Source organism: Phyllostomus discolor, chromosome 13, assembly GCF_004126475.2.
Source record: "Phyllostomus discolor isolate MPI-MPIP mPhyDis1 chromosome 13, mPhyDis1.pri.v3, whole genome shotgun sequence".
Classification (NCBI taxonomy): domain Eukaryota; kingdom Metazoa; phylum Chordata; class Mammalia; order Chiroptera; family Phyllostomidae; genus Phyllostomus; species Phyllostomus discolor.
In genome coordinates, this window is record NC_040915.2 from 11396765 (window position 1) to 11681834 (window position 285070).

The window sequence follows — 285070 nt, forward strand, 5'->3', positions numbered from 1 at the left end:
ATGAAATCCCCCTTTCCTCCTTCCCCCCTGCTCTGCCCTGCAAACTGAGGCTGGTCCCAATCTGATCCAAGTTCAGTAAACATATCTCCATGTTAGTGACCTCATGCTGAGGTGGCATGTGGCTCAGTCCAGGCTCCTTCTGCCAGGGGACACACAAAGATATGCACCGCACCCACCAGCCGCACTCCCAACCCTCAAGCCCTGAGCAAGAAAAAGTGCATTTTCTCTCCTGCTTCTCTAACTGGGGAGTCTGACAAGAAGGCTGAACCAAATCCCCATCCATACTGACCTAAGATGAAGAAAACTCATGAGTTCCCATGTATTGAGCCATCCTGGGGTTGGGCGTGAGGGTATGCAATGAGTTAAGTACTAACTGCTTTACCTAGTTTTCCCAACAACCCTGGGAGAGCAGTGTCATTTCTGCCTTTTCACATGTGAGGAGACTGAGGCTCTGAGAAGTTAACAGCCATGGCACAAAGCCAGTGCACAGCCACGGCAGGATCCAAACCCAGGTTCATACCTAAAAACCTTGTTTTAACTAGTACCTTTCCATTGAAATTAACCTTTACCTCAGAGACAAAGAAACCAAGACTCAGAGAAATTCAGCAATCTACTTGCGACCACACAATTATTCCTTTGCTTCATTAAGTCTGCTAATCTCCCACATCCCTGTGGACTGCCCTCATGGAGCCTGTCATGTGGTGCCTCAGATTGGAGCTGGTTGGGTAAGTGTCCCACCTCCCTGTTTGCTCCTTCCCATAGTGCCTAGTATGTGCCTGGCCATTGGCTTCCATGCATAGTCAGTACTTACTAATTGAAACTAGTGATTCCAAATGGCTGCCAGAGCCTCTTCTCAGCCCCTGCCTCTGAGGGTCCCTTGGGCCCAAAGAAGTGTGATGACCTCAGATTGGGCCAAAGGCAATACTTGAAAGCTGCAGGCATCCAGCCTCAGGGTAGCAGCCAGAAGGCCCCAAAGCAAGTCTGATTTAATCCCATAATGGAAGGTGACTCAGATAAGGCTTTTATCAATCCTTCCTCAGCTGTGAAAGCAAAGACCTTCCCAGCGTCTAGAGCGGTGGTCCCCAACCTTTCTGAAACCAGGGACAGGTTTTTCCATGAATGGTGGGGGAAGGGATGGAGAGAACAGCAGACAGAGCTCAGGAGAGCTTCCCTCACAGCCTGGTTCCTAACAGGCCATGGACTGGTACTGGCCTGTGGCCCGGCGGGTTGGGGACCCCTGTCATAGAGGGATGCTTTGCATTGTCCTGGAGCTGCCGGAGGGTCTCCAAAGGAAGACCTGCCCCCCCCCCCCCCCAGGAGGCCTAGGGGAAAGCAGAGGTATCAAGGGACACTCAGGGGTATTTGACACCAGTTTTCATGACCAAGGGAACAGGAACAGAGGACATAAAATTCTTAATTATACTTAACAGTATAACAATAAAAATAATAACAACTATTATTCATTGGGCACTGTGCTACACTTTTTAATGCATTAAGCCCTCACAAAATGCCTGTACAGTCAGTACCATTGTCATCCTTATTACAGAAGTGAACCTCAGACTCAGGCAGGTAAGTTGCCTGCCCAAGGTCTCACAGTCCATGAAAAGGAAGAGCTGGGATCTGCATCTAAATTGTCCTGACTCCAGTGTCCTGACTCCTCTTCAGCCTGCTGGTTGCCCATATTGCTCATACTCAATCATTCTTCCTCACACACTCCTTCACACACACACCCCCATCTTTGTTTGCCAGCACCTCATTTGCTTCCCCTCTCCCTGGAAGATTTCCAGGAAGCTTTATGTAACCACAAGCTGCCGCCTCCCCATCACCCCAAAAGGGAAGAAATAAAGGATACAACAAGGTGAGCTGACCAATCAGGAGCAGAAGGGCTATACACCACCCTCCCAAACCCTAGGGGCTGCCACGCCAAAGGCAAAGTGAAGTCTGGCCTTCAGCCAACTGCTCTCTCTGTCCCTCCCCCACTCCTCAGCCCCAGCCTTCCCACCCTCACTTTTCATTTTTTCTAGATCAACTTTCCTTTCCAGCCCCTACCCCACTGGTCTTGTCATCCAAGAACACTTCTAAGTACCCACTGTTAGCAATAGACTAGGGATTTACCTCCCTTGCCAGAGAGGAACATGTACAATGCAATATTAATAGTCAGACCAGACAACACTGAGCACTTACTATGTGCCAGACACTTTTTCATTTTGAGCTTGAAAATGCAAGCAGAACACATAGTAACTTTTATGTTAATTACAATGAGACTAACTCAAACAAGGGGAGGGATTCTGAGCACAGCCCCCCCAAGATGTACATATGTGATGTGCAGATTATTTTGAGCTAAAGACAACCAAAACCTGCAGGCTCAAGAGAAACTTTTCCTCCTCGCTTAACTATCCAGAAGAATTTAAATTAGAATATAAGAGTTAAAACCAGAAATGACTTTTTATCTTACCTAGGTGGCAGGGCAAACTACTAATTACTGAACATGTGCTCTCCCTGCAATTACCTTGGGAAGCCCCTCATCCCTGCCTCAGACAGCCTTCTTTTATTTTATTTTTAAAATATTTTATTTATTTATATATTTTCCAAAAGATTTATTTATTTATTTTCAGATAGAGGGGAGGGGAAGGAGAAAGAGAGGAAGAGAAAAATCAATGTGTGAGGCATGCTCCTCAATTGGGGATCTAACCCTCAACCCAGGCATGTGCCTTGACAGGGAATCGAACCAGCAACCTTTCAGTTCATAGGCACTCAATCCAGTGAGCCACACCTGCCAGGACTTATTTATTTATTTTTACAGAGAGGGTAAGGGAGTAAGGAAGAGAGGGATATAAACATCAGTGTGTGGTTGCCTCTCACAGGCTCCCAACTGGGGACCAGGCCCACAAGCCAGAGCACATGCCCTGACTGGGAATCGAACTGGTGACCTTTAAGTTCACAGGCTGGCACTCAATCCAGTGAGCCACACCTGCCAGGGCTCAGAAGGTTTTATATATCCATTTTCCCTGTCTCTGAACTTCTTACGAATGTGGGGTCTCTGACTCTCTCTTATATATGAGGCTCCCATACATGCGTATGTATTAAATTTGGTTATTTTCTCTTATTAATCTGTCTCATGTGTATTTGACTATTAAACCAGCAGGAAGAACCTTGAAGGTGGGGGAAATTTTCTTCCCCCACATAATATTCTACAAGCTTCTGTATGTACTAGGCCCAGTACTCTCTCAGGAGACAGAGGAGTATGGGACCAAAGAATGTGGACTCTGGACTCAGGCCAACTCACATCTGAGGTCAGCTCCATTACTGACTAGCTGTGCATTTATAGAGAATCTAATTCTGAGTCTTAGGTTGTTCATTGTTGGGAACTGCCCTGCCTGGTTTCAGAAGCTGTAATCCCCTGTGGCTAAAGCTGAGTAAAGGACCTTGTGACCATAAGCCACTTAGGAGACAAAGTTTAAATTCCTTATAGGGGCACCACCTCTGCCCCCTTTCTCTTCACCCTGCTTGGCTCTGGGTGGATGACTGGTTAGCCAATGACGGGTAAGATTCCTCAAAAGAGGAATGACCTAAGACAGGCATGGTCATGAAGGGGCCCTCAAGGAAGGACTTGGGGGCTATAGAAAAAGGGGGTGAGGACCCTCGCCCCTTGGCTTTGACATAGCCTGGGTCCTCATTCTGTCTGCAAGAAGTCTCCTAATCTCTTGGCTGCCTTACTTCCCTTACCTGACTTAAGCCTGAAACAATCCCTTAAACCTGAAACAATGCTGGAGGTGGGTTCGGCCCTGTTCTGGAAAGGGCAGGTTCCCTAGGGCAATCAGGCCTAAGAAAGAATGAATAAAATCCTATAAAACCTACTTTGCTAATACCCTCAATTTAAATGATAAGGGTCCAAGCAGGAAATGAGTTTGTTCCTCAAAGTTTTGTGGCCCTTTAACTATCTGACTCTGACTCAGAATAAGCCCTCAGAAGTTCTTTGAAGTTATCTCTTGTTTAATCATTTTTGACTGACGACGATTGATGAGCTTTACATATACACCCTGTATTCCTGTGCAAATTGAACCCAATAAAAGCTTGTCAAGGTAAGGGTCTAGGCACTCTTCTCTTGAGAGAGTCGCTGAGGTGGTCCAAGGTGCTGTCCCCCTGAGAGAGAAGCTGCACTGTCCCTTTTCCTCCACAGGACTCAGTAGTCTGTGTAAATTTGTCTCATCTCATCCATAATGCTGTGGACCCCAGGAGCCGGGATCCGAGTCAGTTCATCTATAAAAAGTACATAATGACAGTTCTTATCTATGAAGGTTGTTGAGAGGAGTAAAGAAATGATGTACATAAAGTGCTTAGCAAACTCCCTCACCCCTAATGATCAATCAAAGTATAGCAATTATGATTACTTATTACTATAATGCTAAGGTGAAATAGCTAAATAATTCCAAACATTTTTTTAAGCTCTTCAGACCTAAGCAAGATTTTTTTTTAAATTACATGGTTGTAGCTGATTAGACTTAAAACTACTGTGCTCCTTGGGATTAATAGGTCAAGGGCATTCCACATCATTCTTCCTGCTGCTTGGAAGGGACCTTGTTTGGAGCTGTTATAACAGAAATGGTTGATGGCGAGCACATATAGATTTCAGTACCTGAGTCTGGGCATCAATTAACACAGGGAGAGCCAGAGGGGCAGCCTTTCTGGATTTGTTTGGCTCATATACTAGTTTGCTAGGGTTGCTGAAACAGTATCACCGTGGCATCAACAACAGAAATGTATAGTCTCCAGTTCTGGATGCTGGATATTCAAAATCAAGGTGTCAGTAGGGTTGTTTCTTTCAGAGGACTGTGAGGGAGAATCTGCTCCAGGCCTCTCCACTGGCTGGTGGTTTACTGGCAATCTTTGGCCTTCCTTGGCTTGTAGAAGCACTATCTTGATCGCTGCCTTCATCCTTACATGACATTCTCCCTGTGTGCTCCTCTATATCCAATTATCCCCTTTTTATAAGGATACCTGATGTATTGGATTAGAGACCCACCCTACCCCTGTATGAACTCACCTCAACTAACTGTATCTGAACTGACCCTATTTCAAAATACAATCACATTCTCAGGAAATGGGTGTTAGGACATCAACATATGAATTTGGGGGGGACACAATTCATGTTAGCACTTCTTGACTAAACTCATGTTTGTATATTTAAAAATTTGTCCCTTTATTCCTGTGGCCATGCTGAGAGTTTCTAAGTCCATGGACCCTTACTCTCCATTCTTCTCATCTACCTGCTTTTCAGTATTTCTACACCATTATCATCCTCTTAAAAATTACCATTTTACTTTCCATAGCTTTCAAACTGCTTTTCAACCCTGGGATAACCATACTGAAGGCTCGATGTTTATTCAAAAACTTGACTAGGCACTAGGCTCTGAGAAAACCACAACAACCAAGACCCAGTCCCTACCAGGTCAAAGTGGATACTAGAGCATTTACTTTAATTTTAATTTAATTTTAGAGCATTTCCCTTTAATATCTGGCTCCAGCAGCAAGCCTTGTCATATCTTTATGATCATAGCCACCAATAAAACACTTATGGATTTTAATCTGCATACATGCCAGGCACCGGATAAAGAATTTTGTATGCACTATTTCATTTAATATTCAGACTGATGATATGAAGTGGGTACATTGTTATATCCATTTTACTGATGGGAGTAATAGACATTTAGAAATATATACTCTCAGATGGCCTTGCGCCCTTTGTCCTGCTTCTTTATCTCAGTGTAAGTACTCTAACACCGCCTATCCTAAGGTCCTCAACATCCTTTTAAAAATTGTGTGATCATGTAGTGCAATTTTTGAGAACCTCCAGGTGCTGTCACTATAATGACAATATATCCAAGGTACATGGGTAAAAAATGTTTCTCACCTTGGCTGGTGTGGCTCAGTGGATTAAGCACTGGCCTGTGAACTGAAAGGTTGCTGGTTCAACTCTGGTCAGGGCACATGCCTGGGTTGTGGGCCAGGTCCCCAGTTAAGGGTGTGGGAGAGGCAACCTGTTGATGTATCACATCGATGTTTCCCTCCCTCTCTTTCTCCTTCCCTTCCCCTGTCTCTAAAAATAAATAAATAAAATCTTTTAAAAAATGTTTCTCAACTAGTTGTGGTTAAGACTGCTTTAATAACTGCCGGCTTATGTTGAATGTTCACCCCTGGTCCCCATGTGGCCAAGGGGACAGAATCACATGATACATACTTGGCCATCCATGTCTAGCTTTTTGGCAAGACTATGAGTAGGAACAATTCCTGGGATGACAAAACAAAGCATGTATACTCAACAATTCTGGAGACAATAATGACCTAGTTGACCAGATTCCTTACATTGTTCCAAAACATTAGCTGGCAGATAAATTTGTGAACAGCTTTAATAATGGCTACCATTTCTTAAGTTCTCATTCTAGTATCTAATTTAATCTTCACAACAACTCTTCCTGATAGGCATTATCATTCCTGTATTACAGATGAAGAACCTGGGGATCAGAAAGGTTAAGTGAGAGGTAGGCAAGTCACAATGAGCTAGGATTGAAATCTGTGTCTATTTGACTCCAAGCCTTGTGCTCCTAATGTCCAGTGGGAGGAGGTTTATACTGTCACAGTGAAAAGCAGGTTCCAGCTGCTGCTCTCTAGCAGCAATCTCAAATACAAGGTCTGGCACAAATAACACCCCTTTTTAATTACACAATCTTTCATTACAAAATCATAAACATGTAATTCAGTAACATAACAATATCACACTCAAGCACACCATATGACATTTTAGGTGAAATGTTCAAATTAAAACTATAAGTTATTACACCCATGTTATTACCCTACCAACCACACTCAAGCAGGCCTTACTTATGCTGTACCCTGTATATTTGTAAGGTCTACAAACCTTCTTCAAATTTCATTTACATCAATGGCTCATATGAGCCTCCAGCCACCTCTGCAGTAGTCAAGGCAGATTCAAATGAAGTGCATTGTCCACAGGTGGGACTCCCAGCCCCAGGCTCCAGGTTGTGGTGGTTGAAAACCTGATCTGTGATCTGCAACAGTTCAGTCATCAGGGGCAGTGTCTGTCTGGGTCTCCTGGTTCTCCAGAATTATAGGAGATTGTGTAAATTAAGCAGCTCCTCTCTCCAACTTCCACCCCCACTGTAAAACACCCACCCCCAGTAAATTTTGGCCTCTGTAGCCCCTTTGCAAGTAATAGAAGATGGTACCCACCCTCCACACCCACCTCTCTTCCACCAAGTTCAGAAAGGAAAGTACAACAAGGATTTCTGGTTCAGGGAGAAAACTACTTCTTTTATACTTGGCTTCTTTTCCATTAAGATTGAAAGTTGCAAATCAATCAGGAGAAAATTGCCCTCGGGACTGTTGAGCAGACATCTTCGCTCAAATCAGACCCTGCATGCATGTGTCAAAAGCACCTCACACTCTTCATTCATTGCCAGCCAAGTCTCTGGGGCAGTGCAATTGATTTAGGAGCATTCACTCAGATCTAACATTCACTGCACACATCTTCTGTGTATTGTAGCTGCCAAACAAGCCATCTGATTACTACTTCTCACTCACTTACTGGTCCGATGGACAAGGTGAATCTATATTGTGATAAGGAGAATACTAGAGAATGAAGGACAAAGCTGATGTTCCCCACATTTCAGGATTACCAAGCTGAGAAAGCAGAGTTAATAAAAATTCTCCAGATTTGAAAAGAGTGAGGGAAGAAGCTATCACTGAATTTCTACCACATGCCAGGTATTCGGCATACATTAGTGCATTTAATCTTCACAAGTCTAGTAGGTTGATGCTATTAATACATTTACAGGTATAAACAATATTTTAACTATCGAAAGTAGAATTTCTTAAACATAATAATAAATTATGAATAGGTTTTATGAGTGGAACATAATCTTTAAAACTAATTTCTCTCACAGAAGAAGGGACCTGGGAAGAGCTCCCTAAGCAGAGTGGTTAAATGGTCATCACTCTCTTACTGCTTTGCCTCACTGTCATCTTCTATAAGAAACTTAAAGTGCACTTCTGTGGTCAGGGGAAAATCTGGATTTCAATCATGGCTCTTCTGGTAATCAGGAAAATGAATTCCCTGTAAGTATTCCAACAGAAGGAATTCAACACAGGGTATGTAACACTGTGGCCAGTCAGGTGATGGAAGAACTGAGAAGCCAAACAGAGGAAAGTGAGGTAACCCAGCGATTAGCAAGAGCAGGAAACCACCACCATTCCTGGTCTGCAGGCCAAAGGAAGGAGCTGCTGCAGGGGTTCAGAACAAGGCACCTCCAGACGTGCCTCTGTGGTATGCAGACTGTTTTGAGCTAAAGGCAACCAAGACTCTGTAGGCTCAAGAGAAACTCACCCACCCTTTAACTACTTAGAAGAATTTAAATTAGAAGCCTGGCTAATGATAAGAGCTATCACTAGAAATAACTTTTTATGACTTCTCTATATGGCAGGGAAAACTACTAATTACTGAACATGTGCTCTCCCTGGAATTACCTTCTAAAGCCCCAAGGTACCTTACCTCATACACCTCTTGTGTATGTGGGGTCTCTGATTCTCTCATGTATGTGGGATGCCCATACATACAGTTTAGTTATGCAAACTCAGCCAAAACCCAGGAGACAAGGAAGCTTGGGAAATGCAGCCTGCTGGGAGGTGGGATGGGGTAGAGGAGTGGGGGTGGCCCACCTGTGACACAGTATCAGAAGGGGAGCAATGGATCTGAGGCCAAACAGGCAAATGATGGGCCCAGGTCTTTCTAACTGCAAATTTCTTCATTATAAAATAGTTCTATTTCAGGAGCAAATCTGAATAAATATTAGCACAGTCCCTGGCAGGTACTACGGAGGCAGCTAAAAGTAATTTTTCTCTAGATGGGAAAACCAAGATTCAGAGAGATTAGGAGATTTTGCTCATCCTGGGCAGGCCACTTCATTTCTCTGAGCCTCAGTTTCCTCACTCTACCAACTCACTGGGCCGCTGAGGGGCTTCATTCTTCCTGTAAATATTTACTGAGCCCCTTCATGTTTGGGGCTCTGTGGGTAAAAGGCAGGCCTACCCAGTCCTTGCTCTCCTGGAGTTTACAGCCTGCTGGGGAGAAAGACATTGACCAGAAAGCTGTACAGATGACCCTGTGATTAAGTTCATGAAGAAGAAGTAAGTACTGGGAGGGTGGGTTACACTGTGGCCTGGCCTCATCTGGGGAAGTCAGGAAGGCTTTCCTGTGCCAAAGTCACTGGACTCAGGATGAGTGGGAAGGGGCTTCCTGAGGAGGCGGGTCAGAGTGTGCTAGGGAACAGCACAAGGAGCAGTTTGGAACGTTTCACATCGCCCCCAGCCTTTCCGGGTCGGGCTGCAATGCTGACTCAGGAGGACCTCCTGCACCCCACCTGGCATCCCGCCCCTCACAGGGGCCCGGGGTGGCTCAGGCAGGATTGCCTTAGCCAGCACCTGCCCTGCCTGGCTGTGCACAGTGTCCCTCTGGAGCCGCAAGACCCAGGCTCAGCTCCCGCGCTTCGCAGCCTCGCAGCCCCTCACCCAGGACTGCCGTTGATAGTCGCTAATGCGTATCGAATTTTTGTTGAATTCGGCTCAAGGCTCGTGCAGAAAGCGCTGCGGCGGCACTGCCAGATCCTTTTAATTCCCTTTGCATCGATCCCGCCGTTAATGACATAACCTTCTACCTTAATTAACGGACAACCGCATTAGGCGGCACACCTCCTCCGCACGCGCCCCGCAGCTTCCCCACGACGCGTGCCAGGTGTGGAACGCTGCCGTCACTGCCCCAGCTACACCCAGGGTGCTGCTCCGGGGCAGGAGAGGGGGACAGTGTTTCAGGGTTTGGGTGCCCCTGCCATCCGTCTCAGTCAAAAACCATTTACCGTCTTGTTGTTGCTATGTACCAACACTGGGCAAAGCACTTAATACACTTTAGCCCACAGATTCATTACCAAGACTCAAGGGGCAGAGAGGAAACTGGGGCTCACAGGTGGAGAAACACACCATAGTCAAGGATATGCAGCAAGCTACTGAGGGAGGCGGGGCTCCCACCTGTCCTACCCTAGATGGTGCTCTTAACTCCTAGGCTACCTATCCTCCAACATACAATTGAGACTATACTACATAGGAAATATATTCTGAGTGTGAAGTGCTTAGCGGACTACCTGGCACATAAACACACTCTATAAATTTTTGCGTGGCAGGATAACTTATTGAAATATTCATGCAGGTTTACTCTTCTTTGGCTCTCCTCTCTTGCTGCCTGTGACTTCTTGCCAAACATGAACACAGGCGTCCTAAAGTTTGTATAATTTACAAAGTTCTCCTTCTCCTTCACACACACACACACACACACACACACACATTGCATACTGGATTCAGGGCAGGACTTATCCCCGGTTTCATTTATAAAATAGAAATATTACCTTTAGTTCTGTTTAAGATATACCTTCTAACCCCTACTCCCCACAAGCATGATATACTAGGGATTTTGTGGTAATGGTACTAGTTTGGGCAGGACCTTTCCACATGCATTACAGATTACTGAAATAATTTGGCTGTTCACTCTGATTCTCCTCATCCTGGTTTGTATGCCTTTATTTTCATTTTGTTGTATTGTGTATGTTTTATAAGACACTTAAAATCTCTCCTGGGATAAGGCAAATATGAAAAAATATATTTAAAAGTAAAACAGATGAGCCCTGCCTGGTGTGGCTCAGTGGATTGAGTGCCAGCCTGAGAACCAAAAGGTGGCCAGTTTGATTCCCAGTCAGAGCACCTGCTTGGGTTGTGGGCCAGGTCCCCACTATGGGGGTGTGTAAGTGTCAACCACACACTAATGTTTCCCCCACTTTCTTTCTCCCTCCCTTCCCCTCTCTGAATATAAGTAAATAAAATATTTTAAAAAATAAAAGTAAAACAGATGAAATAGCAAGTCAAGTGTCTGGTCAATATATATGAAATTGAAATGGCATTTGGTGGTGAGGAAATTGAGGCTGGGAGAGGTCCATGGACTTGTTCCAGAATGGCAACAAGACTTCAGGACTGGACATGCTCTGTCCATGCTTTGTCCACCACCTCCTCTCTTCCCTTCTGCTTGCTGGGAGTCATCTTCCCACCCAAGTCCTAAGACCTTTTACTGCGCACTTCCTGCAGGAGAAACCCAGATTTGACAAGTTGCTAACGCCCAACACTGAAGTAGATATTAGGTCAACAAATCTCCAGCCAACCATTTCCTCTTCTTCTGACAAACCTATTAGATGACATTTTTTAACAATAGGGCCCATCATTTTCAAGATCAAGAGACTGAAGCCTGGCAAGATTAAGCAATTAGCTTTAATTCACCCAGCTGATGAGGTACAGTTTACCCTTGAATAACACAGGTTTGAACTGCATGGGTCCACTTATGTATGTTTTCTTTTTTCAACAAATACCCATTGGAGCTGCAGATGTTAAGCAGAAGCAGTATGCATTGATCTACACCATTTATATAGGGGACTTGAGCAGCTGCTGATTTGGGTATGGGGAGGGGTCTTAGAACCAATTCTCCTGTGGATACAGACAACTTAAGTTTATGGGAAATCAAAAGTCATATCTGAATTTTCCGCTGCGTGGGGATGGGGAGGGGGTGTCAGCTTCCCTTACCCCCACATCATTCAAGGGTCAATTGTGGTTTTGCTAAGATTCATACCCAGCTCAAGTTGGATTCACTTTCCATAGTTGTCTTCTCACTACAATATGCTTTCACTGAACCAGAGAGCTGCATTCCCTAAGACCTGCCATGTAATTCCTGAGGAATTAAGAGTATTTGATTTGGCAGAGGAAGGGGTTTATTTCTGGGCTCCTTCACCACAGAGTCCCCCATAGGGAAGGGGGAGCCAGTCTGAATCAGATTGTCTCTTTCAGAAGACACAAGGAGGCATTGTGGTAGAGGCTGTTTAAAGGGCAGGCAGAATCTCCCTGGGGCAATTGGGAAATGAGGCAGACCTCCTAAATGCCACTGAGAGGGAGGAAAGACATGGCCTCCCTCTGACATCCCACTATAGGATACGATCATCTCTCAGGTTTCCTTCCCTTCCTAAGAAACACTTCTATGCTGATCTCCATCAGTTGAGCTTCTGTGTCCTTTCAGATCTTACTCACAAATTGCCTCCTTCTGAAGCCTCCACCCTGGATTAACTGCCCCTCCCCCAGGGTCTCATAGGCCTTGGGTCACAGGCACTTCACAGCTTGCACAGAGCCTGCTTCAAATCCACTTGCCAGCGATTAGCTCTGTGAATTTAGGCCAGTTTACCTTCTAGAAAGCTGTTTCTTTGTCTGTAAAATGGGAATAGTATCTTCCCCTAGAGGGCCATGAAGAAGTTTAAACTGAAATGTGCATGCAGGATGAAAAAATTCATGGCCTAACTCTCTCCTCTGAGGAGCATGGAGAGGGCAAGGAGTCTGGCCAGGTGGCTGCTTGTGTATACGATAAAGACAGACAGATGGGGAAAGAGAATTTTAAGTCTTGCTATGTTGAGCAAAAAGGAAAAAAGACTCATGGACATGGACAACAATGTGGTGATTGTGGAGGAGGGGGGGTGGGTATAAAAGGACTAAATAGTAAGGGGAAAAAATACAACCAAAACAATTTTTTTTAAAAAGGACTCAGTCAGTGCCTCCTAAAGACCCTTCACCTTCACCTCCACTGTATTAGCCCAGAAATCTGAGAATAAGTCCTCCGAACTCCAACCCCTACCCTCACCAATTTAGAAGTGAGCTTACGTCAACATGCACAATAGAACAAAAATATTAAGATTATGGGCTCTGAAGTGATATAAAACGAAGTTCAGATCCAAGGTGGATGACCTTGGATGAGTGATTTAAATTCTCCAAAATGCAGTTACATCATGAAGTGGACACCATAGTACACTCTGGAGATCCCGCTTCAAGGACAGCTTTTGTGCCCCAGACTTTGGGAGTGGTATTGGCAGCAAGCCTTCCTCTCTCCACCCCTTCCTGTGGGCCTTGCAGCAGAGGATCACCTGGTCTAAGACACTCCCCTTCCCGTGACAGCCCTTATCAACAATTAATTGGTGCAGGAATACAAAAGCTTGGCTATATTGACCCAGGTTGGAATAACTCTGAAGGGTTCCTCTCCAGGCAGAGTCCCTGTGGGGGGATAGTCCTTAGATCTGCATTACAGCTCAAACTCCACCTCTGCTCATTCCTGTTCCTATCATCTTCCTTCCACATGTGTTGATCCTAAAGGCAGGCACTCCTTAATAAACACTGAGCACATTAAAAAAAGTTTTGTCCCTGGCTTGTGTGGGTCAGTGGGTTGAACACATGCCTGCGAACCAAAGTGTTCTCAGTGTTGACTGAGTGATTCTCAGTCAGGGCACATGCCTGGGTTGTGAGCCAGGTTCACAGTTGAGGGTGTGTGAGAGGCAACCACACATTGATGTTTCTCTCCCTCTCTTTCTCCTTCCCTTTCCCTCTAAAAATAAATAAATTCTTTAAAAAAAGTTTTTCTGTGTATTTTTTAAAAGACTATGCAAAAATTATTTAAAGTTTTTACAAACATTGTGGATATAAGATTGATACCATGTGGAGATGAGACCATGAGGCAGCTCAGCTTTTAAAAGGGTACACAAGTAAAGCTCTTAGTGCATGTTTGACACATACCGAATACTCCAATAATGATGTCTCTCACTATTATTTGTCTGTCTCCACCACGAAACTTCTCATCTCTGTGCCAACCTACTTTCTGCCCTACCCAGCCCACGGTGAATACTTAGCAGGAAGAAGCGTCCATGGGAAACTGAAAGCCAACCAAAGTCTAGGAAGATCAGACTCTTGGAACAAATGTCCTGACACTTTGGCTGACCACAGCAACTGGGACAGGGGTCAGCACCCGGAAGGGGCAATTTGCTGCTATTCCTCTGTGGAGGATGGGTCTGCCCTTTCTTCTTGTCACTGTTTCCAGGCCAGACACAGGCTTGCTTTATCTTCTCACCCACACACACTGACCTCTGTGCCCTGGGATGTCATCGAGAGGGCGAGGGGTCATGTCGCTCCCCATGGTTAGAGATATCAAATGCAAGGCCATATTTCTGCATATCAGTTCCCCAAGATTTCACTGCAGCAGCTCTGCAATTCAGTGTGCTCAGAGGAGAACCCCTGCCCCCAAACTGTGGAGAGATGAGTGAAAGGAAGACCTGGGAGCACCTTCTATCATAGAACTTCAGTCAGAGAAGACTGCTCATTATCCCCCTGTCTGCTTTTTTCAGTCTTTGCACATGCTCACACTGATCTCTAGGGTGCCCTTTCCCCATGTCTGCATAATAAACCCTATTCATTCTTCCAGGCCTAACCCCAAGAGCTTCTCTGCCAGGAAACCATCTCTGCAGCCTGAAAGAGCTCCCTCTGACCCCTCATCATGGCCTCTGTTGTAATGTAGGAAGTGGGGTTCTCACCCCAACACTGGAGAAATATTGTGTGGATCAAAGATGGTGGCTGAGAGTCAGGAAGGCTGCAGTTCGATTTCTGGATCAGCTACTTGTTAGTCCTATAACCTTGGACAAGTAGTCTGCCTCCCTAAGACCCCTTGTGAAACAAGGAAAATAAAATAGGGTAGTTCTGTAAAGTAAATGAAATAATGTTCATTAAGTCATTAGCATGGATGGTGCTTTGCACACATTAAACTCTTAATAAGTGTTAGCTATTATAATTGTCTGTCTCTCTTCCACCCTCACACCCACCCATGGTATATCAGATGAGGCTGTGACCAGCTCAATATCTGAAGTGGAATTTTATTGTAAGGAGTCTCCCAGGTTCCAGATGTGAATAGAATTCCTCCTGAGAGAAGCAGAGATGTTGAAAAGAGATTGGAATTTCCAAGGATTCCAAGAGATTGAGGGAGATCAAAGATTCCAAGAGAGGAATGAGGGTGAGAGCCTATGACTTTAGGTCAGAGGGATTATAGAGGCAAAGACGGAGGGTTATCACACAAGGATATTGTCAACTTTTTGTCGGGGAAGAAAAACCTTTTCCTCTACCCTGTTAGAACTGGAGGCCTGTGAATGAAGCTAATAAAAGACAGATTAATGTGGGGAAAGGCAAAATTTTTATTAATATTTACCTGCAGAAAAGAAGTAAAACTCAAGTCTTGGGGTTAGACTCAGGGCTTTATAGATTCCCCCCTTTTTTAAATTTAATTTTTAGAAAGAGAGAGAAACATTGATTTGTTCTCCCACTTATTTATGCATTGATTGGTTGATTCTTGTATGTGACCTGACTGGGGATCAAATCCACAACCCTGGTGTATGATGATGCTCTATCCAACCTAGCTACCTGGCCAGGGCCTTACATACCCTTTTAACAAAGGAAAGAGGCTTTGGGCTCAAAGGGACAATAAATTGTGGGGAAGTGACTAGGAAATATATGGGGGAAACTAATGGAAGGTAAGGGCTATTTGAGTAATGTCCATTTATGCCAATTCATCTTGGTGTTGACTCCCTGTCTTTAGTTATGCCCTGCTTTCAGGGAGATAAGAGGCATGCAGAGAGCTCTTCCTGCCTGTTGATTCTTTTTTGTTGTTGTTGTTGTTATTATTATAGATTTAATTCATTTATTTTTAGAGAGAGGGGAAGGGAAGGAGAAAGAGAGGGAGGGAAACATCAATGTGTGGTTGCTTCTCAAGTGCCCCTTACTGGGGACCTGGCTCATAGCTCAGGCATGTGCCCAGAGTGGGAATCAAACTGGCGACCCCTTTGTTTGTAGTCCAGCACTCAATTCACTGAGCCACACCAGCCAAGGCTGCCTCTGTTGATTCTTAATTGCCTTCAAGTAATAATAATCCTCATGCCAAAATGGCATATTTTGGGGTGGCATATTCTGATCCTCTTCATTTTGCCTTCCTTTTCAACTGCAAGGACCAGAGTCTAGCAAGCCCCATAGTAGCAAAGCCTCCTTCTGCAGCTATAATGAACATCTCAGATCTAGCTCCCAGAGCAGTTCTCAGATGCAAAGAAGCTACAGTACCTGACCTGTGTTCCTATGTTCCCATCCCTTCAGGGCATCTAAGAAGGAATCTCAGAGAAGACACTCCTAGGCCAGGGAGGAAGCCATAAAAGAAGCATATCTGGACCTCAGGTGATTAAGATTTACCCCAATTTTCTGACAAGAGTCTCTGCCTTTGGGAGTTCTGGTGAGCCACACTGACTTCTCTGAGTACTGCCCTCCACTAATAGGCTTGGGATCCTGTTATTCTTTTAGTTGAATATGTATATGCTTTCTTTACCCAGCTGACAGGCCTAGGATAGATCCTCAATCCAGAAAAGCCAATTTAGAACCTGTGCACAAACAATCAGATTTTCCATCAATTTGGAATTGGGATTGGAGATCATTTAGCTGAAGTCACAGGACCTAGAAAGTCATGCAGAGGACACAGGCCTGCAAAGAGAATGAAGTGGATGGTCTGTGATGTCTAGGTCTTCAAGAGATAGGGCTCAAACCCTGGCTAGTGTGGCTCCGTGGATTAAGTGCCAGCCTGAGAGCCAAATGGTCACCAGTTGGAAGTCAGGGCACATGACTGGGTTGCCAATCAGGTCCCCAGTGGTGGGGCACACAAGAGGCCACTACACATTTATGTTTCTCTCCCTCTCTTCCTCCTTTCCCCTCTCTCTAAAAATAAAATTTAAAAATCTCTTTAAAAAGTGATAGGGCTCAAAACTGGTTCCTGACTGGCCAGTTCCAGCTCTCCTATGGCCTGGCTGAACTTCCTGGGATTGAGCTGCATGACACTCTCTTTTTTACTAAGTAACTCCAATGTTTCTGTTACTTGCAGCTTAGAGACCCTTGGCTAAGGCACTTTCTTTGGCCCCATGGCTTGTACAAGGTCCCTCAGGGCCTGAGCTTTGGACCCAGAGCTCTGGCTTCCATCCTGGAGTTCAGACCTTGAATAGTGAGTCTCCCAGGGGCAACATGCCCAGATAGAATTCAGCCCACATTTGGAGGGAGAGCCAGCACCATCACCCACCACTGTTCCAGGGCAGGGAGTGGAATACATGGTACCCACAGGTCCTCTCCCAGAAATAACAATAGTAATAGCTGACACCGATGGCACCATGCTGTTATAATTATCTCCAGTCCTCAAAACAACCCTGACTGGTTTTAAATGTTTTTACTATTATCTAACTTAAAATATATACAGAGATCAAAACAAACATAAATTCCTCATGCTTATAAGCTTTTATGAAAATAGGAAGCCAAAAGATTGCCAACCAAAACCACTAAAACTGATATAAACATTAGTTGATATTGTCAATTACTTTTTAACTGCAATTAAATTGCTGATGTTCTATGTATTAAAAATAAAGCAAACAAAAATTGTAACTCTTTAAGTTAGGTATTCCTATGGGCATCTGCGCTGTAGATGAGGAAATGGTGGCTCAGAGGGGTAAAGAATATCTCCCAAGGTCAAACAGCTGGGCATTATAATCAACCAAGATAACTATAGAGTCCTAACTGCCCAAACTTGAGGCCCAGCTGCCAGTGTCCTGGGCTGCCCCTTCATTGAAATGGAGCTCATGAATGGGTAGGGATAGATCTTGAAAAATACAGCCTGGAACAGAGCAAGTGCTTGTTAAAGGTTTGTTGACTGACTGAAAGATTGAATGAGTGAATTTGAAGATATGCAGTTGTTTAAAAGACAGTCTGCTTCACCCTGACCATGCAGAGGCTTACAATTCAGTACTGTTTACTTATCACTGTTGCCAGCAGCCCTTCCCACCTCATTACCCAGAAGCTAGTCTAATGGCATTAACCATCCTGGCCAGCCAGGATACCATTAAGAATTTCAGTCTAGCCCCTGTGCCCCCACCCTTGATCTTGGCTCTGGGCCCTGGGCTGGGAGAGTGGTCTGGTTGTTTACCAGGAATTTGGACCTTCTTCAGAGAAAAGCACAGATGACCTATTAGTCTAATTCAAGCACTTAGCAAGGAATGACTGTACCATTCACACCCCAGCCCTAGACTAATGGAGCCAAAGAGCCAAAGCAAATGGAGAGGTCTTGACAGCTCAGAGATCTTCCTGAGAGGGGAAGAATGGGAAGTTCCAGCCAGTGCCCCACTGGACTTTGCAGGGAGGCAGGTTTTTTGGGCATTTCCTGGGGCAGGGTGGGCTATGGGGATACAAAAATGTGTAGGGAGAGGCTTCCCTATTTCACCCATCACTCTGGCAGCTACTCTTCACATCCTACCACTAGTCACCTCCTCATTGCCTTAAAACTTAGCTGGAGAAAAATAGAAAAACAAGCAAATATCCATCAGTGCAGAACGGGTTAAATAAAATGTGTATGTAGAAATATGCATTCATACAAGTCCATGTTATACAGGTGATTAAAAGGATGATGTAGCCCAAGCTCTATTCATGATGCTGAAAGATGTTAAGACTTAGAGTTTGATGTGTAGTATCTGCCTCCGCTTATGTAAAAATTATACATACCCATACATTCTCGTGTGCACAGATGCACAGGGAGCAGGTTCGGAAGTTTGAGAGTGAGATTTTAAAGATTTTTTAATTTCTTCTTGAAAATTACCTATATCATCCAAATTCTCTACAAAAACCTTATACTATAATTGTTAACTTATTTGAGTTCTTACTACCTATCAGTCACAGTGCTTTTACATGGATTATCTTATTTCTTATAAGGTAGGTTCTAGGCTCCTTCTGTGTTACAGATATGGATAGTAAGGCCCAAAGGGGTTAAGCCCAAGGTCACATAGCTAATGACTGACAAAGTCAAGTGTTGTTGGAGGATTAAAAGAATTAATCCTCATGTACTTGCACACAGTAGGGGCTCAATAACTGAGGGTTATCATTATGATAATTGCATAGCACTTATCACTCTGTATTTTAAATTTTACTGTCTTGTCTCTTCCTCTGCCCTGGTGTGTGAAAGCCTTTAAAACTGGATTCGAGTATTATTACCTTGGAGTCTCCTGCACTTAGCACAGCGCCTTGTAGCCAGCACTCATCAGGTGCTTATGGAAAGAGTGAGTGAATGAGTTATCAGACAAATGTCCACAGCTTTGTAAATATATTCTTCTGACTACGTTGCATAGGTGGCTGTTTCCTTATCCCGATATGATTTCCAATTAGATCAAGAACCAGTCTCCCCTTTCCTCTGGCCCCCATCATAGTGTGGAACAAACCAATGACATAAGCTGGTACTCAATAAATGTTATGGCTGACTAAGGACCACCCCCCTTCTAAGCCACTGTGGCAGATCCCAGGCACTATCCCAGAAATGGTTGGAGCTTGGACAGATACAGGTCCACAGCCTCACATAAACTATTTTTTTCCTTCCAACTCCATGTCGGAAGCCACACAGAGAGGCTGAGAGACTTGCCTGAGGTCACATAGCACTTGGTGGCAGAGTTGATGTGTCTCCTGATCACCTGGTCTGTGCTCATCTATCTGTAAAATCTCTAGTTCTGTATAAATTCACAATCTGAGAAAGTGGAAAGAGAGGAAGATTTTACGTCAAAATGTTTAATTATGATCCAAGAGATAGGGAGAACTTTGGGACAATAGCAGGAAGAAAGCCAAGTTTAAATGTTCCAGCTTCTGAGCTCAGATGTTCTGTAGAATCCCAGAGCAGGACATGCAGCAGGTTCCCACCCTCCATTTAGAGAAGGAGACAAGGGGAGAGGAGTCTAGGCTGCCTCAGAACACTCAGCCCTGACTACCTGTTGAATGCAATAGAGAATGACTGATTTGTCAGAACCTGGTGATGCTGATGGGAAGGGACCAGGAAAGAGTTTAGTAGAACTGGTCACCACCAGAAGATATGGCTAAACCATGGGGTCCAATTCCTAAGAAGTGGAGGGAATGAGAACTGAGCCAGTCAGCTTCCATTGTGTGAATGTGGGGTGGGAGGTAGGGGCGGGTCAGGGCTGTCATGTTGTCATGCACCTCCTTCTTGATGCCATTCTTTCCTCACTTCTTGTAGGTGGCAGGTCAGGCTGGGTGTAGTAGAGGGGAAGAGGGCCCCAGGGAAGTCCAGTTACCAGGAACTTGGGAGCAGAATCAAGGTAAGAGTGCAGGAGAAAAGAGAGAGCATCCATGGCTGTGGCCTCAGAGCAAGGATTTTGTTCTGTGGAAGAAATGCAATGGAGTCAGCTCCACCCCCTTCATCACCTCAGCCTCAGTCATGTCCCCTTCCCCTATAGTGCCCATAAGAGGCCAAAAGTATTCATGACAACAACGAGGTCACCCCCTCCATCCTCTTGTCTGCTTTACCTGGGTTTTCCCCAGATGGTTTGGTAAAGGTATGAGGAGTGTAATAATGAGGCCCTACCTGGAGTTCCTTCCCAGGTGAGGTAGAGCCCTGGGAGAAGAGTTTGCTGTGCGAACGCATCTGATCTGCAATGGCCGTCGCTGAAAAGAAAAGAGAAGGGAGGTTGGAAGCGGACAGATGATGGAGATTTCTCAGGCTCCCAAGGCAGAATAAGGAATGTCTCAGGAACCCTGGGATGCACGAGGGTAGATAGGTGGCAGGTGGGAATGGGATATTGTCTTGTTCTGCTTGGTTATTCCTTAAGCTGAATAGTGCTGAGTGTCCCTGGGCCCAGATAGGTTTAACAGGCAGCTTGGGGGTCATTTAGGGAGCAGGAGAAGGAAGAAAGGCCCAGGCTAAGGGATGTAAACCTATTCTGAGGAGGGGGCTGATCTGGCAGCAAGAGATGGATGGAGCTGATCCTTTTCCTTCTCCCTGGGTCCAGCTGACCTGACCACCATGGGGGGAGCAGATGGACTACACTCACTGAGACAGTGGTTCTGGGAAAAAAACTGTTCCAGCCGCTCACACTCCTCCTGCAGGTTGCCACTGCCTCGGCAGGTACAGCTTAAAGCAACACTGGCATTGACATTGCTGATAAAGTTGGGAGTCATGGCAGTCCCTGTGGGGTGAAAAAGGAACTGTCAGAACCTAGGCCAATGCCAGCTTCAGCTCCCACCCTCCTTCACCCTTCCCAGGAACACTCCACCTGGGTTCAGTAGCCACAGCATTCTTACCCCAAGGCCAACCTGTGGGCTCCCTACACACATCCTCTAGCCTCACCAATCAGCCCCATGTATGCTTGCAGACATCTGGACTGCTCTGTAGCACAGGTCCCTAGGATGTCCCTGGGATGGCAATGGGTCTGAAAATCAGCCAGGCGTGATCTGAAAGAAAAAATTCAAGAGCTTTCTTTAAGGGTCTGGCCTGCAGCCTTCACCTTTGCTGGCCCTGTAGTTGACAGGCCCATCTTCATGCCAAATCCTCCTCTACTTTCAGAGCTAGGCCCAGTGAGGTCTGCTGTGGTCACAATGAAATGCACAATCATCCCAGTCCCCACAGCATAGCACTGTGAATTTGGGCTCCACAATCCTGAGTTAGGAGATCTCAGACAGCTTCTTTAACCTCAGTTTCTTCAACTGTAAATAAAGATTGTGGGTGTTTGTGAGAATGAAATATGAGAATGTATATATAGCACTTAGCATGGTGTCTGGTACTTTTGAAGTGTTTAATGAACATTAGATATTGTTATTATTAACATTCATCCTACAATAGGTAAAGTCAGTTATTTTTGGATAAGAGAATTCTGAGTATGTTTCTCTGTATAAATTCCTGTAGTTTTCCTTATATTTTGCTTTGTGTTAGATTGGTGGTTTACTTCTCTGCCACCCCCACTCAAATGCAAACTGCTTGAAGGAAGGAACAACACCTTTACATCTAGTCCAGCACTTGTTATGTTATAGTACTAGCTAGCAGCACAATAATAGGTAGTGTAGCAGAGAGGTTAGCAGCACTGACTCTAGGCCAGACTTCATTCCAAACCTTATTCACAAATTTGACTTACTACTTGGATTTTTAACCTTTCTCTTCTGTGGCTTCTTCATTTGTAAACTGAGGATGACAAAAAAATTAAATAAAAATAGCATCTCCTACAGGGTTCTTGTGAGGTTTAGATGAGTTAATTAATACACGGTAAGTATTAAAACAGTACCTAGACCATAGTAAGTACTTAGTAAGTATTAGTGTTGTGATTATTGAGAGCTCTAACTATGTAATATTTTGCAGAAGAGGAAAGTGGGACTCAGAGGTTAAATAACTTGCCCAAGGTACAGAGAAGTAAGTGGTAAAACCAGATTGCAAAACAAGGTTGGTATGACTCCATTGCCAACAATGTCACTTGAATGGATGACAACTTCAATTTGGTGAGTGTTTTGTCCTGAGAAGGCAGAGGAAAGCCAGGTCAGAATTTGGCTGGAGAATATGCAGCAAACACCTTGCAAATCTTCATGCCCTTTGATTCGGTATTGGTACTTAAAGCAACACATCCTAATCAATAATTATATTTGTGCACAAAGATTAACAAACAAGAGTGATATCTATGCAGCATTATTTAGAAAACAACCTAAATATCCAACAATAGAGAATGATTAAATAAAGTATGGGACATCCATAAAATGAAGTACAATGTAGGCTCTTAAAAATCAAGTTGTTGACCTGGCTGGGTGGCTCAGTGGATTGAGCACTGGCCTGCAAACCAAAGGGTCGCCAATTCAATTCCCAGTCAGGGCACATGCCTGGGTTGTGGGCCAGGTCCCTATAAGGGGGCATGCAAGAGGCAACCACAAAAAAAAAAAAAATCAAACTTCTGGCCAAGTTGGAGGTGTGGGTAGACACACTGTGCCTCCTCACACAACCAAAATAAGGACAACAACAATTTATAAACAAAATAACAATCAGAACTGACAGAAAATTGAACTGTATGGAAGTCCGACAACAAAGGAGTTAAAATAGACACATTCATTCAGACCAGTAGGAGGGGTGGAGTCGGGCCTCAGGTAAGAGAGGGGTCATGGCAAAAAAAGCAGTGGTACCAGGCACACAGGCAGCAGTTGACAAACCCCGGGCATGCAAGATGGCAGTGGGTGGGCCCTGGGCGCACAGGCGGTGGCTGGCAGACCCCGAGCACAGGGTGACAATGGGAAGACTCAGCAAGGCGGCGATTGTGAAGCAGGGCACAGTGCCCAAGGTGGCTGGCTGACCAGTCAGTCCCACATTCTCATGCAGATAAACCAGGCGAAACTGGGGAGAGAGACAGACTGCACAACCCAGGGCCCCAGTATGGTAAAATAAAGCCTCAAAACAACAATTGCAAACACCTGTGGGGGTTGAGGTGCCTGGAGAGACTCCCACCTTCACAGGAGAGTTTGTTGGGGAGACGCACAGGGTCCTAAGACATACACAAGCCACCACCCAGGAATCATCACCAGAAAGGCCCAGTTTGCTTGGGGAAACCGTGGAAGGGACTGAAATACAACGGAGAGAGGAGCAAGTGCCATTGTTCCCCCTCAGACCTGATCCCCACATATAGCATCACAATCCAGTAACTGGGTTGCCCAGCCCTAGTGAACATCTAAGGCTCTGCCCCTCATACCTTACAGGCATAACAAAACCAAAAAAAAATGGCGCAAATGGAAGAACAGCTCAAAAGCTCCACAGCAAATACAACTAAGTGACTAAGAGATAGCCAACCTATCAGATGCACAGTTCAAAGCACTGGTGATCAGGATGCTCACAGAATTGGTTGAATTTGGTCGTAAATTAGATGAAAAAATGAAGGCTACGCTAAGTGAAATGAAGGAAAATGCACAGGAAACCAATAGTGATAGGAAGAAAACTGTGACTCAAATCAATGGAGTGGACTAGAAGGAAGAAAGAAACAACCAAACAGAAAAGAATGAAGAAACATGAATTCAAAAAAATGAGGAGAGACTTAGGAACTTCCAAGACATCTTGAAACATTCCAACATTCAAATTATAGGGGTACCAGAAGAGGAAGAGGAAGAGCAACAAGTGGAAAAGTTATTTCAACAAATAATAGAGAACTTCCCCAATCTGGCAACAGAAATAGGCTTCCAGGAAGTCCAGGAAGCTCAGAGAGTCCCAAAGAAGTTGGACCCAAGAAGGAACACACCAAGGCACATCATAATTACATTAGCCAAGGTAAAAAAGAAGGAGAGAATCCTAGAAGCAGCAAGAGATAAGGAGACAGTGACCTACAAAGGAGTTCCCATCAGACTGTCAGCTGATTTCTCAAAAGAGACCTTACAGGCAAGAAGGGGCTGGAAAGAAGTATTCCAATTTATGAAATGCAAGGATCTACATCCCAGATTGCTCTATCCAGCAAAGCTTTCATTTAGAATGGAAGGGCAGATAAAGTGCTTCTCAGATAAGGTCAAGTTAAAGGAGTTCATCATCACTAAGCCCTTATTATATGAAATGTTAAAGGGACTTACCTAAGAAAAAGAAGATAAAAAAACATGTATAGTTAAATGACAGCAAATTCACAATCATTAACAACCACATCTAAAACAAAAACAAAAAGCAAACTAAGCAAACAACTAGAACAGGAACAGAACCACTGAAATGGAGATCACATGGAGGGTTATCAACAAGGGGAGTGGGAGGAGGAGAGAGGGGGAAAAGGTACAGAAAATAAGTAGCATAGATGGTAGGTAGAAAATAGACAGTGGGAAGGTAAGAATAGTATGGGAAATGTAGAAGCTAAAGAAATTATGACACATGGATATGAACTAAAGGGGGGGAATGTGGGTGGGAAAGGGTGTGCAGGGTGGAGGGGAATGAAGGGAAGAAAATGGGACAAATGTAATAGCATAATCGATAAAATGTATTTTTAAAAAATCATTAAAAAATCATGTTGTCAAAGGATAGTAAATGACAAAATAAGCAACACCATTTACTGAGCACTTACTTTGTACCAGCAGATTAAGCACTGTCCATAAGTTATGTACTTCAACTCTCACCAAAATCCTATGAAGTCCATATTATTATCTCAGTTTGTACAGAGGACTAAGTGGAAAGCTGGGTGAAGTGATGGAATTTTAGGTTAAGTGATGGGCCCAAGGTCACACAGACCCAGGACAAATTCAGATCAGTCTGACTTCAGAGCCTGTCTTCACCACTGTTCCATACTGCCTCCACCAGAAAGTGCTCATGAGATACGCACCGTAAATGAAAAAAAAAAAAAAAAGATACAATATAAGATGCAAATATATTCCTTGAATATCAAATTTTGTTTCTCTATATACAAAAAGGACTAAAAGGATTTGCTCCCCCAAAGTATGGCAGATTATCTTTAGGTGATGGATTTTTAAAGATTTTATTTATTTATTTATTTATTTATTTATTTATTTATTTATTTATTTATTTTTAAAGAAAGGGGAGGGGAGGGAGAAAGAGAAGGAGAGAAACATCTATCAGTTGCCTTTAGCTTGCCTCCAGCCAGGGACCTGGCCTGCAGCCCAGACATATGCCCTAACCAGGAATCCAACTGGCGACATTTTGGGTCACAGGCAGCGCTCAATCCACTGAACTGATTTTGTGTGATATTTTTATATTTTCTGAAGTTTTTACACAAAGAAAATACTATATGTTCTTTTTGAGAAATGAGTTTCATAAAATATCAGAAGATAGATACATCGTTAAGTCAGTCCACGAACCCTGGGGAGTCGGACCCTGCCTCCCACTGAGGGCGCCTGGAGGGAGTGGTGTGCACCATGCCCTGCCCTTGCCTACCTGGCCCACCCTCACCCACCTCCCCAACCCCATACCTGCACAGTGGGTCTGAGAGACAGAGGCGCCGCAGCTCCAGGCAGTTGGGGGTCCCAGATGGCAGCGCGCAGCTGGGGGCAATGGTGTTGCGCCGTCGCTGCCCACAGCTCAGGTCAGAAGGTGCACACGGGCACAACAGCAGACCCTGTGCGTGGGATGCCCCAGCATTGTCAAAGAAGGCACGCAGCTGCCGGAGGCAGGTGTGACGCTGGCAGTGGGGCCTCGAACATGCCTCCCCATAGGCTTTGCGCAGGCGGTCACACTTGTCATTGAGAGTGCACAGCATGGCGAACTTGAGGCAAAGGTCCGAGTCTGTGTAAGAAGTGACACCAAGTCACCAATCCTCTGCAAAACCAGTTTCCCCTGGGAACCAAACACCCTCCACACCTCTCCTCAACCCTCTGATTTAACAGGCATTGGTAGTGAGGGTAGGAAGAAAAGGGAGGACTGCCCTGAGTAAGCCACTCCTCTACACACAAACTACGTCTGGTATTCGTGAGCTTCCCTCATGCTACTCCTCAGCCTGACTAAGTTTAAAAAAAAAAAAAAAAGAAAAGCCACATACATCTAAGGCTCATTTATCTAGAATTCAAGCAGCCAGAGGCTCAGCCAAAACCCTTTCCTCAGTCCTATGCATTGAATGAGATCTCATGGTGGAAATAAGCTAGAGGCCCTATAACAATCTAAAACTTTCTGAACTGTGCAACAAATGCAACAAAATTCTACTTAGGATTTTTGTTTTGTTTTACGTCTGTCTATTCTGCTCAGTATTAATATCACCTGCCTGTCTTTCATTGATTCATATATGCATAAAAGTCTCTCATAGTCTTGAATCTCGGGAAATTATGGTGATATTTCTATTAAGAGAATATTCCAACAGTCAGAACAATGGAGTAACTGAAACAGGCAAATTCCTGGATTCCTTGTAGTAACTGAGAGTTTGTGTATAAATCTCTACGTTTTTCTCTCAAAATTCTAATGTAACAGACTATATAACAACACTTACATCTTTCTCACAGACAGTAGTGCATGTGCACATGTGTTCCCTTCCAATTAACGCAAGAGCTCCACTTTCCTGAAAAACATGCATTGTAGTCCTTGCCAGACAGATGGCTCCCCACCCTGAGACATCCCTGAAGCGTCACACTCTCTCTAACCATTTTCCCTGCCCAGCACCTCGCCCATCCCATTAAAATGGTTGAAAACAATCATTTCTTAGTCTTCAGGGACAAAAAGAAAAAAATAAAACAAAACAAAAAACTACTTTTGTGGCTGCCTTGAATGAGGGTAAATACTCCATTTCAGCACATTTTCCTGCGACTGCTGCCACTCCCACCAAACCTTTGTAGAGAGACCCACCTTCTGGAACTAGGGAGCCCTAATGGGCTCTCTTTGAACGCTTCCCTAATGACCATCACTCCTGAATGACTCTTATGAGACCAGACCATGCCCCACAACTCAGACTCCCACCCTATGCAATCCTGCTTTAGTTACCTGGCAGGTGCACGCTCTTCCCCCACAGGCCCTCCAGTCTGTGTTCCCCAAGTGGGGCTCATGCCCAGCCCCCACACCACAGTTTCCACTTGCCCTCCACACCTGGTTTGAGCATGCTCAGTTCTCTGAGATTCATTTCCAAGGGTTTTCTGGTCACTGTGTCTTCATAGGGGGAGACATCCAGCTCATAGTCACCTAGAGAGGAGGTGGAGAGCACCAGAGTCCTGAGGAAGGTTCTGGGGGCAGGTGCAGGAGGGCCTAAGGCTGCTGAGTCAGACCTCAAAGCCCATTAAGAGAAAAGGAAAATACAGTCTCTTGCTAACTAGCTGCAAGCTCTGCAGAAGTGAGAAAAAAATCACGGCCATCAAGTATAGGCTGGGTGCAATGAATAACCTAGGTTTAATGATGAGAATAGTAAAGGCGCCATGCTGAGCACACTGTGTGATGGACACAATGGTGTAAGTGAAAAAATGTATATATGTGTGTATAAAATGATCTCATTAAATATATATTCAATCTCATTTAATCCTCCTGAGAAGGCTTTGGGTAGGTCAGAAGAAACAGGATGAGAGAAGTTAAGCTACTCACTTAGGCTCACATAAGCTAAGAAGTGGAGCTGGGATTTGAAATCTCGACTATCTGATTGCAGAATCTTGGCTCCTAACTACTAGACATATTGCCTATGGGTCCATGAGCAGGCAAAGGGACTCTGTCTTGTTTTCTCTTCCTACTGGAGAGGGGGCAGTGATAGAGTCTGTTCCAGGCCTGACCATTTGGCTATGGCGAAGCATTACATGCTGTGGAGGTGGAAGTGAGACCAGGTTCCAAACTGAACCTGAGGGAGAAGAGCAAAGAAGGGAGAAATAATGATCTTGAAGGAAACACATTTTATCAGTCACCTCCAAGAGGCTGTGGACTCCTAAGGGGCTTACTGGGTCTTATATAATCATTGCATAGTTCATATATTGTACATGGTAGGTATTCAATAAATGTTGGTTAATCTTGTTGGAAGAGAGAGGTGAGAGAGGTGAGCTTGCAGGGTTTTCACACAATAAGACTCTGAACACATCTCTTGGAGGAAAGGAATATGGATGATGTTAGACAAGCAGGAGAGGATAGTTTGGGTAGTTGGGAAGACCTGATGCTCCCAAGGGAAAAGGTGGTGGGAGGAGAAGATTCAAGGAAAAGTCTCAGGGGAAGTCCTGAAACAGAAGGGATTAAGATGAGGAGTGGAAAGCAGGAAACAAGGAGTGTGGTAAATTGTATTGCTGTTTCCAATTATTTCCTATCCATCCTGTGGGAAAATGACACATTCCTACCTCTTGCAATGTGATTTTCAGGCCCCCGCCCACTGTCAGGCTCAGCCATTTGATTTGCTTTGGCCTGTGCATTGTGAGTGAAGTTGTGTAAATCACACCTGAGAAGAACTACCACCTGGTTCTGCTATCGATCTCCCTCTACCAGCCTGGATCCCTGAAAGAAAAAGCCAGGTAGAGCAAAGACAAAGTCAGCTCATAGAAGCCTGGAGCAGATGTATAACATGAGCAAGAAATAAATTTTTGTTGTTGAAAGACAGAAATTGTGGGCTTGGTTGGTTGTTAGTTCAGCATGACCTAGCACATTCTTACTAAAAATGTGGAGTGCTGCAAGAACAAAAAAATAGTCAAAAATATATGGTATTTGGGACTGAGCAGTGGGTCGTGAACTTGGAAGAAGGTAATGTACTGAATGAGCTTGTGCTTAAACATGAGAAGCTGAGAAGCAGAAGTTTACTAGTATGTCTTAACTGCTATTAGTTGCATTTGGCAAGGTACTCCAAGGAAGACAAAAGTTTAGAGAAGAACTGGCCAGTCTACAAAAAGAGAAGAAATGGAAAAGGGAGAATCCAGAAATTTTGGGAAGTACAGGATTAAGAAAAGTTGCAATTGCTTCTCATATTCAAATGGTAAAAGATAAAATTAAAAAATGCTTTGAGTAATAAGGTCTATTACAACTCAGCCTTGGAGCAAGACCAAATCAAGTTTGTAGTTATTATTCCCTTCATGGGGATCTCTCATTGACTAAAGCAGTATCCAGTAAATCCTGCCAGTTGGACAAATGAGGTCAGGGGGAAAAGACTAAGGTAATGGCCCTCCCACAGAAGTCCGATAAGGGTACTTCTAATTCAGTCTAGAAAGAGACACATGCCTTGAAAAGAACGATACAAAAGGCCATCACTGGCACAGGAGGTGATGAAAACCAAAGTATAAAAAGAAATTATGTTTTGAGACAGTGAACTGCTAAGAGCCACCAGTTTGGATTAAAAGATACTGTGACTATTTGAGACTTAAAATGCCCTAATAGTCTTCAGATAGAAAACAAGCTGAAAATAATGCTCAGTTCCCAAGGAGGTCAGAGTCTCCACGCCCTGTTCAGACGTAACCAAAGAAAACACAGCCAGTCTGAATTATGTCTTCTATGTTGTTTTGTTATAACATTGATGAGGGAAAAAAAAATTCATTCCCAGCAAAGAAACTGTCTGTATGGAGTTGGAGGTCTCTCCATGTCTGCAGGAATTTTCTCTGGGTACTCTGGCTTCCTCCTCCATCCTAAATATATGCACGTTAGGTGAACTGGCGTGTGTACACTGTCCCAATCTGAGGGAGTGTGGCTGGGGGTGTGAGTGGCCCTGCTATGGAAGGGCATCCTGTCCAGGGTGGATTCCTGCCTTGCACCCTGAGCTGCCAGTATAGGCTGGGGTCACTCCCAACCCTGATCTAGAATAAATGGGTTGGAAAATAACTGTCTTACTTGTTTTTACTAATATTTTTTAAATGTATGTATAGCTCATATTTATTCCAATGTTTAATATCATAAGTGTTTTTGGGTCTTTATTTAGAAATCTGGTGATGTTTTGAGGCCCGATATGTGCTGTAAGAACTTATTATATCAATTAGTCTATGGGAAAATGGGTTTCATTATATGTTGTTTGGCTTAAAGTCCCAGCTTCCAAGAATCTTGATGACATTGAGTGAGGATTTATTGTAACAGAAAAAGAAGGACCTCCCAGGGAGCTGGGCCAAGAGCTCTAGAGAACAATGAGTAGAGCAACTCTCCCATGCAGTAAAAACAGGGCCTTATTAAAGAACCACTGCTTCCAAGGAAGACGGATATTGTGACATTTGTCCAGTGAGCCTTCAGAGTTGCTATGAATCAATGTCTGCCGCGTGCCTCCCATCCCTCCCCTTTCTTACTGAAATTATCTGTTATGGTTTTTCCTGTCCCTGTTCCATTAAAATATATTGAGTATGTAATGGGAGGCAGATGACTTGTCTTCTTAGTCCATAAGTTTCTGTTTCCTTTTCTTTTCTTTCTTTTCTTTCTTTTCTTTCTTTCTTTCTTTCTTTCTCTTTCTTTCTTTCTTTCTTTCTTTCTTTTCTTTCTTTTCTTTCTTTTCTGTACTTGTTTTTTTTTTAGGTTTTTCCTTTCTTTTTTTTTTAAGTATACTTTATTGATTATATTATCACAGTTGTCCCAATTTTTCCCCCATTGTCCCCCTCCTCTTGGTAAGCCCCTTCCTTCCAGCAAGCCCCCCTTAGTTAATGTCCATGAGTGTTGCATGTAAGTTCCTTGGCTTCTCCATTTCCTTGCTAAAAATCCCCGTCTATTTTGTTCCTACCAATGAAGCTTCTTAATCACCACACCATTTCCCCCATTTTCCACCTTCCCACACACAGCTGATAACTCTCCAAATGATTTCCATACTTATTATTCTGTTCCTGTTCTGGTTGTTTGCATAGTTGTTTTTTGTTGTTGTTGTTGTTTTAGATTCAGTTGTTGACAGTTGTAAATTTGTTACCTTTTAATGTTCACAGTTTGGATCTTCTTTTTCTGAAATAAGTCCCTTTAACATTTCATGGAATAATGGCTTGATAGTGATTAACTCCTTTAGCTTTACCTTGTCTGGGAAGTTCTTTATCTGCCCTTCCATTCTAAATGATAGCTTTGCTGGATAGAGTAATCTTGGTTGTAGGTCCTTGCTTTTCATCACTTTGAATACTTCTTGTCAGTCCCTTCTAGCCTTCCAAGTTTCTTTTGAGAAATCAACTGATAGTCTTATGAGTACTCCTTTGTAGGTAACTCTCTGCTTTTTTTTCTAGCTGCCTTTAAGATTCTCTCTTTATATTTTTAACCTTTTGCATTTTGATTATGATGTGTTTTGCTGTGGTTCTCTTTAGGTCCAACTTGTTTGGAATTCTCTGTGCTTCCTGGACTTGTATGTCTATTTCCTTTGCCAAAATAACAACTCTTTCTTTCATTATTTTATCAAATAAGTTTTCAATTCCTTGCTCTTCCTCTTCTCCTTCCCTATAATTCAGATGTTGGCACATTTAGAGATGTTGTAGATTCTTCTTATTCTCTCCTCATTTTTTGCATTCTTGTTTCTTCATTCTATACTAGTTGACTGTTTATTTCTTCCTTATGTTCCAAATCATTGATTTGAACCCTGGCCTCCTTCTCTTCACTGCTGGTTCCCTGTGAATGTTTCTGTATTTCACTTGTTGTAGCCTTCATTTCTTCCCTTATGTGTTTGCCATACTCACTGAGTTCTCTGAGCATTCTGATGACCAGTGTTTTGAACTGTGCATCTGATAGTTTGACTCTTTCCATTTCACTTTGTTCTTTTTCTGGAGTTTTGATGTGTTCTTTCATTTGGGTCATATTTCTTTGTGTCCTCAATTTGGCAGCCTCCCTGTGTTTGTTTCTGTGTATTAGGTAGAGCTGCTTTTTATTCTCTGTCTTAGTAGCATGGTCTATGTAGAAAAGGCTGTAAATTGTGTGGGGCAGAGCCTTAGGTAATTGCTAGGGTGGGACAGCCCACTTCACCACTTTGTGGCTCTGTGTGGGGAGGGCTCAGGGAGGGGACAATGCCACTGCATGGTTTCTGGAGGTTTGCCTGGCACTCATCCTATTTCCAGTCACTTCATCTGTTTCCTGTATGCTACTGGTGTTCCTTTAACTGCTGAAACTGAGAGTGGGTGGGTTTATGTATGTCCTAATTCTATGTGGGCTCTTTAAGCAGCAAAAATCCAACAGTTTCTTCTACCACCCAATCTCCACTGATCTTTACAGCCAGTCATAATGAGGGTTTATCTTCCTGGTGCTGGAACCCTGGGCTGTGTGGTCTGGCCTGGGGCTGGGATCGCTCACTACCAAGGTGCCCCTCCTAATTTTTATCCATAGTACATGAATGTGGGACCCACTATTCTGCCACCACCACTGCTGCTGCCTCTCTGCCCATCTCCATGACTCTCATCCTCTTAGCTGTCTGGATGGATATAGCTTCTTTAAATCCTTGGTTGTCAGACTTCCATAAAGCTTGACTTTATGACAGTTCTGGGTGTCAATTTGTTTTGGGTTCTGGTTGGGTTTCTATGGTTGCCTGAGGAGTCATAGTGTGTCTACCTATGCCTCCATCTTGACCAGCAGTCTTTTAGTTCATAAGTTTCTAGAACAAGAGTGTAGTAGACCATCCTGTGTGGCATGGGCCCAGTCCCCAGTGGCAGATATTTACTGCAAAGTAACTTCCTAAAAACCATGCTAAACCTTCCAAGGATGAGTGTAACCGGTTCAACTACTTTTGCCTTTTCATTTGCAAATATCCCTCTTCTGTGATGTGATTAGCAGCATTGGCTCCTTTGTCTTCTGTAAAAGGTACCCACCTAAAGTGAACCTGTGCATAGTAAATGAGGACCATCATGTAATGGGGGGAGAAACTCAATAAAGGCCTGTCATGGCAGAGGCCACAGCTCTTGCTCCCCTTGAAAGACAAGCCATATTGTCCCTTTTCCTCCACCAGACTTGGTAGTCCATGTGAATGTCTCATTTCATCCATAATGACACGAACACCGTGGGCCGGTGTCTGCATCAAAGAGGAGCCATATCCACACCTGATATAGAAATAATCACAGAATCCTAGACTTGGAACCTGATGTCATGTTTGGGTAGAACTCTTAGGGCATGTTTCTTGGAAAGTGTGTTGGTATATGTTGCTTGTGGAAGGGAGGAAAATGAATATTTTGACTAAATGGTGGGATGTGAAGGTTGTATTATTGTTTTATTATTTTTGCCCTCACAGTAAGATTATATATCCTCACTTATTGCCATTTGATCTTCAATGTCTCCCTGTGGAAGGAGTACACTTCCCCTCCAGTGATGTCAGGTTTGCCCTCCATGTGTTTTGTTTTATCAATGGAATGTGAGCTGAAGTATTTTATGTAAAATCTGAGCAGGAGCTTTTATGTCCATAGCATGGTTCTGCCATTGTTCATTTCCCTCTGCTGTGAGAAGGGAACATCCCAGATAGAGGCTGTCCTTCCAGCTAGGATCTGAGAACAAAGGGGACACATGAAACAGCCAACATGGAACATAAGCAAGAATTAACCTTTGTTTTGCAAGTTATTTGTTCTACAAGTTACTACAGCATAGTCCAATAAAAGCTGACTAATACACAGAGGGGTCTGTGGAGTCCAAGGAAGTTCTTCTCTTCGTCTCTTCCAGTGCCCTCTCTTTTTATCATTTCCTAGCTAATGAGTACCTTTTCTGTAAAAGGCTGGACCAGGATGCTGCCTCCCAGTCTCTAAATTTATGGATTACATTGTATTTGGAGCCTGTTTATGGGTTAAGACCATTTTCCTCCATCTCTTCTCCATACCCTTCTGTTCCAAGAGCTCCTCAGCTTGGGCCTCAGCCTGGTTCATATCTCTGCCAAGAGGCAGCTACATGTCATCAGATAAGAAAGGGGAAAATAGGGAGATGGGAAGGCAATGGTGGGGAACACAAAAGGATACTGGCAATACCTCCCTCCATTTCTTACTGATGTCACATACAAAGCTTCATTTATCATCACTCTCAAAATCTACCATGGGTTCATATATAAAGGATTAGAAGACAACCCTAAGAGCCATCTTCCCTAGTTTAGTCCACTCTGGGATGGGGACCTCACCAAGGCTGCGGGCAGGGTGTACAGTCCAGTAGATGTCCAGGCAGGTAGTTTGGTTCTTCATGCGCCGGTGGCATGTGCAGGTCATCAGAGAGCTATTCCTGAGGTGCTGTGCTGCCTCCAAGCAGTCTGCAGAAACTGCAGGTTCCTCTGCAGGTGATGGGATGCAGGAATTCAGGTGGTGGAAAGCAGCATTACAAGTGGGATCTGCCTGGCATTTCTTCCTGGCCTGGATACAGCTGTTCATGAGCCGACCCCCTGTGGGGCGGATGTTCCCTGTGAAGGCAGAGAGACCAAATAAGGCTCACATAAGGTCATAGTAGCCACCTGGGAGTACAAAGCCCTCAAGAAAGGTGAAGAGTGGGGAGGAGCTGAGGTGAAGCTTTGGGCAGAAAAGTCTTGCGGTGGTACAAAAGGCCTTCAGGAATAAGTGTGGGGAGAAGGAAGCCTAACAGGAGTGGATAACAGATCCAGCCCAAGAGGAAGGAAGTGGGAGTCTAAAGAAAGGCTGCTTAGCCTCCTGTGAGGGGAAGGGGGACAATTGTTTAAAGATGACCTGATGACCCTGTCAGATGTAGGGAGGAGGGCTTTTGGCAGAGCTATGCCATGGGCGGAGCTAGCATCATAATCAGAGAGTTGAGAATGTGTGTGGGCATGCTTAATGAGAGCTAGCAATAATTCTGACATCACTTAAAATACCTTACAGTGGGAACGGGTTGGGGCTAGGGTGGGGGATTTTGCTGATTCTGTCACTCACTCAGGAATACCAAAGTTGGCTATTGCTCAGCTATGGAGGAAGGCCCTGCATCCTAAGGCTCAGGTTCCCTATCAAGGGGTAACAGAACACCATCATACCCCCAGTTTTTCAAGGCAAAACATCTAGGAGTCATTCTTAATTCTTCTCTTTCCTTCACATCCTACATTCAATCCAACAAGTCCTGTCAGCTCCAAAACATATCTGGAATCTGTCCACCTCTCCACATCAATTACTACCTCTTTTGCTCTACTCACCATTAACTCTTGTCTGAACTGCTGCCAAGACTCATTCATTGGTCTCTCTGATTCCATCTTCCAAATTCATTCTAAACCACTCACCCCACCTTTTCTGCTTTCCACCTTTATTGAGATATAATTGACATATAACATTGTGTGGTTTAGGTGTACAGAGTGATGATATGATACACATGTATAGTGAAATGATTATCACAGTAAGATTAGCTAACATATCCTTCACTTCACACAATTACTACTTTGTTGTTGTTGCAGCCAACTTTTTTAATGAAAATATTTGCTTGGGAAATATTTTTATAAAAATAAAATTCATGCACCCTGGCTGGTGTGGCTCAGTGGATTGAGCATGGGCCTGTGAACCAAGGGGTCACTGGTTCGATTCCCTGTCAGGGCACATGCCTGGGTTTAGGGAGGGCCAGGTCCCCAGTGTGGGTTATGCGGGAGGCAACCATACATTGATGTTTCTTTCCCTCTCTTTCTTCTTCCCTTTTCCATTCTCTAAAAATAAATAAATAAAATCTTTAAAAAGTTTATGCAACCTAAAATTAATCATCTTAAAGGGTACCATTAAGTGGCATTTAGTACATTCGTGATTGTTGTAAACCATCACCTCCATCTAATTTCAATACATTTTTTTCACATCAAAAGGAAACCCATGCCCACTAAACACACTGTTCTACCTTCCTCCTAGTTGCTGGCAACTACTAAACTGATTTCTGTCTCTATCTGTTTTCCTAGATATTTTATGTAAATGGAATAATAAAATGTTAAATCTTTTATATCTGGCTTCTTTCACCTAACACTGTTTTTAAGGTTAATCCACATTGTAACATGTATCAGTACTTCATTCCTTTTTATAGAAGAACAATATTTCATTGAGTGGATATACATTTTGTTTATCCATATATCAATTGATGGACATTTGGGTTGTTTCCTTTTGGTTACTGTGAGTAGTGCTGCTGTAAACATTCATGTACAAGTATTTGCTTGAATATTTGTATTTAGTTCTTTTGGGTATACACCTAGGAGTGGATTGCTGGGTCATATGATAATTCTATATTTAACTTTTTGAGAAACTGCTGAATTATTTTCCATAGTGGCTGTACCTTTTCACATTCCCACTAGAAATACAGAAGGGTTTCAATTTCTCCATATACTTGCCAACTCTTGTTATTTTTTTTAAATAGCTATCTTAATGGGTGTGAAGTGGTATCTCATTATGGTTTTCATTTGAATTTCCCTAATAACTAATGATGTTGAGTATATTTTCACAGTAGCCATTTGTATATCATGTTTGGTAATAATTTTTTTACTGAGGTATAACATACAGAAAAGTACATTAATCAAAAAAATACAATTCAATGAATTTCCAATTGAATACACCTGTGTAACCAGACAGGCAAAGGACCAGAACATTACCAACACCCTGAAGGCCTTCTGACAGTCACCATCTCCCCCAAGGAAACCAGCATCTTTATTTCTAACATTAGAGATTAATTTTTCCTATTTTTCAATCATACAAAATGTGCTTTTGGTGTCTTGGCTTCTTTAGCTCAAGTGTTATGTTTATGAAATTCACCCATACTGTTAAGTGTACTTGTAAATAGCTTATTTTTGTTGCTATATAGCATTCCATTCAATGTAACATAATTCTATTATGTACCCTGCTTTAAAAAAACCTTGTAAGATGTGGTCCCTGCACACTTTTTCTTTGATTTTTTTTAACAACTGATAGTCTATTTATTTAAAAGGTTAATTTAAGCATCTACAATGATGACTTCAACCTCAACTCCTGTCTCAGTACTGATGGAAGTAATCTGCTTTACAATCTCAGAAGGGCCGTGTAAGTCAGTGAGTGGCTTGTGGATCCTCATCTGAAATTGATCACAAGTCTTAGAACGCTCCCCAAAGGGACTTTTCTTGCAGTGATTCTCCGAGTCTTGGTAGGCACCTGAACTGGTCCTTTCACTTTGAGATTCTTTTCCTTTGCACCTCTGATCAAGTCAACACACACACACTTTCTCCAAGGACTGTACATCCTGGCTGGTCAGAGTTATTCTAATTCAGAGAATCTCTACCTCTGGTTCCACAGATGTCTTTTCAGTATCTGTGGCTTGGCTTCCTGATGGACTTGTTTCTCATTGAGAGTGAACATTGGTGAGTCAGGAGCAGAAGTGGGCTGAGCTGCAGCAGCAACCCCATCTTCCTCAAAAAGCCCACTTCTTTAATTTCACCTCCTGGTCCTCTCTTCCTTTCCCACTCCCCTCTGTCCACACTAACCTTTTCTCTGGATGCCATTGAATAAGACAAGCTTGTGTCCACTTTAGAGTTTTCATCCTAGTCTTTCTTTCTGCTTGGAGAGCTCTTTCCCCTGATCTTCACATGGCTGTTCCCTTCTGGTAATTCAGTTTGCAGTTTAATGCCATCTCAGAAAGGCCATCCCCAACCAATGGATGTAAAATAACCCCCTAACTACTCTAACACATTATTACTTCAAATCTCTGCATAGCACTTATCACCACTTGATTTTCTTTTACTTAATTTTTTCTGATTATCTCCCCCTCTAGACTTCCATGTTTATCTCATTGCTACTCTGTCACCAGTGCCTAGTATTTGTGGGCTCCTATTAAGAAATAGCCAGATAGACTTCTAGTAAAGAGGGAGGCATAGGTACACACGTTTTGTCCCCTTGCACGACCATAGAAAAATTACAACCAGATCTCAACACACAAAAAACACCCAGAACTGCCAGAAAATCAATCTGTATGGAAGTCTGACAACCAAGGATTTAAAGAAGCTACATTCATCCAGATGAACAGGAAGGTCAGAGTCCCAGAAACAGGCGGACAGGTGGTGTGGTGCAGAGAGGTGGCAGCAGTGGCAGTGGAACAGACAATCCCACATTCACAAATGGTGGATAAAAATTAGGAGGGATACCTTGGGAGCCAGTGATCCCAGACCCAGGCCAAACCAAAAAGCCCAGGTTTCCAGCATGGCAAGATAAACTGCATTACCTCTGGCTGTAAAAACCAAATGGGGGTTGGGGTGGCAGAAGAAACTGCTGGATTTTTGCCACTTAAAGAGCCAGTATGAACTTAGAGCATACGCAAATCCACCCACTCTGGGTTTCACCACCAGGGCAGCAGCTGGTAGGGTGCCAGCCACATATAGGGAGTGGGGGAAGTGACTGGAAATGTGGTAAGAAGCCAGGCAATGGCATTGTCCCCTCTCTGAGCCCTCCCCACACAGAGTCACAAAGTGGTGCAGTGGGTTGCCCCACCCTGGCAATTACCTAAGGCTCTGCCCCACAAAATTTACAGGTGCCTTTTCTACATAGGCCATCCTACTAAGACAGGGAATAAAAGCAGCTCTACCTATTACACAGAAACACACACAGGGAGGTTGCCAAATTGAGGACACAAAGAAATATGGCCCAAATGAAAGAACAGAACAAAACCCCAGAAAAAGAACTAAGCAAAAGGGAGATAGCCAAACTATCAGATGCTCAAAACACTGGCAATCAGGATGCTCAGAGAACACATTAAGTACAGAAACAACATAATGGGAGAAATTAAGTCTACTTTCAGTGAAAAAAAAAATTTCACAGGGAACCAGCAGTGAGGGGAATGAAGCCAGAATTCAAATCAACAATTTGGAACATAAGGAAGAAATAAATAGTCAACCACTACATAATGAAGAAATAAGAATGCAAAAAAAAAAAAAACCCACAACAAAAATCAAAACAAAAACAAAAACAAAAAACAAGGAGAGAATAAGACGACTCTGGGACATCTCCAAATGTGCCAACATCCAAATTATAGGGATGCCAGAAGTAAAAGAGGAAAAACAAGAAATTGAAAACTTATTTGAAAAAATAATGAAAGAAAACATCCCTATTTTGGCAAAGGAAATAGACATACAAGTCCAGGAAGCACAGAATGTTCCAAACAAGTTGGACCCAAAGAGGGCCACACCAAAACACATTATAATTAAAATGTCAAAGGTTAAAGACAAAGAGAGAATTTTAAAGACAGCAAGAAAAAAGCAGAGAGTTACCTACAAAGGCTTACCCATAAGACTATCAGCTGATTTCTCAAAATAAACTTGGCAGGAAAAAAAGGACTGGCAAGAAGTATTCAAAGTGATGAAAAGCAAGGACCTACAACCAAGGTTACTATATCCAGCAAAGCTATCATTTAGAATGGAAGGGCAGATAAAGAACTTCCCAGACAAGGTAAAGCTAAAGTTCATCATCGCCAAGCCCTTATTATATAAAATGTTAAAGGGACTTATCTAAGAAAAAAAAGATCAAAACTATGAACCATAAAATGACAACAAACTCACAACAACCAACAATTGAATCTTAAAAAACAAAAACATAAACAGCTGTAACAGGAACAGAATCCTAGAAATGGAGGTCGCATAGAGGGTTATCAGCAGGGAGGGGGAGGGGAAAGAATGGGGGAAAAGGTACAGGGATTAAGAAGCATCATTGGTAGGAACAAAAGAGATAGGGGCATGTTAAGAATAGTAAAAGAAATGGAGAGGCCAAATAACTTACATGCATGACCCATGGACATGAACTAAGGGTGGGGGATTGCTGGAGGGAAGGGGAATACTGGGCAGAGGTGGGTAAAGGGGAAAACTGGGACAACTGTAATAACATGTACTTTAATAATCAATAAAATGTACTTGAAAACAAAGAAGTAGCCAGCTAACAGAGACAATCTGTGAGCCACCTCTATAACTTCTCTGGGTGACTTCCCTCTACTTACAATCAGAGTCCCAAAATTAGGAGGGGCCTCAGAGTTTAGTTAGTCTAACCTGCTTTTCTAATCACACAAAAATCAATTCAATTAGTTATTAAAATGCAGATTTCTGAGCCTCATCCAAGAATTACTGAATCAGAATCTCTAGTGATAAAGCCCAGATATCTGAATTTTAGCAAGTTCACTGGTGAGTAATATCCACCTTAGAGTTTGAGAATAGATGCTATACCACATAGGCTCCACCAAAAACTACTTGACCTAATAAGTGAATTTGGCAAAACAGCAGGATACAAAGTCAATATTCATAAATGGAAGGAATTTTTGTATACCAACAATGAAATATCAGAAACAGAAAGTAGGAAGAAAATCCCATTTACTATAGCAACAAGAAAAATAATGTACCTAAGAATAAACTAACCAAGGAGGTAAAAGACCTGTACTCAGAAAACTTACAGAATACTAAAGAAAGGAATTAAGGAAGATACAAAAAAAAGGAAGTATATACTGTGTTCATGGATTGGAAGAATCAACATAATTAAAATGCCCATACAACACAAAGCTATCTAAAGATTCAATGCAATACCTATTAAAATACCAATGACATATTTCACAGATTTAGAACAAATATTTCAAACATTTATATGGAACCAAAAACTACCCTGAATAGCTGCAGGAATCTTGAGAAAGAAGAACCAAGTAGGAGGGATCACAATACCTGATATTAAACTATAGTACAAGGCCACCATAATCAAAATAGTCTGATACTGGCATAAAAACAGACGCACAGATCAATGGAACAGAATAGAGCACCCAGGCCCTGGCTGGTGTAGCTCAGTGGATTGAGCGCGGGCTGCGAACCAAGGTGTGGCAGGTTCGATTCCTGGTCAGGGCATATGCCTGGGTTGCAGGCCATGACGCCCAGCAACTGCACATTGATGTTTCTCTCTCTCTCTCTCTCTCTCTCTCTCTCTCTCTCTCTCTCTCTTCCTTCCCTCTCTAAAAATAAATAAATAAATATTTTTCAAAAAACTGTATGGTTAAAAAAAAAGTTTGTTTCAAAAAAAGAATAGAGCACCCAGAAATAAACCTATAATCAAATAATATTTGACAAAAAGGGCAGAGGCATAAAATGGAGTAAAACTAGGCTCCTCGACAAATGGTGCTGGAAGATCTGGAATGGGACATGCAAAAAAATGAAACTAGACCACAAACTTACAACATACACCAGAATAAACTCAAAATGAATAAAAGACTTAAACATAAGCCATGACACCATAAAAGTCCTAGGGGAAAACATAAGCAGTAAAATTTCAGATATCCCACCCAGCAATATTTTTGTCAATAGGGCAAAGGAAATAAAGGAAAGAATAAACAAATGGGACTAAATCAAATTTAAAAGCTTCTGCACAGCTAAAGAAAATATCATCAGCCCTGGCTGGTGTGGCTCAGTGGATTGAGTGCCAGCCTTTGAACCAAAGGGTTGCCGGTTCGATCCCTAGTCTAGGGCACATGTGTGTGTTGTGGGCCAGGTTCCCAGTGGGAGGTGCATGAAAGGCAACCACACACTGATGTTTCTCTCCCTCCCTTCCTCTCTCTAAAAATAAATAAATAAAATCTTTTTAAAATTTTAAAGAGAAAACATCATCAGAATGAAAAGGGAACCAACCACATGAGAAAACATATTTGCCAATAATATCTCAAACAAAGGTTTGATTTCCAAAATATATAAAGAACTCATATGATTCAATGCCAGGAAGAAAAGCAATCCAATTTAAAAAATGGGCAAAGGACCTGAACAGACCCTTCTCCAAAGAGGGCATACAGAAGGCCCATAGGCATATGAAAGAAAGCTCACCATCACTAGCCATCAGAGAGTTGCAAATTAAAACCACAATGAGATACCACCTCACACTGGTCAGAATGGCCATCATAAACAAATTAACAAACAACAAGTGCTGGCAAGTATGCGAGGGTGCGAAGAAAAGGGAAAAAGGGAACTCTAGTACATTGTTGGTAGGAATGCAGATTGATGCAGCCACTGTGGAAAACAATATGGAATTTCCTCAAGAAACTAAAAATAGAATTGCCTTTTGACCTGGTGATTCTACTGCTGGAATTATACCCTAAGAATCCTGAAACACCAATTCAAAAGAATCTACGCACCCCAATGTTCATAGCAGCACAATTTACAATAGCCAAATGCTGGAAACAACCTAAGTGCCCGTCAGTAAATGAGTGGATCAAAAACTGTGGTACATTTACACAATGGAATGCTACGCAGCAGACAGAAAGAAGGAGCTCCTGCCCTTCGTGACAGCATGGATGGAACTGGAGAACATTATGCTAAGTGAAATAAGCCAGGTGGTGAAAGACAAATACCATATGATCTCACCTAAAACAGGAACCTAATGAACTAAACAAATAAATGAGCAAAATAGAACCAGAGGCGGTGGAAACAAGGAACAAAATGACAGGGACCAGAAGCAGGAGAGGGGTGGTATAAGGGAGAAAATAAGAAAAGGACATAGTTAAAGAACAAGTATGAATGACCCATGGACACAGAAAACAGGGTGGGGATTGACTGTGGGAATGGAGGTTGGGGGACAGGGAGAACAACAGGGGAAAATTGGGACAACTGTAACAGAACAAATAAAAAAAAGAATCGGTGCTATATTCAATGCATAAAGACAAGATCAGTATTATTGAATTTTCCTTTTGCTTCAAGCTCCAATATGCCTCAGCATGACATCATTTGTCTTTTTAGTTAAAATTTTAATATGTTGTTCATCACGGGCTTTTTGGCATTAATTTTTATTTTAAAAAATATTGCAGACTTCTGGTCAAGATGGAGGCATAGGTAGACACACTATGCCTCCTTGCACAACCCAAAGGAGGACAACAAAAATTTAGAAACAAAAAAACAACCAATACTGACAGAGAATTGAACTGTATGGAAGTCTGACAACCACGGAGTTAAAGTAGACACATTCATCCAGACCGGTAGGAGGGGTGAAATCAGGAGGCCAGGCAGAGAGGGGTCACCACAAAAAAAAGCAGTGGCTGGCAGATCCTGGGCATGCAAGGTGGCAGCGGGCAGGCCGAGAGAGGTGGCGGACTGTGGAGCAGGCACAACACACAAGGCAGCTGGCTGATGGGGCAGTCCCACATTCGTGCACAGATAAACCAGATGAAACTGAGGAGTGAGACAGACCAAGTAACCCAGGATTCCAGCACCGGTAAATAAAGCCTCAAAACACCAATTGAAAACACCTGTGGGAGTTGAGGTGCTGGGAGGAACTCCCAGCCTCACAGGAGAGTTCACTGGAGAGACCCACAGAGTCCTACAATGCACACAAACTCACCCACATGGAATCAGCACCAGAAAGGCCCAGTTTGCTTGGGGGAAACCATGGAAGGGACTGAAATCTGACAGAGAGAGGAGCAAGCGCCATTGTTCCCCCTAAGACCCCGCCCCCACATACAGCACCTCAATCCAGCAACTGGGTTGCCCTGCCCTGGTGAACACCTAAGGCTCCACCCCTCATACCTTACAGGTGTGACAAGACCAAAAAAAAAAAAAAAGAAAAGAAAGAAAGGTCCAAACGGAAAAACAAATCAAAGCACCATAGCAAATACAACTAAGGACCAAGAGATAGCCAACCTATCAGATGCACAGTTCAAAGCACTGGTGATCAGGATGTTCGCAGAATTGGTTGATTTTGGTCACAAATTAGATGGACAAATGAAGGCTACGCTAAGTGAAATGAAGGAAAATGCATAGGGAATCAATAGTGATGGGAAGAAAACTGGGACTCAAATCAATGGAGTGGACCAGAAGGAAGAAAGAAACAACCAAACAGAAAAGAATGAAGAAACATGAATTCAAAAAAATGAAGAGAGGCTTAGGAACCTCCAGGACATCTTGAAACATTCCAACATCTGAATTATAGGGGTACCAGAAGGGGAAGAGGAAGAGCAACAAGTGGAAAAGTTATTTCAACAGATAATAAAGGAGACCTTCTCCAATCTGGCAAAGGAAATAGACTTCAAGGAAGTCCAGGGAGCTCAGAGTGTCCCAAAGAAGTTGGATCCAAGAAGAAACACACCAACGCACATCATAATTACATTAGCCAAGGTAAAAAAGAAGGAGAGAATCCTAGAAGCAGCAAGAGATAAGGAGACAGTGACCTACAAAGGAGTTCCCATCAGATTGTCAGCTGATTTCTCAAAAGAGACCTTACAGGCAAGAAGAGGCTGGAAAGAAGTATTCTAATTTATGAAAGACAAGGACCTACATCCCAGATTGCTCTATCCAGCAAAGCTTCCATTTAGAATGGAAGGGCAGATAAAGTGCTTCTCAGATAAGGTCAAGTTAAAGGAGTTCATCATCACTGAGCCCTTATTATATGAAATGTTAAAGAGACTTACCTTAGAAAAAGAAGATAAAAAAACATGTACAGTAAAATGACAGCAAACTCACAATCATTAACAACCACACCTAAAACAAAAACAAAAACTAAGGAAACAACTAGTATAGGAACAGAACCACAGAAATGGAGATCACATGGAGAGTTAGCAACAGGGAAATGGGAGGAGGAGAGGGGGAAAAGGTACAGAAAATAAGTAGCATAGATGGTAGGTAGAAAATAGACAGTGGGAAGGTAAGAATAGTATGGGAAATGTAGAAGCTAAAGAACTTATATGTATAACCCATGGACATGAACTCAAGGTGGGGAATGTGGGTGGGAGGTGGTATGGAGGAGAATGAAGGGAGGAAAATGGGACAAGTGTAATAGCATAATCAATAAAATATATTTTTAAATATTACATTAAAATATTCTTCATCTTGACTACTGAGTTTCTTGGCAGCTCCTTCACTTGCCAAACCTTAGTCCTAGCTCTACATAGGGCAATTTAATTCACTTTCTGGACCTTAGCTTCACAAACATAAGATGAGAGGACTGGATTAAACCAGAGCTTCTGAATGGAGGGGATAAAGAAGAGAGATATTAGGCCCCTTTTAGGGGTATATCAGAATTTTCAAATGGAATATGTGGTTCAAAAATAGCATATTTGATAACTGTATAAGTGAAAGATAGAAAGCATAGCTTCTGAAGTTTCAAAAGATATTTAAGAAAGGCATGAGATTTTAATCTTCACCAAAAAGAGGATGTGATTTTAAATAGTTTGAGAAATACTAAATGTTTAAGATGTTACTTCTGGTAGGAACCCAATCAGCACTTGCTGAAAGAAATGTAGCAGGTCCAAGTCTCATTGCTTTAATTGAACTAAATATTGAGTTGTAACTATTTGCAAATGTAAACCTCTCCAATTTCTAAGCTGATCATTTAAGTCTGAGCAGCAGTGAATTTAGGAGCATTGTGACTCAACAGAAGGTGAGGAAAAGTTGCCCCATATTTATCCTTGATCCTGACAGGCAGCCATACTGTTAGGGTTAGTGAAATGTCCTGAGTGGTCAAATCAGATGAGTGAAGTCTTGCTGCCCTGATTTACTGCTGGAGCCAGCCTGCATGGGCTAGTCCCTACCCTCCTTCCTTCCGTATCTGTCTTTCAGCCAAGATTGCATTTCTCTAGTACTTCCCTTGTGGATGCAGGTCACGGTCCATGCATGGTCTCTGCCTTAGTATTCCCTCCACTCAGGCTCTGGGCAGGAACCCCACAATGAGGTTCCAAGTACCCATCCCACTCCAAAAGGCCACGGGCCCATTCCCTGGGATCATGAATCCCAGGCTGCCCTTCCTTAAGGCAATGACATGGTTCAGAAATGAGGTCCTGAACTACATATTCCACAAAATATCAATTGTTTATCAGTAACAGAGCAAGGCACTGCTTGGCAGCTTGTAAGGAAAAACCATCTTGCCCAATTGTGAGTTTTCTCCTCTAACCAAAATAGTACAAAAAATATATCCTTAAGAGGGGTACATTGGTGGTGAGCAATATTCTCAGCAATACAACCAAATAACGGTGTTAGCATGTCCTGGCAGCAATTTACAAACCTAATTTGTTTCAAGTCGGTTCTAACAGTAACTTTCTTTCCTCTTTACCTAGTATCTGCTTCTCCAGTCCTTACAGAGGGTGTGAGAGATGAAGCCCACGTGGAACAAATGGAGATCTCCCCACCTCCTACAGATGCTGTTGTGGAAGTATTCTGGCTGTGGGCGCTTCTGTGACTGTGCAGATACGCCACAAAAGAGCGGAGAGAGGAACCAGGAACTAGCAGATGTTTGGGTGCCCTGGCCATTGCATTCGATTCAATCTACAACACTTCGGACACTTTATCAGGCATGGGACCCAGCCCCTTCCTGGCACCCCGGGCTCCCTCCTCTAGGTCCTCAGGCTCAGAGGGATGGACAGCCGGGACCAGGTAACCAGCCGGGACCAGGTGACCATGTGGTGTCTGAGCAGTGCTGACAGGTCCTTGCTTACACTCTCCCCTCCTTCCCCTCCTCCCCCCCCCCCCCCCCCCGCCACCCCAAATGCACTGACCCGAGCAGGTTGGGTGTAGGCACAGAGGGCACTCACCGGCTCCGAGCAACGGCGACGGTAGCAGCAGTAGCAGGAGCACGAACAGCGCTGGTAGCAGGTTCTTGGGGTGCGCCATGGCGGGGTACGCACGGAGTTTGCCCCTGGGGCGTTCTGCGTGCACCTCTCCGCGCTCCCCTCACTCCTCACACTGGAGCTCTGCAAGCTGGGGGCCCCTCCCCTGCGCCTCCCACCAATGCCTTCCGCCCCTCCTCGCACAGAAGGCGCCAACTCTCCCATCAGGGTCCTGGGCGCCGCCCTCCAACTCCGAAGTGGACAAATGCCCCGCGCTTTCTACAGTTTGGAGAAAGCCCCAGCATTGGGGCGGAGGAAGGCAAGTGCCCTAGGAGCAGGAGCGGCTAGAAGACTGTGGTGACCAACTTGCTGTCGACTCCCGCCTGAGGGATATTGGGAAAGCTACCGCTGGAGATTTGGGGGATTCTCCATGTCTACCAAAAAAAAAAAAGCAGCACCCTTCCTCACCCCATTTCACCCCACTCCACCCCACTCCCCCAAGGAACAACCGTCACAAGTGAAATCTTGTAATACAACTTGAACAAACCAGCACTAGGGCACTTACATTTCTGGTATATTTTTTCTTAGAAGTTGCACATTTATGGTTTTGTTTGCCCCTCATAAGTATCTTCAAGGGTAAGATTTCTTCATTGTCTTTAACCCCAACATACTGCAAACATGGGTTCCAGACAGCTGGGAGCAGACCTGATGCCAGATCCCAGGACATTTGCCAGACTCAACTCTGTGGACCCCTACAGTGTCATGAGGGAGGATGGAAGGATTAAACACTCCTCAGACTAAATAGCAGAGCTTTTCCTGGAAGAAAGGCAAGATCACTGAGGAAGGTGGCTGGAGAGACCATTTAGGAGGCTCATCATTTTCAGATGCTATTTCAGAGAGCAAGCTACTCTCCCAAGATTAAACAGCTAGGTAGAAACACAGCTGTGCCCAGAGCCCAGATTTCTATCCTTAAGGACAAGGGTACTTACTGGGCCTAGGGCCAATTCCCACCTGCTCCCAGGGTAAATATAGAGGCAGATGGACTTACAGAATGAGAATAAAGCAGTGCTTAGAAAGAGAGAAAAGGAGAGTGATGAAAGGAAGGAGAGGTTTTCATCCCCTAACCCTTCAACAAAACCCTTTCCTTACTTTCACAGCCGGCGGTGGCAGAGGGCCAGGAGGACGGGTATTGAGAAGCGCAATATAAACCTCTGAGATTTATTGGCTGCTGCTTCTGAGTATGGCCATCCTGCTGTGGCCTCTGGGGGGCATTTGCCGATGTAATCAGCCCAGAAAGAGAGTCATTCCAGCCAGGGGTGTAAATCACTCTTCACAAAGCTAGGAGAGAGACATGTGGCCCTAGATAAGGAAGGAGACTGATGTGGCCTCTTGTGCCCTTTCCTCCATCCCCCTGCCCAGGGGGAGCTGGTTCCTGAGCTGTAATGCACTTTAAATGGAGTTTGTGCTTCTTTTTAATCTATATCTGCCCTGCCGGTCTTATTGGAGAGCTGTGAAAGTGAACATCTGGCTACTCGGCTTTTGCATAAGGCCAGTTTTCCCTCAGCTCCATCCTACCTTCAATGTGCCCTTCCCAAGCCCTCCCCTCCAACAAGGCTAGAAAACATGTAGCTGGGGAGCCTATTAATGTCCCACTTTCCACTCCACTCTAAAAACAGTTTCAAAATGGAATTGACAAAGCAAAGGTAACAATGTCAAGTGGTGGGGAAAAGGCTGGGACATACAAATAAACAAAGATGTGATGTGGTCAAGGGGTGTCACCTCTACTGATTGTCTCCTTCAGCAACCAACTGTGGGGTAGGATGGTAGGTTGGGAAAGGTGTTTGTGCTTCCTCAGTGTCTACTCAATGCTGTCCCCATGGAATGGACCAGGAAGGCAGGAACAAGATTAAACTGGTGGGCAAAGAGCAAGGCCCAGTCCTACCTGTAAGAGGCCAGGCTTTTTTAAAGAATAAATGAGATGCCTGGAGCATATTTCTAGGCATGGGATCGGAAAGCTTCACATCATTAACCAAAGCTAGGGGAGGGTTGAAAAAGCCTTTAAAAATAAACATGACTCCAAGACTAACACTGACAGCTCTTCCAGCATACCCTCTCCCCACAAACATGTCCTCTATAACTGCTGACACCTGCTAGATAAGGAGCAGTGCCGTTGGGAACCTAGTGGATAATGACAAATGAGCCAGTCCTTTCTACAATGATGATGTTACTCAGCCATTATTCACCTCAATAATGTCTTTTGAGACTGATTATGGGTCCAGCTTTGTGCCAGGTGCAAAAATGATTAAGACACAAACCCTGTCCTGGGAGGCATTGCAACCTACTGATTGGGGTTCCAAGGTCCAAAGACCTTGTATCTTACTCCACTTTCACTTGTAATCTTGGTTTCTTCTTTTCTATCAAGTCCTATCTCACTGTTAAGCTTTAATTCCTGCAGCTACCCTAAATAACCCAGGGTATTAGTAATATAGTGAATAATAGTTAAGAGCACAAGCTTTACAGACTGCCTGGGTTCAAATGACATTTCCAACACATGCTGGATGACCTTGAGCTCGTCACTTCATTTTTCTGTGCTTTAGTTTCTTCATCTATAAAATTAATGATAACAGTATCTACTTCATACATATAACAGTTGTGAGAATTAAATAAGTATATATTAAGTAAAGTGTTTAGCCTAGTGCTTGACACATAGCAAGCACTGGATAAAGTGGTATCATCCCAAATGGCACACAGGAATTAATTTTCTGAACCTGGCCAGCCCCCCCACCCACCCACCTTGCTGCTCTGGAGCTGGCAACTACACACAGTTCTTCCTTTTGCTGAATATATTAGAGGGCCAGGGATGGGAACAGAGGGCATCATTTTCTACCTTGTCAGTTTTTTGAGGGCAGGGACTGTGTCATATTTGAATATCCATGGTACTCAGAATTGACAACCCCAGATACATATATTTTTAAACACTTACCTGAATTGAATGGGGAAGAGAATCCTAATGCCTCCCACTTTATACTCCTGAGAAGGAAAAAAAGAATGCTCTTCCCTCTTTATAGCAGAGGTCAACCAGGTCCTAGGCAGAGATTGACAACCAGAAGCAGTTTTTAGGCCAAAAAGTTTCCATGTTTTATTACTTGACTTCATGATGAATGAATACTAGTCGAGCAAGGATGTAGTGCAGAGCTAACTCCCTAAATAGCCTTGTGCTGAGGTCTATGGGCCAGGGTCTTAGTGTCTGCTTTCAGCCTCATCTGCCAAGCCCAAGCAACCCTTAATGGCCCTGACTTCTCAAGACCCTACAGTTGAGGCTACATACTTAGCACGCAATACAATGCCAACTCTAGAAAGGCACATTGTTCTTTGGTGAAGATTTGCCTAACAGCAAAATCCATTAAGGGCACAGACTCTGGAGCCATACTGCCTAGGTTCAAATCCCATCTCCACCATTCACTAGCTGTGTGATCTTGAAATATGTTCATTTCTTTATCTGTAAAATGTGCATAATAATCAGTACCTGCCTCACAGAATTATTGTGAAAATTAAGTGAGTTTATATAAACACAAGGTCATAAAAAATCTTGAATGTAGTACCTGAAATGTGTTGTTCCTGAAAATTATTATTATTCCTGAAAATAATATGAATCAATAACATGGTACCTATACAGTAGGAGGATGTTATGAAAAATTATATAAGAAAATGTTGCTTTTAGGCAAACATAATTTTTCACAAAGTTGATAACTAAGTAAGCCCTGTTTTGTTTTGCAACTCAGAATTTCCACTTACTAAGATTACTGAAATGTGAATGCATGTGTACCAGTCTCTTCCCAGGTGGGGGCGTCGTTCTACCTTTCTGGGGAGAATTATCAGGAAATGACCTACTAGGATAGATAATGAGTCAGGGACCCCTCCTCACACTTGGAAGTGGAAGTGCTTCCAGCAGTTTCTTCCTTGGGCTACTAAGAGTTCTTGCTTGGTAGGGAGTAACTGTGTGTGGGTGGGGCAGCAGCTTTTCTCTCCTTTTTTTCCCTCCACCTCTTCTAGCTTTGGGCTCAAGGGCTCAGTGAGGCCAGAGGGATATCTTCCCCCTGGGCAGACAGGTACGTGCTAGGAGTAAAGGCTGCAGGCTCCAGTGGCTGGCTTAGAGAATGCAGCAGTGCCCTCTGCTGTGAGGCACGCACTCCACACTCCAGAAGCGCACTCTAAAAGTTATTCCAGCCCTCTCTCCAGCCGCTTACTTTGAAAAAGTCTCCCTGCTCCAGAACCTGTGAGCCTATCTCAGCCTGGGCTTCAGGGCCCTTTGTCTTTTTTCAGTTCTGAGCTATCACCATTACTAAGTTAACACAGGAGAATGACAATGTTCATAGTCCATTCCACTGCTATCCGAGGCCAAACAGGGCTATATCTCATTAAGTAGACAAAAGCCTACTAGCCTTAAAAAGCTCTAAGAAAGGAAAGCCTGGGTTATCCATGAAGAATGCAGTTTAAAAGGTCTTCAGTCTAACTGATTTTGCTTGGTACTTTTATTCCACAAATAAAAGAAATATAGCACAAATCTCTACTTCCAACCACCTGAAATGTAAACTTGTATTTAGGAGTTGTGATATGGTGTGGAGAAGAGTTTGGGAAATGGAAAAAGTCAAAACTCCATTGAAACTGTAGACAAGGAACATTTTGAGCCAAACTCAACTTATCACTTGTCATAGACAATGCCATTCATCTGGCTTTCTGAGCCTAGATGCCAGAGGGCCGAGTCTGGGGGTGCACTTTTACATAACTCATTCCATGGAATGGCCTTAAGGATAAGAAAGCCTGGAAATTTTCTGAAGAGTGCACTTTGAAAGATTTTTGATTTCAGAGTAGTGGATCTCAAGCTTTGGGTTGGATCAGAACCACCTATAAGGAAAATTTTAAAAACTCAGATTTCTGGGCCCTAACCTTAGAGGTGCTAATAGGTCTGGACTGGGGCCTGAAAACTTGTATTTCAAACAAATGCAGATGATACTGATTGTCCAGGGTCTAAACTTTGAGAACCACTGGTTGATCTAGGAAAAAGCAATGTGGTCTCAGCTCTGAATTAGACACGGTTATATCTTTATGTCGGAAGGAGTCTAGTTTGGTGATCACTTCTTCATATAAATCTTCTAGCATCAGATAAGGCTTATAATCACATATCTCATTCTACAATGTTTATTTTTCCATTTAAGAAAAAGAGAGAGAGGGAAAGAAACAAGGGTAGTACAGAAAAAGAAGGTTGTCAACTCTCTTGCACAGCCAGCAGCTCAGGAAGAGAAAGAGCTGGCTGGCTTGTGAGAGGACACTTGTAGTTAGAGAATGCAAGCACTCCCTGAAGCAACATGCATTTCAGTGCAACCCAAAGCTACAGCTTACAGAGCCAGCTCCAGGATTTCACCACCAGCCAGCAGCTCTACTGAAACCTAACCAATTCCCAGGTCTAGGATTACATCACTTTGGCAGCCTGTTGGTTTGCAGACGTCTCTTTAACCACCTTGAACTTAGCCACATAGAAGATGGCCTCTTTCTGCCTGGGGTTTCTACAGTGTCTGTGGTGACTCATAGGCAGCCAGCAGCTGATCTATTATCATGGGCTCACATCCTTTATCAGCAAGGCAATCTGCTCCTGTAGCTGCCGCTCCCCTTCCCATGCTTTGCTCTGGCTTCGACACTTCAGCAGCTCCTCCTTATGGTCCTGGTGATGCATAGGGCAGTAGCTCTGTGGTTCGCACAGCACCTGAAAGGTCAGGCACAGAGTAAAGGATTTTCTAGGTTCCTGAACTCTGCCTACAAAGTATAATAAAGAGTGCTGGTAGTAGCTAAGAAGCAGCAGCAGTTTCTTCTTTGAAGGGGCTTGTAGGCCCTGGGAGTTGCATGCTGAAGTTGGATCTCCCAAATCTGGGCTCCCCCATTGCCCAACATGCTCCATCCTTTACCGTAAATTCTAGAAAGAAGTCTCTGTAGCCCCCTTTGAGGATATACAGCTCTGGATAGTATAATGCAGGATACTGGTTCAGGGCCCTGTCCTCTTCTCTCAGAGAGCGGCACCTTTAGAGAAAACCCGGAGATGTGTGGGGTGGAAAGAAGCATGGTCCAAAAAAACAATAGGAAAAGGGAGAAAGAATACATTATTACTAACCTCCTAAGGACCTCCAGATCTCATTATTTTTGCAAAACAAGGTCTAATTAGCACCATTCTTTCTCCTTTCCTCCACTGGTGCCTAATCCCCCCCCCCCCCTTTTTCCCCCTTCACTGCTCCAAAGTTTTGAACTGTAGAAACCTTCTTCTTACTAATCCATACCATTCTTCAAGCCATAGCAGAGAGTAGTAATTCATTCAGTCTCTGCAAACTGGTCTGGGAAGTTTCCCTTATAAGTTCTAACTCAAGTTCAATTTCCATCACATACCCTACCCCATGTAGACACTCACATTCGGGGACCCCTCTCTGAGGAGAATTCACAGTGGAACACGACGATTATTCTTTTCTGGGCATCCAAAGGGACAATAGGGATCTTCAGAAAGAAGTTATATAGTTCTTCCTGACTGTACAAGTTTAAGGCTCCCTGTAGAAGAATTTTAATAAGTTATTTCCTCAAGGAAACTTGTGGATAGTGACACTTAGAAATACTTGGGATACCATACCACCTTGGGAAATTTGGGACAGAAAGGCTAGAGTATAAGCACTTTCAGAAAAGAGACCTCACTGTGTCTCTGTATCTACCCCCAGGGCCTGGCATTGAGCTTGGTATGTAGTAGTTGCTTAATAAAAGCTTGTAGAACTAAACTGCCTGAAGTGTAGGATCATCGTGAGGAATGTCTATGAGCAGTAGATGTTTGCAAAGTGCTTCTCAGTTCTCAAATTAATGTTTTTATTTCCATGTAAGAACACTTGGGCCCTGGCTGGTGTGGCTCAGTGGACTGAGCGCTGGCCTGTGAACCAAAGGGTTGCCAGTTGGATTCCCAGTCAGGGCACATGCCTGGCCTGCAGGCCAGGTCAGGTCCCCAGTAGAGGGTGCGTGAGAAGCAACCACACATTGATGTTTCTGCTCCCTCTCTTTCTCCTTCCCTTCCCCTCTGTCTAAAATAAACAAATAAAATCTTTAGAAAAAAAAAAAAGAACACTTGGCTCCTACAGAAAAGGGGGAGATTTGTCTAGAAGCGAAGGGGAAAGCAAATTGCTCAAGGTATAAGGAATTAGAATAACAATGAGGACTTGCAGCTTTGATGCGCTACAAATGTATAGTGTCTGCCCTGGTTCTAGGGTTCACAGGACTTTTTGGCCACAGACTCTTCTCAGCAAAGAGCTATCTCCACCCCTTCTCCTGCTTATGTTCCCAATGTATCCTCACCTGGATGTGTCCTCCCAGGTACTCATATGGATAGCGGCAATCGATGATATAAAACTTCTCAATCAGACCCTGGAATTTCCCCAACAGTAAGGCAGCCACCTGTGCACAAACTATGATTGAATACTCTGCTCACTGTCACTCTTGAGGAGAAAAGAGCCAGTCACACAGTTTCTGATTTATACTTCCTTTAATCACCCAGCATTCCACTGTATGGCCAGACTCCAAAGTCCCCCTGTATTTGCAACGTTGCAATAGTTCAGCCCCACCCGACATATGAGGATGGAATAGGAAGTGGCCTTTTTAGAGAATCAAAATAGCTGGTATTGCCAGGATACCAGAAAAAGAAAAAAAAACATACTGAAGCTACTCACCTTGAGACAGGCATGGCTAGAATCAGTCTTTCAGAAGATACATAAAGACTTCTACAGTAGCACAGGTAGTAGCTAAAGATCCAGAGTTTGCAAGAAGAGATGGGGAATGGTCCCCACCCTCCAATATAAAGGAAGAAAGCAAGTCTTGTAGAAAAGAATACAAAAGAAAAGTTTGATACTCAGAGGAGGAAATGTAAGCTACATGGAGGAGTATAAATTGATTCCAATTTCCTGGAGGCTCCAACTTTTATATGCATTTGTAAGCGTGTATAAAAATAAATGTAATTATACTTTGACTCAGCAATTTTTTCCCTAACATCTTAAGAAAACAGAAAAGTAAAAAAAAATGTGGCACAATACTATTCACCTCAGCATTGTTACAGGTTATCAAAATACCACAAATAATAGGGGTTTGGTTAAATAAATTACACGTCAGTATAACAGAATATTATATAGCCATTAAAAGGATAATAGATCTTTTTATTGATATAGAAAGATGTTTACAACATCTTACTAAGCTAATTGTAACACTACATATTCATCATGACCTGATTTTTATAAAGCATATGCCAGAATATAAAATCTTGAAGGCCATAAGAAGAATATTACTTATGGTTGTCTCTGGCGGCAAGATTATGGGTAGGGTGACCAAATAATTATTGCACAAACTGGGACACTTTTTAGAGTCAAAGAGAACACTATTAATAATTATCCTGTACTAGTAGGCATAAAATTTAACATGTAAACCAGGATGTACGTTCACCCAAATTAAGTGATTTTTACTTTTTTCCCTTTGGGGTTTTTGCCTTTTTTTTTTTCTTTAAATTTCCTTTCTTTCCTTCCTTCCTTTCTTTCATTGTTTCCTTTCACAAAAATTACACACATTTGTTTAATTAAAAACAAAGGTGACAGAAGAAGGGGATAAAAGTGGGTCCTTTAATACAGCTTCAGTTGAATAAGGAGCCTGTTAGTGAACACTGTGAGAGAAATACAATTGGAAGTGGGGATTTTAGGGACAGAACAGACCAGATGGTGGCTTATGTAACCCGTTACCATCTCCAGAAATCTGCTTACTGTTTCTGGGTTGATGTACTTCAGATCTTGGTGTCTCCCTGACACGGTTGGCAGCGCACATACCTGGAAATACCAAGGAGCTAAAATAACAGCAAATTTTCTAAACCCAAATTTGAGATCAAATGCCCATATATTGTCCTTCTTTCTAAATGACCTTTAAACCCCCAATGGTCTCTATAACGTGCATTTCATTTCTAAAAACAATAGCAGTTCTATTTCTAAGAAATGATTCTAAGGAACTAATTAAGAATGTGGGTATGAAGTTTTAGATTTAGCTATAACTATGTGCATCTTGGTGTACTTCACAAGGAAAAATTATAATGTATTCTACAAGAAGGGATTTATCAAGAAACTATGGGCAGCCAAAAAAATAAAATACTGTACTGTTATTAAAAATGATGAAATGATGAAGCAGAACTCTTTGTTGACATAAAAAAAAAGGTCCCTGATATAATAAATGAGGGGGAAAAAACACAACAGATCACAAAACAGTAAAAAACAGTTTTTGTGGAAAACCAATAAATGTGTTGTATGTGTACATGTGTGTTTGTGAAAATGCATAGAAAAAAGTCTAGAGAGCCCTAGCTGGTGTGGCTCAGTGGATTGAGTGCCAACCTGTGAACCAAAGGGTCACTAGTTTGATTCCCAGTCAGGGCTCAAGCCTGGGTTGCGGGCCAGGTCCCCACTTGGGTGTGTGTGATCTCTGATACACTGATGTTTTTCTCCTTCTCTTTCTCCCTCCCTTCCCCCTCTCTAAAAATAAATAAATAATACTTTAAAAAAGAAAAAAGAATCAGCCAATGAATTCATAAATAAGTGTAACAACAAATAGATGTTTCTCTCTCCTTTCCTTTCTCTCTAAAAATCAATCAATCAAAAAAATTTTTAAAAGTCTGGAGAGATATACACCAAGATGTTAAAAGCACTTGTACTCGGGTTGATAAGATTTGGGGTAGACTGCTCTCTCCTTGTTAATTTTCTATCTGGAAAATCTATCCATTAATGTCAATGTGGTGTCAAAATCCTCTACTGTGACTGTAGTACTATCATTCCCTTCCTTTTTGACCACCAAGATTTGCTTCATATATTTAGGTGCTCCTATGTTGGGTGCATAAATATTTATAAGGGTTATATCCTCTTGTTGGATTACTCCCTTTATCATTATGTAGTGCTTTTCTTTGTCTTTTACTATTGCCTTTGTTTTAAAGTATTGCTTTATAAGTATTGCTACCCCAGCTTTGTTCTCATTTCCATAAAAAAAAATCATTTGCATGGAATATCTTTTTCCATCCCTTTATTTTCAGAGTATTACGCTAAGTGAAATAAGCCAGTCAGAGAAAGACAAGTACCATATGATTTTACTTACACTGGAATCCAATGAGCAAAATAAACTAACAAACAAAATAGAAACAGACTCATAGATACAGAGAACAAACTGACAGCTGTCAGAGGGGAGGAGGTTGGAGGGCTGGATGAAAAAGGTAAAGGGATTAAGCAAAAAACCCTTATAGACAGACAACAATATGGTGAAAGGGGGTGGGGGGTAGAAAGGGATAAAGGGGAATAAATGGTGATGGAAGGAGACTTGACTTGGGGTTTCTAACAGGTCACCTGTTTGATTCCCAGTCAGGGAACATGCCTGGGGTGTGGACCAGGTCCCCAATTGGGGATGTGTGAGAGGCACCCAATAGATGTTTCTCTCCATCTCTTTCTCCCTCTCTTAACCTTTCTCTAAAATAAATAAATAAAAAGTTTTTAAAGAGATGTGGGGTAGATTTCATTTTCTACCTTTTCTGTAATGACCAAGTATTATTTGTATAATTTCAAAGGATAGTTTTAAAAAGAAAGGTAATAAGCCTCATACTTTCCCCACTGTTCTGGATTTTCCCAGAATGAATAGGAATACTTTCTCAATGAAAAGGCTGAGGGCTTAGATCTTTCACTGCAGCACCTTCAGGATATCTGTACTTGGTGAGGACGCATAAGTATACCTAGTGTTCTCTGAAAGCAAAGAAAAGATTCAGATCCAAAATGACTCACTGAAATATAAGAAAGATGTACCCACACTCACCTTGGAGAAATCACCAGTCAGGTACCTCTGGTTAGAATCTTCCTCCAGCATCTGAGTGATATTAAAGTCACAGTGGGAGACTGTCTTCTTTAGACCTAAGCCCTGAAAATGATACCCCAACTCTCATGTTAAAAGTTTAAAAATCAGGGGGTGAAAGAAGTGGAGAATCATTTAAAAACTGTATACTCTTTGTTCTAGTAATTCCACTTGTTCCTAAGGAAATAAGGATATGCACAAAAAAATTGGCTATAAAGATAGATATCCCAGCATGTTTATAACAGAAAAAAATTACTAATAAATGAAATGTTCAATAACAAAGTCTTAGTTAAACAAATCATATACCAAATATTATAGATTACCATTATACAATAAGTATGTTGTAGATTAAGTTCATTGCCATGAAAATAAGTTCATGATATCATTAATTTAGAAAAATGCTTTGTAATACCACTTGAATAAAAGAAAAAAAATTGTATAGAAGAAAAGTGTCTGGAAGAACTTATATCAAGTGTTAACAGTAATTATCTCTGGCCTGTGGGACTATGGGCATTTGCAACAACTTCTTTTTGTTTATTTGAATGTTCTATGCTATTATATACTGATTTTATAAAATAGACAAATGTATTTAGACTTTTTTTAAGGAAGGGTATTTTGGAAACTGAGAAGGCATCACCATTTCCTCATGGTCTATACACTCCTGAACACACAGGCCCACTACTCTCTGTGTCACTCTATTGCTCATCAAGGTCATCAACAATCTTCATGCTGCCACATCTAAGTTACTTCTTCAGCCATAATGCATATATCTTTCTGAACTGCAGAGGCTTCAACTGAGTTTGTTAATCCCTTCTTCCTTGATTTCAATGGCAAAACCTCCTAGTTTTTTAGTTTAGTTCTAATATAGACAACCCTTATACTAAAAGAACTGTGATGCTTCTATCTCTCTGTTGCTCCTTCTCAGCCTTCTTTGTTGGGCCTTCTCATCTATCAAATCTCCAACAAATGCTAGATTCATCAGGGCTAGCTCCTGGTCCTTTTTATGTCAACATTCTGGCCATGGGTGATTTTTCTTTCCACCCATAAATTTAAATTTCTCCTCTCTGCAGATGACTCTCAAATTTCTATCTCCAGTCAAGACCTCTGCTCTTATTTCCAGACTTCCATATCCACATACCTGCTTAACAATTTTTGGGTACCTACTAGGTGACAGAGCAGTGAATAAGAGAGTAGACGAGACAGACAAATAAATATATTCTATACTGTATGTAGTGATAAATGCTTTAAGTAAAAAATAAAGAAGGATAAAAATACTTTAAAAATACTAGAGTTGGGAAGCTTGTCAGGAAAGACCTTTCTGATCAGGTAAAATATGTGGAAAAATGAGGCTGAAATGAGGGAGAAAATCATGTGTTGCCTCCAGAAAGAATGTTCCAGGGTGAAGGAAAAACAAATGCAAAGACCCTAGTAAGAATGGCAAAAGAATGGCTCCATTTGGTATAGTATTATTAGCTCAAAAACTAAATTGAAGTAGTGCTATAGACCATCTAGAGCCAAGGGTGTCGAACTTTTTGGCACCTCTGGGCTACATTGGAAGAAGAGTTGTCTTGGCCACACATTAAATACATAAACACTAGCCCTGGCTGGTGTGATTCAGTAGATTAAGTGCTGGCCTGAGGACCAGGGGGCTGCCAGTTCAATTCCCAGTCAGGGCACATGCCTGGGTTTTGGGTCAGGTCCCCAGTTGGGTGTGTGTGATCTCTGACGCACTGATGTTTCTATCCCTCTCTTTCTCCCTCCCTTCCCCTCTCTCAAAAAATACATAAATAAAATCTTTTTAAAAAACACTAACAAAAACTGATGAGCAAAAAAATTTTGATGAGCAAAAAAATTTGGTTTTTTCTTTTCTTTTTTAAAAAAAATATTGTATTTATTTTTAGAGAGGGAAGGGAGGGAGAAAGAGAGAGAGAGAAACATCAATGTGTGGTTGCTGGGGGCTGTGGCCTGCAACCCAGGCATGTGCCCTGACTGGGAATCGAATCTGCGATGCTTTGGTTCGCAGCCCACGCTCAATCCACTGAGCTACGCCAGCCAGGGTGCAAAAAAAGGTTTTAAGTAAATTTATGATTTTGTGTTGGGCCACTTTCATAGCCATCCTGTGACACATGTGGCCTGCAGGGTGCAGGTTGGACACCCCTGATTCTAGACCTAACAGATGTTGATAAAACACTGTACTCAACAATGACATAATATACATTCTTCTCAAATACACATAGAACATTCTCTGGTATAGACCATATGCCAGGTCATAAAAAAAGCCTCAATAACTTTTAAACTATTGACATCACACAAAGTATGTTTTCTGACCACAAAGGAATAATTAGAAATTAATAACAGGAGAGGTTAAAAGGAGTAAACTACAAGTGTCCTCAACTCTGCTGGCTTTGCCTTCCTCTGAGGTTCCTGGAAATGACTAGCTCAAGTTTGGATAGCAATGAAAAGGATTTCTTTGAAGATAAATTAGATGAAGCAAGTGTGATTCTCACATTGGTTCCAGTTAATGAGGAACATAATGAAGAACATCAAATGAAACCAAGTGTGTTCTTCAACCTCAGAAGCCAACCTGAGGATGCCTGGAACAAACAATAGAGTTTATTCCTCAAATGAATGAACAGTTCAAAGATTGCCCTAAACTAATTCTTCCCTTACCAACCATTTTGCCTTCATTTAATAAAGTATGTTGTGACACTTTGCGGGACTGGTGCCAACAAATTAATCTGAGTATGAAGGCAAGAAAATAGAGATCTACATGAGGCTGAAGGAACATGCTTACTCTGAAGAAAAACAGAGTACTGCTGGAATACCACAGGAGGGCACATTGCAGTTCTATTAGAGGAAATGCAAGATGGTGACCAAGAGAACAAGAGTAATAAAAGCTGTAAGATGAATAAGAGAGAGAAAGAGACCAACAGAGTTGAAGTGACAACTTCAGCTCAGGAGGCCATGTTGGCAGTATGGTCAAGAATTGCTACAAGAGCCATGCAGCCTAAGGCTGTGAATTTATGTTTCATTCCTATTCCTGCTTAGAACTTTCTGCGGCAAACATCTGGTGTCAGGTGGTGTGTGGACCATGGCAGACCTCTTTTGGGAGACAAAGAGGGGTGGGTTTGTCTGCAGTTCCATGACGGTCAGGCCTGGGTGCCTGACACTCCAAAGAAGATGATCTCTCTCCTCCTGTTACCGGACTGCACTTTCCCATCCTCAGACCTAGAAGATAATATGTTATGCCCTGAATGTGTTAAGAGGAATAAAAGGATGATGGAAAAATTAATTAAAATGAAGAGGAAGAAGTAACCTCATTTGAATACACCCACATAATTCCTTTTGGATGGGTCATGTCTCAATAAAGAATAAATGGTGGAATGCTCACAGCTAAATTGGAAAAAAAGGAAATTAATAACAGGAAAAAAATCTGGAAAATTTAGAAATGTAGGGAAATTAAACAACAAACTCCTAAACAATCAGTGGGTCAACAAAGATCACAATGAAAATTAGAAGATATTCTGAGATAAATGAAAACATAGACACAACATACCCAAACTTATGGTATACATCTAATGCAGTGTTTAGATGAAAATGTTTAGCTGCAAATGCTTATAATAAAGAAGATCTCAAGTCAATGAGCTAAACTTCCACCAAAGAAGAAACTAAATCTAAAGCAAGCAGAAGGAAGGAAATAAGAAAGATAAGAGCAAAACCTAATGAAGTAGAAAACAGAAAAACAATGGAGAAAAACAAAAGTTGGTTCTTTGAAAAGATCAACAAAATTGATAAAACTTTTAGCTAGACTGACCAGAAAGAAAAAGAGAAGACTCAAATTACTAAAATTAGGAATGAAAGGGAGGACATTACTACCAACCTTAGAGAAATAATGAAAAGATAATAAGGGACTACTATGAACAACTATGTGCGAATAAGTAAGAACACTTAGATTAAATGGACAAATTTCTAAAAAGACAAAAACTACTGAAACTGACTCAAGAAGGAACAGAAAATCTGACTAGACCTACAAAAAGTAAAGAGACTGAATTAGTAATTTAAAAACTTCCCACGGAGAAAAACTCAGGCCCAGATGGCTTCAATGGTAAATTCTGCCTAACATTTAAATAAAGAAATAACCAATTCTACACAAACACTTTCAGAAAGTTGAAAAAGAGAATTCTTTCCAAATGATGACATCATGACACTGATACCAATACCTAAGACACACACACAAAAAAATTAAAGATCAGTATCTCCCGAGCACAGACTCAAAACTTCTCAACAAAAGTCTAAAATACATATATAATATATCATGACCAAATAAGGTTATTGCAGGAATGCAAGGTTGTTTTAACTTTCAAAAATCAATGTATTCACCATATTAACAGGTTAAAAAAGGAAACTCATAAGATTATCTTAAGAGGTGCTAACTATTTGACAAAATCTAGTATCTGTTCCTGATAAAATTTCTTAGCAAACTAGGAATAGAAAGGAACTTTCCTCAACCTGATAAGTGGCATCTCAAGAAACCTATAAAAATATCATACACAATAGAGAAAACCTGGATCTTTTCCTGTCAGATAGGGTACAAGGCAAGGAGTTCGCAATAATTTTAAGACTGTAACACCTGAAACTAACACAAAATAAAATTGAAAGAAAAAAAGATCGTAAAGGATTCCTGATATCAAAAGTTTGAGAACCATTAATCTAGGAGAAAGAAGAAAACTAATAATACAGGAGACAGAAGAAATACTGCAGGAGCAGACAAGATGCTTCCATCTGAGCCAGTTTTTGCAGTCTCTACAATAGCTGACAAGACCCTACATGATCTGTCCTCCTGCATCTTGCCCTCTGCCTGCATCTGTGCACTGCAATTGCTCACTTTGCTCCAGCCACAATGACCTACTTGCTGTTCCACGAACATGCCAAGCACGCTCCCACCTTAGGGGCATTGTACTTGCTTTACCTTCCACCTGGAATAACTCATTCGTCTTGATATCTGTTTGGCCCCCACTGCTTCAATGTCTGTTCAAATGTCACTCTCTGATGAGAGTTCTTCTGTCTGTGCAACCTATCAACTCCCACTCTATGCCATCCCAATCCAGACACTCACTATTCTCCTTATGCTGCTTTTTTACCATATTATTTTTACCATCTGCCATATTATAAAAGTTATTTTTTATTCATCTGTTTCCTCCTGATTAGAATGTATGCAGGGGCTTTCTTGTACTGTTGTGGTCACTACTGCATTCCCAGTGTTAAGTGAATGAATTAATAGGTATATTCCATCCATTACCATGATCACTTATACCAAATTACACTTGATGGTGATCTACTCAAAGTACTAACTAGAACCTCTCACTATTGGTAAGAAGAGTCATATGGTGACCTGAGGCCCTATCAGTCAGGTAGCCATTACAAGTATAGAGACCATGTCTTCTTGATCTCTGCAGACCTACCACTTAGTACAGTAACTGCAACATATTAGATGTGCAGTATTCTTCATTTAAGAATGAAGGAACAAAAAGTGCAGATACCATCAGAGAGCATTATACCTTGACCTCTTCTTGATCTTCTAGGGAAAACTCCATCAATTCATCTGAAATCTCCTCTGCCTGGTCTTTTCCTAGTTTTGGATTTTTATCCAATTTTGAAATTGTAATGATGGGACTGCCCAAATATTTCACTTCACTTTCCATCAAGTTTCCATTGTCCTGTCAAGAATATTGACAATATTATCAGTTATCCAGGACATTTACCTTACAACATGTACAAAAATTACTTCAGAATGAATCAAGGACCTAAATGTAAGAGCTAAAACTATAAAACTCTTATAAGAAAACGTCAGGGGAAAACTTCATGACATTGGATTTGGTCATGGTTTTTGGGATATGATATAAATGCACAAACATTTTTCTTTTAGAAATGGATAAACTGACTTCATCAAAATTTAAAACTTTTCAATATCAAAGAATACTATCAAAGTGAAAAGGCAACCCACAAAATGGGAGAAGATATTTGCAAATCATCTATCTGATAGTGTTCCTTCTGCTCTGGCAGCAGAAGCTATGGAACAAATTTTGCCACAACACATTTCATGCCAAGATCCTGCTCAAAATCTCAGACACAAAATTTCAGATGTGTATATACATACACACACACACACACACACACACACACACAATTTATGATGTCTATCCAGAAAGCCCAACCATTGTTAATATGAGGAGAATGGTTTACATGCCATCAGTGTAACCTGGCAGCCAAGGAGAATGGACTACAATACACATGTATGAAAAATGACAGCTTTACTGTACTGGTCAGTGGGGGCAGTAGACTGCACGAGCACATGTACTGTGTACCTGTTGCATTCGAAATGACTGAGCAAGTAGAGCAATGAATTTGCATCAAATTTTGAATTAAGTTTGAACATTCCTCCATAGAAACTATTTGGATGATTCAGAAGGCTTTTGGAGATGATGCAGTAAGTGCAATGCAAATAAAAGTGTGGCTCAAGCCCTTCAAGAATCTGTTGAAAGTGATCCATGTTCTGGGAGGTCTGCAACAAGCAGAACACACTAGAATTTTGAACGTGTACAGGCTACAATCAACAAAGCCTGGTGACTGAGAGTGTGAGAACTAGAAGCTGATCTGGGGATTCCGAAATTTTGTGTTCAAGATTTTGACGCAGGATCTTGGCATGAAATGTGTTGTGGGAAAATGTGTACCATAGCTTCTGCTACCAGAGCAGAAGGAATATCATGCTGCAGTTGCTAATGACTTAATTCAAACTGCTACCAATGAACCAGATTTCCTCAAGGTCATAACTGGAGATGAATCATGAGTCCATGGCTATGATCCAGAAACAAAGGCTCAGTTGTACCAATGGAAGTCACCTGGTTCTCCATAGCTGAAGAAGGTGCAGCAAAGTGGCAGGAAGATCAAGACCATGTTAACTGTTTTTTTGATTGGGAAGGTGTTGTCCATCACAAGTACACACCTCCAGGCCAAACAATTAATAAGGAGTACTACCTCAATGTTCTTTGTTGCTTGAGAGATGTAATACAACGAAAATGGCTGCATCTATGGGCAACTGGTGATTGGCAGCTTCATCACGCATCATGCCTTGTGCAGTGTTTTTTGGTGAAACATCAAATCACCCAGATGACTCAACCCCCTTATGGTCCAGATTTAGCACCCTGCAACTTCAGACTTTTCCCTAAACTAAAATCACCTTTGAAAGGGAAGAGATTTCAGACCACCAATGACATTCAGGAAAATATTATGGAGCAGCTAATGGCGATGGGGATAACTGTGTGAGTAGGCCGGGTGCCTACTTTGAAGGGAACTGAGGCATCATTGTCCTTCATACAATGTCTCTTGTATTTTCTTCAATAAATGTCTCTTTTTCATATTACATGGGTGGATACTTTCTGAACAGGTGTCTTTGTGTGTGTGTGTGTGTGTGTGTGTGTGTGTACACCTGCTACAACTCAACAACAGCAAAAACAAACAGAACTTGAACAAAAATTTGTTCAAAGATGGCATACAAATGGCCAATTAGTACATGAAAAAATGTACAACCTAACTAGTTATTCAGAAAATGAAAATCAAAACCACAATGAATACTACTTCATACTCATTAGGATAGCTATTTTATGTGTGTGTGTGTGTGTGTGTGTGTGTGTAAAAGACAATAACAAAAATATGGAGAAATTGGAATCCTTGTATATTGCTGTGGGAAATGTCAAATGGTACAGCTGCTATGGCTAACGGTATGGCAGTTCTCCAAAAAGTTAAACAAGAAATTACCAAATAATCCAGCTATTCCATTTCTGGGCATATACCCCCAAAAGTTGAAAGCATGGGTTTGAACAGATATTTGAATATCAAGTTTATAGCAGCAATAGTCATAATAAGTCAAAAGGTGGGAACAATGCAAAAGTCCATCATGAATGAATGAATAAACAAAATGTGGTATATATATGAAATGGGAAATTATTCAGCCATAATAAGGAATGAAATTTTGATACATGTTACAAACATGGATGAACATTTAAGACATTATACTACATGAAATAGACAGAAAAGGACAAATGTTATATGATTCCACCTACATGAAATACCTAGAGTAGTCAAATTCAGGAGGCAGAAAGTAGACTAGAGGTTACCGGGGAAAAGAGGAATGAGGAGTTATTGTTTAATGGGGTAGAGAGCTTCTATTTTGAATGATGAAAAAATTCTGGAAATGGATAGTGGTGATGGTTGTACAACACTGTAAATGTATATAACGCCACTGGATTGTACACTTAAATATTATTAAAATGGTAAATTTTATGTTATATATATTTTACCACTTAAAAAAAAGTCATAGCCCTGGCTGGTGTAGCTCAGTGGATTGAGCATGGGCCTGCAAACCAAAGGGTCACTGGTTCAATTCCCAGTCAGGGCACAGGCCTGGGTTGCATGCCAGGTTCCCAGTAGGGGGTGTGCGACAGGCAACCACGCACTGATGTTTCTCTCTCTTTCTCCCTTCCTTCCCCTAGCTCTAAAAATAAATAAAATCTTTTTAAAAAATCACACACATAAAAAAAGACTATTCAGTAATTTACCATGCTCCAAGTCTTCCCTTCCACCAGGAAATAAAAAATCTGAAACATGATTGGCTTTATCTACGTAGGATGGGATATGATAAAATTGCTTTCCCATAGGGTTGAGATTAGAATCCAATCTCTGAAATATCTTCAGTTCATGGTCTACAAAAAGGAAGTGAATGCCTGGGTAACTTAAGACTCCAGTAGCTAAGTGGACAAAGGACACAATTATTCACTAAAGGAAATATACATGGCTAATATTCATGTGAAATCACTAATAATTAGTTTTATAAAATATTTTACCCTGAGGATGACTGGGGGGGGTGGGCTGGGATGGGAGTAAAAGGCAGAAAACTGTACTTGAACAACATTAAAATAAAATAAAAATAATAATAAAGTAAAATATTTTACCTAATTAGCAATTTTTTACAAACAATAAATAATTTACCCATATAAGCTATAAATTGCTCATAAAATTGTAAATTCTTTTATTATTTTTTAATTTTTAAAAAAATTTTGGCCCTGGCTGGTGTGGCTAAGTGGATTGAATGCTGGCCTGTGAATGAAAGGGTCACCAGTTCGATTCCCAGTCAGGGCACATGCCTGGGTTGTGGGGCAGGTCCCCAGTAGGGGGCACACCAGAGGCAACCACACATTGCTCTTTCTCTCTCCCTTCCCTTCTGTCTAAAAATAAGTAAATAAAATCTTTAAAAGATTTTGTTTATTTACTTATAGAGAGAGGGAAAGGGGGTGAGAGAAACATTGGTGTATGAGAGATACAACATTGGGTTGCCTCTTGCACACTCCCAACTGGGGACCTAGACCACAACCCAGGCATGTGCCCTGACTGGGAATTGAACTGGAGAACTTTTGGTCCGCTGGACAGCACTCAATCCACTAAGCCACACCAGCCAGGGCAAAATTGTAAATTCCTATAAGTTGTTTGAAAGGAATTTGGCAATATGTGTTAAAAATCTTTAAGATATTTATATTCTTGCCCTGGCTAGTGTGGCTCTATGGGTTGAGCACCAGACCATGAACCAAAGGGTTACCAGTTCAATTCCCAGTCAAGGACATATGCCTGGGTTGTGGGCTAGGTCCCCACGTGGGGGTGTGCAAAAGGCAGCTGATCAATGTTTCTCTCATACATAGACACTTCTCTCCCTTTTTCTCCCTCCCTTCCCCTCTCTCTAAGAAATAAATAAAACCTTAATAAATAATAAAATATTTACACCCTTTAACCCAGTAATGATAATTCTTGGTACTAATCTTAAGAAAAAAATCTGAAACATAGGCAAAGATTTATACTCAAGAATTTACATGACAGCATTATTTATAAAAACAAAATTTGGATATTGCTAAATGTCCAATAATAGGAAAGTACAGACATAAATTATGGTCCTTTAATTAGAAGAAAAACATCCATTAAAAGTAATGTTTAGGCCTGGCTGGTGTAGCTTAGTGAATTGAGCCCTAGCCTGCAAGCCAAAAGGTGGCAGGTTGGATTCCTAGTCGGGCCACATGCCTGGGTTGCGGGCCGGGTTGCGGGCCAGGTTCCCTTTTGGGGTCGTGTGAAAGACCACCACTTACCGTTTCTCTCCATCTCTATCTCCCTCCCTTCCCCTCTCTCTAAAACTAAATAAGTAAAATCTTTAAAAATAAAAATAATGTTAAAAAATAATAATGTTTTTATTTACAATAGCCATGGAAATAACCTAAATGTCCTTCAGTGGATGTTTGTGGTGTACACACACACACACACACACACACACACACACAGGAATACTACTTAGCCATAAAAAAAGAAAGAAATATTGCCATTTTCGACAACATGGCTGGATCTTGAGGGTATTGTGCTAAGTGAAATAAGTCAGATGGAAAAGACAAGAATGGCATGAATTCACTCTTATGTAAGATGGAACACAAAAATCAACAAACTGGCCCTGGCCAGGTAGCTCAGTTGGTTAGAGTATTGTTGATACACCAAGGCTGTGAATTCGATCTCTGTCGGAGCACAAATAAGAATCAACCGATGAATATAAAAAAATAAGCTGAACAACAAATCGATGTCTCTGTCCCTGTCTTCCTTCCTCTCTCTCTCTCTCTCAAAGCAATTAAAAAGAGAGAGAGTGAGATTAGTTACAGAATTATCTTAGTGATTAGACAGATCTGGAGAGGTCAGTTTCAACTTGGGACTCAAGGATGGCCCAAGGATGGCTTCAGCTCAGACCAAAAAGGACATGGCTTTCTCAGAATAGGGACTAAAAAGCTAGATTAAAGGAGAAATAAGAAATTAACAACTCTAGTCCTGGCCTGTGTGGCCCAGTTGGTTGGGCATCATCCAGCAAACTGAAAGGTTGCCGATTTCATTCCCCATCAGGGCACATGGGGAAGGTGGGGAGGAACCTGGGTTGCAGGTTCAGTCCCTGGGTTGCAGGTTCAATTGTTTCTCACATGGATGTTTCTTTCCCTCTCTTCCTCAATTCCCCTCTCTCTAGAAAATCAAAAATAAAAATAAAGAAAAAGAAATTAAGAACTCTAGATTTATACGTGAAGTCATGCAAACAGTCTGTGAACAAGTTATGTGCCTTATTCCTACTTAATGTACTTAACTTTGTAATGTAATATAAAAAATGTAATATACATTTAAAAAAATATTTTACTTATTTATTTTTAGAGGAAGGAGAAAGAGGACAGAAACATCAATTTGTGGTTGCCCCTGGCTTGCCTCCTACTGGGGACTTGGCCCACGACCCAGGCATGTGCCCCAACTGGGAATAGAATCAGCAACCCTCTGGTTCACAGGCCTGTGCCCAATCCACTGAGGTACACCAGCCAGGGTGTAATGTGCATTCTTTTTAAATTCCTTAGACAATATTAACAGATATTTTTGTTCTTAAACCAATAAACTGAACATGAGTATAATGATAACCTACTGTGCAAGACTTAGAATAGGTTTCTGTACAAGGGTCAAACCTTAAAAACAGAAAACAAACCATAAAGAAGTTTTTTTCTAATAATGTTGCTATTCGTTTGTCTAGCATACTGAGGCATAACAAGCTCAAAGTCTCATGATACCAATGACTTGCTCTGCTCAAACGAAGACAACTACTAATGTATCTAGGCTTCCATTAGACACTCACGTTTCCTTTGTTTGTGGATGAGGTATATATTGCATCTGTCTTCCTGTTGCCATGATCCAAAGCATTTGGAGTGCTACAAAGCAGCTGCGCCTACAAGAGATGGTTTTCTGAGAACATTCAGCAACCTCCAGCCACAGTTGAGCTGGAAACTCTGTCTTCTACCTAGAAACAAAGCCAAATCTAAGAAAGAGGACCTACTCACTGGGCTGCATTTTATAAGGCGCTGGTGATGATTCCTGCAGATTAAAAAAAAAAAATTTACCAGTCTATTTAGCCCCAAATACTGTTTGGTTATTCATCACTGGCTTAGGGCATGCCAACTTTTTCTTTCTTGCATTCTAGGATCCCTATACCTAGTTGACATGTCTATTCAAATAACAATACAGTAGGGTACTCTCTGTGGTAAATGTTAAGATGTTGAGTGACATCCTGAAGATAAGGCCTTTATTTTTTATTTGCATATGTATACATAACCATATGTATACTAGATGTGTATCAAAGATGATGATCTTGTCCTATATCTTAGTAGACACAATTTATAATTTACTAATTTTTCAGCATTGACTACTGAAAGGTAATATTTATTCTTTTTATGAATTTCTATCCCCCTTCCCAGGAGTTTGTCTACATGAGTTAGGGCATTTTAAGTAATTCAAAGAAAGTACAAACAATACAAAATAAATTTTCACATGTAATAGTCATTTAAAGCCCTCCCTAGTGTACCAAAGTAGCACCTAATTCACCTAAACACTGAAGGATAAAATTCTAAAAAGATTAAAACGATCAAACAGAAAACTTACAGTAAAGTTTAAGAAGTTGAATTAAAATTACTTTTTACTCCTTGAGTATTCCCTGACTGAACACTTTAAGATCTTCAACAAAAAATCTTCATTGTTAATAGTAATAAATATTCTTTTTAAATATTTAATATTTAATCTGTATTTTTAAAGGTTTTATTCATTTATTTTTAGAGAAGGGAAGGGAGGGAGAAAGGAAGAGAAACATCAGTGTGCGGCTGCCTGTCACACGGCCCCCACTGGGGACCTGGCCAATCCAGGCATGTGCCCTAGACTGGGAATCGAACTGGCAACCCTTTGACGTTGTATTTTTTTTACATTATCTTTTATTCCCCTTACAACACCCTCCCTGCAGCAATCACCACACTGTTGTCCATGTCCATGAGTACTTTTTCCTTTTTTCAATCCCTCCACTGCCCTAAACCCCTCCTCCCACTAGCTGTCATCCTAGTCTCCATCTACGAGTCTGTGAAGTAAATATTCTAAAATATAGCCAGGCTGGTGTGGCTTAGTGGATTGGATGCCAGCCTGCAAACCAAAGTGTTGCCAGTTGGATTCCCAGTCCGAGCACATGCCTGGATTGTGGGCCAGGTTTACAGTTGGGGGTGTGTGAGAGGCAACCACACACTGATGTTTCTCTACCTCTCTTTCTCCCTCCCTTCCCCTCTCTAAATAAATAAATAAATAATATTCTAAAATACTTTGACAGGTGCTAAGGATTAAATGAAAATTTAATCCTGGCCCTGGCTGGCGTAGCTCAGTGGATTGAGCTCGGGCTGCGAACCAAAGTGCCGCAGGTTCAATTCCCAGTCAGGGTACATGCCTGGGTTGCAGGCCATGACGCCCAGCAACTGCACATTGATGTTTCTCTCTCTCTCTCTGTCTCCCTCCCTTCCCTCTCTAAAAATAAATAAACAAAATCTTAAAAAAAAAAAGAAAAAACTCACTTAAAAAAATTTAATCCTTATAGTAGCTGTTTATAAGTGCTTTTACTATCTCCATTATTGTTTTTCTTTATTAATAATGAAGAAATTGAGGTGCAGTAGGGTTAAGAAACTTGTCAAAGTCATAGTTGGTGAGGTAGTAAACTACTGGAATCCAGACACACTGATTTTACAGCCTACACTAGGCACATTTATGCACTAAGATACAGCACTGCTCACATGCAGGTAACAGCCTATCTCTAAGTGTAGTATATACCATTTTCTTCCATCTTTAACGACAATACTGATAGTGTGTGATGGTTATAATAAATAGCCTTCATTTTCACAACACTCTGGAAAACTTAAAAACCTTTCAAGGGAAGGATCTAGGACTCCAAGCCCATTATACCCAGTGTGAAATGTTCTATACTCTGCAGTTTACATAGGATAAAATCCTCGTGCCAGTGCTGAAAGGCTTTAGCATGAGGTTCATTTAGCAAAAGAACTTACATCCAAGCTGACTGTATTTCCTGAGATCCTGAAGAATCCAAAGGACCTGCAATCAGATATGAAGTTATATTTGTCCATACATCCTATCTTTCCTTCTGATTTTCTTCATTACCAGTAAATCATATTAACTTCAAAGCTGACCTTCTAAATACAAAGGCTCTTGATAGGTACCAAATTCATGGTACAAAGTACAAGTTAATAGAATCTTAAGAACTTACATGTGTCACTGAAAGACAAAGTGTTGGGAAACAATGCACTAAACTACAGAGATCTTTGCCCTGGCTGGTGTGGCTCAGTGGATTGAGTGCTGGCCTGGAAACTGAAAGTTCGCCAGTTCAATTCCCAGTCAATGCACATATCTGGGTGGCAAGCCAGGTCCCCAGTCGGGTGCATGTGAGAAGCAACAGACTGATGTTTCTCTCTCTCCCTTCCCCTATCTCTCTCAAAATAAATAAATCATATCTTAAATGCAAAGTGACTCCTATTAATGTTATTATTTTTCTCTTCCCATTGGTTTGATGCTTCTCCTCAAAAATCCTGTACCTACCCACAGAATTCCAACTTCAAGGCTCTCTACCTACTTTTACCACCTTCTATGTCCATCTTACTGCTCTGACTTCTCCCTTAAAAGTTCTTCTTTCCTGGCCCTAGCTGAGTAGCTCCATTGGTTAGAGCATTGTCCAGATACTCCAAGGTTGCAAGTTCAATCCCTGGTCAGGAGACATACAGGACACAATGAATGAATGGAGAAGTGGAACAACAAAATTGATGTCTTTCTCTCTCTCTCTCTCTCTCAAATCAATAAATAAAAATTAAGAAGAAAAAGTTATTCTTTTCCTTGAAGCCTTTACCTTCCTTTACCCCATCAGTTCCATCAAGGTCTGCAGGAGTGGTAAGCTGAGTGGCAGACATCTCCCCACTGCTAAGGTTCAAAAGATCAAGGCAACGTTTTGGGGTTCTTCTGTTGAGACATAATAGTGCATCAATATTCTCATTAGGATGTAATATTCATAAAAGGAAAAGATTACATTATCCTCAATAGAAACATCCCTCAATGATTATCACATAATCTGAACAGTGTCTGTATGAATCCAATTGCTTTTCGGAATTTTTCAGACTATGCTGAGAAAATTTCCCACCTTTTCTCTTCTGTAGTAATCTGTGCCTTATTTTCTCCTCACCAACATACTGAAACAGTAGGGTTTTGTTTTTTTTAATTGAAGACCAAAGTTTATTGACTGAGCTGGACCTAGACCCCACATCTTCTGCTCTGTACACCATGAGCACACCGATTCAACCTCTCCCTGGAGTCTCTAGTACTTCTCAAGTCTATAACTCTCCAATTTTGCTAGCTGAAGCATTAGATAGGGGTGTCAAACTCATTTTCACCAGGGGCCACATCAGCCTTGCAGTTGCTTTCAAAGGGCTGAAATAATTTTAGGACGACATAAGTATAACTACTCCTTCACTGTTAAGGAGTTGAAATTGCATTCGGCCCTTTGAAGGCAACCTCAAGGCTGATGTGGCCCCTGGTGAACATGAGTTTGACACCCCTGCATTAGGGCATGGCATAGCCAAGATTTAAAGTACAATAACACTAATATTAGTACTAGTAAAGTGGCCAACTCATATAATGCCATTGAGTTTTCAAAGACTTTTCCCACACATCACACCATTTGATTCTCACAAGATCCTAGTAAGATAGAAAGAGATTATTTCTATGTCACAGAAAAGAAGCTTGAGTATCAAAAGGGTCACAGAGTCCAGAATTAAGACTTAAATTTAGGCCTTTGAGGCAGGGCAATTTCTTTTTTAAACTCGAAAACCATTTAGAAAAGCAAAGGAGATAAGGTGTAAAAGGTGGATTTACCCAGACAAAATACTTAGGTTTGCAGAATCACCAAAGAGATTGTTCACTGGCGTTCTTGGGAGATCTGGACAGGTAGTAAAGGAAGTGTCTCTCTCCAGGAGCAGGTTTAATATCTTCCTTTGATGGGACCTAAAACTGGGTCTTGCACCAAGACTTCCCTCCTCTCTTGTGGATGAATTGAGTTCTGCAGACATAGTCTCCGAGTGCTTACTAAGAAAAAAATAAAACCCAGCTAAGAGGAGAACGTCATCTAAATGGGCACGTCACAGACGGTCTGGCTTTCACAACCTCCTCCACCCTTCCCAGGAGCGGACCAGCGGATGTGGGTCGGTATAGGAGGACCGGCAACCCCAAACGGTGAATCAGTCACCAGTTGGCTTGAAGATTAAATCACACTTGCCCGAAAATGCCTGGCCTTTTCGTCGGAACGCGAACTTACCGAGAGGAAACCTCAGAGTTTTAAAGCAAAAATGAAAAGAAGGCTTTGACTTGTACGGGACCACACAGCTCGTGACTCCACACCCGAAAGAACTCAGGTCTCTTAACTACCGACCTTAGGGCCCGTGAACTTCTGTTTGTGGGGCTCCGACTGCTTGAGGGGAAATGGGTCTCCGGGATTTCGGCGGAGACGGCTCTGGTCTTACCTCAGGTCTGAGTCTGAGATGTACCTTCAAGAGAAACGGAAGTGAGTGGGGGTCAATCACAGTGAAGACTTGAACAGAATTAAAGGAATTCTGGGGAAAGGAGGCAATTAACCACACTGCAGTTCTACTTCTCGACTGGATAGGCCGGGGTCAGTAATTGCCTTTTCTCTCCTCAGGGCCTCAGAGCTGGAGTATCAACAGCCACAGGGCTCCACCATTCAAACCTTCCGCCCTCCCAATAACCTATCCTGCCCTCCTCTAAGATGAATCAGCCAATCTTCGCGCGCCTGCCCAGAACTCTCTCAGCCAATCGTTTTGCTCGTCCATCACCGGGGGCGTGAGCTTGCGTTGAAAGGAGCAAAATTTACCCCGCCCCTCAGCCAGAGCAGGATGTCGATTGGCCCCCCAGCGTTGGGCAAACCACTTAATAAGCCCCGCCCCACACAAGTCTCGCGCACCATTGGCTTTCCCTGTGGCCAATCGCCTCTCCCACCATGATCTTTCCCTTTGCTCTGCCCCTCGACCCCGGGAGATTTAAGTTGCACCTCGCTAGGGACGTCCTGTGCTTAACTTAGTACCTGGAGGAATTAACCTGGATACTAGCATGTTTTAGACGTTTCTTTTTCCTTGCTTTTTTCTCGTGTATTATACAGACTTTTCCCTCTTAGCTAGTCTTCCGCTGGAGATGGAACACTTGCCTTGGGTGTGGCAGATGCTGGGGCGTGGCAGGTGTGTGTATTTGTGCTAAGCGGCATTGGACCCTTCCAAAAGCTTTCCTAGTTAAGACCTCTATTTTAGTGCGCAGCATTTCTAAGACGTTAGGTTATGTGAGTAAAGGAAATTCCTTTTCAGGGAAAGCAGGGGAGTTGAATTATCTCTTGGCATAATCCTTATCACAATCCAAAGGATCTCAAAATTTGGTTGTTTATGGAAATTTGAACATTAATTAGGTGATATTAAGAATTTATTCTTAATTTGGGGGACTTGCTTTTAAGTAATCCTGTAGAGTGGTGGCAGGTATAGATGAAACAAGATCGACCTTGAGTATTGGGAGATGGTTAACTGGGGGCTCCATTTTATCAGTGCTCTCAAAATTTAATCTGCATACTGTCACCTGGGGATCTTGTTAAAATGCAGATTCTGATTCAGTACATGTGGGTTGGAGCTCAAGATTCTTTACTTCTAAAAAGCTCCCAGCTGATGCTTTGAGTACTATATTTGAGTAGCAAAATATTATGTTAATCTCTTTACTTCTCTGTATATTTGAAATATTCTGTAATAAAAAAGGTTTAAAATAACCTTGGAAGCTCTTTAAAATATAGGCCTCCAAATGATTCAATAGGTCTAGAATGGGGCCCAGGAATTATCAAGGTCCTCAGATGCTACCCATGCAGGTGCCTTGTAGACTACACTTTGAGAAACAAATTAGAAATGCAACCTTTCTCTTTGGGAAACAGCAGAAATACAACCTTTAGCTGATATCAGGATCTTGGTGGTGGTAGTGGCTGAAAGGTGCAGTTTAGTTAGCTGGGACCAATACTCTCTTCATCTAGTATCTGCTTCCCCAGGAAGGAGCTGTGCGAAGAGTCTTTGACCTCTAGGATAGAGATGGTGAGTGTGGGAGTCAGCACTGAGCCCTACCATGCCAGGTGAGTTTGAAAATCAGGCTGGGGATTAATGGAGTGTGGGATGAGTTGGTTTCTGCTTTGATAACTACATTCATACTTCATGTGACCACCATATACTTCCCCACAGGTGGGAGGTAGAGACAGATGAAATTGTCCTACAGCGGCGGCAAAAGCAGATAGATTATGGCAAGCGCACACCTGGTTACCAGTGCTTTCTGAAGCAGGTCCCCAAGTGAGTACAGTTGTGGATAGTCACAACAGGAGTGTCAAGTGGCTTTGGTTCAATGTCAGATGATAAAAATATAGTAGAATCTAAGTGGTCTCACACACTTGCAGCATTACAAAAACAAATTCTCCTGCAATCTAGCCATGAGGTTAATTTTCCAAGATTTTTTTTCAAATGGAACAAGTCATGCATAATATTTTTTTAAAAATCTATCTTAAAAAAACAAAAACCCTCTATTCATGTTTGCTAATGAAATTTTTTTTCTTTCCAATCATTTTTACCTCATGCCTCCAGATGACTTGTCCAACTGCAATATATTTGCCTAATTAAATATATATGTAAGTTTACATACATATATACAACCTAAATGTATGAAAAGGTAGAATGTATTTAAAAAAGGGATGCCAAATACTGTCTTTTATATGTATTTTGACTTCTGAGGGAATTGGAATATTTAATTTACCCTTCCCAGATGAAAGAATATTGGAGAGTTATGAAGTTTGGTGTTTAATCTGATTTGAAGATTTTTTTTCTGTCAGACTGAGGGCATTGATCGTACCTTATTCTCTGAGAGTCCTTAATGAGCTTCCTGATTCACTGTGATAAACAGTGAGCTGTACCCTTTTACCTTGACCTCAGTCTGACTCATATTTGTTGTTGCCAGGGCACAACGACAGCCGGGACTTCATCCTCAAACACCAAACAAAAACAGAAGGTACAGCCGCCGCTCCTGGGATGCCCAGATCAGGCAGTGGAGAAGAGCACTACATTCCTGGGACCCCCCTAGTCAGCCTCTGCAGGGCAAGGGGGCTGAGGGGTATGTGCCCTATTCTTGATTCCTTTCCTGAGTGGTAGACTGGGTCCTACCTCTCCCCATTTTGCAGAGTTTTAACTTTTACTGGTTGGAAAGGGAGAGTCTGAATGAGGTATATGTTCCTCTAACTCTTCTGCCTTCCTAGGCAGGGAATGGAGAGTCTCTTAGAACCAATGGATTCCACCCCTTTGGATGATCTTCTGGATTACTGGCTCCAGCCCCTGGAACCCTCAGAGAATCTGGATGGAGACCAGAAGGGAGGCCAGGTAGTATCCTCTGCTGAAATTCCTCCCTTCCCTGGCGCTGAAGATCCCCACCACTGGTTTTACTTTTTAACTAATCACAGTTACTTATCTGTCCCAGATTTGAGTGGGGTACAAAATACTTAGGGAAAACAAATATCTTTCAGAGGAGCTATTGCTAGGTGCAGGGTCAGACTGAGATGGGGTCTGGTCCATGAGGTCACAATTAAGATGGGGTTTAAGGCAGTATTCCAAGAACAAAAGAAGGAAAATACAGCAGCAGGAAAAAATAGCATGATGTGAGTAAAAAACAAAACAAAACAAAAAACTTGAGAACTAAAAGTGGCATCATAAGAATATTTAATTACAGTTTACAAAGGGGGGAGTTGAACTTCACTGGGGGCTATTTTATACTTGATGAAAGAGGCATAATCTTTTAAAGTGAAGCCTAAAACCTGACATGCAGGGTTTATTTTTTAACTCTCAGTTCCTTTCAATGTTTTGTAAATGAGGCAATGTTAACTTAACCTCTTATACTCAATCATGTAACTTTAGTAAGCATGATTAATAATAAAAAGGAGGATCATCTAGTGGTGAAGACCTAGGGTTTTAGAACCTCAGACTGCTTTTTTAATACTACCTTTGTCTACAACATGGGAAGTCACTTAACCTCTCCAGCCATTTCATTTGTGAAATAAGATTTGTAAGCAAAAATGAGAATACATATTTAAAGTATGTAGCATGATGCCTGGCATATAGTAAGTGCTCCACAATAGCAATTATTGGAAACCATGTCTCCTGTAACTTTATGGCCCCTGCCAGTTCTTTTGTCAGGGGGAAATGTGCAGGGCAAGGAAATGTGAAGTACATCTTCCCTTTGCCCCATTTTCTTGATAAGTACCTAACTTTCCCTTTTCTTTTCCAGTTTGTAGACTTGGTGGCTCCTGACTCCTCCCTTCCCTGGCTCTGTGAAGATGACACACACTGGTTTTACTTTCTAACTAATCACAGTTACTTATCTGTCCCAGACCTGAATGGGGGACAAAATATTTAGGGAAAAGAGATATCTTTCAGGGGACTTGTTGCTTAGTAGTGAGAATTTACTTGCATGACTGCTATTTTCCAACTGATTAAAAATTAAATATAAAATCCTGCCCTACAAAGAGATCACAACACGAATGCATTGTTTGTTTAAAACCTCTTCTTTTCCATGTTTTGCCTATCTCTCTAAACCTTCTTTGGTAGATGAGACTCAAATTTACATAAGAACCAGAAACCATCTAGTTGTTTCCCAACCTCTTCATCTACTAACGTCTTCGTCCACATTCAGTCTCTTCAAAAAGGACTTAAACTTTGGCTGAGGTGGGAGGTAGTGGCAATGATGGCAATTTAATAAAAGGTGATTTATTCTACCTGAAAAGGAAATACAACACCATCAACATATTTTCTCCATCAGCCTGTTTCCTCCCTCACGGTCTTAAGGAAAGTAGTCCAGCCGTAACCACCGTACTCCCCCTACCACCCCCCACGCGAGCTACTGAACCGCCTATGATGTCATAATCACAATCCCATTACCTCATCCTGTTGGGGGGGGCGGTGCGTAGAGGGAGGAGAAGGAGTGAACAGCCCTGGGCCCTCCTCAGCTTTACAAAGTGTTTTGGGTGAGGGCTAATTACAAAACGAAATGGGAACAGCACCCCAACTGTTTTAAGGACTGGGTTTATAAAAGATCGAGCCGATCCGGCCGCTGGAATAAGGGCTCCTGGGACTCAGAGCAGGCCCTAATCGGTGCTGGGACTACACTTCCCAGAAGCCTCCACGCCGCGGACAGGTCCTCTGCTGGGGGAAGGGGGATTCCTTTAGAGAGGCGGCTGCAGAAGGTGGGACCGGAGAGCAGGTGAGAGGGACCTTGGCGAAAGCTTTTACGCGGTCCGAACCTATTAGAGGACTGTACTTGGGCCGGTGTAGAAATGCAGGGCGGAAGCGACAGCTTTGTTTACCTTCGTCGGACACTGCCTCCCCCGCGGGTTTCGTGATATTCCTCTAACTGGGCCGGTTTACCTTCCGTAATATTTTGGAGGGGGCGACTCAATAGTGAGGAAACCGCACTCATCCTTACATCAAAGAGCCGGGCTCCTTCCCGACAGTATTGTCAAAGAAAGAGTTTGAGAGAGAAACAGCGGGAGTCTAGAGCCTTCGCGGACGGTTCAGGGGGGCGCTGTGAACCGGAGAGGTTCCATCACTCTCCTGAGAGGCCCATTGGTTCGCGCCGGCGCCTTTTAAGGGCACCGTGGGGCGAACCGAGCGTTCAGAGCTGCTTCGGCCGCGGCCCTGGGAGCTGAAGGAGCCGCGGTAGGTGGCGGAGGGCAGGTGGCTCTCGGGCCTCGGGGTGGGCACCTCGGCCTCCGCTCCCTCCTTCCCTCTTTCCCTGACCCCAGCCCTGCAGCCCGCGCGGTGTGGCCTCGGTGTCCGCCTCCGCGGGGAGAACACGGGACCCGGTGGGGGAGGGGGTGGCTGAGTGCTAAGTCCCATACCCTCTCCATCCCCTGCGTCCTGAGTTCTCTTCCATGGCCAGATGATGGAAGCTAATGGGGAAGAGGGGAGCAACGAGCCCCCTGAGTGAGCCCTGGCGCCCCCCCCACCACCACCACCGGGGGCCAGCGGACGCCCCATGCCCCACCCCGCGGGGACAGCCAGGGCAACCGAGGGAGAGGTTGAAGACTGAAGGGGGCCTAGCCTTTTGCTTCTTCATCCGAGTGGGGGGAGGGGTTCTTCCCACTTGTCACCCCTATCCCCACCAAAGCCATATGGGGGACGAGCAATCAGGTCCTCACTTACCAGTTCTTCACCTCCCTGCTTCCCTCAGGTTTTCTTTCAGTCTCCCCCAGAGATGTGGGGCTGGGACCTGGGGGAAGGTCCCTAGGGATTGGTGACTCTCCTCCCCCTTAGCCTGACTTGATCCTAGGTTCTCCAGGTTTCATTACAACCTCAGCATCCCTGAAACCCGAATGTCTGGGGTTACTGCCATCCAATAGGAGATGGGGTGAGGGTCCAACCTTTATTTTAGAGGGCCGATGGTGGAGGGAAAGCCTGGATTGAGAGTTGGGCCTGATGGGGTTGTGGGGAGGGCCTTAGCGGCCTGCTGCTCTGTGCAAGGCTGAGCCCCGTGCCAGTTAAGCTGAGAAGTTTTAACTTGTTTAGTGAATGTTCAGGGCTCTCTACCTCCCAAATACACAAAATGGAAGGGGAAGGAAGGCGGCAAGAGAGGGCTTCTTGCACTTTTTTCTATGCCTGCCTGAGAAAGAGGAGGCCCCTCGCAGAGCTGGTTTGCCTTCTTTTGTGTCCTGGTTTGATTCCTTATGGCTTCCGTTCTGTTCCCCCTCTCAGCCTGGCCTGTTTTAGGAAACTCAGGCTGCGAGTATCAGTTGCGTGGTGGTAGTTGCATTGTTCCAATTACCGCCGTGTGTGGCCACATCCCAACAATTAAAATGCAGAAAAATACGAAATCACTCTCTTCACTGGATCCCAGAGAGGGCTGGGAGTTTGCTCTTTGGCCAAATACCTCATGAAAAGCTTGAAAGAGTTTTGCTTCACTCTTTGCTCCTCATGACTGATCAGTCTGAAGCCTGGGGTCTCTGGGGTAAAAGCCTGCACTTAGGTTCCCTCTCTGGTTGATCTTTGAGGGTTGAGTTAAGAAACCAAGAGCAGAAGTTATAGGAGCTGTAGCTTCTCCCACAAGAATATAGGGGAAGCAGCTGAAGGGAGCTCTCAGGAAGCTGGAACTTTGTTCAGGGTTGTAATAATTATGCATGAAAATGATAGTTAACTATAATGATGATTGACTTCTCCCACACCTTTTTTCCAAAAAAACTCTTAAGTATATCCACATGTAGTTCTTTGCTCTTCCGTGTGGCCTGCCTCCCTCTGAGGTAGGAATGGGGTGGGGGTGATTCTCTTTTTTGTAAAAGTAGAAAGTGATCTTGCCCCCAAGGTCATAGAAGTCCTTTTGGGCTTCTCTCAGTTTTCAGGTGATGGAAGTTGATATCTAACCAAATACATAAACCCTGTTGCCTTTATCTTAACGATGTCATCACTTGTGGCATTCTGAGCCTCTGTAGAACGACAAACAGAGTGGTGAAACAGCCTGTGTGGACTCCTGGTTTGTATAGGCCAGATGGTATGCTTTTTACGTTTTGCTATTGTGTGCTGTGCTGCATGTGACAGATTCAGATTATTCAGTCTGTTCTACATGGTAAACTGAGACCCAGAAGGGTTAAGTGATTTGCTGAAACTGCCTCAGCAAATTGGATCAGGATTTTGGTTTCTTGATAGTTTGTTCTACTAGCAAATGTTGCATATACCCTCTGATGAGCTGTCTGCCTGCTGGTCATTTCTGGGAATAAAATAGTAAGGAGACACAGAGGTTAACTTCCCCTCCTCCCCTAAGTAAGGCCCCTCAGGCAATAATATGGCCTTATAGCTTGTTTTCTGGTAGAATTAGTGTGTTTCTACCAAAATTGACCTGAGAAAGAATCTTGATTACTTGTATTCCTGGTCTTTGAGTCAGATCAGGCTAAAAACTTAGTTGAATAAAGTCATAGAGTAGTTGTTTTTAACATCTGTAGAGTTGGGACGTAATTGGAATTACACTGGTATCATTTCCTTATCCTCTTCTCATTTTATAAGAGAATATATGCAGTCTCTGTTGGAAAACTATAACATACCAGTTGGTCAGGCTAAGGAAGAACTTAAAACCTTGTTTACTCTTGTCTGAGGTAGAAAGTCACTCCTATAACCAGTCCTCCTCCCTGTTCCTATTATTATTTCTGTAATTTAGGAGAAGGGTGCCTCTCTTTACTTCTAACTAGAAGATAAAGAAAATATTAGGCTAATGAGAATGGAAGTAACCATTTGTTCATCTCTCTCTTTCACTTGAACTGTTTTCTAAGTGGTGCTAGTATTCTGGGTAGACAGCAAAGCATGACCCAGGTTAGGAGTAGCAAATAGGTTTCAACTTGCTTGCCAACTGCAATTCATTTTACTGGATATCTGGACTGTCAGACTTAGAATGTGTTTGAGGCTATGTGCAGGTTTAGCAGGAAAGAGCTGTGCTTTCTACTGACGTCTGCCAGAGGCCTGGCGTAAGGATGCTGTGGTATGTGTGCCATGCATTTTCCATCTCTGGACCAGGTACATCTCTAATATCACTTGGGGCTGGTCCCTCTGTAATTGGCAGACTCAGCAGGCATGACTGGAGAGGGAAGTCCCAATGGTGCTAGAATGGTGCTGCAGTGGCAGAAGACGGCTCACGAGTGAGGTGTGGAAGAACAACAGGGAAGACATCCATCATTTGCTCCAAAGTGTGCAAGTCAGATCCTGGGGAGAATCATGATAACACTGATCACTGAGCAGCTACAGAAGCAGACTCTGGATGAGCTGAAATGCACACGCTTCAGCATCAGTCTGGTAAAAGACCAGTCTTCCTGCTTCTCCACGACCCCCTCCCCCTTTTTTCAGAGGCTCTTTGTTGGTACTACTTCACCCTTGTCCTGTGCTATATGAGTCATGATACTTGTACTGGAAGAGTCCTAAAAGCTCAAAAAAAAAAAAAAAAAACCCACCCAGAAGGAAAGGGGCAGGGATTTTTCCACTGATAGAGAAGGGACACCAAAACTTGGGTGGAGAAGGGTTTGAGGTATTGGAAGGTGTGCATTATTTTACTCACTAACTTCGGGAAGGCAAGAAGAAGAGAACACTTAGGAGTCCCTAACATCCCTCTAGCCCAGGAATTTCAGGGGTGAGCTGAACAGGGCTTCTTGGAGATCTGTATCCTGAACCTGAATCATGATGGATATTCTCTCTCTTAGCCTTTGCCTGATCATGCAGACATCTCCAACTGTGGGAACCCTTTCCAGCTTGTGTCTGGTAAGGTATTGTGTGTTTGCCTGTGTGTGTGTATGCCCATGCTTCCGTCCACATACTTCTTTCATTGGTTTCCAGTGACTAGGACTAGGTGTCCTGTCTCCACAACTTTCTTGCCAGGGTCACCTCCTGAGATTGGCACTGTCTCTATTTTATATATCATTATGTAATGTTGAGTATTTCCTGGTTTTATGTAGCTCTATGTTATTGCATTGTAGGGATGGACCATAGTTTAATCAGTCTCCTATTAATGCATATTAGGTTATTTCCAAACAAAACCATAGCGAACAGTCTTGTACCTGTGTCATTTTGCACATGTGAAAATGCGTCTGAGGCATAAATTCCTAAATTATGAATTATTCAGTAAAGGGCCCGTGATCATGGGGCATCTGGGCGGAGCTGTCACTGTTGTACAGCAGAACTCTGGCCCATGCTGCTAGGCTGCTGTGCAGCTCATTCCCTTTTCTGGGATACCTGGCAAGGGAGGTCAATTGTCAAAATCATCTTCATTCAACTTCTTCCTCTGACTTATTAAATACTTGCTGTGCAGTATATACAGAACAGGACATATGGTCCCTGTCCTCTTAGAGGTTAGCAGGGGGCAGAACTGTTGACCAAAAATGTGAAGTGTAGATTTCCTCCATTGTCAAGTATGACTTCATATACTTATTAGTTGTTCCAAATGTCTAGCCCCTGCAGAATTACAGTCAGCTAGCCAGAGAAACTTGGAGTAGGCCCTATGTCCTTTAATGAGCTGCGTCCTAAAAGTTAGGGTTTTGGTTAGAAAGTAGTGAGAATTATTCTTTTTAGTCCACTTCTTCCACCACTCAGTTTCCCAATCTATTTGGACTTGAGAGCAGGCCTAGGAGAAGGGAATCAATGTACCCAAGCAAGGTTCTACCATCAAAGGGCTTTTGATACATGGGAAAGGGGAAAGGCTAAGGAAGGGAGAACATAGGCCTTCTTTTCACAACCTCAGACTGTGGGGTTGGGGAGCAAAATAGGTCTCAGTTGAGTGGAGTGAGGGATGAGCAGGGCACACTGCACACACACGTTTATTTTTATCATTTTACCTTTGAGAGGGAGTGGCAAGGCACTACATGAGTATATTTTCAGTTTCACGTGGTTCCTCATAATGGAGGCAGAATAGCATGGTGGTTAAAAAACCTAGCCTTAGAATCAGACAGACCTGGGTTTGAATCCTGCTTTGGTCATTTGATTGCTGCTGACTTTGGGCAAATTACTACACTTTCGTTATCTATGAAATGGGCATAATAATAGTACCTACTTCATGAGGTTTTGGGAAACCTCACATAAAGTGCTCAGTTACATTGTGGAGCACCTAGTAAGCTCTTAGAAGTATATTAACTATCATTAATACTATTTTTATTATGCATGCCTTCCAGAAGGTGCTTCCTGGAGGGGCCTGCCTCGCTGTTCCTGTGCAGAGTTCCAGGACAGCCTCAACCTCAGCTACCACCCCTCAGGCTTGAGCCTGCACCTCAGACCACCAAGCCGGGGAAGTTCCCCACCAGAGCAGCCCCTCTCCCAAGTCCTAAGCCCTGAGCCCCCTGACCCAGAGAAGCTTCCTGTGCCCCCTGCCCCTCCATCCAAGAGGCACTGCCGCTCACTCTCAGTGCCCGTGGACCTGTCTCGCTGGCAGCCAGTGTGGCGGCCTGCCCCCTCCAAGCTGTGGACTCCCATCAAGCACCGAGGCAGTGGTGGAGGGGGTGGGCCGCAGGTGCCTCACCAGAGCCCCCCGAAGCGGGTCTCCAGCCTCAGGTTCCTCCAAGCTCCCAGTGCCTCTTCTCAATGTGCCCCAGCCCACAGACCCTGCAGTCCCCCTTTCTTCAGCCTGGCCCTGGCCCAAGATTCCTCTCGACCCTGTGCTGCCTCCCCCCAAAGTGGCTCCTGGGAGAGTGATGCTGAATCCCTGTCACCTTGCCCACCCCAGCGCCGCTTTTCCTTGTCACCCAGCCTGGGCCCACAGGCAAGCCGCTTCTTGCCCTCTGCCCGGAGCTCCCCTGCATCCTCCCCAGAGCTGCCCTGGCGACCTAGAGGCCTCCGAAACCTTCCCAGAAGCCGCTCACAGCCTTGTGATCTGGATGCCCGAAAAGCTGGAGTCAAGCGGCGCCACGAGGAGGACCCCCGGCGGCTGCGGCCTTCCTTGGACTTTGACAAGATGAATCAGGTGGGACCAGCCAGACTAAGGAAGTTTGGATGGGAGCAGAGGGGCTTTGTTCTTTCACTTTTGGGCTGCCCTAGTCCCATGCTTTCCTGGCAGGGCCACCCCTAGAGCTCCTTTCCGTCTGAGCTTCACTAGGGCAATGTACCATCCCAGTTTGCCCAGGACTGTCTTGGTTTTAGCACTGAATTCTGAAGTCCCATGGTCTGTGAAACTTCTCAGTCCTGGGGGTTCCAAAGAAACTGGGGTGAGACCCATGTTAAACTTTCCAACAGAGACCCCAGATTGTCTTGCTAGAGGCACTTTCCCTCCTCTCAGAATGCATAAGCCATTAAATGCCATTATCTTTGCCCTGCCCCTCCTCCTCATGCTCAAGGCTGGTTTTGCCACTTGCCCTTCACTGCTTTGAGTGCGTCTGGGAGAATTTAAAACAGGCTGCTGCAACATTCATCTGTTCAGCAAATGTTTTTGACTTCCCAGTGTGAGTGCAGTTGTCTTAAGCACTTGCCCACTTTTTTATATTCTTCCTTCCAGACCACTGGGTCACAAACCTCTCTGAGAACTTAAACACTTATTCACAGAGTCAGCCATCCAACCAGTCAGCAAACATTTACTGAATACCTGCTATGTACCAGGCTCTGACTAGGCCCTGGCAATACAGCAGTGAAATAGGCAGATGATATTCCTGCCCACATGAAGCTTATAAATGAGCTTCTAATCTTGAATCTGATAGAAACTATGGGCTCTTTCCTCAAAGAAATGTACATGTACACTGAATGTTTCAAATTTTATCAGGGGTTCATAAACCTCTCCCTAAAGCCTGGGACTCCTGCCTTCTATAGTAACTAGGAACACTTTGAAATACAGTTTGAGCCAGAGTGCTCTGGGATGTTAGTATTTTTATTTGCCTTTTTAACTTTGTTGTTTGTTTGACAGAAACCATACTCAGGAGGTGTCTGTCTCCAAGAAACAGCCCGGGAAGGCAGCAGCATCTCTCCACCGTGGTTCATGGCCTGTAGCCCTCCACCCCTCTCTGCTTCCTGCAGCCCCATTGGGGGTTCCTCCCAGGTGCTGAGTGAGAGCGAAGAAGAGGAGGAAGGGTCCGTGCGGTGGGGGCGGCAAGCGCTGAGCAAGAGGACACTGTGCCAGCAGGACTTTGGGGACCTGGACTTGAACCTCATTGAGGAGAACTAAAACTGAGAGGCTACTTCCTGGGGCCACACAGACTGACTCTCTTATGGCTACTAACAAGTGTCGAGGCCCCAAGTCTGGGGACCCAGCCTGGGAATGGGGGTGAGTTGAGGGCTCCGACTCAGGGCAGCCGGAAATCTTCTCGCTCCAGGAAGCTCGACCATGCCGAGAGACTGTCCAGGACAAGATAAACAGAGCTGGTGGCGGGAGGGACAGCCCCAGAGCAGACCCTTCCCATGGCGGCCCTGAGTGTGAGTATCCCTGCCACCAAGAAAGCAGTGGGCAGGGAAGGAAGGGGTCTGCTGACCCCAGCTCGGGGAATTTCACTAGCCCCTTTGCTTCAAAGGGCACTTGTGTCTTAGAATTTGGCCAGGGTGGGGGGTTTCACTCAGCCTCCTAGGAGAAATTGTGTGAGAGAGTGTGTGTGTGTGCATGGGAGTATACTTGAGGAAAGGTGTGTTTGCGTAGCCTTAGAGAAGGAAGGCAGTTGCTCCTTAACAATAGAGCATCATGATACCCCCAGGATCTTGAGTTTTCACAGGATAGTGAGTTTGTTCTAGGAGTCAGAAGGAGGGCACCAAGTTTTTCTTTTTTCTAAGTAGCTCTAGAACCACGCTTATAATCCATAAGCACTACTGGTTCTGCAAAGGATTCTGTTTGGGGGTACTGCAGGGTCTCTTTAAGTGCTGTGACCTCAGCCAATGGTCTTTTCCTCAGGCCCACTCCCCTCCCCTAGATAGATTTAGTATTGGGGCTGGAGAGGGCTCTTCACATTGATTCTGAGCTGGCCTTTTTTTCTTATCAGATTGCCTAGGCTGTATACAACCTGCCTCTCACTCTAAGTAGATGCAAGCACATGTGGGTAACTGAGGCAGGGTTGAAGGGCTTCATCTCTTTCTTTCCCTCCTTACTTACAGTTGGGACCTTTTTCCCCTCACCCTTTGACCTTCGATGCATTTGGACTGCTGACCATTTAAAAGCAGCCTGTAATTGCTTCTTTTGTAAAGCAAGCAACCTCCCTTTACTTTAGCTGTTTGACTATTTGGATTTTCACATATTGGGCTTACCCAGAGTGGAGCGCACCTCTATAGGGCTGTGGTTGACACTGGGTAGACATCTGCATCTGTGTTGTGTGTGTGGTGTGGCTGACCAGTAGGTGAGTATTCCTGCGTGTGTGAGTTAAGCCACTCCCAGGCTGGTGCTCTCCTCCTGTGCCCAGTGACTGCCCAGTGGCAGCTCCAGCTGCCCTTCACTCCCACCTGCTGCCAAAGTCCCTGTGCTAATGGGATTACAAATACAAAAAGTGGAAAAAAAATTTTCGTAAACTTTGTTTTATATTAAAAAAATCCATAAGTCTGTGTGTGTGTTAAACATGAGGTCCTGCCTCTGTGGCTGTGTTTGAAAAAATAAAGTTTTATTAGAATAATCCATTTTCCCAAGCAACCTTGTGTTCTGCAGTGTCTTCTTCCTTTCTCCACAAAGAAAGGCAAGGAGAAAGCAGAGAGAGGGCCACCTAACTCTTCCAGCCCCTTCCTCTATGCCATGGTTGGGCCTTTGCTCTTTGAGGGCAGTAACTGGTCCCTAGGCCCTTTGGGGCCACAGCAGTCATATCCTTGAGGCCCAGGCTTCTGTTAAGGTTTTGGATATTTACAGCAGTCTGATTTTATCTGTGTTTCCCTGGTACTTACACCAGCCTCCTCTGCTGTTTTTGGTTTGTTTAAAGATTTTTATTTATTTATTTTTAGAGAGAATGGGAAGGGAGGGAGAAAGAGGGAGAGAAACATCAATAGGTTGCCTCTTGCACATCACCAACTGGGGACCTGGCCTGCAGTCCAGGCATGTACCCTGACTGGGAATCAAACCAGTGACTTTTCAGTTTTCAGGGACAACACCCAACCTACTGAACCATATCAGTCAGGGCTCTGCTGTCACTCTCACTTCCACCAGGTTGAAGTGAAGTATTAACGTATTCTAGCTCCCTGAGAATGCTTGATGGTGCAGGCAGGGACTTGTCTAGATTGGTTTGTAGGCTTTGGGAAATAGAAGGCAGGATGGTAGACTTGACCAGAAATCTTTAAAAAATTTTTTTTTAATTTATTGATTTTTTAAATAGAAACATCGATTTGTTCCACCCATTTATGCATTCATTGGTGGGTTCTTGTTTGTTCCCTGACCAGGGATTGAACCCAAAACCTTGGTGTATTGAGATGACACTCTAACCAATGAGCTGCCTGGCCAGGACAGGAATCTCTTTTTTAAAAAAAGTTTTCATGTGTTATGTACTGGAGAGGCAGAGATTTAGTCATCAGATTCAGATTCTAAAGACCTAGGCAATTTCTGCATCCTAAAAATAATGCTTTTGTAAAATCCTACCAAGCAGAGCTTCTTTTTTGCCCTAGAAGATGGTACTTTTTCCCTAATGCTTCAATTTGGAATGTTCATTTGATGAAAGAAGCTGTGTGGCTCACTTTCTTTAGACCTTTCTATTACACCCTTTCTTCTCCCTACGTTAGCATTCTTCTAATGTGTGTGGGTGAACTGTAGTTGCTTAGAGCTCCAGGCAGGAGCCTCTGTCCCTAAGGCATAGCCTTTCTTTACCAATTTGGTGCTGACTTGCCAGGCAGCAAGAAGAGTCAAGTTGCTTAGCCTTCGTCCCAGTTTCCTGCTTCAAATTGGTGGTATTCATCATTGAATACCAATGAAGTGTGCAAGTGGACAGGATTGGCCTGACTACCTGGAGCAAGAAACTTGTGTGTTTGTGTGTTCATGGTGCAGGGAGGGAAGAAGTGGGGTGCAGGGGGAAGTGGGGACCACCTGGCTGGACTCCTGAATGGGAAAGAGCAGAAGGTTGAGCTAGGGGAAGGGGATGTTAGGGTGGGTGTAGAGACAGGAGGGGAAAGTGGGTCCAGATGGACAAAAACCTTTGAGGGGATGAAAATACACTCTTAAAGGAGTGGGAGTTGTCACCCGCTGTAGAAACAAAGGGAGGGGCTTGGGGGAGTGGGGCAATATGGCTTGTAGGTAAAGAAGCTCACCATTATAGGTTTTTTCCTTCAAAACTGCTGTTTCATCTGTTTCAGCAGGGGTAAAATTTGAACATCAGAAATAACTCCCACCAACCATTTTCCTTCTGTTCAATTTGTTTGTTGGTTTTGTCTACTGTTTATTTACTATAAGGTCAAATGTGATTTCCTTTACCATTCCTAAAGTCCTGCTGATGCATGAAAGAATATAAACTACCTGAGGGCAAGGATTTTTTTTACATTTAGTGCTGTGTCCTCAGCACTCTGAGAAGTTACTGGCACATGAAAAGTGCTTGCTGTATTTGTTGAATTAACTTTCCATATTTGCCTTTCCAGCCCTGAGTTTAGGCACATTTCTACCTCTGATGCTGTGAGAAGCTAGCTCTGAACACAAGTAATAGAGCTCCACATGAAAGAAAATTCCAGTGGAGAATGTTGATAGGAAAGGTGCAAGGCAGCTAGATCCTATATGGATTCACCCTTGTTCCCCTGCTACTAACTACAACTGGCGGGCCATGTGCTTTAAGAGGTGTCTCTTGGCTCAGGAAAATATTCTTAGGCCTCAGGTTGGATATGGAAAATGGAAATTCCAAGGAAATGTTTCCTTGGTACTCTACAGGGTTAGTTCTAGACTCACTTTCCTAGGTGTTTTGTACTTTTACTAAAGCCAATAGTTGGTGCCTACTGTCTACCCTCTATCCCTAATCTTTGCTACAAGCCAAGTAGGTCAAGGGTAAAGATAAGGTTATGGACAGATTACTGGGTAGGCACTTTGTCATGAAGAAGGAACCAGTTACTGCTCTTTCCTGTTTGTAGGGCAGATCTATGAAAGAAATAGTTGCTTTTAGGGTAACAATCATGGATTGTTACTAGACCCCTTTATCTTCCTGGTTTGTATACTCAGTCTATGCATGGAACCTGTGCTAGTCTCTGACATTACCAACATTAAAGATTGAAGTTTCCCATTGCCTGGTGTGAAAACAACCTAAGCAAAAAATTCCATTCTCTCTCCACTACACCCCCTTTTCTAACAGGAGCTATCAATCTCCCACATTTAATGAGAATTTAGATTGAAGTGGTGGAGTTTTCTTTGTCCATAGTCCCACTACTTCCATGGTAAGATGAGGTGCCATTACTGAACCAAATAAAGTAATGTGTTTGTTTCTTTCCAATTCCCTTAAAAGTTAAGAAACACGTACACTTAATAACATTGGCAGACTTGGAAGGGGAAGAGGCTCAGTGGGTTTAAGTCAGAATACCAAGATGCTGGAAGCTCATTGGCCTTCAGCCAGTGAAAGAGTGGCATTATTACATCCAATGGATATAACGCATTAATTGGAAAGGAACCTGTGAAGTCATGGTAGTAGTATAGAATGAGGTGGTAACATGTTATGGGGCAGTGAAAAGATGGTCCAATGGACTAACAGGGAGGAAGTTTCCTAAAAGACAATGACAGGGCAGTACATGTTTTCAGGATAGGAAATCAATAGGTATTGGAGTGCTAACCTCTCAGCTCAAAACATTCACTTTCTGGGTACCTTGCCCCTCAGTCCCCCACCCCAGTAAGCTTTGGTATCCAACAATGGTAAGCTAAAACCTTCTCAGATAGGGGACCTCCAGAATGAAGGTTGGGACTAGGGTGGTGCCCTGGAGGACTGCAGGACCCGCCCAGTTCCCCACCCCTGCCAAAACTGCAATTCCCCTCCTTGTCGCGGGGGGCACTGCAGGCCCCGGGGAGGTTGGGGCGGAGCGCTCCGAGGGGCCCGGAGCTGCCACCCCGCTCCGGAGCGCGGGGGGCGCTGTGCCGGGGCCCGGGCTGCAGCTCCGCTCCCGGCCACCGGGGGCGCTGCGCGGCGCCGGTGGTTGGTGGTGGCTGTTGGGGGGGTGGGGGGGAGCCGCGGCCGCGGGTGGTGCGGAGGGAGGCCTTGCGGGCGGATCGGGTGCTCGGCGGCGAAGGTGGTGGGAGGCGGCGGGCGGGAGCACGGGTCCGGCCGGCCCTGGCGATGGCGGACGCAGCGGCCTCCCCAGTGGGCAAGCGGCTGCTGCTTCTGTTCGCGGACACCGCGGCCTCGGCTTCGGCCTCGGTGCCCGCGGCGGCGGCGGCGGCGGCAGCGGCGGCGGGAGGAGATCCGGGGCCTGTGCTGCGCACTCGGGCCTGGAGGGCCGGCACGGTGCGGGCCATGAGCGGGGCGGTGCCCCAGGACCTGGCGGTGAGTGACGGCCGAGGCGGGCACTCGAGGCCGGGGCTGCGGGGCCTGAGGGCGGCCTCCCCGGGGGCCTTTGTGAGGGGGCGGTGGGGTGGGGGTGACCCAGTTCCGCGCCCCCAGATCTCCTCAGCGCCCCCCACCGGCTCCTCAGCACCCCGAGTTCTGGCCGGCATGGCTTCCGCCTCGGGGTGCGCGCCCCGGTTTCCCCCGGGGGGGTGGCCAGGACGCCAGAAGCTGCTGCCTCCACCCGGCAGGCCCCGCCTCCTGAGCGACCCTTTTTCAGCACCCCCCCCACCCGCCCCCCAACACGCCTTCGGACCTGGCTCTCGAACCCTGGGCCCCAGGGCTCCTCAGAGTTTGGCTGGTGCTGCCGCTGCCCCCTGGAAGACGCGGACCTGTAATCCCCAGCCTCTCCCTGGAGACCTGCGCCCTGTTCCTTTCCTCCCGCAGCCCCGAGTGGGGCGGGAATGTGGGCAGTGGTGAACGGCACGGCGGCTGCAGTTGGAGCTGCTCGGGGCTTTTTTTTTTTTTTTAATCTGGCAGTTACTTCCTCCTTGTCTGAGCCGGGCTCGGCCTGGCGGTCTCCAGAAAGACCAGCTCTCGGGACTCTGTCGGGCTCCGCTCTCTCTGCCCTTCTGGGTGACAGGAGATGCAGTTGTGACTGTTTTTGATAACTTTGAGATCTGTCTTAGCAGCTGAATGGTGGTGCTTTTTTGCTCTCAGGTTGTCTACTCCCCCAGCTTTGGGAGAGGTTTTGTTTTGAAACTTTGCGTTGGGGTTTAGTCGCTTGTGAATACTTTGCCTTGATGTATTTTGTAATTTTAAAGTTGTTCAGTAATAGAATTTAACTAGCATTTAGGACCATGATGTGCTATTTTTGTTATGTGGTGGCAAAAATACTGTCTTTGAGCTTTGGCAAGCCTCTTGAGTTCCTCATTCTGATAGCGGCCCCAGCTTCTCTGTTGAGATAAGGCTATGAAAAATAGGATTCTTTCGGAATGTAATAGATCAGCAGGTAGAAGGTAAATTTTCTTGGTGAACTTGTTTCTGCAGATTTTATTTGCTCTAAAGGCGGATGCAATTCTTGAGATTTAATAGTAACATTGTAGGTTTCTGTTACTAATTTTTATGTTGATCAGCTATGTTAGGCAACCCCCCACGCCCAATATGCAAGCTTTATGGGTTGATTTGTGGCCCCTTTAGGCTTTGCTTCTGCTGCATGCTTCGTTTGCTTTGGTCTTTCTCCATGCTACCTAAGAAAAGGCTGCTTGGACGTTTATGAGGCTTCAGTGAAGCAAATTTGGAAAAGAGTATCAGGAATATAAGGGTGTGAGGAGGAGGATTAAGGAAATTTACATTTAAATTCCTCTGTGCTTTCTTTAGAAGATTGCTTTCTAGGTTGAGATAGGGGAGAGCTGTCCTTCTTAGATCCAGTAATTTACCCCTTTGAATGCAAAACATACTTAAGATCCACCATTGTATGCAAACTTTGACCAGAGGCCTAGCTTTTCATTCCGAATTTTACATTCTAGTTGTTTCCTCCATTACATGAATTGCTAATGAGCTCTGCACCTGAAATGGCTACCCATTCACTTTGTTGTTTGCTGGGCTCCCTACGGCAGGGGTTTGTGAAACTCATTGAGAAGCTGGACACCTCTTAAGCTAAATACTGAATAATTTTACTCTTGGGCCCATGGAATTCGTTTCTCAGACCAAGTAAAAAGTTGCAGCGATTCTTAGATATTGAAGTCTTGCATGGAGCTGTATGCATATAGAAGCAAAGGCAAATTTGGGTTTTGAGAATGCACTATGCTTGTATGTATAGCAAGGGACTTGAGGACACAGCCACAACAAAACCTAGAGCCTTTAGAATTTTCACCAGCTTGCAAAATTGCTCAAGAATTGCTGTTGCTGTGATGAGGTTCTGTTAATGACAATGACTAGTATAGGGTCAGAATTGGCCGTTTATTTCCCTTTTTTATTAAAGAGCTTTCCTTTGGACCTTAGACATGTGGGCCTTTCCAATTTGCACCACACACCGTAGTAAACACAACCGTCTTCCAATCAAAAGTGTTCTTCCTGTACTCAAGGGTGGAGTTTGCAAGCAGCTGGCCTGTGATTGGGCAGATCTTCATTCAGTTATGTTTAAGATGTTTTCAGGCATGCTTGGTTTTGAGTAATGCATAGCAGGGCGCCCCCTGTTAAGGATGAGTAATTGAGGGTTGGATGAATGAGTTTTTGAAGTGATTGAAAATACTTCTCAATATTAGGTTCCATTAATGTTCTCTTTCTTAATTCGGAAATCTTTCAAAATATAGTCCTGACCCATTTAATAAACACATTTTTGGGAAAACAGTATCAAAGCTGTGTGCTACCTTAAAATGAAATTTGAAGAAAAGGAAAGTCAGGATCCTGTTTGGGAGTTTCGTTGATAAGGGTTTAATAGGTGAGCATCTTCATCATCAAAGCCATGCTGACAACTGCTAAGATTTTTAGATTAAGTAAGAAAACATCCGCCCCCATGGAAGAGTGGCTTTCTTTATATTTCAAAATAAGCCCTTTTTTTTTTTTTTTAGTCTTGTTGCGAAATTAGCTTAACATGTGTTTCACTCTTCTTAGTTTCCTCTTTGTGTTCCTAAATCATTATTGGTCCATGTAAGTTGCATAGACCTTGAGACCTTCACAGATGTTGGTATGGTTGATTTTTTTTAAAGAGACCCAAAAAATTGGATTTTCCTTTTACTGTTATAAAAGCAAAACTTACATTTTGCGAAATGTCAGCCAAAAATATACCAGAAAAGACAGTGATAATCATCCTTAACCAGCTCCCTCTTATCAAAGAAGTCTTTGCTCATCTTTCTTAATACTAGTACAAAAAATATAAAAACATTCATTCGAGGTTGCTTTTTTTTTAAGCAAATGGCATACTGTACACTATCTACAGTCTGCTCATTTTCTTTTTTCCATTTATCATTACATCATAGGCATCAGTACCTGTAGATCTTACTCATCTTTTTAGATAACTACATTATATTCCATGGCTGTACCATAATTTATTCATTTCTTCCTCCCTTACAATAGATATTCAAATTATTTAATTTTTTGGCACTACACACAGAATTGTGATTATTATACTTGTACATTCCTCTTTGTGTAATCATGGTTTTTTGTTTCTGTATTTCAGCCATCCAGGAATAGGATTGTTAGGTTAAGGAATATATGAGTCGTGTGTATGTACTTTTTATTAGGTAATGCCAGGTTATTTTCCAATAAGATTATAGTATTTCATGCTCCCACCAGCAGGGAATGCATGCAATGACTGTGTCCCCTAACCTTTGCTATCACAGGTGTCTTCTTTGTCGTTTTTGCCAATCTGATGGGTGAAAAATACCATATTTTGCAGTCTATAATGCACACAAAAACATGGGTACGCATTATACATGGGATTATTGTTCCCATTGTTATGCCCATGGTATGTAATCATTATACTCATGTACAGTGTGCATCCTTGTTTTTCCCTGAAAGATTTGGTCAAAAAGTGTGGATGATACACGGCAAAATACGGTAATATGTAGCATTTTTATGATCACTAGTGTTTTTTATGTTTATTGGCCTTTTACATTTCTTATGAGTTATTTACACCTGTCTTTTGCCCAATTGAAAAAATGAGAGCTGTCTTATCACTGTATACAACTTGTATGTATTAGTGATATTAATCCCTTTGCCTGTGCAGTGTATTTGCAATTGTTTCTCTAATTTGTCTTTTGACTTTGTGTATGGGTTGCTCTGCCACATGGAAAAAGAAATTTTTAAAAAAACATCACTCTTAATAGCTTCTTGGTTTGCTTGCTTGGGAAGAGCTCCCCCTTCTTGAGCCTAAATAAATATTCTTCAAGTTTTCTTTCTAATATTTTCATGTATTTATTTTTACCTTTAGATCTTTGGTCCATATACAATTTTATAAATGACATGTGGAAGGGGTTCTAACTTTTTTCCTACAGTGTAACCAATTATGGCAGCATCAGTTTTATTAAGTAAACTATCCTTTACTTACTGTATGGTAGAATTAAGTGATGCTTTTGGGAGCATTGATTTGTTCTGAATGTTTATCTTAGCTATCCAGAACTTACAAGAAGAATAAAAGCGTATCTGCCTTATTTTTTATTTCCTAATCTTTCATTTTTATCTGGGAGAAAAGTGGACTCTAAAATATTCCATTCCTTTGATCCAAGATAATGTAATAATTATAGCAGTGTTGAGCTAGTACCATGTTTCTTCTACCTGGGAGTCTTCCAACAGGAGTGAAAGCATATCCGCCTTATTTTTTTAAATTAATTTATTTTTGTCTCATCCTCCAGCCTTTCCTCTTTGTCTCAGTTTAGGTGGCCTTTCAAATAAATACCTCTCTACTTTGTTTCTAGTTATCTAATAACGATAGTCACGTCCAGGATAGTACATTTGCAGTGTGCAGTCTGTCAATATTTATTCTCAACCTGTGTTCAAACAAACAGAGCTTCAGCCCTAATTGAAATGGGAGTTTATGGCTTTTAGTAATCATCTTTAAATGCCCTTTTCTTGCCTATAATTCCAAAAGTTAAATATCTGAGTGATAAATGATGATATGCTCTGTTTATTAAAGTAAATAGAATATGTTTTTGTGGATCAGTGTATGATTTAGCAAACTTTAAATAAAATGAGATTTTACAAAGGAATATTTAACATTTAAGTCTGAACTCCTCTAAGCACACTTTTTATCTTAATTCTCTTATTCTCTTACAGCAGGGGGTCTGTTTTGAAACACTGAGACGCCATTGAGTTTTTCAGGCACTCAAGTGCTTTGTACAGTTTTTTTTTTAAGTTTGTCTTATATATGTGTGTGTAATTTTTAATAGTTCTTTGCTATTTGTTTTTATTTGTCTTTACATTCTATTTGTTTCACACATTATGCCTTGGTCATTTTGTCCAGTGTCCTGTCCTCTCCCTTTCAGATCTAACACAGTCAGATCCTTCCTCTTAATTACCCATTTGTTTCTAAGAGTTTTGCTTCACTAACTCCCCACCTGCCAAGGGTTTCTTTCTTTCTTTAGTACTCATTTCCTTGGTTCTCATCTCCAACTTGTTCTGGTTGATTTAGTTTCCCCTCCTCAATGGTGGGTAAGTAACATGGCATTTTCTGTTAGTGATTTTCTCAACAGCTGGGGTGGGCTCCTGTAGGCTTTGCTTCCTCCAGGCCTAGGGGACACAACACCTGTTGCTGCTTCTCAGTTTTCCACTGCCTTTGACAGGTTGGTGGTTTTTAAGCCCCCCTCCCCCGCTCCACTATCCCTACTGCTGGAGTGTCTTTTACCCTCATCTATGGATGGGTAAAACCTTCTATGTTTGTTTAGTAGTAACTCATATAATGTGGCCTGTCCGTTTTGCAATGACAGAAATTCATTTTTATCTGTATCTTCAAGGGTAATCAGGCCCTAGGGGACTGTCTCACTAACCAAAGTCTCTAGAGACTGATTTGTAAGTCCATGCGTAAGGTTATTAATTTGCAGAGGGAAAAATATACCTATCCAGAGATGCCCCCTGCTGGTCTACTCAAGAGACCAAATTACAGATAAGAAGGATCCTCTGTGTGCAAAGAAATCAGGCAAGAAAAATCGGGTGTTGCCAAAAGAATATTTATAGCAAGTGGCCCTGATTTGGTGATCCTCCACTTTCAGTACTTTCATGTTGCCATTGCTTCATTCCCACTTTACCGTTTGCTTTTAATGTTGTCATCCTTCAAAATCCTGTAAAGAGAAAGGAAAGCCTTTCTATTCTAGTTTCCACTGTTTCTGTAAAGCCTTTCTGAATTCACACTGTGTCATTCTTTTTTTCTTTGCTCCTGGAGCATTTTGTGGATCTTTTGGAATTTATCTGATTTTTTTTAAAAGATTTTATTTATCTATTTTTAGTGAGAGGGGAAGGGACGGAGAAAGAGAAGGAGGGAAACATCAGTTGGTTGCATCTCGCAGTCCCCCAACCTGGGGTCTGGCCCACAACCCAGGCATGTGTCCTTGTGCCATGACTGGGTATTGAACCTGCAACCTTTTGCTTCACAGGGTGGTGCTCAATCCACTGAGCACACCAGCCAGGGCCTTATATTTTCTTGTTAATAGATAGATAACAAGATATTTAACTTATTTCCCTTAAAAGATTGTAAGTTCATTAAGAGCAGGAAGCCCATGCATTTTTCTATTATTATTTTAAAAGACCACACCTGGCTGGTGTGGCTTAGTGGGTTGAGTGACAGCCTGTGAACCATAAAGGTCACTGGTTCAATTCCCAATCAGGGCACATGCCTGGGTTGTGGGTCAGGACCCCAGTTGGGGGTGCATGAGAGGCAACCACACATTGATGTTTCTTTTCCTCTCTTTCTCCTTTCCTTCCCCTCTCTAAAAATAAATAATTAAAATCTTTAAAAAAAATTTTTAAAAGGCCATCTCTGATCACCCTGTCTTAAAAAATAAAATATTTAGAAGCAAGTATTAGGTTGTTAATTTTCACTTCTGATTTATTATGGAATTTCTACTCTATAACTCCCTCTTATAAGATATTTATGATTGATCTTTAAGCTTTTTTCTTTTATATACTTTTATTAATACAGACTCACTGCTAATTTTTTTTTGTCTTGACATTATTGGAATCATTTGGGACCCCAATCCAAGGTATATTGTCCACTGGTTTTTGTTATTATATTTGGGTTTCTAAATTAGAAGCACTAGATGTTTTGTTTTTCTGATTATTGAGTAATACATGCTAATTATACAAAGTAGAAATTATTTTAAGAAGAAAAAATAGTTTCTGTAGTGTCACAGCTCATTAGAAACTACTCTACATTTGGAACATAATCTACTAGTCTTCTCTTAGAATTGTTAAAAGGTGAATACTATATTTTCAATTTTGAGTTTTCCTTTTTCACTTAATATGGCAATTATTTTCCTGTATTACTAAAAACTTTTGTATTATGAGTGATTTTAATTTTCTTGGTTCTTTTGCATTTTCCATAGGTAACATATTGCTTTCATAGCTAAAAGGAAAATAATAAGTGCTCTAACAAAATCTTATGATTTTAAAAAATATTTTATTAATTTATTTTTAGACAGAGGGGAAGGGAGGAAGAAAGACAGGGAGAGAAACATCAATGCATGGTTGCCTCTTGAGCACCCCATACTGGGGACCTGGCCCACAACCCAGGAATGTGCCCTGACTGGGAATCGAACCAGTGACCCTGTGTTTCACAGGCTGTCACTCAACCCACTGAGCCTCACCAGCCAGGGCAAAATAATTTTTACTGACTAGATAATATATTTAACTGTCCCCTTTTCTTTGGATATTGAAATTGTTGCAGAGTTTAGGCTATATCAATAATTCTGTGATGAACATTTTTGTGAATAAAGTCTTTTCTGTGTTTAGGATTATTTCCTAGGATTAATGCCAGGATTGGTATTATGGAGACATATACATATATTTAAGTTTCTCGATATGGCAATAGTAATTTTTTTTCTTTTTTTAAGTCATACCGACCCATAACCTGACCTAGAATGAGTTTGCTTAAGAAATGCATGCTTATCAGGAACCACATGGTCTGCTAGGCATTTTGTACTTTTAATTATTTAATTTAATCCTGTGACAATCCTTTGAGATACTTAAACTGTCCCTATTTATAGGAAAGGAAGTGAGGCTCACAGAGGCTAAAGTAACTTGCTCCTGGCTACATGCTAAGAAATGGGGAGGTTGGGATGCAAATCCAGATCTTTGTGATTCCACAGCCACTGAAAGCAGTGTATTATGCTTGAGTTTTTATTCCTGTTATCCCTGTGCTATTCAGGTACTTAACTTTAATTTATTGAGATAGTTAGAAAGAAAAAAATTGGGGATAATTGTTAGAAAGCTGTCTCTCTTTTTCTTTTCTTCCCTAAATGTACTGTAGTGAAGATGCACTCTCAGAAAGCTATCTCTCTTTTTTAAATAGGATTAGCTTTTTTTTAAAGAGGTTTTATTTATCCATTTTTAGAGAGGGAAGGGAGGGAGAAAGAGAGAGAGAGAGAAACATCAATGTGCGGTTGCTGGGGGTCATGGCCTGCAACCCAGGCATGTGCCCTGGCTGGGAATCAAACCTGCGACACTGGTTTGCAGCCCGTGCTCAATCCACTGAGCTACGCCAGCCAGGGAGAAAGCTATCTCTTAATGAAGAAACCATGGAAGATTATATTTTATTTGAGAACAGCACTATTCTAGACATGCATTTATTCCACTCCCTGGCTGTCAAGTTATCCTAGTTTTATAAAATTATTTGTAACAGAAATCTATTTTGTTTAGAATGTAGATAGGAAAATTGGGAAAGAAAATTTAAGAACCTGGGGAGTTAGTCTTTGTTTCCGGTACTCTCAAAATCATCACCATATCAAGTTATTTTTTATCTCTAACTTTTAAAGTATACTTTGCTTTCCATTCATGCAGTCTTCGTGATTTAGGTCTTTTTCATCTTTCCTGGGCTATCATTGCTTTGTAATTGGTCTTCCTGTCTTTAGTTTCTTCCCTCTGTGATTTATCTTCCAACCTGATCCCAAAGTTGATTTCTTTTTTTTTTTAAAGCTTAATTATAAAAGTAATATATGACTACATATTTTAAAGGAAAAGGAGAAGGAACATTTACTGATTAAGCTGTAAAAGCATCATCAGTTGGTGAATTGGCACCAACTGATGGCCGTTGGTGCCAGTTCAACGCCAACAGGAATCCTCAATGTGGGATGCCATGAAGAAGGAAATTCATTCTGTGCAAAATAGCTCAATTGTGATACAGCCTGGCTGTACAGCCCCACACTTTGGGGTTTCAGCTCAGCCAGGAGCAGCCTTTGGTGGAAAGGGAAATTGCACTCTCTAAGCCAGAGGGGAGCTGGCTTATATGGACTGGAGTCCCTTTCCCTGGTGCCTCCAAATCCTCAGTCCAAAAGGCTTGGTCCAAAAGGCATTATCCTGATTGGTCATAATGAAGCTGCTCAAATTGGTCAGAGTTGCACAGCTTTGACTGAATGGGGAAAGCTCAGGTCCTTCTGGTTGAAATAGATTCCAGGAACTCCTTTTTAAGGGCCGGCTCAGATGGCAGAAGCACAGCCCCGGTAGGCAGTTCATCATAGGCTTCTCCATGAGGTGCAGGTTGTTTGAGAGGTTCCTGTGCAGAAATGGCTGCTAGGCAGTTTTTAAAAATGTGAGCCCAGTCAGTCACTAGGAGCCCTTCTTAATAGGTGTCTTCCCCTCATCCCCTATTCACGGTTTACACCCTCCTATACCAAGCTTCCTCCCATCCCACAACCCCACTCTCTCCTCCTAATAATCTGCAACTTGCTCTTTCCATATAATTTATCTTGGAGGTCTTTTCACATTAGTCTTTTAGATATACCTCATTTTAAAAAATGTCTCTATATTACTCCATAGTGTGATTAAAGTCTGGTTAGCTTTTCACCTAATTTTAAATATGAACTATCAGTGGCTCCTCTGAGGCCTGTAGCAAGCAACATAAACTCACATGTATCTAGGGACCAGGTTTATGAGACACAGCTGGGTGACAGAGCAAAAGGTGTAACAGGGATTGACAGCTGGGGAATTTAGACACTATCTAAAGATGCACATTAAAAATAAGTCAGAAGGCTCTGGCTGGGTAGCTCAGTTGGTTAGAGCGTTGTCCTGATAGGCCAAGGTTGCAAGTTTGATCCCTGATCAGGGCACATGGAAGAAGCAACCAGTGAATATGTAAATAAGAACAACAAATTGATGTTTCTCTTTCTCTCTCAAATCAATTAAAAAGTTTTTTTAAGATCAAAAGAACCACTGTGCTGGTTCTTTTAACAAGATACCTTTGTTACCAGGTTTTAATTTATTATCTTCTTAACATGCCCATCAAAGCTCTTTACAACTTACTCTCCCCCTCCTCTGAGAGCACTCAGTCTTTTATGTTTCTCTGCCTTTGCACCTGCTGGAAAGTCTTTACCTTCTCTGCCAGAATAATGCAGCTTGTCCTTTAAGACCCAGCTTGTATGCTGCTGTCTCCTCTGTGAAACTTTTCTAGTTTCCCAAGGCATTTGCCTTCTCTAGCCTAACAAAGCATACTCAAATCAAATCTTAATTATTGCCCTTATTACATAGCTCTGTAAAGATTTCTGTACCTCTCTGTTGGCTGTCTAGGGTGTGAGTCCCTCCTGCCAGTGCTACCTCTTTCACCTGATTCTCTCTCTCTCTCTCTCTCTCTCTCTCTCTCTCTCTCTCTCTCTCTTTTGGGGGAGGGAGAGAGAGAGGGAGAGAAACATCCATGTATCTCTCACTCATCAATCAGTTGCCTCTTGCACACCCTCACCTGGAGACTTGGCCCTCAACCCAGGCGTGTGCCCTGACAGTGACCTTTCAGTTTGCAAGCTGGCATTCTAATCCACTGAGCCACACCATCCAGGGCCACTTGATTTTCTTGGTGCTACACACACTTATATAGGGGGCATTCTGTTCTTGCTGAGCGGGTGAATAAAATATTAACTGTAGTAGGAATCGCCTTAGAGAGAACCAGAATCTACACTGATGATAACCTGATTACATGATAAATATGAAGGTCTATATTCTCAGATTATTGCTACTGATTTTATCAAATTTAGGATAACTTATTTGAGTTTTAAAGAATTTTTTTTAGTTTAATGTCACTAAAATTAATGGAAATCACATGTAGACCATAAAAAGAATTTTGAAATAAAAGCAAGAGTTTTACTACTAACTGTTCTTAACTACTGAAATATTTTACATCTCGTACTTGGGTTCTAGCTAGACAGCATGACAGCTATTTGCTACTTTTACTCTAATAGAAAAAAAAAACTAAGGCTTTCTTAAAAATCAACTCAAACTGTGTTTTAGCCTTGTTCTGTTCAGACTGTCAGCTTGCCTTGACCTTCCCTGGCTCAACCCAACCACCACCATTGACTTTTGTTAGTTTGTATCCCTTCTCCTGTCCCCGGAGCCTGGTCATTGCCATTGTACCAGTTTGTGTTTCTGTGCACTTTGATGGGAAATGATTCCTACCTTACATGTTCTAACTGCTTCCATTACTCTAGTTGGAGGTGAGGCACAGTTCTAGGGCCGGAAGTAAGCCTCACTTTTGGGAGAACAGGTTTATATCCATCCACCCACATTCCACATTGTTCACCTGGAGCTGTGGTTTGATCCCAGAACAAACAGGACTATGGTTTGATCCCAGAACAAGTTAAACACTTTGTTCCTTCTCCTTTGCCCAGGCAGGTTAAGAGATAATTGCCCTTAAATTGGGTGAAATCTGGCTTTCAAATATTTCAGCTTTTCCTTGATGTTTTCAGATATGTGATGATGGGTTTCTGGATATTAATTTTTTAAATGTTTAAGTTCTTATGTACAAAGAATACAGATTGTGACAGTTTTGGTACAATGACTTTTTAAGTATTCTTATATTTGTGTGTTGGTATGACTTAGAATGTTGTGACTCACATGTTGATTTTTAAAGAGGTTGGCAGATTGGAACTGTAGCATGGCACCTAGCTGTCAGTCACCATGGAGCCTCAGCCTCTGGTGTTCTAAGTAATGCCCAGCAGAGAACTGTCACTCAGGGTCAGATTCAGCCTGGGCATTGAACACCCCATGTTCCTTTTCATGGCTTGCAAGGTAGTTAGCTCTTCAGCCATTGCCTGCCTTCTCCTGACATCAATTGTATAATTGCCTCACTGTTCTCCTGGGCTCTGATGCAAAACCCAAGTCATTTAAAATTTTTCTTGGCCCCGGCTGGTATGGCTCAGTTGATTGGAGCATTGTCCCATAACCAAAAGATTGCTGGTTCAATTCCTGGTCAGGCCATATACCTAGGTTGTGTGTTAAATCCCTGGACTAGAGGCTATGATCCTGGGGTCCAGAAGTGATGTGTCTATCTCACATCAATGTTTTTCTCCACCACCCCCCTTAAAAAAAAGCCATGAAATAAAAGTATCTTTGTGTAAAGATTAAAAATAATAAAATTTAAAAACATTTTCCTTTTTCCTTATATTCAGCTAGTCATCAATTTTATTGATGGGACTCATGGATTCTCATGAACACAAGTCTGTTTCTTCGTAGCCTCCCTGCTCCCTTTCTAGGTCATGTTAAGGACACTCCCTAGGGGGTTGGGGACAGGTAGAAGAGGGTCAGAAGGGATATAAATGGTGACAGGAAGACACTGGACAATGGGTGGTGAACATACAACACAATATACAGATGATATATTATAGAATTATACACTTGCAGCCTATTTTATTAACCAATGTAACCCCAATGAATTCAACAAAAATATATTTTTTAAAAAGGAAAAAAAAACTCTTTCACCCCTGCCCTCTAACTCATCTACACCCACTGCTAGCTGGCTGAGTTTTCCTAAAACCAACTGCTCTGTTCCTATATTGACCTCAACTTGAACTCTTTTAATGGCAGTTGGATTTATACACACACATGCACACCTATCTCCCATAGGCAGCTGGATGAAGGCAAAATTTGTATCCCAGTACTCAAGATCTTTCCTACTGACTCTAGGTCTGTTTTCGCCTCAGCTCCTTCTCCTTCCCCACGGTGTGCTGAAGCTCCTGGCTTCTTAGAATGTGGTGGGACTCTTGGCCTCAGCCCATATCAGTCCCTCTGCACACTTGAAGTGATCTCTCCTGCCTCTGAACATCTCCCACACTTTATCTTTAGTTTATTTCTGTTTATCTTATAGCATGTTATTGTCCAAGTAATGCTTTGTCGTGGGCCAGACTGCTTTTGAATCCATTTATTTAATTTTCACAACCAGTCTATGAGGTAAGACAGGTGTGTCTTATCACAAGGAAGGAAACCAAGACTTGAGGCAGAAGGAGTGACTTGCCTAAGTTTTGCAGCTAAGACTCAAATCCAAGCCTCCTGGAACATAAGCCCCAAGCTTTGTTCATTATGCGACTATTACCTTTCTTGGTGCCTGAGTCTGCTTTGTGCCCTTAGTGCTTGCAGATATTCCATGGTTTCCAGTTTGGAGTCTCTGCTGTGGGGATTCTGACATTGTCCTACTTCGCTCATTGTTGCCTGAGGAAACTTAATGTGAGAAATTTCTTACAGAGCCAGGCCATTGGAAAAGGGTTGCTTCCCTGAGTAATTGCTTTATGTTTATTTTTGTTTGTTTGTTTGTTTGTTTGTTTGTTGTTAGAGCTATGCAGCTGACCTCTCCATTTTCAGATTGGCCTGTAAAAAGGAAGCTTAGAGCTAAATATGTCGCTCAGTTATATAACTGTTTAGATCCTATAACTGTTTAGATGCAAGTCACTCCTTCTGCCTCAAGTCTTGGTTTCCTCCCTTGTGATAAGACACACCTGTCTTACCTCTCAGATCCTAGATCCTTATTGCCTGCTCAAGTTTTCCCTTTCACACTTTGGTAGTGACTTCCTGATGTAGCTTACTTGGCCCTGGTGTTTTAAATTTATGTTTTATCATTTTATTGCATTGTTTCCCCAAAACCAACTGAAATTCTTTTAAAATGAAGTGGAATATAAATAAATACTCTAACCCTTCTTCTGTGATCAGTTATATTTGAGGCACTGGACATATCTATTCTAAATATTGATACCTATATGCATATATACTGCCCTTTCTACTATGTCTGCTGAACATGCTCAGAAGTCAGAATTTAATGGAAAAGCCAAACCTAACCACACTACTTATTAGAAAATGTGGTTTCATTTTATATGAATTGCTTTTAAAAAAAACTTAAAATGTCTACTTAAGCATATCTCAGAAAGTGGGGTGTCTCTTCTGGGCATGCCTTTGCTGGCAGATACAAGATTGCTGCTGGCAGTGGTACTTTAAAAATCCAGCACTAGGAGGGCAACTTTTTCCCCGCAGTATTTATTCTTTTGAACCTTGTATCATGCACACATGCCACCTGTTCAAAAAATTAAACAAATTCATGATCATTTTCAGTAGGAGTGTAAAAGATTTCTTCCTACTTGTTAGACTGTGAGCTCCTTGAGACCAAGAAATGTGCTAGATTTCTCTTTGTATTTCTGAGCCTACCACAGTGCCTTATCATAGTAAGCCCCCAACTAGTGTGCACACATATGAATTGGAAACTAAGTTACAAATATCAGTCGTTTCACAGCTAAAAATTACTACTGTGGATAATCATTCCTCCTTCATTCTGGTCCCCCCTTTCAGAGTAGGGCTGACCTGGCTCTGAAGTAAGATTGGCTTTTATTTAAAAATCCATTAAAAGAACTTAAAAACAAGTTAGTAGAATTTTTCCTAGTCATTTGTTCAAAATGAGGTTTATATTTGTTTATATATAATAGTATGGGATTTTTCAAGTGTGCCCTCCAAACTGCTTATCTCTTTTTTGCAGATCTTTGTAGAATTTGATGGCTGTAACTGGAAGCAACACTCCTGGGTCAAAGTTCATGCCGAAGAAGTTATTGTGCTTCTGCTGGAAGGCTCTCTAGTATGGGCACCCCGGAAGGACCCAGTCCTTGTCCAGGGCACTCGAGTATCAATTGCACAGTGGCCAGCTCTGGTGAGTGTTTATTAGCTGGGAACATATTTGGACTTTACTCCTATCCTATGAGCTATGGTTGAACTCTTTAGAATTCTCCAAATACTGAGATTTGTCCTTAACACACTTACAAAAAAAAAACCATTTTATTTAATTACTTTTAGAGAGAGGAGAAAAGAGGGAGAAAGAGAGGGTTCCCCCAAACCCATTGTCAGAATGCACAACTGTGTGCCAGAAACATCAGTCAGTTGCTCTCTCACACCCCCTGCTGGGGACCTGGCCTGCAACCCAGGCATGTGCTCTGACCAGGAATCAAACTGGTGACCTTTCTGTCCTCATACTGGCACTCAGTCCACTGAGCCACCAGCTGTCCTTAAATCACTTTTATCCTGAAGTTACCAAAGCAAAAATTGGGAGAGATCTTTTCTCCTGTGTCTTCTGAAACTCCTTATATTAGATATTTGATACTTTTTGTTTCTAATAATATTTCTTTCTTAGTCTTTTCTCATAGTAAGGCTATGAAACAATGTTTGTAATCCTTATTTTTTTTCCATAGAAGTTATTTTATTTTTTCCCAGCCATGTTGAGATATGGTTGACATATAATATTGTATATGGTTGTGTACACCATGATTTGATGTACATACCTAATCTGAAAAGATTACCACAAGGTCAGTTAACGCGTCCGTTGACTCACATCGTTACCTTTTTATGTGTGTGTGTGGTGAGAACTTTTAAGATCTGCATTCTTTGCCTCACTAAAGTATACAATATGGTATTGTTAATTATAGTCACCATGCTTATGTTCGGTTCCCAGAACTGACTCATCATATAACTGAAGTTTGTACCCTTTGATCACCTTTACCTGTTTCTTCCCCTCACCCCCCCGCCCCCACTCCCCTGGCAACCACCACTCTACTTTCTGTGTCTATAAGTTCAGTGGGGTTTGTTTTTTAGATTCCACATAAAAAGTGAAATCATACAGTGTTTGTCTTTCTTTCTTTGATTTATTTCAGTTAGCATAATGCCCTGGAGTTTCATGCACGCTGCCAAGAGCAAGATTTTCTTTTTTTATGGCTGCATAACATTCATGTGTACACATACACACACCACATTTTCTTCATTCATCCATCGCTGGACACTTAGATTGTTTCCATCTCTTGGCTATTGTAAATAATGCTGTAGTGAACATTGGCGCACAGATATCTCTTTGAGATAGTAATTTAATTTCCTTCAGATATATTCCCAGAAGTGGGATTACTAGATCATAGGGTAGTTCTATTTTTAAATTTTTGAGGAACCTCCATACTGTTTTCCACAGTAGCTGTACCAGCAGAGCACAGGGGTTCCCTTTTCTCTGCATCCATGTCAGCACCTGTTATCTTTTGTCTTGATGGTAGACATTCTGACTGGCTCAGGGTGATATCTCATTGTGGTTTTGATTAGCATTCCCTAATTAGTGATTTTGAGCCCCATTTTGTGTAACTATTGGCCATTTGTATCTTCTTTGGAAAAATGTTTATTTCGGTGATTTGCTCCTTTTTAAATTGGATTATTTGGTGTTTTGCTATTGAGTTATATGATTTTCATAGCTTTGATGAATGTTAACCCCTTATCAGATATACAATTACAAATATTTTCTCCAATTTCTTATGTTGACTTGTCATTTTGTTGATCATTTCTTGTGTTATGCAGAAGCTGTTTTAGTTTGATGTAGTCCCACTTTTTTATTTTTACTTTTCTTGTTTGTGTTTACAGTTTTAAAGTATTAAGTTTTGGTTTCTTAAGTCAGACAAAATAGTGCTATGAAATTTAATTCTGAAAATATCCATTTGTTTGTATCTATTCCTTGTTAGCAAAATTTTAGCATAAATAATTAAAATTTTTTAAGGATTTTATTTATTTATTTTTAGAGAGAGGTAAAGGAAAAGAGAAAGAGGAGAGAAACAGCAATGTGTGGTTGCCTCTTGTGCGGCTACCCTTTGGTTTGCAGGCCAGTGCTCAATCCACTGAGCCACACCAGCCAGGGCTAAAGATTTTTTTTTTTAATATAGTTCTGTGGCTAACCAAATTAAGTAATGTTCAAAACAAATATTTTTCACCTAGTGATTTTACAGTATCATCACTTGCTACACTCTCTTTTTTCATTTGTTTTTAAGGTCACTTTCCAATTCAACTTTTAGAATAAGCTCAAACTCATGGGCCACTCCGTGACTTTGTAGGCTATTTATTTATGAAACAGAAATATGAATGTACTCATGTATATTTATACCAGTGGTTATTTTAGAAATCTCACAAAGATTTTAGGAGTTCTAGAGATGATAATGGTGTAACTCTTTATTCTGGGAATTTAATGTTAAGTTAACCCCCTTGAAGCCGAGCAAAAAGATTAGTCAGATCTCTGGAAAAAATTAGGACTTTCTCATTCTTCTTTTCCTATTTAACTATAAATAAAAGCTAGTTTGCTTTCTGATTATTTGAGGGGCAGATGCTGGGTTGGGAATGTTTCCAAGGACTTTAATGCTTTAGCTTAATCTGTATTTACTGGTGTGAAAAATAATAATAATGGCTATCTTCTCTGAAGTTAGAGATTTGGTTGATTTTTTTTTCCAAGTTCTAATCAATTTCTTATTATTCTTCACAGACTTTCACTCCCCTAGTAGATAAAGTCGGTTTGGGGTCTGTAGTTCCAGTAGAATACCTTCTGGATAGAGAGCTTCGTTTCCTGTCAGATGCTAACGGGTTGCATCTATTCCAGGTACTTAATTCTTGCTCTAGTACTAAGCTTATTCTTCTCCTTAATTTCCTTGTTGGCTATAAATATGGTGTTTCCCTTTTTCTCTTAGCTTGGAAACAAAGTACTTCCTCCCAATAATTCCCTGTATCTTTCACTGTTTTTCTGCTCCCTCAAAAAGTACAGTTGGTGACTAAGCCTTCTTTCTTCTACAGACCCTCACCTAACCCTGAAATCAGTTAACACTTAAGACCACAATTCTACGGGTCTCCCCAGAAGAGGTGGCTTCCCAGAGGTGGTTGCTTCTATAACTTGAGCCTGAGGGGGCCTGCACTTGTGTCAGTGGCAGGGAGGCTAGGAGTTTGGGCTGATTCTGAGCAACATTAAATATTGAAGAGTTTAGCTATATCTTTAGTTACAAAGAAAAGGGATAAGATAGTTTAAAAAAAACTAACACCTGAATTACAGTTTAAGAATTTATGGATGCTAGTATTTATTTCTCATTAGGCTGGCACTTAGTCCACTGAAGTTACCAAAGCAAAAATTGGGAGAGATCTTTTCTCTTGTGTCTTCTGAAATTCTTTATATTAAATATTTGATATAAGGGTTACTCTCTGAAGATTAAAAATTAGGAGGCTTCCGATAGTTTTGCTGTCTTACTGAGGCAGCTAAGAGGAATATTTTCTTAGCTTCGAGATCAGACCAGATTGGGCACATTCAGAGTGGTTAGGCCATAGATTAAGAGAAGTATGTTCTAAACTGTTTTGTGATATATTAATGATGATTTTGTTAAATTGATTTTAGAGAGAGAGAGAAACATCAACTTGTTCCACTTATGCATTCATTGGTTGATTCTTGTATGTGACCTGACCACAGATTGAACCCCCAGCCCTGGCATATTAGGATGATGCTCTAACCAACTGAGCTACCCAGCCAGGGTTTAATGATGATTTCTTTGTTGATATATTTTTCATCCTCACTAGGCTTCACTCTTGTTCATCAAGCTTGCTTTATTCATCTTTATAATCCTAGTGCTTATATGGGTAGGCACTTGGTCAATGTTGGATAAATATCAAAATAAAATGTTTTATGTTCTCTTGGCCGGGTTGCTCAGTTAGTTCGAGTGTCATCCTGATACACCAAGGTTGTGGGTTTGATCCCCAGTCAGGATACATACAAGAAGCAACCAATGAATGCATAAATAAGTAGAGCAATAAATTGGTGTCTCTCTCTTTCTCTGTCCCCCTCCCCTCCTCTCTCTTTAAAATCAATTTAAAAAGTTGTTTTGTGGTCAAATAAGTATGAGAAATACTGACCTAAGCAGATTTTTTTCCTATATGTCTTCTCAGAACTTTAATGTGCTATCGTATATAGAAAGATAGAGTATATAATATTTCTTAAACCTAACTGACCTTAGATATCCTTACTTTTTGCAGAGATCTCATGAGCCTAGGGTTCCATAGAACATTCTTTGACAAATGATAATGTAAAGCTCCTCAGGGGTATGAGTTTTCTTATCTGATTAGATGTTACTGTTATTCATTTTAACATTCAGTTGTTTTCTTCTCTTATCTTTACCAGATGGGAACAGATAGCCAAAACCAAATTCTTTTGGAACACACTGCACTGAGAGAAACAGTTAACGCTTTGATCAGTGACCAAAAGCTACAAGAGATATTCAGCCGAGGTAAGGACAGGTAGTATTCTGTTCCTGAATTCTGAGTCAAATGTATGTCAGTGTTGAAAGTGATGGAATGGGGAAGATACTATGCAAATCTAAATATCTGTGCTTGTTCTTTGTGTGCGTGTGTGTGTGTGTGTGTGTGTGTGTGTAGAATCAAGAGTATCTACAGTTAGCTGGATCTCTAGACTTTGGAAAAATAGGATCTCGCTCAGACCACTGTTTCCTCTTTGTATTACATTTCATAATATACAGTTTTGTTGTGAGTTTTGCTTTGCTGTTTCTTCATTCCTTAAATATGTATTAAGGACAAACTGTGAACTACACAGAATGTTAAGGTACTGGGGATATAACTATGAGCTAGAAAATCTATGCTCTTCTTGAGCTTACTGTCTAATAGGGTGTCAAGGACTAAAGACAGTTAACATTATAACAACTTAGAGTACAAGATATATTCATAAAGGAAGGTGTCCACAGACTCAATTCACATTAATATCATGTTATTTTTTTAAGACTGAAAACAAGGAAGAATTATTACCTTTTTCATGTTCAGATACAGTTGCCCAAGATGCTCTACAAAGAGCAGACTGTTGCTTCATCTGTCCTTCCCTTCATGTCATACATCCACTCTTCTTCCTTTCTGAACCTCATCACGATCATGGTTTTCAGTAAAATAGTGTCCTTGGTTCTCTTCTGTCAAACTAAATGTAAATAGGTAAAGGTAAGAATAGGAACACTGGCCTACCAGTGTTGGCTAGTGTCAGGATAAAATGATGTTTAATAATCAAGAAAAGGTATGGGGAAGAAAGAATGTGAGAAAAAAATTATAGCAGAAGAAAATTGGACAGAATGAGAGGTAGAGATGTATATCCGTATGTATAGAAAAATTAATAAAACTTAATTATAACTCTGAGAGGTAATTTAAAATAACTAATGATTGGGCTGTATATTCTCAAATGTGTTAGATATGCAGGAGAGAGAAACTGTCTTCCTTGGAAGCTCAGATGAAATTGCAGGGTAACATTACCAGTTGAGAAAGTAGTATCTTTGAAATTCTATGTTCTGTCGGACTTCCGGCAAGGTGGAGGAATAGGTGGACGCACTGTACCTCCTCGTACAACCAAGATTAGAAAAACAATAATTTACAACAATAATTTACTATCAGAATAACACCCAGATCCGGCAGAGGATTTATCTGAATGGAAGTCGGGCATCTAAGAAGCTGAAGTACAGGCGTTCATCCGGACTGGTAGGAGAAGAAGAGCCGGGCGGGCGCGGGGCTGGCTCGGGTCGGCGGCGGTGCGCAGAGGTCGGGGAAAGTTTGGTGCGAACTCGGCGCAAAAGCCATCCAGGGCGCAAGAACACAGCGGTGATCCCTGAGTACGCAAGCTGCGGCTGACAGACTCAGAGGGGTAGCGACTGTGGACCAGGGCAGAACTCACGGCCCGGAAGCTCAGACAAGGGTCTGAGTCCAGGATAACGGAACAATTGCCATTGTTTTCTCCCGTCCCGCTCCCGCCCCGCCCCCACATATAACGTCACAATCTAGCGACTGGTGAGCACCTAAGGCTCCGCCCCCCACCGTAACTAGAGCAACCAGACCGGGGGAAAAAAAAAGGAGAAAAAAATATGTTTTCAACAGAGCAGATCAGTCTCCCAGGACTCATCCTTTTGAGCGACCAAGAATTAGCCAATCTATCAGATGCGCAGTTCAAAACACTGGTGATCAGAAAGCTCACGGAACTGGTAGATTTTGGACGAAATCTAGATGAAAGGATGCAGGTTACCATAAAAGAGATGCAGGAAGATACGAGGAGGAGAGCCAATAGTGAAAGGAAGGAATATGAGTCTCAAAACAATACAGTGGACCAGAAGGAAGATAGAATCAACCAAGCAGGAAAGCAAGATGAAATAAGAATTCAAAAAATTGAGGAAAAGATTAAGAGCATCCAAGACACCTTTAAACGTTCCAATATCCGAATTATAGGGGTACCAGAATCGGAAGGGGAAAAGCAACAGATTGAGCACGTATTTGAACAAATAATAAAGGAGAACTTCCCCAATCTGGCAAAGGGAACAGTCTTCCAAGAAATCCAAGAAGCTCAGAGAGCCCCAAAGAAGTTGGACCCAAGAAGAAACACACCAGGGCACATCATAATTACATTTTAGCCAAGGTAAAAACGAAGGAGAGAATCCTAGAAGCAGCAAGAGATAAGGGGACAGTCACCTACAAAGGAGTTCCCATCAGACTGTCAGCTGATTTCTCAAAAGAGACCTTACAGGCAAGAAGGGGCTGGAAAGAAATATTCCAAGTCATGAAAGACAAGGACCTACATCCCAGATTGCTCTATCCAGCAAAGCTTTCATTTAGAATGGAAGGGCAGATAAAGTGCTTCTCAGATAAGGTCAAGTTAAAGGAGTTCATCATCACCAAGCCCTTATTTTATGAAATGCTAAAGGGACTTATCTAAGAAAAGAAGATAAAGAAAAGACATGTATAGTAAAAGGACAGCAAACTCACAAATATTAACAACCACACCTAAAGCAAAACCAATAGAAACTAAGTAAACAATTAGAACAGGAACAGAACCACAGAAATGGAGGGCACATGGAGGGTTAGCAGCAGGGGGGTGGGAGGAGGAGAGAGGGGGAAAAGGTATAGAGAATAAGTAGCACAGAATGTAGGTTGAAAATAGGGGGAGGGCAAGAATAGTTCGGGAAATGTAGAAACTAAAGAACTCACAAGTATGACACATGGACATGAACTAAAGGGGGAAAAAGTGGGCGGGAGGGGGGTACAGGGTGGAGGGGAGAGAAGGGGGGAAATGGGACAACTGTAATAGCATAATCAATAAAATATATTAAAAAGAAAAAAGAAATTCTATGTTCTGTCTATGGCAGTACCACCCTGAATGCGCCTGATCTCGTCTGAAATTCTGTGTTCTTAGGAAAACAGGTGCTTTATTTGTTCAGACTATCATTAGTGCAGAAGTTGGAAATCTCATAAATTGAACTTTCTACCTACTGTTAACTGAAAGTTAGATAGTAGGGTGTAAATGGTTATATATCATTCATATGGTCACTTAACAAAATAGTATACTCAACTTACTAGCCTCCTTTTTTTTTATGTTATGTATCAGATCTGAGTACACTTTCATGCTACCTGTAGTGTTTTATTTATTTCTAAGTTTCCTTTCTCTTTCCTATATTCTCAAATGGGAAGATTGAGATAAGGTAGAATCAGAGGCCTGGGAGAGTCTAAGAAATCTCTAAATAAACTGAATTTACAAAGGTCACTTGGAAAAACTATGTTTTGTTTTTAAATTTCTGAGTATGATAAATCTGAAAATACTCATTTATTCAACTTCATACAAGATTGAAATTGCCAGATATTTACACCGTATAGTTTTCCTTTTGCTTTTAGAACCAATTATGAAATGTAGCTTAGCCAAAGATATCCAATACTGACTGATCTCTCCTTTAGGTCCCTACAGTGTTCAAGGTCACAGGGTCAAAGTATACCAGCCAGAAGGGGAAGTAAGTTGGATCTATGGCGTAGTAAGCCATCAAGATTCCATTACTCGTCTTATGGAGGTGTCTATAACTGAGGTGAGGCTTTGTGTTATTTCATCTAAAGCCCATCCATCCCCTTATTGAGAGAGGTATAGGGTAAGGGAGCACTTCGAGTGTAAGACATGACCTTGGGAAAGGCTGTTCAATTTTCCTAACCTCATTGTTTTCATATGTAAATTAGAGTTGACTAGGTAACAGGGCCCCCCCCCCCATCTTCCCTGTTGGGAAGTAAGGTAATGTATTTGAAAGTGCTTTTAAATCTGTAAAACAATGTACAGATTTGAAGTAGTATTATCATTTTATTATGTAAAGCTAAGCAGTAGTTAAAAATTTAGTTAGCATTTGCTTTTGTAATACACCACTCTCCCTTAGATACTGGAAAATTGTTTCTAATGAAGTAAACAGAAAAAACATAGCATCTAACACTACCTAGAGAATTATGTAGGAAAAACAATAGATGAGTGTTTTCAAGCAGACAGATTTGTATTTGATGTCTTTGAACTGGTTCCAGACTTGCCCTTAGCAGTCACATGTATTGATAATGTAAACATAAATGATTTTATTTATGTATTTAAATTAAAAAAAATAATTAATCTTCATTTTAAAAGTTCAAATAATATACATATATAAAGTAGCTATTAAGAGCTGCCCCATCCCCCACAACGATAACTACCATTAACATTTTGGTACATACTACATGTTCCTCTGTAACTTACCTTTTTTTAACTTAATTGTAAATTAACATCTTTCTGTGTAAAATACATATAGACATGTGTCTGTCCTTTTATTTATTATTTTCTTATCCTCATTCAATGATGTTTGATTTGAGAGAGAGAGAGAGAGAGAAACACTGATATGAGAAACATTGATCCATTTCCTCTTGTATGTGCCCTGATTGGGGATCAAACCTGCAACCTAGTTATATGCCCTGACCAGGGATTGAACCCTTAACCTTTTGGTGCACAAGACAACGCTCCAACCAGCTAAGCTGAGCCACCCAGCCAGGGCTGCCTTGTCCTTTTAAAATAGATGCATACTATTCCACTGGATGGATATGTCATGACTAATTTACTGTTGATCAAAAATTGATGGACATTTTGCCCTGGCTGGCATAGCTCAGTGGACTGAGCTCGGGCTGTGAACCAAGGGGTTGCAGGTTCGATTCCCAGTCAGGGCACATGCCTGGGTTGCGGGCCAGGTCCCTAGTGGGGGCCATATCAGAGGCAACCACACATTGATGTTTCTCTCCCTCTTTCTCCCTCCCCTCCCCTCCCCTCTCTAAAAATAAATAAATGAAATCTTAAAGAAAAAGAAATAAGCCCCAAAGATATTTAAAAAATTTTTGATGGACATTTTAATCAATGTGAGTATTTTCAGTAATACAAATAATGCTACAGTGAATATCCTTGAACATATACCATTGTTCGTTCTTTCATGTTACTTATTGGGATAAATTCCTAGGTGTGGAAATCTTTTATTCTTTAATAGTAGATTGGCACTTTTAATCATTATTGGGTCTGAAGGTTTTTGGTTTCTGTAATGTACAGAATAGGAAGGTTTTTAGAGGTGCAGAATTTGAAATTAACATCCTTAAAGAGACCCAGATACTCGAAGGCTCACCCTGTTTCAGATGTTGTTATCTACCTGTAGGATAGTAATGATCCCTGCTTTGGTAGTGCTTTTATTCTGCTATGGGAATAGAAATACAAAAATAATTATGCAGATCAGAAAAATACATAATTGTGTCTTTGGTAGGCAACGTATTAAATCTTTTTCCCTCTTTCTCATATTATCTGTTACCTGCTCCTACTGTAGAGTGGTGAGATCAAGTCTGTAGATCCTAGACTGATTCATGTGATGCTGATGGATACTTCATCGCCTCAGAGTGAGGTACAGTAATGGACTGAGTCTCTGAGCAGACTTGGGAGCTTGCTTTATGTTATTATGTAGATTGCTTACATGTGTATTTTCCATGGATACCCTTTGGATTTCATCTCTGCCCACTGTACTTTTCTTGCTTTTTTCAGTCTTGCCTTGTTAAAGGAGGATAGATAGTCTCAAGAAAAAAACCTAGTCTGAGCAACCCTTTTAATAATGATTATGTCACCTAGCCATTTTAAAATCCATAGGCTAACTATTTCTTCTTATTTTCTTTTAGGACAGGTATATTTGAAAGGTACAGTAGACAGTTACAGCTGTAATAAGCAGTAGTAATATTCATGGCCTACCCAGTAATAAGAAATGGAGGAGAAGCTATATCCTTTTTTCTTTCCACCTAGTGGTAGTGAGCTCCAGGGGAATCTGAGATTTCATATCCCAAGAAGATCAAATAAAACAAGTGCCTGGTTCTGTGCTCAGCACACAGTAAATTACTCTACAATTACTGTGAACAAGTCCAACTCTTGGTTCATTCAAAATTATCGTAGCCCAAAAAAGACCTTATAAATCAGTACCTGAACCAGCCAAGGAATCTTTTGTGATTTTCCTTCAGTAGGACATGGACTAGGATGGCCAACTGTCCACATGCTCTTCATAGTCTCTTAGCATCTCTATAATATTGCCATTTTGGCCACTCTTGCTAAGTACACAGTTCTTCCTCATCTTCTTTATCTAGTCATCCTTGACTTCATAAAATAAGATAAGGGTAGGAAAAGAAGAATCAAGGTTAAATTTAATAGATCTTTACTCCATATTACCACAAATAGGATAAATGTCTTGACTGTGTTTACATGGCTGAAAACACCTGTTACTTTGATGGTGTATTGGGCCCCTTTTTTATTCCCTTCCTTATTTCGTTTATTCATTTATTATGTGCCAGGTACTGTTAAGCTGGCCAGATATAGCTGAAGAGTCACTGGTCTCAGTGCCCTAGGCTGTCTACTCACATGTGAGTAGCTCACCGTAAGTAGGAATACATATAAATTGTTGCTCAGGGAGGTGGCTATGAGCCAGGCTCTGCAAGTTGGCCAGATAAGTCAGAGGTGAGATCGATCTGTGGTTTCGAGCAATAGATTTTGATTCTTTCCTTTTCAGCTTTGCTATGATGTGATTACCTTCTTAGCTAGCAAAGCATAATTATTATTGACAGTTCTGCCAAGTTTTACAGTAACCCTTCATAGAGATTCGCCTCATTTCTTAAATGATGAGTGAGCAAGAAAGGCGAGATTTCACTGATACTTCTGTAGTTTACAACAGTGGAAACTGAGCGGTGAACAAGAGCTTAAAAAGTTTTTAAAAGATCAAGTGAAAACAATTCCTAGCAAACAAAAACAGTTCTTAAATGAAGGATTTAAAAACTTAATGTTACCAAAAGTATGGGAGAAACAGAAAGAAATTTTGGGCTTTGGTTAAGAACTATAGAAGGAAATTACAGGAGAAATGATGGAAATGAAGGTAGCAAAGAAAAGAAAGGTAGCAAAGAAAAGAGAGGAAGGAAGGAGGGAAGGAAGATACAGGAACTAGAACTGGCTAAAGAAATAACAAAATTTGAAACAGTTTGTTATAACACCTATAATAATGATTACAACAAAGATTCAGATTTGCACAAAGAATCTAACTATTCCAGGGCAAAAAGAGTATTTATTAAGCTGGATAATATTAACAGCTAACTAACTGTGTGACAATAGCTTATTGCCACCCTAACATGTTATCTCCAAATTAAACTATGTGAAAGTTAACTGAATAAAGCTAAAATGATTACCTGCCTTATGGTGGAATACCAGTCTAACAATGTTCCAGATACAAGTCTTTGCTGCACAAATGTTGCTTGAGAAAATGTTAGCTGTGTCCCAAACCTCTCTTCCTTTGTCCTTCTCAGGGAAGAAAATAGGAATTGCGTCTTCTAACCTGTATCTTTTAAGGTTATCTGGCCTCTCAAATAAGGTACAAGTAAGATTTCATGAGATAGGCTGAAATTACTGAAAGAGCTAAGAGATTTAACTGTATGCTATGTGGTAACCTGCCTTTTTTTGCTTTCCTCTGTCTAGTGCTTTTAAATAAGATCTGGAGATTGTTTGCATCTTTATAGTGTCTATAAGAGCAATCCAAACTTGTCTCTATCGGGCTCACTTTTCCTTTGGTCACAGACTCATAAATGTTAGTTTTCCTATTGTTGTCATCAGTTTTTCATGACTTCTAGAGGAGGAGATTTTATTTCAATATTTGAAATGCTGTGACTGTCAAACAAGGAGATAAATATGAAATAAAGCAGATTTTTTTAAAATCAAGGGGCAAATGAGCTCCCAACCTAGCTTTGGCAGTCTATTTTGTAAAAGAAATTTCACAAATGCTTAAAACCATCCTTCATTTGAGGAAGTAGTGCATTTTATTTAAGGGAAGATTTGCCAAGTGAGTTAATCTCTAGTGACCATTATCTTGAATATGTGTGTGTAAATTGAGTCACAGGAAGATTGGAGCTTTTTGACAAAGGGGGGTGTCTTAGAGCTGGCATTGGAACTTGGCCATCTGTGCCTGCTTTGATTTTCTGCTTCTAGAGATGGGAAAGAGCTAATGGTTTATGGTTTTCACAAGATGGAAAATTCCTTGTAATAAATCTTTTTTGAATTTTGTTTTGTAGGCGGGTACGTTAAAAGCAGTAAAATCTTCCAAAGGAAAAAAGAAGAGAGAGAGCATAGAGGGAAAAGATGGCCGGAGGAGAAAAAGTGCTTCGGACTCTGGGTGTGACCCTGCATCAAAGAAGTTAAAAGGAGACAGGGGTGAAGTAGACAGTAATGGGAGCGATGGAGGTGAGGCGAGCCGAGGCCCCTGGAAAGGAGGGACTGCCAGTGGAGAGCCAGGGCTGGATCAGAGAGCCAAGCAACCACCGACTACATTTGTCCCCCAGATTAACCGCAACATTCGCTTTGCCACTTACACCAAAGAAAACGGCAGGACTCTGGTGGTACAGGATGAGCCTGTAGGTGGGGATACACCTGTACCTTTTACTCCATATTCTGCAGCCACAGGTCAGACACCTTTGGCCCCAGAGGTAGGTGGGGCTGAAAGCAAAGAGGCAGGAAAAACACTGGAACAAGTTGGCCAGGGCATAGTGGCTTCAGCAGTTGTGGTCACTACTGCCAGCTCTACACCAACCACGGTGAGGATCTCAGACACTGGCCTTGCAGCAGGGGCTGGGCCCGAAAAACAGAAAGGCAGCCGGTCGCAGGTCCCAGGAGAGGTGAGTTGTTTCAGGGGCAGATATGCCAGATTTGGGTTCACTCTTTCACCCTGCTTTCTTAGTAACACATTATTAAGGCATCTCAAATGCCACAGGAAAGGAGTATTTTTGAGATATGCTTAAATTGAACTCTGGATAGACCTTTACTGCTCATTGGGCAAATGTATATATTTTAATAACTTTATTAGCTCTTAAAAGTCACCTGAACAATTATTCTAATCAAAACTGATTATACAACCCAATTTAATGAGGTGTTAAGATAGATCTTTTTAATTCAATTACCTATTTAGTTCCAGCACTGGCTGATCCTCCACCAAGCCTGTGAGAGGCAAGATTCATGAATTACAGTGTTGGTATAATTAAGGCTATGTGAAAACTACTATTACCAACTGATCTTCAGTTGTTCATTTTCTATGATATTTCCCCTTGAGGTTGGACTTCTTCTCCATGATTTGATATGGCTGTAAATTTTTTTTTTCCTTAATCCTCACCCTGAGGATATGTTTTTATTGCTTTTAGAGAGAAAGGAAGGGGGAGAGAAAATTGGTTGCTTCTGTTACACACTCTACCAGGGCTTGAACCCGCAACCTAGATCTGTGCTCTGACCAGGAACCAAACCCACAAGCTTTTCAACTAACTGAGCCACCCAGCCAGGGCCTAACTTAATTTTTTTAAGCCTTACCTGGAAAATTTGATGGAATTTAACCACAGAATTATCCAGTTTACTGTTTAACTGATATGCATGTATTTATTGCTGAAATGGAACTTTTGGTAAATACAAATTGACATTAAGTTGACTCCCCAATCAAACTTGAAATAATATCAAAATCAGTTCTCACAGTCTTCAGACAGACTCTTGTTCCAATCACCAAAGCATGGTTTATGATTCTAGCCCTAGCTTTCTCAAGCTGGAATATGAAATACAAAGATGAAATACTAGCCCTGGCTGGTGTGGCTCGGTGGATTGGGCACCAACCTGCAAACCAAAAGGTCACTGGTTCGATTCCTAGTCAGGGCGCATGCCTGGGTTGCAGGCCAGGTCCCCGGTTTCCTCTCGGCCGAGTGCTATTTCTCTGTCACACTGTTTCCCTCCCTCTTCTTTTCCCTCTCTTCCCCTTTCTCTACAAATAAATAAAATATTAAAAAGAAGAAATACTACATTATTTTTCAAAGTATGTGTAGGAAACTACTGTGTGCCAAGTACCATATTTATAAATAAAGAATCAAAATCCCTATTTGAAGGAGCTCACATCCTAAAATGAAATCATTTTAGGAATAACAATGCCAGATGAAACACGGCATATACATTTCATCTGATTTCTTCCTCTCCCTAGAAAATACAGTTTGTTAATCGCTAGCATGCAGGGATGAGGAAGGAGGTAAAATGTCCAGGCAGAAGAGAAGACGGCCTGTAAATGCAAATTTCACCCTGTTCATGGTTCGTGCTCTAGTAGTTGACCAGCATTCCCAAAGAGAACTAGGTGAGGGTCTCGTGGATTTCCAGTGTGTGTCATCATAGTGCCCAAACTAATTAAACTAAGCTCCCTGTCAGAAGCAGTGTGGACAAAAATGGGGGATTACAAAATAGACCAAATTTTAGGTGCTACAAGAAAAGTTCCACTGAAGACTATCCTTAGGAATAGCAAATCTGCATAGATGAAATATGGGCTCAAGGGCATTTTCCAAACAGGTTGGAGGAATTTCTGTGACTACATCAGTAATTTTGCTGAGCTGTCAACATAGATATTCTCTTTGGGGGTAGGATTTAAAAATACAGATACAGATGTTTCCCTTATGATGTCAAATCTGAAATAGGAACACAACCCCCACCCAGGAAACTCCTTGCCCTAAAAATTGAGTTGAAATCAGTTTGTCAACACTTTTGTATAAGAAAAGGATTTGGAACTTAATCATTTGAAGGAAAATGAAAGACCATCCAAACTGTTCTTCATTCATGTGTGTATTTATTTTTAAAGGGTAACTTTAGTAGTGAAACCTGAGCTACCCATGCTGGTTCCTTGCAGTCATGCAGGTGTCAAGGCTCTTGGCCAAGTCCTGCTGGTGAAGCAACTGCAAAGCCTCAGAGCTGTGTCTGTCTGTCGTCTTCTTCCTTGTTGAAGGGGGTTTAAGTCAATGGTAGTTGGTTAGTGGGAAGGAAAAGAAAGCAGAATTATGAACTCTAAAATGCCCTGAAACTCTCTCTATAGCAAATGTCAACTGGAGGCAACCCAAGGGAGCCTGCCTGATTCTCATGCCTCTGTGCCTCCCTCCAGGAAAGTCCTAATGTAGACTTCTTGCATATTTCAAGAATGCCTTAAGTAAATTGAAACTCCATCTTGTATTTTGTTTTTTTTTTTAACACAGCCCTTTCATATCTGGAACTTATTTTTTTTTTTAAGATTTTATTTATTTCTTTTTAGAGAGAGGGAAAGGAAGGGAGAGAGGGAGAGAAATATAAATGTGTGGTTGCCTCTCATGCACTCTTACTGGGGACCTGGCCCACAACCCAGGCATGTGCCCTGCTGGGAATCAAACCAGCAACCCTTTGGTCCACAGGCTGGTACTCAATCCCCTGAGCCACACCAGCAAGGGCTAGAACTTTTTTTTTTTTAATTGTGGTAAACTAACATAAAATTTACCATTTTAACCATTTAACATGTGTAGTACTGTGGCATTTAATACTTCCGCAGTGTTGTGCACCCATGACCACTGTCTAGTTTAAGAAATTTCCATCGCTTCAGAAGGAAGTACCATGTTCATTAAGCAGTCATGGAATAATTTATTTCCAGTGCTTTATTATTTTTTAAGATTTTGTTTGTTTATGTTTAGAGAGAGGGGAAAAAGAGGGAGAGAGGGAGAGAAACATCAACATGTGATTGGTTGCCTCTCGCACACCCCCAACTGGGAACCTGGCCTGCAACGCAGGCATGTGCCCTGACCAGAAATTAAACGGCATCCTTTCAGTTTGCTGGCTGGCACTCAGTCCACTGAGCCACACCAGCCAGAGCTACCCTTTCTTTTCTTCCCCTCCCTCCCTCCTTTCCTTCCTGTTAGTCAAATGCTAGCATCTGGGTTTTATTAAATTAACAAGTATTACATAAGTGCTCATACCTGCCTATAGATGTTCCTGTGTATGTGAACGGTTGTGTAATATATATGAAAGCGATCCCATCCTTCTTTATGCACATGCAGAAGTTAACATTTTTAAGGTAAAAAAGAAAGTATTTTTTATTATTCAATTTGTTATCCTGAATGTTTTTGTTTGGTGGGCATATCAGTAGCTATACCTTTCCTGGTTGGAGACTTGTTAGATCCTAATGGTGGCATAAGTATTCAATAACCAGTGTGCCTTCTTTAATTTAGCATCTTTAGGTTTAACTTTAATTGAAATAAATAGTCAACTTTTAGGTTGACTTGGACCCATAAATAAATGGCCAAATTCTAAAAGTGTTCATTAATGTACAATGGGCTCGTTATGGGACTAAAGTCACCTTTGTAAGATGGGAAATTTATAATAGCTTACATAAATCAAAACTTTAACAATAGCCTCTAAGGTCATTGAGTTAGATTAATATTACATGGTCACTTGGTATATTTTAAAGTAAAAGCTGATGTCTGCTCAGGAATCCTTTTTACCAGTTCCCTGGTGGAGTCATTATTTCTAAATAGCTACTTGGAAGTTTACATGGACCCTAGTGCTGTGACAACCAATTGGCTAACGACCAAGGGAGTGGCAGGATGAATGACATCTTGCTATCTCTAGCTCACCTTGCTAAAGATACCCTCTGTGTGGTCTATGACAGGTTTCTTCCCTAATGCTGATGAAATCTAGTTATAAGAGAAGTTTTAATGGAATTGTCAGAAAAATTAAATGACCCATAAGAAATGTTTACCTAGGTCCAAGAAAGAGATCATAAGGTTGTTAAGAGAAACTGGCATCACTAACTCAGGCTATCTTCTTTTCAGAATTCAAGAAATTCTATTCTGGCCTCTTCTGGATTTGGAGCATCTCTTCCAAGTTTATCACAACCATTGACTTTTGGAAGTGGAAGGAGCCAGTCCAATGGTGTTCTGGCCACAGAGAACAAACCTTTGGGCTTCTCTTTTGGCAGTAGCTCTGCACCAGAGTCTCAGAAAGACTCTGATCTCTCCAAAAACTTGTTTTTTCAATGCATGCCCCAAACTTTACCCACCAGTAACTACTTCACTACTGTTTCAGAGAGTTTGGCTGACGATTCCTCCAGTCGAGACTCATTCAAACAAAGCCTCGAGAGCCTATGTAAAGGCAGATCCACCCTTGGAGCAGACACTAAACCAGGCTCTAAGGCTGGCAGCTCTGTGGACCAGAAAGTGCCTACAGAGTCCATGCCCACCCTCACACCAGCCTTCCCACGGAGCCTCCTCAATGCCCGAACCCCAGAGAGTCACGAAAATCTATTTTTACAGCCCCCTAAACTGTCCCGGGAAGAGCCCTCTAACCCTTTCTTGGCATTTGTGGAGAAAGTTGAACATAGCCCTTTCAGCGGCTTTGCATCTCAGGCATCATCAGGTAGCTCTTCCTCTGCTACCACTGTCACCTCCAAGGCAGCACCCAGCTGGCCCGAGTCTCACTCCTCTTCAGATTCAGCATCTTTAGCAAAGAAGAAAACCCTCTTCATCACAACTGACTCCTCCAAACTGGTATCTGGTGTTCTGGGCTCAGCTCTTACCACCGGGGGTCCAAGCCTCTCTGCCATGGGGAATGGCCGCTCCAGTTCGCCCACCAGCAGCCTCACCCAGCCCATTGAGATGCCTACTCTCTCCTCCAGCCCCACAGAGGAGAGGCCAACTGTGGGGCCTGGGCAGCAGGACAATCCCCTCCTCAAAACCTTTACCAATGTCTTTGGCAGGCACCCAGGCAGCTTTCTGTCCTCCCCGGTAGATTTTTCACAGGAGAACAAAGCCCCTTTTGAAGCTGTGAAAAGGTTCTCGTTGGATGAGCGAAGCTTGGCTTGCAGACAGGACTCGGACTCCAGCACCAACAGTGACCTGTCAGATTTGAGCGACTCTGAGGAGCAGCTGCAGGCCAAGACTGGCCTGAAGGGGATTCCAGAGCACCTGATGGGGAAGCTGGGCCCCAGTGGGGAGCGCAGCGCTGAGCTGTTGCTGGGCAAAAGCAAAGGGAAGCAGGCCCCCAAGGGCCGGCCTCGGACGGCACCCCTGAAAGGTGATCCCGCTGGGGCTGTATCTGGGCTTGGCTCCGGCACTAACCTTGAATACCTGTTGTGCTTTTGGGCAGCAGAGGCCCTCCCTTTGATGGAAAGTTCTATAATCTCATAGAGTTACATAGCCAAGAGGGCCTAACAGAAGCTCCTCATTTAGACCTGTTTCAGGGCAGGATTGCATCTGCTCGGTGTTACGGTAGTCCCACAGAGGAGGAGCCTCGATCTTCTGTGCTGGTCTGCCCAGGAACTCTTTCCTTGTGTCTTTCTCATCCTTTTCTGCTTCCCATTGGCCCCCTCACTATGCTTCTCTCTGGCACATATGTAAGGTTTTAATGCCCTTTCCAAAAGCCATTAAATCCTGTTGTGTGAAGTTATGGTCCAGAAATGTGTAAGAGCTGATGGTGTAAAAAAAAAAAAAAGTCTGGTGGTAAAAGTAGCTTTTGTCATTAAGAACTGGCATCTCCTGGGAGCTTGATTAGAAGAGTCCTTGATTAGAACAGTCATCCTGAGGGGCCAGGGACAGGTGGGGATACCTTCTGCCTTCCTCGGTTTTCCTCACCCATGTCCAGAGTTGTTCACTATAATGGGCCACCTCCTTCAAATTCTCTATGGTCCTTAGCTCCAAAGTGAAGCCTTTTTGCTCCTTCTGCTCCCTTCCCGTCAAGGATGGACCTGATGGGCACATGCCCAAGCAGTGCAAGAGAGGTGGCCCAGGCCAGAACAAGTATCTATCCTCAGAAGGATCATGTTACTGAATCTCATTTATACCTGTCACAACCACCTGTTTCACCTTTCTTCCTTGCCACAGTTGGCCAGTCAGTCCTGAAAGATGTTAGCAAAGTGAAGAAGCTGAAGCAGTCCGGAGAGCCCTTCCTGCAGGATGGGTCCTGCATCAATGTAGCCCCTCACCTGCACAAGTGTCGCGAGTGCCGCCTGGAGCGGTATCGGAAGTTTAAGGAACAGGAGCAAGACGATTCCACTGTGGCCTGTCGCTTCTTTCACTTCCGGAGGTACCCGAACTTCTCTCTTTGTCTCCTTTCCAGTTTCCATTAATGATACATAACTCCCACTGTTTTTCTGAATCTGTAAGTATATCTCACCATCTTCCTCTTTGTTTTCCTTACCTCTCTGCTCTCAGAGTCTCTACTGAGGCTCTGCCACAGTAGACACTTAGTTGTTTGGATTGTGAAATGACATGTGGTTTTGTCCTTAGAGAATTGAAGCTAAATAGTCTCAGCTGTCAGCCCCTGACCTACGCCGAGTTATTCCTAACTCGGGTTCCATTTGAAACTGGTGGTATAAGCAGAGCTCCATTTTGGATTATGAATCTGCCTGACCGCCTACTCCACTCTTCAGCACTAAAGTAACTTGAGTCCCCTAGAAAGAAGGGGAAGTACATTTAGGAGGTAATATGACTCGTCTTTGAAAAGAGAAAGCCAATGAAAATCCTAGGAATATCCTCTGCTTTTACCAAACAACAGCTATTTAGTCACTTCTGCTTGATAAACTTAGATGAAGAATTTCTTCTAAATGATCTTTCAAGAAACTTTAATTTTTAAAATAAAGAAATCCAAATGGCTTATCCACACAGTGTGGATTCACTTGTTCAGCAAATGTTTAGATTTTATTTATTTATTTTTTTAGGGAGAGAAAGAGAGGCAGAGACACATTAATGTGTGGTTGCCTCTCATACCCTCCCCCAACCGGGTACCTGGCCTGCAACCCAGGCATGTGCCCTAGACTGGGAATTGAACCGTCAACGCTTTGGTTTGCAGGCCAGCACTCAGTCCACTGAGCCACACCAGCCAGGGCTTGTTCAGCAAGTGTTTATGGAACACATCATGTGTGCTAGTCATTGTTCTGGGCACTGAGGATTAAGCAGTGCACAAAACCATCAAATTCCAGGCCTTGGGAGGTTTGCATTGTAGTTAGGGAGGCAGGGAAAAAAGGTTAAATATATGGTATGCCAGCTGATATTAACTATGAGAAAAATAAAGAAGGGAAACGGGATTGAAATGTGGGGAGAGGCTAGAGAGGCTACAGTTTTAAATAAAATGATTCGAGGAGGTGAGATTTGAGCCCTGGCCTGAAGGAGGTTAGGGAGTGAGCCACACATTTTTCTGGGGGACAAGTATTCCAGGTAGAGGGCACAACAAGAGCAACTTAGTGTGTTTACGGAGCTAGGGTGACTGAAATAGAGTACTCCAGGAAGGAAGGGAGTTGAGGGCAAAGAGTTAATGATGGGTTCTGATTTTAAAGGGCTACTCTAAGGGCTTTGAGTTTTATGTCGAAGTAAGTCATTGGAGGTTTGGAACTGATGAGTGACACTGATGAATGTTTTAGAGGAGCACTGTGACTGCCTTTTTGAGAATAGATTATATTGAGGCAAAGGCAGAGAGAAGAGGCTGTTGCAGTCATCTAGGTGAGAGATGGAGATTTAGTGCAGGGAGGTAGCGACAGAGGTGATGAGAAGTGGATGAATTAAGGATATATATTGAAGACAGAGTCCCCATGTTTTTCCGATGGGTTAGATGTGAAGTATGAAAGAAAGAAAGCAGTCTGCAGCCTCTGGCCTGAACACTGGCAAAATGAAACTTGCTCATGAGGAGATTTCTCAAGGAAAAGCAGGTTTGGGAAGGAAAGTGGGGAGCTTTAATTTGGGCATGTTATATTTGGGATGACAAATGGAGCTCGTGAAAGGGCAGCTGGCTATACAACCCTGGAGGTGAGAGAAGAGGTCCAAACTGGAGATAAAACTTTGGATGTCACCAAGTATTTAAAACCATGAGTCTAGTTGAGATCACTTAGGAATGTAGATAGAGAACAGAAGCAGTTTAAGGACTGAGTTCTAGAGCACTCCAACATTTAGAGGTAGGAAATATGGGGAGGGTAAAAGAGGCTGAAGAAAGAACAGCCCGTGAGGTATCCTGGAAGACAGCTGAAGAAAGTGTTTCCGGGAAGGAATAATGAACTGTGGCAAATGCTGCTGATTGGGTCAGGAAAGATAAGGACTGGTTGTGGCCTTTGGACTTAACAAGGGGGGATGACTTTGTCAAAAGCTGTTTTGGTGGATTGGTGGGGGAAAGGATGGGAGTGGATTAAGAAAAAATAGAAGGGAAAAGAACTAGAGCTGGCAACAATCAATACAGACCACTCTTTCTAGAAATTGCTGTAATGAGCAAGTAAATGGAAGAGAGAGTGGGGTCAAGAGGACTTTTGAGATACAGATTGTTAGAGGATTTTTGAGGTAGTAAAGTTCAAATACTGACAGTGATTCAGCAGAGAGGAAAACAGAAGATGCAGAAGAGACAATTTGTGAAAGAGCATAGGTGGAGAGAGTGGTCTTCACTAGGACCTAGTTCGTTCATAGTAGCAGAAGATTGGATGGTGTACGTGGGCCCAGTTGCAGGAAGGTGTGGTGGTGAGAGTTTGTGGGAGCTCTCTTCTGGCTTTTTGTATTTTCTCAGTGGAATAGTTAGCAAGGTCCTCATGGGGAAATTAATATTGGAGGTTTGAAAATAAAGATGTTAACTAGATGGGCATCTAGGAGAGGAAGCACACCAGGAAACTATTGTGACTGCCAGGCGATATTAAGGGCTCACCTGATACAGGTGGACATCAATTTAAAGTGTGATGACACGACTTTGTGTTTTCCTCTGGTCAGTTACTTGTGGGGACATAGATGTGAGAACGAGTGGAGAAACTGATAGACATTTGGTGGGACGGCTTTTTAAAGAACTCAGACCTACTAGGTATTAACAAACTTTCTGATTAGTACAGAGCATGCATACTGTGTTGGTCAAATGTGATGAAAATTCTTAACTCAGACTGATCCCGGTTACATCTCATTCAGTTTCACTTAGGTGCTAGGATTTGGGGTATGTGTTTGTTTGCATGGCTGCTGCCCTTTACTATGCATTTAACTGTCTGCCTTCTTGCCTCAGGTTGATCTTCACTCGAAAGGGGGTACTCCGTGTGGAGGGGTTTCTGAGTCCCCAGCAAAGTGACCCTGATGCCATGAACCTGTGGATTCCCTCTTCCTCCCTAGCAGAAGGGATAGACCTAGAAACCTCAAAATATATCCTGGCCAACGTCGGGGACCAGTTCTGTCAGCTCGTGATGTCCGAAAAGGAGGCCATGATGATGGTAGAGCCACACCGTAAGGCACCATCTTGCTCTTCTTCCCTGCACTCCTAGTTGAAACCTTTGTTTTCTTTTGTTTAGGGGAGGAGTGGAAGCAGTGGCAGATGGCATGTTCTGTGGATGAATTAAGACTGATAAGGCTTCTCTGTAGCAAACTATAGAGCTGAGGGCATAACAGTATCCAGTAGACCTCATTCTTTTACCAAAAACACCTTCCCTTGCTTGCCTTTACATTTTTGTAGCACAGCCTCCATAACAAGCATTTTGATCTCTGCTTGGGTTTGGTTCAGTCTGAGTATTTTCAGTTTGCCTTGAACCACCTTGTATCAGTAAGTGATGCTCTATGGTTTGTGCAGAGATGAAGCGCTACTGGGCGCCATCTTTCATACCTAGAACTCACGTTATTCAGGCACTTAGGGTTCTTTCCATGTCTGAGATACCGGATTATATGTCTAGGCGAAGGTAAGTTCTATGAAATTATTCCCTACTTTTCAAGAGAAGCATCCTCTTATTTTAGACTCCCCCAAATTGAAAATTTTACAGTATCTTAAGTAACAACCTGTGACACTTGTTCAGAAATATTAGAAATTCCATATATTTTGTTTCTCATGAATCTTTGAGCTTTATTGCTGGACAGAATGACTTGAGTAAGAAACAGTGGATCTGGGTCTTTTGCTGCTGTTCAGGAGAGTTGATACCAACAATATTTCTCTCCCTCTTCCCACCAGAGAAAGTGGCATGGAAGCGAGCAGTGCGTGGGGTACGGGAGATGTGTGATGTATGTGAAACAACTCTCTTCAACATCCACTGGGTTTGTCGCAAATGTGGATTTGGGGTCTGCCTTGACTGTTACCGGCTCAGGAAAAGCCGTCCACGCAGTGGTAAGCAAGTACTGTCCTTTGCAGTTCAAAAGGTAACTTGTCAATGGAGGGATGGCACTTGGAAATTGGAGCAAGAATGGGTTTGCGTGCCTTCTTTAGCCTCTTAGCTTCATTCACTAAAATTGCCAATATTTTAGCATCAGCAGGAAGGCTAAAATGAGCCAAGAAGGGTGGTTGTTCATCTTCCCTTGTTTTGTTTTTAATAACACCCTTATTGAAATATAATTTGTGTGTCATAAAACTCACCCATTTAAAATATACAACTGAAAAGTTTTTAGTGTTTCTTCAGGGTTGTGCAGCCATCATTACTGTCTAATTACATTTCCATCATTTCATTACTCCCAAAGGTGGTGAAATGACTTGTAGACATTAGTAGTTATTCCCCACTCCTTCTTCCCCTCAGCTCGTGGTAACTACTAATCTACTTACTGTCTCTCTAGAGTTGCCTATTCTGTACATGTCATATAAATGGAATCATACAATATTTGGCTTTGTGTGATTGGCCGCTTTTCACTTAGCATACTGCTTTAAAGTTTTATCCATGTCATAGCACATATCAGTAATTCATTCATTTGTGCTGACAAGTAATATTCCATTGTTTGGGCATACTGCCTGTTGATTCACTTATCAGTTCATGGGCATTTAGATTGTTTTCACTTTCGGCTCTTACCAAGAGTGCCTCTATGAACATTTGTATAGAAATTATTGTGTGAACCTATGTTTTTAATTCTTTTGAGTATATACCTAAGAGTATAATTATTGGTCATATGACAGTTATATTTTAACCCTTTCAGAAACTGCCACACTGTACTCCAAAGTAGTTGTACCATTTTATAATTCTACCATCAATGTATGAGGGTTCCAACTTTTCAACCAATACTTGCTATTGTCTGTCTTTTTTATTACAGCCATCATAGTGGCTATGGGGTGGTATCTAGCTTTATAGTTATGATTTGCATTTCCCTGATAACTAATGATGTTGAGCATCTTTTCATGTGCTTGTTGGCCCTATGTTTATCTCTGGAGAAATGTCTATGCAAATCATTTGCTTCCCTTTGTTCTTGCTTTATCTTACAACATGCCAGAAGTCTGCCTTGCTCCTTGTCTTCTTCATTCTCCCATTTCATAGATACAGTGTAACCATTGCAATGGTAGCCTAGGCTACTGGGATTTGAAACCCACTCCCATATCTTACTGCACCAGCTATGGTATCTTGGGGGAGTTACTTAACCCCTCAGAGTCTCAGTTTCCTTATCTATAAAACGAAGACAATATGAGTACTTCCCTCACAGCACTGTTGTGAGGTTTAAATGAAATAACACAGGTAAAGTGGTGAGCACAGGGCCTGACACCCACTAGGTTCTGCATGTCAAGTAGCTGTTAGATATTCCACTCCTGCCCATGAATGATTAACTGCTGTAGGAATTGCCCTCCCGACGTTAAAACAAAACAAACAAACAAACAAAAAACGAAAAGAAAACATGAGAAAATGAGATGAAATATGGGAAACCACAGTTTCAGACATTGGGCAACAGGCAGTATGAGGCTGTGACCCCTGTGAGAAGGGAAGAAACAAAGTGAACTCTGCAGCTGCCCTAGTTCAAGTCCTGGAGGCGGTTTCCAGGCTGTAGCACAGGGAAAGGCAACTGAAACAGCGTGGCAATCTCACTGAACTGAGAGAAATCAGCATCTGAGCAGAGTGAGGCAGAGTGCTGAAGAAGTCACAGCTGCCTAGAAAGAGAACACCAGGTAGCTGCAAAGAGATCTCGTCAGTTTTTTGGCTATAGAGCAGGGATGTCAAACTCATTTTCACCGGGGGCCACATCAGCCTTGTGGTTGTCTTCCAAGGGCTGAATGTAATTTTAGGACTGTATAAATGTAACTACTCCTTAACTAGGGGCAAGGAGCTCGGCGCTGCTGCTGGGTAGAAACAAGGTGCCGGGCCAGTTAAAACAAGGTAGAGGGCTGGATTCAGCCCACGGGCCTTATGATTGCCACCTGTGCTATAGAGTGATCTGCACATGCCTGAGATGAAACTCCTCAAGGCTTTCCAAAAAAGAACCTTCAGAAAGAAAGTGACTGAATAGTTTGTAGAACTCACAATTTTATTCACAACAGCCAGAGCAGAGAGGCACTGAGTAGAGTCCAAAAGGGTCACGCCTTAGTAGTGGAGGAACTAGAAATCTTAAACATTGCTGATAGGAATGCAAATTGCTACCATCACTTTGGAAAACAGTATGACCATTTCATATAAATTTAAACATAAACTTAACATAAGACCCAGCATCCCACTTCTAGGTATTAATAAAAGAAATTAAATCATGTCCATACAAAGACTTGTACTTGAATATTTGTAGCAGCTTTATTCCTAATAGCCAAAAATTGGAAACAATTTAAATGTCCACCAGCTGAACAAAATATAGTATATCCATACCCTAGCATACCACTCAGCCATAAGAAGGAATGGATTACTAGTACATGCTGCAGTATGAATGAATCTCAAGATCATGACACTAAATAAGAGAAACCTAACACAAATGACTATCTACTGTATGTGTCCAGTTACATGAAATTCTAGGAAAAGTGTTAGAAGGTCGATCTGTGGTGCTCAGGGGTTGAGATGGGGGTATTGACTGCAAAGGGCTCAAGGGAATTTTAGGCAGGGAGATGGAAATGCTCTGTATCATAATTGTGGTAGTATTTATACAACTGTCTCATTGAATTTTTTGTGTGTAAATTATATCTCAGTGAAGCAGATTTTTTTAAAGTTAGCTATTAATCTTTGAGCCATGAGAATATTGTCCTTTAAGGTCTGAAACTCTGATTCACTGAGAGGGATACACCTTGTGACCTCATAAAATAACTGAAGGCATTTCATTTGTTTCAGAGACAGAAGAGATGGGTGATGAAGAGGTTTTCTCCTGGTTGAAATGTGCAAAGGGACAGTCTCATGAACCAGAGAATCTAATGCCCACACAGATCATCCCTGGCACAGGTAAGGAAGTTCCTTTTTTAGAATTAGTGAAATAGTTTATTTCAGCCTGTATTTTTTTTAAACCTCACCAGATTTCCCTGAGAAGTTGAATCATTAGGTAGGTGTTAGATTATGTGCAACCCCTGCGTACACTTTGCTTCACCTTTCTAGTCGGAGAGCTTGGTTACTTTTCCAGATGCCATTTTACATCCCTATGGTAGGTAGGACCAGAACAGAACAGGTTAGTCCCCATGCTGTCAGAGAGACCCTTGGTTTTAGGCTTATAGAAATCCAGCTGAAGCTAATCAAACCTCTTGAATCCATGAAGAAGGCAGTTTAACAGTAGGAATAAATGGTCATTTTGTGTCACAGTCCCATTTTATTTCATTGATTCCTCCAGACAGTCACTTTCCAGGTTGCACACTTCCACTAACACACGTGCATTAAAGATGGTGAATCTGCCCTAGCCAATGGTGTGGCTCAGTGGATTGAGCACTGGCCTGCAAACAGAAAAGGTTGCGGGCTGGACTCCTAGTCAGGGCACATTGCCCGGGTTGTAGGCCAGGTCCCTGATTGGGGTCCTGCAAGAGGCTACCACTCGATGTTTCTCTAGCATATTGATGTTTCTCTTTCCTTTCCCTCCTTTCCCTCTCTCTAAAAATAAATAAATAAAATCTTAAAGATGGGAATCTGCAAAATTACTGCCTATATTCTCCACCCTATATTCTTCCGCACCCCGGTAGGGGGCACTCAAGAGGCGACCACTCATTGATGTTTCTCTTTCTCCTTCTCCTCCCCTCTCTCTAAAAATAAATAAATAAAAATAAACATTGAAGAATGTACCCCCTAAAGTTTTGCCCGGAGGATACCTTGTTAATGTTTATTAGAGGAGGGAAGAGAATGTTGCTTACTGGTTATGAGTTCACAGACCTTTAGGGTTAAAGTCTTAGTACTTCCATTGACCAACTGTATGTACTTGAGTAAATGACCTAACTTCTAAGTCTCGTTTTTATCATCAAAAATGGAGGGAAAAGCTGCTACTCCATTGAAATGTGGTAAGGATTGAGGGAAGTAATTTAAATAACATCTTTAGCACAACATCTAGCACATATGGGCATTCTAATATTAATTGTTGTTATTGTCTTTTTTCCAGCTCTGTATAATATTGGAGATATGGTACATGCTGCCCGGGGCAAGTGGGGAATTAAAGCAAACTGCCCTTGTATTAGTCGGCAAAACAAATCTGTGTTGAGACCTGCTGTCACCAATGGGATGTCACAGGTAAAGTGGTGTATGTGGAAATAACTGAGTGAAACTTAAGTTCTCAGTACCAGGAAATTCATACCTCTGTTGTACCAGACTACATAGGATTCCCGGGGAGTTAGGAGAAGGATAGAGAAGCATTTCTAGAAAGAACCTAAAGAGGGTTACTCAAGGAATTTTAATTCCCTCTGACTGGTACAAGTTTCTCTTCATTCATCTTTAAAACCAGTTCAGGCTTAGTTAATAAATAGCACAAAGAGATTCTTTGCATTTTGTCAAGATTTATACTGTACCTCAGGGTCCAGTGTAGGTGAACAGTATAGAAAAGGTTACTAGGAATTCAGTGTTGTGCATGGTTCCTATCCTTGTCATGTGAGGTACAGAGGATAGAAATACGAAGATTGACCTACCGAGCTGGGATCATTCCATCCTGAAAGCAGTCCCCAGCCTCCACGGAGAGAGTCAGTGGTTTTCCCAGTGCTCTGTCAGAGATGGAGGTCATTCCTGTTTGATCGTGACTATTTTGAACAAGAGGCTGTATTTTTTTTAACACATGCATATACACACACACAGCTAACTGCTTACATTTGGGGGGCTTAATGCTGAGGGACCTCAAGGTATATTTTCAGTAGAGTTGCCATATTAGAGCAAATCATGTGGAAAGTTCAAAAATAGAATAATAAACATTTATTGAGTTCATGTGTGCCAGAAAATACTCTAACCTCTTTGCAAATACTATCTCATTTAATCTTTAGAACAGAATCTTGAGCTCTATGAGGTCAAGTTCTTACCACCAATTTGCCATTGCAGAATTTGAGCCTCTGACATGCTAACCAAAACCTTGTTTTAGTTTCAAGTCTTGTTCACTCTCTTTCTGTAGAACCTAGCAGTTTCTGTCATATTATAGGACTCAATAAATATATGTTGAATGAATGAATGAATGAAGTTAATGTTTATGGGACAGTTTTAGATCGTTTTCCCAGACCTAGTAGAGTCAATTTAAGTAGACCTGTTTATCCATTACTTTTGCTCCACAAGAATGGCATTCTAACCATGTTGGCTGGTGTTCTGTGCTTTAGCTTCCTAGCATAAACCCTAGTGCCTCTTCTGGAAGTGAAACCACATTCTCAGGCGGAGGAGGAACTGCAGCGGTCACAACTCCAGAGCCTGATCCCAAAGCTGACAGCACCGACATCAGAGCAGATGAGCCTCCGAAAGCAGACAGTTTGGCATCAAACAGCAATAGTGAGCTCAAAGCCATCAGGCCCCCTTGCCCTGACACAGCCCCACCCTCCTCTGCCCTGCACTGGTTGGCGGATTTAGCAACTCAAAAAGCTAAAGAAGAAACAAAAGGTGAGATGAACAAAAGCCTCTGCCCTGCCTGTGGGTGGAACACTTGAGTTATTCTGGGATTCTTCAGACTCACACATTATCATCCACATTTATGAAACGTGCCACTTGCTTCTCTGGCTGATCACATAAAATGAGGGAATCTCTTTGACTTCTTTCTAGAACTGAAATGTTTTTTAAAACACACATGCCTGGGCTCTACCCCAGGCCTCTGTAGTCAGAATAGACGCAAGATTTTTATTAAGCTTTCCAGATGTCTCTGTTAGGCAGCTAGGCTTGAGGGCTAGACAGGTTTCAATGGGCATAAGAATCACCTGGGGAATTGTTAAAAATACAGGTTCCTGTGCCCCACCAGAACTATTCAAGGAGGATGTCTTAGAGTAAGACCAGGAATCTCCTTTTTTTTTTTTTTTTTTTTTTAAGATTTTATTTATTTATTTTTAGAGAGGGAAGGGAGGGGGGGAGAGAGAAAGAGAGAGAGAGAGAGAGAGAGAGACATCAATGTGCGGTTGCTGGGGGTTATGGCCTGCAACCCAGGCATGTACCCTGGCTGGGAATCGAACCTGGGACACTTTGGTTCCCAGCCCGCGCTCGATCCACTGAGCTACGCCAGCCAGGGCGGAATCTCCATTTTTTAACAAGCATTCCAGGTGATTCCAATACAAGTGTCCTGGAGACCCGCTCAAAGAAACACTGTCTTAGAAAGTGAGGGAGACGAAAGATGGATGGGAATAAAAGGAGGTTTGAAATCCAGATCTAGAAAAGAAGAAATAGGAGAGCTTCTCCCTGGCCATGGGACCTACCATAGTCATAGCTCATCAGGCTTGGCCCAGACAAACTGTACGTAGTTTGGGGACAGGGGAGGGGAGAATCTTTTCCCCTTGCCACTTGGCTGAGTTTTAGGAGTCACTTGCCTGCTGGGTGTTCTTTGTCGTGCCTAATGCTATCCCGGTTATGTTCTTACAGAAGCGGGGTCCCTGAGGTCGGTGCTCAGTAAAGAGTCTCATTCACCCTTTGGGCTGGACTCCTTCAACTCCACTGCAAAGGTCTCTCCGTTGACTCCAAAGCTTTTTAACAGTCTGTTACTGGGTCCCACTGCCTCCAACAACAAAACGGAAGGCTCTAGCCTTCGAGACCTCCTTCACTCCGGGCCCGGAAAGCTTCCTCAAACCCCCTTGGACACAGGCATACCCTTCCCCCCGGTCTTCTCTACATCATCCTCAGCAGTAAGTGTCCTCTCTACAACTCTAGCCTTTGCTGCTTTTCCATGAAAGAACCATCAGTGATCTGATAACTGGGTTAGAGGGTATGTGGGTGACCTGTGTTCTCTACATTGTCCAGCCAACAAGATCTTTCTTTACGTTAAGTTTGGGATCCTTTTAAATAGTGAGCCTTTTGTTAGGAAGTCAGTGGAAATTGACACATTGAAATGTTCAGTCATCATTGTTTTCTTATAGGCATTAAATTTTTTTTTTAACCTAGACAGTACTCATGGTGTATTCTCTTGGGTATCTAATACTTCAGACCTAACACATCTAAGAGCACGCTCCTGATCTACCTGTGCTCGCCTCTCCTTTACGTTTCCTCTCTTGGTCAGTGGCATCTTCATTCTTCCAGCTGTTTGGCCAGAAATCTGGGAGTCATTTGGGGCTCCCTTCTCTCGCACTCCATAACTAATCTGTCAGCAAATCCCTTCAGTTTGGTCTTCAAAATGGATAGAGTCCACCCATGTCTCATCAGCTCCACCACTTTCCCTCTGGTCTGAGCCTGTTATGTGAATTTTTGCAGTAAATTCCTTTTACAGGTTATCTTTATTTCTTCCCTTTCCACTCCGCAGTCTATTTTACACAGCAACTAGGTAATCCTTTTAAAATATAGGTCAAATCATGTCACCTCTGCCTAAAAGCCTTCATGGGCTTCCTGCTTCTCTTATAATCCAAGCAGTCCTTCCAGGGGACTTTAGGGCTCCGCCCCATCTGTGTGTCTTTCCCTTACTTTTCTGATGTCACCCACCACTCTCCCTCCTGTTCACCCTGTTCTGGCCATGCACACCTTCTCGCTGGTGCTTGGCTGTGGCCCGGCATGCGCCCTCTTCGGAGCCTCTGCACCTGTCCTTTTCTCTGCCTAGAGCTTTCTTTCTCAAGTAACCACGTGGCTTGCTTCATCAACTTCTTCCTCCTCCCAAAATGTCATTTCCTCAATAATCCTTATTGTTAGATTAGCTTTTTAGAAAGTCCACCCCACTCCCGTCCTCTGCTCATACCTGTTTTCTCTACACTTACTGTTTATACCGTAGCACTTACGGCCACCTAACTTACTATATGTTTTATTTATTGTCTGCCCGCCTCTCCTTATAGGCATTGTTTGCTGCTTTATGTACCACTCTGTCCCTAGTGCCGCAGTGTAGATATTTAGTAAGCATTTACTGAACAAGTGCATTCACAAGGTACAATTATGAAGATTCAGTGAAAAATCTCCCTCCCATGGTGTCTCCCAGCCACCTGGTTCCCTTTCTGAAGGTCACTGTTGTGTCACGAGAGTGCTTTCAGTGATATTATCATGTGTAATAGCTTCCCCCGCTCTTTTTACACAAATGTTCTACACACTGTTTTTCTGTCTTCAAGTTTATATCTTGAAGATCATTTCACATAAGTACATAAATATGTTTCTCATTCTGTTTTATAATTAATGGCTGAAATTTGATCAATAGTAGGTGGTTGAGTCTTGTACAATGTGGGTCATTTGTATCTTCTGGATAAGTGATGTTAAAGAAATTATTTTGGTTCTATATTTTATATTTGCTCTGAGCCCCAGTCTTTCTTTTTTCTTTTTAAATTTTCCCAGGATGTTTGTGATTTCATGTATTCTACAGAGATAATGATTACTTCATTATTAACACTAACACTTCAGACATTGCACGGATAGAATTATCAAGTTTACAAAAACCCCAAGTATTGCATCCCTTGGGCAGTGTGGCCAGAAAAAAAAGATTGATAATTTACTCTCAAAGTAAATGACCTTTTTCACTCAGCGATAGTATTTTGTGATCTTTCTGGTCTACATGCATATGCTCAATACAAATTAAGGGCTAAATGCAAAGATATTCCTTAGGCGTCAGATCTCTTGAGGCAGAGGGAATCTTTCAGTGCTGTTCTTTCATTAACGTAAAGAAAGTAATGAAGGATAGGGAAATTTAAGATACTGACTTAATAGGTTCCCCCCTCCAATTATAAAAGACATTTTAACTTTTATGAAATCTAATGAAGTAGATCAGAACTCCTTCTTATGAATACAACTGTTGGACACATTTTTGAATGCTCTTTTCATGCCGCCTCAGTCAAACTTACCCAGTGGGTTTGTGTCTGGCAGGGAGTGAAGAACAAGGCCAGTCTGCCCAACTTCCTTGACCACATCATCGCCTCAGTGGTAGAAAATAAAAAAACCTCAGATGCTACGAAGCGGGCCTGCAGCTTGACTGATACTCAAAAGGAGGTGAAGGAGATGGTGATGGGGTTAAATGTGCTGGACCCCCATACCTCTCACTCCTGGCTCTGTGATGGGAGGCTTCTGTGTCTCCATGACCCCAGCAACAAAAACAATTGGAAGATCTTCCGGGAGTGCTGGAAGCAAGGCCAGGTAAGCAGGAGTGAGGGGTTCCCTGGGCTGCCTTTGTGTCACAGCTGCCCAGAGAGTTGCAGTGTCTCTGGAAGATCTTTGGCCAGGGAGATGTCAGCATAAGTAACTTCATTGTAAATAGTCTTGCTACTTTGAGTTTTCTTCAGTTTTTAAAAACCAAAAGATTCCTGAAAAGACATTGTGGATTATTTTATTTCTAAGCTGTGTAGCTCTGTGTCGTTAACAGGGCAGTTGAAATTCCTGTTAGAGGGTGGTGATCTGGTATTAATGACACCTTTAGGGGAAAATCCTCAGTTGTGATGTGTGGGGTGGGTGGAAGTGGTTGGTGCTTTTGTAGGTAAATGTTCCAAAGCCACACAAGTTTTTGTGATAGTGTGATAACACTGCCTAATTTTCCTACTCTAGCAGGTGCTTGAGGAAGGGGGAGGTTATGGAATTGTCTGGATTTTTTTATTCTCACTCTGAGGAAGTGTTCTGAAAGGTGCATTTGTCAGCTTTTGCCTCTCACCTCAAAATAGTGGTAGATACCAGGGCAGCAGAAGTGGTTTCTGTGGTGCTCCCCAGGATGAGAAGCACGTGTTGTGTCATGGAGTAGGAGTAGTTTCCATTCGCTGTGGCTGACAGGTTGAAACCCATAGGTTCTGAAACTGGGAAGGAACACTACATCATTACAGACAAGAAGAGGCAGCCTCCAGGAAACCCTTCTTCTAGTCCATCTCTTAGTCCTGAACCCCAAAGTATTTCCTAAATGGCATGACTTTGTTTCCACAGCCAGTGCTGGTTTCAGGGGTACATAAAAAGCTCAAGTCCGAACTCTGGAAGCCAGAAGCCTTTAGCCAAGAATTCGGAGACCAGGATGTAGACTTGGTGAACTGCAGGAACTGTGCTATAATTTCCGATGTGAAAGTTCGGGATTTCTGGGATGGCTTTGAGATCATATGCAGTAAGTAGCTTTTATTTCTAGTTCGGTAATGGCAGGCTGGGAAGTAAGCGTGTCAGTGTTCAGCCCTGCCCATGGAATAACAACTTACATCCTCTTGGCTGTAGGAACATTCTTTCCTGGCGCCAGCAGGTAGCTAGCATGGCAGTCACATCTGAGCTCAAGCAGGTGATCCCACAGGATGTGTGGAGCATCCTTTTGCTCTGAGGAAGGGGTATGGAGTCCCTCTGAGAAGGAAAAATACAGCCCATACTAAAGCAGTGGGTGAGGAAAATAGCCCATCTAGTCTGTTGCGGGGGTTTTCAAGTCTGAATATAAGAGCTTAGCCTCCTAAAACTTGTAGTCACTGGAAAATCAGGCAGTGGCTGATCCAGATGTTTGTGGGGGTGTTTCTGTCTTCCAGAGCGATTAAGGTCAGAAGATGGACAGCCAATGGTGCTCAAACTCAAGGACTGGCCTCCAGGGGAAGATTTCCGGGACATGATGCCAACAAGGTCAGTGAACTGCAGGGTCATCTGGAGAGACTTTTGCCTTGCTGAAGCCATTACAACGTCATCACAGAAAAATGAATTTTGCCTCTTTGCTTTTTTCCCCAGTAACAAGTTAAGTCATCTTTCCTGCTTTTTGGTAGGTTTGAAGATCTGATGGAGAACCTTCCTCTGCCAGAGTATACCAAACGAGATGGCAGGCTCAACCTGGCCTCTAGGCTACCCAGCTACTTCGTAAGGCCTGACCTGGGCCCCAAGATGTACAATGCCTATGGTATGAGAGCAAGGCCATATTGCCCTTTTTTTCTTTTTTTTTTTTTTGGACACTACTGTTCCCATTCCACCTATAAAGAGGGTATAGAGCCCTGGCTGGTGTGGCTCAGTAGATTAAGCACTGGGCCTGTGAAGCAAAGGATCACAGGTTCAATTCCCAGCCAGGGCACTTGCCTGGGTTACGGGCCAGGTCCCCAGTTGGGGGTGAAGAAACACAACCACACATTGATGTTTCTTCCCCTTTTTCTCTCTCCCTTCCCCTCTGTCTAAAAATAAATTAAATTAAAATTAAAATTAATTAAATCTTTTTAAAAAAGAGAGAGAGAGTATAGAGATGATAGAGGGCAGTGCCGGGTGCTAGAGAAGTTAATAGTATCCAGGATGGTTTTGAATGTGTTTGGTTTTGCCATACTAATTTGCATAACATCCATATGAGCCCAGTCCAGAAGCTTGTATATCTCTAGTAGTTAGAAAGTTTTCTCTCAAAAATTCTATCCAAGGAAACATGATTCTTGGTTTTTAAGAGACTTGATAAAATAACAGTGAAGAGGTCTGAGTACCATGCTACCCACCCAGCTCTTTGCGAAGTTTCAGTAATGTTCTAAATCACTGTAAAAGCCAAGCTATACTTGAATGTCACTAATACCTATATGTGTTTTGCTTTTGAACAAGAGAAGAGATCACTTAGGGGTGGAGGGGTTTGGTTCTGTGGCCAAAGCTAAAGAAATGATAGTGTCAACCAAGCTAGAAATGGGTCTTAGAACACTAGAAAAGATACGAACATGGTAAACAGACATATTCTTTCTTCTCCCAAAGTTACTCATGTAAGAACATCTTAGAGTGTGTTCTTCAGAGTATTCCCTTCACCTTGCATATCTTTTACCTTCAGGCTTGATAACGGCGGAAGACAGAAGAGTTGGCACAACAAACCTCCACTTGGATGTGTCTGATGCCGTCAATGTGATGGTGTACGTTGGGATCCCCATCGGGGAGGGTGCTCATGATGAAGGTACGATTTCTAGAACTCCCTGCTTCAGCATGGTGAGACTTGACCTTGGGAGCAGAATTGGATGTCTTCCTTCTCAGTCAGGGAAGTCAGGGACAGTGGCTTTTTCTTAAATCTCTTCCAGGCCTAATGTGTCGTAAATGCCCAGTGGATGTTGCGAGATGCAGTCAGGTTTTATCAGAGAAGAGTGCTACTTGTGTATCTTCCCATTCTCCTCCTGAGAGTGCTGCCTTTTTCCTCTGAGTGTGTAGCACCTCAAAGAGGAATGAAGAAGGAATGGCCAACTAGCCTACTTGGTCATCAGCCAGATCAGCTGTGGGATGACAGATGATAAAGATAGGTCACACGCACAGAAACGAAGCATAAAAGTGATATTTTGCTTTATACTCCCTGCTATCTCAGTACAAGATTAATGTGTTGATTATGGAGGTTTTAGAAAACATAGGGAGTTCTAAAAAAGAAAATAAGGAACTCAAAATCTCAAGTTCAGGGATAATCAGTATCATTACTTTGGCATATTTCCTGCCACACATTTGATTTTGATGCCTCATACCTGTAGCTCTTTACCATGTTGTCCTTTGAGATATTATAATAAATAAGCATTAGAAGCCATCCTTCTTAAAGATTTTTATTTATTTATTTTTAGAGAGAGGGAAAGGGAGAGAAGCATCTATCTATGAGGGAAACATCAATTGGTTGCCTCTTGCATACCCACAACCAGGGACCTGGCCTGCAACCCAGGCACATAACCTGACTGGGAACTGAACCAGCAACCTCTTGGTTCATAGGCCAGCGCTCAGTCCACTGAGCACACCAGTCAGGACAGAAGCCAGCCTTCTTAACTCCTTAGCAGAGAAGCTTTATGCTTTGTGGCCTTAAATCCATAAAGTCCATAGAGTTTAGACGAGATTTTGAGAAAGTACAGAGTTCACCTGTTTGCAGCAGGAAATAAGCTGCAATTTGAACATAAGATATGGCTACACGGTTTGAACAAGAAATATGTTTTAAAGGAAAACTGTGCCTCCAAAAAGTGCCGAGTCTCTGTTGAGTACAAAAGATTAGGGTCGATCCTCCTGTATTTGGGAAGCTTAGACCTATATGAGTTTTGATTAATTCTTTGATTCTACCTTTATTACTCCAGACAGGTATAGTGGAGACTAAACTTGTTTGAATTAGACATTTTGCTTCACTCAGAGGTACTAAAATTGCTAGTTACATTGAAAAGTGGCATTTTGCTCTTTTCAGAGGTACTCAAGACAATTGACGAGGGAGATGCTGATGAGGTGACAAAGCAGAGGATTCACGATGGAAACGAGAAGCCCGGAGCTTTGTGGCACATCTATGCAGCCAAGGATGCAGAGAAGATCCGGGAGCTGCTCCGAAAGGTATGCTCCTGGGCAGGCTCCCAGCTCACAGATAAAGGTCTGGGGTTGCTGAGACAGCCTCCCTAGGGTTTCTCGTGTAGGAGTCCCTTGGCACTAAAGACCTGTACCCCTTGTCAAAATGCGCCAAAGGCCTGAATCTACACTTAGAGGGTGTTGAATAAAGCAGAAGCTTTGGCCCACCAGGGATGTTGCTATAGCAAGTTGGATTTATGCTATTAATAATTTTTATGTATTTATTGATTTTTCTCTTTGTGTTTGGTCATGGCTTCAGGTTGGAGAAGAGCAAGGCCAAGAGAATCCCCCTGATCATGACCCAATTCATGACCAAAGTTGGTACCTGGACCAGACCCTCCGTAAGCGACTCTATGAAGAGTATGGTGTGCAAGGCTGGGCCATCGTTCAGTTCCTGGGAGACGCTGTCTTCATACCTGCTGGAGCCCCACACCAGGTGGGTTTCATCTTGGGAGCTTGGCCTCACAATTCCATGGGCTTCCTTATTTGACTTTCTTGCTAATCTGGCAGTAGATATAAATGGCTGGATTAGACAGATTGCTTTGAAGCTATAATTTCTTTTTGGTTTTTGAATTTTCTTCTGTGTAGTTTTAAATGCCCATTAAAATGTTATTCAAGACTGTTAAAGCTAAGGTGAAAGTCGCAGCTCAGGTCCCTGTGCCATACCCTTCTGCAGTCCCTCATCCTGCCCTCTCCGGAGGCAGCCTGCTGTTAACAGTTTAGTGATATTTTTCTAGATCTTTTCCTGTGAATATAGCAATGTTTTATTTATTAATCTATACTTATAATTTTTCAGCATGTGTTGTTTTTATAACAATATAATTTTTATAAGTATTTCTAAAGAGTTTTTCTATCTAGATCATGGACATTTCACATGTGTTACTGAATCTGTAATGCCTGTATTTACCTTATGTACTTTCCCCTCCCAGGTGCACAATCTATACAGTTGCATAAAAGTAGCAGAAGATTTTGTATCTCCAGAACACGTAAAGCACTGTTTCCGCCTGACGCAGGAGTTCAGGCATCTCTCTAACACTCATACAAACCATGAGGATAAACTGCAGGTAAATAGCTCCTCCTTCACCCCCACTCTGTCTTCTCATCTCCTGCTTAGCTGCATACACAGGAGGCACATTCTATTGTTTGAAGGTATCCTCTGGGATGTAAAACTGTGGAGAGATGATAAAGGGAACCATGTCTGGGGGTATGGAGTCTTCCCCCCACGAAGTATTTAATCAGTCCTCTTAGAGAATACTCATCATTTTACCTAATCATGTTCAGTGTAACAGTTTTTTGTTTTTTCTTCCCCTGGGAGATAACAATGTTTCAGCATTAGGAACTATGACTAGACTGACTTCCCCTGTCAGATGGGAAAAGCACTGTGACATTTTGTTCTGAGCATGTTTCCAGGAATGGATTTTTCTCTGAAGCTGCTTCTCACTGCAGATTTCTGTGCAGACTCAATTCCTTAGAGCTCTGCTAGGGACTGCAGTTCATGTCCCTAAGAGGAGTGAGGATTGTTCTCCCTTTTTAGATCTAAGCTAGACAATCAGATTAGGTTTTCCTGTGCTCCTGAAGTGAATTGAGCTTTAAGGACAAAATTTCATTGTTAATACATTTTTGGTGCTTTAGTAACATAAGAGAATAAAGAATAAAGAAACAAAATTGCCCAGGCAGAATTTCAACAATCTGAAGACACACACTCCTAGCCTCTCGCTTGTGAACTGTTTTTTATCCATCATACCTGTGGCTCAAGTGTGTCTTCTTTGGTCAACGACCAGTGAGGTTGAAGATTTTTCTTGGTCTCTGGTAGATTGTCACTTCAACCTGAATCTGATCTGTTTTGCTATTCCTTTTTCAAAATTATAGAACATTTCAACCATAACGTTCTGTTTGTTTTTTTTTTAATTAATTTGGGAGAGAGAGAAACATCAGTTTTATTGATCCACTTTTTTATTCATTCATTGTTGCTTCTTATATGACTGGGATTGAACCTGCAACCTTGGCGTATCCAGATGGTGCACTGACCAACTGAGCTACCTAGCCAGGGCTCAACTATAAAGTCTTTACACAAAGTACCATCACATTGATAAATATAACATTGATATTATAGACATAGTGCAAACATTCAGGCATAAATACTTCAGACCCCACCTCCATTAGGTCTCTACTTCTAATAGGTCACCTCCAATCCCTCCAATCCTCTGTCACTACTTTATTTTTGTTGTTGTTGTATTTTTTACCATCTAACATACTTTGTATGTTATCTATTTGTTTCTATCCCTACTAGAATGTAAGCTATTTAGCCCTGGCTAGTGTGGCTCAACAGATTGAATGCCAGCCTGTGAACCAAAGGGTCGCCAGTTCAATTCCCAGTCAGGGCACATGCCTGGGTTGCAGGCCAGACCAGGTCAGGTCCCCAATTGGGGGCGAGCAAGCGGCAATCACACACTGATGCTTCTCTCCCTCTCTTTCTCCTTCCCTCCCCTCTCTCTTTTCTCTAAACATAAATAAATAAAACTTTTTTAAAAAATTATAGCTATTTAAGCTCTATGAAAACAGGGATTTTACTGTTTTATTTACTGCTTTTCCCCAGCACAATATTGGACATATAGTAGATACTCAGTAAATATTTGTTGAATTAATACAAAAAATTTAGTGGAGAGTAATACAAGGGGGCTTGTGTGCCCATCACACAGCTTAAGAAATAAAACAGCATAAATATACACATAACACATATACAACATAACCATGTACAACAGTTACATTGTTGAAGTTTCTGTGTATCCTTCCCATTCTCTCTCTCTACTTTCCTTCTCCAGAGTAGTCACCATCTTGGTTTAAAACTGTCTTTAGGCTATTCACTTTCTCTTTTCCTTTTTTTTTTTAAAGATTTTATTTTTTTAGAGAGAGGAGAAGGGAGAAAAACATCAATGTACAAGAGAAACATCAATTGGTTACCTCTCTCACATCCCCAACCTGGATCCTGCAATCTAGGCATGTGCCCTGACTAGGAATTGAACCGGTGACCTTTCAGTTTTACAGGCTGATGCTCAGTCCTTGAGCCACACCAGCCAGAACTATTTACTTTCTTTTAATAACTTTTACTATATCTTCCTACTTCACACATAGTATGTGTTTCTTTTAGACAAATTAGAAAATACCTACATGCACAACAAGAAAAAAGACCCAATAATCTTACCTGCCCACTTTGTGTAATACATTCTTATTTACTACAGGACCTTAGGCAAGATTCTTAACCATGGAACCTTGATTTCCTCAGTTTCTTTTTTTCTTTTTTATTTTTTTATATTTTATTGATTATGCTATTACAATTGTCCCATTTTCCCCCCTTCACTCCCCTCCACCCTGTACACCCTCTCCCACCCATATCCCCCCCTTTAGTTCATGTCCATGTGTCATACTTATGAGTTCTTTAGCTTCTACATTTCCCATACTATTCTTACCCTCCCCCTGTCTATTTTCAGCCTACATTCTATGCTACTTATTCTTTGTACCTTTTCCTCCCTCTCTCTTCCTCCCACTCCCCTGTTGCTAACCCTCCATGTGATCTCCATTTCTGTGGATCTGTTCCTGTTCTAGTTGTTTGCTTAGTTTCTTTTGGTTTTGCTTAAGATGTGGTTGTTAATAATTGTGAATTTGCTGTCCTTTTACTATACATGTTTTTTCCTTATCTTCTTTCCTTAGATAAGTCCCTTTAGCATTTCATAAAATAAGGGCTTGGTGATGATGAACTCCTTTAATTTGACCTTATCTGAGAAGCACTTTATCTGCCCTTCCATTCTAAATGGAAGCTTTGCTGGATAGAGCAATCTGGGGCGTAGGTCCTTGTCTTTCATGACTTGGAATATTTCTTTCCATCCCCTTCTTTCCTATAAGGTCTCTTTTGAGAAATCAGCTGACAGTCTGATGGGAACTCCTTTGTAGGTTACTGTCCCCTTATCTCTTGCTGCTTCTAGGATTCTCTCCTTCATTTTTACCTTGGCTAATATAATTATGATGTGCCTTGGTGTGTTTCTTCTTGGGTCCAATTTCTTTGGGGCTCTCTGAGCTTCCTGGATTTCTTGGAAGACTATTTCCTTTGCCAGAATGGGGAAGTTCTCCTTTATTATTTGTTCAAATACGTGTTCAATCTGTTGCTTTTCCCCTTCCCCTTCTGGTACCCCTATAATTTGGATGTTGGAACGTTTAAAGATGTCCTTGAGGTTCCTAAGCTTCTCCTTGTTTTTTTGAATTCTTATTTCATCATGCTTTCCTGCCTGGTTGTTTCTATCTTCCTTCTGGTTCACTGTATTGTTTTGAGACCCAGTTTCCTTCCCTTCACTATTGGCTCTCCTCCGTGTATCTTCCTTCATCTCTTTTATGGTGACCTGCATCTTTTCGTCTAATTTGCGCCCAAAAATCAATCAATTCTGTGAGCTTTCTGATCACCAGTGTTTTGAACTGTGCATTTGATAGATTGGCTATTTCTTAGTCACTCAAAAGGATGAGTCCTGGGGAACTGATCTGCTCTTCTGTTGGAAACATGTCTCTCCCTGTCTCTCTCTTTTTTTTTTTCTTTTTTCTTTTTTTTTTCCAGCCTGGTCGCTCTTGTTATGGTGAGGGGCGGAGCCTTAGGTGTTTACCTGGCTGGGCACCCCAGTCACTAGATTGTGACGTTATATGTGGGGACGGGTGCAGGGGTGGGAGGGAACAATGGCGGTAGTTCCGTTCTCCCAGGAACACAGTCCCTTCTCTGGGATCCTGTGTTGTGAGCTCTGTCCTGGTCCACAATCGCTGCTTCACTGGGTCCGCCAGCCTCCGCTTGCACACTCACACCGCTGCGATCTTGTGCGCCCCGGATGGCTCACGCGCTGAGTTCTCCCCATCATCGCGCTGCTGCCCACCCGCGCCTGTGTGGCTCCGCCCTGCCTACCTGTCTGGGTGAACGGGTCTACTTCAACTTCTTGGCTGTCCGACTTCCATTCGGATAAATTCTCTGTTAGTTCTGTGTGTTATTCTGGCTTTAAATTGTTGTTGTTCTAATCTTGGTTGTGCGTGTAGGTACGGTGTGTCCACCTATGCCTCCATCTTGCCGGAAGTGATTTCCTCAGTTTCTTACTTATAAAATGGGGAATGATAATAAAATCTATCTCAGGGATTATGGTTAGAATTAAATAAAAATCCACAAAAGGAGCTGTGCAGCAGTGCCTAGCACGTAGTAATCACAGAGATGGTAGAGATTATATAGGCTTTCAAGTGATTCCATTACTTTTTGAATATGGACCCTACATGCTATGTGACTTGTAAATCGCCTTTGGGATTGATTTGGGAAGCATGCAGTCCTGGTAGAGGGGTTTCCTCACTCATCAGTAGGCTCACAGGCAGTGTAGAACATACGTTTTCATCTGCAGAAGACTGCCTGGGGCTGCCGTGAACTGACCCTGCTGTGTGCTCTCTCCAGGTGAAGAACATCATTTATCACGCAGTGAAAGATGCTGTCGGCACCCTCAAGGCTCATGAATCCAAACTGGCAAGGTCTTAGGCGTGGAGAAAGTCCAAACTCCCCTGTGAAGCAGGTCTTTCACCCACACACACACAGGGAACGGCGGGGTGCTCTGCTGGAGCAGAGGCCCATCGCTCGGAGCCGGTGTGGTCAGTATTACAAACTCTCCAGCCACTCTTTTCTACGCTGCCTCAACACTGAAGGTGGACACAGGAAAGTCACTGTTCACACACACAGTTTCAGACTCCAAGCCGAGGGTGCCACATTCCCATCCTGTGGCCTTTTGGGACTCTGAATCGCCTGAACATCGCTGGGCTTTCCTGCACAGTCTTGTGATTTGGGATTCGTGGAAACCAGGAATGTGGGCACACTTTTCTTTTCTTTATCTCTCGTGCCTAGTTAAGTGGGAATGTCTGGAGGTATGGGGAATCACATAATTGGTACAAGTAGGGGCTAATTGTTTAAACATGCCTGGTGGAAGCCTGGCAGTGGCTCTGCATGTGACCTCTGACACAGCCCACCCCAGGAGACAGGGTGAAGCCATTCCCCACAATCTCTCCCGTGAACACTGGAGTCTTGCAGGACCCGGGGAGGACCCACTGCTTTTCCCAGGAGGCTCCAGGATTAGGAAACGTGTGTATTTAGTGAAAAATAGGTTTGTAGTGAAATAGTTACTATTTCATGAAAGTAGATATTTTTAGAATTTTTGAAATACCACAGTTGTTTTCCTGGATTATGAGGAAAGGCACATTACATTTAGTCTTCCTTTCAATAAAATTCTTTGAAGAAATATGATTTTTAGAAATCAACTGCCCATTATAGCACAAAATCAGCCAAAGCAGAATTTACAAGAATTGGCTTTTTAGGATTCTTTTAGTGTCTCCCCCTCCCATCTCAGTCCTGTCTCGAGGGAACAGCCATGTGAGAAGGAACTTCGTCCTGTCTGAGCTGTTGTGTGTCTCACACATACACGCACGCACGTACACACACACACACACACACACACAGTGGTGACTCCACAACGATTGCCAGCGTTCCCTTGGGGTTCCTCTTAACAGGTCCAGATGCAAAGGAAAGTTTGTTTTCCTACATGAGGCTTTTTTCGTTTTGGGGGTTTTTTTTGTCCAGAAATATTTTCAACAAAACTTTCCAACTCAGTGGAGTTTTATTAAGAATTTATTTGAAAATAATGGAATTCATTGGCCCACGGGTACATTGGAAAATGTATCTGTCTCCTTTCTGGCTGTACTGTAGCGCCCCGCAGGCTTGTTTATATGTTCACAGTTACTTTTTTTTTTTTTTTTAATAAAAGTCATTTACTGTAGAATACTTTTAATTTCACTTTCTGTACTTTAATTTTGTTGAAGGGCTGATTGGGATTTCCATGTTCTTATTAAAAATCTAACAAATTTGTTTGGAGTGGACTAAATTCTTATGGCAGCCATTCCAAAAAGCAAGGTGGTGTTGGAAGTGAAGGATGGTTCATTTTCAGGTCTTCATTACGTTGCTGCATCTGATTAGTGCCCTTTGCTTCTGAATTTGTTCCCAGTTGGGAGAAGGAAATGCCAGGTCATTGTGGTTTGAGGGCTTGCGGTGAGGGGAAAGGGGCCACATGAGTTAGAGGATGGGAGGAGAGATAGGGTCCTTTTTTTCCTAGGGCAGTCTAGGGGAGAGGCGCAGGGGGGGTGTCCCAAGCAAGGTTTTGGGCACCAGTGGTGAGGTTCCTGAAAGCAGGAGACCCACATATAAAACGTGGCTCTAGATCCACCTTGGAGTTGGTGGGAGAAAACCCAAATGGGATTTATTTCTATCAAGCAGCAATGAAAGTGGCTTGAAGAGCTAGGAAAAACTGTATTTTACTTAGAAAAGGCCTTCTTAAGAGGAGGTTGTAAAGAATAGCAAGAGGGGTCATTAGAGTCCACTTCTCTGGAGCCCATTGGAAAACGTGTTCCAAAATGTTTAAGCCTGGAAATACAGTTACCGGGGTGGAAATAAATCGTTGTGTGGTTCAAAGATACCGAGGATGAATAGAACCATAATTGAAAATACAGAGCTCTGAGCATGTTCTTTCAGCCTGGATGGGCCTGGGCTGATGCTGTGATCACCAGAAGGATTACAGCCCCACAAAACGGTAGATGACTGCAGGGGCTTTCAAATGGGACAGGAAAGGAAAGCGACGGGGAGAATGGGAGTTGTGGAGATTGCAGCTTTGTTGCTTCAGTGAAAATCAGGAGGCAGGGTAGGGCTAGCCTACATTCTGGATATAAATGTCTTCAGAATTAGGGCATACACAGCCACCAGTGCTAGCTGATGGGGGTGGAACCGGAGCCCCTGGAACCACCTCCAACCGAGGCCCCAGGCCTTCTAAGGAGGTCTGACTCAACCTCCTGTCCCAGGGTACTCACCTTGAGCCCACAGGGCTCCCCTGTAAAGCTTAGGAACAACCCTAAAAAAGCTGGTCAGATTCTAGTGTTACCTTCCAACTGGGGTTGGGTTTTTGGTTTTTTAAGAGAGGGAAAGGAGAGAGAAACAAGTGCAACTACACCTTAAACGTCGTTCTCAGGTAGCTGTCTTTACAGGACCTGTGGTGTGGGAGGAGGGTTTGCTGGTTAGCGGTTGGGAGAAGTAGCCTATTTAAAGAAACTGCCTGGGTACATTGCATATCTTAGAAGCATGACTTAATGGTTTTGTGACACTTGGCAAATTACTGAACCTCCATATTTTTTCACATTTCCCACCTTTGAAATAAGGGTAATTATAACCTCTGCCTTAGAGGACGGTCGTGAGGATTTACTGATAGAACGAACGCACGTGAAGCTCTTAGCTCGGGGCTTGCACACAGAAAGCATTCAAAGTCAGCTGTTCCTCCTTGTGGGATAGTTAAGCCTTTCAGCCCAACGTGTGCAGGGCGGGAAAAGGACTGGGGTGTCAGGATGGAACCGTGAAGGCCTCTGAGGACCTCAGCCAGAGCTTGGAACCCAAGAGAGGCGAACAGATTTCAGGGAAGAGGGCCGGGCGTTGAGGGTCAAAGGCGCATGCCCGGCGACAGCAGGTGCGGGGGGCGCGGCGGCCTCCCCTTTAAGAACCGCCGCCGCCCACGGCCGGCCGCTGCGGCAGGGACCTCCCCTTTAACAGCGGCGGCTCGTCGCTCCGCGGCCCCCGCGGCGGCTGCTGCTGCTACTGCGGCTTCTGCTGCCGCTGCCGCTGCCGCTGCCGCCGCCGCCGCCCGACCTCCGGCAGCTGCATCCTCGGCCGGGCGGGGTCCCCACCCCGCGCCCCGCCATGGTGTCCTGGATCATCTCTCGCCTGGTGGTGTGAGTGCCGCGGTGGGTGGGAGGGGGAGGGGGCCGCGGGTACTGAAGACCGGGGTGGACCACTCCGGGGCTTCATACAGCACAGTCACCTAAAGACACATCGTCCCTCTTTGGGATCCCCAGAGACATCGAGGTGTGGGACCCAGGACTGGGAGGGAATATGGAGAGGAGACTGGCAGGCCTGGCTTCCCATCCCTTTTATTTTTAATTTCCCTGCTCCTTCTCCCTCGCTCATCCTAGGGCTGAGCAGCATGGTTTGATTTATGGGGGGAGGCGGGCCTGTCCCTTCCCCTGCCTAGCATATCTGGTCTGGAGGAGCTGCTCAGACCTGGGCCCTCGTCTCCCTGAGGAGAGGGAGCCGATGGAAGAGTGGGGAGCAAGGCAGGGCCTCACCGTTCCCCAGTTTAGGGCCGTACATAGCGGCAGCCTTGGCCTCCCTGAGGGCCCGGATCCCTTCTCCCCCTTCCACTAGCTGTCAGGAGAGGGGGATGAGGGCACGTGCTCTGAAAGCCCCTGAGGCGACATCTGGGTTTGAGGAGGCAGAGATGCTTGGAGGACAAAGTGTGGGAGGTAACTGGGAGAGGATGTGTATGCTCAGCTGGGAATTGTGAAAACCACGGAAGGGACGGCGCTAGGTGGCCTTCATTCCAGGCTGCCAGCCATGTCGGGGAGCTGTGTCACCGCCACCTCCCCCAGGCTCCAGGAGGGAACCCTGACTGCACAACCCCAGACTTTGCCCTTGAGCACTCTACCCCCACCCCATCTCCACAGGCCAGTCCAGAAGTATCCTGCCTCTGTAAGGCAGGTCCATGTGGGAACAGGCAGTACCCACTACGTTCAAAGGGTTCAGCCTGGCAGGGGCTCCACATGGCCTCAGCCAACCCCTGCCTCATCTCAGGACCCAGATCCTCAGCCTCCACCATGGGGGACTGACACTTCCCTGCTGCCTTCCATTCAGTGTTGTCCTGTGCTGTGTCTGGCTTCCTCCAGACACACTGGTATCTCCTTCCTTCCTCTTGCTCATCCCAACCCAGAGGGAACCCAGGGGTCTCAGTTCATGTGGCCCTCAGGTGGCTGCTTCTCTCTTGTCTGGATGAGTCCCTGAGAGGCATTGGTCCTCTTATCCCCTCACCTGGGACCTGTACATGATCTCTAATGGGATCACCACCAGGTCCACTCCCGCCAGGGCCCCGAGACCAAGGCCTTCCCCGAGACTGGTCCCAAGAGTGTTTACATGGGGGAGTGAACCTCTCTGCCCCTCGCAGGGCCTCCTGCCCCTATGCCCTCTGCCCCTCAGGGCCACAGTGGTGCCTCTGACTGCCAGGTAGAGGGGCCTGTAGACAGTGTCAGGTCCCCTTGCAGACTTGGCCCTGCCCAGCCTGGCTCTGAGATGGAGGTAGAGGGCAAGGGCAGATGGGTATGAATGGACATGGTATTTGCAGAAGGAAAACACCCTTGTGGCAGTGACTAGACCCCACTCTGCACATATGTTTGTGCATAACAAGGGTCATGGCCAAAGGGACCACACTGGACCCTCTGGGCTCTGGGTCTTTCTGTATCTCAGGGGGCTGGAGAAAAACCGAACAGTGGCAGGGAAGGGATGTCACCTTAGCTGGCTGGGACCTCCATGCTTGTGTATCGCCTAAGGGGTTTTTGTTTGTTTGTTTGTTTGTTTGTTTTTGATTGTAGCGAGAGGAAGGGTGGGGAGAGAGAGAAATGTCCAATCCCCACCCCCATTATTTATGCATTCATTGGTTGATTCTTGTATGTGCTCTGATCTGGGATTGAACTCGCAACCTTGGCATATCGGGATGATGCTGTAACCAACTGAGCTACCCTGGCAAGGCTCACCTGAGTCTTTGAGTCTTGAGTTCATCAATCCAGTTCCTGTTGCCTACCTGGGGACTGATGCGGAACTGGGAGGGTGAGGCCACTGCTCCTGGCAAAGGGGCCCAGTAACCATGCCTGCCTCCCTAGGCTCATCTTCGGCACCCTGTACCCAGCCTATTCCTCCTACAAAGCTGTGAAGACAAAAAACGTGAAGGAATATGTGAGTGTATGACCCTTCAGCTCCCACCCAACCCACACAGTAGAGGTGGGGGGCACAGAGGGTCACAGAAATGGGGTGACTTTGTATTAGTGCCATTGGCACTAATGAGACCCTGGTCCAAAGGAGGTTCCTATGTGTTCCCCCCTGCCTGGGTGTGACCCTCAGGCAAAGTCGAGGTCCTGAGTGTGTCCCTTCCCCCACAGAACCCCTAGCATAGCTGGCAGTCAGGGGCCCCTCAGGCCCCAGCCAACGCTGCCTCTGTGCCCGCAGGTGAAATGGATGATGTACTGGATCGTCTTTGCCTTCTTCACCACGGCTGAGACGCTCACAGATATCGTGCTCTCCTGGTGAGGTCCAGCATCCCTCCCTGCGTCTCGGGGCCCAGGGCCTCTGATTTCCTCTCCCCACCCAGCCAGGCAAACAAGATTGAGACCCAGGGTAGAGACCACAGTTCTATGGGATTCTGAATGCCTGCCTCCAGCCCAGGCCTGGCTTGATCAGCAAAACAAGAGCAAACATACCCTTCACAGTTCTTTCTGGTGGCAGCCAAAGCACCACAGTAGAATCTAGGAAAGCTCTTTCTGCCAGACTTACTTGGATCTACGGCAGGTCACAGCTCTCTAGGCCTCATTTTCTCTATTTGTAAATGATTCAATCCTATACACACTGGATGCTTGTACTTCAAAGCCCTTTTCCAGACACAATTGGACTATGTATGAACACTATGAGAACAAGGAGGGAATGTCTTAATCTTCTGTATATTCACAGCAGGAGCTCAGGAATGTTTACTGAATGGGCACATACATGCCTCTGGGAAAAGAAGACGAACATGGCACACACAGTCCATTGGAACCACAAGAAGAGAGTTTTAGAGAGAGGCAGAGGACAAAAGATCACTGCATTTGTAGGTTACACTAAGTCCTCGCTTAACTTCATCAGTAGGTTCTGCAACTTTAAGCGAAGCAGTGTATGACAAAACTAGTTTTACTGTAGGCTAATTGACATAAATAAGAATTAAGTTCCTACACCATCTCACCAACATTATAATAAAAGGACATTGAAGAAAGGGATGTTATTCCTGGACCTATAAGAGCCTATGGCCTTTGAGAAAAATAATGTTAGCAGAAGAAGGAAAGTGGGTTGAAAATTGAGGACAGTGAGTATAGATGCTTCTCGACTAGCACAAGCAAAGGAGAGAGCTTAGATGGAGGCCTTGTGAAACCTGCCGGAAGGAGTTGGGGACCTGAGAGAGGGAACGTGGGGAATGGGGAATAATCCTTATAATCGAGGGGCACGTCTTTGCAGCCAGGGATCGGATCCAGAGCACAGCTGGAAAGGCCCTGTCTTCATGGGAGGGAGGGGAGAAAAAGGGGATGAGGACACAGTAGCCCTAGAAGGTTAGGGAGCACACCTTGGTGTTTGCCCCAGGACAGAGGATTAGGGGGGGTCTTCTGTTGGGAGTGAGAGGGCTAGAACTCCCAAGAGAGAAGAGGGCAAGGGAGCCACTGCTGAGGGGACTTCCTGCTGGGCTCACTTTTCACCTTCCCACTTGGGAACTCAGCTAAAGCTCCCAGCCCCCTTGAGATTAGAAATGATAGGTCTCCTGAGCCACATGGAGACCCCCCACTAAGAGGTTGGGGGGTGGCCAGAGTCATGCTGAGAATCAGTGCACCTCCTGACTCCCTGCCCTGAGCTCTGCTGCTTGCCTGTATCTCCCCAACAGGTTCCCTTTCTATTTTGAGCTCAAGATTGCCTTTGTGATATGGCTGCTGTCCCCCTATACCAAGGGCTCCAGTGTGCTCTACCGCAAGTTCGTGCACCCGACACTGTCCAACAAGGAGAAGGTTTGCTCCCACTCAGCTTCTCAGCCGGCCCCAGGCCACTGCAGCCCAGTGCCTGCAGCCCCTTATATTCCTGGCCCTCCCTGAGGGTACCCAGAGCCTGAAGTGTCTGAGCAGGGCCCTGGCCCTCAGTAGGCAGTGCCTTTGTCCACTGCCTACTGGGCAGAGCAGGGCCTGGCCGAGAGGGCTTGCCCTCACCTCTCCCCCTTTCCCCTCCAACCCCTCAGGAGATTGATGAGTACATTACACAGGCCCGAGACAAGAGCTATGAGACTATGATGAGGGTGGGCAAGAGGGGCCTGAACCTGGCCGCCAATGCTGCCGTCACAGCTGCTGCCAAGGTGAGATGGGGGCAGGCCCACGCTCCTGGGGCCCCAGCTTGTCCATTACATCCTGCTGCTCCGGCCCTTCCACATCCACCCTGTCCTCACGGCTGTGAAGTTTTGGAGCTTGTGCAGCTTGGGGTCCCAGTCCTGGCTCTGTCACACTCCAGCTAAGTGACTCCCACTCTCTGATCCAGTTTCCTCATTTATCCAAACGGGAAGCATGGCCCAGCCTGCCAGTGCTGCCTTGGGACGGCATGAGGATGGTGTGGGGAAGGCACTGAGCCCAGTGGGTTCCCAGTGCCCCATGGTGACCTCTATCTCCACCCCGCCCCTTCCTCCGGTGCTCCCGGTGCGTGGTGGTGACCCTAGGGCCAGGGGGTGCTGTCAGAGAAGCTCCGAAGCTTCAGCATGCAAGACCTGACCCTGATCCGGGACGAGGACACACTGCCCCTGCAGGGCCCTGACAGCCGCCTCCGCCCCAGCCCCAGCAGCCTTCTGGACACCATTGAGGACCTAGGTACAGGCCAGGCCCACGGCTGGGCAGGGGGCACAAGGGCAAGGAGGTGACCGTGTGTGAGAGGCACCGGGATCGCTGTTCTCTTCTCCCCACAACCAGGAGACGACCCCACCCTGAGTTTAAGGTCTGGCACAAACCAGGCAGATTCCCGGACAGAGCCCTCTGAGGACGATGTGGGAGACAAGGCCCCTAAGAGGGCCAAATCTGTCAAAAAAGTGCCCAAAGCTGAGGTGAGCACCCAGAACTTGGGGAGGTGGGGCAGGGCTGTGGCTCCAGGCTGATCACTGTCTGCCTTTCTCCCCCCTCCCCACAGCAGCCACTGGCTTCCAAGACACTGAAGACCCGGCCCAAGAAGAAGACCTCTGGTGGGGGTGACTCAGCTTGAGGTCCAGACGCCCCGCCGGCTGCAGAGCCCCTGCTCCACACTGTGCCGTACCGTGTGTTACAGGCCCCAGGGCCCCTCAGATGGCTGTTTCTGGTGCCTGCCCAGTGGCTGCTTGTCTGGAAAGGCTTGGAAAAGAGGAGGGAAGCCCTGGGAGGGGGGGAGGGGCAGGTAGAAGGTAGAGGCTGGACCAGGAGCTGAGGACTGAGCCACCCAAGGAGGTGGAGGCTCCTCGGAGCCTGAACTGCCACTCTCCCCGCCCCAGCCCTGTTTGCCCACCCAGTGCCTTGCTGAAGACCACGGCCATCTGCATCTGCGTCTCTGAGGTCCTAACGTGCACTTGCTGCTGTCCCTGGGTTGGGGGGTTGGGGGGTTGGGGAGCAGTCACAGCCCAGGCGAGCCAGAGCGGGGGAGGCGCCTAGAGGAGGGAGGGGGTGAGGAGGGCCTCAGGGAACCTGGGCAGGGGCTGCAGGCCACAGCTATAAATGGAGGATAGGGGCTGAGTGTGGGCTTAGTGACCAGGGTGGCCAGGCCAGAGCCTAGTTGGGGGCATTGGATGAACTGTGTGCCACATGGCCCCACTAAAAGGACATGGGATTCCAGGGGTGTGGGTGTGAGTGTGGGTGTGTTTTTGCGGGTCCGGGGCTGGGGGGTTGGGGTAAAGGACTTTACCTCTTGCAGTGGTCTCTCCCTGTGATCTCTCTCCACCCTCAGCCCTCCCTTCTAGTCTCTGAGCCTCAGAGGGGCCCAGCCCATGAGGCAGAGGGGCTCTGTGGGGCCTCTCACCTCCTCCTCTGACCTCAGTCCTTTTTTGCCTCTTCCCATTCCTTTCCTACCCCTGGACTAGACTCCTCTACCCCTCGGTGCCCACTGGAGAGGCCCCTGCTGAGACAGCTCCTTTCCTCCACACCAGGAGGCCCATCCTTGCCCCCAGGTCTTCTTCCTATGCCTAGTAGACGGGGCCCCACGTGAGCAGAACCCTGCCAGAGCTCACCCTTTGCCCCACACCCTGCCCCGGCTTCCGCTGTGACTTCAGTCAGAGCCAGGAATGTGTGAGGGGGAAAAGAAACACAGGAGCCATGGTGCTCCCAATTCACTGGAAGTAGATATTCATTCAACCTTTGGCACTGGACAAACCAATAAACCAAACTCTGGCACCACATTAATTTTGGCCTTTGCTTTGTTCTTGCCCCACCTGGTCCAGGTGGAAGGACCTGAAGTGAGAAGGGCCCAGCTGTGGGAGGGAGGGGGTGAGAGGTCTGGCTGTGAACACCAGGAGCTCTGGGTTCAAGATAAAGTCAGGGGACCAGCAGAGGTTAGGATTTAAGAAGGGTTAGAAGCCTCAACCCTCCAGGGTTGCCTTGTCCCTCAGAATTCTGCCTAGGCCCTGGCCAGGTAGCTTGGTTAGAGCATCATCCCAAAACACCAAGGTGGCAGGTTTGATCCCCAGTCAGGGCACATACAGGAATCAACCAATGAATGAATAAGAGGAACAAAAAAATTGATTTCTCTCTCTCTTCCCTTCTTCCCCTCTCTCTAAAATCCATTTTTTAAAAGATTTTATTTGTAGAGAAAGGGAGAGAAACATCGATGTGCAAGGTAAATATCAGTTGCCTCTTTAAAAAAAAAAGATTTTATATATTTATTTTTAGAGAGATGGGGAAGGGAGGGAGAAAGAGAGGGAGAGAAACATCAATGTATGGTTGCCTCTAGCACACCCCATACTGGGGATAGGGCCTGCAACCCAGGCATGTGCCCTGACTGGGAATCAAATCGGCGATGCATTGGCTCACAGGCCTGCACTCAATCCACTAAGCTACACCAGCCAGGACACAATCAGTTGCCTCTTGCATGCTTCCAACTGGAGACCTGGCCCGCAACCTAGGCAGGTGACTTACCAGGAATCGAACCTGTGAACTTTGGCTTTGTGGGACCATGTCCAATAGCCACAGGGCTAAAAATCAATTTTAAAAAGTTTTTTTAAGGAATCCTTCCCTGAGACCCCCTCCCCAAATGGACTTTCTGGTATCTCATGGAAAGTGCTAGGGGTGAGCTCTGGGGACAAAGACTCATAAGAGGCCTCCATGGAAGAGAGGTTAGACTGCTGGGCAGGGCTGAGGAATTGGGTTGCCATAGTTGCCATAGGGCCTAGAAAGGCTAGAAGGAGGAGACAGGTGGGTTGAGGAAAGAGGTGGAGCTAAGAACCATCCAGAGGCTCATGTCTGACCCTAGGAACAAAGAAGGAGGACAGGTACCCAAGGACTGGGGCCAAAGAAGCATCTCATGTGGCCTCAAAAGGGAGGGGTTGGGTGAAGTTGGTGGACAGACTGAGGGAGACTATAGGACATGGGGTCCGAGCCCTTGGAAGGTAGAACCCAGGCCACCAGGGGCCAAGGGACATAACTGGCTGGGACTGAGACCCTGGAAGGCAGAACTCAGGAGAAGGGAAAGAATGGCAGAGGAGCAGAAGTAGCATCAGATAAACAAAGGAACCCTGACCAGTGTGACTAGTTGGTTGAGCATTGCCCTGCAAAAGGAAAGTTTGCTGGTTCAATTCCCCATCAGGACACACGCCTGGGTTGCGGACCAGGTCCCAAAGTGAAGGCGTGTGAGAGGCAATCGATCATTGTTTCTCTCCCTCCATTTCTCCCTCCTTTCCCCTCTCTCTAAAAATAAATAAAATCATTTTTTAAAAAGAAGATAAACGTATGCTAAGCGAAATAAGCCAGGTGGTGAAAGACAAATACCATATGATCTCACCTTTAACAGGAACCTAAACAACAAAACAAAGAAACAAGCAAAATATAACCAAAGTCACTGAAATAGAGGACAGGCTGACAGTGACCAGAGGGGAGAGAAGAGGGAATTTCAGGGGAGAATGGGAAGGGTTTACAGGAACAAATTTAAAGGACACGTGGACAAAAACTAGGGGAAGGGTGGTAATGGGAGGGAAGTGGGGAGGGTTGGGTGGGTGGGCTGGAATGGGAGTAAAAGGGAGAAAACTGTACTTGAATAATAATTAAAATTAAAAAATGTTTAAAAAGATAAAGGATAAATAGGGAGGGAGGAGGGAGAGAGAAGGAGCAGAGAAAGCCGTGCAGCCTGGTGGAAGGAAAAGGGAGAAAGCAGAGGCTGGACTGGCGTGGGGAGTGTGAGTAGCCCCAGCCTCTGGCCCCAAGGTTGGCAAAATGTCCCTACACCAGGCTTTCCTCTTCCTTCTCTGGCATCACAGGGCTGTCCTTCAGCCACACTTGAGCCAAGCTGGCCTAGAAGGTCCACAACTGAGGCTGCAGTGGAAGTGAGGCATGAGATGCCCTGTCCATGTCCCCTGGAATCCTCCAGTCAACAGCCCTCTCCCAGGCATTCCTGTCACCACTGGCCTCTGAGCAAATGGGCCACTTTCTCTACCAGAAAGGAGAGGAAGTCTCAAGGCAGAATTCAGGGGAGAGACTCCTTTGTTCTAGAAAGGTCTCCAGAGTAAGATGCTGCAGTCTCACTCTAGCAGCTACCATATGGCCAAGAAAGCAGGTTAGGCCTCTCTAACCTAAATCTCATTTGCTGCTTTACACACACACACAGTCGCACAATTGCACCCACAGTGACCAGTAGTAAGGGGGTCACTGCCAGATGCTACATTGCCAGGCTCTCCATGTACATCTGGGCTTCCCTGTGTCAACTAGAACATGCTTTCTAAGCGTATTGGTTCATCGCCATGGAAACAATCCATCTCCTAGAACCCTGCAAAAGGCCTGGCCACTGTGCTGCAGGGAGAAGAATAGAAACGAGATGGGGGGTGACAAAAAGAATGACTGGCAAGCCTCCTGGGAGGAGGTTAGTGGGAAACATCTGGGTCTAGGTAAGCCCTTGCTGTCTCATTTCCTGGGGCCACCTGCCCTCCCTCCCAGTGTCTCAGTAGATCCTTCTAGGCCCGGAGAGTGGGATAGAAAGATCGGAACAAGGTGTACAGCTAGAGCTTTGTGGAGGGCGCTCACTCACTGCCTAGGCCCTCCTCGGTGGGCACTGAGGATCATTAGCTCTGGAGTCGGGGCCGAGGTCTAGCTCTGTGTCCCGCACCCAGACCATCTAGGGGACAGGGGACAGCCTTCCAGGCCTGAGATTTCTGGCTAGTATGCTCTCAGGCCTGGAGCTTTTTCATCTGGCTCCCTTTCTCTTTCTTCTGTGTGCCCCACACCTGGGGAACCTGCTTAAAATGGGATTTCCAGGCTGTGACGTCAAAGGAAAGCCAGCAGCTCCAGCCTGTGCCAGTTCTTCCTTGATCAATGTTGCTGAGCCTAGCCTTGCTTAGCCTGGAGGAAAAAGAGGGACACAGAGGAGACAGGGGCCCTGGGAACTCTGGACCATGGTCCTGTATCTGTGGAATCTAGTTTAAGAGGGAGAGACAGTTTGGTTTGTAGGTCAAAATCCTCTGCTGGCTTCCCCACTGCCTCAAATTTCAACCAATACGTGACCGTCTTGCTCCAAAATTCCCCTAATTTTTCTTCTCTGAGCTGGATTAGGCCTGCTTGGAGGAAGAGGGTACCTCAAGTCTTATATCCATGTGGGTTCTGCCGGAGAGCTTGTCGCTTGTCTAGGCTGGAGGCAGCAATGCGTGGGAGGGATGCCTGCAAGGAGCAAAAAGCCCACTGGGTGGCGCAGCTCCCTCCCAATATGGGATTCCCTGGCGCCCGCAAGAGGCAATTTTTCCTGCAGCCTGTCTGCTTAAAATGTGAAGAGCGGGGTGCCTCATGCTTCACTCCCTGGAGCTGGAGGTTCATGAAGAAAGCATTCTTGTGGGTAGACAGCGCAGTTATGGATTCTCAGGCAATCGCTTCCTAAGCCCAGCCTGTATGCACACCCTCTGCCTACTCCTCGCAGAAGGTCAGACCAGAGGGCAGGTGTTCTCCTTAGGTGAGGATCAGGCATCTCCTGGGAGCAGAGAAATTGCCAAGCTGACCCAGGCAGGGCCCTGCAACCCAAGGGACCCAACCCGGGCTCCTGAAATGGCATCTAGAGAGGCTACTGGAGCTGATTTCAGGGTCAGGTAAGGAGAAGGACCCAAGGGACAAGGAATTTGGAGGAGCAAATTGGATCCAGAGGAAAGGAAGCGCACCTAGTAAAGGATTCCCTGACTACGAGCCCCCGATGGGCACAGTGGCAGCTTCAGGCCTGGTCCGGTTTCCCCTGTCCTCTGCCCCTTCACTTATTTTCATGTGTATCATGGGGTTAAAAAAAAAAAAAAGGGACAGCCCTGGCTGGCATAGCTCAGAGAATTGAGCATGGGCTGTGAACCAAAGTGTCACAGGTTCAATTCCCAGTCAGGTACATGCCTGAGTTGCAGGCCATGACCCCCAGCAATCACACATTGATGTTTCTCTCTCTCTCTCTATCTCCCTCCCTTCCCTCTCTAAAAATAAATAAATAAATAAAACCTTTCTTTTTTAAGGACAAAACCCTAATCTCCAAACCCTGGAACCCCAAAGTATTTTTGCAGGAAGGAGCCCAGGCTGGGGATTCTCAGTAATCTACCTTTCCCTGACCTCTTTCCCCAATTGACCCCACCAGCCCTGCATCCCTAATGAATTACCCTCTCCCTTTGTCCTAGCCAGATGAGTGATCAATAAATAATGCTGCTTGAAATATTAATGGCAAGTTTTACACCAGGATCCCTTAGCTGTGCCTGTCACTGGGGAACTCGGGAGCTAACAGAGAAGTGCATGGCCCCCAGAGAGCTCTCCCCTGTCTCTGCCAACAGAAGGTCTTTCTTTGCCAAGATTTCAACCTCTTCCCATCTCAGCCAGAATCATGATTCACTCCTATCAAGTAAGAAGAGGGAAGGTCCCTCCGAGACCGACTCAGTCGGGCCCCCGGACAGGATGGGGTAAGCTAAACCAAGGAGAGACCCTTCTTCATACAAATGCCTTTTATGATACAATTGAGATCCTATTCCCTCTGTTCTATGTCCATCTTGGACCTGCCAGGTCCAGCTTTCTAAGTGGTGGCTCAAAAGGAGACCTGCAACTGCCCTGCACCCACTTCTGACTATTTAGAGCATGAGCAGAAGGGACTTACATGCTCCCAGACTTCTCTGGCCTAGATCACTCTCATCTGGTTTTCCTTTCCCTGGAAGGAGGGGAGGAGAAGGAGGAGGAGGTGAATGCTTTTGAGCCCTCCTAAACCCAACTCACCCAGTGCCAGCGCCCCTGCCGAAGCCTGGCCCACTCAGAATCCGCATGCACAGTGCCTTCCACACAGGCACTCTTGCTCTCCTGCTTCACTTGGCCAACTCCCAAGTGCACTTCAAGTCTCCGCTTACGTGTGACCCCCCCCAACCCCTCCCTTCAGGCCCCTGTAGCTTCCTGCTCTTCCTCCCAGACAGCACACATCACCCTTTTTGGTCATCATCTGTTTCCCCACCAAACTGAAAGCCATGTAGTAGGCGATGGGTCTACCTGGTTCACCATTTCCCCAGCATCTAGAACAATAAGCACATGGCACAATTTTGTGGAATGTTCGAATGATGTCCCTGTAGTGCTCCTGGAAAAACACCAGCCTCCAGACCTCAGCATCCCTCTGCTGAGCAGTGCTTGCCCCTGAGGATGGTGAGGCTGCAGCCCAGATCCGCCCCCTCCCTCCAGTTGCCCCGCGTGTGTTCAGGCTCACTTGCTCTCCTTTTTTCTCTCTCACACACACAGATGGGAGTCAGCTTTCCAGCCACATTCAGTTCTCACTTTAATTCAAAAGCTATATTGGGAAGAAGAGCAGCTTCACACTCCCAATTTAGCCTGGGAGAGAACAAGGGAGACAGCCTGGATGTTGCCAAGGAAAGGAGAAAGTTGGGTTTGGGTTGGGGAGTGGTGGCAAACATACCCAAGAGAACGCTATGAAACCCCCACCACCCAGCTCCTAAAAACAAACCACACAGCACCATCACCCCACAGTGACCCCTATAAAGCCTCTTTCCTATTTCAGTGCAGCCATTGCAGGCATTATCCCAGCATAAGGATATGATACTGGGAGGCTGAGGAGACTCTGGTTATCAATACTATCCAAAGAGGGAGATGCTGCTGCTTTGGTCACTGGTAGTAGGAAACCAGGAAGTCCTTCTTAAATCTAACTTTAATCTCTCTTGTGATAGCTGAGATGGATGACGAACAAAAACGGAGCCCACAAACAGATACTTTCTCACTAATATTCATAGCAGCATTATTTACAAATGTCAATCAGTCAAAACAACCAAAAGTCCATCAACAGATAATGGATAAACACAATGCAGTATATCTATACAATGGAATATTATTTAGCCTTAAGAAGGAATGGAATTCTGCCACATGCTGCAATATGGATGAGCCTTGAGAATTTTATGCTCAGTAAAATAAGCCAGTTGCAAAAGCACAAATATGATTCCACTTATGCAGTACCTAGAATAGGCAAATTCATAGAGACAGAAACTATAATAGAGGTTACTAGGGGCTGGGAGAAGAAAGCATGATGGGGAATCAGTGTTTTATGGGTACAGGGTTTTTGTTTGGGGGTGATGGAAAATTCTGGAAATGGAGAGTTGTCATGGTTGTACAACACTGTGAATGGGCTTAATGCCACTGAAATGTACACTTAAAATGGTTAACATATGCTATGTATATTCTAACATGATACTTAAAAAAAAAAAGACACTGAGTCTAATGTCAGCTTCAAGACACAGACATCCTGGTCCTGTCAGGGTAGCTGAGTTGGTTAGAGAGTCATCCCCATACACCAAGCTTTCAGGTTCAATCCCCAGTCAGGGCACATACGAGAAGCAACCAATGAATGCATAGATGGGTGGAACAACAAATTGATGTCTCTCTCTCTAAAAAAAAAATAAAATAAATAATGCCTGGCTAGTGTCGGTTAGTGGATTGAGCGTGGGCTTGTAACCAAAGGGTCGCCAGTTCAATTCCCAGTCAGGGCACATGCCTGGGTTATGGGCCAGGTCCCCAGCAGGGGGTGCATGAGAGGGAACCACACATTGATGTTTCTCTCCCATTCTTTCTCCTTCCCTTCCCCTCTCTCTAAAAATAAATACAATATTTTAAAAATTAATAATAATAATAATAATAATAAAAGGCACAGTCATCCTACTATGATGGCTGTCTCTGCCGCTGAACCAGAGGGAAACTGGGTCCTCTAAGTTCCAGAGATTCCCTCCCTTTGCCTGCTGATAGGAGCCAAAGTGCTGCCTCAGCCCAGAGCAAAGCCGAGAAGACCCCTCTGCAGATATTCCCAGGAAGATGAGCGGATTCTCCCTCCTATCACCACTTGTCAGTGCAGTCATCTGGATGGAGGCTCTTTAGCATCTTTCCGAGCTTCCTCTTTAGTCACTCACTCTGATGTTGCACTAAAACAGGGTGGAGTGGGGGGCAGAGTTGGAGGAGGAGGAAGAGAGGTCCTCCTTCGACCCAGCCTCTCTGACTATCCTACTTCCACTGAACCAAGGAAATGGATGCACTTGGGCCGAGCTGCCTGTCAGCACAGTTGGGCATCAGTTTTTTTCTTGCTCTCTGCCTTGGACTGGGAGGCCCCTGAAGGGAGTCTGTGATGACGTGCTGATGCATCCAGCCCTCGCCCTCTCTCCAGGACTGTTGCATGGTTTCCGAGCTGGTGTCACCACCAGTCCTCCCCCACCCAGCCTCCTGCCATTATTTAAAAATGGCAAGTTGGCTTTCTGACTGCCTGGAAACCACCTCAGTGGGCGGGAGCTGGGTTAGGAGCTCCCCTTGTCACTGTGCTTCCCTGTGAGAACACAGATCACACTGCTGGGCTTGCTTGTTAGCTAGTCTGTCTCCCCAGCTAGGCTGTGCACTGCAGAAGGAGCACCCTCCTTACTTTTCTTTGTATCTTTAATACCTAGGGCAGATTAGACGTTTGATAAACAATTGTTGAATGAATGAACCAAAATGATCTGTTCACAGGTCTCTCCCCTATTCCACTTGACTCAAGAATCGCTGTAGGGTGAAAGCTTCATCTGACTCATTCTGGGACCCCAGAGAGCAGTTTCTGGTATGAGGTAGACTGGAACCCAGGCTCCGCCTTTGGCTCTCTGACCTTAAGCAAGTGACCTGCCCCCTCTGAGCCTGTATCCTCATCAATGAAACAGGGGTGAGAATGCATTATGAGGCTTTGTGAGGACAAATGCCTGTCAAGTGTTTAGCACAGAGACTATCACATGGTAAACATATCTTGAGGGCAAGGGGTGTATGTTAAAGAATGTGTCTAGAGATTAAGGAAAATCAGAGGAAAGAAGCACCACCACTGACTGCTGCACTCTGGTGTTTGGAGGTGGGGGTGCGGGGTGAGGGCAGTGCCAGAGTGGGATAACCCCAGGGGCTGCCTGCCCCTCTCTCTCCCCCTCACACCAGGACTGCGGAGTCCAAGCTCACCTGCCCAAGCTCAGCAGCCCCGGCTCAGGCAGTGGTGAGGGGCCAGAAATAACTGTTGTTGCTATTCCTGCCTTTCTGGGCTGGATGGGAACACTGCCTTTCTAATCTAAAGGCTGCTCTAGACTTCCTGCACATCAGTGGGCTCTTATGTAACACTCCCCTCCCTCTGCCCGCCCAAGGAGCTTCCAGAGATTTCTGCAGCGGGCTTTGCTGCACACTCAGCCGGGGGTTGGGGAGCAAAGAATTCACCCTAGGCTGGATTGTCCTCTAAGCCCAAGGTCCTGCCAGCCCTGGCCTGGGAGAGAGGCTACCCAGCATGGAGCAGAGAAACTGATGTCCAAGGACAGTTGTTGCTTTCTGCATCTGCAGGGAACTCTGGGACAAGAGGACCAGGGGAGCCTCACCTACGTGTTCACCTACCTCCACCCACTCCCTCTTTCCTTAGCAGACCCTCTGTGCCACCTCCCCGAGGTATTGTGCCCCAGTGTCTTCCACGTCGGGCCTAACCCCCCTGTCTGGCATAGGGCCCCTCAGACAGACTCTGAGGACAGGAGCCCAGACCCCAACTCTCTCAGGCAGACCCCGCCCAGGGCCAAGTCCTCCATGGTCTCTCCCCCACAACCTCTGGGTCCCACCTGGAGCATGCCAAGCACCCTCTTCAGAGCCCAGGTGACCTCCCTCTGCATGGGTCCTTCTCAGAACATGCTTTCTCCACCTGTGCTAGGACTCGGGTTCCCCTCTGGCACCCAGTTTCCTACCGGTAATTGGAGTGGACGAGGTGCCTTCACACTCCAACACTCTGGATGATTCTCTCCATCTCCCCTGCATTTCTCTGTGTCTCTATGTCTCCCTTTCTCAGCGCACCTCCCACCCCACCCTTTACCTGGCCTTTCTTCTCCCCACTCAAGACCCTCCGGGGGGTGGGAGCCGAGCTACCCCACACCGATTGAAGACCAAGCCCTCCATGTTTCCATCAGAGCCCGTCAGCCATCGGAAAGTGTGACAAGCTCCCTAGACAGAACCCAAAAAAGAGTCACTTCCTGAGCCCCAGGGCTGGCCACAGCAGTGGCAAACCACAATCTGAGCAGCACATGTAGGTGCTGACGTAGCCCGGGGTTGGGGAGAAGGAAGCGGCAGTGGAAAAAGGGGCTTGTTTTTCTCTGAGAGCAGCAGCCTGCTCAGCCCTGGGGCGGGTGTCCGAGACATGATGGTTCCTGCTGGCTTTCTCCTAGAGCCCCTGCTGCCATGGACAAGCTCAGTTCTTCTCTCACCCTTGCCTCCTCCTCCACTGTTTGTGAAGAAGTCTGAGCACAGGCAGCAGCTCAGACCTACAGGTCCTCCAAGGGCCTCTCGCCTTTCCCAGGGCTTCTGGCCCCAGTCTCGTGGTGGGCAAGGTCTGAGAGTCCCAGATTCAACCCTAAGCATGCATTGAGGCCCTATGGGCACCAGACCAGAGTGCAGGAGTGGCTCAGAGCCCGCCTCACCCGCAACCTGGTTTCCTTTAGGCCCCAGGCCAGTTGTCCCATCTGGGCTGTTGGTCACAAGTTGGATACCCATGCTGAAATTTGGTTTCTTGGAAAGGGACAGTTCTTTTCACCACGTCTCCTCCCTGTTCTGTCCCCCAAGCCACAGCAAACAGCAGTGTGCCATGCTACTGGCCAAACAGACTAGGGTGTGGGGATAACTCAGATGCCCCTAGTCCTGCTGCTGAGAAAGTGGCCCAGCAGCATAACCCCACCAGGACACAGGCTCCCAGGCCTTCTCTCTCACAGGATGCCCCATCACAGAGAGGGCTTAGGGCTGGGAAGCACGCAGGGGCTTTGAGCCACCTCCGCTCACTGTTCCTGGGCAGAAGCTGTCTTTAGCAGCAGACACAGTGGAAGCTGGGCAGGGTTTGGAAAGCCACATTCTCCTCTGCATGAGCTGTACAGGGCAGAACAGAGATGAGTGTGGAGGGTACAGTGGAGCCCTAAATGTTCTCATTGCCCACACTGGAGCTAGAAGCTCCAGACTGACCATGGCTGGACCTCTCTTCCCCCTGAGGCCTTCACACAGCCGTCCCCTTTGCCTGGAATGCTCTCCCTCCCACTCTCCTCTGTGCAGAGTTGGTTTCCTCTTGCCTTTTCTTTATATCTGTGTAAATGTCACCTCCTCTGAGATGTCTTCCTTCACCTCTCTGGTATGTTACCCTTACAATCTGAAATTACCTTTTTTTATTTATGTAGTTGTTTAATTCCCTCTATCCCACCGAATGCTAGTTTCCAGAAAGGCAAAACTACTTCTGCCTCCCCCCATTATGGAATCCCCAAGACTTAGCACTGCATCTAATACAAGCAATGGCCAATACACTTTTTGTTAAACAAATTTTTATTCAACTTTAGCTCCTACTGCTTCCCAGTAGGAACCTTCTCTACTCCAAGCCATTTTTTCCCAGGCAGACCACACACGGACTCTCCAGGCCACCTAACCCCCAACCCCAGCCTGAAACTGCCTCTCACTTTCTGATCACGGGGTTTGGTCCTTCTCATATCCCTTCTCTTCCAAAATCTCATCATCCCTGTCCTACCCCCAGTCCCCTGAAACTTCTTCCTTCCATTATCCCCATGTCCTTTTGTGTAACCGACTTGGAGCCTAATGGGGCTGCTTCCTATTCTTAATTCTCATGTAAAATGGAACCCAGACTTCCTCAGTCCAACTGTAAGTTCCTCAGAGACGGGGGCCTATGCCTCAGGCTCCATCCGAGGCCTGGCCCATAGTAAGTCCTCAGAAAAGTTTTTGGCTCTTGAGGATAATGGGTGTATTAATCAGAACCTCCTGGGCTGTAACAGAAATTGAAATGAGTCTGCTTTATTTTATTAAATAAGGGAGGAATTCACTGGTCTGCATAACTTAAACTCCCAGCTTTGTCCAAAGACTTACTCTCTGGTGGTAGATCTTGTCTCTCTAACTTCTGCATTGGCATCATCCCCAGGTGGGCTCTCCAGCCCAGATGGTAAGAAGGCTTCCAAGCTCACATTCCATTGGCTGAATACCACCAGGAAAAGAGAATTCCTCTTTCTCACGAGTCCCCAAAGTGATTCTTGCTGGTCATGCGCCTATTCGGATTTAGTCTCCACAGCCGGAAAGGTGGAATGCTCCTAGATGGATGACATGCCCACTCCTAGATCTAGGATGGTATTATCTTCCCCCAACCACCTGGAGTGGGGTTGTTCCCAAAAGGAAATCACTGGCTGGGGAGGAGTTTTGAAAAGAAAGAAGCCCTGGCTGGTGTGGCTCAGTGGACTGAGTGCTGGTCTGTGAATCCAAAGGTCACTGGTTTGATTCCCAGTCAGGGCACATGCCTGGGTTGCAGGCCAGGTCCCTGGTTGGGACTGTGCAAGAGGCAACCACACACTGAAGTTTCTCTCCCCCTTTTTCTCCCTCCATTCCCCTCTCTCTGAAAATAAATAAATAAAATCTTTTTAAAAAAGGAAAAGAAAGAGGAACTGATGATGGGTATGCAAAACAAAAGATGTTAACTGTAAGGATATCCAGAGTCCAGCTTCAGCAAGGACCTTAAGATACCTCAGGTCAGCCTGCACATCAGAATCCTAGGGGACCAGCTTGCCCTGCTTGGAGAAGGAGGATGTGCTCTTGGGATCTAGGCAGCTGTCCAGGGACAGAATACGGATCCTAGAATGAAGTGCCTGCTGAGTTCTGGCACTCACAAGCTCAAGAAGATTATGATTCAATTGGTCCAGTGTAAAACCTTTCTCAGAGTTCCAGGGGTGATTCTACCGCATGGTCAAGGTTGAAAAGTTCTGCTTTAGGAAATGATGTTCTGCAGCAGCAAGAAGGCTACATATTAGCTCTTCAGGACAATGTCTCTTGTGTTAGAATCGGAATGTTTCTCCCTTTCTGTACCACTTGTCAGAAAAGGGTCACTGGGGCTTGCTTGGAGTCTGAGGATGGGTGGGTGAACTGTGGCTGACCCTGTGGGTCAAAAACCCTGGAAACAACAATAGCCACTGTTTACTGAAAGCCAACTGCAGGGCAGGCACTGTGCTTTGGGGCCTCAGAGATGGCAGTCCATGTAAGTTTCAGTCCTCACAACAATTCTTCCATGTGGGTATCATTAACATTAGCCTTATTTTACAGCTGAAAAAAGCGAGATACAAAAAGCCTGAGGAAGGAACCCCACCAGGGAGTGGTAAAAATAGGCATTCAGAAATAGAACCATCTGACCCTGCCTGGCCTGGCCTTCCTGCCCCGCAGGAGGCCTCAGGCAAGCTCATCACTCCTGCCCCTTAATGGACAACTTGGTGGATAGATGGTGGGAGTGGACCCCCTACTGGCCCTAGGCACTGGGATGGGGGATCTCAGATCTAGAGCAGAGAGACAAGGGAGTCCTCGTTCACCGCTGGGTTCCTTAAGTAGATTTTTCTAAGAAGGTGTGTGTGTGTGTGTGTGTGTGTGTGTGTGTGTGTGTGGCGGGGGATGGTTACATAGGGATGAAGCACTATCCCTTCACCCGCATTCAAACCCCTTGACCCCGACTGTATGAGGCTGTTTGGATTCTTTGACACCTAGCCCTGCCCCCGTCTCTCCTGGTGTCACTGGCACCTTCCTTCCATACACACACACTTTCCGCTTTCTTTTTCATTTCAGAAAAACAACACCTCCCCTAGACTCAAAGCTAGAGCTGGAGTCTTCCGCTCCCGGAATCCCTGTGGTCTTTGGGCTGCGCACTCGACTACAGGGTAACCAGGACGGTGAAGGGCTTCCCTGCTCGCGTCCGATTCCTGGGAGACCTGCAGGATAGGTCCCCGCCTACACCTCTCCCCTTCCAAGCCAGGGAGGGGGAGTGTTATCCCGCCCCGAGTCTGGTCGCCTCGGCAGTGGCGGCTCCCCGGGGACTGCAGGGAGAGCCCAGGCTGCGGCGCCTGCTCAGTTCAAGCTCACTGCGTCTAAGGCTCCCCGAGTCTGGCTCAGCGCCCAGTACAGGAGCCGGGAGGGGGAGCAGGAAGACAGCGGAAGAGCCCACTCGGTCAGGGGCTCAGGGAAACCATCTGGAGAGTGACCTCCAGGGGGCAGCACCAAACCGCTCCGCAGGTCCTCTACGTGCTAGTCTGGGGTCCCCAGACTGTCCATAGGGAAGCCCCCTTTTCAGATTCCCACACTGCCCACCTCCAACTTGCTCTGCATAAAGATGGGAAAGTCCCCCACCATCACAAGGATCACCAGCTTCTGGTGGGAAAAAGACTCTCCTAGGGCAACCAGATTCCCTCATTCGGTCACCGAAAGGTGGTCTCTTTCCCGGAGGGGGCCAGGGATAGCCTTTCTGTTCTCGGTGGCGCAGAGGGATCCCTAGGCTCCAATATCCCATTTGGAAATGTAGGGGAAGCAGGTGACCAACGCAACGCACAGAAACCATTTGGCTATTATTTCCCAGCCTCAGTTTCCCGAGTGAAACCTGGAAAAGCACCTTGCAGTCGGTCGAGGCCCGGGGTCAAGGCCCCGCCTCTCCTGGGCGGCCTCTGACCCGGCCTGCCCAGCCGCTCCTCCCCTTCCCTCCAGCCCGGCTCCCACGGTCCCAGAGGTGGGCGGACGGGCACTGGATGACGGCGACGAAATCCAGGCCCGACTCGCCCTCGCCCCCGCCCTGGGACGGGCTTCCCCAAGCCATTCTCCGTTGGGGAGCCGCCTGAGCCGCGGTGCACTTCGCGCTCCGCGCCTGAGCCCTCCTCGCCTGGGCGTCCCCAGCTCCTGCGCGCGTTTGGGCTCCCGGCTTGGAACCGGGGAGGAGGGAGGGAGCCAGGGAGCAGCAAGCGTCGACCCGGAAACGCCATATAAGGAGGAGGAAGGATCCCCCGGCCGGAACAAGCCTTATTTGGTCAGCACCTTATATGGAGCGGCTCTATATGGCCCGGCCACTTCCGGCTGCGGGAGGAGGGAGGAAGGCGGAGGGAAGGGGCGGGGGCAACGTCGGGAACTCCCGGGCAGCCTGTGTCCAGGAGTCCCCAGCTACGGCTTGAGACTTCAGCTGTCTCTAGACCTGGGCGCTCAGGGTGCGGGAGCCAGCACAAGGCCCGGGGTGCGGGATGGCGGTGCCCACCGCCCTCGGATAGGGGGCTTCACGTCACTCCGGGTCCTCCCCGCCGGTCTTGCCATATTAGGGCTTCCTGCTCCCCATATATGGCCATGTACGTCACGACGGAGGCGGGCCCGTGTGGTTACAGACCCTTCAAATAGAAGCGGATCCGGGGAGTCGCGAGAGATCCCAGCGCGCAGAACTTGAGGAGCCGCCGCCGCCAGCTACCGCCGCCGCCAGCTTCCGCCGCCCAGGACCGGCCCCTGCCCCAGCTCCGGCAGCAGCGCCGCGTCCCCACCGGCCGGCGGCGAGGGCAAGCCTGGAGACTCCACCTGAGCTCTCCACTGTGTGCCCCACGCCCCGCATGTGACCCGGCCAGGCCCCCGAGAGTGTGTCCCCCCAAGCTCCCGCCCCGGGCTGCGCCCACCCGCCCCAACACCAGCTCTCCAGCCCTCTTGTCCGGGATGGCCGCAGCCAAGGCCGAGATGCAGCTGATGTCCCCGCTGCAGATCTCCGACCCATTCGGCTCCTTTCCTCACTCGCCCACCATGGACAACTACCCTAAACTGGAGGAGATGATGCTGCTGAGCAACGGGGCTCCCCAGTTCCTCGGGGCCCCCGGCGCCCCGGAGGGCAGCGGCGGTAACAGCAGCAGCAGCAGCGGGAGCGGTGGAGGTGGAGGGGGCGGCAGCAACAGCAGCAGCAGCAGCGCCTTCAACCCTCAAGGGGAGACGGGCGAGCAGCCCTACGAGCACCTGACCTCAGGTAAGGGGGGGGCTGTGCCGAGGATTACCCTCTTCGCCACCATCCTAGCGTCCAGTTCTTCCCCACAGCCTTTTCAGCTCTCCCATAACCGCAGCAGCGCTGCTGGACCTCAGGGATGGAAGTGGGGTTTCCCTTCCATTCCTCGATTCCCCAGGGTCATGTGTTAGAGGGATGCCTAGGGACATCCACCCCCACCATCCTCGTCCTTAGCGGTGCGCAGAGGAGCGAGCTTTTGTTTTGGATGAAGAGCTCTGGGGCTGCGTGGGTGGGTGGAGGTGGGGGGAGGGCTTGTTTTGATAAGCAGGGCTGCGAGGCTCTTTCCTCCTCCAGAATGGCTTTCCTTGACTGCCGCCGGTCCCCAAGGAAGGGCCGTAATCCATGGCAAGGGATGTCCCGGCAGCCCCGGGCAGGGGATGCGCACTAGCGGTGGCCAAAGGGGTGCTGGCGGGAATCCCTGGGCCGCGCAGCCGCAGCTGCGGAGCGCTGGGAGCTGCAGTGGAGGGGGATTCTCCGTATTTGCGTCAGCTGTTGTTGAAATGGGTTCTGCCGCTGGAGCGGGTCCAGGAACATTGCAATCTGCTGCTATCAATTATTAACTAGCTCGGCAGTCAATGGTAGCCGGCCCGACCTCTCGCCTGGCAGCTCTGCTCCTCCTCGTCCTCCAGTGATTGCTCTCCAGTAACCAAGCCTCCTCTCTCTCTCCTACCAGAGTCTTTTCCTGACATCTCACTGAATAACGAGAAGGTTCTGGTGGAGACAAGTTATCCCAGCCAAACCACCCGGCTGCCCCCCATCACCTACACTGGTCGCTTTTCTCTGGAGCCTGCACCCAACAGTGGCAACACCTTGTGGCCTGAACCCCTTTTCAGCCTGGTCAGTGGCCTCGTAAGCATGACGAACCCACCAGCCACCTCAAGCTCAGCACCATCTCCAGCGGCTTCTTCCTCGTCCTCCGCCTCCCAGAGCCCACCCTTGAGCTGTGCAGTGCAGTCAAACGACAGCAGCCCCATTTACTCAGCGGCACCCACCTTCCCCACGCCTAACGCTGACATCTTCCCTGAGCCACAAAGCCAGGCCTTTCCAGGTTCTGCAGCCACTGGGCTCCAGTACCCACCTCCCGCCTACCCTGCTACCAAGGGTAGCTTCCAGGTCCCTATGATTCCAGACTATCTGTTTCCACAACAACAGGGGGACCTGGGCCTGGGCACCCCAGACCAGAAGCCTTTCCAGGGCCTGGAGAGCCGTACCCAGCAGCCTTCACTCACTCCACTCTCTACTATCAAAGCCTTTGCAACACAGTCGGGCTCCCAGGACCTGAAGGCTCTCAACACCACTTACCAGTCCCAGCTCATCAAACCCAGCCGCATGCGCAAGTACCCCAACCGGCCCAGCAAGACACCTCCCCACGAACGCCCCTACGCCTGCCCAGTGGAGTCCTGTGACCGCCGGTTCTCCCGTTCAGATGAGCTCACCCGCCACATTCGCATTCACACTGGCCAGAAGCCCTTCCAGTGTCGCATTTGCATGCGCAACTTCAGCCGCAGTGACCACCTCACCACCCACATCCGTACCCATACAGGGGAGAAGCCCTTCGCCTGCGACATTTGTGGGAGAAAGTTTGCCAGGAGTGATGAACGCAAGAGGCATACCAAAATCCACTTGAGGCAGAAGGACAAAAAAGCAGACAAAAGTGTTGTGGCCTCTTCCACCACGCCGTCACTCTCTTCCTACTCATCACCAGTGGCTACCTCCTATACCTCCCCAGTCACTACCTCTTATCCATCCCCAGCCACCACCTCATACCCATCACCTGTGCCCACCTCCTACTCCTCACCTGGATCCTCGACCTACCCATCCCCTGTGCACAGTGGTTTCCCCTCTCCTTCAGTGGCCACCACATACTCCTCTGTTCCCCCTGCTTTCCCTGCCCAGGTCAGCAGCTTCCCTTCCTCAGCTGTTGCCAACTCCTTCAGCGCCTCCACAGGGCTTTCGGACATGACAACAACCTTTTCTCCCAGGACAATTGAAATTTGCTAAAGGAAAAGAAAAAGGGAAAGGGGAGATAAACACAGGAGACGTAAAGGACAAGAGGAGGAGATGGCCATCAGAAGATAACCTCTTAGGCCACATGGAGGTTCTCAGAGCCAGTCCTTCCCCTCTACTTGACCCCAGGGTCAGCGTGGAAAGTCTGTTGGCCAACAATCCTTTCTGCCCACTTCCCTTTTCTCCTCTACTCCCTTTGACTTCAGCTGCCTGAAACAGCCATGTCCAAGTTCTTCACCTCTATCCAAAGAACTTGATTTGCATGGATTTTGGATATATCGTTTCAGTATCATCTCCACCATATGCCTGACCCCTTGCTCCCTTCAATGCTAGAAAATCGAGTTGGCAAAATGGGGTTTGGGCCTCTCAGAGCCCAGCTCTGACCCTTGTACAGTGTCTGTGCCATGGATTTTGTTTTTCTTGGAGTACTCTTGATGTGAAGATAATTTGCATATTCTATTGTACTATTTGGAGCTAGGTCCTCACTTTGGGGGGGGGAGGGAAGAAAAGCCCAGCAAACCAATGGTGATTCTTTATGTTGTGATGAAGCTGTGACGATTAAGTTTTAAGCTTTTTTTGAAACAGCAGTCCTTGGTATTAGTCAGAGCATGTGTCAGAGTGATGTTCTGTCAACTTTTTTTGTAAATATTGCCCGACTGTACTCTCACATGTGGCAAAATATGGTTTGGTTTTTCTTCTTTTTTTTTTTGAAAGTGGTTTTTTTTGTCCTTTCAGTTTAAAAAGTTTCATGTCTTGGTGCCTTTTGTGTGATGCGCCTTGCTGACAGCGTGACCTGTGCCAGTTTAAGGGACGTGCTCACCTCGAGCCTTAAGGGGAGCAGGGAGTGATGATTCTGGGAGGCTTTGGGAGCAAAATAAGGAAGAGGGCTGAGCTGAGCCTTGGTTCTCCAGAATGTAAGAAAACAAAATCTAAAACAAAATCTGAACTCTCAAAAGTCTATTTTTTTAACTGAAAATGTAAATTTATAAATATATTCAGGAGTTGGAATGTTGTAGTTACCTACTGAGTAGGCGGCGATTTTTGTATGTTATGAACATGCAGTTCATTATTTTGTGGTTTTATTTTACTTTGTACTTGTGTTTGCTTAAACAAAGTGACTGTTTGGCTTATAAACACATTGAATGCGCTTTACTGCCCATAGGATATGTGGTGTATATCCTTCAGCAAAATTAAAAGGAAAATAAACTAGCTGTGGTTGCACATGTCTTTGCTGGGTTGGAGGTGGGCTGTGTAGTCTTTCTCCCTGTTGAGGGGGTTGATGGGCTTTTGCAGAGACGAAGACATTCCCACCAGAGTCATGGGACCCACTGTGTGTCATTGGAGTGAATTCTTTATGAGGACTGGATGTGGGTCTCCTCTTTTGATTCTGGGCCTGTTCCACCTCAGTCTGGTGGGCTGCAGCCTGATCTTGGTTAGTTAAAGCTAAAGAAGGCCATAGTAGGAGTGGAACATGTGTGGTCAGAGGCAGTGCTATTCTCTTGGCCCCAAATATTCAGCGAGCCCTGCCTGTCCCCATCTCTACAAAGGGTTGGGGAAATCTATGTCCTTGGGAATTCTTGCTATGTACTTGGCAGGAGTTTTAACTCCTAAGGGGTGGACACAGGGGCTTTGGGGAACAGTAAAAGCAGGAGCTGACTCAGCCTCTCCCTCCCATTCTCCATATCCCCAGAAACCTGAGGGTGTAGAAGAAACCTAGAAGAGGTGAGGGCTGATTCTCAAGCCAAAAATCCTTCCAGGAAGAAATCCCACTACTTGCCAGCTGGAGCTGCCATCCTTGGCAGCTTCTGGGGACACAAGACAGAGTGGGCAGGAGGCTGGCCTGGTGTTGAAGGTTCCCATCCAGACCAAGTCTGTTTTGTTGGAGACCTGAGATGCTAGGTTCCTCTGGCCCCAGCCCCGAGAAGGTCCATACTCATGAGTATAGAGCAGTCCTTGTAGGCTCATGAACATCTGCCTGTTCTGTGAAAGGCCTTGAGCTGGCCGCAACAACGATGCAGATTGTGAGTTAGGGAGACAGATGTAAGTCGATTGTAACATGGTGTTATGTTATATAATATGGGCAATCATGGCGCTCTATGGGATCGCAGAGAAGGACACCCAACCCTGGGGCTTAGGAAAGGTGGAAAAATTGAGTTGGGAAGGGTAAGTACGAGTCAACCGGGTTGGCTTCCTTTGTGTGTGAGGCAGGAAGGGTGTTGGCTGAGTTTTTGCCAGGGAGCGTGGTGGATGGATCACTGAATAGGAGTACCACCTCCAATCCTGATACGAGTCTTCTGTGAATTGATCGAACACCACCATCCATTGGTCAGATGGGTGCAATAGATTTGATGTCCTGGAATTCCCAAGCCTTGGCTCCTCTCCCAATTTCTGACCCCCAAATATAAGGACAATGAAGAATCGCCCTCCCTACCTATCATGGTTCTCAGGCTCTGAGTGAAGTCAAGGTGTCACCTGCCTCCATTCCTCTTCCTCCTAAGGGTTTCTCCCAGGTTACCAGTGGACACCTTCTCCTGGGACCAGGGGAATTCTGGCAATCCCCTGGAATTGGCCCAATTCTTTCTCTTCCATTCTAGCTTCCTGACCAACACCAGTGATCTCTGCCTTTTCCCATGACACCAAGCCTCCTCAGTCTGGAGCTGGGGGAACCAAGCCACCTTCTCTAGCACAGGGCATATCCTTTCGAGCCTCCAGGCAAAATTGCCAGGTTCCGATGGGACAATATTTGCATTGGCACATCTCTTCCAGCCCCACCTACCTCTCCCCACCTCACTCTAAGCCCAGGAACGCAAGTCTATGCTTGTTATACATTCTTAAGAATTTCTCCCACATACTCCCAAGAAACAAAACATGGCAAGAATGAAATGTGAAAGAGAGAGCAAAGAGAATCTGTCCCTTTAGAGCACAGGGTCTCCTATGTTATTACCCTGCATCATCTGATTCTTGAGGTCTGGGATGGGGTCCTGGAACGGGTTTTGGCAGCAAGCGCCCCAGGTGACTCTGACACAGACGGCTTGGTGAGGCATTCTGCCGAGGCTGCTAGCTACTTTTTATAAGTCCTGTCAGCAGGGTATCTTTAGGTTCTGACAATCCAAACTCAAATTTCTTGGCAAGGTTAAAATAGGGCAAGACTCAAAAATTGCCCCGTTTACAGTCCTATAGTATAAAATAAAAGAGAAGTGTTCATTTTAACTCCTGCTCCTGTGAGGGAAATCTGAAACCAAGGGCACAGGGCAGTGCTGATAAAAGCTATCATCATAAAGGCTGAGGTTTGGGAAGGGACCCAGATAGTGTTGAATAATTGTTTGCCTCCTGGGGACATTGTCTAGGGCTTTGGGACTGTGGAGAAGGACAGATAGAAGTCAGGTGATGGAGGAGAGAGGGCGGGGGAACTCCCCCAGCAAAGGACAGGTTTAGATTCTGAAGTAAAAGAAAGAACCATGTCTTAAGGTCCCTGACGCTTCCTCCCAGGACCTGAGAGAGACTCTTCTCTGGATTTCAGAAATATTAAACTTCATTCATTTTCAAAGATTCTAAGCACTTAGCCTGATTGTCAGGCTGAGTTGTCTACCACCCCGCACTCGAAGCTCCCTCTTCCCAGCCAGAAATGGAGTCAGGAATGGGGACTACAGGCTCAGAGGTACACCTGCAATGGCCCCCTCTCTCCCCATCCCTGCTGTTTTTCCTGGTTCAGCCACACTTAGGACGGCCTGAGACAGGAAGACTGGGCAGAGTGAGATCTCAGAGTTGTAAAGAAAATGAGGCCAAGTCTAAAAGAATCAGGTATTGAGCAAGTAACACTGTAACATTTTACCCATAAACCTTTGGGTGCTAATAAGTTTTTTGCACCCAAATATAAAATCTAGCCCTCCGCTTCAGTGCTTTTTCTTCCGGTTTCCCTTTTCCATTACTAGAATCTAACAGAACCTTTAGAGGCAAAGCAGACTTGAGAAGTTCTTGTAGGTCAAGTTGGTGACTCAGCTCTTCAGATCCAAGTGAAACTATTTCATTTTCCTTTTCAGGGAGCTCTCTCCCACAAGCTCATTCTCCTCAGTACTTAGATTGTCATCATCATCATTATTATTACAACTTTATTAAGATACAATTGATATGTAGTAAACTGTACATACACAGTGTCCAATTTAGGAGTTGCTGTATGTCTATGCATAGGTGAAACCATCGCCACAGTCAAGATAATGAACCTATCCACAACCTCCGAAACTTTCCTTGTGCCCTCAGTCGTCTTTCCTTCTCCCGCCCCGGTCCTGAGCAACCACACACCTGTCTTCTGTTGCTATATAGATTAGTTGGCATTTTATGGTATTTCATATAAATTGAGTAATTCAGTATGTACTCATTTTGATCTGGGTTCTTTCACTTAGCATAATTTTCAGATTCATCCATGTTGTTGCATGAATAAATAGTTCACTCCTTTTTATTGCTAAATAGTATCCCACTGTAGGGCTATGGTACAGTCTACCCATGCTTTCACCTGCGATGGATGTTTTGGTGTGCTCCCTTTTGGGCTACTATCAATATAAATAAAGTGGCTGTGCACATTTGAGTACAGGTCTGTGGGTGGGTGTGTCCCCTTTTACTCAAAGTAATCATCACTCATCTCCCCCCACACTCAGAGTCAGGGCCCAGACTCCTAAGGGGTTTGCTTTATGTAATCTTTCCTCCAGTGAACAGAGTCAGCCCCTTCCTCATTTTTTATTGCTCTACTTCAAACTCCCTCCCATTTGCTTATTCCTTCCTTCACCTTGACAAAGGTATATAAGTCCTTGGTGATACTTTCCTGTGGAGAAAGGTACCTCATAGATGGTAGACTATGCATTGATGAGACACTCCTACAACAAAAGGAGAAAGGGGCACCCCGGCTGGTGTAGCTTAGTGGATTGAGTGCCAGCTTACAAACCAGAGGACTGTTGGTTCAATTCCCGGTCAGGGCACATGCCTGGGTTGTAGGCCAGGTCCCTGGGGCCAGGGGATGGCGGGGGCGGTGCTCTAGATGCAACTACACATGAATGTTTCTTTCCCTTTCTTGTTCCCTCTTCCTCTCTCTAAAAATAAATAATATTTTTTTTAAAAAGGAGGAAGGGGCTAAGATCAGATGATATAGGAAGTTACTTTGTGGGGGACTAGTCCTAAGAGGTTATCTGTACACTTTGTCTTTTATTATTATCTTCTGGGGGTTCTTCCTTGGAGTGTGTTTCTGAAACCCAGGTCCCCCTCACCTACTAGTTGTCATAAAGCCTATATCCTACCCGCTCCTCAGTTCTGAAATAGGGTTGAACTTCATCTTTTCTTTGTTCTCTTTGGGCCCAGGGAGCCTGGGACTGTGGAGCAGCCCGAGCAATAAGGGCCGCTGAGGCCAAAGAGTTGGTTTTGCTCTGTGTTCCTGCCTCTGAGAAACTGGCCCTTGCAGCCTGCCCAGGTGTGTGTTAAGGCTGAGGTGGAGAGAGGGTGGCTTTACTTATTTTAGGAAATTATTCTTAATAATTAGCTTTTCCATACAGACAACAAGTGTTGGTGAGGATGTGGGAAAACCTGGAACCCTCATACATTCCTGCTGGGCATGTAAAAAAGGTGCCACCACTCTGGAAAATGGTTTAGCAGTTCCACTCCTGGGTATGTGCCCAAGGGAAATGAAAACGTGTTCTTACAAGGATATGTGTGCAAATGTTCCAGCAGCATATTTCATAATAGCCAAAAAGTGGAAACGACCCATTGTCTATTTAACTGGTCAATGGAAGAACAAGATGTGGTATACCCAAACAGTTAAACTAACCATTCAGGAGTAAAAAAGAACAAAATGCAAGTGTGTGCTACAACATGGATAAACCTAAAAAACATTATGATAAAGAAGTTAGGTAGAGCCCTGGCCAGCGTGGCTCAGTTGGTTGGAGCATTGTCTGTAAACCAGAGGGTCATAGTTCGATTCCCTGTCAGGGTGCATGCCTACCTTGAGGATTCAGCCCCTGGTTGGGGCGTGTGTGAGAGGCAACAGATCAATGTTTCTCTCTCCCTCTCCTTCCCTGTCTCTAAAATCAATAAGCATGCCCTTGGGTGAGGATTAAAAAAAAGAAGTTAGGTACATACTGTATGATTGCATTTGCATTTATATTAAATATCCAGAAAAGGCAAATCTGTAGAGACAGAGAGCAGGTTAGTAGTTGCCAGGGGCTGGGGTAAAAGCAGGTTTTGACTGCAGATCAACTTGTTATTTGAGGGATGATACAAATGTTCTACAACGAGATTGTGTTGTTTGAACAACTTTGTAAATTTACTAAAATCATTGAACGGGCCCTGGCTGGGTACCGAGTTGGTTAGAGCACCAGTGGATACTCCAAGGTTACAGGGTTCAATTTCCATTCAGGGCACATACAAGAAGGAACCAATAAATAAGTGGAACAACAAATCAATGTCTCTCTCTGTCTCCCTTCCTCCCTCTCTGAAAATCAATAAATAAAAATAAAAGTCATTGTATAGTACACTTAAAATGGATATGTTTTGTTGTATGTTAACTATAACTCCATAAAGCTATTTTGAAATACCTTATACTTCCATAAAGCTAGACTTTAACTCTTTTTCCTCCCTCTCTTTGAGTGCCCACTCTCCAGCTCCAGGTGGGCTTCCTAGTGTTCATTTCATCTTATAGGCCCATCCTCCATTTCTGGAGTGAACTTCTTGGGCCCTCTCTCCTGCCAGCTGCCCTGACCAGTCCGTCTGTATGGAGGACACAGCCCTCTAAAATCATGGCACTAATTTGCAAAGTGAAGGCAAAAGAGCAGGCCCTAGGGTAGTGGGGGAGAAGGCCCTCTTGGGACTCATTTTGAGGGGGGAACTTAAGACATTGGTGAGTCAGTCCTGACCAGTGTGGCTCAGTTAGTTGGGTGGGAATTGTCCTACAAAGCAAAAGGTCACTCAGTCAATTCCTGCTCAGGGCACATGCCTGGGTTGTAGGTTTCATCCCTGCTCTGGGTCCCTGGGAGGCAGCCTATCAATTTGGGGGCTGTATGTTTGTTTGTTTGTTTGTTTATTTTAAGTCAGAAAGGGTAGTTATTTTATTAGATCATCAAGCTCTCTCAACTATTTTTTAGGGGATTCATGAGATTTTGCCCTCATCTCTGAATTATTTCTTCATTCCCATTTCACATATTATATATGTGTGTGTATATATGTATATATATATGTATATTTGTATATATGTATATATATGTGTGTGTATATATATATATATATATATATATATATATATAAATGCATACTATTAGGCTCAAAGCCTTTCTCTTAAATTTTCTTCTTTTGCTTATTACTGAGTTGGTGTTAAGCAGGTGATCTTGTTGGTTATTCTTGGATCAGGCTGCTTTGTTTGCCCAGATTGAGTGGGCATGTCTTGTAAGAAAAGGCCTAAGTTTCACCCTGGCTGGTGTGGCTCAGTGGATTGAGTGCTAGCCTGAGAACTGGCCTGAGAACTAAAGGGTCGCTGGTTCGATTCCCAGTCAGGGCACATACTTGGGTTGAAGACCAGGTCCTCTGTGGGGGGTGCTCAAGAGGCACCACACATTGATGTTTTTCTCCCTCTCTTTCTCCCTTCCTTCCCCTCTCTCTAAAAATAAATAAATGAAAAAAAAAAAAAAAAAAAAGGAAGAGCCCAAGTCTGGATGCTGTCTTGGGACCATCACTCAGCACTGGGCCATCCATAATCTGTGCCCCTCCTTCAGTCACTCAGTCAGTCTGTTATCCAAAAAACATGCATCAAACCCACACATTATATCAGGCCCTGAGCATGGAGAAATAAACAAAACAGAGGCTGGGGCAGCACAGAATTGGGTGGGGGTGATTTAGCAATAAATAATTATATTACAGTGTGATAATTTAGAGGTGTATATGAAACAGAGAGTGACTAATTCTGTCAAGGAGGAGACAAAGAAACAGGCTGTAGAAGGAAGATTGGGAGTTCACGGGAGGATTTGTAGGCAGAGGGAAGAGCATGTGCAAAGGCAATAGGTTCATGTGTTCAGGAATGAATGGAGGTGTGGCTGGGAAGCAAGGAGAGGAGGGGCAGGAAATGCTGCTGGAAAGGCAGGTTGTGCCAAATTTGGAAGGTTCCACTTTTTTCACAGCCAACAAGGACTCAAGAGGTGTTAGAAAGAAGGCCGACAACTTAGCCTGAGCATGTTTCTGGGTGTTTGAAAAGCCACGCTTCTTCTTGCCTCTTTGGGAGGGTCCTGGTGCCCCTGATTCACTTCTACCTTAGTTATTGCTATAATAACAGTAATACTAAAGTAATTTGTTCTGGTCATTTCAGTTACAAGCTCTTCAATTTCAGCGTTCACTAAAGTGTGAGTCACCTCAAACTCAGTTATTCAATCTTAGGCCACTTTCCATCAAATAAGATATAAGTTGTAAATGTGCTCCAATTCTATGGATAAATCAAGCCTTTTTTTACTGTGTAAATTTTCAGTCACAAAAGTAGGAGGGAATAGAGTAATAAACCTCTCTGTATCCATCAAGCAGTTTGACAACTGTCAATTCACAGGCAACCTTGTTTCATCCATATAATTTTGTCCTTCCCCGCCACGGCACACTGGATTGTTTTGAAGCAAATTCCAGATGTTGTGTAAGTTCATCTGTGACTACTTCAGTATATATCTTTATAAGTATTTTTAAGGTCCTTTGATTGAATCAGAACCTAAAGGAGACCACACTTTGCATTTGGTTGATAGGTCTTTTAAGTTTCTTTCATTTGTAATATTTCCCCTGCTATTTATTGATCGAAGAAACCAGGTTATTTGTCCTGAAGTATTCCCCACTTCTGGAATTTGACAGATTGTATTCCCCCCTGCCCCTGTAATGGTGTGTAACTTGTCTTCTATCCCATGAATTTCCTATAAGCTGGTCATTACACCTAGAGGCTTGATCATATCCGGGTTCACTCTTTAAGTGATGCTATGTACTTGTTATTGCAACATATCGAGAGTCACATGATTTTTGGTGCTCTAATTTTCTAAATGTGGCCTTGTAAATTGCAATATAATTCATACAACATAAAATTCTACATTTTAAAGTGCACAATTCAATAGTTTTCAATATACTCACAATGCTGTGCACTATCTAGTTTCAGAACATTTCCATCGCCTGCAAAGGAAACCCCATGCCTGTTAAGTGTCACTCCCCCTTCCACCCCTACCCCCAGCACCTGGCAACCACCAGTCTACTTTCTGTTTCTATGGACATGGATTCGCCAATTTTGGACATTTTGTATAAATGGAATAACAAAATATGTAGCCTTTTGTATTTGACCACTTAAGCATATATTTTTAAAATATGGAACGCTTCACAAATTCATATGTCATCTTGCACAGGGGCCATGCTAATCTCTGCATCCCCCCAATTTTAGTGCATGTGCTGCCAAAGTGAACACTTAACATTATGTTTTTATGGTTCATCTATATTGTAGCATGCACCACTACTGCATTTTTTGGGGGGCTAAATAATATTCCATTGTATGGATATATCACATTCTGTTTACCCATTCGTCATGTGCAGTAAATGGACTTTTGGATTGTTCCCATTTTTGATTGTTACGAATAATGCTGCTGCTATGAACATTATGTACAAGTTTTCATGTGAACATATGTTTTCAGTTCTCCTGGGTGGTCTCTCTTTTTCTGATGCTAAAAGTAATTGGTGGGTTCAAGTATTACCGATATTTTAAAGTTCCCCTTGATCTTTCACCCAGTTGGTTTTAGGAATCCCCAGTGATTGCTGATCCTTATCTAAATCCATTATCTAATTAGAGCTTACAAAATGATGATTTTGTAATTTTTTCATTTCATTTGCATTTATTAGCCAGAATTTGTCTATAAGGTACTTATACTAAATCAGAGTTGCAAAAAAAAAAAAAAAAAGGAAGGATAGCCCTGGCTGGTGTGGCTCAGTTGGTTGGCGTATATCCTGTAAACCAACGGGTGGCAGGTTTGATTCCCAATCAGGACACATACCCAGGTTGCGAGTTCAGTCACCAGTTGGGGCAGGTCCCTGAAGGCAACCAATCAACCAATCAATGTTTCTCTCTCTCTCTCTTTCTCTCTGCAATAAAAGAAAATGTCCTCAAATGAGGATAAAAATTTAAAAAAGGAAGGATAAATATTTGACTGCCTTCTTTCATTGATTAAATAATGATATTTTGTACTTTCCCATATAGAGCCCTAATACATTCTGGGTCTCTACCTGGTTAAAGTGCTCTAGGGTGTTGCAAATAAAGAATAGGATCCTGGAGCCAAAAACCAAAAAAGTTATTCCAATCTATACTTAGGGAACCCATTTGCTGCCCCACAGCAATGCTTTGTAACCTCCCTCCTGCCTTTCCTTTCAAACTGATCTCTTGCTCTTCTCCCTTCCCCTTCCTAACTCTTTATTATATAGATCAGGTTAGCCTCTCAGCTCAAGCCCCTTCTTTCCCAGCCTCTCAGCCTCCATACCTCATCCTCTCTCTAAGCAGTAGCCCCTGGGCCCATTATGATTCTACATTACAAAGGATCCAGAAACTGGGCTGGCAAAGACCAAACTCTCTAAACTGGAAAGTGGGGTTGGATTCTTTTGGTGGATCGGTAAGAGGAGAGAAAAAAGGGAGGACCACTCACTAATAAATTATATTTCCACCACAGGTATTTTCAACCATGAATATGCATCATGTATGGCAGAATAAAATAAAATATAAAATAAATAAATAAATAGATGGCTGTAAAAATAAAAGAGATGGTAGCAAAAGAAATGAACACGATTCTTTTTCACTTTCCAGTTCCCTTCCTCTTCAGACAGACTGCTACGTCCTTGACTTGTTCCAGAGAGAGTGAAGTGGAACCCTTCCTCTGACTCAGGATTCCGAGTGTGTCCCACTCCCACAGCTTGCCTCCTGGGTGGCAGTGATGGAGTCTGCTCCTGTCACAGTGCAGAAGAGCCTCGGGAAAGGCCACTGGGAGCCTCCCTGCCTGGAGAGGCTGCCGCTGGCTGTTCTCCCCTGGTTGAAATTACTGGGATTTCCATTCTCTTCTTTAAGAAGCACTTTCCTGGGTCCTAAGGAGACCTGCTGAGGGCTGTTGGATGTATACGTTTTTGCATCTCAAGGCGTGGGGAGGGCAGTGAAGCTCTCAAGGTTTCCTCCTGCCTCTGGAGTTTGCATCAGAGACAGCCAGTGTCCCAAGACACAGAGCCCCAAGAAATACTCTGGTGGTTGTCACTTGTGTGGCAAGCACTTAGGGGAATGTAGGTGCGGCCGATTTTTGTGGTTTCAGCTTATATGAGCAGGAGCCCCAGAAGGAGTGGAGAACCATTGGTGGCAGCCAAGCAAAGTGATCAAGTATGCCTGCTCTGGAGTCCACACCCAAATTCTTTTATTAAAAATAATTTTTATTGATGAGAGAGAGAGAGGCATCAATTTGTTGTTCCACTCATTTATGCATTCATTGGTTGATTCTTGTATGTGCCCTGACTGGGGATCAAACCCATAACCTTGGTGTATCGGGATGATGCTCTAGCCAACTAAGATACCCAGCCAGGGCCCCACATCCAATTCTAATCCCTCATGCTGCCACTTACATTACTTAGTTATCACAGGCAAGTTCCCTACTTCTCTGAGTCTCAGTTTTCACCTGTAAAAAAAAAATGGGTATAGTGGTTTCATTTCATGGGCTTGTGGTGAGGATTAAATGAAATAATGTCTATAGAGTGCCCTGCCCACTCCCATTAATTGGGAGCTATTGTTATTGAGGAGCTCATAAACCCCAGTTTTCTTATCTCTAAAGCAGGGATAACAGCAGAACCCAAGGAAGGGGATCAAATGAGAAAATAAGTGGTGATTGACACCTGTATTAACTGTTAATACTATTAATGCCTCCCCTGTTTTGCTTGAGGTCACAGCCTGATAGTTCCCTGCTCCTACTGCTTTCTTCCTCACCCTGTTGCAGTTGCCAGGACATGAGCTTTCTTGTGTTTTTGGGCAGAAGATATGCAAAAAGAAAAGTGATACTCAGAAAGGAACTCATGAGGCAAGGAGGAGGAGATGCAGGGTCTCCCTCCGTCCTGAGATGTGCCTCCCTTTCCCTTATACAGCACTCAGACCCAGCACTTTCCTACCAGCGTCTCTGCCCAGCAAAGCTCTGGCCCAAGGGTTCATTTTAGTGACTTGTACAATAAAGGATCAGTATTAATCTCCCCCACCTACACGATGGGTGGCAGCTAGAAGCCAAGTGCTTCCCAGCCAAGAAAAGAAATGGAAGTTTCCCTGTTTTTCCTCCGTGTCTCTCTCCCCCTCCCTTTTGCGGGGGAGCTGAGTGTGCTCACTCTGGAGGGACAGAGGGAAGCCGGGTTGGCTGTAATGCAATTTTGCTGAGATGAAGCTGGCAGCTGGGAACCACTTTCCCTCAGCTTGCCCTCTGCTGGGGAAACTCCATGACGGAGACTAGGCAGCTGGCAGGGGGAAGCCTCATGAGTTTGAGGATGCTGCTGCTGCCGCTGCAGTGCCAGGCCGGGCCACACAGGACCCTGCTGCCACAGAGACTGATGCTGATGGCCATTTGCTTCCTAGAGCTCCTGGAAAGGCATTGCCTTGGGACCTGGGAGAAAGGATTTCTTTCTCAGGAACACAGTAACAAATACAGAGGAACACAGGGCCTAGTAGAGTATGGGATTGGGACTCTGAAGACCTGAGTTCCAGTTCCTGTGCTGCTGCCACTCATGGCCATGTGATTTTGGGTCAATTTCCTTAAGATCTTTGCCCACATTTTAGTATCCTCATTGGTAAAATGCCTGGCCTACTACCTCCCTCACAGGACTGTGGGAAGAATTAGTTGGAATAATGTATAGGAAACTGGAACAAGTGAGATGGTTAATAAATATCCATTTATTCCACAGAGGGGCTGAGGAGAAAGAAAATCACTGGATTACAGAAGCTTTATGGTTTATCAGTGTCTATAGAATTAAGCACCAGCATTATACCATTTGTTGGGTGCCTGGTTTTAGTTAAGATGTGTGTTTATCATTCACCATGAGATCCTAAGAGGTTCCCTAAATAGCCCGGGCCCCAGAACTGGTTCCTCTGAGTGGCTGAGGATGGTACCATAAGGCAGAAGGAACCTGTTTCTCAGAGATTCAATCAGCATCTCCTTTAAGCCCTTTGCTGCCCTCCATGAACCAGTCCTTTTGTGCCAACTGTACTGCATCCCTATTCTGGGGGAGGCCAGAATGACACAGCTACATGTCACCCTGTGATCTACAGTGGGAGGAAGGAGCTATGTCCCTGCTGGAACTGAAAAACATCCTTGAGGGTTTCAACTTATACAGGGAAGGTTACCATGCCAACGACAGCCTTCTTGTCCAACAAGGATGAAAAGAAACAAGGCCGTGGGTGATATACATCTATTGTGTGTGTCTACAAATTTGCCTGGAAACTCTTAGTAGCTGCTAACTGCAGCTCAGCAGGACGGGCTGCAGCTGAGAGGCAGGAAGATTCAGGTTAGATTTAAGCAGAACTCCAGGACAGACAGAAACGATGAGGGCAGAGCAGGGCCAACAAGGGAGGACTGGGAAATGCTTCCCTGAGATTGATACCCATCTCTGGTTGAAATGTGTGGGTGTGGTACTGCAGCAGGCGTGGGAGGGTGCGGTGTCCTAGATAACAGGTTCTGGCTGTGATGGGAACTTCAACTTTCTCCAGGTTCTTTTTGCTCTTGTCCGATGTTCCAGGTCACCTATGCTCTGGGGTAGCTAGAGTAGAGCAGCAGGCAGGAAGGGCAGGTCATTGGGGTGGTGGCTGAACTGAGAAAGGGGAGCATCAGGGCCACACACACATGCTTCTGGATAAGGCACCAAATCTGGACAATAAGTTCCCACAGGTGCCAAGGAAGGGACAGTGTTCCCTAACGGGACAGGTTTCCAAGAAGAATGGTCAAGTACTCAAACCTTTCATACCTCCCCCTCCCCACGCCCACCTGGGAACTAAGGAACTGACATTAATGAAGCATCTACTCCAGGTCGGGCACTTTACACACATTTGATTATCACAACAACCCTGCAAATCAGGAATTATCATCCCCATTTTACTGATCAGGAAAGTGAGATTCGGAGAAACAAAGTACCGTTCTCAGCATCATCTAGCTAGTAAGGGGGGACGCTGGGACTGGAGTTCTGTGTCTAAACTCCACAATCCGGAAGGGAAAACTCTACATCTTAGGGTTGCCCTATTTTCTTCTGGAAATATCTCTTCTGAACCTGTCAGTTCCCATCTAAGCCCTTTATTCAAGCTACCTTACCCTCATTCAGATGGGAAGAGGCTAGAAGGACACAGGCAGCAGGTGACAGGGAACACGACCCCCCTCCTCTTATGATCGCTGGGAAGACAGGGATATCACTGCGGGCCAACCTCGCATCACGGAGTGCCTAACGGGTATCCTCTCGTTTTCCGAGGCTCAGAAACGAAAGCGTTTTACCCAAGGTCACAGAGTGTGTGCATGGCGGGGCTGGGAATTCAATACGCCTCGCACTAGCGTCCAAGTCAGGCTGGATGCTCCGCCGCGCGGCCCGCCGGAGCCCCCAATTCCCGGAGCTCCGGTACAGAGAAGACCCGCGGCCCAGGTGCGGGTCGCGGGAGGAGGGGGCGGGTGGAGGTCGCGGCCCACCGCTGGGACAGGGCCCGTGGGCCCGGGCGCTGGTGGGGGTGGCGCGTTGCGGCTCCAGCCCCAGGCGGCGGAAACGGCCTCCTTCTCGGGCGGGCTCCCCGCCCCCGGCCCGCCCCCGCCCGCCCCTCGCCATGTATGGCGCTTCCTCCCGGAGCCGTACAAGGCACTTCCTCCCTGCCCGAAGCCCATACAAGGCGCTTCCTTCCCGGCGCGTCTGGCAGGCGGCCCGCGGGCGGTTGTGGGCGGGAACCTGGCCCTCCGCGTCCGCCCGCGCCCGGGAGCCAGCGGCTGGGGGACCCGCTGCCAAGGAGGGGGCGGTGGGCGGGGCTGGGAACGCGGCCCGGGCCTGGCCGAGGTAAATGCGGGACTGGCGAGCTTGGGAGTCTCAGATCGACCCCGGTACCTTCTTCCATCCCATCGCCACCCCTCCTCCCCTTTCACATTCTGACCCACTTTTCTCCCCCAAGCCTGGGCACAGCGCCCCTTGCTAGAGATCCTTCCGCAGCTCCAGCCCGGGGCCTGAAGCCCAAATTCCTAAGCCTAGTGTAGGGCCTACCGCTCTTTTCCTACTGCTCCTCCCCTCCCCTTCTGGTGTTGGTCTTTGGTATTTCTTCCTTCTTCCCAACTCGGCTATTTCTTGCTCCTCCTTGCCTTTACCGAAAGCTCTCCTCTCTGCCTGGAATGCCCTTCCCACACCATTCTGGTAGAAAGGTTTCATCCTTTACTTAGTTCAGACATCTGACCGCGTGGAAATCCTTCCCATAACCACTCCACAGGGCCGTTATGCACTTCACACAGTATTACACGTCGTTTGTTTATTGAGGCTGTGATTTGCTCTTACTCATCTCTGCGTTCCTGGTGCTTGGCTCAGTAAGTGAGAGTTATTCTGAACAAGGGGGGGGGGGGTAGGGAAAGGACCCTGTTTTCAGGCCAGCTGCAGTGTCTTTTCACCGTGGAGAGAGGCCCCTAGTATCTTCACCTGCTAGACTCCTTGTGGTCTCAAGGTTCATGAGCCTCAGAACCCTACATAAATTGTTTGACTCTGTAGAGAAAGTTGGGAGGGCTGGGGTGTCAGAGCCGGAGCAGGTATACACCTCAGTGGGGCTGAGGTCTGGATGGGGTACACACTGGGTGCCCCCACCACCCAAAATGGCCTCCGGTTGCTCAGCCTGACAAGTCTGGTTTACCCACCCACTTCAGGAGCCGGCAAGCCCCTACAGGTCCTCTTCTTACAGCACCTCCAGAGACTGAAACCTGGCCCAGCCACGTGACTGCCCTGGTCTGTCTGCTAGGAGATGAGCAAAGGTCAGAGAGAGGGGCCAAACCTCAGCAGAGTTCCTGAACCCTCATTCCCAAGCTCTTCTAGAAATAGACCTGTCATCAGAGTACAGGCTTTCTGCGGGACCAACCTCTGAGCCCTTCATTGCTCTGCCTTGGGTGAGGCAGGGAAAAAAAAGCTCAGAGCTTGAGTCAGGGAATGTGCCAGGGAAGGGGCTTCTAGTGCCAAGCAGCCTTTGGGCTTGATCCAGGATAAAACCACTCACAGGCTTCCAGCCTTTGGCTGGGCTTGTGTACGTACACACACACACGGCGCGGGGTGGGGGGGGGAGGGTAAGGCCAAAAGATAAGGAGTGTTTTTGGTCTCCTTGGCTGCAGGTCAGCTGAGTGCCTGTGAACTGGGTGTATGAAGAGCAGATGATTTCTAAGGTCCAGAACTGAAGGATTAGGGGTTAAATTTTTGGAAAAAATTTTGCGTCTTAAGGCCAAGGCTGCATTACCTAGAGCCTAGGATGCCTCCGGCCTTGTTTTCCCACCTAAAGCTGCAGGCCCCTAGCGGCTTCCTCTTCTTAGCTACCACCTAGGATTGTGGGTAATGTAGTGCAGAGCCAGCTTCTCTGGGATGCTTGTTCCTGCTCTCCCACCCTTCTTTTTCCCCCTGCCAGGCACCACCCCCTTCTGCTCCAGGCTGAGGGCAGCACAGGGTGAGAAGGCGGTGCCTGCTTCTTGCTGGGTTGGGAGATCCCCAGCTGGAAACCAGCAAGCTATTTATAGCTGAGCCTAGCAGAGGGGGAAGTCCTGAGAGGAGCTGGGTCCCTCCAGCAGTCGCCTCTCCAGCTACAGAATTTGCGGGTCTCTCTGCTGGGTAGGTCTTGTGTTCTCTCCTGGGTGAGAGGCCTTTGAGCCTCAGAAAGTCCTATGAAGCAGTAGGGATTCTGGGAGGCTCACTGCCTTGAGAGAGACAAATACTGCCTCTGCAGTGGAGATGTTTGGACCTGGGAATGGATAAGCTGAGACTTTTGCAACCAATGCCAATATGACAGTTGCCTGGTATATCTTTGCATTTTTCTTCTCATTGTTTTCCTATGCATGCCTTCCTAATCAAAGTATATTCTCTTTAAGGACAGGAACCAAACCTTCTCTTTCCTGAGGCACCAACCCCATCTTCATGCTGTAACAGGTGATCTTGCCAAAAGGAAAACCAGCCCTCCCTACCAGGACTAAGCTGGGTGCACCTTTTGTTCCTCTACCCACCTAATCCTCCCCCCTCAGTGCCTGGTGGCCTTCCCATCAAAAGCATAGAATTTTCACTTGACTGGGTTCCCCACTAGATTGGGCAGGCATTCCTTGTGGACATGGTGTCTCCCTTGCGGACTACTGTATCCCCATTGCCTGACGCAATAAACAATTTTTGAATGAATTTGAACCTATGATAGCTAGTACTCTTTGTAGCATATGTGACACATGCTTGTCACATTTAATCAGTGGTTTACAGATTGGAGAATACCTTCAGCTGCTTAAATATCTTTCACTGTGATAGGAACTGGTGTCTGACTTGAGAGTATTCATGCCATTCCCCAGTAGGTCGGTACCTCTCAGAATAAAGTTTCAAGTTCTCAGCAAGGCCTCGAGGTGCATCCCCTTCTGTGCCTGCTGGCCTCTTCTAGCCTCATCCTTCTAGCACACATCCCCTGGGCTCATCCATATTGCTCTCCACCTACCTCCTCAATTGTACTCACCACTCCCCCACACATGTTGTTCTTGTACTTCTGATGCTCTTCTACTCTGCCTAGTTAAATCTGAGCTCATTTAAGCACCAGAGTCTTGAGAAAAATTTTTTGTGGGCTCACTGGCCAGGTCCAATTCCTCTGCAGCAGACTCTCATGTGTGGCCTTCCTGCATGTATTAATTTCAGTAGGGATTTCACATTCATTGGAGTGATCCCTTAGCCTGGAAACCCACTGTCTCCTTGTGAATGACTATGTTCTAGGGTCTAGCATAGTGCTTGGCTGTAGTAGGTGATTTTATGTAATAAATGAAATCAAAGCTTAGTTCATTTAACAAAAAACCCCTTACTTAAGAAATTAGAAGTAATATGCTCAGGGTCACAGGCTATGCAGCTGGTAAATGGTACAGTGTAACCTGGACATCTGGCTCCAGGGTCTGTGTTAACTCCCTGCACTGTGCAGGCCCTGCACATGTTAAGTGCCTTTTTTTTTTTTCTTTTAGAGAGAGAGAGAGAGGAAGGGAGGGAGAAAGAGAGGGAAATATTGATGTGAGAAACATCAATCAGTTGCCTATGTGCCCCAACTAGGATTAAACACACAGTATAGGTATGTGCCCTGACTGGGAATAGAACCCCCAGGCTTTTGGTGTACGGGACAATGCTCCAACCAACTAAGCCACACCAGCCAGAGCTGTTAGGTGCTTTTTGAAAGCAAAGAGAAAGTAGTAAAGAAGAGAAGATAGGATTCCACATCTCTTCACTCATGGGAAATGCAGAACTAGAGATTAAGAATGAAAGATCACATTTCTTTTTCAAAAATATTTATTTTTAGAGAGAGGGGAAGAAAGGAAGAAAGAGAGGGAGAGAAACAATGATCAGCTGCCTCTGGCAGGCGGTCAACAGGGAACCTCGCTCGCACTCCAGGCACGTGCCCTGACCAGGAGTCTGCAGGCCGGAGCTCGATCCGCTGAGGCACATTAGCCCGGACTGAAAGATTACACTTCACTGAAAAAGATATATGACTGCCTAATAAGCACGCAGAATTGTGCTCATCATTAGTCATCAGGAGAATGCAAATCAAAACCAGAATGATACCAACAATGAACAAGAAAGGAAATTATGAAAATGATTCCATTTACAATAGCACTCAAAAGAATAAAATATATAGAAATAAAATTAAGCAAAGTAAAAAAACACTTGTGCATAGAAAACTACAAAACACAGCTGAAAGAAATTAAAGACCTAAATGAACAGAAAGACATTAATGTTTATGATTGGAAGACAATATTAAGATGGCAATACTACCCAAAGCAGTCTACAGATTCAATGCAATCCTTATCAAAATCCCAATGGCTTTTTTGCAGAAATGGAAAAGTTGATCTTTAAATTCATTTGAAATTGCAAGGAGCCCTGCTAGTACCTTGAAGTATTCACCAACCAACCTGGAAGCTCTCCGAACCCCATTATGGAGAGGTTTTTATGGAAGTGCCATTTCCTAGGTATCATTAATACTTGGCTCTTGGTGATTAACTCAACCTGCAGCCCCTCTCTCCTCCCTCGGGGTGGGGCTGGAAGTTCCAACCCTGTAATCATAACTTTCTGGTAACCAGTCCCCGTCCTGAGGCTTTTTAGGGGCCCTCAGAAATTATGTGTCAGGAATTGGGTACAAAGACCAAATATATACAGTTGACCCTACAATAAAGGGACTTAAAATTGAGTACATAGAGCCCTGGCTGGTGTAGCTCAGTGGACTGAGCTCGGGCTGGGAACCAAAATGTCGCAGCTTCGATTCCCAGCCAGGGTACATGCCTGGGTTGCAGGCCATAACCCCCAGCAATCGCACATTGATGTTTCTCTCTCTCTCTATTTCTCTCTAAAAATAAATAAATAAAATCTTTTAAAAAAATTGAGTACATAGTTAAGACCCAGGAACATACAGGTAATGTATTACAGAATTGTATGCCTGAAACCTATACAATTTTATTAACCAGTGTCACCCCAATAAATTTGATAAAAATGAAAGAGCTAAGTTAAAAATTACATGGTGTAAAAGACCACATATTGTATTATCCCAGTAATAGGAAGTTTCTGTCTAGGAGAGGCAAAACTACTAGAGACAGACAGCAGGCCCGTGGTTGTGTAGGGCTGGGAGTGGGAGCAAGGCCCGACTGCAAAGGGGGACAAAAGACCTTCTGGGGTGTTGGAGGCTGGATTGTGTGATCTTTGCACAGCTGTACATATTTATTTAAAAAAATAATGTACAGTGGGTGAATTTTATAGTTTATAAATTACATCTCAATAAAACTGTTAATAAACAACAAAAACGATACCAGGGTGAAACAAATCAATGTTCTGGAATCCAAGCGGCTTCCTAGCCTTTAGATCAAATCAGAACCAACCCATTTGCCTCTCCAAACTCACCTCATCTCTCCAGGCTGGCTGGCCCGTTCACCAGGCCAGTGGAGCACACCTAGACAAAGTGAGAGACACTTGCCCTCCCACTGTCCTCTAATACTCCTTTCTTTGTTATTCCTTGCTGTCTGCCCTGCTGGACCATAAGCATTGACAGGCAGGGATAATGCCTGTCATTCACCTCTGTGTACCAGAATCTTGCATGGGGCCTGGTACACAGGAAATGTCTGTACACACTTGTTGACTGAGAAAAGGAGACCAGGGTTAACCCAAGTCAAATGTAAGTAACAGAGATTGCAGCAGGCTGTGTATATATGGAAACGGAAAGCAGGAGGGCACCTGGTTTCTGGAGGCATTTGCTCAGTTCCCCTGGGAGGGGGAGAACCCCTTTCAGACCACCTCTTCAGAATCAGTTTGACCGGGGTGGGGGAGGGCCTCTAGCCCTGAGCACAGGAGTGCATCTTTATCTAGAAGAGCTCCAACTCCTCTTCCCCAGGTGACATCCTGCCCTAGCACAGAGTCTCTTCTGCAGGTGCCCCAAGTGGAGTTGTGTCAGGAGGCTCATCCACCAAATGTACTTGGGTTTGGACAGCCACCTAACACGGGGCAGGCATTTGACGACATCAAGCCCTCATTTCTTATTTTCAAGCCCGGTTCCCACACATCCCTTTCCCCATGAAGCAGAAATATCACTGAATCTTTGCCTTTACCTAACCCCACTCCCCCCCAACCACCCTGCATTACCTGCTTAGAACACATCTCTCTGAAATTTCCACTCTCCTTTCCTGGTCTTCAGGCTTCCCTGGAAATGGGTTTGCCCTTTAGGTTTCCTCTGGGTGGGGATGGAGAACAGAGGGGCTGAGCCCAGGTAGGGCAACTCAGCAGAGTGGAAGAGCCACAAGTCTGACAGAGAAAACTAGATGGAGCTAATTTGGAACACTGTGGACTGGACAGGCAAGTTAATCTATACACTCAAGACAACTTTGACTCACAGGGAAGTGACTTCAAAACAGCTTTCATAACCCAACCTGGAGGCTGGCCACCTTTCCCCTCCCAGTTTTGCCTTTGGTTTCAGGCTGCTCACTCACTCTCTCTGACCCTCCCTTTTCTCATCCCTAACAAGGGGGAGAAAAAGGCTTAGTTGAAGAATAACAAGATCATCCATGTGTTAAGAGCACTGAATTTGGAATTGTAACATCAGGTGATTTTGTTGGCTCTAATTTGCTGCTAGGGCATGACAGGTCATTATGTTGCTCTCGGGGCTTCAGCTTTGTATTTCTTTCATGAGGGGATTGGAATTTAAGGTCCCCTTTGGGTGCTAAAATAATTCCTTAAGTGAAAGCACGAAGCAACAGAGCTACATAAGGATGTGGCTGTAGACAAGGACTAGCCTAATGACATTCTTGTCCTGAGAATGGGCCCTAGGCTCCCAGGTGCACCTCTGCCTTCTTCCCATCATCCCCAGGATCCCCCCCCCTCCACCCCCGCAACACACAAAGCCTCTTGATACTGCCTCATCTCACCCAGCACCAGACCAACCCCAAAGCTGATTTCATTTCTGAGACATGTGACAGCAGCTCCTCTCCTGGCTCTGCCTCTGCTCCTCTTTCTTCCAGTTTGGGCCCAAATCCCAGGCTCAGCCCACACCCCCACCAGCTGATTCAGAGTAAGAATTTCTCCTGAATGGAAAAAACCCTTTAGCACAACTCTTTTAAACGCTGACCTCTGCCTCAAACCCAAATTCCAAGTAAAAACCAAACTTGAATAAAGAATCAAACAAGCCCTGGCTGGTGTGGCTCAGTGGATTGAGCACTGGCACTGTGAACCACAAGGTTGCCAGTTCAATTCCCAGTCAGGGCACATGCCTGAGTCACAGGCCAGGTCCCCAGTAGGGGGCACACAAGAGGCAACCACACTGATGTTTTTCTTCCTCTTTCCCTCTAAAAATAAAATAAAATCTTAAAAAAAAAGAATCAAATGAAAATTGTGTTTTAAATACCTTGTGAACCAGTTAGAACCTAAACACTCATCGTCACACTCATTCCAAAACAGATGGTCACGCTGACCCTCAACCACTGAGGACAGTAGTTAAACGATGCTCTTACCTTTTCCTTCGGCATTTCCGAAAATACAAATGAATGTCTTATTTAACTCCCTTGATAGTTCAATGTGTATTTCCTAAGAAAAAGAGTATTCTTTTACATAACCACAGTACAGTTATCAAATACAGATTTAACATTGATACTTTTATCTACAGTCCACATTCCAGTTTCGTTAATTGTTCTGCTGGCCACATATTTAAATGCAGGGGCAGATGCCCTAGTCTCTGAGAAATTTCACTACATATGTATTCTTCTTTGAAGATGTTAGATAAATTATAAGGGTCCTCTACAGAGTCCAAGGGAGCTCCTTTTATCCATCTTCAACTGTGGCTGTGGAAAAGCTGAGCTGACCAAAGCGTGGTGTGTTGGGCAAGGTCAGAACTGTTGGCTGGGTGCCTTCCAGATGCAATCTGAGCCATTGGTTGTCTCCGAAAACACAAGGGCTGGTGAGGTGAGTCCACCACCTATCTTCTCAGCAGTACCACCAATTCTTAACTCCTTTCTTGAACGAGGAATGACCTGCATTTCCACTGGCCTTGGAACCTAATAGACTTGTCCTTGAGTCCCAGATTTTGCTACTTAGTAGCTTATGAACTTGGACTGGCAGATACAAAACTATCTACCTCATTGTTTTTCTAAGGATTAAATGAGATAATGCACGTGACACAGCACCCTGCCTGGTGCTTGGTAACTGTTCAACAAATATTAATAATTGTAGTTATTTTACAGATGGGTTAGCCTGAAGCCCAGAAGGAGACTCCTGAGTTTCCTGTTTACTCATCCCTACTTCCTTTGGTAGTTTGCTTTCTCCATTTCTCTAAATTTTAAGGGTAGACAGGCTATAGCAGGCACATTTTAATGCTTGTCACAACGCTCCCCACCAGAAGCAACGCATTTCATTTCCGCAGCCAGTATCCTTAACTCTAGCACCACCTCGTGGTTTGCCAGCGCAAACTCACCCTGGCTTTTTCTGCAGGACCAAGATTGCTAGTGGTGGGACTATTATCAGACACAGCAGCTTCCGTCTTTGAGCCCCTGCTAAGTTCCAGGCACTGTACTATGCATTTCACGTTTCTTATTGCACTTAATCCTTACCATCACTATAATGGAGTAGGCATTGTTACAGGTAGGAAAATTGGTGCTCAAAGACATCAAATTATTTGCCAATCTCATTGGCAGAGCCAGATGTCAGGTATCTTGCTCACCATAATACTGTCCTGGTAAGCTTTACATCTGGAAAGCTCTTTAGATTCACAATCTTCTTTATACTAAAAAAAACTAAGGGAAAGAAAGGGACTTACCTAGAACCACAAGCCCAGCTATTGGCAGAGCCAGCACCAGAGCTGTTTGTCCAAAAGCCGACTCTGCCCTGGCTCTTAACTGAGCCTCAGGATGAGCCTGCCAAACAATTTCAGACTATACCTGCAACCAAGTAAGTTCCCAGACAGGGTTTGGTTATCAGAGAACCCTGGAGGTAAACTGTTTTCACATACACCTCTAATTCCTGTTGTTCACCGGTGTCCTCAGCAACTCTGGCACCCTCCTTGGCTTCCACACTCCTTGGCAGGCCAAGCCCTATGTCCCTGGAGGCACAATCCCATCAGGGTGGGACTTGGCAGGTGGGAAGTCTCAACAGGCACTCACTCAAATTGGCAACAAGGGAGAAGCTGGCACAAGGTTTAAAATTCCACCTTGGCACTCAGCCCTGAATCCACTGTGCCTGTCTGGGAGCATCATGGCATGAGAACTGGAGCCAGAGAACAAAAGACAGCAAGAGCTGCAGGCCCAGACAAGCAAGCACCAACAGCCCACATATCCGGCACCACTGTGCTACCTTCCAGCTTCTGACTTCAAACAGCACGTAGGGACGCACGAGGAAAGGCATGTGCAGACAGGTCTGCCTTTCCCAGAGGGTGACTGGGTTTCACCAAAGTTATCATCTAGATCAGATTAGACTATGGGTCCAAGTATGCTGAAAATGCAAAGCAACGGATGTGCCATTTATCGGTCAATTTTACTGAAAACATTTTCTTAAATCTGGAGTAAGTAAATCATGTACCACCATCCTGGTTCTAAGTTTCCTCAAGTATCACACAGGACCTCCAGCACCTCAACCTTTGGTGAAAATCAATCTTCTAGTGCTGTTGACCTGGCCTAGAAGCAGTATTCCAACTGCACCAGCCACTGGCTTGCTCCTGGATGGTTATTTACTCTCGTACCCAATGCCAGGTACGCAAGCTCGAGTGGGAGGCTTAGTTTCTCTCCTTCCATCTGTGCCATTCTATCGACTCAAAGGAAACCAGATGTAGAAAATCAATTTTGAAATTAGGCCCGGGACAAAATTTGGCTTTGCTACTAAAGAGGTGCTACTTAACCTCCTCTGACCTGTCTTATCACCTGTAAAATGGAGTACATCATCTCCATGGAATGTTGACTTACGTGGGATAACATACTAATGCCTTAAAAAAGTGAAGTTTTTCCCTTTGGCGGGCATGGGGAATTGGAGAAGACACAAAGTAGTTTGGCCCCAGTAACTGAACCCTCCTTCCTCTGGTATTAATTTTGAGGTCATGACTTCAGATATTCTTTGCCCATACCCTTCCATAAGGAAAATGTAGCAGAGACAACTAAAATCTAAGGCTGAAAAGTTAGCCATGACTAAACTGACACACGCCTTAAAGAGCTCACTCAATTTCCACATTCAGGCCTTGCTAGGAACAATCCTAAAGAATCTCAAGCACACAAAGTATATTCTTAAATATGGTTTAATACTCTTCTCCATTTCTGTACATCACAACACCAAGAATTTGCTGCTTAGGATCTCTCTGTAGAGGCTATAGAGAATGCAAAGGCTACGGTTTTCACCCCCTCGTATTGATGTGTTTGCATGTTAAGTGTAATACATATCAGTATATATTGATACACACATCAATATATAATGCAATATATATCACTGAAGAGAACACATTGATTAAAGAAATACAAAAATTTGGCATCATTTCCAAACTTAAATAGTAAAAATAAAAACTACAAAAGGAGCTGCATACCCTAAATGTATCATGTGAAACAACAAGCATATTCAAAAATGTAAATTTACATCCAATTTCTCTGGTCTTGTCATATCACATTAGACCCATTTACAATGGCAAAACCCTAAGGTACTGCTGCGAAGAGAGCATGTTTGCTCGCTCTTGGGTGTTCTGCAAACAAACAGCAGAGCCCAAAGCAAAAGCCTGTTCCAGTGAAGCCTCCACGTTGAATACCAAAGAACTGACTCTTCTCACTGGGGGTTGAGACATCAGGTTACACATTGACAGTCATTTGGACCTTAGAGTACAGTGCGAGAACCAGAAACTTTACATTTAAGACATACTCCCTTCATTCAAGTGAAACAGGATTATTGGAACGATAGGCAGGTCTGCAACCTGGGAACAAGGAGCTGGTTCAGACCAATAAAGCTACAAGTGACTGAGTCAAGTCAATGAAGAACAGCAGTCAGGCACTAAAGTGTTGAAAGTACCCAATTTGAAAACCAAATGCACCCCACTATCCTATCAGTGTGGGGGTGATACCAATTGACTTTTAAAACCTTTGGTCCTTCAAAGTCCATCTGGTATACTTTTATCCATTGCTACCACTGGGCACATCCCATACACTTTGTTCAGTCACCACCTCGAGCACGCCATGACCTTGCATGTCAGCTGGGGTCAAGTCCAACTCACAGTCCAGCTGTGAAGCATGAGCTTCAGGTTTTTAGGCCCACTTTTGGACCCAACATGGTTAAGTCCTTGGTGCCAGAAGCTGTGTCCCATCCCTTCCCACCCCGGCCCTTCCCACCCCACCCCCATAATTTCTCATGAGAGGTGTTTGCAAGTCCCATATTCGAAAAAGATGCTCCAACCCCACCAGGAGGTCAGGGGTTTATAATTACATGCAGCCATACATGTCTTATCTGTCGTTCCTGTGAAAAACCTTGCAGTTCATTTTTTAGAAAATCAAAAACATTCACATAATCTCATGCCATCCAACACAAGGAAAACACAACCACCTCCCCTTTACCAAGGATAGACCCAAGCAAAATAAAATATTCTTTAAATTTCTTTGCTTCCACTTAAATTGCATGTTTTATTTCTCCCAATAGCACAGAAGCCCCATCATGTCCATCCCAAGCTGGTTTCTAGTAGACTAAGATCTTGGAAACCCTTGTCAAAGCAACTGATGCTAAAGGGCTCCCAAACTCCTGCACAAATGTGCCTGCAAAACAGATGGAGGGAAACAGTGCACCGGCTCAAATGCTTCATGTGTCAGCTTGACTTTACAATGCAATTTGCATCCTTGAAACTGACAGTCTAGAGGTGGGAGGGGTAGTGTGAGGGAGTGGAATTGAAATCGCCTATTAGCTCACCCTTTCACAACATTAAACAAGAGACCAAGAGAGAAATTGGTTCCAACATTTCACCACATGTATTTCTTCTTATGCAGTCTAAGCTGAGAATGCCATGTAAATGGGTCACTGCGAAATGCAGCAATTTAATTTTTTCCAATCAAAATAAGAAACAAACCAGTATGATCTCATTTCTATTAACTTTTGAAGGTTTACAGCAGTTAAGGTATTTTTGCTTCTATGTATGAAGGTTAAAAAAATCATTTTTTCCCCATAAAATACAAGAGCAACCAATTTCACCATCGAGTAAAAGTAAAAACTGGGATTCTTGTTTAAATTAGTCCAAAGTGGCATTTAGGACTTAGTTGTAGCTGCTGCGCTGACACCATGACAAACCAAAGTGTAGGGCTGGGTCTGGTTTTGTTTCGGTTTTCTTTTCAATATCCAATGCTCATGGATTAAGTTCTGGAAATGTTCCAATTGTAAGGCAGGGATCTGTTTGGATTCCACCACGGGTATGCTCCTTGGGTTGGATGCTGGAGGGTGAGGCACATTTTGCCGGACCCATGTCGACTACCTAGTAGTCATCAAGGTCAAAAAATTCATCGTCTCCTCCTTGGTATTCCATTCCCTGGAAATCTACTCGGTACCGCAAGATACCTGGAAACAGAAACCAAAGAATAAATCACCTGTGTTCACAGAATGCAGAAGGCCCACTTCATTGCAGAATTACAGAAAGCAAAGAGGTAATGATTAAAAAATGCTCCTGGCCCAGGCTGGGTAGCTCAGTTGGTTAGAGTGTTGTCTCAATACACCAAGATTGCGAGGTTTGATCCCAGGTCAGAGCACATACAAAAAGCAACCAATGAATGCTTATATGAGCGGAACAACAAATGGATGTTTCTCTTTCAATCAATGGGGTGGGGTGGGGTGGGAGGTGGGGGGAGAGTAGTAACATCATTTTGGGATGTTCCAGGAAAGGCCTTGGCCTGATACCCTGGCTTTAAGTTTAGTTTTCCAATTGGCTGCTCACCTCCAATTCCACCAAATCCTTTCACAAACTGGGATCCTTCTTGTGATTTATCTGTGACAATTTCCAATGTAGCTCCAAATTTTTTATAGTTGTTAGCAAACCATTCCAGCAGGGGCATGCTCTCAATTAGCTCATGTTCTTGTCCTGTCTTCAGGGCAACCATGAGATACAGAAACAATGGAATTAGAATACATCAAGATTGAGTGACCCCCAATCCTACCCCCACCATTCTCCCCCTCACTGTATGTATGTGTGTAAATTCTGGTTTCTGGTGACACAAGTGTAACAGCACAGAAATTCCCATTACTTCAAACAACATCACCACCCCCCTCCGGCTCTACTCTCAATAATGAAATGTCAACACACGCTTTCCAGTTTTTCAACATACGGATCCTGTTGTTGTCTCTAGAAGCCAGGCTGCTGTAAACTGTCTCTAGGCATTCAATAGCCCAGAAGAAACAAGACAGACCAAAACTGCTTTTTGAGCAGCCTCATTTAAAAAAAAAATCTTCTCAAAATTGGAGGAGGCTACCACAGAAGAGTACCTGTGCTGGGTAGGTGGCCCCTTAAGCTGCAGCGATCCATTTACACCAAACCTACAGAAGCCATTTCAGTAGAAGAGCTGATACAGTAAGTGAAAACAGCAGCACAGGTTTCATGGTGCAGGAGAGGCAGATGAAAATATTAAACTACTTTAAAAATAAGGAACCACAACTTGGCTTCCTTCCTTGGAATCAGATTGGTATGTGGCACATAGGAGCTGACCACCTCCTGCTGCCCTCAGTGGACAAATACAAGGTTTGGTTTCCCAGGCGGATGGATGTTCTTATGCTGCCAGTGCTCTAGCATATGGATTTCTCTTTCCTTGCATGTACCACTGAACCAAGAACACAATCACATACCTCTTTGTCTGTGAAATGAGATTTATCCTTCTCTTGTTCTGGAGTTAGATAGAGAATTTTCTCCTCTGTAACATTGGGAGGGGGGGGGAAATGTGTTAACCTGGTTCTTATATACTAACAAGTGTTAAGTCCCATGAGAGGAGTTCAGTTAGATGAAAGGGCTCCTGAACTCATTCTATCAACCTTTTTTCCACATGTTTATTAGTCAGCATGAACTGTGTCTACTGGGTACCCTGCTCCCACCATGAGGGAACACCGAAGACATTCAAGATATAGTCCTCCTCTAAAAAATCTAACAACCTTAAGGAGACATTTATCAGTTCAAACAGAAACTATGTAGGAACATGCTACAGGATGAAAGAGATGGGAATAAGGTACAGATCTGACTTCTCATTGCTCCAGCATCAGCCGTCTCCCCTAATCTCCACCCCAGGATTCCTGAATACACAGGTCAGTAACACGGAGCGACCCCATCTTCTAATTCTCATACCTTCTGTGCCTTGGCAATGAAGAACGTATCTCATTATATCCAGATTTTCATAGACTATTAGAATTTCTACAGCTCCCATTTCTAAAGCCTTTAGTGTATCTTCAACTCCAAAACAGTACTTTCCCGTGTCCTGGCTGATTTCATCAAAGTATCGTCCTGTGATTAGGGACAGGTCAATAAGGACATATATTAAAATTTTCTTTGTAGATACAGACCCTCTTACACTCAAAATCAGAGATATAGACAGAGATAGAGATAAAGACAGATAGATAGGTTGCGGGGGGGGGGGGGGGGGGGGAATAAAAGCCCAACTTAAAAATGAGTAAGTGCCCCAAATCAGTGACAAATATCACTGGTTGAAGCTCCAGAAACTGACTCTAAAGAAGCGATAGCTGGGCCAAACACAGAACCCTTTGGAAATGTGTGTGCTCAGGTCAGAAACAAAGCCAAACAGCCACACTAATCTTTAATTCAGGCTCTCTACCACTCTATTACAAAGGATAAGTAACATGGGAAATAAGACTAAAATAGGGTTCCTATCGTCAAAGGGTAAAAATAGTGGAAATATAAACATATTATTAGACCTAATGACTAAAGGAGGACTAAAAATTATTCCACTGAGGAAGATCTTACATAAAAATGCTAAATCTTCCTCTTACCTTTTCAGCGTCGTGTTTCATACAATCATGTATATACATATAAAAACATTTCACAGAATAAATAAGTAAGTTGCATTTCACTGATACCTATTAATTTCTTCTCTTGAATAAATTTCACGTTGGAGAGGACTTCAGTAGATAACTCAATAGCTTGGTTGAATCCATTTTCACCACCATAGGATATATCAACTAATTTTAAAACTTTTGATTGCAACCTCTGACACACACAAAAAAACATAATTAGTACTTCAAAAACACCTTCACCGAGACCCACTACTTCTTCTTTTCTTTTCTTTTTTTAAAAAGACTACTTATTTATTTTTAGAGAGGGAGAAGGAGGGAGAAAGAGAAGGAGAGAAGCATCAGTCGGTTGCCTCTCACATGCCCCCAACCATGGACCTGGCCCGCAATCCAGGCATGTGCCCTGAATGGGAATCAAACTGGTGCCCTTTCAGTTTGTAGGATGATGCCCAATCTACCGAGCCACACCAGTCAGGGCAAGACCCACTACCTCTTAATGGCATGCAAAACTCAGCCATGTGATCAGTGAAGTCTAAAGAGGGAGAATATGGGGAAAGAGCCCAATTTATGTATTAACTTAAATTTCAGTGAGCAACATTGCCGGGATATACTTCCCCAGCTAATCATATCACAAATTCTATTAGACCTATAAGAGGCTAACTTATGAAATACAAATGAAACTAAATTTCTTGTGAAGGAAAGGGAGAATCATTAGTTTCTGCTATCCAAGTGTTGTAGTACAAGACAGCTTCTTTGGTGAACTTCTACTATAATGTTACCACCCCTCTCCCCAAGAGAACTTTGGGAATGTGTTTTATGGTCAAGCCCAAGTTATGAACCAAAAGATCTTCCTGGATTAAATGATTTAGGCTTAATCAGCTCTGTCACATTACTGCTTTACTTACCTCCAAGAATAAATCAGAAAAAGGAAAAAACATTTCCTAGTTTCTTTGAAATCAAACTCCATTTTAAAGCCAAGTATGGCAACCCACTTGACCATGGGCCTCTCCACAGGATCAAAAAGATCCCATCTAAACACAGTTGATTTCAAAAGAAAAAATGTCCCTAAAAGTGCAGGGGAATGTTTCCTAACAAACACCTGAAATCTGCCAACTCAGAGATAGTAAAAATAAAGATGTGCATGTCCTGGTGCTCAGAGGACCCACTACTCCCACCAGAAAATTACACAATGGAGCATTTACTTCTCACCTGATCGAACATATCAGATTGACTTAGTTCGGTTTTAAAGTCAGCCGATCCAGCTAAAACGAGGCCAGCCACATTCACTTTGTCCCCGGAAATGAACAGCTGCACAGCAGTCTCAGCTACTTTCCGAACATAGTTATGTCGCTTCTCCATTCTTAAACGGGCAAAACGCAAGGCTGACTGACCTCCTCTACCTTTGACACAAAAGTAGTGAGAGGGAAAAAGTCAATTATTAACTGTAAGATGCACTATTAATTAAAAACTAACTAAATAATTATGCTCTTACCCCAAAACAAGGACAAAGAGAAAAATCACTATTTCTTCAAATAAATTGGTTCAGCATAAACTTTTGTTTCCAGAGAACGACTACTAATTTTCTTGTCCAAAGAACAGCCATAAATACCACTAAGTCATTTCATGACTCGTCCTCTATCGTCTAGATATCCGACCCCCCCCCATGCGCCCCATACAAGTTGTTTCCTTATTGCCCGACACAAAGCAAATGGGCTCATCTTCTCTTACTGTATTACCGTGTTTCTTTGGGAGATCCACAGTGAATTTGTGCAGGACTTCTCTTGTATTTCCTTGGAGTGTGCCAAAAAGTGCACCACTACCATCTATTACAATGAAACCAAACTTGCTATCATCTGAAAGTAGTGCTGTAAGAGCCTGAAAAGCAAACAAAAGTAGCATACAATTAATCCCAAAGCTCTGATAGGGTCAAGACAAATTCTGAAAGGACATACACAAGCCCTTTCGCCCAACTCAGAATGGTATGAATATCACAGAAAAACCATTTTATGAAGTAATTTACAGACTTCAATAAACAGACTTCAGCTATCAATATATAACACAGACAAATCTGAATTCCTGATGCCGGAAAAAGCCAATGATATTGACATGAAGCCTTTCAAGAAAACTGACCTGGGCACATGATTACAAAATCCAGAGTTACAGGATACAAATTCTTTCTAGTTGATTTAGACTGATGGTACTGTATGAACATAATGTTCAAATTGAAAGTTTAACTTCCAAAAGTTGACTTTGTTACCATGAATAACTCCAACATTAATAAAAGTTCATTACAGCAAGTATCTTGTAAATCACCTCTAGAGTATGAGTACATGAGAACAAAACCCAGAAACAGTCTATGGAAAGATCTAGTTTGGAAATGTTTCTTTAACTCCTATGTCTTAAGCATCATTAATGATATTAAGATACAAAACTCAATTTTTAAAAAAACTATTTAAAAATTTTAATTTATTTTTAGAGAGGGGGAAAGAAACATTAATGTGTGGTTGCCTCTTATGTGCCCCTTACTGAGGACCTGGCCTGCAACCCTGGCATGTGCCCTGACTGGGAATTGAACCGGCGACCCTTTGGTTTTCAGGCCAGCGTTCAACCCACTGAGCCACACCAGCCAGGGCTCAATTTTTAAAAAACTCATTGTTGACACTATTACATATGTCCCCACCCCCTTCCCCTCTGGCTATGACCACACTGTTGTGTCTACAGGTTATGCATGTGTTCTTTGGCCAATCCCCTCACCTTCTTTCATCCAGCCCTCTCTCTTTTTATTTTGTTCATTAGATTCCACATACAAGTGAGATCATATGATATTTGTCTTTCTCTGACTGGCTTATTTCACTTAAGCATATAATCTCCAGGTCCATACATACTGTTGCAAAAGGTAAGACGTCCTTTTTTTATGACAGTATGGTATTCCACATGGAAATGAACCACAGATTTTATATATATATTCATCTACTGATGGGCACTTGGGCTGTTTCCAGATCTTGGCTATTTTATTTTTATTTAAAACAATTTTTATTATTTATTTATTTATACATACATACATACATACATACAGGGGAAGAGCAACATCAACCAGTTGCCTCTCACACACCCCCAACTGGGGAACTGGCCAGCAACCCAGGCATGTGCCCTGGCTGGGAATTGAACTGGCAACCTTTCAGTTTGCAGGCTGATGCCCATCCATTAAGCCACACCAGCCAGGGCAGATCTTGGCTATTTTAAATAATGCTGCTAGGAACATAGGGGTGCATACATTCTTTTAAATTGGTATTTTAGGATTCTTAGGATATATTCCCAGAAGTGGGATCACTGGGTCAAAAGGAAGTTCCATTTTTAACTTTTTGACAGAGCTCTACACTATTTTCCACAATGGCTGCACCAGTCTGCATTCCTACCAACAGTGAACTATGGTTCCCTTTTCTCCATATACTCACCAGCACTTATTTGTCAACAAAACTCAATTTTACTTAAGAGGTATTATAGCTACTGATTCTGAATTTTTGTGAGGAAAGCTCTCCTTCTGGGCTAGCTTAATATCCCTGTATTTCTGCTTCCTGAAATAGCAAATAGTTAAATAGTCCTGAGACTCATAGATGGTCAAGAATTTTCATAATGGAGCCTGAATACCATAAGCTTGGTAGATAACTAATTGCTAGGTGACAGCCTGTTTATCCATTCCATTTTAACTAAAGAAGAAAATAGCTTCTTCAAGAATTGACTAGAAAGCAAATTAATCCCTAAGAATCAAACAAACCATGCTTGGTAATTAGCACTAAGACATAAATATTTCACATTAAAAATTTTGCTCCCTGGCTGGTGTGGCTCAGTGGACTGAGTGCTGGCCTGCGAACCAAAGGGTCGCTTGTTCAATTCCAGTCAGGGCACAGGCCTGGGCTGTGGGCCAGGTCCTCAGTAGAGGGCATGTGACAGGCTACCACACATTGGTTTCTTTCCCTCTCTCCCTCCCTTCCCCCCTCTCTAAAAATAAATAAATAAAATCCTAAAAAAAAAAAAAAGGGTAAAATTATCCACATTAAACAGGACATAAATTGTGTTGTACAGAGGGTGCCACATTCATATCTAGTTATTAACATATTAACTAAAGTGAAAATAAAGCTAGCAAGAATAAATGGTACTTTGGAAGATGAAGCTAACTTAGTAAGTTAAAGCTAGATGACATGAATATCAGGTACTATTTAATTCAACAAGATTCAAAATCTGCTTTCATCCAATCAGACACAGGTAAGTGGGGAAGGGTGGCAGAGAACCTCCCAATGAAGGTTTTTGCTGGAAGGAGACTGTGATACCCAAGAGAAGGACAGCCTCGACCATCTATGCAACCAATCAAGATCCAACTGGAATTGGTCTTCCTGTTGAGTTAGCAAAAATCACCCATTGTAACTATGTTGACAAATGTCAGTTCTAATTCCACTGTAGAGATTTTCCCCTATGTTGATGAAAAGCCAAGAGACTGAACCAGGAGCCAGCTGCGAATTCCTGATTGTTCTACTGTTGACTGATTTAGGTCACTCTAATGAGGTTTCTTTTTCACCCTTAAAGTTCATCTTTTGGCAGCTCTGTCACTCAAAAGTTTCATGTGGGAAAAAAACCTCCTGCAGTCCTGTTACTAAAGATTTTTTCTGAGCATGAAAACAAAGGGTTCAAGGAATATAGTCAAGTATCACAGATACATAGGGTGAAAGGGAGATCACATAGCCAATTATTTCTTCATCTCTAATTAGTTCTCTAAACCTAGCTTACTAGCACTTTACTCAAACATGCTGAATGATGTCTTTCAGTGTGTCATTATAAATGTAAACTCTTATTTTTTGAAAATAGCCAGCCTTAGCCCTGACCAGTGTAGCTCAGTGGGTTGAGATCAGCCTGGGAACCAAAAGGTCACTGGTTTGATTCCTGGTCAGGGCACATGCCTGAGTTGCAGGTTCAGTCTCCGGTCAGGGTATGTGGAGAGGCAACCAATTAATGTTTCTCTGTTACACTGAGGTGTCCCTTTCACATCCGTGTTTCTCTCCCTTCCTTACCCCCTCTCTAAATATAAATCAGTCGATCAATCAATCTTTTTTAAAAAGAAAATAGCTAGACTTATAAAAAGATACAATTATTTTAAAAAGTCTAGCAATTCCTCAAGTTAAACATAGTTATCATAGGATCCAGAAATTCCACTCTTAGGTATATACTTCCCCCCACATAAGAACATGGTCACACAAAAACTTGTACACATTGTTCAGAGCAGCATTAGTCACAATAGCCAAATAGTGAAAACACAATGCCTATCAACTGATGAACAGATAAATGAATGTGGCAAATATCTAGTAATAAAAAGGGATGAAGTATAGCTACATGCCACATTATAGATGAACCTTGAAAACATTATGCTAAGTGAAAGAAGCCAGTCACAAAGGGCCACTATAAGCAAATCTACAGAGGTAAAAAATTAGTGGCAGCCCAGAGAGAAGGGATCTTGGGGTGGGAGAATGGGAGTGATTAATCAATAGCTAAGGGGTATGGGATTTCTTTTTGGCGTGATGAAAATATTCTATGCTTGAACTTCTTACCTCTGTGTGGAATTTGTTGTCACACAAATACAATGATGTATTAATTGGTTTGAAAGGTTCGAAGTCAATGTTGACTTTCTTTTCCTTTCCTTCTTCTGTTACAATTGTACCACAGTAAACAACCAGGCCATTTGGAGGTACTGCAAAGAACACAAACGATTTCTCTACTTAAACCCACAGCTAATTTCCCTCCATTAACAGAAAATATATCCATAGCCTACAGCCCATACCCTTTAAATTGTAATTTAAATAAAGCAGAAATGTCTATAAATCTTTTAGGAAGAATTCTATCCTGGATTTTGAAACTTACTTGAGATGTTTTAATACTAATACTACTTAACTTTCAAACAGGAACAAAAAAGGTTAAATTCCAAGGTCAAACAGACACTGCTGAGAAAGTTGGCTAAAGGAAACATTAGTGACCAAAAGCATCATGGCAGGATCAAAGTAGAACATACCAATATAACCAAGACAGACAAAGCAGGGGGAAAATGATCAAGCTCCAGATTACCTTTGTTATAAAGTTTGAGTCTTTGTTGTACAGATGTAATGGCTCCCAGGACTGAAAGGCGGTTTACTCGTGACTTTATGTTAGATGCAGTTCCAAACTCATCAGCTAACATTTTTGCCACTCGTGAAATCTGGTCTTTGGGAGGAATGATCAATGATATCATACTTGTGCCATTGCTGTGGAAGAAAGAATAACATCAGAGGATCAAGAACCACATAAGTGAAGAGATTAAATTCATGTGTATCATTAGCAAAGGCAACTAGAGTGAGATTTCCTTAAAATGGTCACTCTCAAAGTGCACAGGAAGATAGGGACCATACCAGTGTAATCAAAGAGCTAAAACACACATTTCCCTTATAATAGCAGCTCTTAACCTTGGCTGTACAGTAAAACCATCTGGGGAGATCCATTCTAGGTGGTTCCTTTTCAAAAAAGGTTCCTGTAAGTTGTATTCCTTCAGGTATTGTTCTCATCTCTGACTTCTACTTAGTTTACAAAATGCAAATGTAATGAGCTCTCTCATTAACAACCTAAAGCATGGAAAATTACTATTTACAAGATTATTTAGATCAAGTGGACTTCAGGCAACCTATACACCGAAAAAGGAGAGTGATTGCCAACGTGGAATGGGGAATAACTGGTAACGGTGATTGGGGGGTGGTGGTGGTTATTTTGGGCTGATGAAAATTACACAGTGGTGATCACTGCAAAACTCTGGGGGGCAACGGGGGGGAGGGACGGACGACAAACACAAAGACAAAAAACCCCAGTGAACTGTATACTTTAAAAAAGGGATAAATTTTATAGTATGTAAATTATATCTCAATAAAGCTACTATTTAAAAAATCAACGTGAAAGACTCAGTACACAATAGGATACCTTCCTTTTAAGGTCTGTTAGTCTTTAACCTGACAGCTTACTAAAAGAGCCACAGAATGGTTCTTTGTGAGAAATGTTAATTTGTGTTTAAAAAAACTAAATTATCAATTTTATAAGAACAGGCAGCAATATACACAGAAACTAATCTATACCACACATATACTTAGGAAATTCAAAGCCCCAAATCTGCCTCAACCAGATCTAATGGCTGGCTTTTTAATACCACCTATAGTATAAATTTAGCTGATTTATATTCTGAAGGCAGAAGCTGATCTAAGCCAAAGCATGCTAAAATAACGATAATCATTTTACAAAATGTTTCTACTTGTTACTTCCTGAGATTGGTATAGATCATGCCCTCAAAGGTTATGACAAATTTAATCATTGTAAGAATTAGTATCATGGGGAAATGGGTGAGGGCTTTCTTTAAGTAATTGGGAAGACTGTCAAAAAATGCCTAAACTTTCCACTAATTACTGAGCTTGCATAATTTCACAGTAGTCCAACGCATCAACTTTAATAGAATCTGACATATCCAGTGTCCAGTGGAAGCTGGCAAGAAAAGTAAATTAGAAAGATGGGTGGGTGTAATGTCAAGTCAAATGGGCTTATGTGCCAAGTGACTAATAAGAAAGATGTGAAGGAGTCAGGGGAACAGTAACAAAAATTAGAGAAAACCCCTATATTAGCTTTGTAATTATAGGTGTTTGAAAACGGAAACATCTTTATAGTAAACTTAATTTCACAAATAAGTATCCTGGAATTGGTTTCTCCTCAGCATTAGCACTAGAACAGGACTTCATTTACAAAAGACCCCCGCCTTCTGAAAGATTCTCCTAGCAGTAAATTCCACACCTCCTCTTGTCAGACAAGTTTTCTTTACAAGCAGACAAGCTTTCCACTACCAAAATAGTTACTCTCAGACTGCCAACTCATAGCTCCAAACCAGCATTGTTTCTGTTGGGTTTTCTACTTAAAACCTAGAGGCTGGTTCAAAACCTGTGTGATACTTTTCCTAATGAGCATAGTTGATTAATGACAGTGCCAGGTAAAGTATGGTGTGTGCTCTGCTGCCACCCCTTGGATAGGGGACTAAGTATTCTAGCCAAACCAAAGAATCAAGCAAATTTATGATATGCAGTTTCAGTTGTCATCACTAACACAAGCAAAATGGTTAAAAAACAAAGCTGTTTCCAAGATATATTTCATATAAGATAAATCTCCAAAATACCAAACCTGACCCATAGTTATTTCTTCATTTGCGTGTTATTCCCAATATTCAGATCGGCTACAATTTCAATATGGTACTGACAAACCAGAGTGACCCAGAACGATCCTTTACTTGTGCGTGTGTATGGGCGCGGGGACACACACACACACACACACACACACACACAGTTAGGTGTACTGCTCTTTAAAATGTTTTTCATTTTAATTTTCATAGCATAACTACATAAAAGGAACTTTTAAAAACCAGGACACTGCCTAGAAATCAAAAGATCAGAAACAAATAAAATTCTACCTGTGGCCTCATTCCAGTTTCTGAACTAGATATAAAAAGAATTCCCAAATAAAACAAACCGGTATCTTTTATTACAAAACCAAAACCAAACCAAACCCAACAACAGCAGCACCAACAAACTCTTTTACAGTTAGTAGGTGTCCTCTGTCCTTTTTTTAAGCAGTGATATATAACAAACACCTTTTCTTCCAGCAATTTATTTTGCTAGGCTTCTATAGAGAAATTTCAACAACAACAACAACAACTCTTTCTGGAGTTAGGATAACCCTACAGGCTGAGGAGGAGAAAAGGAGTTTGCTTTGGGAGTGCCTAGAAACACTGGGCAAGTACATTTAACTTCAGACATGGTCTAGACTATAGGTGCCACCTACCTGTCCCTACAAAGAGGTTGTCAACTCATGCAAATGTATAATATGAAAATATACAAGACAATGAAAAAAGATGGGTAAGTTTGAATACTGACTTTACTGGAAGCTTGTGCTTCTTTCAGATGAACAATTCTCGAGAGCATATTTCTACACCCTAGAGAGGCTCTTGGAATCTTTAGGGACCAAGGGAGTTATTTCTCAAAAGGGCTCAGTTTTCAAAAGCTGACGTGCTCTGATTTACTGAGTAGTTTCCTAGGAGATGGAGCTAGCAAAGAGGCAATTAGTAGGGAAAGGAATGAGAAGGGGCTACAAGGATAGCAGGAGCAAAGGCTCAGAACTCAGAAAGAGAACAGGCACCAAACCCCGAAGGATGGAAAGTGTGGGAGCATTTGAGATCTCTCCCCCCAGCATACATCATTGGTTTGCTCAAATAAACTCTTACAAAAATTCTAAATAAACCCAAAAGGATGGGAAGTTTGAGGCTAGAGAGGATGTTAGGACAAATTAACTGAGTGAACCCAAAATGCCTTAAGGAAATCCTTAAAGCGAAATAATCATGTAGAGAACAAAGCAAGGACTTAAAGATAAGCAACTATTTACTGCCTACTGCAGATAGGCTAAGAAGATAAGCATTCATTAAGCAACTTTACTCACAGCCACCAGAGTTGGGAAACCTTACACTCACGTCCCAGTAACTTCTGGAGGCAACAAAGTAATAAAAATACCTAAGAACATAATATTGTTATAGGATTCCACTTAAAATGGTTTATAAGTATAGCTTGCAAAAAAAGAGTAGATTTCTAACAAGTTGCTAAATCTGAAACACTATACTCCAAGTTAGTCTTAGACTATCATTCCTTTTGAATTTTGACTAATGTTCAAAAAATTACCCTCACAACCTGGCCAGGTGGCTCAGTTGGTTGGAGCATTGTCCTGTATACCAAAAAGTCATGAGTTCAATTCCTGGTCAGGGCACATACCTAGGTTATGGGTTCGATCCCCAGTTGGGGCATTTACAGGAGGCAACTGATCAATATTTCTCTCTCACATTGATATGTGTGTGTGTCTAAAAATGAATAAACATATCCTTAGGTGAGGATTAAAAATAATTATCATCCACTAGTTTCCTTTTGTGACTCTCCCTATCCCATCTGGGGAAAACCTCGTCTGTGGATAACCTTAAAAGTTTCTGAATTCCATCTTTATTATAAGACACTTCACTGGCAAAGAGGAAACAAGTATTATTAAATGCACGGCTGCTTCTCTACATTTAAAGGTTACTTTATAATCTCTGAGGTTTTCGTATCTTGGTTTTAATACAAGGAGGTTAAAGTTTTTTCCAGGAAAGTTTCCAAACAAAATAAACTCATTTACCCCACAGGCAAGCCAATCAAAGTTGCTAAACCAGTTTGTGTAAACACCAAAATAAGAGCAAGGAAGATAAATATTTCATTTTAAAGCAGAGTGAACAACCCCAGAAAAGCATGAGAAATAAAGCCAAAGAGCTGCTGACTACATATGCAAACTACACCCTTTTAAATTTTAATATGTTTCACTCGCTATTCAGCTTTGTCACCATATCCCTTTTCTAAAATCAAAGGCACTCATTCCAGAGCCAGTGAATTATGAGGCACAGCCATGACTGACATGCAGGTTGTAAAAGTTGGGAAAAGCAAGACACAACATACAATGTGCTCTAACATAAGGCTTCCAGGGACCTCTGCTCTCAGATTCTTTCTTGTTCTCATTTTAGGGACACTTTCCCTTATCTAAGAAGGGTTCATCAATGCTTCCAAACTAGAAGTCTAACTTCTGAGAAATAAAACAGCTGGGAGACAGGAAGTAGTTGTAAATAGACTAAATACAGAGAATAAATAAAACCAGACAAAACTCAGGAAGGGAGAGAATTAAAAAACAAATAGCTGACAGTTTTTCTTTCCTTCACTCTCAAATAGACTGTTGAGGGAAGAGTCTCCCCTAGGTTGGGAGGTTAGGGTAGTACCACCAGTTACTCATCCAACCCAAGGTTTCATGGCCCCTGAGCACTATGAACAGGGTGAACATTCATTCCTTCCCTGGAATTGCTAGGACTAAAAGGTCTCTAAGGAAGAAAACTTAAGGTAATCAAGCAAAGCCTGGGCTGTGGTGTCTGTGTGTATGTAACTTTAGGGAGTTCCAAACTTGGATGCAAGGTGCCTTTTGGTCAGTCCTAAAGACAGGAAAACAAGAAAATGTAGTAAGCACTCTTTGATCTGTAAATATGTTATGAAAGCTCATCAACTAAAAACGCTCAAGAAAACTTTGGGAAGGTAGATGTAAAAAAATGTGGTTTTTACAAGCTTGTCCACTATTTTACATGAGGACCTTGAATCCTTGGGAGAGTTTTCTAAAACCAAACCAAACCAAACCTAAAATACACCCCAAAAATCTAGATACAAAAAGAGAGCTCCCTTTCCATTATTCTAATTCAACAGCTCTTGAATAGGGAAAGTGAGGGCGGTGATTGTGGGTAAGAGGGAATCTCAATTTTTAAATACAATCAGATAAATTCTAATGCACAGCTAGGACTGAGAATCAATGTGTCTGACTTGCTTTCTACACCTTTACATAAGAGGTCTTGATCAGCTGAAGTCAGAGAGACTGCACAACTCCACCCCCTCCTAAAAAGAAAATCCACAGGTGAGTTGCTGTCATTTACTCTAGCACCAACAACCGTGAATTGTCAGGGCTCAGAGATGTACAACTTTTTCTAGCCAGAACACTTCCCTATGAAATGTCCTGCCATCCATTTCATCACCCTGATTAATAAAAATAAAATTACTTTCAGATTAAGATGACGAACATTTTAGAGACTGCCTACTACACTCTCTAACTGGAGTTAGAGTATCTGCTCTCCAAGGAGCTTTCATCTCAATGTCTCCTCACCCTACCCCCACCTCGCACTGGCTGAAGAACTTTTATTACTTTTATGTACAGAAAACTCAACAGTGTATACTTTTATCCCAGCTTGGCAATGTGAGCCACTGACTGTGGACCCAGTGGCAGCAGATCTCATTATATCTGTCATTGCAACTGGTCCAGAGAGCTTCCATCAGCTTAGCCAGAGCTCCTTTGTCTTCCTGTGGACCAGATGTCCCATCCTGACTTTCTGCTTGAGAATGCAGTAGGAAACCATTTTATGGTACAGGACAGGCAGGTCGGCTTGATGGGATCCATGTCATGTGCAATCAAACAGCTGGAACTTCTTATTCTCCATCAGGGTGGTGACAGTGTTAACCCCCGCTTGAAAGACAGATGGCCTCTTGGTGGGGCCATCCTCTTTGCTGGCAGATTTTTTTCTCAGCCAGGGCCAACAACCTCTGGTCTGTACTTGTGGGTCAGCTTAAGCAGTTGAGTAGCTATCTGGCTGCCCAAGACCTGGGTCAACTGGTTAAGGCAGGAGGCACTTTCAGACACACAGAATAGCCCTTTGTTGCTGTAGCCTAATGTAGTGGATTTATTTGACAAAGTGGGTGAGGTCCTTTTCAGCGGAATGTCCTGTCCAATGCCAAAATTCTTGTATCTTTTCTTAAATAGGGGATTCACCACCTTCATGACCTCCTGTTTCATGACAGCAAGGGCCAGTACCACCTTCTTCCCCATAGCCTTCTTTCCTTTCAGCATCTGGTTAGTGCCTAGGAGATGGATGGCTAAGGTTCCCACCATACTCTTTTCAAGTTCACCAAGAATAACCTAATCCTCACATCAGCCCTGGCTGGTGTAACTCAGTGGACTGAGCACTGGCCTGCAAACCAAAAGGTTGTTGGTTCCATTCCCAGTCAGGATACATGCCTGGGTTGCAGGCCAGGTCCCTAGTTGGGGGCGTGGGAGGGACAACCAATCAATGCACTCTTATACATAGATGTTTCTCTCCCTCTCAATAAAACAACAACAACAACAACCAACCAACCCTCAGATAATTTCTGAGAGTTGATAAACTAGCCATATTATGTGGATCACTAGCTGAAAATCCCCTACTGTCCAATTTTTACAACCTATGTCCTTATTTATTATCCATCATGGTGTTTCCACTTTTCTTCTTTTACCAATTGCACAAAGCTGAGTCTGAACTTTGAGACTAAAGCAATCTTTTTGATATGAGTTTAATATGGGAACAGAATAGGAGGGTGGTTATGAGTGAGCAAAGCTTTGAAAATCAGACAGATTTTGGTTCATGTCCTGTCCTATCTGTGTGACATAGGGAAAATTACACAAATCCCTTTGGGCCTCAGTTTCTACTTACTTTACAAGGTCACGAGGATTCTATTAAGATAGTATGTATCCACAGCAAAGGAAACCATCAGCAAAATAAAAAGACAACCCACAGAAGAGGAGAACTTATTTGTCGATACATCTGATGGAGGTTAATATCCAACACTTATAATGTACTAATAAAACTCAACGCAAAAACAAACAAACAAACAAACAAACACCAAAGGATCCAAATAAAAAATGGGCAAAGAACCTGGATAGACGCTTCTCCAAAGAACACATACAGATGGCCAAGAGACATATGAAAAGATGCTCAATGTCACTAATCATCAGAGAAATGCAAATTAAAACCACAATACCACCTCACAATGGTCAGAATGGCTATATTCATAAATTAACAAACAAGTGCTGGCGAGGATGTGGAGAAAGGGGAACCCTTTTCAAAGCTGATGGGAATGCAGATTGGTGCAACCACTGTGGAAAGCAGTATAAATACCACAAAACAATAAAAAACGGATCTGCCTTTTGACCCAGCAATTCTACTTCTGCAAATTGCTGGGTCAAAAGAAACCCAAAACTAGAGTAATTCCAAATAACATAAGCACACTTATGTTCACTACAGTGGTATTTACAATTGCCAAGATATGGAAGCAGCCCAAGTGTCCATTACTAGATAAGTGGGTAAGACAACCATGATACATTTGCACATTGTACTACTACTCAGCCAACAAAAAAGAAAATTTTACCCTTTGTGATGGCATGGATGGACCTGGAAAACATTATGCTAAGTGAAATAAGCCAGTCAAAGAAAGACAAATACAATACGATTCCACTCATATGTGGAATCTAATGAACAAACTGAACAAGCAAAGGAGAGACAGACTCACAGAGAGCAGGTAACAGCTATTGGGGGAATGAGGTTAGTGGGTAGAGGGATGGAACAAAAAAGGAAAAAGGACTCATGGACATGAACAACAGTGTGGTGGTTGCAGGAGGGAAAAGGAGGCTAAGTGGTAATGGAAAAAGTTCAATAAAAATCTTTAAAAAGATTAACGTATATCAAATGCCTAGCATGGATATATAGTACTGGTATATAGTAGGTAGTGTGCACTAAATGGTAACTAGATGGAACTCTAGTTCCTCGTCTCCTACCCTCCGGCCTTTTAATAGTATAAGTCAGAAAGAATTATCATAGCACAGTTAGAAGGGGGGGGGGGGGGGGGGGCACTGTTAATTGGTGTTGAAGTCTTATTTGAATCTCAGTAAGCAGAGAAAATGCACATGCACTGACCTTGTGGTAGTAGGTGGTGATCACCTTTACTGGATTACAGTACAGGACTTGCTAAAACTTCCCACAGAACAAATGCCCCAAACCAAAAATGTAGTTCAAAAACAGTATGGCCAGAACACCCGAAACTATTTTGTAATTTGTCATAAGGGAGTAAAATTCATTCCCCTCTAAAAATTTAAACAGTTATACAAAAGCTTAAGTGGGCTTTGTTCTACAGCTATGGCATGGGCTGTGTGTTTTGATAAACCCAGAATCAGTCACTTCGAAGATCTGACCTGTTTTTTCTTCCACCAAGTATGAAACACATTGCTTATACTAGGTCTATACAAGCCTCGAGGGCAGAAACTGTTTCAGCATTTAGTGGAAGTTCAAACATTTGATGAATGAATAAATGGTTAATTCCTAACATAAAGCAGCTTCTACCCTAGAGGACAGAATAACTCAGCTGTCCCAAAATATTTTAGCAGAAAAGTTTACAAAAGTTCATTTTAGTATTATCCTCGAGGTGCTAGGATTACTTATTTATTCAAAACAAAAATGTGTATGTCCGATGGGGTATTACTTTTCTACAAATACAGGCATTTACTTTGTCTTTAAAAAATGTTAACAGCTTCATAAATTAACCTAGTGGAATATTCCACCAGGGAGTAGCAGAAGCTGGAAAATTTCTAGGCTTCTCACATCAGCGCAAAGCCAGGAGATACCAATCACAACCAGCATCAGGAAATCACTACCAGTGTTCTACATGGGACCCTATAAATAAAAATCCAGCTCGTATCTTTCTTGACCACTATGTAAGTATGATTCAAATAAAACAAAAGCCATCACCTTTCTGTTAATCTTCTCATATACACATAAGCTTCTGGGGAGGGATTTAAAAGCAACTTATTTCCCTCATCGTGGATGCTCATGTAGAATAAACATGTTTAGTGCCCAAGTTTTTCCTAGGATAGAACTGCAAACAGCATGCCTGGTTTTTTCTTTCTTTTTAAAAATTGCTAAGTATTGAGTGAGAGAAGAAAGGGGAGAAACATCCATTTGTTGTTCCACTTATATTTTCATTGATTGATTCTTGTATGTACTCTGACACAGGGATTGAACCCACAATGCTGGTGTATTGGGGTGATGCTCTAACCAACTGAACTACCTGGCCAGGGCTGCCTGTTTTCCTTTTATTTTTGCTCCTTGATTCTGGGTCTCCTCTTTTTAAGAAGGGAATGGGAGATGTTTCTATTCAGCAAAAGAAATACTAATCAAAGAGCAAGGGGCAAGGGTGGTATAATAGAATCATAGGCTTTGTCAGAAAAGTACCAACAGAATCTAGCAATGCCCCTTACTAGGTTGTGACATTTCTCTGTGCTTCAATTTCTTTGTCCACAAAATGCAGTAACAGCTATCCTTACAGAGCTATTGTAAGGAGTCAAAATGTATGCTATTCAACTAATCTTCAGAAAACTAGTTTCATTACTTGATTAAAACACAACTCAGCTATGAACCTCTAACTCAGTCTTTCCTGAGGATCCTCTCTGCTTAAATGGAGTCATAAAGCCCTAAGATGACAGAAAAGGGGGCAGTCAGAAAGGAAAAGTTTTTTTATTTTTCAGTAAAGTTAAAAATGTCCAGAGATGACAAGGAATTAATGTTTGGGGATCAGTACATTTTTTTATTACTTGCAAACTAAAGTTCATTTGGGCTGAAAGCAAATTGTTTTGGGATGGTTGTAACCTCTGTCAAGCCAATTTTACCAACAAGGTATGCATGTGCCAAGGACCTGTACTATTTCAATACCCTGACAGCTTACCGACCATCAACCAACACAAAGCTTTTGGATCTAATTTTAGGCTAACTGCCTTTTAATCAAGAATGAGTTTCAATTATAATTTCAAAGTTGCAGATCAGTTATAGCTCCACTCCACTCCACCAAGGTACCAATGACACTGTATCAGTCAAAAAACACCAATGCCCAAGGTAACATTCTCTGACAATACTTGCCTCTCCTAGGAAATGTGCCTAATTACAAAATCTCTTCTGGTTTCTGAAACTTCCAACACTTTATTCAAGAGCCGAATCATCTGCTTACACTATACCCCCTTCAACATGTACTGTGCTATTCTGTACTGATAATTTGGGGCTGAAAATTGTTCATATCACACCAGGGTTGTGTGTCAGACCATGTTCTCATTGTTTACACACTTCTTCCAAAATGTCTAGTGCCCAGCCCTGACTGGTGTGGTTCAGTGGTCTGGGCATCATTCATTCTGCAAACGAAGGGGTCGCTGGTTTGATTCCTAACTGGGGCATGTGCCTGGGTTGTGGGCCAGTTGGGGGTGTGTGAGAGGCAACCAATCATTATTTCTCTTGTACAGCAATGTTTCTCTCCCTTCCTTCCTTCCTCTCTCCCTAAAAATAAAATCTTAAAACAAAATATCTAGTGTCCAACTCACAGCAGATGTTTGGGGAAGTTTGTAAGCTGACTGGTTAATAGTAAAAATGAATTTTGTGGGCTTCATTTTCCATACACCTAGATATGAGTCTGGGGAAAACCTAATTTAGAAGGCCACAGATAAGACATGAAGACAAACTTTTTAAAAAAAGATTTTTATTTATTTATTTTTAGAGAGAGGGGATGGGAGGGAGAAAGAGAAACCTCTAACCTGGTCTGCAACTCAGGCATGTACCCTGACCAGGACCCAAACTGGCCATCTCTAGGTTCATAGGCTGGTACTCAATCCACTGAGCCATACTGGCCAGGGCAAACTTTTGTTTTGACTAGATCATTCTTCCAAAGGAGACCTTAGAACCCTGGCTGGTATGGCTCAGTGGGTTGAGTGCCAGCCTATGAACCCAAGGGTCACTGGTTTGATTCCCAGCCAGGGCACATGCCTAGGTGGCACCATGACTGGGTTGCAGGCCAGGTCCCCAGTTGGGGGTGTGAGAGAGGCAACTGATGGCTATTTCTCTCACACATCATGTTTCTCTCCCTTTTTCTCCCTCCTTTCCCCTCTCTCTAAAAATAAATAAATTCTTAAACAAAACAAAAAACCTAAAATGAAAAGAAAACGAAAGGAGACCTTAGAAAATCAAATGTAGACTTACAGGACCAATATCCCCGAGTTATCTGTATGACAAGAAGCACTGTCAGGCATTTGAAAATGTGAAGTCTTCTGAACTGGGTTGGAAGGATGATAACAAGAGTAAAGACCAAGTACACACTAGATGAAAAGCCACATGTCTGAAAACCAGTGTTAAAATGAAGATATAAAGTAACTTGGAGGGTAAAAAAAAAAAAAATGACAATCAAACATAGAAAGACTCAGAAGGTACCTATCATATACAAATTAAGTAAATGAAAGAGAAATGACTGGATTAAAACACAGAAAACCTTAATGTCTATTTTAATGTTTTCATCTATAAGAGAATAATAAAGTTATGGCTCTTAAACTCAATTATGTTTCGGGTTGAGAATAAAAAGCAAAATCATTCTTTTTATTGATCTCCATTCATTTAGATTCAAAGGAAGAAAAATATACCTGTTTTGAGAAAGTGAAAAAATAAGAAAAGGAATTTTCCTCTTCTAACAGACAGTAGGCAAGGGTTCAAAGTGTGCCCAGTAGCATAAGACAAAGTTGTTATCAGAGGGAGCTTCATTATGCTCTATGAGGACAATGCTCTGAAGTGAAAAACCTCATGATTTCTAACCGAAAGAGCCTCGAACCTCCCTAATCCCTTCTCCCCCTCACTGCGAGTCAGCTGCTGAAGAATTAATACACCTACAGAATGTATCCCAGAAGGTTCTATTCTGAGATCCCTGGAGAATATGGTGGACTGAAAAGAAATTTCTATTGTCCTAAATTCTCGGTTGGACAGTTCTAGCAGGATATCTAGGAAAGAAAGTCAAATTTTTCCTTCTGACTCTTCAGTAAGGTTAAAAAATGATTTAGTCCTGCTATAAAACTGACATTTAAAACTATCTCACAATCAAACACCTTCCCAGCACCAGGGGCTGCTCTGAACACACTCAACCCCAAGCTCAAAAGAGAGAGGGAGAGAGAGAGAGGGAGGGAGGGAGGGAGGGAGGTGGGGTGAGGGATGACCACCTATAACCCAGATTGCAGTAGGCCTTAAATAGTATTCTAATTAGGTACTCTTGCTTACCTAGGAATGTGTCCAGAGTAGGCCTTCCTTTCCTGGAAGGATAAGTATATCTGCTATTACAATGAGAAGTCTGTCAAGAGTTGAAACTCAAAGACAGTAATTGTTCATTAGGTTCACAGTGCATAACACACCAAGCCAGAATACAAGGACTGTCAGGACAAGTTCAGAGTTGAGGAAGGCCGCCTGTGACACCTGAAGTGGACTGAGGAACACCACCACACCCTATCAAGTACAGTCTTTTCTGCCCCTCTGGCCTTTACTACCTCTGAAATTCATGGCCTTGAAAACATTCTTGAGTATCATTTAAGTGAATGTTCTGTTAATCAACAATTTTCACTTGGGGAAGATACTCTAACACACTTAGTAGTCTTTAATTTATTCAAATTATATTAACAATTTACATATTATTTGTAAGATTTTTATAAACTTATTCAACGATCTCTCAAAATTACTTTTAATTCAAAACAATGTAAGAAATCTTGTGGTGATAATAAGAATTCCCTGTGGGAGTGTTTTTTTTTTACCTATTAGGAGTCCCTTTAGAGCACATCTGGGTTTAGGCTAATTAAGTGACTTCGAGTGGGGCTCTTGGATAGCCTCAGGATGGGACTGGTCACCAGAAAATACAAGTGTATCCAGGATTGGAACTTTCAGTTCTATCCTTGGACCTCAGGGAAGGGGAAAGGGGGGTGGTATGCTGTAGATCAAGCTCTATAAAATTCGTGAATGTGTTGTATTGATCTTTTAGGCTGGTAAATCCAGGTGGCACACCCCAGTTCCAAAGGGGTAGAAGTACCCCCAGTCAGACCATTCCAGACCTTGCCCTATGTATCTCTTCACCTGGCTGTTCACCTGCATCTTTTATGGTATCCCCCGCAATAAACCAGTAAACACAAGCAAAGTGTTTCCCTGAGCTCTATGGGCAATTCCAACAAATTGATGAACCCAAAATTTAATTATAAATTAAATAAATAACCCTATAAATTAATAACCAAATTTATAGCCCGTAGGTCAGAAGTAGGACAGTCTTGTGATACTGAGCCCTTTACCTTGTGGGAACTGATGTTAATTCAGGCACTGTCAGAGTGAACTGAATTGTAGGACACTCGGCTGGTGGCAGCTAAGAATTGGAGAATTGCTTGGTACGGGGAAAAACTCACATACCTCGTATCAGAATTCTTGAGAGAAGAGTAGTCCCCCCGCCGAGAGCTACATTTAGAGGCAGGAGACAGTCACACACAGCCAGGTAATTTCTATTTCCTTCAAAATCAAGGTATCTGGAAGTTATTTTTATTTAACTGGTGTGAGAGAAAGAGTGAGGGAGGGAGAGTGAGAGAGGGGAAAGGACAGAGGGAGGGGGAGGGGGGCAGAGAGAAAGAGAGAGAGAGAGAGAGACAGACAGACAGACAGACATAGTTGTCCCACCTATCCATCATACATTGGTTGATTCTTGCATGTGCCCCAACTAGGATCAAACCTGAAACCGTAGTGTATCAGGTAGATCTAACCAACTGAGCTACCCAAACAGGGCTACCAATTATTTTAACTAAACAGTAAGCTTTAAAAATACCAAAAGACAAAAGACAACAACCAAATGAAGTTTACAAACTTCACTACTCTTCAAACATGGGTTATCTGACCCAGCCCTCAATATATCTGAAATATACAAGGTTCCCTGTTGCCCATAAGTGAATTATTTTTAACACCCACAGATGTAAATTAACCTTGTCTGTTCCTCTGTCACATTCACCACTGCTTTGGTTAGAACAAAATCTGGTTATGATTTTACTACCTGAATACCATAAAGCTTCCAACATATTTCTGGGACTATTTCTTGCTAGTTCAGGGAACATGAGGAAAAAACAACCACCCAAATCTCCCACCTACCATTCACCAGCTTTAGTTTCCTATTCAGAATACCCACAACCACCATTCTATTCACACAGCCTTAGTTCCAGTTTCGGCTAATGCATACATTTATCCTCATTAAACCAACTGTAAAGAATATACCAGGAGAAATCATAAATCAGGAAGAAACTCCCACTAACTTTAAGTGGGATTTATATAACAAAAGAGCTGTTTCGTTATTTTACTAGCACACAAACTTATCTGAAATAAAATAGGGATGTCCCACCCAACTTAAATTCAAGTTATACATGTAACACCCCTTTCAACTCACACAATTCTATTAATCCACCACTAAGTTTCACTATCTAGTGCTAACCACCACACATGAACACAACCTCAGTTTTGTCCTGAAACCCAGATTGCCCCCAATATGCAGATTCATTTTTGCCATCCAGTTTCTCTCTGAAGTCCATGACATTTCTCCTTAAAATATTTTGGCACTTGGTAAAGAAAAAACATTCTCACTGTACACTATGATAATCTGAGTCTGACTGTAATACAACTTGGCCATGAAAATATAACTTTGCTATTCCTGAAAAGAAACCAGTATATACTGGGAAACTTCTGAAGCAAAGAGAATAAACTTGTTACTCCCTTACTGATACCTAGAGATGGCCAAGATTTTAAATTTTCATGGGCTCACGGTGCAACCAAAACCTGAACAAAAGCAAAGTAGGCAAAGTAGGACAAGATTATCAACCACTTTACTGTTTAGATAAAAACTACTCCCCAGCTATTTTAAACAACTTAATCCTAAAACATCCAAACTAACTTCATCACTTGAAAGAAAAGTTTTAAGAACTTCATTTAATCTTTAATGAACTTTGCTAATCAAAGGGGAAAAGCCTTTAAAAGCTTTAAAGGGGAGCTTAAAAGTTTGAAGTAGCTAGGAACAAATTTAAGAATGAGGTTCCTGAAGCAGTAGAAAGAAATGTTATTTATAAGCAGTGTTATTTCTTCCATGTCATTTCACTCAAACAGGCAAATTATAGCCATGAATTCATAGTCTACACTCCTTCAGAGACCATAATGTATGTGAATTCTAACATGTAAACAGGCTTCCAAATTAAATAAAAGAACAAATCTATAGGTCACAGCCAACTTTACACAACACTGCAACAATTTATAAAAACCATACTCAAAATACAACAGAAGATCCTCCTGAAACAAAAGAACCTGGCTAATTCCTGGTGGTGTATCATTATGGGTCATGATCTACATTACCCCTCCTGTATAGTATTCTCATACATGGGGAATAATTATTCATTCTATCATGTGGCGCAGAACTATGTCTTCAAATTCCTGTAAGATTATTAACTAGGTCTGAATATTCTATTAAATTCAGAGAAAAACAAACCTAAGAATAAAAAACAAGCTGCTACTTCAGTTCACATTTAGAGTAAGCAAAAGCCCAAGTCCCTGAATAGGGCCAAACTTTCAGAAGCTTCATTCCAAGCAGAATTACCACCAATTTATTAAGAACAAAAGACTATAGCAAACCAGTCTTAATTTGGGCCTTCCGTGGAACTAAGTACATTTACTTCATAAGGTATAGCAATTAAGAGCTTAATAAATCTTACTGCAAATCTATCAATCAAGGCCAAACCTGGGCTGGAAACTAAAATGTTCAATACCTTGGCTGAAAACTTTTGTAATGGCCTAGAACAAGTCACTCCCCTACTCTAAGATTGCTCAGACCCACAAATGTGTAATGTCCCAAACTCTTATTTGGTAGCACTTTCTATAAGTAAAAAGTTCCCAAAACTGGGAAAGGAACGAAATAATTAAGAAAACCAGAATACCTCTGACACACCTTCCCCCAAAAGAGTAATTTAAAAGTGTGTGTATATCTATATCTTTATCTATATGTGTGTGTGTAAAACTTAAAAAAAAAAAAGTTTTAAGAGAGCTTATCCTTCCCGCAGTGAATGCACCTAACAGTTTCTAATCAATGTTTACAAAAGACTCAAGCCCATCTAATTTGATTCTGAGTTTCAGCAAGCCATTGGGCACTTCTATCCCCAGAAGGTCCAGAGAAGCCAAAAGGAACCTTGTTGCAATTCATATGAGCAGCCCATAATCTGGATTTTTCCTGGATATACAGATATAGATTCCTCAACCAAAACCTGCCCTACTCCCTCACCGCACACACGTTGGCATTTTCGTTTATAGGTGGGTCCTGGAATAGCTAAAACCAGGAAGTTCCGGAGTAATTAGAGGATTTAGAGGAAGTCATCTTGGAAGAGTTGCAAGGCCCAGAGAAATCAGGGGATGTCAGAAAGAGGTTGTTCCTGACCACCTCTCCTTCCTGACCCACGCAAACTTCACCCAACCGGGTCCCAGATGCCCCGGAGGAAGAGGCCATTTTAATGAGGCATGGCTGAAGAACGTGCAAGGAGAGGAAGGGAGGATATCAGGGAAGGGCGTTCGGAAAGGCTGAGCCCTTTCTCCCAACAGCACCCGAGATGGGTGGCACCACCTGGAGCTCTAAGGAGAGAAACTGGACTCAAGAGCCTAGGAGGGGTACAAAAGTAACAGTGGCCTGCCACAAGGGGGGCAAGTGGTCCGAGCCCTGGGGCCGGGCCTCTTACCCACAAGCGGGGGAAGTACCCCTTCTCTGGTCAGTCATATAGACCCTAGCCCTTGGGTCAGGGACAACTACTCAAAGGTCCAGAAGGCGGGAGTTGGCTAGTGCCTGATTTTTCTCATCCGACCATGCGGCGCGGGGGCGGCCATCCTGAGGGGTCCGAGTACCAGGAGGGCACGGGGGGGCCGGACGCAGCGCTCACCCGCGGGCCGCCTCCAAGCTCTTAATCAGCTTCTTGATCTTCCAGATCTCCACGTTCCTGTCCGCAGCACTGGGGTCGTCCGCCATCTTCTCGCCTCCTCCTCCCTAGAGCGGCCCGGCGGGGCCCGGAGACACCAAAACCACAGAGTTAGCGCCGCCACTGGGGCAGAGCGGCCCCCTTCCTTGCCACCCCAGAGAGGCCTTCCTCTTTCCGCCCCGCGCGACCAGCCGTGGGGACTTCTGGCCTTTCCCTCCCCCTGGCTTACCTAAGGGCCCAGTCCTGGGCGGCAGCGGCTGCTCCTCCCCGGCGGCGGCTCCGCGGCGGCGGCTCTGACGTAGGACACCGGCTCCCTCTCTCCAGGTAGCTGCATGTGTTGCAATCCGCTCACATGGGGCCTGTGACATCACTTCCTCCGCCAGAGGGCTGAGTGGAAGTCGGCGGGCGGAAGGGAGGGGGCCGGTGCGGAAAAGGGAAAGGTCAGCGCGCGCCGCGACTTTCCATTGGCTCTCTGCGTAGTGGCTAACAATGAGCTTGCTGATTGGCCACAGCTGAAACCGCGCTGCCTTGTGAGATAAGGCCGGGGGCGGGGACGTGCCGTCTTTCTTCCGGCCCGGCAAGCCGAGAGGAGGAAGCGGGCGGAATCCTGGGGCTCTCGCGAGGATTTACTCAGAGCCCCGCCGGGCCCGAATGGGGGTGTTTCTTAAAGGGCGAGGCAGGTGGGTCATCGTCTTTTGCGTCCGCCCTCCTTAAATTGAGTGAACTGCTGAGGGTCTGCGACGCCCAGCTAGGCGTTCGGGCCGGGTCGCGAGTTTCGAGTTGCTCCTGAGAAGCCTCAAAGAAGCGTCTCGCGGCTTCGCAGCTGACGAAGCGTTCCGGCTTGCGTACGTCACGGCTGCCTCAAGTAGTGTTCAGACTCCTGGCCTGGACATTCGGATTAGGAAACTCCCCCCGGGTTGTCCCGGACCCCTCCACTCGCAGAGGCAAAAGAGGCACGTTCTTTCTCGCCTCAATGCTAAGATGGGTTCACCTTGGACCCAGGACTTTGAGGGGAGGTGGGTGAAGCGAGACAGGGACTGGCTGTCTGAGGTTTGAGACTTGCGGTAGTTCATCCCATGAGTAGTTGGTCTAATCTGTTCAGAGTGGTGGTGGAGAGAGTGTTGAAGCAAAATGGGCAGTTATATAAGTTAGACATTTTTTTAAGGATTTTTAATTAGGTATTTTGTCTCTTTGCCTTAGTGGGGTTCCTGACAGTTCATTCAAATATTTGGCCTCAAACTGTGTGCAAACTCGGTTTTCCTGAGGATAGTGAGGCGAACCAGATATCAGTGCCCGCCTTCCAGGAGCTTTCAGTTTAGTTGGGTCTATAACCATTTGTGATTGTATGTAATAAAATAAATTAGTACTTCAGATTGCTGTGAGAGTTTAATGAAAGAGGGCCCAAGTTTGGAATGAGATCCAAAGGATGAGTAGGAGTTTGTGAGGAGGTAGCATGACACATTTGATGAACTACTAAAAAGCCAGTGTGCTGGAGCAAATTCAGGACTCAGAAGAGTGGCTTGAGAAGGAAGCAGCGGACAGATTGTATAAGGCCTTGAAAATTGGGTTTAAGAGTTTGGCCTCTTAAGGATAATGCATAGCCCTCCCTGGCTGATGTGCCCCGTGGATTGAGTGCTGGCCTGTGAACCAAAAACAAAGGGTCGCCAGTTTGATTCCCAGTCAGGGCACTTGCCTGGGTTGCAGAGCAGGTGCCCAGTAGGGGGTATACAAGAGGCAACCACACATTGATGTTTCTCTCCCTTTCTCCCTCCCTTCTCCTTTCTTAAAATAAATAAATATATGCAATATATTTTTCAGAAAAGAATAATTCACAGCTTAACAAAGGATTTAGGGATGGGGAGGTGCCATGATGATACAGTTATGTTTTTAAGGAGATGGTTTTGCTTAAATTGGAGATAGCAAAAGTGGAAGCTTGGAGATCCTTTGGGCTGCTGTGGTAAATCATGTGAAAGATCATTGTAGCTTAGAATAGGGTGGTGACAGTGCAGATGAAGTGAGTAATAATGTGGGCTTAGAATGGATAGGACTGGATGATGGGTTGGATGTGGAAGAAGAGAGAGAAGGGCTCCCAGGGTACTAACGTCATTACACTTAGATAGGAAAGATGAGTAGGGTTTGGAAGATAATCAAAAATTTTATCTTGGGCCTATTTGAGTTTGCTTATGAGACATGCAAGTGGTGATGTCAATAAGGCAATTGCATTTGTGGGGGTTTTGTGTCCTTTTTGTATGCTATTTTAACTTTGTCCACACTTTGGAGTTGGGGATTGTGGAGGGATACCGGCCAGCAGCATCCATCTCGGCTGCGGATGCTCGTCAAAACACGCTAAGAACATACACGGACACCCTGGTCCTGCGGGGGAATGGGGACAGATTGGCCACTGCTCATGAGGGGAGTACCTTGGCCATCCTCTATCCTGGAGGGCGCCGTGGCCACTCCTCACGTGGGGAACGCTTCACCCCGTCCCGAGAGGCTTTTTATTGGGTTCGTTTGCATAGGAATTCAGGTAAAGCTCATTAAACATTGCCGGGAAGTAAGGATCAAACAATAGATAGCAAGGAAGTCTGAGGGCCTATTTTGAGTCAGGATCAAAGAGCTGTAAAACTTTAAAGAACAAACTTCTTCTTTGGACCCTTATCATTCAACTGAGAGCATTCTAAACAAAGCAGGTTTCACAGGATTTTACATATTCTTTCTTAGGCCTAATCACCCGGGGAACCCGCCTTTTTCAGCACAGAGCTGCGCCACCCTGTCATTGTTTCAGGCTTAGGTGGAGCAAGGGAAGTAAGGCAGCCAAGGGATAAGGAGATTTTCTCCCAGATGGTGAGGACTCAGGCTATGTCAAACCGAGGAGCAAGGGTCCATGACCCCCTTTTGCTGTAGCACCCAAAGCCCTTTCTTGGGGGCCTCCCACGTGAGCGTGCCTGTCTTAGGGCATTCCCCCCTTGAGGAATCTTGCCCGTCATTGGCTAACCGACCAAGCATTGGGGTTCAGTTATGAATGAAGCAGCAGAAGCCGCCCTCCTGCCAGGGAGATAAGCTTTTGTCTCCTTGCGGCTTATGGTCCAAGGCCACTCCCTCAGCCTTAGCCTTGGCGGGGGTTACAGCTTCTGACCCCAGGCAGGGCTGTTCCCAACGGGGGATGTTGTCCCCATTTCATGGATTGGGAAACTGGGACAAAGAAATGTGAAAGGGACTTTCTCAGTCTCACAGCTAGTGTATGGTTTTCAGACTCAGCAGTCAGTGCACTTAATCATGCAGCAGCTTCGTTACCTGTATTTCCAAAAAGAGAGGACACAAACTTCCTGTAGGGCAAGTCTTTTCCCCCCAGCAAATGCATTTCCAGGATGGAATCTCTTTAGTTTTCATTTTGTAATTTTTGGCATGTGTTCACTTATTACATAGTATTTATTGTACTTAGTAATGGACCTTTATAAATAGTTATAAACACTGCTTACTGACTAGGTGTTTACCATGTCTCTAGCTTTTCTCTGCTTCATTCCCCTGCCCCAGTTCCTACTTTCTGCAGTAGGTTGCCTTGATCTGTTTTTCCTGTTCGTTTATATATTTATGTTTATAGTGTTTCCAGTGCGTGTTTGATGGCTTCACATACTTTGTAGACCAGTTCATAAGCTTGCATTTCTGTGTGATTCATGCAGAAGCAAACATGGTGAATCCCAGATAGAACTGCCGTTTCTCAACCTTTGAATCCTTCCAACTTAGAGATTACCAAGATATGCAACTTGTTTCTTAGAATAATAGTGTAGACTCAGGCAGCTTAACTATAGCCCCAAAAGTTTACTTGATCAGTTGCTGCAAATTTACCATCTCCACATTTAGTATTGGAAATCAGTATGCTAGAGACAAAGGCTGGCATAGACCCCTAGCAGAAGAGATTGGGAAGGAACAGAACAGGGATGCTATTTCCTTTAGCAAAGACAAACCTTTTTAAATGGGACCATGACCATTCAGTGTTCAGAAGGAACCTCCTGTGATATAAGGGTAATACAGGTTTTTTTCAAAATGTCATATGGTGAGACTAGAATATAAAACCTCTAGGCACAGGTTGTCCTCTGAAAAATGAAGGATTTGTACTTGGTGACCTCAGAATTTCTTCCCTAGTTCTAATGTTAGGTAATAAACTTAAATAATGTTTTGGGTATAGGTGATATTCCTAGTCAGGGATGAAGAGAAAAAAGAGGGATGGATTGTTTTGATGTTGAAAATATCAGTGACAGCTTGAGAATACAGTGCTGTTAGGTACAGAGATGGTTGCTGATGTAAAGCCAGTTCAAGAGTAGCCAAGATGAAAAAGATACTTCTGGAATTTGATGGGGTTAAGGAAAGACATCTGGAGCTAGGCAGCTGAAGAGTTGAATGCTGACTCTTAACTTGGGCAAGTCATTTCTTAAATCTTACATTTTAAAATTTCAAGGTTTTTTTTATTTGTAAAATGAGGATGCTATTTTGTGGGACTATTGTTGGATTAAATAATTTGTGTAAAGTGCCTAGTACCATTTATGGCAAGCATATGTCATCAGTGAATGTTTTCTTTTTAGTTTCTCCTAATTTGTTCTGTCTTGTGGGACCTATGACACTCCTTGTACTTCACCATTCTCCTGCAGAAAATAGAGTTGAGTAACTAAAGGTGGAGCAGATCTGAAGTACAATTTCTAGGGATTTTTTTTTCCCCTCATGGTGAAAGAGGGAGCCAGTAAAATAGGTCTTTGAGATTGTTTCTCTGCTTTGATGGCTGGTATGTTAATTGTAGAAATTTGGAAATTTTCAGAGTTGAAGTTTAAAATATTGGGTATTTTTATACCTAACTATATTAGTAGAATGAATGACTTTTTTTTAGTTAACTTAAAAATAGTTATGTGTGGGTTTTCCCTGCCCTGACCCAACAGTCAGAGTTTCATATAAACTTTTGTTAAAAGAAAAAGTGTTTTTGTGCCTAGAAAAATAAAAAGTAACTTGAAAAACATCTAGATTAGATTTCCTCTGAAGTGCTCACAACTTCATGAACTAGATGAAGATCAATAAAGGAATGTCTAGTCTGTCCTGGTCTGTCCTGAAGTTCCTGGCTACACTTAAGAATAATGAATTTGAGGAATGCAGTTCTGTAGCTTCTATCCTTAAGTAAAGAAGTCTTATTGTAAATATTGGGTTGGCCAAAAGGGTCATTGCATTTTTTTCCGTAAAATAGCTTTAGTAGCATTTAGTTGTTTTTAACTTCATTCAAAACAATTTTGTTAGATTGCTTTGTGACAGCTGTCATATCAGCATGCATTTAAAAAAATGAAAATTTGTGAACTTTTGTGTAGCCATTTTAATATTGAAGAGAATTACACACCATTTTCATGTATTATACTTTGTTATTTCAAGAAATGTAAAAAATAACTGAAATGCAAAAAGATCTGTGCAGTGTATGGAGAAGGTGCTGTGACTGATGGAATGTGTCAAAAGTGGCTTGCAAAATTTTGTTCTGGAGATGTCTTGCTGGACCATGCTCCACATTTGGGCAGACTAGCTGAAATTGATAGCGATCAAATTGAGACATTGAGAACAATCAACTTCATACCACATGGGAGAGATAGACAACACACTCAAAATATCCAAATCAATAAAGTTCATGAAAATGAAAAATGTGTTATTTTACAGAAAAAACTAAATGGATTTTTTGGCCAACCCAATAAAAAGCCAGTGAAGAAGACCTTTCACTAAGTTGGTACAATATATTGTAGAACTCAAAGGATTTAAGATTCATGTAAATTGACATAAAACAGTTGCTTAACTATGGAGTGCAATGTGTGTGTGCAAGTGACTTGAAATAGGTAAGTTTAAGGCAGCATTTACTCCCCTGTGGACACCTAGTGGTGAAATGTAACCCTTTGGTGGGAGAGGGAACTACACAATTAAGGAATGGCAACAGTTTCCCCTCTGTGTGACCAAATATCTTCATATGAATTTGTAGGCTTGTTAAGTAGATACTGTTAGATGCTTTGGCCTTTAATGATTTCCAACTTAATTTTTTTTTTTTTTTTTAGTTTTTAGAGAGGGGGAAATATCAGTGTGCAAGAGAAGCATCAGTTGGCTACCTCTCACGTGCCCCAGGCAGGGACCTGACCCATAACCCAGGCATGTGCCCTGATTAGTAATTGAACCAGCGACCTTTTGACCTTTTGGGGCGCAGCCAGGGCACTCAAACCACTGAGCCATACCAGTCAGGGTGATTTGCAATTTTTAAGATAACAATGCATATAGAGAATTCTTTGTCTTTCTGTTGAGGGTGGGTGGGGATTATATATGTGTGTATGTGCTATTTCCCTGCTTTTAAGGACCTTTGTTCTAGGGAGCCTTCGATAGCTAGAGCAGTGATTTTTAGTTTTCCAGTAGTAACATGAAAGAATGATTAGCAGGGTGAGAATTAGCCATGCATGCCCTTGGGCGACCTGGGGAGAATAACTGCTTAATGTTTTCAGTGGTGCCTCTTTTGATGCTAGAGATACTCATAGAATACCCAGACAGATGCTAATCTTTTAGTTCAATTCCATAAATACTGTGTTCCATTTTTCTGTCTAGTACTGGGATGAAAAAGCTGAAAAGTTTTAGATGTAGTATGGTACTGAAATTTGCAGTCTATTTTAGAGGATAAAGAGATGTAGGAAAGTTAAGTAAGTAGATGATAGTATAAAAGCAGCTTTTCACAGGACTGAGGTAGAAATGAACAAAGTGAGCCTGAAATACCTTGTTATATCATAAAGAAAGAAACAGATTTTTTGTAATCAGTACTTTTTAAAAGATTTTTTTAGAGAAGGGAAGGGAGGGAGAAAGAGGGAGAGAAACGTCAGTGTGTGGTTCTCTCTCATGTGTCCCCTACTGGGGACCTGGCCTTCAACCCAGGCATGTGCTGACTGGGAATCGAACTGGCGACCCTTTGGTTTGCAGGCTGGCAACTCAATCCACTGAACCACACCAGCCAGGGGTCTTGTTTTGATAATAGTCATTCTAACAGGTGTGAGGTGGTGTCCCATTGTGGTTTTAATTTGCGTTTCTCTGATAATAGTCATTTTGAACATGTTTTCATGTACCTGTTGATCATGTGTGTCTTTGGCAAAATCTCTCTTCAGACCCTCTGCCCATTTTTGATTGGATTTATTGCTGTTTAATTGTATGAATTCTTTATATTCTGGATATTAACCCCTTATCAGAAACGTGATTTGTACGTTTTCTCCTACTGCACAGGTTGCCTTTTCATTTGGTTGATGGTTTCCTTTGCTGAGCTTTTTAGTTTGATGTAGTCCCATTTGTTTATTTTTGCTTTTGTTGCCTTTGCTTTTGTTGTCAAATCCAAAAAAATTATTGCCAAGACCAACTCATTCTAAAAACAAACCTTTCCCATATGAAGTGTACTGCAAGGTAACTAGGTACTTATTATGAGTAAATTTTTCACTGTGAAGATATTCCAACTAAAAGATGAAGACAGAAGTAAACTGGTATAATTTTAATGAAATTAAAGATCTGTATAATGATCAGTGGCTGCTAACACCACAACAGAACCAACCAGAATTGTGTACCTGTTGGTGGAAGTACATACCACCTGTTCTTGTCAAAAAAGTGAACTTGGGTTCGCAGCCGCCGTCGCTCTCTAATGCCAGCACCTCCTCCAGCTCGCGAGCTCCAGCCGAAGGAGAAGGGGGGTAAGTAAAGAGGTCCCTATACCATGGCTCGTACAAAGCAGACTGCCCGCAAATCAACCGGCGGTAAAGCACCGAGGAAGCAACTGGCTACCAAAGCCGCTCGCAAGAGTGCGCCCTCTACTGGAGGGGTGAAGAAACCTCATCGTTACAGGCCTGGTACTGTGGCACTTCGTGAAATTAGACATTATCAGAAGTCCACTGAACTTCTGATCCGCAAACTTCCCTTCCAGCGTCTGGTGCGAGAAATTGCTCAGGACTTAAAAACAGATGTGCGCTTCCAGAGTGCAGCTATTGGTGCTTTGCAGGAGACAAGTGAAGCCTATCTGGTTGGCCTTTTTGAAGACACCAACCTGTGTGCTCTCCATGCCAAACGTGTGACAATTATGCCAAAAGACATCTAGCTAGCACGCCGCATACGTGGAGAATGTGCTTAAGAATCCACTATGATGGGAAACATTTCATTCTTTAAAAAAAAGAATTCTCCTCCTGTTATTGGTAGTTCTGAACGTTAGATATTTTTTTTCCATGGGGTCAAAAAGGTACCTAAGTATATGATTGCAAGTGGAAAATAGGGGACAGAAATCAGGTATTGGCCGTTTTTCCATTTTCATTTGTGTGTGAATTTTTTTAATATAAATACGGGGACATAAAGCATTAATGGAAGTCAAGGTGTTTCAGTGAACAAGTTTCAAGCAGTTCAACTTCATAACAATATAAATAAACCTGTTAAATTTTTCTGGACAATGCCAGCATTTGAATTTTTTAAAAACAAGTAAATTTCTTATTGATGGCAACTAAATGGTGTTTGTAGCATTTTTATCATACAGTAGATTCCATCCATTCACTATACTTTTCTGAGTTGTCCTACATGCAAGTATGTTTTTAATGTTGTCTGTCTTCTGTGCTGTTCCTGTAAGTTTGCTATTAAAATACATTAAACTAAAAAAAATAAGTGAACTTGAATCAGATCAAACAGAAATGCAAGAACACACTAAATGACATCACAGGAATGCAGTCTGTGCAATGCACAATGGAGGAAATTACAGGCCCACTTTCTTCAACAAATATTTTGCAAACCAGGGGAAAAAGAGGCAGGGAAACCTATACTTTGAGTCTTAGGGAACTACGAACCAATATAGGATGTGGCCCTCATTTGGTTCCTCTTTCTTGAAAAAGTTATGAAACAATTTAGGGTCTCTGAACATTCAAGTGTTTCACATTAAGCAGTTAATATTTTTAGATGTGCTATTTTATAGAAAAACCCCTTTTAGAAGTACATAATGAAATGTTAAGAGTAAAATTATGATTTCTGGTATTTCCTTTAGAATAAGAAAAGGTGGGGAAATATAGTAAGTTACAAGAAATTGCTGAATTGAATATTAAAAAGTTGTGAGTGTAAACTATTTTTTTAATCCTCACCCAAGGAAATTTTTTCATTGCTTTTAGAGAGTGAGAGAAACATCATTTGGTTGCCTCATACACACCCCAACTGGGGATTGAATCCACAATCTGGGTGTGTGCAACAGGGAATCGAACCTGCATCCTTCTTGTCTGTGGGACCAAGGGTGACAGAGACCAGGAGGGTATGATTTGAATTTAAGCGAGTTATACCAGTAAGGTACATTGATTTCCCCTTTAGGAAACCTGTGGTTAACCCTTTTTTGGTCATAGATTCTTTCAAGAAATCAATGGGCCATTTTCCCAGAAAAATTATTGACCATCTTGCATTTTATCAGTGGTTTATGAACTTCCTAAAGTCACTCATATGGACTGCCCATTCCCCATGACCATTGCCTTAAATCTTCCCATCCTGGGTCAAGTGCTACAAGAACCTGTTTAAGGACCTGTGATTTAGGTGAACATTTTTTTTCCCCCTCGTTTCCTGATCTGAGTTGAAGCTTGTAATTATTAAAGTCTGGTTCAGCAGCAGTGTTCTGTTTAGTGTGAAGATACTTTTGCTTCCTGACTTGCTGTTGCAAGTGGACTTGATGATACATTGTATTTAGTTTAGCCGTATGAAATTGCTGATACTGTTTTTGATCTATTGAAATGGCTGTTTCAATGGTTCTGATTGCTAAATTACCTTTCATGCTGTTCACAGATTGTGTCATGTATGTCACTCTATACTACCTCTATCTAGTTATTAGAGGACAAGAAAGGATACAGTCCTTACAAAGCAGCCTTAGGACTGGAGAATGCAGTTGCAGTGCTGTCTGAAATAGTGAAGGGTTTATTTCTAAAACCTAGGTTGTCTCTTCATTCCCAATCTTGTCATGTACTGTTAAGAATTCACTTTTATCTTTACTGCTCCCTGTTGCTATAGAATCTCTAGTTGTTATAAAATTGTCACACCCACAGATTACTTATTGTAGGTTTTTTATAATGAAGTGTGGAGCAAAGCACAGAACTGACATCTTGTCCCTGATAATTCATGCATTGGTAAAGATACAATGCTTATGTAATATTCCTACTAACAATGTATACACAACTCTGGACACAAGAAAATCACATGAATCCAAACAAAGGGCCATTCTGCAAAACAAATGGCCTGTACCCTTCAAAAATCTCAATGTCATGAAAGGAAAAAAAGGCAAGGGAACTATTCTTAGAAAAAAGGAGATATAACTAAATGCCATGTGTGATCTTTGATGTGAGCCTGATGGAAAACAGAGGATATTATTGAGACAATTAGGTAACTTAATATGGGCTGTGTGTTAGATAGTAGTATTATATGTTAAATTTTCTGATTTTTATAGTTGCAGGGAGGCGGTTCTGTTCTTATATTTGCAGAAATATTGACAGGTTTGAGTGTCATGACATTCAGAAAACAGAAAAACCACACAACAGTGAAAAAGTTCAAGTATGGCAAAATGCTACTTGAATTTAGGTGAAAGGTATGTGTTCATGTGTGTTCATTATACTATTATAGCTTTTCTAAGAGTAGGTTTGAAGCTTTCAAAATACAAAGTTGAGGAAAAAGTTAATTCTACCTGGGTAGATAATAATGTAAGTTTATTTAAGATCACACAGAATAAATGAGCCAGCAACAGAATTGGACTCTTTACTACGAAATAAAGCATAAAAGATTGCGAACTTATTCTGGTCACTCCTGTCCACCCCGTCCACTTCTCCTTGTTGGTCCAGGAAAACTTCAGGCTACATTACTATCAACATCTCCTTGTTTTTTTAAAAAAATCTTTTACCAATTAAGTTCTTGTTTCTGGGTTTGGTAAAAGTTGCTCCTGGTATTCTTGACAGATGATTCAGACATAAACGTAAAAAACAAAGGGACCTTAATTCACTGTTTTAGACAGTGGGAGAGATTTGCTAGTTTGACAAGATTTGAATGCTTATGTATCTAGCATTGTAGGTGCTGGGAAATAGCGAGCAAAGAGGTTTGTGGGCTCAAGAAGTTTACATCGTGGTTGTCAGTCTTTCTGGGTTGTAATAAAATAACTGGGTAATTTCTCAACAAAAATTTGTTCCAGCAGTTCTGGAGGCCAGAAGTCTGAGATCAGTGTGCCAGCATGGTCAGGTGAAGGTCCTGTATGGTCAGACTTCTCATTGTATTCTCACTTGGCGGGAAGGGGCCAAGGGATTTCTGGAGTGGAGCCTTTTTTGTAAGGCGCCACCTTTAATACCTAAAACTTAGGATTTCAACATTTGGTGGGGGTGGGGGAGTGGCACAGAAATTCAGATTATAACTGGGGGAGAGGGAAAACAAGTTAGGTGATAACTGCTAAGGGGAAAAAGAGTAGGGTAAAGAGGATAAATGGCAGGGACTTGAGAAGGGGCTGCTATTTTATGAAATTTCAAAGCCTTGTGAAAAAAGTGAGGGGTGAACCAAATGGAAATCCGGGCAACTTTCTCAGCGAGGGTGGGTAAAGACCACAAAGTAAAATAGTTGGAGGATACAGGCAAACAGGGAGTGAGAAGCCTGATCACATAAAGCCTATGGACAGGCCTCTGACTAACTGCTAACTGAAAGAGTAGCAAGGTGTGTAATTGTATGTGGGGAATATTATGTGTAATAATTCATACTAAGTGGCCAGAGTAGAGATGGTGATCTGTATGTACTTTGAAGGTTGCTAAGATTTGTTCATTTCATTTGGGGGGGGGGGGGGGGGACGGCAACCATAAGAAGCATATTTGCTGGAAAGACCACACTAAAGAGCAGAAACCAGAAGTTCCTTTTTAGACCTACCAAGCATTTGTCATAAAAGGGAACCTATATCTAAAGAATAAAAATCTTTCTGCCTTTCAAGGCTGTTTGCAGCACTACATTTTACTGGTCTGTAACTGGAACACTGCTGTGTGTTCACTGTGCAGGGAAGCTGGAGACAGTTGTGGGTACCTATGCACATAGCTCTTCTCCCTTCTTCCTAATAGAACCCATACTGTTCAAGAATGTTTGGCTCCTCTTCCTGATCCTAAGAAAGATCCTTGTTGATCTTTCATAAAGGTCAGTACTTAATTGGAGTGCTTTGGAAATCCAAGAAGGGCTTAGTTATCACAATTAATTAGGAGATACAAGAGATGTTTACTGGGCAAGGGCCAACCACAGATGCTAAATATCTAACATACCACAAAACAATCCGTCATGGATAATCACTACATGTTCCACAAGGTTCCCACCAACTTTGTGGCTGAGAACTCGAGCCTAGAATTTATTTTTTATGAATCTCAAGAAGTATTTACATGGGTGTTAATGAACAACTTTCTAGGAATGTAATTATGCAATGTCTTTCACATTAGAACACTAATGAATTTCATTTCTAGATTATCACCACAAAATAAAAGGAAGCATTACTTCTGATGGAATCCAAGCCCCATGTTATTAAAATTCTTTTAGGCATGGTCTACAATAGTAGTCCATGAAACACAAGGGGAAGTCTATTGGAAGATTTGAAGGAAAAATTCTCAATACTTAAATATTTAAGATATAGGAAAGATGCAGTCCAAGTTCTGCTTCTGAAGTTGTTAGCATGTGGTAATCAGAACTACAACAGAATTTAGGATAAGGCAACTCACTGACTGTACACAAAAATATGGAAAGAAGCAGTACCTAGTATTACTGAGCCACAGAACTTACACCTTAGGATTTACTACTAGATTGATATAAAGCTACATAGAGCAGCAGAAAGCAACCTGAAAATAGTAGCCCCAGTTTTTAAGCTGGAGATCTACCTAGACTTTAACATTCCAAACAAAAGATGGGGCTATAAAAAAAACAAACAAACCTCAGAACCAGACCTATCCTTGGTGACAATGCTTATTTCATTATACCAGCACTTCCAACATATTTGAGTATGATGCATATTATATTCTCAAAGCTAAATCTGAAGAGTCTCACTCTTCACAAATGAGATCAAGATGCTTTTCATATTTATTTTTTAAAAAATCCAGAATGGATCAAAAAAAATCAAAGATACAGGTACCAGACAAAAGCCACAAGGTAGCTATAAAAGTGTCCCACAGAAAAATTACGAAGCCTTATTACCTTGTTTTAAGAGTTGCACTTAACACAAATACTTTGTTTTCCATTGACCTTGTTTCCATTGCTCTACCTCTGGCATGGCAGACTTGCCTTGCAAGGCCTCAGTTGAAGGAACCAATGTACACACACACTGGTAGAGCAGTAGTTAAGTATCTTATCCCCAGATGGTCTCATTCCATGTCTTTGACTGACTATCTTCATTGTTGTGTGGGATGGTTTCACCCCTTGGAAATAGGATTACTTCAGCATAAAACAATGTTAAGTCTTTAAAATGATCAATATATCATCTTCCCTTTCACGTGCAGCTGAAAAATGATAGGCTAGGGGCAGAACATTGTGAGCTTTGCACTGTTGGAATTATCACTCATTAAATGATCATTAGCTAATAGTCACTAAATTTACATATTAAGGAAATTATATATAGAATACTGCAAAAACACAGTAAAAGAATGAAGTTCTCCCATTTCTGCTCAGGAAATCCCTTTACTCCCAAGCGTCATAAGATGATGTCCTTTTGGCTCCAAAGTTTTCTGGTATTACTGTTTCTCCTCTTTTTGATCTTCCTTTTGTTCCCCAGTGCCAGAACTTCCAGAGCCTTCTCGCTCAGAGGCCATCTGTTAAGAAAACATTTGACAGCCACTCATTTAATGTTAAGGCTGACAGCTTGCTCTTTGATGAATTAAAAAATGAAGGAGCCACATCCTGCCTATTCCACTCTACACACACACACGCAGTGGTTTCTGTGACTCCTTCCCTTTGACCACATCCTCCCTCTGGAAGGGGAGGAAAGGGGAGGAAGGATATTGTCAACACTCACAGTTCTATGAATGGCTAGGTAAGGAGCCATTAGAGTAATCAAGAGCAGTTACAACAGGATCAACTCAGGAGCAAAATAGTAATTGAGAAAAACATGGCTCAGTCCTTGTACCTTTTTGTACGCCATTTCGAAGAGTTTCAACGACGCTTGCTGAAGGGAAGACGCTGCCTGCCTTATGTTTTCTCCAGTTTCACTATCTTTTCGAGCCAGGAGCTCCCTCATTTTGGAAATCTCTTCTTTTAGTTTGTTGCACTTAAAAACAGAACAACACAAAACCCTCACTTTTTCTGGGTTTCTTATCCTATTACACGAAGCAGTAATGTTCAGAAACATTTTTTAAAACTAAATTCTTACCAAGTTCCAGAGACAGATGAACTTCATTGACACCAGTGACAACGCCCCCCCCAACCTTCTTGAACTACTCCATTATAAAAGAGGGTTTACCTCGTCAGCAGGCAATTGGTCCTTGAATTCTTCCATCTTGCTTTCTGTATCATGGATTATTCCTTCAGCCATATTAACAGCTTCAACTCGTTCCTAAGAGAAATGAGAAAGTAAAGACTTCCCAATGAACCCATTGGCTGAAGGTTCTCACTGAGAAAGACAACATGCTGACTGCTGCATATAAGTATAGAGTAATAATAGCAAGGGGAGGAATCACTGTGGTTGGTCTGTGGTAGTCTGAGATGTTTGTAAGAGATTTCAGCTGGATTTTGTAACATAAGAATTGATATGGGAAGACTGAGAATAAATTAAATAAAGGCATGCCACAGAAGTTATGAGCAAAGGGAGAGACAACGGATAGACTAAGGGTAACAGAAGATAGAAGAAATCTTTTTAAAAAAGTACTAATCACCTTCTTTCGCCTGTCTTCCTCAGCATACTTCTCTGCATTTTTAACCATATTTTCAATATCGTCTTTGCTTAACCCACCAGAAGACTGGATCACAACTATAGTGAAAAGAAAGCATTGTTACTTCACATGTAAAATTGTATGTTTCATTCTCTATTGTATTAAGAAAAATAATACTCCTGCTCACAAAAACCAATGATGTGAATTATGAAGAATAATACCATAATGTTGTCCTATAATAAGCAGAAAGAAACCAAGGGACTGATACATACAAACACCAACTATCCTGCCTCCTACCAAAACTTCAGCTCAGCCAGCAATCCAGAGGCTCAGTGCTTGCCTATTTTGGGGAACATACACCACTATATCCGTTACTCTGAGTGTGACTCTGATAACTGAGGACGAAAGGGACAGAAAGGACTCATCATCATCTTGAGGCTGGGAGAAAAGATAGGCACAACCTAGAGGACCTTGTTCCCAACAGAAAGGCTCTCCAAGGTCCCTTACCTCACTCGTACAATCTGATAAATAAGAAAACTTACTCTGCTGCTCGCGTCCTGTACCCTTATCTTTGGCAGAAACATGTACAATCCCATTGGCATCAATGTCAAATGTAACTTCAATCTGAGGGACTCCACGAGGGGCTGGGGGAATTCCAATCTAAAATAAATAAATACACAGAGTAAGCTCTTTTCACAAAGAGGTCCAGTGCTCTAGTTCCAAACCTATATAGTCTTCTGGGGAACAAATCACTTGGTTCCAAGGAGAAACAAACTATAGATTCACTTAATTAAATGTGCTAAAAAGAAGTCTGTAAGTAAAGGCAGCAATTTCACTGCTACCTGAAACAAACAGGGCTCATGCCAGTGAAGGTTGAGTACAGCAAGTAATCATAATGGCTATACATACCTGGGGACACAATGAATAAGAACAACCCCTCCATCATCATTTATCTCACCAACAAGCAATGCTAATTAGAAGCCAGTAATATCAAATGTATCTTAATAACTAGGAATTTCTCCTAATTAGCACTGTTACGAACATTTCCATCTCTTACATTTATGGTATTCTTAAAGTTCCTAAGGCACAAGCAAGGCTTTCAGGTAAAATTGAATTTACATGTACTCTATGTTAACAGACTCTGTGTTTCAGCTATGTATGGTACTATTAACAGGGGTCAAAATATATCAAACTTACAGTAAATAAGAATGAAGGGCATATTTAGGATTCCCAATACCCACCAAAGTAAACTGTCCAAGAAGTTTGTTGTCTCCAGCCATCTCTCTCTCACCCTGACACACTTTAATCTCCACTTGAGTCTGACCATCAGCAGCTGTAGAAAACACCTAGGGAAAAAGAAACTTCCTGGATTGGCAGTCTAATAAAACTACTTCTCGTACACAAAGTATAAGCCAAAGGAAGAAAGTGACACCCCAACACTGGTAGAGTCCTAATGCACACTATTTTCAGAACAAAGGCTTATATGTCTTTGCTGGGAACAGGAGTAGGATTAGCACAGCAAAAGGGCATGCAGTAGCTATTGTTTCTGCTAAGCAAATGCACTGTACAAAGATGCAGCATTGGCACAGAGGGCCTCATGAGATAAAAATGAGATGTTGAAATATGCTCATCTGGGAAAACAGGTCAGAGATAGGACGTACAGGGTCTGGCACAAATACCCCCCCTTTTAATTACAAAGTCATAAGCATGTAATTCTATAGCATAATAATATCATACTCAAGCACACCATGTAACATTTTAGGTGAAATGTTCAAATTAAAACTATAAATTATTACACCCATATTATTACCCTACCAATCACACTCAAGCAGGCGCTACTTCTGCTGGATGATGTTATTTTGTGCTCAGTCATAGAAAGTCACCACACACTTTTCTTCAGAATGATGTGTTGGCAATACATCACCGCACAAATACAGCAATAGCAAGTTTTTAATACAAATGTGAAAACTGGGCAAATCAGAAAATAATTCTTAACCCAAGTATTAAGAAACTAAGACCCAAGCCATTGTCCAAATAGCCCTGGTGTGGCAGTGCAAGACATCCATCATTCATCCATAACAGAAGCACATTCAACTGCCTCAGGCCATTCTTTTTATTGCCTTTGAGAACAGAAGAGTACGGGGGATTTAGTCCCAAGGGATGAGGCTCCTTTTGGCAAGTTATTTTAATCCTGTGAAGGAGAGACTATTAATGCTTTCCCTACAGTCACCACTGCTGGCTGACAGGTAAAGAGAACAAAATAATAGATAAGAGCCTTACCACCCACATTCAACTAGTACGGACTGCAAAACAAAGTCTGAAGTTTCCAGGAAAACCTCACTAAAGTGGCTGGAATCACATCCCTCACAGAACCTAGTAACTCTGTGACATTAGGGAGGGAAAGTTCTTACCTGGCTTTTCTTGGTTGGAATAGTGGTGTTCCTGTTAATAAGTTTGGTAAACACACCTCCCAGAGTCTCAATACCCAGAGAAAGGGGAGTGACATCCAGGAGCAGCACATCTGTGACATCACCAGCCAACACACCTCCCTGAATGGCAGCTCCAATGGCCACAGCCTCGTCAGGATTGACAGCTTTACTTGGGGCTCGGCCAAAGAGATCCTGCACAGTCTGCTGAACCTGAGCATCAAGGAAAAAAGAACCTGTTACCCATTACTCAAAGCAACTAAATGCCCAAGGTAGAAGCGAACATGTGTGTGTTCCAAGGCCCCAGTAAATCACAGAACAGGTTGCTTCATTTGGATCCAAGAATTTCACTCAAATTACTAGTATTTCATAGTTGAGTTCTTATTAATGATCTGAGTGTTACCATGCAGATAGCACTCATATTTTACTCACATGACATCTCATTCATAGCCCTTTTAAATTTGGAAAGAATTTGTTATCTGGTTTCCCACACAACACATTAAATTGGAAATACAGGCCCTGCCCGGTTGGTGTAGCTCAGTGGACTGAGTGTGGGCCTGTGAAGCAAAGGATCGCTGGTTTGATTCCCAGTCAGGGCACATGCCTGGGTTGCAGGCTAGCTCCCTGGTAGGGGGTGTGTGAGAGGCAACCACACAATGATGTTTTTCTCCCTCTCTTTCTCCCTCCCCCTCTCTTTAAAAACGAATAAATAAGTAAATAAGTAAAATATTTAAAAAGAACTCTACATAAGTTATAAAGAACTGCATCTTCAACAGTTCTGTGCTCAGTCATTAGCTTTCCACACACCTTTTTTCAGAATGATGTGTTGATGAATAGAATGCATCATTGCACAAATTTTTGTTGAAAAGATACAGTTAGAAACCTCAAACATTATGCTGCAAAAACACATGTTCAAAATTGCCCCATAGAGGCTAGTCAGTATGAAGGTTTTGAGTTATGTGACCTCAAATGTCCATTCCTAAAAATTCTGCAAGACTTAAGTTCAGGATTCTCCCTGCTACCACCCCAAAGACATTTTGCCCTTCCTAATCCTTTTTTCTTATACCCTTGAATTTTAAAAAAAGGCTGAAAAGAACTCTTTAGTTAGGGCACAAATTCATTCTCCTTTCAGGGTTACCATGGAAGAAAGGCCACATATTCATGTCCCCACACCTAAGCCATTTATCCCAAGAAAACACTATACGCTGGCCTTCTCTGTTCTCCATGTTAAGAATTCCATGGGTCCATCCGTACCTTGGGCATTCTAGTCATGCCACCAACAAGAATCACTTCTCCTATGTCACTCTTGCTGACTTCTGCATCTTGCATGGCTTTTTGGCATGGGGCGATGGTCCTCTTGATTAGCTCAAACACAATCCCCTCAAACTGAGCCCGGGTCACCTTCATATTCAAATGCTTAGGTCCAGAAGCATCCATTGTAAGATATGGCAAGTTGATATCAGTCTGCAAAGGAAGCAGGGAGACCAGTAGTGGTGAAGTTTCTTTATTCAATTAAATACTGTAGGACAGAAAAACTTTTAATGCCACGGTGGTCACACCTACTTTAAAGGAACAGCCAACAAAGACAGTGATCCTTTAAGACTCAACCTCTTTATCTTTCCAAAGGTAAACACTACAGAATCTGTTATTAAACAATGAAGAACAGAGAAGAGAAGCAGGAAAAATCCCTGTTCGGGAGATGAAAAAATTTCATCTACCTTAATTAACTAAATTAATTAACTAAGTTAATTTAGCAACTAACATGGCCAGTCACACCATGTAATATCCACTATTTAATAAACCCCAAATCCTAACAAGGCCTGGAATATCTGGACTAACAAAACCCTTCACTAAATATGCCAACACAAGTGTCTCAGAGGTAGACCCCCAGGAACAGAATTACCTTATGCCTCCCCTTCAGCTTCACATCAAAGCAAGGCCAGCAGGACATAAGAACTGAGGGGAAGAAATCCTTAACCACCTTCCTTCAGGTAAGGAGGCTATGAAATGCTTAACAACTAGCAAGAGTAACACACCTTCTATAGAAATAGTGTTTTTGGGTATTGCCTTAAAGAACACTATCTTTGCAAAATGTCAGCCTGAATCAGAAAACAGAATTTAATCATCTAAACCAACACGATCCAGTAGAATTTTCTGTGACAACAGTCAATGTTCTATAACCTGTGCTGCTTGAGCAGCCACTAGCCACATGTGGCCAAGTAACTGAAATACAGCTAGTACAACCAATGAATAGAATTTAAAATTTTATTTAAAGAGCCACACGTGGCCACTTTATTAGTAGTAGCTCTATATGCTATAAGTTAATGGCAATCTGAAAAACTCCTGGACTCTCAACTCTATAAAATCAGTTCATCACAAAGTACTGTCCATCTTTCTCAAATCCAGCCAAGTCCTCTCACCATCTGGTGTTACAATACAATGATTTCCCACATCCATTCAGGCTGCCCTCTGCCACAGAACCCCCCTCTACTGAAAACAAAACTCCATACCACCTTGGCCAAAGTGCTTTTCATAAACCCAAATCTGACCACATCACTGCCCCCACGCAAAGTTTTCAGTGGTTTACACTCACACTCAGGACAGACACCAAAGCACAAACCTATTGAGCCTCTGGCCTCATGTCCCAGGCTTCCCCTTGTCCACCTGTACTTCAGCCACACCAACACCTTCTCAGGTCCGCAACCCAACACTTCATACTTGACCCCTTTTCCTGATTAACACATTTTTCAGAAGTTCTCTGTTATGTCAATTATCAGGTTCCTCCATTATAATTGTAAATCTAACTCTGCCATTTTGCCACCTTAACAGTGTACATTTAGAGCACTTACTATTTATTACATATTGTCCCAAGCATGTTACATATGTGCATTAACTTAATAATGGGAAAATAGCATCCTCACTTTATAGATAAGACAGAAATGTTAAGTAACCAGCCAAGGTCACGCTATTAAGTGATGAAATAAGACTCGAACCACAGCAGTCTAGTTATAGAGCTGCTCTTAACCTCTACCTCACATTACTTCTGATTTGAAATTTAATGTAATGTTCTAAATAATAAATAATATCCACCCCCCACACCCAGCTCCACAGGGGTAAGGTTTCTTGGAATTTCTCCTACAGCTTTACAATCATACGTGCATGAACACTTATGTACAAGGGTGCTCAATATACTTTGCTGTAATAGCAAGAAGCTGGAAAACAATCCAAATGCCTATCAAAAGGATATAGCAAGTCTTTGAATGATGACATTGTTATAACACTGCTGACATGTCACAGGAATTTAACTCTCATTTATATCAATTAGCCTATGGTAAAACTGGTTTCCACCATACAATATTTAGCTTAAAGTCACAGAACCTATGATGATGATAAGTGAGAAATTACTGTGCAGCCACACTATAACAAACCAACCTCTCCCTCCAAAAAGTGTCAGACCCCTGGGAGGAATCACAAGCTATTCTCTGGTAGTACTACAGTATTTCAACCCTAACACTACTCACCATGTTCCACTCTACATAAGGAGGAAACAAAGCAATACCATCAACATCATGGGTGACTTTATAAAACTCTCTCAGTCCTCATAGCTACTTAAAAAAAATCCAGGTTTGATTGAAAGTTAATACCTCTTCTTCCTTTCCTAGTGGGTAATCAAACTAACAACTAAAATAATCACAAGCTCTGCTTCTGTGCTGCCACCAGAGAACCCGGAATTAAATCCCCTGCTTTCCATATTGTTTCACTTCTGACCCAGATCTAATGTGCTTTCTACAATTCTAAGAGATTAAGGCAAAGTGAAGCTTCACCTCTTAGAAATGAAGCAACATAGGCTGACACCTTAAAACGGGAGTGTCAAACTCATTTTCACTGGTGGCTACATCAGCCTCGAGGTTGCCTTCAAAGAGCCGAAATAAGTTTAGGACTGTATAAATGTAACTACTCCTTAACTGTTCAGGAGCTGAAATTACATTTGGCCCTCTGAAGGCAACCGCAAGGCTGATGTGGCCCCTGGTAAAAATGAGTTTGACACTGCTGCCTTAATGAGATGCTAAGCAAATCTGATACCCAAAAGGAAAAACTTGCTTAAGTGTATAAACCCCAGTCTTCAAAACTCACTTTCTAGATTGATGATCCAAATAATTAAATTAAATGAGAGACAATTAGATTAATAAAATGAGGTATCTTGAGTTAAGTGAAGACAGTAACAGTTCTGAAAATCTCCTAGTATTTACAGATAGCAATTCTAATTTTGCACACGGAAAGTCTAGATTTTAGCTTCAGTATACATAACCTCTAATTTGGACAAATAACAAAGTTAGGTCATCCATCAAAAAACAAAAAACGCCTGCTCCTATGCTCATGAAAAGGTTTTTATCACAACCAGGAAACTCTAACACAATTAGAATATGCTACTCAAGAAAGCTCAGGCTGAAAAGATCCATCAAGAGTGCTGGGATTTGTCCATGTCTCACCTGCACAGATGAGGAGAGTTCACACTTAGCCTTTTCAGCAGCTTCCCGAACTCTCTGAAGTGCCATGTTGTCTTTGGTCAAATCAACTCCTGTCTACCAAGTGAAGACACACAATACTGGTATTAGTGAGGTGATAAACTACTTAAATTATAGTGATAAACCGTTAATACAAAAGAGAGCCATACCTTTATTTAAAAGCATAAATTACTTAATTACCTTTGAAACTCTACAGGGAAAAGAAAATCTATTCTAAAAAAGCTAATCTGTGGCTGGAGTCAGAGGGTTGAACTGATCTTACTTCTTTCAGCTGTAGGACTCCAGCTCAACAGAGGAGCTCCTAGAATTCCTTTTCCAATATTATATACACAATGCCACATCCTTTCAATCTGCTGTTTATCCCCAATCTGAAGGTACAATAACCAGAACTGATCAGTCTACCCATGAAACTGAAATGCAAATATTTCAGTACTCTATTTGGGGCAAAAAAATTCACTGCTCTATTCAGGGCATCAACCTGAACAAGGAAATTTTCACTATCCCAATGTCTGCGTATTAACCATAGTGGTAACTAACCTCTCTTTTAAACTCCTTCACAATGTGTTGCAGCAAGGCCTGGTCAAAGTCTTCACCACCTAAGAAAGTATCTCCATTGGTAGATTTCACCTCAAATACTCCTTTCTGAATTTCCAAGACAGAGATATCAAAAGTTCCACCACCTAAATCATATACAGCAATGCTAGAAAAGAAAAAAGAAAAAAAAAAAAAAAAAAGGTGGCCTTAAAGAACAAAGTAATGAAGTATTGATACATGCTACAACGTGGAGAAAATCTTAAAAACGTGTCTGACCAGCACATGATAGAACCTATACTACTATACATAAACTTGGCTATTTTTTCCAAAGTATAATTACTATGAAATTTAGTAATTGTAAGTGGCATTAACATATGGTCCTAACAGCTACATGTAAAGTACACATACAGCTGAAATAAATTTATTTAAGAGCAGAATTGATTGCATTCAACCACTCTTGGATAAATATCTGTCAACATACATACCAAAAGGGACAGGACTGGGATGGGGGGGGGGGGGGGGATGACCTTATTAAACCAGTACTTAGGGGAAGAAAGTAAACAAAGAAATGGTCTTGAAATAAATGAAAAAACAAACAAACAAAACATACTACACAGCACTGAAAAGGTCAAGGCAGCACATTTTTAGTCTAAGTAGAAGGCTCAGTCACTACAAAATCAAGATGATGACTTGGGATAGTAAGTCTCGGTGAAGTTTACAGACTTACACTTTGTCTTCTGATTTGTCTAGACCATAGGCCAGAGCAGCAGCTGTAGGTTCATTAATCACCCGAAGCACATTTAGTCCAGCTATCTGGCCAGCATCCTTAGTGGCCTTAAAAAAAAAAAAGAGAGAGAGAGAAAAAATAAAGCATTGTCCACCTTTGTGGCCCAAGTACCAATAATTTCCTAAATAAAAATGCTGACTTACCTGTCTTTGAGAGTCATTGAAATAAGCTGGGACAGTGATCACAGCATTTTTTGCTGTATGCCCCAAGTAATTTTCTGGAAAAGAAGCAAGAAATGAATCCAATCATGAGATTCTGTCAGATAAAACAGGTAACAGAATTACTAACATAGCCTAACAACCTGTGTCATCCTCTTGGAGCCACAAATAGCACACATCAGCTTTTCAGCTTGTGATCTAACATGTAGTAACCTTGCAAGAAAACACTCCAAATAAAGATACTGGTTAGAAGCCAAGATCTCACCTCCAACACTGTAGTGAAGGTTCACCAACTAGAATGACTTAAAGTGGCTACTAGTTTCTTCAAGTAAAAAGTTCTAAGTTTTACCTAACGAAGACAATGTATGTATAGTTTAATGTATAGTCTTTTGGCTTTTAGTACAATACTCCCCTACTGTGAAAATAAACAAGAAAGCCATCATTAGGGAAACTTGGGAGATACATTCAATCTGCATGGAAAGTATGAAGAGTAACCAAGCTTTGCCATTCCTCATTTTCTGAATAAAAGTCACCAGACTCATCCAGCGGACGGACACTGGGATAGGAAAGCTAATGATGTCAGAGACAGTCCCCAGGTGTAAACTAAACCTTCTCACCTGCAGTTTCTTTCATCTTCATCAAAACAAACGCTCCAATCTGACTGGGAGAATAAAGCTTTCCATGAGCTTCAACCCAGGCATCACCATTGGAGGCACGGACGATTTTAAAGGGAACATTTTTACTGCAAGACACAAAAATTATATCTGCAAAAACGTGCTAGTGCAATCTACCATACAAGGTTATTATACACCATGAATGTTCAGCCTCCATCCTAAGAGATCCACAGCCAGTGCAAAATTCATTTAATGAAAACCTTTAGAAAGTAAACATTAACATGTTAAAACATCCTGATGAAACCCAAACATTCTTTACTTCCCACCAAACAAGAGATTTATACAGCTGCTTTGTAAAATGATCAGTTACCACCACAGGACCCAGAAATTCCATTATTAGGTGTCTAGCCAAGAGAAATGAAAGCATGTCCACACAAAAATCTGTATGCAGTGTTATTCATTATACTTAAAAAATGAAAACAACCCAAATGTCCAATAACTGTTAAGTGGATAAACAAAATGTAGTATATATCCACACAATGGAACATTATTGGCTAGAAAAAGTAATGAATTATTGATACATACTACAACATGAACAAACCTTGAAAACATATCTGATCAGCACATGATGAAGCCTGTGCCACTAACTGCTTTATGAGTTTAACACCAATTTACATGGTTCAGGAATGACTAGCTGAATCTTCACAGACCTTGTCTATACACAGCAAAGACCTTACCTGTGGAGGCAGAGTGAAATTTTTTTAAAGGTATCCTTTTGGCATGGGCAGGGCTTGCTCCCAGGGACGTAAAATTACTAAGGTAAGATGTTCCAGGGATCCTGCTAAAATGAGTCTTCTGCGTGGCCTTTGCAAATAACTATGCCTTTGCTATTACTCACATGTCTTTCTGGACTTCAGGATCATCATATCGGCGGCCAATAAGACGCTTGGTGGCATAGAATGTATTGTTTGGGTTGGTGACAGCCTGTCGCTTGGCCGGCATGCCAACAAGTCGCTCGCCATCTGCTGTAAAGGCCACAACTGAAGGGGTGGTTCTGGCACCTTCAGCATTCTCCAGCACCTAAAACACCCAAAGCAAGACAGAGAATGAGGTTCTAATCATCACCAGTGTCTCTGGATTAACCATTTAAGACAAAAAAACAGATGCCAAATTGCAAATGCTCAAGAATAGTACTAAAGGGCACTTTTCTTCTACCACAGATACTTGATGTTTAAGTAACTTTAGTACTTTACTTTGGAATAACTTATAACTAAAAAATACAAGAAACATGCCCCCCTCCCCCCACCCGAGTACATATAAATCGGATCTTTCAGTCAATCTAGGGACAAAGGAATCTTTCTCTGCTAGACAATTAAATCTACTCCTCAGTTTTTGGTAATGGCTTGCAACTTTCAGGAATCTTAAAAAACAAAACAAAAAAACAAACCCACGCCAAGAAGCAATTCAAGAATCCCAGGTGCTTTAAATCTTAAGAAGAACCTAGAGGGAATAAGGACTCTTCTGGGAGAATAGCCTGTTATCATAGCAACTCCCTAAGAACGTGCTTTACACAGGATGTAGCCCATGTATTATGTGGAGCCCCACTTGCTTCTAGACTATTCCTGCACCTCTAATAATGGTTTAACTGGCTTACAAAAGTACAGGAATGATTACAGAAGCAACCTGTAATCCATCTGCAAGCCATCCCAATGGTTCCTAATGGTAATTTAGTAGTCCAAGAGGATACAATTAGTCCAGGAGGACACACTCAAATCCTGGGCAGTCAAATCTTTTCAATTATCAACACTATGCAATTAAGCACAAAGGTTCACCTCACAAGAGTCTTAAAAACTTAAAAGCATCTCTAAAAATGTCCCTTATCTCAGCCAAATGACACAGAATTCCAAATTTGGTACTGTATGATCCAGAGCTTCCAAATATGCATGCTCACCTTTGCTTGTTTACCTTCCATAACTGCCACACAGGAGTTGGTAGTCCCCAAATCAATACCAACAACGGCTCCCTTGATTGCTTCTGATCTGCGAGGCATTTAAAACAACGCTACAGTTATCATCTTAGTAGTAGTCTTCAAAATGACTACAGAAATACGTAAGAAAACATTTGGTGCTGTGGGAATAGTGGCATATTACATAATCTGTGTCTTTTTTCTGAGCAGAATCATTAATCACAAAGAGACCACTGCTTTAAACTGGGATTTAATATTTATCTCTCAAAGAAAATGAAATTACACTTACGCATAGTCCCGCCTTGAAACAATTCTAAAAGCCTCATGACTAAGGCCATTCCAGCTATCCTAAAAAAGAAAAAAAGTTGCATCAGCCATTACTATGTATGAAATTGTTAGCTTGTTCCAATTATTCTTCTGAAGAACAAATGAAAATTCAAGACTTTCATTCTATTAACTGGTTATCATGTATAAAGTATACTGAGATGATAAAATATTTTAAGTGTAAGAGGCACTGTGGTACTGAAACAGAAAACAAATGTAATAAAGTATATGTTTTCCAAATAAAACAGATAAAAATAAGTAGATAAAATGAAGTAGATATAAAATTGTCTTGAATTACATTACAACATGGTTTCTCAACCTTGGCATTATTGACTTTGAACCAAATATTTATTGTTGGGGGCGGGGGGAGTGGCACAGAGAGGAGGCGCCTGTTCTATGCATTGTAGAACACATGGCAGCATCCTGGGTCTCTACCATCAGCAGTCAGTAGCATGACTCCCCAAGATGTGACAACCAAAATTATCTCCAGGCATTGTCAAATGTACCCTAGGGAGACAAAAAATGCTCCTGGTTGTGAATCACTGCACTACAAATACTACTGAGAAATTCCTCAATTTCATCGTCATGAGCAGTGTACGCCTAAGCCCTACATATGTACTTCTGTATTGTAGGTATGAATTTTAACTTATTCAGAGACATTTCCCGACTCAGCCAAGCAACTGCTTTAAAGGGATAGGATTAAAAATCTTGTGGAGTCAGTTTAAAAAAACTTTTTTTCAGAGGTGGCTCCTAATCAGGATCAAAGGAAGACCTTTGTTACAACCTAACCTCAGCCTACTCTCATGCTTTCCTTTAACCCCACGTGAGAGCAATGAGGCACTTCCAGTTTTCCAAAGATCTGTTTCTGAACTTACACGGTAAAGAACACCATGGTCTTTCCTAATCTACTTACATTTTCTGAAATAACATAGAGCAACCTTACCCCAAAGATTAGGAAATTAACTACACAAACGTTTCTAAGCAAAAAATTCGGAACTTGACTTTCGATTAAGGTGCTCTTTTCCTTTATTTCATCATAGCAATGAGATCCTTGCACACTGTATTTTAAGAGAAGGGCCATCCTCTCCGACTCGTAGGTGAAAGTACAAACTAGAATAGCGGTTTTCCCTCCCAACTAGAATTGCGTCCCTCGCGCCTAACGCCAAACCTGTCCATCAGCCACCGAACGTACTGTCAAGACCACTACCTACCACTTCGTGAAATAAGACTACGTGCTGGCAAGGGGTGTGACTCAGCAAGGCCCGAGACAAGGAGGTAAAACTCTGAAATAAGACTTGAACTGGTGGCGCTGACTACAGAATGCCCATTATCTTCCTTCACACCTGATCTCCCCCAGAGGATTCTGACCCCGAAGGACGCAGAGCCCGCCGCTCCAAGGTCCAACACCATGAGCCGTGAGCCCTTCGGGTAAGGCCCGGCAGCTTCTTACCTGGTGGCGGGCGACCGTGGGGCCACGGGAGGCTGCAGCGCCGATGAGACGGGATGCCGCGGCTCGACTGGCGTTTATCATGGCGGTTAGATGGTGAAAGTACGAGGCAGCAAACAGTCACTCCGACAGCCTTAGAGCTGCGCTGCGCGGCGCTGGAAACGCTTCTGGAAACCTCCAACCACGTGGGGTGGCGGGGGCGGGGGTTGGTCGCTGGGGCTTGGAGGCCCGCTCTTCCGCTGAGGCGCTGCCAACGCTGCCGGACCAAAGACTACCTCACCTCTGCTCCCAGAATCAGAGCGTACGGCTAGTACACTCCGCACTATGGTGGTTGAAAAAGTATGTCCTTCCGTTTTGGCTGCGGCAGGTTTGGGCCCAGTGAGAGGCGAGGAGGCTAAGAGAGGTAAAAAGGCAATACATTGGACAGCCCCGGTCCTCCGAGGCAGCAAAGCCTCAAGGTCACACGGGATAAATTGCCGAGCGATTACAGTCTCCTTGCGTTAGTTGCGTGGGAGGAAGGGCTTTTTGCGCCTGCGCAGCTAGTACCCTTCTCTATGCCTGAAGCATTTCTGCCCAGGGAGTGGCGTAAAAACGGGGGTGGAGTCTAACCACAGCAGTCATTGGATGCCCCAGGGCGTGTGAGTTTGGGCCGAACGCAAGCGGGGACGAGCCCGGGCGCGTGCACACTCCTGGCGGCTGGACGTTTTCCCTGCTATTCCTCCTGGGGGAGAGCGCCATCTTGTCCTGGTCTTTGTTATAGTGTAAACCTTAGGCTCAAAACGTCTGTTGCTCCTTTCAGTCCATTCGTTTTCTGGCTGCCTGTTGGTATTGCAGTAACTTGAAAGACCTTTGACTTTCATTCTGTGTTTTACCACAGGGTTCTAGGGTTTCGAGCTACTATAGCAGCCTTTGGCTCACACAGTGCATTGGGTTACCTTAGTCTAATTATCGAGCAAGCCCTCAAGAGAAACAATACTTGCGTTCAGGCTTTTCCCTGCGTGCCCGCGCCGGTCCTCACGGAGGCCCCTCAGGCCCATTTCATATCTTGCGCTGGTTGCCACGGACAGAGGCTCTGGGTTCTGTAACAAGATGGCAGTGGCGATAGCGCTGTAACCGGTTGCAGATTTTTAAGGAGAAAAAAAATCACCGATTCAACAAATATGTAGTGGAGTGCCCATCATGTGTCAGATACCGTCCCAGGTAGTGACAATACGGTGGAAACAAAATGTGAATTCACTGACCACAGATAGAGCTTGGTTTTGCAAATGAAGCAAGTTGCCTTTCAAACTTTTAAAGTCCCATTTCAAAAGAGACAGATATTCTCCTATTAAGTGATAACTGGGTGAGGAATTGCGAAGGAAAGTTGGGGAAGGAAAAAGGTAACAGTTTACATTGTGAGGGGGATGGAAGTGAGAGTAAGAAACAAAATAAATGGTTACAGAGTATACGGATTTTTTTAAAGCCCCCCCCCCTTTAAGTGTTAGCTCTTACATGTTATCCTCTCTATCTACTTAACATTCGTTTATGTTTTTTAAAATTCCCTCAGGAGTAGACTTTGCTGAGGTCATCAAAGTCACAGGCTGATGACCCCTGTTTGTAGAGATCAATATTCTAAAACAATATATTGATGCAAAAGGACATAGAGAGGAATGACAAAGAAATAATATTAAACATTGCAGCAACATAGACATTGAAAACTACATCCTTGTGTTGTATATGACAGGGAGGGAGGAGGGCAAGTGGAATAACTGGAGTAATTGCATTCTCGTCTCAAATGGTTCCTTCTCTCAAACTCTCTTAAGAGTTCGCTTTTTTTCCCTTATTGTTGCATACATTCAAAAGCCACAAAGCGTTCGTTAAAGGAATCCAGGAATCATATAGTGTTAGCTAAAGGGTGCCTGAGACCACGATTCTGTGGGTACGAGTTTCTGGTGGTTTCCTCAAGAGCTTGGCAAGTTCTCGCCATCACCACTAGGGGGATGTAGTAGCTCTAGATATTGAAAGCAGGAGCCTGAGAATGGGGTTGTATTGTGTTTGCCAGTTTGAAGAGCAGACTCCTGGACTCCTTTGCAAATTAATCTGTCCTACAGCCTAATGGTTTGAAGAAATGAGCCTGCGTCTAAAGAGAAATAGGGTGCAAATGAATAGGAATGGATGGTTAGATCCACAGCCAGGTAGTATAATTCTTAACCATGGAACACAGTACTGTATTTCACTTCTCTGTTGTCATCTCAGTGTCACACTGGAAAGTGAAAGGAGCTGCTACATGATTTGCATGTGGGTAAATGTTTACCAGACAGAACAGGTGGCTGTCTAATACCTGTGCATACCATATTTTAAATTATATTCTGGCATTATATTTTAGCATATTGGAAGTTAAGGAACTAGTTTTAGTGTTTAAGTAACTCTCAGCCATTAATAGGAATTGTCATTAGATAGTAATCACTAATAGTTGTTAAATGTTTGGTTAAGTGCCACATAATGTCTTAAATTTATTAGCTAATGGAATGCTTGCGACACTAGCCTTAAGTAAATACTATTGGTACCCCCCCATTTTGCAGATGTAGAAACTGAGGCTTAGAATTGTTATGTAGGTCACATAATAATATGTGATAAGGTCACATAGTAGAATGATAAAACCAGAATTTGAAGCCAGACTGTATGATTCCAGAACCTGTGGTGCTAACCATTATGCCCTGCTGCCTCATAACCAAACTGGGTCTGATCTTTTACCTTCACTTATACAGGAGATACATTTTATAATACCCTCCTAATCCATTATTAACAGTTATTTTAGGCAATGGAGTAAAAATATTAGAAATACTTTAAAAAATTTTTGTATAGTTTAGGTTTCAGGATAACTATAAAGAAAGCTCAATCTGTAATATAACTCATAGGATCAAGTTCATATTTTTAAAGCAAAATCTCTTTAAACTGGTGACTCAGATGATGTTTTATTCAGTCTTGCCAAAGATGAATATCCTGCTGTGGCACCTTCCATCTTTATGAAATAAAAATATGGCAGATTGCAGGGATGTGTCACTCTTGAGCTCCTTGGAATTTTTCATGTACCTGTAGCAGATTTCAGGAAACAGTTCTTACTTTTCCGTTTTGGCGTTAGCCACACTCTATTGGAGTGCATTACATGGTGTCACTCCATTCAAGTCTGTTGAAACATAGGGAGTGTTATGTTGGTGCTGTCTGTGTCCTCAGTGGTAGTGACAATTAGCAGGTTTCATTGAATGCCTGGTAACTGCTCAACCTGCCCTCCTTTGGATAGGAGAAAAAATAAATAGAGAGTGACCCTGAAAGAAAGCGAGGCAGCAATAAATCAAAATAAAATGACACTTCCATTAGCTAGAACATTTACATCCCAGTGACAATGCAGTCTCATTACTCAGGGTATAGATCAGTCAATCTCTGGATTTTCATTCAGTTTGGTAAGCAGGTGGCTACTGGATATGTCAAGGACTTATAAATGAAGTCTCTATTAGGGATGGAGGCAGGGGTGACAAAAGCAGAGTTTTTCTCTTTATGAATATCCACTTAATAGTTCATTCTTAAGAGTATCGGAGCCTTTCCTGAATGTTTTAATTTAAAGGGCCAGAATTTTAATTTATTCTTGATCAGCGTGGTATAGTAAAGGGGACTCTGAACTTGGAGTTGAGTCCAACTTTGGGTTATAGAAACACAGAAAGTACCTCAGATCATTTAAAAGTCTAACCTTTTATGTAATAGATGAGGAGCAGAGAAAATATGTGATTTGTTCATGGTCACACAGACAGTGCTAGCTTCTGCTCCACAGCCTTCCTTTTTACTTGGTATGCTTTAAGAAATCACCCACATGATTTCATATGAGATGTTTAATCAATACAGGACCTTTTTAAAATGCTTACAGAAAACTCTGGCCAATACACTCCACTCCCTTCTTCCTACCTAATTCTCACTCCTTAAGGTACATGATTAGTGAAATTATATCAGCTATCTTTTCAGTTCACATGGATTACATGCTCTCTCTATGTGAAGGACTATTGGTTCCTAAGATTCCACATCCCTGCTCCTTAAACATCAGGAGAGAAAGTGCCCAGGTTTCTTTAGGTGGTGAGGATTTAAATGAAAGCTAGTTAGGGAGTACAGGCATTGTCTTAACACATTTAGAGCCAGAGTTCTGGAAGAACAAAGACGGTGGCTTCTCCTTGGTCAGGCCCCAGGAGGATCTGCTTATAGCTGCCAGTTAAGTGGGCTTCTGATGTTTCCATCTGCACTGACTCTCCCCCTTCCATAGCTCATCTTGTTTATGCCTGCTTCTCTAATTCTTCTATTGCAGTGTTTCCCAAACTCCAATAGTATCAGACTGGGAAGCTCTTTAAAGCATCATACTCCTAGAGATTCAGATTCTGGTGACAGACATGAGTCAAGGAATCTGTATGTTTAACAACTTCCACGGGGAATTCTGATGGGGGCAGGGTGGGGATCAGGACCATACCTTACAAAGAAACACCTCGAGCACAGTGGTGTCTTCTGGTCTCCAAACTTTTCATTACACATCCCTATTTAAAAAAATTTGAGTGCATACCTCCATTATTTGTATATTTATTGTTTTTTAAAGATATTTTATTTATTTTCAGAGAGAGTGAAAGGGAGGGAGATAGAAAGGAAGAGAAACTTCAGTGTGAGAGAAACAGTTGGCCTCTTGCATGACCCCAACCAGGGACCTGGCCCACTACCCAGGCATGTGCCCTGACTGGTAATCAAACCAGCAACCCTTTGGTTCACAGGCCAGCACTCAGAACACTGAGCCACACCAGCCAGGGCATGTGTGTATGTTTATGCATTTATAAACTATATATAGTTGACCCTTAAGCAACTTGAGGATTAGGGTGCTGACCATCCCCCTCCCCCAGCAGTCAATAACTACTAATAGCCTGCTGTTGACTGGAAGACTTACCAATAACATAAACAGTCTGCTAACCCTTATTTTGTATGTTATATGTATTCTATACTGTATTCTTTTTTTTTTAAAATGTTGAAAGCTATTTTAAAGATTTTATTTATACTTTTTTAAGAGAGGGAAGGGAGGGAGATAGAGAGAGAAATATCAATGTGCGGTTGCTGGAGGTCATGGCCTGCAACCCAGACATGTACCCTGGCTAGGAATCGAACCTGTGACACTTTGGTTCGCAGCCCGCACTCAATCCACTGAGCTACGCCAGCCGGAGCTTTCTATACTGTATTCTTACAACAAAGTGAGGTAGAGAAAAGAAAATGTTATTAAGAAAATCATAAGGAAGAGAAAATATGCTTATAAGTATTTATTGAAAAGAAACCATGTATAGGTGGTTTCTTTTCTTTTGAACTGTTTGACCCACACAGTTCAAACCCATGTTTTTCAAGGGCAAACTATATATGTATGTAGTACTATTATTAAACATATATGAAAATAGAAAATAAAAATGTAAAAGATAAAAATAAATATAAATACATTGGAATGTTTCCTTCCTATACCTCAGTGCATCCCTTGGACTGCTTGCACCTCCCTTATTACTGTTCTGTGTGGCTTAAATTACACCATCCCTATAGAGAGCCTTTATTGAGCAGAATAAAGACATAGGAAAGTGACAAGCTGTCCCAAGAATCAGCTTATAGGCCTTTGGTTTGAGTGCCAATTTCTTGTTTTATTCAACTAGCGGTTGGGATGGGTATGGTGACTGTGTGTGTCTGTGTTACTTGATGTGAAGCAAGCAATTATCTGGAAGGAACCCTTGACCCTTTCAGAGGAAAAAGGGAATCTGTGAGCATGACTGCTGCCCATGGGTCTTTTGAACATATGTCTTCCATCATAGAATTATGAGCTGTTTCTGAGCATGGAAAAGTGCAAAGGTGGCTTTACAGAGGCTGTGGATGAGGCTGTGTATGCTCTCAGCAGCTTTGCATGGCTTCCCAGAAGGAAGTTGGCTCTGCCGCAGGCAGTTGTGCCAGGATATATATGTGCGTGTATGTATGTATAGTGCTTACTCCTTTCTCACTCCATTTTTAGCCTGACTCCCTGGCCTGAGCTGGGTGTTTGCTCTCAGTATTAAAGGCAGCCAATAGAACACCAGTACTCAAAACCTTGGAGAACAGCACCTGTATATGAGTGGCCAGGTGTCTGCAGGTTAACTTAATGAGAAGTAGTAACTGAGTCCCTGAACCCAAATGCAGCTCTTTCCTGTTCAGGTACTCTGCTCTTGGATGTGCTCCCAGTGGCTGAAGAGGCTTCAGTTTTCCTGATGCATAAAGTGTTGTTCTATTTTATGAGTAGGACATCATTTTCATGAGTTAGAACAACTACATTGGGACAAGTAGACATAGGGTATTATCAGAGCTGAAGGGCAGAACTGGACAAATCTCAGACACATTTCAGAAATCAAGAGACTTAATAATTAGTTATTAAAGTTGGAAGTGGGTTCCCCACATTCCTTTTTCCAAGTAATTTTCCTACCCCTACTTATATTTTCAGGTTTCTTCGGTTGCCCCCAGGTATTGGAGTGCTGGTGTTCTATATTCTTAAAGTCCAGGGAGGGCAGAATGCTGTTCAGGAGCTCTGCAGAGGAGAGAGGGACAGGGTAGGTACTTGTTGGATTCAGGGCAGTTAGCAGCCATGTATATGTGTCTATTTTTTGATTGACAGGGATATTTGAAAGTAAGGTGCTTAGAATTTTATTGTTTTCCACTAAGCTTTATACTATTGAAAATCTCTAGGCTGAAAACAGTTTTTCTGTCACTTTTCCTTTTTCCAGTTGGCATGTGTGCTTACCATTTTTGTGTTCTGCTTTTTATGCTTAGCGTTATCTTGTCTAAAGATATCTGCCTGTCAACTGGTCCCATATACTTGTCATTTTTAATGGCTGTCTATATAATCTCATTCTTTCTTGAGATTCATAAGTTTATTCTACTGAACCTTCTGCTTCTACTTTTTTTCTTTTTCTTTTTGCAGGGTACGGGGAGAGATTTGCTGCATTTCTAAAATATCTCTGAAAACAAGCTGTATTTCAGAACCTAAACCAGCATTTCCTTTTCTTCACTCTGAGGGTGCATGAAGGAAGGAAGCCACTGGGCACACCAAGGTATTGAATTAATTCTCTCTTCATGTCTGTGGGTCTGTCTGGGCTACTTGAGGAGAAATCTCAGCAAGAGGTCTCAGACACCAAACTGGGGGAAAAAAATAAACTGACAGAGTGCTTGATATTTCCAAACTTGGGTTCTGCTATTATTACTGGTGCATTCAAAATGTAGACATAGTTCAGTGTTGTCATTACAGTGACTTTCACCGTTAGCCACTGTAAGATATAGTGATGGGCTACAGCTGGTTCATCATTTGGGTTGTAATGATTAGCCAGAGCTATTTTCCTATTTTTCTCTAAAGGGTCAGTTATTTCTCTTGTTTTTCTCCAAAACTTCAGTGTTAGCAGAAGGTGCCATAAATTTTGTGACATAGTTGCCCTCCTTATCTCTCTTGGGTATTATAGACTGCATGTATAAGACAATTCATGTACCTTTGCATAATGAGTTGAATTTTATAAATCATAAATCTTCACTTAACATGCAGATGGTATTGGGTGCCAGGTTTAGAAAAAACTGATATAGTTGCCAAGTTTATGAATGTTGTAAATCATGCTAAGGTAGCCCAGAATCATACTGTCCTCTGAGGCAGACCAATTCAAGGTGGTTACTAAACACAAAAATGTGAGTCTCAATGATTACTTTTCAAAATCAAATGCACCTTTTATTTGAAGAGTCACACCAAATTACCTTTCTCTGTTTAGTTGAAGTCGGTTTTCTAGGACTGCCTCTTTACCCTCAAAGAATCTATCAATAATAATATTTTTCTTCCCCAATTGCTGAATTCTATCAGAAACCCATCACAAAACATATAACCTACACACATTTGCAATCCAGACTTTAATGTGGTGAGAATGAGACTCAGACGTTTCAGTAAATCTTGAGGCACATCATTAGGAAAAAACTCCTTGAAGTTTTGGGGGGTATTTTCTTTTTGTGCCATTATTTTACATGAAGTTACCATGGATAATAGTCAGTCACAGCCCTCTTGCACACTGCCAGTGTCTTTGGAGCCAAAGATGGAGGAAGGCCTGAAGAGAAGTGATTCCCTGGGACAGAAAGCTGTGCAGTGTGATGTGCCTCTTTAAGTTCCCGGGCATTATCCAGACTACTGGAATATGGATATTAAATGGAATTGTTTTCCGTGAGTGTTGCCCATCTGATAGATGAAGAAGGCTGTGAGGTTTGATCTTATTCAAGAAGGAAAACACGTGAGTGCTTTCTGTGAGGTCTTCAAAGAGAAAAACAGTGAAACGAAGTTTTGCCTGAGGCTGTTAAGCACTCTAAGGGTAGTTAAGCATCTTATCCCTCTGCGTGTCTTCAGCAGAGGGCCATATGATATCACAGATGACCCGTTGACTTCTCCTTGGTGCACCACAGAATTCCTTTATTGTGTATGTGTGAAAAGCCACTCTTGCTGTGTTTATCGTGATTGTAGGGGTCAGTTCCAGATAGATCTTTCTCACTGAGTGCAGTCAAGTTTCCTTCTTTGATGAGATAATTCCTATTAACCCTGTGAATCCCAACTCTGAGGCTTAGAAATAGGTCCTAACCTACTAGTGAACTTGCAAAATCACTTATGTGACCTTTGTAATTTTTAAATTTTTATTTCATTTACTTATTTATTTTTTGTCAATTATAGTTGACATTCAATATTATTTTATATTAGTTTCAGGTGTACAGCATGATGGTTAGAGATTTACATAATTTATAAGTGATCCCCCAATGAGTCTGGTAGCCACCTGGCACCAGACATATTTAGTACAATACTATTGACTCTATTCCCTGTACTGTACTTTACATCCCCACGACTATTTTGTAGGTACCAGTTTGTACTTCTTAATGCCTTGACCTTTTTCATCCAGTCTCCCTCCCTACTCCCTTCTGGCAACCATCAGTTTGTTCTCTGTAGCTATGAGTCTTTATGTTTTGTTTGTTCATTTCAAGTTTTTTTGATTTATTGATTTGAGAGAGAGAGGAAGAGAAAGAAAGCGAGAAAGAGAGAGACAGACAGACATCTATTTTGTTGTTCCACCCACCCATGCATTAATTGGTTGCTTCTTGCATGTACCCTGACCAGAGATTGAATCCACAACCTTGGCATATCAGGACAATGCTCTAACCAATTGAGCTACCCAGCCAGGACAATATCGTTCTTTATTTTATTTTTAAAAAGAGTTCATTTATTTATTTTTTAGAGAGAGGGGAAGGGAGGGAAAAAGAAAGGGAGAGAAACACTGATGTGTGAGAGAAACATTGATCTATTACCTCTTGTATGCCCCCAGCCAGGGACCTGGCCTACTACCTAGGCATGTGCCCAGACTAGAAATCTAACAAGTGAACTTTTGGTTTGCAGGATGACATTAAACCCAATGAGCTACACCAGTCAGGGCTATATTGTTACTTAAATTCCACATGTAAGTAAAATCATATGGTATTTGTTTTTCTCTGTCTGATTTATTTCACTTAGCATAATACCCTTCAGGCCCATCCATGCTGTTGCAAATGGTAAGATTTCATTCTTTTTTATGGTTGAATAATATTTCATTGTAGATACATACCGCTATGCTACTTTTTTATTCACTCATTTATCGATCGCACTTGGGTTGCTTCCATACATTGGCTATTGTAAATAATGCTGCAGTGAACATAGGGGTGCATATATCTTTTTGAATTAGTGTTTTGGATTTCTTCACATACATACCCAGAAGTGGTATTCTATTTTTAGTTTTTTGGGTAACCCCCATACTGTTTTTCATAGTGGCTGCACCAATTTGCAATCTCACCAACAATGCATGAGTTTTCCCTTTTCTCCACATCTTTTCTAGCACTTGTTGTTTGTTTATGAGCTTTGTAATTTAATCAATCATGTGAAAATACTAGGTAGCTCATTCCTCCAACATCCTTTTCAATCCTCTTCCACACCTCCTCTGCCTCCTCCACTGTAAACTCACTATTTCTATATGTCTCCACACCTTGTGTATACCTTTCCCACAACCTGAAATGCTCTCTTCTTTCTTATCCAAATGTTGAGCTGCTGCTCATCCTGTAAAACTCATTTAATTCTCACCTTCTCTGTAAAGCCTTCTCTGGGTTCCTGAGGCAGAACTTGTCACTTGATCCTCTGTTCTTCTAGAACATTTGCCCCAGTTGTGCTATGACACACATGAGGTAGTTTAATTATTTGTCAGCGTGTCCATCCCTTCCACTAAATTTGTGAGCATCTGAAAGACAAGAACAGCTTTATCAGTCTTGGTATTGCTAGTACTTACCCTATTTGACATGTAGAAACTCAGTGACTAAATCTCATCCTTTTTTTCCTATCATTACCCTATATACCTGAGCACTAATATGCAGCCTTGGGAGAGAACAAAGCTTTTTAAAGTTGCATTTCATCATAATTTATGGGTGCTAAGACTAATTATAACATAAAGTATTTACTTAAGTCCCCTACAGGGATGCCTGAGGGGAGAGAGTGACAGGCAAGAGAGACGTCCTACATTCTCCATATGCGCTGGGATTTTCTGTAGGTTCTGGGCAGATCAGGTCCTATTCTTGATTTCTGCATAATATCTTTAGGACTTTTATGTCTTTTTCTTCTCATTGCAGTAATTCTAATCTAGGTGTCATCCTTTCACGCTTGAACTATAGCAATTTATAGCAGGTATGACTCTCAGTTTATAGATTCATGTACCTGGGAAGTTTCATATTTATTTACAATCTTAAATAAAGGTAAACTCCAATTCTATATTTCTACCCCATCTGACTGATGGGAAATTTTAACATCTTTAGGCTTGAATTCTGGTTCCCAGATCTTATATTTTGCCAGGAGATTAGAGGGGGCTTTGAATTGCTACTTATTGCTAAGATACCTGCTATTTCGTCATTCACACCATCCCCTCCAGTCCAGGTTCTGACTGCCTATTTTTCCTCCTTGACTCTTTGGTGAGGCTGTGTCTAGGGTCCTGTCTCCTAGTTGCATCATACAGCCAGTCCTCTCTAGGGTTGTGTTCCCTTCTCAGGTGCTGCCAGAGAGACAGGCCTGTTCTAGGTCCTACAAATCATCTTGTCTACAATGGAGCGGAATCTCTAGTCTGCTTGGAGCACTTCTCTGCTCCCTGCATCTGGCTGCTCTGAGGCCTGTCCTCAAGCTCTAGCTTCTATTGTACTCTTCTACAGTAGTCTTGATGGTATTTTAAAAATCTCAAACCTCTATCACTATAATGAAAACTTTTATTTCCTTTTCCTTAAATTTCCATGGGAGATTAAGGGAGATATCTCTAATCTAGTTCTTTCAGAAAAAAAAAAGAGAGAGGAAAAATTAAAAAATTATCAAATCCTGCCATATGTTGATCTCCTCACTGGTTTCCTTGCCTTTCCCGCCCCCACCCCAGACTTCTTCATTCAAATTATTTTGCACATTTCAATCAGCATAGCTATTCTAGAATTCCTGCCTAGAAACCCTCAGTGGCTGCTCACTGTCTTCATAATAAAATGGAAGCTCCAAGTGCCTTTGTCTACCATTAAGACTATTCATGATTTTCTTTACCTTTCAAATCTGATTTCCCATTATTCTTTCCTTTATCAGAAGCCCCTGGTCTGATCTGGTTCCTCTTCCCCTATTCCCCAATGCTTTCCTACCTCCTCACCACACATGACTCCAGTGTGACTCCCAGATCAAATGCAGCTCCTTCAGAAAACTTGGGAGTTACTCTGTGCCACAGCGATCTAGCCAGGAGTGTCCAACCTGTGGCCCATGGGCTGCATGCAGTCCAGGCTATCTGTGAATGCAGCCCAACACAACATCATCAATTTACTTAAAGCATTATGAAATTTTTTTTTGTGATTACATGTCACATTGTATTTAATGTGTAGCCCAAGACAACTCTTCCACCAGTGGTGCAGAGATGCCAAAAGGATGCACACCCCTGATAGTCCTTCATAAAGCCTGGCTCTTGGCCAGTCTGCCTATGGAGTAGCCTTCTCTCTGTCCCACTCCTTCACTAAAAATCTCACTTTCACTTTAGACTCTGAAAGAAGAAAAAAAAAGCCTAGCTCTTTTGTGTACATCCATTTGGTATCTAAGGTTATGCTTTACCTTCTGGTACATGTTTCTACCTTCCTCATCTAGATTTGTGAGCCACTCAACTGCAGAGACCTCCACTTTTTTGTTTCTTGAGCCACCACAGGGGTCTTCATAGTGTGGAATGCTTATTAGTAAATGCTGTTTAATGATAATCACATGGACATGGGACCCTTTGTGAGCACATCCAGGAAAATGAAGGGAAATGGGTCCAGGTTTCATTACCGACATAAAAAATATGAGTGTTATATTGGTTTGTACCACCCAGAAGTAGCCTCCTTGTCCTGCCTCTAGCATAAGAAGCATTTGCCCTACCAGTGATGAACAAATTCTACTGCCAGAGTAAATGGGCCAGCACTTCGCTGGGTAGTGGGCATTCTGATGTTGCTGTCCTTTGGCTTCTTCACAGGCTGCCTTGCTTGCCTGGCCCTCCACAATAGGTTTCTCTGTTATGAATGCAAACTAGCCAAGCCCTCTTAAGTGAACCAACCTTCCTGACACATGCTCAGAGTAGTTCTCCTCCCACCAAGCTATGGTTGCCATCTGCATCAGCTTGGCCAATCCTCTGAGGGTGTCTTCACATAAATAAGAAGGTTGATTAGTCAGAAAGCTCCAACTCATAATCTGGGGATGGAGAAATGGAACCAAGAGCCCTCCTGCCTCAGGCCTTGGGACTCCATAGGTACTTCACTTGCTCCCTTACACCAGCCTCCTGTGACCCATACTGAGCCCTAAACCTGGACTCTATTCAAGTTGATTCAGTTATAGGAAATAGGCAGAGAGGATTCTAGTATCATCTGGGTACTTGGACTGCGACCTTGAAGTTTCTTCAATCCCCCAAATCTTCAATCCTATATTTTTCACTTGCTTTGTTCTTAATCAACATTTAAAATTCCCTGGCTTCCTATTGATCCTTATAGCCTCCTCAGCTTGGCCCCTTTCCTGCTTGGTGGTTGGATTCACTCCAGCCACACAGGCCTTCTTTCAGTTCCTTGAATGTGTTGCTTCTGCCTTCCCATATGCCCCTTCTTCTCCCTAACCAGGCATTTGTCTAACCCTATTCCAGGTCCAAATTCAAGTGTCACTTGGGTTAGGCAAGCTTCTCTAACCCCCAGACTAGATTAGATTCTTAATGCCTAGACCAGCCCTGCATTTTATTTTCCATAGCACTTTGTGCATTTATATTCATTAAACTTCCTTTTAGTCAAATTTTGTTTGTTTGTCTTTCCAGTATTTTGAAAGCCCCACATGTGCAGGGACTCTGTCTGTTCTGTTCAGAATTTTATTGCCAGAACCTAGTCTTATGCCTGACATCTAGTAGCTGTCCAGTAAACATTCATTGACTGGCCAATTCTGCATCCCCTCTCAATCATGCGTTTCCCCTACTGTTCATTCATGTATGGGTTTACTGTTGCTTTTTTGTTTAATTTATACATTTATGCTTGTCTTTTTAATGTTAACTGTCTTAAGTTGTACTTTACTGGAGAGCAGAGAATCCATGTGTATAATTTTCTTTGTATGTGTATATGTCTCTTCAGGAGGTGAAATTGAGAAGATGACGGTGTTACCATGGAGGAGACTCTGAAATTCTGTGGGGCAGACTTCTAATTCCCTGTGTTGTCCCTGAGGATGGGCAGGGTGTTGGCCAGGACTATGACAGCACAGGAGATAATAGGACATGGTTAAAAGTAACTTGGCTCAGAACTGTGGTATGGTACTTGCAGGGTAACAGAAGGAGGGAATAGGATACTTCAGGAAATTAACAAGGAAGGGGAGAAGTGGGCAGAGCTTGAATCCAAAGGCCTCATATTCCACAAAGTCATTAGGGTGCTGTTACACGAAGGAGAACTGTTAGCTCTGACAACAGCTCTACTTGTTATGACCCCTTTGTTGGTGTTTTTATTACTTTTTAAAATAAAGGTTGAGGAACAACTTTTACAATTGTAACTGGAACAGTGACAAGCAGGACTCATGGGGTGTAATCACAAAAGAAACTGTTTTTGGCTCCCACCATTCCTTACACCTGCTCAGAAATGGTCCTAACTGCTCCTGAGCAAACACTTTTCTTACAGGTAATAGGAAGCCCTATAGTTACTTTTCAAGGTAAAACATGATCTCAATCAGGTACATAATATATTTGTTCCAGGTATTATCAATGTTTCCAGTTTTATTCAAGATTAAGCTATTTGTCCTTCCCCATCTGTGTCTTGCTGCAAGTGAAAAGAGGTGATATAGTCCTTCTTCCTTTCCTGAAGTTTCCGACTCTTCCAGGATTAGAGCAAGGAAGTAAGAAGTGGCAGGAAATATTTTCCTTGCCTCATGGTGCTGAAGCTGGCTTTGTGCTCTCCAGTAGTGGCCTGTGTTTAAATCTGGTTTTCTCTCAGGCACTTTTGTGGGTTCTTTAGAGATCTGCACTACCCTCCACACACACACATCTGACCTGTATGTGTCACCTGCTTTCTTTCTCTATAACCCCTCATAATTCAACAGTCCACTTTCAGTTTCTCTGGGAGAAACAGGTCTTTGCTGGTACCAGCTCTGAGACTATGGGCAGATACTAGCATTGCAAAGCAGCTGCTGGCTCGTACAATGACCCCTACATTTCTTGGGCTGGAGTCAGAAATTAGTTCAGGCTTCTCCTCTAACTGCAGGAGACACATATCAAGCTCTCCAAGGGGCTCCCTTGAAGCCCTTCTCATTAAGCTTGTGGTGAAATGCAGGTCCCCCCATTCTTTGGAGGTGGGTACCCATAGCATACCAACACTTCTCACCAAATAATTCCTTTCCAAAAACTTTCTCTTAATGTGCACCATCTTCTTTTTTCCTTTGATATAGGTGAAGGTTTTAAAGTTTTATAATTATTTTTCCAACAGATTTCTATGAAAATTTACATCTTTGCTGGCACCTCACTTTGGTATGGCATGGATACTACCTAGTGGAGCCTGTCAGCTTCCAAATAAAACCATGTAGTTACTCTAGATACTGATTTTAAGAATCAACTAATTAATTTCTGGGTAAGAGTAGGCAATATTTTCTCCATCTCTCTTCTGTTGAGGAATCTTAATTGACCTCATCTATAAAACGGACCCCCATCCTTTCTTTGTCTCAGTAAGGATAGAGAAATAAGAAATTGTGAGCATCAAGTGACTCTGGATGGACTATAGGCCCCGGAGAATAGTTAAATAATCTGCATAGATTCTTTTTTTTTTTCCATAAAGAAGGGAGGTAGAGACAAAGGGCTTAATGGAAAGAAGAAAAGAAAATGTCCAGTTCATCAGTGTTTTTCTAACCCCCCTCCTAAACCTCCCACCCCCGCCATGGTTTGGAGTTGTTTTCTTGTTATATGTAGGTCCCTGCTGTAGCCCCAGAGTCATCCTTGTTCAGGGCAGAGCTAGCTCCTATTCAATCGATAATCCTTGGTTCTGTGCTTTCCAGCTATATTTGTGTCTGTATCTGTGGGTTTAAAGTAGGAGGGGGTAGATGTCATCACTTTTGATAAAATGGCTGAATATCTTTATCATGATCAAAAGATGTCTCCGTCTCCTGGTTTAGAGCCAGAGCCTGCATTGTAAGGAATTCAAAGGCTGCAGCCCAGAGCTGCTGTCAAGCCAGCAGGTGGAGTAGCAGTCCTTCTCTCTACCCCTGGGCCCACCTGGGCTGGGATGCTGGGTGCTGCTGGACCCAGCCTGTGGCCAGAAGGGACAAGGAAATGAATACGAACGATTGCACATAACTGTTGTCCTGTCTGCAGAGGAGTTTGGTAAAATATGATCCTGGGAAAGTTGTTTTCATGTGCCTCTCTGGAATTACTGCAGACGCAATTGTAAGGAGTGAGTGCATATATGCCTGTGATAACTGTGGGGCATAGGAGAAGGAAGATATAGAGATGACAGAATCAAGTCCTGAGCAGTTGGGGATATATCATGATACCCTCACCCCTGAAAAACCTTGGAGAGGACACAGAAATACAACCACTCACTCTTAAATGGGAAAGGGAGGTCTAAAGAGGAGAGTTTGGACAATGAAGCTGAGTTATCATCTGACTAACTCACTCTTGTCTGTTCGAATTGCAGGCACTGGAGTTTTTCTTACTAAAATCTGTAGATTGCTTAAGAAATTTACTCTGGGGCCAGTAGTACAATATGAGCTTCCCTGAGGTTACTTCTTTCTATTTTCTAAGAAGTAGCTGGATATAGGGCAACTCTTAATAAATAATGGAGGTATGAATGGTGCTCTCACTGAGAACTGTCTTCTGCCCCTCTCAGGTCTACAGGACCGCTTCTTTGAAATGGAGACTCCTCCCCACCTCCTTTCATAGAATGGAAAGGGGCTTCAAACTGGAGGATGGGCAGTGGATAAATTCTTTTTCCCTGAGGTCAGGGCCTGTGACTCTCCCCTCCCATGTGACTTTCTCTAAATAACCCAAATCCAGAAGTAGGGGTGAATTGGGGGAGTCAGCAGGATAGCCTCCATAATCCCAGGTCTAACCACTACGGACTGCCCAGGAAGCCAGAAGGAAGGTGGCTTCCTAGCTGGTCCTTTGCTTAATCCTACAGTGAGAGGAGGTGGGCCTGCTTGGGTTCTCAGCTATAGAGCAGGCAGCACAGTCTGTTCACTGGGAATTCAGAAGTATCTGGCAAGTCTCTTGGCCACAGGCTTCCCAGGAGTGCAGAGCTCTTTGAAGAGAAGAAAAGGTTCTAGGAACAAGGAAGCTGCTGCTCTTGATGTAAAGGTGGGGAGGGGAGAAAAAGAGACTAACGAGGGCTGAAGAGCACTGTCTGTGGCTGAAGAGAATGTTAATGGCTTTGCTCCTGAGCTTCAAAGCCTGAGCTGGATAGGATCACACATGGATGCCTCTGCTGTTACCTACAGAATATTTACCAATTTTAACTCGCATCTTCTACATCAGTCAATAAATAGGATTCCAGAAGAACTTAGGTACAGGGGAAATGGCTGTCATTGAGCAAATCTGGCTAACAGTTATCTCTTTTTCCTGTTTACAAAATGATAGTTGCAATAGACTGAATTGTGTTCCCCTAAAATTCATATGAAAAACCCTAACCCTCAATATGGGAATATTTAGAGAAGGGCCTTTGGGAGATAATTAGGTTTAGGTGAGGTTATAAGGGTGAGATTGTCATGATGGAATTAGTGCTGTTATAAGAGGAGACACCAGAAGGCTTTCTCATACCCTCTCCACTTCATCTACCCTATCTGTGTACACAATAAGAAGGTAGCCTTCTGCAAGCCAAGAAGAAAGCCCTCCTAAGAACTCAACCACACTGACACCTTGGCCTCAGACTTTCAACCTCCAGAATTATGAGAAAATAAATTTAAGCTACTTAGTCTCTTGTATTTTATAATGACAACCAGAGCTAATACAGTAGCTCTAGTGAATGCTGTTGGTACCTGGCCCAAATCCCATTTATACCTCAGTGTGTCCATTTCCCCAGCTGCTGTATTGGATTCCAGTGGCTCACAGATGCCTGTTTTTCTCCAGAAAATTGCTCTTGGTGGATGGAAGACCCCTTCTGTACCTCCCTACAGCTTTTAGCCAAGAGTGTACAAAGACCATCCCTTTTACCTCAAGGAAGGATCAATTATTTTGGTGCTTTTAGGCTCCTGAGTTTCCCTGTGGGATCAGGCTGAAGCCAGATACAAAGCTGTAATCACATTCTCCTTTCCTACCATTTTCTGCTTTCTTTTTTCTTTTCTTTTTTTTTTTTTTAAGATTTTCTTTATTTTAAAGAGGGGGAAGGGAGGGAATAAGAGAGGAGAGGATATCAATGGGTGAGAGATACATTGATCCATTGCCTCTTGCACGCCCCCAACTGGGGACCTGGCTCGCAACCCAGGCATGTGCTCTGACTGGGAATCAAACTGGTGGCTTCTTGTTCACAGGTTGGCATGGAATCCATTGAGCTACACCAGCAAGGGCCATTTCCTGCTTTTTTCATTCTCTTTCTCTTAAGAGCATGCCTCAATAAATCATAGGACCTGAATTTTGTCTTGGGCTCTGCTTCTGGAAAACCCACCTTAAGATAACATCTCTCCCAAGTAGTAGAATATTGAGCAACCTAAATGACTATAAAGTATTTTGTGAGTGTATTGATGATGGTTAATGCCCAATAATAATGAACATTAGGAACAATATCCCTATTTTTGTGTCCAGGAAGTGTAAAGGAATAAAGGTCCACTGAAAAAGCACATAGACTGCTGTTTCAATGGGCATCTGGAAACAGCTGTGCTTTCCTTGCCAGCAAGGGTTTAAATAGCCTTGTTAGCATAGGACCACAGGCTGAGGTCCCATGGCTTAACCAATTATGGAAGCATCTTTACTGCAAGAACCCTTGAGTCATGACTAGACAGCAGAGTCTGTGCTCTGATTTGGGAACCAACCAACTTCTACACTCCCTTGGGCAGAGTCACTTTTCCTGAAAGCAGAAGCCCATCGCCTGTCCAGAGAACTGCCTGCTCTGATGGGGGGCTTCAGGACCCCAAGTCCTGTCATCCCTCTGCTATGTTTTGCTCAGCCTATTGGCTTCTTCATGATGTTGTTATTGGGAGATCTTTTTTTTTTTTTTTTTTTTTAAGATTTTATTTTTAGAGAGAAGGGAAGGAAAGGAGAAAGAGAAGGAGAAAAACATCAATGTGCAAGAGATACACCAATTGGTTGCCTCTCACATGCCCCCAGCTAGGGACCCAGCCCCTGCAACCCAGGCATGTATGTGCCCTGCCGGGAATCAAACCAGTGACCTTTGTGTTCATAGGCCGGCACTTAATCCAATGAGCCACACCAGCCAGAGTGGTCTTGGGAGATTCTTTTTCACTGTTTTTGTAATAGTTTCCTTTAACTTCCTTCTCTCTTCCTTTTCTAACTCCTGCTTCCCCCTCTCATTCTCAGAAGTAAGCAGAAGTAAGCAGAAGTAAGATCTGCTTGAGGGTGGTTGGTAGGATAATAATATGGATGTAATAACTTGTAGTTTTAATTTGAACACTTCACTTAAAACATCATATGGTGTGCTTGAGTGTGATATTATTATGTTACAGGATGCTTATGATTTTGTAATTAAAAAGGGGCATTATTTGTGCTGGACCTTGTATATATCTTTTCCCATATCTCCAACAAAAGCCCAGAGAAGACTGGGACTGGTGTGATTTGAGTCATATGTCTGACTCTGAACCAGTTGCTATGCTCAGAGATGTGGAGTAATCTGATGGGCTAGGCCTGGGTCATGTCCTTAACCCTGAAGTTGGGGAGGATCTTGCATGTCTAGAACCATGTGTTGTTCTTTTTTAAAAAATTTATTTATTTTTTAGAGGAGGGAAGGGAGGGAGAAAGAAAGGGTGAGAAACATCAATGTGTGGTTGCCTCTCTCACACCCCACACTGGGGACCTGGCCTGCAACCCAGGTATGTACCCTGATTGGGAATTGAACCAGTAACCCTTTGGTTTGTAGGCTGGCACTCAATCCACTGAGTCACACCAGCCAGGGCTAGAACCATGTGGTCTTAGAACAGCTGGGGAGTGAGAATGACTGATCCGCTAAAGAAATGATGCTTGGGGAAGAACATATGTCCATTACAGCATGCATCGTCTGTTCTCTTCTTTGACTGTACACTTTATCTCACTCATTCAAATGAAAGTGCTATGATACACAAATTTGAGGTTCAGCAGTCAATGGGAATAGTGCTTTCTAGACTCAGGTGTGAATAAAGGAAATCTTAGCCCAAGAAAGGGTATAATCAGTCCTTCTGGTTTGAGGAGTCTGTGGTCATAGTGTCCAGAGAGCCAGCTTAGGGTGTTGGAGAACCATATGGAGGCCATTAAGCCAAGGACTGTGCCAGAAGGAGCAGCCTGGCACATAGTGGTACTCAGTTAATATTTGTGGAATGGCTTCTCCAAGAATCACAGGTCAAAGAGAAAGCTGGGAGAAGCAGGAAGAACCAAGAGCTCAAAGCAGACTCCTGTGTTATGCCAGAGTTTCACTCTGACCAAGCTGTATTCCCACATTTTTGCCAGAATATACACAGCTGATACTCTAGGATTTTCCCATACTATGATTCAAGTTATTTGCTGCTATAAGCATATGACCTCTAATAACGCACAATGGAGGATAGGGCACGTACCAGATAGAAGTGACAGTCCACATGCTGTCTCAGGTCCAGAGTCTTTAGAAAACAGGCAGTGTTCCTCTTGAAAGTGGCTTTTAGATTTTGTTGTGACATTGTAGTAAATTGTCACAATTATAGACAAATGTCAGAGAAAGCTTTCACAATCAGGTTTTTTAAAGCAACATTTTCTTGGACATGGCTGGCCTTTGGGAGATGTGTACTGATTTACCATTCCACCATCTTTCCTCACATGTCTCTCTGCACTGCTTCTGTAGCTGGTAGACAAGCAAGCATCAGTGTGTGCTCCAGGGAAGCATGTGGGCTCTCAGACTGGGAGCTGGCATTTAGTGACTTGACAGACACAATGTGGAAATGAAAAGATAAAAACCTGAGATATGTGATAGGAGCGATAGTTTGGAATAAATGAGTTCAGGCCTCTGCCCAGTCAGCGTAACACTCTGGTAAGCTGCTGCATTTAATGGACAACTCCATTAACGTCTTCTTGGATTGAGGCAGGGAGAGAAAGGGAAAGGAGGGAGAAAGGGAGAAAAAGAGGAAGTGGAAGGAGAGAGATGAGTGAGTGTGTATGCTGGGAGAAACTAAAACGCTTGGAACTTTCCTCCATGTCCCCTTGGAGGAACTTATGTGACGCTCTTAGTCTGTGTGCCATGGCAAGCTTGGACAGCTGAAGTGAAGCTGGAAAGGGTAGCAATTTGGATACGGGAGAATGAGGGTTCAAATCACCTGCCCTCTGTTCCCAACAGGATAGGGAGGATGAGAAGGGATATATCTTTACCCCCTTGTAATGAAGAAATTGTACATTCTGGAATTCAGAAGATAAAAATGTGGGGGTGGGGTAGAGCTGCCCTCTGAGACCTCCTGTGAGAATGCTGGTGGATGAGGAGAAGAGAGGGGAATGGAGAGGTAAAGTGAGTCCCAGGATTCAGAAGCTGGTTCATGAGTGAGAAGAAACTGGTCCCTGCTGCAGGAGGAGAAGAGGGACAGGTCTAAAGAAGAAAACAAAAGAAGCAGGCACCCATCTTCTGCCTGAGGGTGCTTAGGTTCAGGCCCTCTCTGGAGGCTAGAGACGGATGAGATGACTTTTGCCATGGCTAATGAAAGAGACTCAAAAAACTCTCAGATAACTGTGGTACCTGAGACTTCCTGAGTCGCTGGTACCTAGAGAACACAAAGGATAGTAACAAGAAATCATGTTTCTTTCCACTGAATGATTTTCAGTCCTAGTATCTATCCATTCCAGCATTTTAGCTCCTGTCAGACCGCGTCAGGGCAGAATATTGAACCCAATGGGCTGCCCATTCTTAGGCAGACCCACGACTTTGCTCCTGGCCTCCCTGAATGTCCTCACCAACTCTCCTCTTCTGAAAGGTCACTTTCAGAGGCAAAGTTAGGTATTTAGGGTGCTGCCTAACCACAAATACACAAAACTGACTATGACCTGCCCAGAAACAAGTTCTAGGTCACAACTGTAATTCCCAAGTATATGGACCTGACCCTGCATCTTGGGTTGGGGTGGAGGCCAGATTGGAGAATACAGTTAACAGGCCCCTGCCTTAGAGGTAACAAGTGCTGGGGTTCAGGTCCTGATTCTACCCCAGGTAGTGGTGTGACCTTGAGTTATTACTTGAGTTCTTTAAACTTTAGTTTTTCATCTGTAATATGGGGATGATAATACCTCCCTCAGAGGGCCCTTATCAAAATCAGGTAATAAGCACCTTGTAAAATGTATTGGTGGAAGGAATTATTTCTCCATTCCTTCATTATGTCTGATAAAGACAAAGGCCTCAGCTTGGAAGGTGTAAAAGCTGTTGGGTTCAAGGTAGGCACCTGGAAATGTATGCATGTGGTGAGGGCAAGGAGGGGTGAAGGACCTGTAAAAGATGTGGTGAAATGGTGTCCTCTATAGTCACAGATGTGACATGGGCTTTTTACTCATACAGTAACAATCTGTAAACACCCATTGAGTCAGTACCTGTGTTGTAACAGGAAACACATATTTGATTATTTTCTCCAGTTTCTCACAAAGAGCTCCTCAAACCCTTGTAAGTTCCTGAGTGATAGGGGTATTAGCAGCATCTTTTATTTCTCAAACAGAGCTCCTAAATTCCTTGGAATTTCCAGAGTGATAGAAGCCTCTTTTGTTTTAATGAGACAACTCTTGATGGGACCCTAGATAGCTTCAGGATGAGGGCTGGTCACCAGAAAGCCTAGATTGGAAGCCTAGAACTTTCAGCCCTACTCTCCCCAGCTTCTGAGGAGGGGAGAGGGGCTGGAGATTGCCTGTGTAATGAAACCTGCACAAAAGCCCCTAAATGACAAAGTTCAGAGAGCATCCAGTTTGGTGACTGCATTCATGTGCCAAGTTGGTGGTGCACTCCAAATCCATGGAGACAGAGGCTCCTGTGCTCAGGACCCTTCCAGACCTCAACCTATATACCTCTTCATCTGACTATTCATTTTTATCTTTTAGAGTATCTTTTATAACAGACCAGTAAATGTAAGTAAAGTGCTCTCCTTAGTTCTGTGAACTGTGCTTGCAAATTATTACCCCTGGGTAGAGAGGGGGATGTGTGGGAACATCAAATTTATAAGCATGTTCCATTCCTAATTCTGTACAGACAGCATCTGACACCCTTACTTTTTCATACCAGGTCTCACCAGGTTGTCTCAGTTCCAGAGATCTGGTTGGAGTGCTTGGACTCCTATCACAGAATACTTGGCTGCATAATGTAAAAAGAATAGCTCACAGTTATTGAGGTATTACTATGCACCAAGCACAGTGTTCAGTGCTGTCCACTGTTCATCTCATGAATATGACTGTCCAAACAACCCCACCAAGGTTGGTTCTAATATTTTCCCCATTGTGTAGATAAGGAAACTGAAGCACAGAGAGGCTAGAAAGCTATTAAGTGGTAGAGCTAGGATTTGAATCCAGATACACTGGCTTCAAAGCAAGAGCTTGTAAGCAGCTTCTATACAGCTTCAGAGGTAGGGCTGTGGGAAGCTATTCCTCTAAGCACAGGTGGTGGGAGTGCAGGCAATGTGATCTACATATGTAGTCCAGACGCATCCTGCAGGAGGCAAGGCAAACAAATTTGTTTCCAGAGTCTTCCAGCTGTTTTGTGAGCTCTCCTTTAAGGGTTTGGAATGGGTGTGGTGTGAAAAAGTCTCCATTGCCACATAAGATTGATAAACACTAGCGGGTATATGGCACCCTTGAGATAATGCAGTAAAGAAATTGCTATGTCCTTTGTTGAATCTGAAGTTTCCTAAAATTATCTGAGCAGAGAACTCATTCTCTGCTGGATGCTTACTAACATGCTATAGACCGCTGTTCCAGGAAGACTGGTTTGGGAAATGCTCCTCTAGGCTTACTCTCCACCCCATTACCACTCAGTCCACTAGAAGTAATAGCTGCATTTAGGATGGCAGCTAAGATTTGTGCAGAGAGCAAAAAAATGCTCAGTCGCCAGTCAGCTCAGATGGCAACAAGAAGATACTAATTAACCAGGGTGAGACAGTGGCTGACATTCCTAGGCTGTATGAAGAAGCCATCCAACAGAGTTGGGTGCTTTATTTCTTGTTTAAATTTCCCCTTGTCACTGCTCTTGTCTAGACCCTTTACATGTCAAGTCTGGACTGTCAAAACAGCCAACTGACTACTAGTTTATCTGCCAGCAGGCTCTCTGCTACAGTCTGTCCTGCACACCTGGCCAGATTAGTCTTCCTAAAATGCTGCTTCGAGCTTGTCACGTTCTTGTTCCAAAAGTATTAATTCAGCTTTCAAGATTGTCCTGGCTGGCTCCAGCCTACCTTTCCTACTCCTCACATCCTGCATTCTAGATGGAGCTGAATCATTCTGGAGCCCCTCTGTGCTCTCTGTGTGCTATTTTTTCCACCTAATGCTTGAAGATTGACCTCCCACCCCCAGTCCTCATTTCCTCCTGTCATCATCTTGTGTTCTCATTTATTCACTTATCCCATTCAACAAGCATTTATTTTTGTGCCACCTGTGTGCTAGATCCTGCGCTAGAGTAAGGCACAGTCAACCTCAAGGAGTTCATAAAAACAGATGAATACATGCAGGGTGCCATGCACTATAATATAGTGATGCTCAGGGCTTCATGGGCATGGACACCTATCCCTGCCTAGGGCACAGCAGAGGCAATTCAGGGTAGACTTCCTGGAGAAAGGGATGTTGACACTTAATGGGTGAAAAGGCATACGGTGTGCTGCGGACTGGCTGAGGATGTGTTGGTACCCAGATCATTAGTGCAGGGAAAACCGGAAGGGTTCTCCCTGTGTCAGGAAGAATTATCACAGGGAATCTCAGGCTGATCCTGTTGACTTAGGGAAGACAGGTGAGGGGAAAGCATGGGTACCCATCAAGAGAGTAGAGTCTGGGGCTGGGAGGAAGAAAGAGGAACAATGACTGACATGCTCACTGCATCCTGTACCTCCTCCAGCTCCCAAGTCTCATCTAAGAGATGCAACCACTGGAGCAGCTTGGTTGCCAGGGGCAACCCCAGAAGGCAGACTCATTCTAAAGGCAATCACTGAAGCCCCTTGTCCCAGGGCTCTGATAGACAGTTAGTCCCCTCTGGGAAGTGACAGGACAGAGTCAATGTGCTCAGGTGGATCTAAGGGGAGGGTGTGGAAGATAGCCCTACCAGCCACTCAGCACTATCTGGAAAAAAGAAAGGACTCGAAAAAACAGATGGCATTTTAATCCACCCAAATACTTAATATGAGTAACATAACCTTGTTTTTCTGAGACACAGCCTAATTTACTTCAGGCCTCAGGTTCAGTAACTTACCACTGGCAGCCTGTAGGTCCGATGCTCTGTGTGTGTGTGTGTGTGTGTGTAGGTTTATAGTGCTAATGAGATTGTAGAAATGGTGAGTTTTTCTTAGTCACAGTTTTCCTACTCTGCTGAGGTTGTCCACCAATAAGTTTTTCCTTTTTCTAATTTAAGACTTGTGATCTGGGAATATGGGCCCTTTCTAGGGGAGAAAGCAGAGCGTGTAGGTGGAGAGAGAGAGAGAACTCCTGGTGCAACTGACATGTAATTGGGTTTACCAAGGCTCCCTGCTTCTTTCTCTGGTTCCTGCTGTTCTGCCTGCTTGAATTGCCTGCTGCTTTCCCTGCAGAGAGGGAAGCCTGCACTGTGTGGATTCAAAGCAACTGGGTTTCAGTTTCTGCTCTGTGACTAGAGCAATGTATTTAATTATCCTGAGCTTCCTTTTCTTCACCTGTAAAATGGAAACAGTAACACCCTCCCTGCCCAATCACAGAATTATTATTATAAATACCAAATGGAGTAATTTAGGAGAAAGTGTTTTGTAAACTGTAAGTAGCAATAATAAGAAAAAGAATAAGAAGCAGCTGCTGCCTATTATTGGTTACTATGTCAATTGCTGTCACTTTATTCACATTGTCTCCTTTTAATCAAAATATTGCTTTTATTGAGATCCCTCCTAGACTCTGCTCACAATTTACCTTCCCACGGGAACTCCTTTGACCACTCTTGCTCAGGTTGGTTCCTAACCTCTCTAAACTACTTTTCATCCTCTAGCTAAACCCACCATTATTTTGCAGGCTCAACTTCTCTCTCCCCAGCTGAAGTAAAACTCCTTTGGGGTGGTCTACTTCACACTTGCCTTCCCCAAGATACTGAACACATAGTAGGTGATCTGGATATCTTGAGACTGAAATTTTTTGGCTACAAAACTATTGTATAAATTGAGATTTCCTCACATTTTACTAAGCAAAGCCCTGGGTGAAGAGTTTGTTATTGCACCCTGGCTGGTGTGGCTTGGTTAGGCATTATCTCACAAAAAAAAAGGTTGCTGTTTCCTCAAAGCACATGTCTGGGTTCCCCAATTGGGGAACGCATGGAAGACAACCAATCGATGTTTCTCTCTAACATCAATGTTTCACTCTCTCCCTCCCCCTCTCTATAAATAAATAAATAAACTAAAAAAAAAAAAAAGGAGAGTTACTTATTGCTCTCTGCCTTGGCTACCAGGAAAGAACCTATCTAATCCATTCAGGTTGATAGTTATTATCTTCACAAAGCCTTTACCAAGCTTGTAGACTGAGAATTCTTTTTTTTTTTTTTAAGATTTTATTTATTTATTTTAGAGGGAAGGGGAGGGAGAAACATCAGTATGTGGTTGCTTCTTTTGCGCCCCCCTCTGGGGACCTGACCTGCAACCTAGGTATGTGCCTTGACTGGAAATTGAACTGGTGACCCTTTGGTTCGCAGGCCAGCATTCAATCCACTGAGCCACTCCAGCCAGGGCATAGACTGAAAATTCTTATTGCAGGACCTGCTTCTAGAAATGCTAATCATGTTATCCTCCCCGCTACCACACACACACTTCCCCTTTCATCCTCTTGTCCTGTTCCATACCTTTCTCCATGTTCATACAAATACATACAGCATATATAGATGAAGTCTATTATTAAAAGACAGAGTGGCCCCTCTTTAAGATTTAAGAGGATAGTAAAGAAGAGTGGAATTAGATATCAGGAATGACCTTCTTCTCTCTGGCGTGGAGACTCAGGTGCAGGGATATATGGGCACTATAGAGCCTTTAAGAGGAGACTTCCTGCTTCCTAATTTCTCTCCAATTTATCTCAAATCACTGTCCTCTGACTCCTTGTTCCCCAAGCAAATGAGCCTCCTTTCTTGGGACCTGCCATATCTTGCTATAGTGCCTTCGTTCTCACAGTCTGGAAGCTGCTGCTCAGAGTGTTTGCCTGGCTGGCATTTTCATATCATTTGAATCTTAGTCTGAATCTCCCAATTTAAAGTGGCTTCCTGGGAGGCGGGAATATAGACTATACACATGTATCTGCTTTTTATGTGAGTGAATTTCTCTGGATGGTTGTATAAGAAATTAACATGCATTGCTTATAGGGAGGGAATCTGGATAGCTGGGAAATAGAGCTGGGAAAGGGACTTCTCTGCATGTCCTTTTCTATTTTTTGTTTTAATTTAGACTCATCAAATATGTTGCCTATTAAAAAAGTTAATTTAAAAATGCAAGTAAAAAGAGAAAAAAGAAAGTAGCCCCCTGCTGAACATTCTTTATTTACTTTATAAATTTTATTTATATAACTGGCAGTAGGCAAATTTGCCCCATTGGCCATAGCTTGCTGATCGCTGCTCTATCATATCATCTTATTTGATATTCATTCTGGCACTAATTGTTTGCTTACTCATTTCTTATCTGCCTTCCCCCACTAGAATGCAAGCTTCATGAAAGTAGGGTGCTTTTCTGTCTTGTTACCACCATGTACGTGCACCTGGAACAGTTTCTGACTTATATGTGCCCAATAAATACTTGTTAAATGACTGAGTGTTTGAATGAATTATGCCTGTATGGATGGAAGGAAAGAGCAACCCTATTTGGAAGGAGATAAGATAAAAAAACTTTTGATGGGAGTCCCTCCAGGAGGAATACAGTAGTCCTACCTTTCCATGGTTTTGCTTTCCACGGTTTCAGTTACCCACAGTCAACTGTGGTTCCAAAGATAAATAATTCATAAATTTTAAATTGTGTGTCATTCTGAGGGGGTTGAGGAAATCTCACGCTGTCCAGCTGCATCCCACCCAGGACATGAATTATCCCTTTGTCTAGCACATCCATGTTCTATATTCATTGGCTCCCCACCCAACCCCTTAGCCACTTAGTAGCCATCTTGGTTATCAGATCAGTTATCAGGAAGACCATATTCGCGTAACTTTCATCATAGTATGATGTTATAATTGTTGTTTTATTATTGTTGTTGTTAATCTTTTACTGTGCCCAATTAATAAGTTAAACTTCATTATAGGTATGTATGTATAGGAGAAAACATATATACTTTTTATATATTTAACGCTATTTGGGGTTTCAGGGACCCACTGGGGGTCTTGGAACATATCCCCCATGGATAAGAGGGGACTACTGTAATCTTTAATTGTGTCATTCTCCAGAAAGTCCTACCCATAGTTCTAGCCTCAGGGAGTAGCTGCTGATATCTGCTTCCTGAAAGCAGATTTGAAATTGAAACCAAAACCTGTCCTGCTAGGATGAGTTCCAGAAAGCAGAGAAACCAATGGATTCACCACTTTTGAATTTAGGAGGAGCAAAACATACACACACCTGAGGAAACTGCTCAGTTAGCAAGTTGAACTTTGCAAACAGTCACCCTTGAGGGAATAAGGGAGCAAAGCTCATTGCCAGAATGACATGGGTAACAGGACCTGGGAGGGGGAAGGGTTAGGAGAAGGGGAAGGAGGGAGTTTGGCACATTACAACTTAGGCAGTATATACTCTGAACAAACAGCCTGCATTACCATGTGTTGATTGATTTTTGAACAGTTTCTGAATCAACACATTCTCTGCATGTGCAGGGCTTGGCTTTTTGCAGCCGTGCAGCACACTGGCCAAGAAAGTGTGGGGTACTAAAGGCAAAACAGCTGTGCACGAACCCCCCATGCCACTGGTCACTGTCTGCTCAGGGCAGGGCTCTGCTCCAAGGTGCCGCACTCAACCTGCAATGGTTGGAGGTTGAACAGAATGTTAGGAGACTCAGGCTGCACTACTTTTTTATCCCCTGGGAGAACATCAACAGGAAGGTTCCTCCTCTTCTAACTCCTTCACCACCAGACACAGTCTCACATTTACTCTGAAGCAGATGGGAGGGTTCACAGTGGAGTACCCTTGAGAAACAGTGGAAGGGGCAAGGGTTTTGGACTCACCTAGGCAAGGGTGTGAATACTAGGTTATTCACTTGGTAACCATGTTCTTTTTTTTTCCCCTTTAAATATTTATTTATTTTTAGAGAGAAGAAGAGGGGGAGAAAGAGAGGGAGAGAAACATCAATGTGCAGTTGCTCTCATGTGTGGTCCACTGGAGACCTGGCCCACAAGTCAGGCATGTGCCCTGACTGGGAAACAGACTAGTGACCATTTGGTTCACAGGCCACCACTCAATCCACTGAGCCACACCAGCCAGGGCAGGTAGCCATGTTATTTTGATCAACTCATATAAAATCCCTGAACCTCAAGTTTTCTCAACTTTATAGTAACACATGTGGAGTTATTTAACTTAAAATAATGTGCATAAAGTTCAAGGAATAGTGTAGATGCCTAAAAAAGAGAAGGA

At 43.3% G+C, this 285070-nt stretch overlaps 10 protein-coding genes, 5 long non-coding RNA genes, 3 other non-coding genes and 3 pseudogenes across 28 annotated transcripts; 11 read left to right on the top strand and 10 right to left on the bottom strand.

Annotated features, from left to right (window-relative positions):
- Positions 1-19571: 19571 nt before the first annotated feature.
- Positions 19572-47034, bottom strand: GFRA3 (GDNF family receptor alpha 3). The gene is made up of 8 exons (XM_036014025.1): positions 46517-47034; positions 34197-34469; positions 27314-27406; positions 25717-26029; positions 21152-21255; positions 20856-20990; positions 20390-20469; positions 19572-20185 (listed from the first exon to the last, which is right to left on the bottom strand). The coding sequence occupies exons 1-8, from the start codon at positions 46593-46595 to the stop codon at positions 20096-20098; spliced, it is 1167 nt and encodes a 388-aa protein (XP_035869918.1). The 5' UTR covers positions 46596-47034; the 3' UTR covers positions 19572-20095.
- On the bottom strand, positions 36917-37502 carry LOC114510330 (annotated as a pseudogene).
- A 4011-nt stretch (positions 47035-51045) lies between the features above and the next one.
- On the bottom strand, positions 51046-74184 carry CDC25C (cell division cycle 25C). 3 transcript variants are annotated; one of them, XM_036013967.1, is made up of 13 exons: positions 73966-74184; positions 73298-73507; positions 72279-72388; positions 71428-71473; positions 69400-69433; positions 69198-69287; positions 63016-63174; positions 57422-57523; positions 55330-55413; positions 53906-54004; positions 52986-53119; positions 52492-52603; positions 51046-52292 (listed from the first exon to the last, which is right to left on the bottom strand). In XM_036013967.1, the coding sequence occupies exons 2-13, from the start codon at positions 73489-73491 to the stop codon at positions 52143-52145; spliced, it is 1314 nt and encodes a 437-aa protein (XP_035869860.1). In that variant the 5' UTR covers positions 73492-73507; positions 73966-74184; the 3' UTR covers positions 51046-52142. The 3 variants fall into 3 exon arrangements, with proteins under 3 accessions (XP_035869860.1, XP_035869861.1, XP_035869862.1); XM_036013968.1 differs by having other exon boundaries at positions 55351-55413; positions 73966-74183; XM_036013969.1 differs by lacking the exon at positions 55330-55413.
- Positions 59806-60845, top strand: LOC114509326 (annotated as a pseudogene).
- Positions 74185-74465: 281 nt separating the features above from the next.
- LOC118497855 (oocyte-specific histone RNA stem-loop-binding protein 2-like) lies at positions 74466-78272 on the top strand. 2 transcript variants are annotated; one of them, XM_036013781.1, is made up of 6 exons: positions 74466-74670; positions 75495-75590; positions 75697-75801; positions 76460-76612; positions 76755-76875; positions 77777-78272. In XM_036013781.1, the coding sequence occupies exons 1-6, from the start codon at positions 74627-74629 to the stop codon at positions 77903-77905; spliced, it is 648 nt and encodes a 215-aa protein (XP_035869674.1). In that variant the 5' UTR covers positions 74466-74626; the 3' UTR covers positions 77906-78272. The 2 variants fall into 2 exon arrangements, with proteins under 2 accessions (XP_035869674.1, XP_035869675.1); XM_036013782.1 differs by having other exon boundaries at positions 75510-75590.
- A 187-nt stretch (positions 78273-78459) lies between these two features.
- FAM53C (family with sequence similarity 53 member C) lies at positions 78460-87577 on the top strand. 2 transcript variants are annotated; one of them, XM_028527235.2, is made up of 5 exons: positions 78460-78748; positions 82088-82317; positions 82719-82776; positions 84180-84964; positions 85895-87577. In XM_028527235.2, the coding sequence occupies exons 2-5, from the start codon at positions 82240-82242 to the stop codon at positions 86150-86152; spliced, it is 1179 nt and encodes a 392-aa protein (XP_028383036.1). In that variant the 5' UTR covers positions 78460-78748; positions 82088-82239; the 3' UTR covers positions 86153-87577. The 2 variants fall into 2 exon arrangements, with proteins under 2 accessions (XP_028383036.1, XP_028383035.1); XM_028527234.2 differs by lacking the exon at positions 78460-78748 and adding an exon at positions 78967-79203.
- A 3539-nt stretch (positions 87578-91116) lies between these two features.
- On the top strand, positions 91117-149591 carry KDM3B (lysine demethylase 3B). Of its 3 annotated transcripts, none has more exons than XM_028527844.2 (24): positions 91117-91382; positions 105808-105975; positions 108598-108711; positions 110269-110374; positions 113853-113977; positions 115757-115831; positions 118518-119117; positions 123084-124323; positions 125130-125331; positions 128266-128480; positions 129193-129345; positions 132233-132340; positions 133473-133600; positions 134662-134935; positions 135899-136158; positions 138302-138568; positions 139340-139511; positions 139912-140002; positions 140140-140270; positions 141159-141278; positions 142521-142660; positions 142932-143108; positions 143602-143736; positions 148137-149591. In XM_028527844.2, the coding sequence occupies exons 1-24, from the start codon at positions 91176-91178 to the stop codon at positions 148215-148217; spliced, it is 5289 nt and encodes a 1762-aa protein (XP_028383645.1). In that variant the 5' UTR covers positions 91117-91175; the 3' UTR covers positions 148218-149591. The 3 variants fall into 3 exon arrangements, with proteins under 3 accessions (XP_028383645.1, XP_035870025.1, XP_035870024.1); XM_036014131.1 differs by lacking the exon at positions 91117-91382 and adding an exon at positions 91714-91858; XM_036014132.1 differs by lacking the exon at positions 118518-119117 and having other exon boundaries at positions 91118-91382.
- Positions 149592-151285: 1694 nt separating this feature from the next.
- Positions 151286-157774, top strand: REEP2 (receptor accessory protein 2). 5 transcript variants are annotated; one of them, XM_028527849.2, is made up of 8 exons: positions 151286-151492; positions 153470-153542; positions 153813-153889; positions 155266-155386; positions 155611-155724; positions 156079-156226; positions 156326-156456; positions 156540-157774. In XM_028527849.2, exons 1-8 carry the CDS (start codon positions 151461-151463, stop codon positions 156609-156611), a joined length of 768 nt encoding a protein of 255 aa, XP_028383650.1. In that variant the 5' UTR covers positions 151286-151460; the 3' UTR covers positions 156612-157774. The 5 variants fall into 5 exon arrangements, with proteins under 5 accessions (XP_028383650.1, XP_035870028.1, XP_028383651.1 ...); XM_028527850.2 differs by having other exon boundaries at positions 151461-151492; positions 156543-157774; XM_036014134.1 differs by having other exon boundaries at positions 151461-151492; positions 156085-156226.
- A 14489-nt stretch (positions 157775-172263) lies between these two features.
- On the top strand, positions 172264-176111 carry EGR1 (early growth response 1). The gene is made up of 2 exons (XM_028528465.2): positions 172264-172859; positions 173569-176111. Exons 1-2 carry the CDS (start codon positions 172559-172561, stop codon positions 174894-174896), a joined length of 1629 nt encoding a protein of 542 aa, XP_028384266.1. The 5' UTR covers positions 172264-172558; the 3' UTR covers positions 174897-176111.
- An 8136-nt stretch (positions 176112-184247) lies between these two features.
- LOC114510539 lies at positions 184248-184350 on the bottom strand. The gene has a single exon (XR_003685699.1). It is a non-coding gene; the product is annotated as a U6 spliceosomal RNA (small nuclear RNA).
- Positions 184351-191220: 6870 nt separating this feature from the next.
- On the top strand, positions 191221-192302 carry LOC118497875. Its single transcript, XR_004900386.1, has 2 exons — positions 191221-191932; positions 192005-192302. It is a non-coding gene; the product is annotated as an uncharacterized LOC118497875 (long non-coding RNA).
- Positions 192303-195131: 2829 nt separating this feature from the next.
- On the bottom strand, positions 195132-196885 carry LOC118498024. Its single transcript, XR_004900544.1, has 2 exons — positions 195765-196885; positions 195132-195264 (listed from the first exon to the last, which is right to left on the bottom strand). It is a non-coding gene; the product is annotated as an uncharacterized LOC118498024 (long non-coding RNA).
- A 2986-nt stretch (positions 196886-199871) lies between these two features.
- On the bottom strand, positions 199872-228311 carry ETF1 (eukaryotic translation termination factor 1). Its single transcript, XM_028528664.1, has 11 exons — positions 228148-228311; positions 227883-227986; positions 210720-210895; positions 210209-210348; positions 206348-206486; positions 205821-206011; positions 204678-204807; positions 203932-204087; positions 203442-203506; positions 202540-202687; positions 199872-202166 (listed from the first exon to the last, which is right to left on the bottom strand). The coding sequence occupies exons 2-11, from the start codon at positions 227966-227968 to the stop codon at positions 202084-202086; spliced, it is 1314 nt and encodes a 437-aa protein (XP_028384465.1). The 5' UTR covers positions 227969-227986; positions 228148-228311; the 3' UTR covers positions 199872-202083.
- LOC118498023 lies at positions 214560-217407 on the bottom strand (annotated as a pseudogene).
- A 6609-nt stretch (positions 228312-234920) lies between the features above and the next one.
- Positions 234921-236921, top strand: LOC118498025. The gene is made up of 2 exons (XR_004900545.1): positions 234921-235556; positions 236593-236921. It is a non-coding gene; the product is annotated as an uncharacterized LOC118498025 (long non-coding RNA).
- Positions 235585-236276, top strand: LOC114509853 (histone H3.3A-like). Its single transcript, XM_028528410.2, has one exon. The coding sequence runs from the start codon at positions 235663-235665 to the stop codon at positions 236038-236040; it is 378 nt and encodes a 125-aa protein (XP_028384211.1). The 5' UTR covers positions 235585-235662; the 3' UTR covers positions 236041-236276.
- Positions 236922-237145: 224 nt separating the features above from the next.
- On the top strand, positions 237146-246715 carry LOC118498026. The gene is made up of 3 exons (XR_004900546.1): positions 237146-238394; positions 246180-246191; positions 246705-246715. It is a non-coding gene; the product is annotated as an uncharacterized LOC118498026 (long non-coding RNA).
- Positions 240164-256104, bottom strand: HSPA9 (heat shock protein family A (Hsp70) member 9). Its single transcript, XM_028527229.2, has 17 exons — positions 255592-256104; positions 254107-254165; positions 253803-253890; positions 252750-252931; positions 251855-251979; positions 251223-251296; positions 251020-251126; positions 250296-250458; positions 249723-249815; positions 246487-246696; positions 245218-245445; positions 244048-244152; positions 243349-243466; positions 242810-242904; positions 242398-242490; positions 242065-242205; positions 240164-241750 (listed from the first exon to the last, which is right to left on the bottom strand). Exons 1-17 carry the CDS (start codon positions 255670-255672, stop codon positions 241673-241675), a joined length of 2040 nt encoding a protein of 679 aa, XP_028383030.1. The 5' UTR covers positions 255673-256104; the 3' UTR covers positions 240164-241672.
- LOC114510466 lies at positions 244667-244735 on the bottom strand. Its single transcript, XR_003685648.1, has one exon. It is a non-coding gene; the product is annotated as a small nucleolar RNA SNORD63 (small nucleolar RNA).
- LOC114510464 lies at positions 246012-246084 on the bottom strand. The gene has a single exon (XR_003685646.1). It is a non-coding gene; the product is annotated as a small nucleolar RNA SNORD63 (small nucleolar RNA).
- LOC118498027 lies at positions 255992-262621 on the top strand. The gene is made up of 3 exons (XR_004900547.1): positions 255992-256226; positions 261626-262193; positions 262565-262621. It is a non-coding gene; the product is annotated as an uncharacterized LOC118498027 (long non-coding RNA).
- Positions 262622-285070: the final 22449 nt, after the last annotated feature.

Bases quoted from the DNA above. Each gene is read 5' to 3' on its own strand.
- KDM3B (XM_028527844.2), top strand. From the start codon at position 91,176: ATGGCGGACGCAGCGGCCTCCCCAGTGGGCAAGCGGCTGCTGCTTCTG. The intron at 105,976-108,597 runs GTGAGTGTTTAT...TATTCTTCACAG, and splicing joins TTGCACAGTGGCCAGCTCTG to ACTTTCACTCCCCTAGTAGA. The intron at 140,271-141,158 runs GTATGAGAGCAA...TTTTACCTTCAG, and splicing joins CAAGATGTACAATGCCTATG to GCTTGATAACGGCGGAAGAC.
- LOC118497855 (XM_036013781.1), top strand. From the start codon at position 74,627: ATGGAACACTTGCCTTGGGTGTGGCAGATGCTGGGGCGTGGCAG. The intron at 75,802-76,459 runs GTGAGTACAGTT...TGTTGTTGCCAG, and splicing joins TTTCTGAAGCAGGTCCCCAA to GGCACAACGACAGCCGGGAC. The intron at 76,876-77,776 runs GTAGTATCCTCT...TTTCTTTTCCAG, and splicing joins GAGACCAGAAGGGAGGCCAG to TTTGTAGACTTGGTGGCTCC.
- EGR1 (XM_028528465.2), top strand. From the start codon at position 172,559: ATGGCCGCAGCCAAGGCCGAGATGCAGCTGATGTCCCCGCTGCAGATC. The intron at 172,860-173,568 runs GTAAGGGGGGGG...CTCTCCTACCAG, and splicing joins CTACGAGCACCTGACCTCAG to AGTCTTTTCCTGACATCTCA.
- CDC25C (XM_036013967.1), bottom strand. From the start codon at position 73,491: ATGTCTGCAGAACTCAATTCATCCACAAGAGAGGAGGGAAGTCTTGGT. The intron at 72,389-73,297 runs GTAAATCCACCT...ATGTCTCAACAG, and splicing joins AACCTAAGTATTTTGTCTGG to AAGAACCCCAAAACGTTGCC. The intron at 63,175-69,197 runs GTGAGTGTCTAA...TATTCTTGACAG, and splicing joins CATCCACAAACAAAGGAAAC to GACAATGGAAACTTGATGGA.
- GFRA3 (XM_036014025.1), bottom strand. From the start codon at position 46,595: ATGGCGCACCCCAAGAACCTGCTACCAGCGCTGTTCGTGCTCCTGCTA. The intron at 20,991-21,151 runs GTGAGGCTAGAG...TTCACCCCACAG, and splicing joins AGCATACATGGGGCTGATTG to GGACTGCCATGACTCCCAAC. The intron at 20,186-20,389 runs GTAGGGCCTCAT...TTTCTTCCACAG, and splicing joins CACCTGGGAAGGAACTCCAG to AACAAAATCCTTGCTCTGAG.
- REEP2 (XM_028527849.2), top strand. From the start codon at position 151,461: ATGGTGTCCTGGATCATCTCTCGCCTGGTGGT. The intron at 153,543-153,812 runs GTGAGTGTATGA...CTGTGCCCGCAG, and splicing joins CAAAAAACGTGAAGGAATAT to GTGAAATGGATGATGTACTG. The intron at 156,227-156,325 runs GTACAGGCCAGG...CCCCACAACCAG, and splicing joins GGACACCATTGAGGACCTAG to GAGACGACCCCACCCTGAGT.
- ETF1 (XM_028528664.1), bottom strand. From the start codon at position 227,968: ATGGCGGACGACCCCAGTGCTGCGGACAGGAACGTGGAGATCTGGAAG. The intron at 206,012-206,347 runs GTAATACAGTAA...TTTGTGTCAAAG, and splicing joins GGATCTCCCAAAGAAACACG to GTAGAGGAGGTCAGTCAGCC. The intron at 204,088-204,677 runs GTATCAGTGAAA...CCCTAATCACAG, and splicing joins TCAAGAGAAGAAATTAATAG to GACGATACTTTGATGAAATC.
- FAM53C (XM_028527235.2), top strand. From the start codon at position 82,240: ATGATAACACTGATCACTGAGCAGCTACAGAAGCAGACTCTGGATGAG. The intron at 82,318-82,718 runs GTAAAAGACCAG...TCTCTCTCTTAG, and splicing joins CACGCTTCAGCATCAGTCTG to CCTTTGCCTGATCATGCAGA. The intron at 84,965-85,894 runs GTGGGACCAGCC...TTTGTTTGACAG, and splicing joins ACTTTGACAAGATGAATCAG to AAACCATACTCAGGAGGTGT.
- HSPA9 (XM_028527229.2), bottom strand. From the start codon at position 255,672: ATGATAAACGCCAGTCGAGCCGCGGCATCCCGTCTCATCGGCGCTGCA. The intron at 252,932-253,802 runs GTGAGCATGCAT...TGGGTGTTTTAG, and splicing joins TGGAAGGTAAACAAGCAAAG to GTGCTGGAGAATGCTGAAGG. The intron at 242,905-243,348 runs GTAAGTTTTCTT...TTTTCACTATAG, and splicing joins TACAGGACGCGAGCAGCAGA to TTGTGATCCAGTCTTCTGGT.
- LOC114509853 (XM_028528410.2), top strand. From the start codon at position 235,663: ATGGCTCGTACAAAGCAGACTGCCCGCAAATCAACCGGCGGTAAAGCA.